Raw genomic sequence first — 237,193 nt, forward strand, 5'->3', positions numbered from 1 at the left:
CATACATTTAATTTATAAAAAAATTTGAAAAACTCCTGTTACAAGAATAAAAAACCGCTAAACGCCGTAAACATTAGTGGCGCATACAATATTCCAGCTACAAAAGAGCTGATATGATTATTACGTGGCGCAAAAATGTATTTTCATTTTGATGGAAAATAAAATTATAGTTTTATTTTGAAAGATTTTTTTCATAATATTTGGTAAATTTTAAGTAAAACGCACCACAAAAGAGCCTCAAAATGCAAACTGTATCAAAGTTACTCTTTTGTGGCGCGTTTTACTTCAAATTTAGCAAATATTATGGAAAAAATCTTTCAAAATAAAACTAGAATTTTATCCTCCATCAAAATTAAAATACATTTTTGCGCCACGTAATACTCGTATCAGCTCTTTTGTAGCTGGAATTTTTTATGTGCCACTCATTTTTACGGCGTTTAGCGGTTTTTATTTTTGTACCTAATACAACTAAACTAACATTTTACATAGAATTTATTATAGCCAATTGATATTTTCTTTTTTTTTTTCAACATGAAGAAGTGGATAAGCATTCCAGATTTCCTCAATATTTAAAATTATCTAAAAAGGGGTCGTTCCCTGGATTGTATACAATATAGTTAAAAAAAACTCTAACATGAAGTAAAACCACTTCTATGTAAATGGCATATTTACTACAATATTTTATTTTATTTTTTTAAATTTTTTTAAAAATTTTTGTAAATATACCTATTACATAGAAGTAGTTTTACTTCATGTTAGTTTTTTTATTTAAAATTATATTATTTTTAAAAAATAATCATTTCGTTGTAAAACGAAACAAGAACCGTCTAATATTTCAGCTTGTTCAGGGAGCATCAAATGCGCTCTATCTATGCTTCTTCATCTTTCCTACTATCCAACGCAATGGAAATTTGCTGAAATTATCATGATTGCCAAACCTGGAAAGCCTCCAATAGAAGCTGCCTCTTACAGACCTATAAGCCTGCTGCCTATAGTTTCTAAAATATTCGAGCGACTACTGCAAAGTAGAATAAATAGTATAACCTCGATTAAGAATTTAATACCAAATCATCAATTTGGCTTTAGGGAAAAACACACCACAATTCAGCAATGCCATAGGATAGTAAATTTAATCAGAGACGGCTTGGAAAACAAGAACATTTGCACTGCAGAATTTCTAGATATTCAGCAAGCCCGGCACCAAGGGCTATTATACAAACTAAAAACAAACATGCCAAGTCAGATTTACTTACTTCTAAAATCATACCTTTTCAACAGACATTTCGATGTCAAAATAGAAAAAGATAACAGAAGCTACCAACTCATAAAGGCAGGAGTACCCCAAGGCAGTGTTTTGGGACCATTTTTGTACTTATTATACACTGCTGATATACCAACTACTAACGAAACAGCTATCGCCACGTTTGCCGATGATACAGCAATAATTGCGCTTGACCATGATCCAGTAGTGGCCTCCAACAACCTACAAACACATTTAGATCGATTAAAAAACTGTCTCCAAAAATGGAAAATCAAAGTAAACCACGAAAAATTGGCTCACATAACATTTACGAACAGACATGTAAATTGTCCACAGGTTACAATAAACCACCAAGTTATCTCAATGAAGACCGAAGTCAAATATTTAGGTATTCATCTTGATCAGAAACTTACATGGAAAGCGCACATTAAAGCTAAAAAACAACAACTCCAATTAAAAACCAGACAAATGAATTGGCTTCTTGGTAGAAGATCACAATTATCCATTGAAAACAAACTGGCAATATACAAAATAATACTAAAACCTATATGGACCTACGGGATTGAACTATGGGGATGTACGAAACCATCAAACACCAAAATTCTGCAGACATACCAATCAAAAACTTTAAGAATCATGGTAAATGCACCCTGGTATATTTCAAACCAAACATTACATGAAGACTTAAAAATACCATTTATAAAGGACGTAATAGGACTGCATGCGACCAAACATAGAAAAAGAAGTATCAATCACAACAACGAGCTGATTTCCACGCTTACCAATCGTCCATTACCAGTTCGAAGACTCAAGAGACAGTGGCCAGAAGACTTGTGTGAGTGACACTTATGTTAGTGAATACAGTGGTGAATAAGGTGAACCGGCACTGGCCGGCAACACCTACAAAACATTACATAATTTATCAGTTTTACTTAATACTCCTTTGTAGAGTAGATTGTAAATTTGCAAGTTTCAAATAAAAAAAATATTATTTAAATATTTTATTAAAGCAAACCTTTCGCTTGTTATATTATTCTATTATATTACACAATTTTTTTGAAATAATCTATTAAGCGAATTTTCCTTTTCCTGCGAATATTTAAGGTAATACATTTTAAAATCCATTAAGTTATTCTACAATGGCTTTGAAAGCTCACGACTACGATTTTAACTAACGAAAGTTTGAACCCAAACACCATTTATTATATTTTTTTACTATCGCCCGGATAACATCTACATATTAGGTTTAAGTCACGCCACACTTTTCTTTTCTAATACTGACAAATCAATTTCAGATTAGACCATTAGCGACGGTAGCACAGCAGGTAAACTTCGTAAACTCTAATCTTGTTTTTGATGGTTAGTGAAAGTAAAAAAATGGGAGTGAAATAATGGAATATGTCAAGTCATTAATATTATTATTTAATGGTTGGACATTTGACTTAAAAAAATAAAAAACGAATTTAAACAAGGAAAAGAGAGAAAAAAATATAATATTCATTAAAAAGTACACATAAAGGTTTAGAACCGGATTTGTCTTAGCGCTGTGACAGTGTGACAAAAAATTAATATTTTAATATTTATTAAGCAGTAGGTATTTAATATTAACGTTTGTATTGTTTGTCTAATTCCTTATTTGGATCTAGATAATATTCCTACTAAACGCTTTATTTTAGTTCAATCGTTCGCGTCAAATCTTTAGACGTTAATTTGACTGCGTTTTCTTCAATGCAAATGAATGAAATTTTGCAGACATATGTATTCGCGGGTACAATACATGAATAGTCGATCAAAAATTTTTTTGTGTTTATGAATTGTTTAAATAAAAAAACGATTGTAATGGAAAAAACTTAAATTCTCTTGTTTTTTACAATGCCAAAACTTGAAACTTTTACAGATTGTAGCTAATTATATGAACTATACATAATTTCACTTTTTACGTTAATTATTTACGTTATGCTTCATACATGAACAATAAAGTTTCAAATTTATCCAGTTTCTGTCCGATTTCTATCCAGTTTTCTTATGACACCGCAGAGAGACGAATGCTGCCCTGAGTATTGTCGTGGGCTTCGACTGTCCATAAAACGCAAGGTTCGAATGTTGACTACGCTGTCGTGAACTTGGGCCCAAAAGTCTTTGCTTAAGACCGGCTTAAAGCCTGCATTGAACCTGCAAAGCTTACGTTGCATTGAGCCGAGTGCGATCATTAAGGTACGTATCCATACAAGGGTGAACCCTGCTCAAGGGTCTACACCGTGCAATAGTAAAGTATTAGAAGAGATGGAAACCCTGCTCAAGGGTCTACAGCGTGCAATAGTAAAGTATTAGAAGAGATGGAAAGCTGCGAAAACTGTAATAGGTGTAAATAATGATTTTGATTCAAGAAATGTATGCAAAAATTTTACAGAAAATGTACAATGTATAGCGATACGCTTTAATTACTATTTTTACTAATTGTAATTTTAATATTTTTTCTCAAAAACAAAACAACGTTAGTCATTCGAACTGCATATTCAAATACGAAGGTTAAGAAAGACATCTGTTGTTCGTCTATGCGGCAACAAACTGCACCCTCATTAATTAAGTATTTTATCAGACAGTTAGTGTGTCAACAGCTCCCTATGCATTTGAAATTGTTTTTCTTAAAACCGTAAAAGTAGACGCCAGACTTGATAGTGATTTATTTGATCATCTGGTCAGGTCAAGGGGAAAAGGAACACAAACATTATCATCGTTTGTGGTTGTTTTCTTTAGTCACTACTCAGCATGCGAACGGTAAACACGCACCGGCTGGACCCTTTCCGAGAGACCTAAACACATTTTCGTTACAACAATAAAAATCACCGTTCGTTTGTACACATTATTTCTTGGTCGTCTTATTACATTTATTTCAATTAAATTCCGACAACTCACCCATCGGAATATTGGTGACCCTCGCGAATATTTTAAACCGCCGCGAAAATTTAAAAAAGAGTTAGTGTTAGTAATATATTTTTGCCGGTTAATAATATACAGTGAACATGGAAAATGACGACCAGTGCCAACAATAGTGTTTCAGATCGGATTGCAGTGGCCATCGGGAAATTGACAGCCGAATTAGCTGACATGAAAATCCAGCTAGCTAGCCTGTCGCGCGCTCGAGCACAAGCTAACACATACCGTCGCAACTGCAGCAACTCAAGACGAAGACCATATACTAGAGACAGTAGCTACAGTAGGGAACATAATAGTGACATATTATGTTGGTATCACTACCGTTTTGGTGACCAGGCCCAAAAGTGCTCTCCTCCGTGCAAGCTCCAAGGAAACATCGCGGGCAGTCGGTAAATGCGGCATCCGATCGAAGCCCAAAGTCTCGCTGCCTTTTCGTAACAGACTATGATACAAAAAAAAACAGTTTTTAATCGACACCGGTGCCGATCTGTGCGTTTTCCCGCGGTAATATGTACGGGGTGCACGCGAAAAGACTTCATACGAACTATACGCGGCCAATGACACTAAAATCGCGACATACGGCTATGTGAACTTCACATTAAACATCGGACTACGGCGTGATTTTACGTGGCGATTCGTAGTGGCGGACATTTCAAAGCCCATTATCGGAGCCGATTTTCTTTCCCATTTCGCGCTCCTAGTAGACATTGCTAACCAGTGCTTAGTAGACAGTACGACAATCGAAAATTGATTTTTTAGTTATTTTGGAAGCTGTAAAGGTGCAAGAGAATATATTTATATCAAAATATATATAGTAATTATTATTACGCACAGAAATAGTGAATTCCTCACTGAAAGAAAACTATATTAGTACATGGTGATAAACATAGATATCAAAATCTTTATTTGGTCTCCTTTAGTATCCTTTTTTAGTGATTTAATTGACCATAATATAAAGGATTACATTTATATCCAGATAAAGGTAAAAATTGTTAGTTTTCAAGAAATCAGTGAAGCTCTTACTGAAGAAGTGACACAAATAGACGTCAAAACTTTAATAAAATCTGTTGATATCCCGTTAAGAGAATCCCGTTAACAGTTTCAAATCATACGAAAGTGTGAAACGAACTCTCCTTGATGATCCCATCAACTAGTTGTAATATATATAAACGTTAACCCCATGGAGGAGGATTTTATAACAGGCATCCAAATTCAAATAGGTTAGAACATTTCTATTTTTTTTTGGTAAGGACATCTGTGTATGTATCCTGTATTTCTTTAGTGTTAGTAGTTAGTACTCCTGCCACCTCCACGTGGTTAGGGGCGGGCAACCACTCCACTGCCATAAGTCGTGGTCCTCCCACAATAAGCTCAGTGGTAGGGCTAAGAGCACACTGAAGAAATTGTAGGTAAAAAAGTGGAAAAAATGGGAGATAAAAAGAAAATTACTTCTTTTGGAGGTAATTCATCTCAAATAGATGACATAATTGAAAATAGTTTTAGAATTAGTATTAATACCTTATCTCAAAATAATAATAATGAAATATTAGATAATAGTATTGTAGATAATAATATAAATAATACTGAATTAAATATAAATTTGAATGAAAATATTGATAATACTAAAACAAAAATTAAAGACTTACTTGACTTCATTGAAGGTGAAATGGAAATAGGTAAAAGATTAAGTAAAATAGGAAAAGATGATTTAAAAAATAGAATAATGTTATTAGCAATGGAATATGGAAATATGGAAGGACAAATAAAAATATTAAAAGAAGAAAATAATAGACAAAGAATAGAATATGAAAAATTAAGAAAAATAACACAAACACAAGAAACGAAACAAACATATGCTGCAATAACATCAAAACCAATAAATAATAAAACTGAAAATCAAAAACTAATAGAGACACAAAAACAAATAAACACTCTTTTTATAACAAGTGAAACAGCACAAACTGGAAGAAAAGTACAAGAAGAACTTACGAAAGTTCTAGATCCAGAAAAAAATAAATTAAAAATAAACAAAATGAGAACATCAGGAAGAGTATTAATAATTGAAACTCCAACACTAGAAGACATTGAAAAAATAAAAAATAATGAAAAAATAAAAGAAAAATTTAAATGTGAACTTCCAAAAAAAAGAAAACCACTAGTAATAATGTATGATTTACCAAGCAACGAAAAAGAAGAAATTATATTAAATAAAATATATACTCAAAATTTTGAAAATATAACAAAAGAAGACTTTACAAACAATTGTAAATTAAAATTTAAAACAGGACCAAGAGAGAAATCTACGGTCCATTATGTATTAGAAGTATCACCGGATATAAGAAAACAATTAATAATAAATAAAACATATGTTGGTTTTACAAGTGTAAACACAAAAGATTACATAGTGGTAGCAAAATGTAATAAATGTAATGATCTAGGACACGTAAGCAAACACTGTAATAAAGAAACAACATGTAACCATTGTGGTGAAAATCACGAAAGAAAAAATTGTAATAAAACAGGACAGCCAAAGGTATGCATACCTTGCAAACACAGAGGAAAACAATGTAATAAAGAAAATAAAAATTGTACAACTTATGCTCTACTTTTAAATCGTCTAATTCAAAAAACAGACTATGGTACATAAATATTATTTAAAATTTAATTAAAATTAAAATTAAAATGAAAATTAAAATTAAATTCGAAATTAAAATTAAATTAAAATTAAATTTTATAACATTAAAAATTAATATAATAAAAAATCAAAAATTTCAAAAACATAAAAACCAATGTGATGCAATGGTTAAAAACAGAGTCATGAGAACAAAAAATCATACTTTAAATGCTAAAAATACAAAAAATATAAATCATAATATAAAACAAAAATACTTTAAAAATAATAAAAATTATTGTATCAGAGAAGAGGGAATAAACTCAGATAAAATAATTAAAAATAATAAAATACACAGATATGGTGATAAAATACTAAAAATGAAAATTTATTCGATTCTAATAAACACGGAACCCAAAATGAAATTAATAAAAAAAAACAAACCAAATTAATTAATGACAAATAAAACATTCAATATAAAAATAGGACAAATAAATGGTATGAGAAGTATCACAGTACTACATGAAATAAGAAAAACAGCAGAAGAAAATAGTCTTGATATGGTTTGCATTCAAGAACCATACACAAGACTAGGAAAAATTCAACACATGCCAATTAATGCACAATGTGCAAGCATAGGAGAAAATCCAATGGCGGTAACCGTATTATTCAATAAAAATATGAGACTTCTAATTCTAAAACAATTTAGTGATCGACACTGTATCTGTGTAGAATTGCTAACAAAAGCAGGTAAATTTATCATAGCTAACCTATATTGTCAGTTCTGTGAAGATATTGATGAATACGTGGAAAAGATAAGAGCTATATTTATAACGTATAGAGAGGAAAAAGTTATAGTTGTAGCAGACGTAAATGCAAAATCAATATTGTGGAATTCAACTCAAACAGATCAAAAAGGATTATTAGTAGAAGATATGATTAATGAACTAGAGTTGATAGTACACAATAAACCAGGAAACCCACCAACTTTTCAGAACAGAGCTGGTGCGGCTAGCAATATAGATATAACAATATCAAATGTTGCAGTAGCACACCTAGTTAAGGATTGGAAAGTGATGGAGCATGCAACAATAAGTGATCACAACCTTATAACTTTCAATCTTAATAACCTGAATCCACGTAATACGGAAATATCTTCGGTGAGATACAATATAGGTAAAGCAAATTATGAACTATTAAAGTCTGAGTTTCGACCACCTTGTCTGGTACAAAGGGGATCCAATATAAATATTGCAACAAAAGAATTAACCAAACAAATTAAAAAAGCAATGGATATAGCAATACCAAAAATAAAAGAAAATAGTAAAGTAAAAAACTCAGCCTGGAAGGAAAACCTCACAAGAATGAGAAGCAGAGTTAGATATGCGCGAAAGCGATATCAACGATGTGGTATCTATCTTGAGAGGCAAATCCTTCTAGGTGAGTATAGAAGACTAAAACAAGAATATAAACAAGAAATAAAAATAACAAAAGCTAAAAGTTGGGAAACCTTCGTATCAAGACACTTAGAATTAGATATGTGGGGAATACCATATAAAATAGTTTCTAAAAAGATTAGATGTCCGACAATGCTTTCTACTTTAAAAAAAGAAGATGGAACATTTACAGAAAGTTGGGAAGAATCGGCCGAAACATTACTTAATGTATTATTACCTCCAGATAAATTAGAAGGTGAAACATTAGAACAAAGAAATATAAGAGAAGAAATGATACAAGAATACCAAATAGAAGAAGAAAGAGAAATAGAGGAATTCACAGAAGAAGAAGTATATGAAAGTATGAGAGAAATGAAAAGAAAGAAGGCACCTGGACCGGATAATATTCATGTTGAAATACTTCAAGCATTGTCGGAACAAATAATTCCAGTACTAACATCATTATATAATGAATGTCTTAGACAAAGAAGGTTTCCCAATATTTTTAAACAAGCAGAAGTTATAATAGTACATAAAGGGGAAGATAAAGATCCTGCCTTACCGAAATCATATAGACCGGTATGTTTATTGAATACAATGGGAAAATTACAAGAAAAATTACTATGTAAAAAATTAAATCAAATAAGAACAGAAATTGGATTACATCCTGGTCAGTATGGTTTTAGGAAAGGTAGATCAACAGAAGATGCAATAAATAAAGTATTTGAAATAGTAAACGAAAGCATAAAAAAGTATGTTTTAATGATCTTTATAGACGTGTCTGGGGCTTTTGACAATCTTTGGTGGCCGTCATTCTTTGAAAGACTTCGAAGAATGAGATGTCCAAAGAATCTGTACGGAAGTCTCAGAAACTACTGTCAAGACCGATATGCAAGCCTAAGCTGTCCAACAGGAAAGAAGACAAAACATATCACAAAAGGATGTCCACAAGGATCAGTTTGTGGACCTATGTTCTGGGATGTAATGCTAGAGGAACTGTTGGAACAATTGACTATAGATCCTGAAGTGCTTGGAAGCATAGCATATGCAGATGATTTGTTGTTGATCATAGAGGCAAACTCAAGAAGAGAATTAGAAAATAAATCAAATGAAGTATTAATAAGAGTAAATGATTGGATGAATAAAGTAAAATTAACAATATCAGATTCAAAAACAACATATAGTTTAATAAAAGGAAATTTAGAAAGAGACCCAATTATAAAAATTAGAGGGAAAACAATAAAAAGAAAAATGGAAACAAGATATTTAGGTATTATAATAGACGAACAAAAATTATTTACAAAACACATGAATTGTGTCTGTGAAAAGGCAACAAAGATCATGCATAGCATTGCTAGTCTAGCACAGAAGGAATATAGAATTTCGTTCCGACAGATGAGAATATACCTAAATACAATACTTGCATCAATTGTAGGGTACGGTTCAAGTGTATGGGCACATAGATTAATAAATAAAAAAAATGCAGAAAAATTAAATAGAGCTCAGAGAGGATTTCTTGTAAGAATGACGGGAGCATTTGGAACAACTGCAACACAGGCACTCACAGTTTTAACTGGAGTAATGCCAATGCATTTAGAAACACAAAAAAAGAGCATGTAATTATTGGCTAAAAAAAGAAAAATATGAAAAAATAATACAAATAATAGGATTAGATATAAGAAATAAAAGAGAATTAAAAGAAATAATAAATAGAAAAAGACAAAATGAATGGGAAAATTCAACAAAATCTAGACGTTTATACAATTTTATACCAATATTAGAAAACATTCCAAATTATTTTAATCCTAAACAAGGTTTAATACACTTTTTAACAGGACATGGACCGTACCCAACATATTTGGAAAGATTTAACTTAAAAGATGATGCATATTGTGAATGTGGAGAACTAGGTACACCAGAACATATAGTGTTACATTGTGAAAATACTATAGAAAATGAAGAACATAGAGAAATGAGAAGAAGATTAGAAAGAATTGAAATAAGAGATATATTACAAAATGAAGAATATTTTGAAATATTAAACAATCTCACACAAATAATATCTAAAAAACAACAAGAAATCTATAATAATAGAAGAAGACAACCAATAATCCAACCCTGATGAAGTTGAGTAAGATAAAGTTAAAAGAAATAAAATAAAATATAAATTCAAAAAAATTCAATATAAAATAAATAAATAAAAATAATAATTCAATACATAATTTATGAAATAAAAAAAAAAAAAAAGAACTACCAACTCTCTTCTGAAAATAGAGGACTGTCTTTATAACTTAGAAGGGAGTTGATAGTACCAAAAATATTTTAAAATGTTTATTTAAATTTGTTTGTTAAACGTAATTAATAGATTATGGCAAATTGTTAATTGTAAAAATAGATTTAATAGTTGAGTAAAAAATGTAAAAATATAAAAAAAAATATCTGTAATCCCATCAGGAAAAAACGACCTGGATTAGTCACTAGAGGCCAGGTCATATGTATAAATAATAAATAAAAAAAAAAAAAAAAAAAAAAAAAAAAAAAAAAAAAGTACGACAACCCTTCGAACAAAGGGACGACTCGTTAAAGAGTGTTTCGACGGCAGCGTAAAGACTATCGCGGAAGCGTCGCGTTACCACGAACTGCTGCTACGATTTCCGGAAATCACGCGACCCGCCGGTATCGTGAAAGACATTCAACATCAAACGAAGCACCACATCGATACAACACCAGGTCCACCCGTTTTTTCGAAGCCTCGACGATTAGCACCTGACAAACTGCAATGGGCTAAAAAAGAGTTCGAAAATCTTCTACGACTAGGCATCATAAGACCATCGAAAAGCAACTGGTCTACTCCACTGCACATGGTCCCGAAGAAAGGTGAGGAATGGAGACCCTGCGGAGATTATCGACGTCTCAACCAAAAAACAGTTCCAGATCGATATCCAATTCCGCACATCGAAGATTTCGGTCAGGCGCTAGCTGGTAAGACAATTTTCTCTACAATAGATTTAGTGAGAGCATACAACCAGATACCAGTAGCCACCGATGACATACCAAAAACCGCCGTTACCACACCATTTGGGCTGTACGAATACTTATATATGCCTTTTGGTTTACGAAACGCAGGACAGACATTCCAGCGTTTCATAGACGAGATTTTACGTGGTCTAGACTTCGCCTACGCCTACATCGATGGCATTCTCATTGCATCAGAATCCGAAGAGCAGCATATGTCGCATTTAGAAGAGATTTTCAAAAGGCTCAAGCAGTTTGGCGTTGTGATAAATCCAGCGAACTGTCAATTCGGCAAAAACGAGATTACCTTTTTGGGATACACAGTATCAGACGGAGGACTCACACCTCCACAAGAAAAAGTAGCAGCTGTACAGAATTTCACTCAGCCAAAAACAGTGAAAGACCTACGCAGATTTCTAGGTATGTTAAACTTCTACCGAAGGTTCATACCCAATGCAGCTGAGCTAGAAGCACCACTACATGATGCCCTAAAAGGTAATGTCAAAGGAAAAGCACCAATCGAATGGACACCACAGCGAATCCAAGCCTTTGACGACTGCAAAAACAGTTTAGCTAACGCTGCTTTACTGAGCCACCCTGTAAACGATGTTGATATCTTCATCACTTGTGACGCTTCTGATTTTTGTGCGGGAGCTGTACTACAACAAAAAACGGATACAGGTATGAAACCTTTAGCTTTCTTTTCTAAGAAATTCTCACCTAACGAAAAGAAATATAGTGCATACGACAGAGAACTATTAGCTATATACAGGGTGTCCCAAAAGTAGTGGAACGGTCGAATATCTCGCGAACTAAACATCGGATCAAAAAACTGAAAAATACGTGTTCAATCATTTTCAAAAATCTATCCAATGACACCAAACACCAACCCCCACTACACCCCCTGGAGGTGGGGTGGAGGGTAACTTTAAAATCTCAAATGGAAACCCCTAGGTTTCCTTGCAGATTTGTATTCGTTACGTAAAAGTAAGCAACTTTTATTCAAGACATTTTTTCGAACTGTGGATAGATGGCGCTATAATTGAGAAAAACGATTTATCCTGATACCATAGGTGAATTATAGAAACGGTCTAATATCTCGAGAAATACACTTCCAAATGAGAAACCAAAAAAAGGCTTTTTAATACTTTTCGAAAACCTATCGAATAACGCTAAACATGCCCCTCCAACCCACCCCCTGGAGGTGGGGTGGGGGGTAACTTTAAAATCTTAAATATCAACCCCCACTTTTTATTAGAGATTCGGATTTGTCATGAAAAACTAAGCAACATTTATTTGAAACATTTTTTAGAATTGTTGATAGATGGCGCTTTAATTGGAAAATACGATTTATTAGCGCCATCTATCAGCAATTTTAAAAAATGTTTCGAATAAATGTAGCTTAATTTTTCATGACAAATTCGAATCTGCAATAAAAATTGGGGGTTGCTATTTAAGATTTTAAATTTACCCCCACCCCGTCTCCAGGGGGTGGGTTGGAAGGTCATTTTTGGTGTTTATCGATAGGTTTTCGAAAAATATTAAAAACTTGTTTTTTTGGTTTCTCATTTGGAAGTGTATTCTCGAGATATTAGACCGTTTCTATAATTTACCTATGGTATCAGGATAAATGGTTTTTCCCAATTATAGCGCCATCTATCCACAGTTCGAAAAAATGTCTTGAATAAAAGTTGCTTACTTTTACGTAACGAATCCAAATCTGCAAGAAAATCTAGGGGTTTCCATTTGAGATTTTAAAGTTACCCCCCACCCCACCTCCAGGGGGTGTAGTGGGGGTTGGTGTTTGGTGTCATTGGATAGATTTTTGAAAATGATTGAACACGTATTTTTCAGTTTTTAGATCCGATGTTTAGTTCGCGAAATATTCGACCGTTCCACTACTTTTGGGACACCCTATATCTAGCCATAACGATATATACAGACCAGAAACCAATCACCTTCGCCTTTACTCAGAAGCTAGATAAGTGTAGTCCTAGACAGTTTAGATATTTAGACTATATAGGACAGTTTTGCACTAACATTCAGCACATTTTTGGTTTAACAAATATTGTGGCAGAAGCACTATCTCGAGTCGATAGCATCAAGAAAGATATCGACATCACTGACTTAGCTCTCGCACAAGAAACTGATCCAGAACTGCAAACTTTTTTAAGTGAGAAAACATCACTACAAATGAAGAAAATACGTTTTTCCGAGCAAAACGTGAGTTTGTACTGCGACATATCAACATCTACAGCCAGACCATTTGTACCGAAACCACTTCGAATGGCAATTTTTCGCACCATGCATCACCTAGCACATCCCGGAATCAACAGTTCTGTGAAGATGATCACACAGCGATATGTTTGGCCATCCATTAAATCAGATGTGAGGAAATGGACTCGAGCGTGTCTACAGTGCCAAAAAGCGAAAATATCGCGCCACATTGTTTCACCTAGTGGAAGTTATTTACCACCTTCCAGCCGATTCGAACATGTCCACATAGACATTATAGTGATGCCGATTTTAGAAGGAAACATATACTGTTTAACATGTGTCGATCGTTTCACACGTTGGCCAGAAGCTTTCCCGATGCCTAATCAAGAAGCAGACACAGTAGCCAGAACATTTTTTTCTGGTTGGATAGCTCGTTTCGGCTCCCAAGCGCATCACAACAGATCAAGGCCGACAATTCGAATCGCATCTTTTCAAGTCATTATGCAAATTAACTGGAACTTCCCATTTAAGGACAACCGCCTATCATCCGCAAGCAAATGGTATGGTAGAAAGGTTTCATCGACAGTTAAAAGCAGCAATTCGATGTCATGAAAACATCCGATGGACCGAAAGCCTACCTTCATTGTTACTGGGCATACGAGCAGCGTGGAGAGAAGATTTAGGTACTTCCGCCGCCGAACTCGTGTATGGAGAACCATTGTGTTTGCCAGGTGAACTATTGTTTTCGTCACAAAGAAACACCGACGACAATGCTCGCATTTATTTAAAAACGCTTCCAAACCTTTTCTAAAACCTTCGTCCTACGCAACCGTCTCATCATGGATCCAAAAGTACCTTCATTTTCAAAGAAATGAAAAACATATCTCACGTTTTCATCCGCCGTGATACAATCAAAAGCAGCTTAGAAAACCCATATCACGGGCCTTTTCCAGTTGTTAAGCGAGGTGACAAGACTTTTGTCGTCCGGGTAAATGGAAAGGAATCAACAATTTCCATAGACAGATTGAAACCAGCTTACGAACTTCACGACTCTACCCATCACGAAACACAAAAGAAATGACCAGCAAAACAAACAACAACAGACCGGGGAGAACAGCAAGATTTAGCGGAAGCTACCAAGAAAGTGCTAGTTCACAGTGTATTAAGTGACTTTTCTTTCTCCTCGTATAAACTTTGTATTGTTTTTTTTTCTTCCTATTTTCAATTTTCATTATATGTAATTTGTATATATTATATATTATCTATCGTTTTAGTCTCTCAGAAGGGGGTGTATAGCGATATGCTTTAATTACTATTTTTGCTAATTGTAATTTTAATATTTTTTCTCAAAAACAAAACAACGTTAGTCATTCGAACTGCATATTCAAATACGAAGGTTAAGAAAGACATATGTTGTTCGTCTATGCGGCAACAAACTGCACCCTCATTAATTAAGTATTTTATCAGACAGTTAGTGTGTCAACAGCTCCCTATGCATTTGAAATTGTTTTTCTTAAAACCGTAAAAGTAGACGCCAGACTTGATAGTGATTTATTTGATCATCTAGTCAGGTCAAGGGGAAAAGGAACACAAACATTATCATCGTTTGTGGTTGTTTTCTTTAGTCACTACTCAGCATGCGAACGGTAAACACGCACCGGCTGGACCCTTTCCGAGAGACCTAAACACATTTTCGTTACAACAATAAAAATCACCGTTCGTTTGTACACATTATTTCTTGGTCGTTTTATTACATTTATTTCAATTAAATTCCGACAACTCACCCATCGGACTAATGTATGTATCAAAAGTTGAAATAAATGCAAAAAATGTATCTGTCATATACTTACATCCTTTTCTAAACATGACGATATATTTTAATGTTTGAAAAGTATAAGACTAAAAAGTAAAAAATAAAAAAATATGAAAAAAATTTTTTTAAGAAACGCTTTTCTTTAGTTATGAGTGACTAAAATTTAAAATATTATAAAAAAATTAACCAAAAAGCAAAAAATAAAAAATCAAACTCGAATCAAATTCGAAAAAAAAACTTTCGTTAAAAAAATAAAAAATCTAACACATTCGTTAAAGAAAAGCGTGAGGCGCGTCTTCATCGAATAAACGGTTTGAAGATAGCGCCCCACGCTTTTCTTTAACGAATGTGTTAGATTTTTTCATTTTTTTAACGAAAGTTTTTTTCAAATAATCCTTCGAGTTTAATTTTTTTATTTTTTGCTTTTTGGTTAATTTTTTATAATGTTTTAAATTTTAGTCAATCACAACTAAAGAAAAACTTTTCTTAAAAAAATGTTTTTTATATTTTTTTATATTTAATATTGTATTTATTGTCTTGTATTATGTAATAGGGAACTTGCATAAATTTTTAAATTCGAAAAAAATGTTATAAATCACAACAGAACATAATTTAAAACATGTATCAAAGATAAAAAGTTTTGTAGGTCTTTCGTTTGGCCCCCAAAGGCGATTAAAAATTCAAATTAAAACAGGTGGCCTAAAACGCGTCGTGACGTCACTCCGTTGTACATTTACATTTTTCCAACAAAGTAAACAGAATTTTAAATTAGACGTTATAAACGTCAGTAGAAAATACATTTATTTCACGTTACCAGTGTTTTGATCGTTTGAACTATTCATAGAAAACTGTACTTTCACAAAATGGTTTTATTTTCCGTAGCAAACCTTCTTTCCTTTCCTTCAATAACTATATCAAACTCCAATGTCAACAAACTGGTATATATTATTACAATGACATACGATAAATGTTAATAGAATATAAATATTTTTCCTTTATTCCGCGACGAGGTATACCAAAATAGGTGGAGGCCAGTAAACTAAAGAAGAAGAAGAAGAAAAAGAATATACCTAATTATAACCATAAACGGAACCATATAGTTAAACTGAGTGACGGCACCGGCCGTTTGACCTATTTTAAGATACCGAAGACTTTAAATCTGTACTTCTAAGTTATTATTATTATTTTTGAAGTGTGAAATTTTGGAAATCTCATTTTTATACAAAACTGAACATTATTATGTAATAAAAAAAATGTGCAAGCTCCCTATTGTGTACGTAATTGTAATTATCTATCGTGGCTGACCGGATCAAGTAGTATTCCAAAACCATTATATAAAAAATATTTGACTTTATTTCATAATGAATTATGACAAAGGTGAAGATGCTATCTTCTTTTTTAAGTGCCGTCTCCCAATCGGAGGTTGGATATCATCTTAGCATAACTACCTTTACTCTATATAGTACATTCTTTCACGGTTTTTGCTGTAAATTTTAAAGAACCACATGGATTAACATGAAATTTGGCATACGCATAGACAACATGTCAAAGAAAAAAAGTGATATGGTGCCGATGTGTGCTTTTACCCTGGGGGTGACTCTCACCCCATCTCGGGGGTGAAAAAATATATGTCCAAGATAAGTCCCGAAATGGATAAACTGACTAATTTTAAGCAACTTTTGTTCTATAGAGTATTTTCACCAAATCAATACTTTTCGAGTGATTTGCAAGTGAATATGTTCATTTTTCAACAAAATAACCACGTTTTTAGACGGTTTTTCGCAAATAACTCAAAACATAAGCATTTTGTCGAAAAAATATTCTTAACAAAACTATAGCCTATCAAAAAGTAAAAAAAAACAGTGTATATATTAGGTCTCTATACCTAGCAAAAGCAGAGTTATGGCTAATGAAAAATAGGTTCATATTCGAAAAATTCCAAATAGAATAATTCAATGTGAAATATCCAAATAATGAAGCATTCTGGGGGAAAACACATTACAACTTTTTTAAAGTGTTTAAAAAAACTTTATTTCCGTTTTTATAAAAAAAATTTCTAGCATCAAATGTAAGCAAGTTACGCTCAAAATAAAGTTGGTCCCTTTTGTTTTGGCAAAAAAAATCAGGAAGATCACCCCCCAATTAGCAACTTAAATAAAATTAATCGTTACCGCTTCACAAGTTATTTTACTTATGTTGTGTTTATATGATCTGTAAGTTTCATTGATTCAAAATGCGTATTTTTGAAAAAATTTGGTTTTAAAATAAAATTTTTAAAAAATTTAATTTAAAAAAAAAATCCTTTTTTTTCAAAATAACTCAAAAATTGTTAGAGATACCAAAAATCATAAACAATAAAAAAAGTCAGCTTTACTTTTCTGAATATTTTGTATTTTTTTGTTTTTCTGTAAGACAAAAATTGGTTAAGATTCGGTGTTTCTAAATTTGCATCCACTCGTGATAAGTGACTCGTTCAAGCCCTTTTAACTACAGCTCTTTCAAAAATAAGGATTTTGAACCGATAAAACTTACATATCATATGATCAATACGTACAATAGTAAAAAGCTTGTGAAGTGGTAACAATTAAGTTCATTTGAAATGCTCATTAGGGGGTGATTTTCCCGATTTCTTACCAAAAAAGGGACTTACTTTATTTTGAGCGTAACTTGTTTACGTTTGATGCTATTTTTTTTAAACAAAAATAAGCATTTCTTTAAACACTTTAAAAAAGTTAAAATGAGTTTTCCTCAAAAAAGTGCTTCGTTTTTTGGTTATGGCACGTTAAAATATTCGATTTGGAATTTGACGAATATGAATCTATTTTTCATTAGCTATGACTCTGCTTCTAATAGGTATAGTGACCTAATAAATACACCATGTTTTTCACTTTTTTACTTGATATATTTTTGATGAAAATTTGTTTCTCGACCAAATACTTACTTTTTGAGTTATTTGCGAAAAACCGTCTGAAAACGTGGTTATTTTGTAGAAAAATTAACATATTCACTCGCAAATAACTCGAAAAGTATTATTTTGGTGAAAAAACTTTATGGAACAAAAGTTGCTTAGAATTAGTAATTTTATCCATTTCCGGACTTATTTCGAACATATATTTTTCACCCCCAAAAGGGGGTGAAATTCACCCTAGGGTAAAAGCACACATTGGCACAATATCACTTTTTTTCTTTGACTTGTTAGCTATGTGTATGCCAAATTGCATGTCAATCCAAGCTGTTCTTTTAAATTTAGAGGTTTTGCAATATTTTACCTTTAAAGAACGTACTAATATACCGCTGATCTGGAAAATTCTATAGAACTGCATTTAAATCAGTCGTTTAAATTCTTCAACCATGACACTCTCCCTCTTCCTATACTCCTTCCTCATCTTATCTTTCCCTGTGTTATCAGTCTCGGCATTTCATATCGCTGTCATCCACTCATTACGTGTCCCAGATATTGTAACTTTCTTCTTTTTATTGTGTTCATTATTTCATATTATTTGCAATACTTTCATATTAGTTTTCTTCTATGCCCATTCTGTTCTAATCATCTTTCAGTAATACCACATTTCAAATGACTGTAGCTTATTTATCTGTTTTTGCTTTAAAGTCCAGCTATCGAGTCCATATTGCAGTATCGAAAACAGGTAGCATCTTAGAACTCTTATTTCAGATCTAATCTGAGCAGTGGCGTAACAAACTCCGTCGCCATACCCCCCCTCCCCCCGCAGGATTGGAAATGGCCAACTTTACAAAATTACTAAATGCGATATCTCTAACAAATACCTGTACCGCTGTACAGCCCAGTAAATGAACGTAAAATATGGCGATACTGTGTAATTTTCAGTGTAACCACCGAAGTCGTCAACTCAAGACATTTCGATTATTTATTAGTAAAAATGTTCATTGTTCAACAAAAAAAAAACACGTTTTTAGGCGATTTTTCGCAAATAGTTCAAAGAGTAAGTATTTGATCGAAAAGAATATTGTTAGCAAAAATGTAATAAAAAATGAAATAAAAATGAAGTATATCGACCCAGTAAAAGAAAAGCTGTAGCCTATGAAAAGTTTTTCTTATTCGTCAAATTCCAAATCGAATATTTCATCGCGATAAACCAAAAAATGGGGATATACTTTTCGAGGAAAACTCATTAGAACTTTTTTAAAGTGTTTTAAAAAAAAAAGCTTTATTTTTATTTTTTACAAAATTTTCTAGCAGCAAAACTAAGCCAGTTACGCTCAAAATACAGTTTATCCCATTTTTTGGTAAAAAAATTATGAAAATCTCCCCTTATTTGGCACCCCAAATGAAACTAATCATTATCGCTTTACAAATTACTTAACTTTTTATATGACCTGTAAGTTTCACCCGTTCAAAGTGCTTATTTTTGAAAGGGTTCTGGTTGAAAGGGCTTGTACGAGTCACTAATCACGAGTATATGTAAATTTTAAACAACCATATCTTAACCAATTTTTGTCTTAAATAAAAACAAAATAAAGCTAAAATATTTATAATAGCAAAACCTACATTTCTTTGCACATTAAGATTTTTCGTATCACTAATGCTTTTTAAGTTATTTTAAAAAGATGCATTTTTCCAAAATAAATTTTTTTTTTACTATGAAACCAAATTTTTTTAAAAATAATAACTTCGAACCGGTCAAACTTACAGATCATAAATATAAACAATAAATATTTAAAGTAAATGGTAAAGCGCTAACGATAAATTTTATTTGGGGTGCAAAATAGGGGAGATTTTTACAATTTTTTCTACCAAAAAAACTTTATTTTGAGCGTAACTTGTATAGTTTCAGTGCTAGAAACTTTTATAAAAAATAAAAATAAAGCTTTTTTTGAAACACTTAAAAAAAGTTAAAAGAGTTTTTCCCGAAAAGTGCTTCATTTTTTGGTTATTTCAGGTTGAAATATTCGATTTGAAATTGGACGAATAAGAATAATAATTGTTCATGAGCTTCAACTGTGCATTTACTGTGTCAATAGAGTTCATGAATAAGTACACCATTTTTTTGTATATTATATGCTACATTTTTGCTACAAATATTTTTTCGAGATCTAATATGCAATTCGATAAAATACTTATTTTCGAGTTATTGGCGAAAAACCCGTTTGAAAACGTGTCTTTTTTTGTTGAAAAATAAACATTTTCACTCGCAAATTACTTGAAAAGTATTAACATAGATAAAGAAACTCCATAGAACAAAAGTTGCTTATAATTAGTCAATTTATACATTTCCGGACTTATTTTAAACGTATGTTTTTCACAACAAGAAGGGGTGTCACCCCCGAAGTAAAAGCAACCAACGGCATAAGTCCAACTTTGAAGTGGAGCATAACTGGAACCTAAATCCAAATCTTCAAGCAAATACGTTCGTCGTGACGCTGATAATTTCACTCCAAAACTGTCATGTACTGAGCTATTAGCGTATTCATGCATTGTTAATGACGACTTACATTTTTCATCTTTATTGGTAGAGAATAAAATAGAACAAAAATTACTAAATGATTGTTTACATTAGTACATAGTATTATTCTATGAGATGAACAACTTTCTTCGTGCACGACTATCAGCGAATATAATATCTACAATTTTATTACTTCGGATGGGCAACTTTATTTTCAATACTGCACTGCTTAAAAAACGTATGTATGCGAATAATATGACAACACATTTTTACATATATTAGACGACAAGATTGGACCCCTGACATATTATGGCCCCGTCGTAAGCTTCATGCTGCGGGGCCTCTGCTAGGCCTCTGGATAATTGTATCGAAATACTAAACGTAGGTATAGATTAAAGAGAAAACCGATTTCTAGATTTAGAAATATTCTTCTAAAATTCGGCAAATTGCAGTTCTCAAAAATCTTTCAATAGTCGCTTACAAAGCATTATAGTTTATTGTCGTCACCATAAAAGTTCGGGAGACCGGAAAGGATTAAGTTTCTAGTTATGAGATGTTTCACTTGCCGAATACGCCTATTTAGAAATTTACGTTTTTAAATTTAAACACACAACGTAAAATAATATACCTAACAATAACAGATTTTTACATAATATCAGACGACAAGATGGGGCCTCTGATCGATTGGGCCCCTCCGCAAACTTCATGCTGCGGGCGCCTCTGTTACTCCCCTGAACATGAGCTCGTTGTTGAAGAGAATAATTGTTTTCATTTTTACAAACGCATTTCTTGATTTTTCTATCCTGGTCCTTATTTCTGTAGATAGTATAACAAAACTAAATTTTCCAAGTATTCGATCTTATAATTTAATTTGAATTACGGTGAAAATAAAATTAGTTCAGTATAGAATCACTAAAAGAATTCAAAAGTCCATTTAAAGTTTAATGTGTGTGTTTGGCAGTAAAATGTATCAAATGTACAAAATAATGTGTGATATGTTGATTCGCTAATTTGAGACACAATATGTCTACACTACAATCACAACAAAGATGTACTATATAGAAATAAACAAACCAAGACACGTTGAATGTTCGAGGACCACTCACAAATCAGGATTTGGGAGTGCTCTTCGTGCTATTTTATTTCTAGTGCATCTTTATTGTGATTGTAGTGTAGACAGTTGTGTCTCAGATTAACGAATCGACTATAGGAACATACTCGTTTATTGGTAATGCACAAGTATTCTCTCAGAGGTCCCACTGTATTAGTAAACATATTTTCTATTGTGTAGTCTATCACCGATCTAATCTCAAGTGCTATTCATCGTCTTAAGTCAACTAAGTCGAGGGATTTAGTTTTGTATACAACACTTTTGACATAACCACATAAGAAAGAATCTAATTAAGTGAGATCAGGGTACCGTGCTGGCCATTCCATCAATCCTTGCCTGTCTATCCAGCTATTTCTTCCCAGTTATTAAAACCATATCATATTATTATTATACGACCTATTCCAGGACGTCGAGTATAAGCTCATGTATCTATTAACCAAGCAAAGACACCTTGCACTGTGCTGCGTGAAACTCCGTATCTGTTAGCTACGTAAACTTGACTTCTTCCATCTTGTATAAGAGCAACAATGTCTGCACTTAAAGACATCTTAAAACTGCTAAGAATTGAAACAAGCATAATAATGCAGTTGAACCCGCTTATTGGAATAGCCTTCGTGCCAAGCAAAAATATTCCTATAACCGGGATATTTTAATAACCGATCAGTGGTGGATAGTAGAAATAAATGTACCGAATATACGTCATAATAGTACAACACACTTTGTACATACTATGTATGTACATGTACACAGTATGTATGTACATGTACATAAGTTCATACGTTATGTACATATGTATATGGTTTTATTTCTTTTTATGCCAATAATACAGTACCTAGTGTAACTATTTCTTGTTTCATTAAAACACCAAACTGCATTATCTGTCATGCATACACAAATAAGTATGAAATGTATGCAATATGTAGATATAGGTATACATATATTTTCGTACATACATACAACAGACTTACTTTTTTTCTGGAAAAATAATCGGTAATCTGAGACTAATTTTTTTTGTTACATAAGATATTAGTCACTTGTTGCTTTAAAATATAATAATTAAAAAATTGACATTGTACACTCCAGAAAACTTCTTATAATACATATTATAAAGCGGTTGACTTCTAAATTAACTGTTTCTAAAAATCTAAACAGACAATGACGTGGGTGGTGGGTGAGCAATAAGAATATTTATACAAATGAAAAAGTACCTACTTTATGATCGGTAAATGTTTGGCAGTAAGTACAGTAAAGTACAATAAAATATTTATTATCGACAGGTCCTATAATCCAGAAATCATTTAAATGTGTAGGAAATTGTACATAAAAAGTTTTTGGTTACTTGAAAAATATTCTATTAAGCGGTACTATTTTACTAAAACATATTCCTATAAGCGGTTAAGTTTATTAAGAAGTAAATGGAAACGTTTAGGGACCTCAAAATTCTATTCCTTAAACCTTATATTCCTATAAGCGGTACTTTAATAAGCGAGTTCGATGTACTAAACACTTTTGGCATCAATAAACAAAGTGCCATAGTAAAAATAACTGAAGGTATGCAGCCTCTTAGTAACACTGCCGTAATTGGATAGGTAAGTAGTTATTTTATTTTTTTGTATTAATTTGTAAGTTTGTATCTTCTTCTTCTTTACGTGCCATCTCCGCGACAGAGGTTGGCAATCATCATGGCTATTCTAATCTTAGATGCTGCTGCACTGAATAGTTAGGTTGATGTATGTGGGTCCGTTTGTATAGGTCTCTTTAAATAAAAGTTTTTAGTACGCGGTGATAGGCGCAAACTTTTGGCTCCAATGCTATTTAAATATATTCATTTTTTTAGAATCCTGAAAAACTCATAAATTGAAAAATTTAAACGCAGAATGAAATACTACATTATTACCGAAGGTAGAAAGTCCCTAAAACCTCTATAACGTTTATTTTAATAAGTTACAGGGGCGAAAAAAAAAAGAGAAAATTTAGTGTGATTATTAATTTCAAATATCTTATTCAAAAGAAGCTTTTTATTTATTCTAAGGGACTTTCGGCCCTCGGTAATAATTAAATCATTCATTCTGCGTTTAAATTATTCAAAAATATTTATTAGTTTTTCATGATCCAAAAAAAATGAATGCATTTATTAAATAGCATTGGAGCCGAAAGTTTGTGCCTATCAGCTTAAATCGCTCTATTAGAGCAATACAAGAATTGACAAAAGTTAAAATAAAAAAAAATAAAGTGTGTTTCGACAATTTTATCAAAAATTAAAGGGGTGCCCATTTTTCGTGCTGGTGAGTGTATCTTAATGGAATAAAAATTAGTTAATATTCCAGAAGGTAATAATTATTTTTATTAGATTATTCCATCAAGTATATTTTTGTGTATCCCATGCGAATAAATATAGGTACTAAAAACTTTTATTTTAAGTAACTTATAATTATCTTAATTTTATAATCAAATATAAATAGCAAATTATATAATGACAGTTTGAATTATAATTTCACATCAAAGAAATCTCTCTTGTATAGAAATTATGTGCAATAAATACCTGGCAGGTAAAGACGATATCATAGTACTTTCTTCACGATTCCTGAAAATTTATAAGTGCAGCTATCTATCAAATTTAAACATAATTTTTTATTTATTTTTTTTTTGAAATATAAAAATACATAAATTTCTATTCGAGGTGTGGTGAGAATCATCGTAAACAAATATTTGGTTGTAAGGCATTTTACTATCGTACATATCAATATAATAGGCCTGGATCCTGCGTACCAAAAAAAAAGATTAATAAAAAGCTGAAAATTTTTTAATAGCTTAACGGTGTCTAATCAGACAAGCTTTGATGTACGGGAACACTGGAACAGGAAACATTTTAATTGTGGAACAGGTTAAAAATTTGGAACGTCAGACTACGAAAACGTTCCATGTATATTGTCGGACACAACTTCAAATTGATTTGTTATCCGAATTGTCAAAAAAATTCAAATTGAACTGCCAAGTTTTCATTATCGGAAGAAAGTTTTTATACATTTTCAGTAATATTAACACTTCTGGAGTTATTTGGAGGTCAGTTTTGGAGTTGTTCAACGTCCATCTACCAGAGAAAGGAAAAAAAGGTTGGTGGAGGGTTAAGTGATTACAGAGTGTGTAAACGGTAAATATTCAGTATTAATACATCCTAAATTTAACTTATTCTTTCTCTTAAATAAATTATAAATTACTTAATTGAATTTGAAGTACGTAAAAGAAAAAGTTTCTACTAACTAAGGGGTTTAAGGGGGTTTCCATTATGGCAGAAACTAGCGGGGGACCTCCCCCGTTAGACAAACTTGAAAATCAAATTAAAAAAATATCTTATAATCTAGGCGAAAAGATGGAATCTGAAAATTTAACCTCACGTGGTGAGATAAATACTGAAAAACCACTTAAAAAACTTTTACAAAAGGTTTCTGAATATAGTTATAAAGATAAAGGTCCGTATGAAGTATACATTTCCAGCAATACTGACAAAAATATAGGAAACTATAACTATTTGGCTATTGCACGTGAAATTTTTGATCTTCAATTAAATTCTATTAAAAAAATTAATAAAAAAGGTAAAAATCGAATTAGTGTGGAATTTATAACTAGTTCAGAAGCCAATAAATTTTTAAAGAATGAAGCGGTTATAAAGAAGGGTTATGATTTATTTATTCCATATAAAAATGTTACCTGTAAGGGGGTAGTAAGATTTATCGATAAGAGTTGTACAGATGAAATGATTGTCAAATATTCTGAAACAAAAATTGATAATTGTAAAATTATTGAAGCTAGAAGATTAAGTACGAAAAAAAAAAGAATTCCAATAGAATCACCACATTTAACCAGGAAAGTTCATTAGAAAATAATGCGATCACTACTAAAAATATGGAGGCTGAATATATACCTACAGGTACCATAAGTATCACCTTCTCGGGAACTACTTTACCAAAAAGTATATATATTTGTGGCATAGAACATAGGGTTCTTCCTTATATATTACCGGTTGTTCAATGTTATAATTGTTTAAATTATGGTCACGTAAAAAAAATCTGTAAAAGTAACAAAAGTAAATGCTTAAATTGCGGTTCTTCAGAACATGAGAGGGGGTCCATAATTTGTTTCACTAAATGTATACATTGTGATAGTAATGAGCATAATAGTACAAACAGGAGCTGTCCAGAGTATAAAAGACAAAAAAATATTAGGGAATAATATGTCACTAGATAATTTATCATTTTATGAAGCATCAGAATTCTTTCCTAAAATAAATAAAAACCAAGAAATTGTAAAATACAAACAGGATTTTCCTGCATTAAAAAATATTAGATCTGAAGATAATGAGGTAACTATTAATCAGAGAAGGGGCATACATAACATTGACGTGAGTCATAAGAAAAGTACATACAGGGAGACAGTAAGTAATAACAAAAAAAGAAAAAATACAGATATAAAACAAACATATGATAAAAAAACCTATCAAGAATGTTTAATAAGTCCAAACGGCAGATTATATAATACATCTCCAATAATAGGAACAAGTACAAATAATACATATCACGTTTCTGATTCTATAGAAGGATCTAGTAGGGGAATGACTTCTCAGCGACTGGACTCATATCGGATTGATAGGGACCACTCTAATATGTTAGACGATATAATAAATCTAGCAAGAAAGCTAGAAGATTCTGATAGATCTCATGTTTTAAGTTTTATGACCCGGCTAAATAATGTTACAAATTTAAATACCTTAAATAAAATAAATGATGACGATGACTCAGAATATTAGTAACTGTAAATTATCAATTTTACAATGGAATTTGCACAGTGTTAATAGTAATAGAGATAGCTTGTTAATTTTTATCAAAGAAATTGACCCGGACATAATTATATTAAATGAAACCTGGCTGAAACCAGATTTTAATTTTACCATTAATAACTATATAATACATAGAGATGATCGTAATGATAATTATGGGGGAATTGCAACTTTAATAAAATCAAAAATTATACATAGCAGAACTAACATAGATAATTCAAGGTCTCATAAAAATTTTCAAGCCATTGGTATTCTCTTAGAAGAATATGATATACAGATTCTGAATGTATATAACCCATCTGGCATTAAGATACAGGAAAATGGTTTTAAAGAGGTACTACATTCTCTTCACCATCCATTCATAATCATGGGAGATCTGAATGGCCATCATCCACTGTGGGGAAGTAATCATTCTGATATAAATGGTAAAATTTTAATAAAAATTATTGAAGAGGAAAATTTAGTAGTGCTTAATGATGGTACACCTACAAGATTGGGTCAACCAGGTCAAAATCCATCCGCAGTGGATCTGACCATTTCGTCTGCTGTATTGGCTATGAATAGTGTATGGGAAGTATATGAGGATACTGGAGGTAGCGATCATTTTCCAACGATTTGCAAAATTAATATAAATCAACAAAATTTAAATAATGTTAGCCAACTAAAAATCTCTAATGAAAGAAATTACAAAAGGGCTAACTGGGGTCAATATTATCAGTATATAGAAAACTCATTAGTAAATAATTGTAGGGATGAGGTAGATTATAAAGAGTTAATTAATATTATTAATGATGCGGCTTCTAAAACTATTCCTTTTTATAAAACTAGAACATCTACTACAAAAAGTAATCCCTGGTGGGATGCAGAGTGTGATGAATTAATATGCTTAAGAAGGAATGCTATCAAGAATTATCAAAGTAATTCAACCATAGAGAATTATATAGAGTATAAAAAAATAAAAACATATGTCAAAAGGAATTTAAAACGCAAGAAAAAGGATAGTTTTAGAGAATTCTGCTCTTCTATTAACAGGGATACTCCTACTAGTAAAGTTTGGAAAACCGTTAAAAAATTTAAAAATAATCAAAATTCGAGTAATACAAATAAATTACCAAATCCAACTGTAGCATTACAAATATTAGATAATATGTCAATCTCTAATATAGATCCTAGCTTTAATATTCTCCCTTCAACAGTAATTACTGAACCATTCTCTATGGCAGAGATACAAAACATTTTAAACATAAAAAAGGATAAAGCCTCTGGTTTAGATAAAATTTCCTACTCAATGATCAAAAATCTTCCTAATATTGCTTTGTCATTACTTTTAAAGTTTTATAATAAACTTTTATTAACAGCGACTATTCCATATCAGTGGAAACAAATATTAATAATACCTATATTAAAACCACTGAAAAATATAGGATTGTGGGAGAATTATAGACCTATTGCATTGTCATCATGTGTGGGAAAAATAATAGAAAATCTTATAAAAAATAGGTTAGAGTGGTTTATAGAGGGCAATAGATTACTGCCTAAATTACAGATAGGTTTTAGAAGAGGAAAAGGAAGTATGGAGGCAGTAAATCTACTAACACATAAAGTATTGGAAGCCTTTAGTAAGAATAAAAAGTTAATTGCAGTATTTTTGGATATCAAAGCAGCTTATGATAATGTTAATATATATTTGATGTATGAAAAACTAATAGAGATGAATATTCCGATCGATTTAGTAAATCTTATTTTTGCATTTTTAAATAATAGGGAAATTTTTATTAAAGATTGTAAGAATAATATAATTGGCCCAAAGGTATCCAATTTAGGTCTAGCGCAGGGATCCCCACTAAGCCCCACATTATTTAACATCTATACCAAAAATATTCACCAAATTCCATTAGGTAGGGCTCAATTAATTCAATATGCAGATGATATAGTTATGACAATAGTAGGTGAAGATCCAAATAAACTAATAACAGAGATAAATGATAATTTAAAAAAGATTCATGCTTGGGTAACTGAGCATAATTTACAAATTTCTATTAATAAATCATCAGCTGTATTGTTCAGAAAAAGGAAAAGTTACAAATATATTCCTTATATTATGTATAACAATAATATAATTCACTGGTCGGAATCAGTTAAATACTTAGGGGCTAATTTAACTGGGTCTTTAAACTGGTCAGAGTTCATTCAGAATACTTGCAATAAATCGGAGAAGGGGCTTAATATAATGAGAGCATTATGTGGAACCTGGTGGGGATCGGATCCTAAGACCCTAATAACCATTTATAAAGGTTTAGTGAGATCACATCTAGACTATGCTGGTAGTATCTTAACACCTGGAAACAAAACGGTTTTAAAAAAATTGGATTCCATACAATTTCAAGCTTTAAGAATTGTTACTGGTTGTATGCGTTCAACTCCTACAAATGCATTATTATCTGAATGTGGTGAAATGTCTCTAGAATATAGAAGAAAAATTCTTTCTATGAAAATGTTACTTAAAATTAAAGAACTAAAGGGTAATCCATTGGAGGAAATAATTAATAATATTACAAATTATTGTAAATCAAATATTGGCTATTGGAAATATAGACAATATCCATATTTAATAGAAGCAAACATTAATTCCCAAAATGAAATTATAAATATTAAACAATCAGAAATAAATCCTATTTATGAAATAGAATTAAAATATCTTGTAGAACCAGTCAATATTATATCATCTAAAGTTACCAAAACAGAAATTTATAGTCAACAAAAGTTTTATAATGAATTTTGTGAAAAATATCATACATATACATGGATTTACACTGATGGTTCAGTGGATCCCATATTAAATACTTCAGGTATGGGTGTACATATCCCATCCTTAGAGTATAATTTTTCTGCCAAGTTATTTAGCCATATTCAAATTTGTAATGCTGAAATAATCGCAATAAATAAAGCAGTATCAATTTGCATAGAAAAAAATATTAACAAAGCCATCATTTTTACAGATTCTCAAAGTGCTATCCAGAAAATTAATAACAAAACTTTAAAGGTAGTAAATGGTTGTTCAGGAATGACAAAAAGACTTATATTAGAAGCAAAAAATATTAATTTAGATATTATCATTGCATGGATCCCAGGGCATTCCGGAGTATTAGGAAATATTAAAGCTGATTCACTTGCTAATGTAGGTCGTTGTCTCAATTGTCCAGTAAACATAAAGGTGGAGAAAGATGACTATTTTCCCTTTTTTAAAAAAATGTACTGGGATGAATTTAAAAAAGAGTGGAAGGAATCTTTTAAATATAAAGGTATTTGGTATCAACAGCTACAACCAGTTTTCAAAAATAGTCCTTGGTATCTTAATGTTCCTTACATAGATAGAAGACATATAACAACTATTATCAGAATGCGTACAGGTCACTGTTTGGTTCCAAATCACCTATTTAAAATGGGGATAGTAGAACATCCTTATTGTGAATGTGGTCAATTAGCAGATTTACAACATGTGATTCTTGAATGCCCTATTAATACTGTGCAAAATTTTGATTTATATAATGAATTAGCTAAAAATGGGTGCCCAACACCTATATCCCTTACAACCCTTCTTTATAAACCGCAGTTGGTTCTTATTAAACTTTTCATACATTTTTTGAATATACACAAAATTAAGTTATGAGGAAAGTAAAATATTGAAAATAAATTAATAACATAAATGAATATATTATAAATAATTTGAAAAATATGTCAAAAGTACACGTGAAAATATAATTCGTATATCCGAATAATATAATCTTTTGTTTATATATAAACATTCTGTAATCACCTGGGTCTTTCACTATACCTATCTGAGGCAACAACATGGGATTGTGTAGTGTAAAGGTGTTGCCCTGTATAAGAGAAGTTTGTGCCTTTGTTGTATTTATTCCATGCCAACTCAAAATTGCCTGTAAATAAGATATAGAAGAATAAGATTGTGTAATGATCGGCAGTTACCCCTGAGAGAAAAAAGTTTGTGTCTTGTTATATTTGTCCCATGCCAACTCAAAATTGCCAGTAAACTCAAAAAAAAAGTAGAAGAATAAGATTGTGTAATGGTCGGCAGTTGCTCCTGAGAGCAAAGTTTGTGTCTTTGTTGAATTTGTCCCATGCCAACTCAAAATTGCCAGTAAACTAAAAAAGAAGTAGAAGAATAAGATTGTGTAATGGTCGGCAGTTGCTCCTGAGAGCAAAGTTTGTGTCTTTGTTGAATTTGTCCCATGCCAACTCAAAATTGCCAGTAAACTAAAAAAGAAGTAGAAGAATAAGATTGTGTAGTAGTCGGCAGTTGCCCTTGAGAGAGTAAAGTTTAATGTCGTTGGAAAAAAAAAGTTAAGTTTTTGTATTTGTCCCATGCCAACTCAAAATTTCTCCTAAATCAAAGAAGAAAAAGAACATTGTGTATTGATAGACAGTTGCCCCCTTAGACAAGGAAAGAGAGGTTGCAGCGTGAAATTTTTTTATCTTGTCATGTTTGTCCCACACCAACCAAAATTTCTAGTTAACTAAAGAAGAAGAAGAAAAAGATGAAGAAGAAGAAGAAACAAATTGTACAATGTACTAACTCCAAATTGTAAGTGAATAAGGGATTTTTCCCTTGTTCCGAGACGATGAGCTGGCCAAATACCCAAGTAGGTGAAGGCCAATAAACTGAAGAAGAAGAAGAAGATTTGTTATCCTTTCAATAAACTGTCATGCAAAAATCACACTGCTATTTATCACCAACATAATTCCTGTCATTTGATATGTTCCACGTGTCGACCTTATTAAAATGCCCAATTGGTGATAAATACCAGTCTGATTTTTGCATGAGAGTTTAATGAAAGGGTAACAAATGAATTGGAAGTTCTGTCCGACAAAATACATGGGACGTTTTCATAATATGACGTTCCAAATTTTTAACCTGTTCCACAATTAAAACTTCCCCTGTTCCAGTGTTCCCAATCATCAAAGTGTGTCTGACTAGACACCGTAGAGCTATTAACAAATTTTCAGCTTGATAGTAATCAACTTTTTTCGGTGCGCGGGATCCAGGCCTATAAGAAAGATACTTAGGTATAGTAAGTCCGCTATAACTTTTCCCATGCTCTAAGATTCATTTTCAATTAAATTAAGTCAAAACATAAATTGAAACGAACGTCGATGTGTATATATATTTTGTATACTGTATACTATATACTACACACATCGACGTACTATACGTTGCACTTTCTGTTTTGACTTAATTTGATTGAAAATGAATCGTACCGCATGGGAAAAGTTATAGCGGATGGACTATATATTCTTACTGATTTTATGAGACTTTTGTATTATCTTGCTTTAAGAGGCTACAGTAGCGCGTCATCAAAACGAAAACGCGTTCCAAGATTGCGGCTTTAATTTTGAATATTTTGAATACCGCCATTAAGAAGAACAAACAAATACACTTTCTTCAAATAAACTTTTTATCCCGTGTCTAGATTTTGTGTCATATTTGTGTAAATCGAACATACATATTATAACTAAATAACTGATTAGTCAGTACAGAGAAATAGTCACTGTCATTTTGACAAACGGTAATAGCACGAATCTCTTATCTGTTCTGTTATCTGTATCGATACCTGTTCAGTAGGGTGGATCGAAAAATCGAAGTTTCGAAAACTGTTTTGGAATAGTGCGCAAAAGTTGCCAATTAGTATTACAAACCTAATCTTTATTTGCGATTTTTCAAAAAAATTTCATCTTCTGCCCTCTACCGGGGGTTGAAAAATAAAAAAAATAAAAAATACGAACTTATGATTTTAAATGAAAAGTTAAGTAATAACTAATAATAAAATGATATCCCATTGAAATATTTTTTAAATATGTCATATTTATTCTTCTATCCACTCCCTACCCTCCCCCTTAACTTTGATTATCTATTGTTTGTAGTCTTTTTTGGGCTCAAATTTTGGCATATCTTTGCGCGAATCAATTTTTGTTTTGATAAAAGTGTCTCGTTTTTGTGATCCAAGAACCGATGAAGATGTTTCAGTTACGAGCTTCACGATTCTCTCTACAGATTGGGTGTGACAGGGAAATATAGCGATGTCAATTATTTTCTCAGGAGATCCGGAAATAATGTTTTTCAAATCCTCTATTTTCAAACCTTGAAGCAATAAAGGGCAAGTTATTTTATTGTTTTGTCAATCAATAAGATCAACATCATCTGCTTCAAAATTAATTTGTGGGCTAATAAATGGTCGGATGTTAGATGAATCATTATTGGCCGTATTTTTTGCATTGAGAATGCGACGAAGTGCAAGATCTTTTATATGCGGGCGAGTGTCATGCAGCATGCATAGCAGAAGATTTTCCGGATGTACAAAATAGGCATTTCTTTGAATTACAGGGTCTATAAAACTTTTCAAATTTTGCTCTAAGTATCGACTACGCTTAATTGTTTGTAAAATATGCTTTGCACCATTCACACATGATGAATTGCATTTGATCTGAAACCATAAAGGAGCATATACCGTGACAATAAATTTGGTCAGCTCCTTTAAGTCTGATGTTGGATTTTCAGTGCTTACATAAAGACGTATAATGCGATTCGCCAACATTACCCATCGGGAATGACTTAACTTTCCAGGGCTTTGGTTTAATAAATCCACAGAACACTCCCCTATAGAAATTGCGACACAAATTTATTTGAAACAAATATTTCTGATCGGCACTTAAGTCAATTAAATCTACTTCCGGTAATTCACAGTCAATAATATCACAGTTTACAACCGGCATATTTTCGCAATGCACTATTTGATTTCCTACAGTTCCTGCAAAAGCTCTTGGACTTTGAGTTTGACCGTCAAGCTTTTGGAAAAGATGCTGTAAAGGGAATTCATTAGCGTGAAGCTGACAGATAAATATTTGTAAAGGGCGGCCTAACTTTAACTCTAGTTGAGAAATTATACCATTTTCCCTTCCGGTATTTACCACAGTTCCGTCATATCCTTCTGCCACTAGTTCTTCTAGATTATACCTATAACTCTCTAAAAATTTCACAATACTTTGACAAATGTTTAGAGCCGATCCAGTAAGGGGTACTGCGTGACCTAAAAATGTGGAGCCTGGCTCTTGAACTAATGAAACGTGCTCTTCGAGTGCGGCTCTTCTGTGGGGCTTGCCTTCAATATTTTCTTTCCTTCCCTCAAAATATATGTCATTCAAAGTTTTGGGGGAGTTTTGCATAAAACCTTTTCTTCATTGATCTCTTGCTCTTCTCAGTTTGTTTTTGAAAGTCAAAAATCGCAGTACCCCGCACCACGAAGATGGGACCAATATACTAAACAAACCAGGGCCGCCATGCCAGGACCGGGCTTCTGTTAATAATGCCAATAAATTATTTTTTTCGTTTTTCAGAAGCCTGTAGAGGACAAAAGATGAAATTTTATCCAAAAGTCGCAATAATACTTTCTTATTGTCATTACTAAAGGTAAATTTTGGTGGGTATTCCATTTCAATTTGTCAATTTTTTTTATTTTGTGATTATTAGTCCATTTTTTTTCGTTTTTCAAAGGCCGGTAGAAGGCAGAATATGTAATTTTATCAAAAAGTTGTAATAACACTTTTTTATTGTCGTTACTAAAGGAAACTTTTGGTGGGTATTCCAAATCAATATGTCAATTTTTTTAAAATATTGCGATAATCGATCCACCCTACTGTTCAGTGCAGTAGTGTATTATTTTAAGAATTCGTTAGTGTTGATGCATAGGGAAGTAGTGTTTATTTTATAATTAATTTTCTACTATTTGAAAAAATAGATTATTGTGAATTGTGACTTTTACTTGTAGGTAAGAATATATATTTACGTAAGAATATTTCGAATTCTAATGCTAGGCCAGAAAATGAAGTACATCATAGATTTGTACAAAAAATTTGGGATTAGGTTCATTTCACCCTCTAGTTCATTTTCTATATTGTGCCGTTGTACGTTTTTGGTTTTTTAAGGGTGAAAACTACACCTAATTGTACAAAATTATGAAATAACATTTTAAACTTTAATATGGTCAGAATTTGGTTTTTATTAATTAAATAATGATTGTTTTATACTTTAGAATATAATATCATAATATTTCAACCATTAAAACTACCCCTTTTTGGAGTTATATATGAAAAATTTATTTATCCTAAAATAATGATTTCAGCTTGCATCGATTTGCATAAAAATTTGGGATTAGGATTACCTCACCCTGTACTTCATATTCTATATCCTGTTCAAGGGTGGTAATTTTTTAAGGGTGTAAACTACCTCTTTTTCCAAAAATTATATAAAAACATTCCAAACTTTAATATGGGTAGAATTTGGTTTTGATCGGTTAAATAATGATTGTTTTATGCTTTATAGGATATAATATCATAATATTTTAATCCTTATAAACCACCCTTAATACCATTGCAATTTTTTTAAGTAATTTAATAGATCTATACACTCACACACGCAGAGACATGAGCAGATGTTTCTTCTTTTCTGTATTTCGATTTAAGTGGAGAAAGTGGAAAATATTATAACGTATTACCGGTACTACCACTGGCTCTGTGGTGTTATATACATTGAAAATATTTTATTACACTCCCCAGCGGGATATTCGAATTTTTCGAAGAAAAAAAATTGTTTTATCATCATATCTCCTTCATTTTTGGTGATAAAAAGTGGTTACAAAAATAATTTTGTACAGTTTTTGAAGAGCTGTAGGATCTTGTAAATTAAATTCCGTAAGATCCCTTAGTTTTAGTGGGGTGAGTTTAAAGGGCTCGAATTTGTTAGAAGGGCTCGTTCGTGTTTGCTCGTAAATAGAGGTTTTAAATAGCTATTGTATATCGCTAAATATTAACTGTGAATAAAATCTGTGCACATAGAAATTTTAGTTATTAAAAAAGCTACAATCTTTCACTTTATCATTTTTTTCGTATCTTCAGTATTTTCTGAGATATTTTGAAGAAAATGGTGAAAAATACGAAATTGTAAAAAATCAATTTATCTTTAAACTCAAATTGTTCTAAAATTAGGTTTTTCAAATGGGTCAAACTTCTTTTGTGTATCTACATTACATATATAAAATTAATTGTGGAAGGGTGAAGATCAATTTTAATTAGGAGTGTAGTTAGGGGGTTGTTTTCACTGTTTTTTTCGTAGAATAAAGTAGATACCGACCTTATTTCGATTATAAGTCGCTCAATTTTTATGCTAGAGACTTTTTTTCTTATTTTTTTGAAAGGTGTAATTATATGCTTGAAAAAAGAGAGTGTAAATTTTCCTCTAAAATGCAAAATTATCCCGTTATTTGGGTTTGAATATTTCAAATTATGCATTTGGCGAAAAATCTCTTTTAACATGCCGTTTGTCGGTTTATATTGGTAGCAGAAAAATTATAAAAAAAGGATTTTATTTGTGTTTCTAAAAGATGCAATTTTGATATCTACAGTTTTTAGATTAAATGCATATTTTTCGAGTTATTCTCAAAAAACCCTGTACAAAAGTCTATTTTTTCGTCGAAAAACTGTTACTTTTAACCGCGAATAACTCGAAAAATATTAGTTTTACGAAGAAAAGATACAGAATATTTTTTTCTTGGAATTACTTTTTCCATCGATTTCCATGGTTAAAATGTAATAAAAAATTCCCACCCCAGCGATGGGGTGGCAACCACACCCAAGATTTTAGCGTACAGCAGCATGATATAGAAAATGATCCTTGGGCTATTCCCTACCTTTTGTGAAAGTTTCAAGTAAATCCATGCTGGACAAAATAATTGCGAGCCGAAATGCTTCATTTTCTGGCCTATGCGAGTGTATAAAGTTTTAGGAGGATTTTTTATTATAAAAATATTATCAATAGTTTAAAAAAAATGAGAAACGTTAATTTAAAGTTCTATTTTAAAAAATAGGGTTGAAACTAGTTAGAGTACTTTTGGCGTTCTATGAACTAAATAAAATAGGAGGGTTCTTGATTCGCTTCACAACAAAATGCGCAAATACCTATGTAAACATAAAATTTTCACTCATTTTGGTTTATTTTTATAAATACTTATTTACTACTTAATAATAAAATGGTTTTCTATTACTTCCATTTAGCGCGCCTATGTGTATTATGTCAAAATATTGATCTTAGATAATGTCAAATATTGCCACTGTTGCCAAAGCTTCGCAGAACTTTCGAAAAAGGGTATCATACTATCTCTCGAAGTTATTTATATTGACGACGCGCTACTGTAGGGTATTGTAGTGACAATTACGTTGTTGCCAAATCTTTCGTTTTTCTGGTAATCTAATGAAGTTTCTTATTTCAAATAAAATACCCTGTATATTTTTTTTCGTTTTGAAATCCTTAAAAAATACTGATTATTTTTTCTGTTATATTCCCTATACCTAAATGCCACAATTTTGGAGTTTTGCTACATTTACTAAAAAAAAATTATTTAAACAAATAAATCATAAAAATAAATTTTTCGGCCCGTCTAGACATCATTTTAGGTTCTTTGGATCACTGGAAACAAAAAAAGTCTTTTGTAATTTTTCCCTAAAGTTAATCGTTTTCGAGTTATAAACAATTTAAAACGGAAAAAACAAAAATGACGATTTTCAAAGTTCAAAAACACAAGTAAGAAATAGCTATTTGTATGACAAGGGAGGAAAGTGCTACTTTTCCTCCTGAGAACGAAGTTTACTGCCCGACGCGTAACGGAGTGCAGTAATCATTGAAGGGAGGAAAAGGCACTTTACTCCCATGTTATACATAATATATGGTTTTTCCACCTTCCTCAAATAACAAGTCATTTTTTCATTTTTACTTAATTTATTTATGTAACTAACCAACAAAATTTATTAGAACTAAAACTTACAAATAGGTACAATATAACTGTCAACTGTCAAATATAAGTCAAATTATTAATGTAAACAATAGGTGTGTTCTAGCAAACAGTCAATCTAGTCAAAAACCGTCAGCAAACAGTTGGTCAGTGAGAGAACATAATAGTCACCAGTGCTATCCCCTCTACAGTGTTTCAAACCGTTTGAAACTGATACTAGAACAAACCTATTGTTAAATCAAAATAACAATTTACTGTTTTTACCATTCTGCAAAATACAGGGGGTTTATAAATAAACGTTAAAATGTATAGATACTTACGTAATAGAAACTAGATATTGTACAGGGCGTCAATACGTTATATTTCATGAATGAAATACCTTGAAGTCACTTTTACTTTTCCTCACAAGGAGGAAAAGTACAGCTTTGCTCCCTACAATCAGGTCCGGAAAAGTATACTTTCGATAAAGGTAGGTGGAAAAAGAATTTTTGAAATAACGAAGTACCCAAATTCAAGCTCAAACATTCTTCTATTAGCTACCTATAAGAATTTTTGACACGTTTTATTATAAAACATTGTTTTTTTTTAATTATAATGATAGCCCAGAAAGCCACTGCGCATTCGCTAGGAAAAAAATATTTTTTGCACAATCTTACTCAAAAAGGACCCATTTTAACAAATTTGCATGTTGCCAGAATCAAAAGTGGGTCAAAAATTTTTTAAACGTTTTTTTTTGTTTTTTCCTAAAATTATTTTTTTTGCATGGAAGAGAGTTTTTTTAGGTTTTTTGGATCATTCCAAACAGAAAAGGTCTTTAGTGACTTTTCTCTAAATTTGATAGTTTTTGACATATAAGCGATTAAAAATTGCGAAATTGGCCATTTTTAACCCTCAAAAACTATGTGAAAAACTGAAAATTTGAATGTTACCAAGGTAGGTAGATATTCTCTAAACATCGATTGATGAAATCCCGAAGAGTTTTTTGCAATACAGTATTCAAAACTCCTTTGTTTTTTAATTTCTAATCAAGCGTGCGCGACACTATTTTCCACCGACAGTATGGTGCAAATGAAAGGAATAAATTCGTTATTTCGTAAACCGGCGACTTTAAGGAAAAATACCGAAACAGGTCGATTTTTATTTTTAAGTTATGATATTGTGGCGTATATGGTATACTAGTGACGTCATCCATCTGGGCGTGATGACGTAATCGATGATTTTTTTAAATGAGAATAGTGGTCGTGCGGTAGTTCATTTGAAAGGTTCTTCAATTCTCTATTCAGTAATGTAAACATTTACATAATTATTTATACAGGGTGTCCAAAAAAATTTTATTAAATTAAATTATTTGACAAAAAAAGTAGAAGGACACCCTGTACAAATAATTATATAAATGTTAATATTACTAAATAGAGAATTGAAGAACCTTTCAAATGAGCTAGCACACGACCAATATTCTCGTTTAAAAAAATCATCGATTACGTCATCACGCCCAGATGGATGACGTCACTAGTATACCATATATGCCACAATATCATAACTTAAAAATAAAAATCGACCTGTTTCGGGATTTTTCCTTAAAGTCGCCGGTTTACGAAATAACGAATTTATTCCTTTCATTTGCACCATACTGTCGATGTCGGTGGAAAATAGTGTCGCGCACGCTTGATTAGCAATTAAAAAACAAAGGAGTTCTAAATATTGTGTTGCAAAAAACTCTTCGTGATTTCATCAATCGATGTTTAAAGAATATCTACCTACCTTGGCAACATTCAAATTTTTAGTTTTTCACATAGTTTTTGAGGGTTAAAAATGGCCAATTTCGCAATTTTTCAATTTTTAATCGCTTATACATATGTAAAAAACTATCAACTTTAGAGAAATGTCACTACAGACCTTTTCTGTTTGGAATGATCCAGAAAACCTAAAAAAACTTTGTTCCATGCAAAAAAATAGTTTTAGGAAAAAAAAAACGTTTAAAAAATTTCTGACCCACTTTTGGTCCTGGCAACATGCAAATTTGTTAAAAGGGGTCCTTTTTGAGTAAGATTGTGCAAAAAATCCGAATCGGAATATTTTTCCTAGCGGATGCGCAGTGGCTTTCTGGACTATGAAGCGCATATGAGAGGACGGGTGATCACAACAAATAAACAATAGGTATTTTAAAATAAAACAAGACCAAATTGCGTATAGGTAACTGATCAAATAAAATTTGAGCTTGAATTTCGGTACTTCGTAGTTTTAAAGATGATATTTTTTACTTGTGTTTTTGAGCCTAGAAAATCGTCATTTTTCCATTTTTTTTTAAGTTTTAAATTGATTATAACTCGGAAACGATTAACTTTAGAGGAAAACTTCAGAAGACATTTTTTGTTTTCAATGATACAAAGAACCTAAAATAATATCTACCCGGTCCGACAAAATTGATTTGTGTAATTTGTTTAAATTTTTTTTTTTATAAATGTAGCAATAATTCCTAAATTATGGCATTTAGGTATAGGGAATATAACAGAAAAAATAATCAGTATTTTTTAAGGATTTCAAAACGAAAAAAAATATACAGGATATTTCATTTGAAATAAGAAATATCATACTTTATCAGAACAATACCAGAAAGAAAAGAGAGAAGCGGCCAAACTTTATAAAAGGAAGAAAGAGTCATGGATCTCAGATCAGATGCAAGAGATTGAAACAAATAATAGAGACAACAAAAAATTGTTTGAATATATAAAACAACAATATAATGCTAACAAAGTGACCAGAAAAATAAGCAAAAAAGATTGGGAAAATCACTTTAAAGATATAAATACAAGCAACCAAGCAATAGACGCAGAAGAAGATATAACATATAACCGAGATGAAGAAGAAGATGCACCTACCTACCAAGAATTTATAGAATTAGTAAAACAACTAAAATCTGACAAAACTCCAGGACCAGATGAGATTAACAATGAACTGATTGCAAATGGAGAAGATGACCTTCTACACCGTATATATAAATTAATGGTCAATATATGGGAAAAGGAATACATGCCTGAATAATGGAAGAAAGGACTCATTATACCAGTCTTTAAAAAAGGAGACCCAACGCTTTGCAGCAATTATAGAGCAATTACGCTATTAAATACAACGTAAGATCATGACTACAATTATAAGAAATCGGCTAACCAGATATACAGAAAAAACCCTAGGACCGTACCAACAGGGATTTAGAAAAGGGAGATCAGCAATTGATGCAATCCACGTTTTAACGCAAACAATCGAAAAAAGTTACGAACATGGCATAGAATTGCACATATTGTTTATTGATTTACAGCAGGCTTTCGATAGCATCTACAGAAAACAGCTATTAAAAGAAATGAAAAATATGAATATACCTGCAAAATTAATAAGATTGGCCAGACTGACAATGAAGGACTCAACAGCAAAAGTTAAAACATTGGATGGTGAAACAAAGAATATCAACATAGAACATGGGGTAAGCCAAGGTGACAGCCTATCGACAACGCTCTTTAATATAGCCTTGGAGGGAGTAATTAGAAACACAGGGCTAACAAAAAGACAATAATCCAAAGTTCTACACAAATAATAGGGTATGCAGATGACCTAGGGTTGATAGCTCGTGGCAAGAGAAGTCTAGAAGATGCACTGCTAACATTGATAAGAGAAGCAAAAATCGGGGGGTTAATAATTAATCAGAAAAAACAAAATACTTAATAAGTACGAGAAATCAAGACCAAGCAACAGGCCCGTGCGCAGAATTCGTTTATGGGGGGGGGGTTTTGACATATGTGTATCATGTTAGGTTATGAAGTTAATAAAAAATATGGGCAGTTAGCCCACAAACGATGCTTTGCGTTTCCACTCCTTCTTACAGGTCTCCATAATCGATACTATCGATGGTTGCATTCACAATGACACTGATAATAGGAGGTAAAAAAGGCGGGAAAATTAAAAAAAAACGTGCACAAGATCGAGAAAGTTGAGAATGTCGAAACAAAAATTGACAACAAAATATTTATTATCAAGTCGGTTTGACTTTCGTAGAATAAGGACTATTGCTAGTGGAAAATTATGTGGAAAAATTCTCGATGGGGGGGTTAGAACCCCCAAAACCCCCCCCCCCCCCCCTGCGCACGGGCCTGCCAAGCAAATAGAATAAAAGAAATAAGAATAAGTGATAATGTATTCCAAAGGGTTGACTGCTTCAAATACTTAGGAGTGATATTAGATGGTCAAAACAGAAGAAGCATAGAGATAAATGAAAGAGTTAAGGCAGGGAACAGGGCATTCTGGAAATACCACAAGTTACTTAAAGATAAAAACCTGAGCAAGAAACCAAAGACCAAGATATATAGAGCGGCAATTAGACCAGTCATCACCTATGGAGCAGAAGCAATGTGCCTTAAAAAAAAAGATGAAGAAAAACTGAGAATAATAGAAAGAAAAATCATGAGGAGAATACATGGTCCAATCAAAACAGATCAAGGAGAAATACGAATTCTGATGAATCACGAAATAAGAAACCTAATGGAAGGAGAAAACATAGTGAGATTCATTAAAGCACAAAGACTAAAATGGTTTGGCCATATCCAAAGAAGAGGAGCAGATGCACTAATTAGGCAGATAACAAATTGGACGCCAGTAATAAACAGACCTAGAGGAAGACCGAAAATAAGATGGGAAGATCAACTGCGAGAGGATATATCCAATATGGAAATTACAGGCTGGAGAGAAAAAATACAGAATAGGAAAGAATGGAAACAGATCACAGAGAAAGCAAAAAACACAAAAATCTATAAAGGATAATGCAGAGGACTTATGCGGACCAATCCACCGCATGAAATGGATTAAAAGAGCTCATGAACCTGAGCGACCTATACTCTATTAGAGTGACCGGTCTGTATATTATATATAGGTATAGAGAATATAACATGAAAAATAATCAGTGTTTCTTAAGGATTTCAAAACGCAAATAATATACAGGGTGTACAATTTGAAATAACCAATTTTCATGCAAATCGACGGAGGTTCAACGAAATAGGAGGTAATAATTCATATCCACCTTCAATGACTGCACTATTACTTATGCCTCACAGTATAGGTGTATACTTAGTTCAATTTGCTAGTTTTTCTTATTCAAGACATAAATTAACTATTCCTATTAATGCATCTAGTTAAATATTTTTGTAACAATGTAATTGTTGTTAACTGATATCAATAGGATTCCTATCGTATCTTTCTGCAGCTCTCCTGACATCCTACATTTATAATCTGTACTCACAGATATCGACCACTTTCTCCGTCACCTGAAATAGATACAAAAGAAAATTATACTACTTACAATCACTAGTTATAGATTCTCAGATGTATAAATAATTAAAATAGGAGAATGTCCTATTATGAAAGTCATGTTAGCTGGAAATCTCTCTGATTTACAGACGAACAGACGACTTCTATATTGTATTCAATATATGGTCCGATCAGGTTTATTCTTAATTATCTGCAGATATATTTCATTACAATAAATTTTCTTCATAATATAAATAATTCTGTTTTCAATAGATTACTAAACATAGAGAGTTTGTCTATTGTGTCTATTCGGAGGCTTTAATCTGCGACGATATCTTTCATGGTGGCAGGAAAACTACCTAAAGCTGGGATCCAACAGAACGTGACGTGACACGCCTTAGAAAATAGAAAATATGAAAACGTTGGCTGAAAAGTTCGTAGGCTAACAGAATTTTTTTTATAAAATTTGATAGCGGTCAAACAACTTTTATAATACAATAATTTGTCAAAAATGAATAACCATTTTCAATTTCGTTGCAAAACGAAAATACAGCGGCATCATATTCTAGTCCAATCAGAAAGTGCAGCAAGCACCTCTACCGGTTTCGAAACATTAGTCTCTCATCAGGAGGCACATATGCTGCTCTCCCTGATTCAACCAAAACAAACCCCGGCGTGCAGTCACGGATTGCAACGAACGAAATGGCATAGATGCCCTAGCGGCAACTGCTAGCCAAAGACTAAGTTTTCAATCTAATAGCATATAAAACAGCATAATGCTACTCTACATCCCACCAGACTGAAAACAATGGGAACCTTCTCTGGTTAGACCTCCGAGACTTCTACAATTTGCAAGCCATAACGGATGCTGAGACTAAGGAAGATGAGGGAATTTTACAATTTATAATTCACGTCTCATCTGCTTCTTAAAATTCCCTCATCTTCCTTAGTCTCAGTATCCGTTATGGCTTGCAAATTGTAGAAGCCTCGGAGGTGTAACCAGAGAAGGTTCCCATTGTTTTTAGTCTGGTGGGATGTAGAGTAGCATTATGTTGTTTTATATGCCATTAGATTGAAAACTTAGTCTTTTTCTAGCAGTTGCCGCTAGGGCATCTATGCCATTTCGTTCACTGCAATCCGTGACTGCACGCCGGAGTTTGTTTTGGTTGAATCAGGGAGAGCAGCATATGTGCCTCCTGATGAGAGACTAATAAGTTTAGAAACCGGTAGAGGTGCTTGCTGCACTCTCTGATTGGACTAGAATATGATGCGGCTGTATTTTCGTTTTGCAACGAAATTGAAAATGGTTGTTCATTTTTGATTTAAATGTTTACTCTGATTGGAGTACGAAGGGAACCATTCTCGTTGGAACTTTACCGCGCTGAGCAGATGGGACGTGAATTATAAATTGTAAAATTCCCTCATTTTCCTTAGCCTCAGTATCCGTTATGGCTTGCAAATTGTAGAAGCCTCGGAGGTGTAACCAGAGAAGGTTCCCATTATTTTCAGTCTGTTGGGATGTAGAGTAGCATTATGCTGTTTTATATGCCATTAGATTGAAAACTTAGTCTTTTGCTAGCAGCTGCCGCTAGGGTATCTATGCCATTTCGTTCGTTGCAATCCGTGACTGCACGCCGGGGTTTGTTTTTGTTGAATCAGGGAGAACAGCATATGTGCCTCCTGATGACAGACGAATAAGTTTCGAAACCGGCAGAGGTGCTTGCTGCACTCTCTGATTGGACTAGAATATGATGCGGCTGTATTTTCGTTTTGCAACGAAATTGAAAATGGTTATTAATTTTTGATTTACGTTTTTACTCTGATTGGAGTACGAAGGGAACCATTCTCGTTGGAACTTTACCTCGCTGAGCAGATGGGACGTGAATTATAAATTGTAAAATTCCCTCATCTTCCTTAGTCTCAGTATCCGTTATGGCTTGCAAATTGTAGAAGCCTCGGAGGTGTAACCAGAGAAGGTTCCCATTATTTTCAGTCTGTTGGGATGTAGAGTAGCATTATGCTGTTTTATATGCCATTAGATTGAAAACTTAGTCTTTTGCTAGCAGCTGCCGCTAGGGTATCTATGCCATTTCGTTCGTTGCAATCCGTGACTGCACGCCGGGGTTTGTTTTTGTTGAATCAGGGAGAACAGCATAGGTGCCTCCTGATGACAGACGAATAAGTTTCGAAACCGGCAGAGGTGCTTGCTGCACTCTCTGATTGGACTAGAATATGATGCGGCTGTATTTTCGTTTTGCAACGAAATTGAAAATGGTTATTAATTTTTGATTTACGTTTTTACTCTGATTGGAGTACGAAGGGAACCATTCTCGTTGGAACTTTATCTCGCTGAGCAGATGGGACGTGAATTATAAATTGTAAAATTCCCTCATCTTCCTTAGTCTCAGCATCCGTTATGGCTTGCAAATTGTAGAAGCCTCGGAGGTGTAACCAAAGAAGGTTCCCATTGTTTTCAGTCTGGTGGGATGTAGAGTAGCAATATGCTGTTTTATATGCCATTAGATTGAAAACTTAGTCTTTTACAATAATTGGTCTTTAGCCTCAAAATAAGCCTCAGTTTCGGCAATTACCTCTTCATTGGTGCTAAATTTCTTTCCAGCGAGCATTCTCTTGAGGTCAGCGAAAAGGTGGTAATCGCTGGGAGCCATATCTGGTGAATACCTGCGGTGCCTGCGGAAGCAATTCGAAGCCCAATTTATGAAATTTTGCCATCGTTTTCATTTATTTGTGATATTGTGTAACTATTCGTTGTCTTGATGAAATACCATTTTATTTTTCTTCAAATGGTGCCGTTTTTTCGCGATTTTGTCCTTTAAACGTGTAATGGTATGCCTCGAGCATCACGATGCCCCACCATTTCCACTTCTGCGAAACAGACCAGGCAGAGAGCGTACTTAAGGAGGCTGCCGAGCAGAGAGTCTTCAGTGTTGTAGCGACCAGCTCTGGACTCCAAGGCCAACCAGCGGAGTGAGCATGCAGGCCGACCTCAGCAGCGAGACACCGTACTGAAATGATTCGCATGCTTGTAATTAAACGGTAGTCGTGGAGTGGGCGTGCTTCCGATCAGAATATTTTAATTGCGCGTGACTGTTTGTGTCTTACACTGTAGTGAGGTGGAAGGATATTTCTTTTTGATAATATTAATTTTATTTTTCTGTTACAGACATTTATGCAAGGGGCCTTCTCTGCTACGGGACAGTATAGAATCGTATTTTATTTTGTTTTTGAACTGTATATAAATCTCTTAAATATATTTACTTTGTTTTTAACCTGTGTTTTACTGAATCTGTCGTTCTGAAAGAGCTACCCGTCACAAATTGGCGCCCGAGCAGAAGTGAGAAAGTACTGAAGTAAATGTCACAATTTGACGCTCGGAAATTAATAAAATGCCGACAGATAAAGACACAGACTCAGTAACAGGTGCCACGACAGGTACGTCGTGGATAAATCGTCTTTCCAAAAAGGAATTACAGCGCATAGTCGAAAAATTTGACTTAGATTCCAAAGGAACCGTCGACGAGTTAAGATCAAGACTCAGAACCTTTTTAAAAGATCGCGGAGAAGCGACAGAAACAATTTCAAAAATCAAAACTTCCAAGGAAGCTGAATCCGACATACTGACCCAGGAAATTTCGATCATCAGAAGCCAATTAACAATGCCAAAGCAAATAAGGCAATCAGAGTTGCTAAATCAAGTACAGAAGTGGAATACACACTTCGACAAGAAACATTCGGATACAGTAGAGTTCATAGAGAGAACAGACGAGTTAAGCCTGGCCTACGAGATCGATAAGCAAGATCTGCCAAGAGCATTAGGTACCACAATTGTTACGAGATCACGCATTGTTATGGTATCGAAACAACAACAGAAATTGGAATTCGTGGACGTACTTCAGCGAAGATTTTAAAAAAGCTTGCTATCCCAGAGAGTATTTGCTACAACTAGAGGAGCAATTCAGAAACAGGAAACAAAGAAAAACGAATATAGATTGGATATATACAGTGAATAGATATATCACGGATGTTCAAACATTAATTAGACGAGAAGGTTTTTTTGTTCAAGAAACCAAGAACTCCAAAGGATCTAAAAAAATATGCTGCAAGAATATAAGCTTTAACTCGCCACCGGGATTACGAAAATGTAACGGAATTACAAGGTTTAGCCCAAGAATACGAAACTTTAGAAGACAAAAAGACCCGAGTAAATAAAAATTTTCGCAGAAACTGGAAACGTACAGACCCTACAGAATACGATGCCAAAAGGACATGCTTTAAATGCAAGATGCCTGGTCACTTCCGCAAGAATTGTGAAAACCCATGGAAAAAGTTTTGTTCGCGATGCGGCAAAGAAGGGGTCTACAGCAGTGACTGCTGCTTTAGACGTCAGGTACACGAATAATAGACTGGAGAAACAAGGAGTCGTCTCAGTCTGTGGAGCAAGATTCGACTCCGTTCGTTCTCGCCGTTACACAACCAACAAACAGCGACATTCGACTGTTCGCATTACTGAAAATCGGGCAAAGAAACTACAAAGCTTTAATTGACATAGGGACCATTAAAAATTACGCCGGAGATAGAATACCGCAGATATTCAAGCACTCTCTAGATAGCTATAGCGGAATAACAAGAGTAGCAAACGGATCTTCAATGGAGCTTAACAGTAAGTAAACAATTGACTGAGAGATCGATAACTTACGAACCCGACAAACATTCACAGTAATGCCAGGGTTAACGGAAGATGCAATACTAGGAGTGCAATTTCTCAGGAAACATTCTATTGAACTTAAGTTCGGTAGAGATACGTCCAAACAGTGCGAACAACATCAAGAAGAAACATGTAACACTTTAAAAGACTCCACTCAAAATACGGAGCTAGAAATATTCCTAAGAAAATAACTAAGGGAATTCGAGAAGGTAACACGGCCCACCAACTTAATAAAACACGAAATAAAATTGAAGAAAAGGTGCGATCCCGTTAAACAGCCATATAGGCAGCACAATCCCGCAATGCTGCAGATCATCAACCAAGAAGTGGACAAGATGTGAAAAGAGGAACCATCAATCCCTCCACAAGTGGTTGGAGTACACCGATTAGTTAGAAAAAGGGATAACTCGTACAAATTTTGCGTTGACTTTAGAAAAGTCAACGAACTATCAGAAAAAGACGCATATCCGTTACCTCGAATATCAGAAATTCTGGATAGACTTAAGGAAGCAAATTTTATTTTAACCTTCGATTTGAAGCAGGGATATTTTCAAATACCCCTGGAAAAAACAAAGCCGCTCAGTGACAGCATTTAACGTACCCGGAAAAGGTCATTTTTAGTTCAGAACCACCCCATTTGGACTATACTCCGCCGGAGCAGCATTCCAACGACTACTAGACAAAGTAATACCGCCCGATGTAGAATTCGCATTCGCCTACTTGGATGATATCGTGGTAATATCGAAGACATTCCAAGAGCATTTAAATCACCCACAAGAGGCCTTCCGAAGACTGAAAGAGGCCAGATTACAGGTTAACTTCGAAAAAATGCACATTTTGCCAGCCACAGCTCAGATACTTAGGACACGTTGTGGGAGCAGTGGGAATAAAAACTGACCCGGAGAATACCTACGCTATAACCGAACTTGCAGCACCTAGAAATGTGCGTCAGCTCCGTCGATTTCTAGGAATAACCTCATGGTATCGTCGATTCATAGATAACTATTCGACAATAGCAGAAGATGGAGATGGACCGATAAGCAGGAAAACGCGTTTAAAAAACTTAAAACAAAACTTACGTCGGCCCCAGTATTAGCGTGCCCCGATTTTTCGAAAACATTTTACCTACAAACAGATGCGTCAAACTATGGACTTGGAGTTGCCCTAACACAGAAGTATGACGGCCAAGATAAAGTAATCGCATATGCTAGTCGAACCCTCACACCGGCCAAGACAAAATATTCCACAACGGAAAAAATGTCTATCCATCGTATACGGGATAAAGCAAATGAGGCCATACATAGAAGAATACAATTTTAAGGTCATATCAGATCACCAATCCCTCAAATTGCTGAAGAACCTCAAAAACCCATAAGTCGATTAGCCAGACGGAGTTTAGAACTGCAACAGTACGATTTCGAGGTCATATATAGAAAGGGAGTTCTCAACAAGGTAGCAGACGCTTTATCACAGCAGCCACAAGAAAATCATAACGAAAAACCAGAGCTGGAGTTATTAGCATCGGCACTAGAATCATGCAGTTGGTACGATAATTTATATAGGAATGTACTCTAAAACCCAGACAGTTATCCGAATTTACAAAATAAATATCAAACGAGAAACTATATAAACATATCTGGAGCAGCCGCAATTTAGCCGACCCAGAATTTAATAACCCATGGAAATTATGCGTACCAAGATATAAAAGGAAAGAGATTTTAGAAGGAAATCATGACTCGACCGCAGCAGGCCATTTAGGAATTGCAAAAACAATTTGCCGAATAGCGCAGAAATACTATTGGCCTACGATGTTCAAACAAATTGCAGACTACGTTAGAACCAGTACGAAGTGCCTCCAGTATAAACCGTCTCAAATGCAACCAGCCGCGAAAATGCAACCGTCCGTTGTAGAAGCCTTGGCATACTGTCTCAGTTGATTTAATGGGACCATTCCCAAGATCTACAAAGGGGAGCATTTTCTTGATACTGATGAGAAATACTTCGGGTCAATACTTCGGTCATATAATGGATAGACCTGAATATCGCTTACTCCGGTTGATCATTTAGGGCAAAATCGCAGGAAAACGCTGGGTTGGAAGAAAACAACTGTTCTGGCTGGGTAACATTAGACAATAGACAGGTCGAACGGTCGTAGAATTGTTTCATACAGCTGCCGACCGAGAAACATTTCACCAGCTTGTTAATATGACGATAGCCAACGCTTGAAAACAAGCACGGCACACAAAGAAGAAGAAGCCATATCATAAATGAGTAACGGTTAACCAGCTTTCGTATATTCGCAGTAAGTATTACCGTTGACTGAAATATTATTATGGGCATTAACCCCCCTCCCCAATGGGCACGCCAGGTTTTCTCAACACGACCCTACCTTATCGGCAGAGTCTACGAGAAGTGTACGGTAAATTGAAGCTGTATTATTACGCTCAAAAAATTACGGGATCTGGATTTCAATGCATATTTTTTTTATAATTCTCGTATCGAAGTTACGCGTGAAGTTAGTCGTATTGATGACAGTTGAGAAAACATGGGCGACTCACCCCCAATACATCAATCAACGGTTTTACAAAAGGTTTTGAGTAGCCCAAACCGTTGATTGATGTATTGGGGGCCCATATTAATATTTCAATCAACGCCCAAACACTGTTTTAAAAAACGAGAGAGAGACAGACAGAGAGAGAGAGAGAGAGAGAGTATTGTAGAATTGAAAGAGGAGTGGGACGAGATAAGAAGGGAAGTGCAGTGAACGTCGCTGATTCCTAATCTGAGAATGAGAAGATGGACAAACTGCGGGCATCGGCGCTTGAATAATTTTTGACGTAGATACCCACATCACATGGTTGTTTCGAGGCATACTTTTACAGATTGGGAAAGGCAGCATTGCTTGTAGTGCGTCTGTAATAGATTAATAGACGAGAGGATCTCACTTGAAAGAGAACTAGGAGGCAGGATGCAATCAGTTTCAGAGCTGGTGAAGGAGGTTCTGACATGGTCTGCTCGGTGGAGAGTGGTTCAGAGTTAAGAAAAAAAAAGTTCCTGAAAAAGTTGAAGAGATGATCTAATCCTAAAAGGAGCAGGCGTATGACGATAAAACGGGCAATTATCTTAATTCAAGATGGAAAATGAAGACCAAGAAAAATTTCAAAATAAAAAAAATTAAAATTCGCACTTTTAGTTTTTTCATTATTTGTAGTCGGGATCCTAAAATCGCGGAGGAGGCTGCTGGCCGGAAAATCTCACTTGCTAATTAAATGCTCCGCGTAGCCCAGCAGCGTTTAAGGATGGTTTAAGGAGACCCGGTCTCCTCGGAGACAGCCGAACAGACCGGACAGACGGACAGACAGCCTATGTCAAATTTCTCACCTTTAGTACATCCTTGGATTATAAGCTTTCATTTGACACCTCATTTGTTATACTACTAGGTCTGGATCCCGTGTATGAAAAAAAGTTGATTAATAGCAAGCTGAAAATTTGTTAACAGCTTAAGGGTGTCTAGTCGGACAAACTTTGATATATGGGAACACTGGAACAGGGGAAGTTTTAATTGTGGAACAGATTAAAAATTTGGAACGGTTAGACCACGAAAACGGCACATGTATTTTGTCCGACAGAACAGACTTAAACTCTCCGAACAGATATTAAACTCCCATGCAAAAATCAGACTGCTATTTACCACCAAATGGGCGTTTTAATGAGTGGAACATGTAGAATATGTCAAATGACAGGAATTATGACAGGTGATAAATAGCAGTCTGATTTTTGCATGAGAGTTTAATCTCTGTTCGGAGAGTTTAAGTTTATTCTGGCGGACAAAGTAAATGTGCCGTTTTCGTGGTCTGACCGTTCCAAATTTTTAACCTGTTCCACAATTAAAACCGTCCCTGTTCCAGTGTTCCCATATATTAAAGTTTACCCGACTAGACACTCTTAAGCTATTAACAAATTTTCAGCTTGCTATTAATCAACTTTTTTTCATACGCAGGAATTGAGGAATTGAGTTTACAAACAGACAGACAAGACGGACGGACGTGGATAATTCAACGTTTCACATTTTTTCAAAATTTGTGAAAACAACAACATAAAAAAATTTACTTAATTGGTGTTTTTTTAAATGAAAACTATTTTTTAAATGCAACTTCATGTAATGTGATAGTATGAAAAAATAGAGGATATGGCAACGGTGTTACATGTGATGCTCGGTTTTTTGTTTTTTTTTTTGTTTTTTTTTATTATTAGAGCTTCTTTCCCACAGTCTGTCTAATACAATCGTATCTAACCTATTCGCCTCTTACCAAAACTTATTCCCTCTACCTTCTTCTTACACTATATTCCCCTCTCACCCCTATCGTTGGTACAGCTGTTTTTCCTCCTCTTATTTCTTCTTGATCACTACACGGATATAGTTGTGTAGACTAGGCCAACCAGATTTATTTTCAATCATTCTCTCAATCATTTCTCTCACTGTCACAAAATTCATACCTGTCTCTCTTTCCATTCTGTTCCTTTCTACTATCTATCTGTTGCACTCTAGCATCGTATGTGTAACAGTGTCCGGATGTCTGCAGTATAGGCATTCGTCAGTGTCAGCCTTTCCGAACCTAGAGAGGTAGGCTGTAAATTATCCGTGTCCTGTGAGCACCTGCGTTAGGAAATAATCCAGTCGCCTATGACCACAGTCCAGCCAATCTTTTACGTTCGGATCAGCATTTTTGTCCACTGTGCCACATGCTCCATGTTGGTCCATTTTTCCTGCTATATTTCAATTGACCTTTCTCTTTCCTATCTTCTCTCGGCCATAGTGAGCTCTAGGTCTCGTCTCTCATATAGTTCTTTTCTTTTCACTACCAACACATGCAGAGGAATACATCCAGTGATGGCCCACAAGGCTGCGGCAGACACAGTCCTGTAGGCGCATGCCACTCGCAGCACACTTGTTCTGTCCACTAGTGTCATGAGCCCCCTGTAGGCCTGTATCTCTACCGCCTCACTCCAGACTGATGCCGCGTAGAGGACGATCGACTGCACAACACCGTGTGAATAAACTCGGATCAGCTCAAACTTCTATCGCCGATAGTAAAATACAAAATTAAAGATGAAACAACTTTATTTATGAACGATACTTAAAACCCGAATGCTATACAAATTACTAATCTACGTGCTCTTACTGTCTTACATGGATGAATGATAAACTGATAATCATGAGAGACTACATGTTGTCTGTATGAAGTAAATCAAATGAATGATCTAAATAAATGTTCTTTCTTTGCGGCCATATGTATCTGGGTCAGGGCCCATGCGCCTAACAAAGAAAGGATTTATATTTAATCATCAAAATTATTGAGCCATAGGCAAAAATATTGTTTATGATTTGCAATAGTTAATTAAATTAGCAGGCCGCACATGTTTAAATATAATAACAAATTGCGTTAAAGTGATATACGGGGTGATAAAAATATTGCTTAATATAGGATATGAAAATTGAGTATTTGGGATTAAACGCCGTACAAAGCCCTCCTCCTTTCGGATTTGGGTCCCCCAATGTTGGGCGTCACCCTCCCCAACGCATCCGCACTGTTTGCAGCCTTCCGTGTCACCACCCACACGTGCTTCCCCCACTTTCCATTCTGGTGCAACGTCACTCCTAGGTACTTCACGTGTTTCTTGGGTATTAGACACGCCCATGCACATTGTAGTTCGACACTTTTTTGCCTGTTCCTTTTCCCCTACAGAATGATGGCTTCGGTCTTCTCTGCTGCGAGTTTAAGTACCTGCTGTGTCCTAACAACAGGGCCGCCCAACGGTGTCCCTTCCCTCTATTGCGCAATGCGTCGAATACACTCACGATTGCATCAATCGTGCTTTTTCCTTTACAAAAACCAAATTGCCTCGGGCAATCTGGCCTCCCGACCTTTCAATCATGCCATCGTTACGTCTTCACAGCATTTATTTCTTCTAGTCTGGCAAAACCTTCCAGCCTCTTGCTTTCGCCGCTATTCCTTGTGTCGCCATAGTCACGTCGATATACGTATCCGTACCTAAAAAACGTAGGTTCTAGACCTGTGTTCAGTACTGCCAGATCCAGAGTACCCACCCAGTCGGTCAGTGTCCTGCCGCGAGTGTCGGTGATAGGAGATCCCCACTACGCTGCATTTGCATTAAAGTCTCCCAGCACTACGCATTCTCCTCCTGTGTTCCCCACTTCCTGCATGATCTCGTCCATCTTCCTCTCGTACTCACCCACTGTTATGTTAGGAGAAACATAACAGCAGACTAGCTGCATCCTCTCCATCTGGATGATCACGTATCCTTCTTTCGGTTTAATTTCATACACTCGCAGCTTTCTATTGTAGATTCGTACAGCGGCCCTCCCAGTCGTATCCACAAACCATCCTCTTTTCTTAGCCGCTGATGGGTTTGGCTCCGCCGTCACCAGTACGTCGATGTTCTTTTCTACCGCGGTGAAAGCCGCCGCGAGATCATGTACTAATCTCGCCGTTCCCACGTTCGTTTGAAGTACTCTCAGCTCTCGGATCTTGTTTTCTGTGTTCGCTTTTTGTTAGACTCGGACTTCTTTCACGCTCTTTTTCATTCTATTTCCCTCGCGCGCTCTTCCTAGGACTAGTCCTTTGGTCCTTACTTTCAACCAGTTGGTTGAACTTCGGACACCTTCTTGAGTTCGCCACATGCCCGGTCACATCGCAATTGAGACATCTGATTGTTTCTTCCTTGCATTTCGACGCCATGTGACCCTTTTTGCCGCATCGGAAACAACATCCTCTTCTGTTCTGCCCTTTACAGTGCCATTGCTTGTGTCCAAAGGCCTAGACATCTCAGGCATCTCGGTATTTCGGTCCTTGCTTCTTTGACTCGACAGGAGGTATAATTTACCTTTATTCTTCTCATTCTTAGGATCCTTTCGGCCGCGTCTTCGTCCACATCCACCACGTCACTCATCCCTCTTACTCCGCCTCGTATCTCGGTCCAGATTTTTACGATGTCACATGCCCGTTCTTTATACCTGCTGCTTCTTCTGTGGCCTTTTGGGATCACCTCCTCCGTTGTGTTGGGTGGGATTTTCTGCACCAAGATTCTTCTCTTTACGATGCTCCCTTTTGTCACTGCTCTCGACACGCATGTGTTATCAGAGAAGAGTTTCTTCATTTCCTCCGCCATTTCCCTTCCTCTGCCCAACTCCAGTGATATTCCTTGATTTCTGGTCTGTCTGATCCTTTTTATGTCGATGTTCTTTCTTCCTGTGAGGTTATTTTTCACTTCTGTCATTAGGTCCGCAAATGATTTTTCCTTGCTTGTACTAATGAGTACTACTCCATTTTGTTCTCTGGGCTTGATGTTAATGGTCGCCCACCCTCTTCTAGCTTTTTTGCCTAGGAGTGTGATCGTCACAGCCCTTCCTTTTGCAGCTCACTCCACGATTCTCCTCGATGTCTCGAGTCCTATAGTGCCGTTGGCGTGTGGATTCCCACTGTTTCTCTTCCTAACTCCTCCATATGTTGTACTAAATTCCTGCATGTCTTGAGGAACTTGACCGACTCGAGTTCTTGCTTCTTATTAGGGAGAAGTTTGAATCCATATTTCTCCTTGTCAATCCATGTTCCATCCATAGATATAAGCAGACATCGTGATTATCATAGTTCCCAGGCCTCCATACTCCAAGGCGGGTTCTCACTTGTCAGTTTCGCTGACGTAGTCCAACTGATTCAGTTATACGCTGTATGAGCTCGTACGTAGAGGGGATATTTATAAATTCGTGAGCGCCAGTAGTGGCAAGTCTGTAAACGTTTACCGGAAATTTGACATAAATGTCAAAGTGATTAATTTAAAATTAAAATTAAAAACATTAATTATACACAATATTAGTTGGTCAAAGCTGTGGTATATATTTTTACCTTAAATATACTTACGTTTTAAATACTGAATTTACGTTTTTTTAATGTTCCGTAATATGTAATTATAAATTAATCAGCGCCATCTACACGATAATTGTGAAAGTATCCGAAGTAAGAAATTAATATTTCATCAATAGAACGTCGAAATGATTAGCGAAATCTTAAAAAAATCTGTTACAATTTAATTACTTTTTAGCGTTGTAAATATTAAGCGATAACAATTAAATAATAAATTTAAAAATTACCAGTGAAAGTTGAATTAGTAATCCGCCAGGAGCGATACCAGCGTAGCTCAGAGCGTATACTGAACAAGTAATGAACTGAAACTGAGAACACATTTAAAATGATCAGTACATTCATAGTTTCAATAAAAGTGAAACCCAGTTCTACTTTTTATCATTTTGACTGATCATTCTCTCATGATATGGTATTGGGTTTTTGTATTTTTGGAGCATTTTTTGCAGAATCTCTTGAAATTTGTCCTCGTTCATTCTTAAGTGGTTTGTATATGAATCACAATCTTCCAAAGTTAATTCTTTCAATATAGTTTCACTGGCACCCCATTTATTTTTGCGCAATGCAGGACCTGGCCCAACATCTTCGACGTTTTCTTTTCTTTTGATTCACTAGAATATTCTGTAACTAATGCACTAATTCTAAACATAAATACTTCGCAAACAACTGGTCTCAACTTTTTTTAACCATTTTCACCATGATAAAAAATGTTTGGACTATAGCTTCATACTGAATGTAGTAAAACAAGAAACGTGTGAATACAAACGTGCTTTAAATTTTTCATTATCCCTCCTTTCATTGCACCTCCGCTGGAATGCCTGGTAGTTCAGGAAACATACCTTTCATCGTTTCCATGGCTTTATTGTCCTTGTCGTTGTTGGTAACAAATTCTGCCACGTCTGCTGCTATTTCAGAGATATCCCCCACTTTCACTACAGTTCTTTTGAAGACTTCCTCCGGCCAGTCCTCATTTAAGAACTCTAATATCTCCTCGTACTCACATATTGCCATTTTTTTTTCGTGACAGCGTCCACCCTCCTTTTAATGGCTTCTGGGTTCTCTAGATCTAGTTGAGCACTCATTGTCGCCATCTTCCTAACTTTCAAGGGCTCCATGTTGGTCTGCACACCTCTGGATGTTGTGCAAACAGACTTCATTGGAATCTCTTCTTTCTTCTTATTTTCCTCCACTTCCTCGGAATAACCGAACAACCGATTTCTCAGGTTGTCGACCTCCTGCTTTATGACATCTCTTGTATTTGGCACCTCAACCATGAGTTTTTCAAGGGCCGCTACACTATCCTGGAGGCTTTCCAACTTTGATCTTGCATTGCAGGTGGGTGTTTGCTCCTCTTCATCCGAGCTACTCGTTTCTGTCCTCTTGTTTGATCTTCTTGATCGTCTTTGCTTTCGCCAATTATCATCCGAGCTGTTTTCGCTGTCCGAGCTGCTCGCTTACCCTTCTTCTTCCCTTACGTTTTCTTTCCTTTGAATCTTCGTTTTATTTTTCCCGTCGTCCTCTCTGTTCTCTTCTCCCTATTTTTCTCTTCTTGTTCTCTATCTTTTTTCCACTCTGTTGCTTTGCTATTTCTCTCTCCTTCCCTCTTATCTTTTTTTCTTTTCCCCTGCTTTTGTTTGCGCTGGTACTAGATCCGGTTCTTCCTTTTCCTCCACTTCTCTTCTCCATCTTTTCTCCCCTTGAGTTTCATCCCTTTCTTTTTCCCCGTCTCTTCTATTTTCTTTTTCGTCCCCGCTGCTCTCTATTCCGCCCTTTTTATTTTTCTTTTTTTGTCCATTTTTCTTCCCACGAGTTGGGTCGTGCTGATCGGTCCAGTGGAGCGTGGAGCAGTGCGCCCTTGCCCCGCCAAGGCTGTTTTCCCCTCGGGTTCGCCATCTCCTTTAGGCATCGCTTGTAGCCTACTAGGTTACCCCTGGCACCCCTTCGGCACGATGGTGTTACACCTTGAGGTTGGGGTGGCAGCACTGTATTAGGATGGTGCATAGCCGCCATCCCCATGCATATCCGTTTCTTTTCAGTCGTTTCCTCAACTGGTTTTTATATTCGTAGAGGTTTTCTCCTTGGGTATAGGTTTGGGTATCAGGACGTGTATGATGGGTAGAGGTGGGTGTCGTATGATAGTTGAGGGGTATTAACTGTCACAGGGACAGGTTAGGAGCTAGGTTGAAGGACAGAGGACAGCTGCTCCACTTTGTCGCCTTTTACGATGAGCAGGAGAAGCTGTGGAGGTATTCTACTTGAGTGGCGCGCCTCCACACGGGAGAATCTACAGACAGTTGTTTCTCTTTTAACTTCATCAGTGTAGATTATTGCCCCATTGCCCGCATCTGAATCAAAACGAAATGAGATTGTCTTTTTAAGGGGAATTTCAAAAATAGATTCAAATCCACCATAAGAACGCTGCCGCGACATCTATTAAAAAAATAGGAAGTTCCAGATACAGAATCCAATAGTAAATATAATAATGGACACTAATTTAAATTAAATCTAAAACTTTCCTAATTAGAATCCTTTCTCTGTTAACATATTTTCCTAGACGAAAGGATCTTTTCCTAGACGAATGAAAGCGGAATGTGCTTGCATATTGTAGAATCCTTTCCGTTTTCTATATTCGGCATCTCTATGCCTTGTAAATTGTGGAAGGCAGAGATTAGGATGTTAACAGATAAAGGTTCTAATAAGGAAAGTTTTAGATTTAAATTAGTGTCTATTATTATATTTATTAATGGATTCTGTATCTGGGACTTCCCATTTTGGAGAATTAATATTTTATCCAAATAATATTAATAATATTATTTGGATATAAATAATATTAATCCAAAATAACCTACATATTTGCAACCACCATTACATACAGCAAAATAAAAAATAAATCCATAAGTTTGGACAATCCAGTAATCCAGATATCATAAAAAATAAAAAATTCCTGATAAATAATAATATCCTGAGTTTTTTCGATATTATACAAATTATACACGATATACCTACATGATCGATTATTGAAAGATTAGATTTTTCTATTTGCTTCATGCAAATGAGAGATTTATCAGGAATACTGACTTTGACATAGACAGCTGTGATTACTCACCTCCTACAAAATTTGTAAACAAGATGTGAGTGCTAATAAATAGTTAATCTTAATCACAGGATATTAAATTTATTAATGAAAATACCTTATCAGACTCAAATAATGATAGAATATTAAATTAATCAGCGTTATTACAATTGTAATGTACGTATAATCAGTTCAACCGATCAATAATAAACAAAAGAAAAAGAAATGTCTCTCATAGCAGATGTATTATTAAATTGGAAGATATTTATTGTAGGGGTTGGTTTGTTAACGTCAATTTCTATTATAAATAGTGCATTTCCTCTACTACCTGTAAGTGGTGTTACATTTTTAAGTTTTTCTGTACTGATTTGGTTTGGATCTCTTTGCATTACCTTCTTCTATTTACATAAGTTGTTGCAAAGAAATGAACCACTAGAAATTATTAAAGTAAGTAAACACCACAAGAAGGAACCTGTTAAAGTAAAACCAGACCCGAAAAAGCTGGATGGCCTAGTTGGAGATATTGACAAATATTTTTTAAGTATCTGGTATGTGTATATTAGTAGTGATGCTGAGTTTACTAAGGAGAGTAGAGTATTCCTTGAAGATGTTATCAAGAGGTTAGTAGAGGTCCAATCATGTGTACATAATAAGGTTTTAACCCACAGTATATTGAATATATTTTTGAGACACTTAAAAGAATACAGAAGAGGATTAAAAAGAAAGGAAAAGTACTCTGGAAATATTGAAGAATTGTATAGGTAAGTGCTTTCATTATTCTAAAACCTGCTTTAACACTTTGACTGACATGTGTATACCTGACTATAAACAGTGTCTGAGCCAATGAACTGTCAACACCCATGGAATGGGCAAGAAGTGAATTTAATGACGCCAGGATGAGATAGCGCTAGTCAGGGAAGGAGGGAAGATAATGGCCATCTTTCCTAAACAAAAAATTTATAGTGGTAGTCAGCGTTGCCAGCTTGGGGTATTTTTCCATAATTTTGGAGTAATTTGAAAACGTCTAGAGGAATTTTTCTAAGCAGAAATGGTTGTGGAGGGACAATTATGAGATATTTTAAGGGGTCATGGTAAATTAAATTTGCGTATATACGTAGAACTGTATAATTATACTCTCATATAATCGAAGACGATAGGACCTATGAATTATTTCCAAGGCCCTCTGTTGATAAATAGTATAATTTTGGTTTACTGTTCTCTACATTTGACTACTAATTTATTAAAATGCGTCAAAAATTTAAATTTAAGGGGTTTGAGCTTCAATTTGAGGGAATTTCAGTTTCTAAGTGGGGGATTTATAAAACCACATCTGGCAACTCTGGTCATTATGATAATATCCAACCAATGAAGAAGTCAAATTTTCCCTGACAAGCTCTGTCTCTCTCTAGGACCTCTCACTTGTATGTTGGCCGCAATGTCGCTTCACTGTTTAAATGGGATGGGGCCATTCCATCCGTGTTGACAGTTCATTGGTCTGAGCTCAAACTTCCACATGCATATTCATGTATATACACAGTCACTAAAGACTGTTTCGCTATGTGTATTCATACATGAAGCATATAATAAAAAACTTTTCCCAGGTCATGTGTATATCTTTCGTACACTAATCAAACTACACACAATTTAATTAAATTATTTAAACAATGTATCTCAGATGTGTGGATAAACAATTTTAAATACATTTTTATAAACCAATTACTTAGTGTGGCCAACAGGACTCTTCTGGTGAATTTGGTGTGGCAGTCAAAGTGTTAAACATAATATTTTAAAATTGATACAGGTATAATACTGTATGCTTTACTACCAAAAATTTATAATAATATTTACAAGGAATGTAAGTGAATATGCAATGCATCTATATTGCTTGGTATTTATGTAGGTACCTATACCAATTTCATATCGCCGGTACCAATTTCATATCGCCGGTCCAGAACAAGAATGATGTAACTGCAAAACGCCAAATTTCTCAGGAGAACAAAAAAACCATTTTTAACTATTTAAAACAGGGATTAAATAAGGAGTAATCGTCCAGGAACAACATTATTTATTTATTTATTTATTTATTTATTCATGGGCAAGCCCTATTCAGATATAAATGTTACAATGTTCTAAATTATATAACATTAATGTTAACCAATTATATAACATAAATGTTAACCAATTATATAACATAAATTATCATAATATAACATAACAAAGTGGTTTGAGAAAAAATAATTCTATGAGTAGTGCAGTTACAAAAAAAGAAAAAAAAAGAATAAGATAACATATAGGTCAGTACAATTACAAACAAAAGATATCACCTAAATCAATTCAGAAATGTTCCAAGGTGTAACGGTTTGGGTTATCTAATACATACAGGTCATGTAACACTAATCACAATACAAAAGCTCTGGCCGAAAGTATTAAAAAGTTAGGGAAGAAATATGATTTTTAAAGCAGGAAACTGATATATTAAAAATTTCGAGGTTATTTAATGAGTTAGCTAATCGAAGAGTTCTAGGAATAAATGTGTTGTAAGAATAATTGAATCTATGAAAAGATACATAAAAGGTTTGCACCTGCCTAGTCTAACAACTGGGGACAAATAGAGATATTTTGGAGAGAAGCTTGGGGCAATTACACAGCCCGTTGATAATTTTAAATAAAATTATTAAGTCTCTTTGTTTTCTGCGTACCTCAAGAGGAGGTAAGTTCAGTATGCGCTCTAATACAGAATAGTCATAGTATACATGCATCTTAGTAGCAGTATATCTCAGAAAATTGTGTTGGACAGCCTCAAGTTTCAGTTTATGAGTAAAGTAATAGGGGGACCAAATTGTGGAACAGTAATCGAAATGAGATCTAACCAGGGAGAAATAAAGGGATTTAATAGCTGAGATGTTTGTAAAGTCTCTGGTGGTTCTTTTTATAAAGCCAAGCATCTTCATAGACTTCTGTATTGTACTGGAAATGTGTGATTTATAGCTAAGGGCGGAGTCAAGGATCACACCTAGATCCCTAGTTTCAGAGGCAGAATGTAAGGTCAGATTATTTATACTATATTCGAAGATGATTGGATGATGAGTTCGAGGGAAACGAAGAATATGGCATTTGGATGCATTCAAACACATACCATTTTGCATACACCAGTTAGATAGGCGATCAATATCACCTTGTAGACTAAGTGAATCAGCCTCACATGTGATTATTTTAAAACATTTTAAATCATCAGTGAATAACAAAGTTTCACCCACTTGGAAACAGGGTATTAGATCATTGATAAATATATTAAACAACAGAGGTCCCAAGTGTGATCCTTGTGTACACCTGAGGTAACAGAGATGGTATGAGAATAGTAATGATTAACCCTGACAATTTGCGATATTTGCGTATAAATAAAGTTTATGAATCAAGAGCTCATGATTAACTTTGTCGAAAGCTTTGGAAAGGTCAGTATACACAGAGTCAACTTGTAAACCCCTCTCAAGAGCATCTGGCAAAAAATCAACATATGTTATGAGACCCAATTCTGCAGATTTTTGTAAATCCAAATTGTTGGGCCCCTATAATTGGCGAGAAGTCATAACTTAAATAATCGGAAGTAATGCTCTCAAAAACTTTATTAATAGCACTAAGAATAGAAATGGGACGATAGTTACCTATATCCGATTTTCGACCTGATTTATATATTGGAGTGACATAAGAGTTTTTCCAGTAGTCTGGAAATTCCCCTGTTAATAGAGACTTATTAAATATATAAAAAAGTGGGCGCGATAGAATGAAGCTGAATGTTTTAAGGAAAGTAGGGGGAATTACATCAGGACCAGGACCCTTGTTGGTATTGAGTTCAGACAGTTTTTCGAAAATTTTTGAAATTTCAATGTGATAATTAGACAAATTAACCAAAGGTGAAATTTGGGTTACATGCGGATGTAAGGATTGGTTTGTATAGACGGAAGAGAATTGGTTAGCAAAAAGATTAGCAATATCAGTTCCATTGAAGGCAGTATGATCTCCAAGAGTCATTGTATTAGGTATAGAGTTACTTTCCCTTTTACTACTTACAACTTTCCAAAAGGATTTAACGGTATTAATAATGGAGTGTTCGGTACGTTGAATGCAATCGGCATAACACTGTCTTTATAAAAATTTACATCTAGTTCTTAAGTTACTAAATGCTGCATAACTTTCTGGACACCTTGTGCTATTGTATATCTTGTGCACTGATTTCTTCTCGTGAAGCAACTTCTTTAGCTCAGAGGAGTACCAGCATGGATATTTCTTATCACAGATTTTTTTTAGCGGAACAAAATGATTAATGATGGACTAAAAAATGTCGTAAAATACAGAAACCATGTCAGAGAGCTCTTTTCTTTGAAGTGCGCAATCCCAATTAATTGCTTCGAGGGAAGATCGAATTGCTGCATAGTCAGCATGAACAAAGTCATAATAATACTCTTCACCAGATGAATGATCATTTGTGATTTTGATTGGCAAACTTATGGTGTTTATTCTTACAATGATGGCTTTTATCTTTATCCCTATTGGTTGGAATTTCATTATTTTAATTTAATCTCCCCGTTTTCAACTCTATCTACAGTTGCGTCATTATTCATTTAAAAATTTTTAAATATTGAAAATAGTGATTAAATACAGTTTAACCGTCCAGGAGCATCGATATGGCATTTATTCTTATAATGATGAGTTTTAGTTTCATCCCTATTGGTCCGATTTTCATTATCTTAATTTACTTAATCCCCCCATTTTCAACCCTATTTACAGTTGCGTCATTATTCGTTTGAAACAAGTTATAAAATGGTGCATATTTCAATAACGATGCAACTACTCTGTAGTGGCTCAGCACATAGTTACAGTTCTGTCGCTTTTGTATCATCTGTACATAGTATGCTAGAAGTTATTTGCGCAATGAATACGAATTGACAAAATTTGCAGTTACGTGATTCTTGTTCCGGACCGGCGATATATCTATCCATGCTAGAGGTTGGCAACCAATATCACACTGTATTATCAATTAGGTACTCAATCTATTTCTGAGACTTTTCTTGTGGCATGTCTAATTTAATTACAACAAAATCATATAATATGATCACAACAATATACTAGTTAGTTGTGACATTATCAGTCTCATCACTGAGTCATTTATTTATTTATTCATGGACAAGCCCAATTCAAAAAAAGATTATTACACAATAATATTACAAAGACAAAAACAGAAACATAAACAGTGTCAACACAAAGAACAAATATTACAATATGTATTGGATAACAAAGCTGTTAAGTTAGTTAAAGGAAAAAAAATAACATTATGATATAAAAAACAAACAAAGTTTAAGCTTAAAAATTAATGATAGAAATTATATCATTAACATCTAGTTAACATTTAGTTATATTTGTATGTTTACCAAATGGTTTTTAAATCTATACAAGGAATTGCAGAATATATTTTATAGTCGAGGAAATGAAACTGAAAAAATGGCAAAACCTCGCAATTTTTTCGTCCAGCATCGATCTGTACAAAAATTTGGGATTTAGTATAGTGTCACGGTCCCAGGCCGGTCCTGTCAACGCCAGAACTCTCTGGCGCCGAAGTGTCTGAAACCCTGTTCGTCGGCGAGACAGCTATTTACGTATCGGCATATCTAGAAGAATCACCGAATACACCTTTTTTTATTGCTTTGTAAATAATACATATCTTTCGATTTTTTCTGGAAATCAGTAGAATAATTTTTATAACTATATAAAGAGACATTTTTGAAATTAGAGTTAGATATAAATTTGTTGTCGTCGGTCGAGTAACATTTTTCGATGTTCGGACGCGAAATAAATGTAAATGTAAATTGTACATATTAGACATTTAGATAAATTGTTGTTTTAGTGTAATCTTTAATAAAGCCGTGGTTATTTTGTAACGAATAAAAATAATGTAGTATTTTAATGTTAAGTTTGTAAATTAGTGTTATTAAAGGATATAAATTCAGTGTTCTTTATTTCTTTAAGTGTAAGTTAATAAAAATAAATAAAGTCAATTAAATTAAACTTAGTGCCTAAAAACATAAACAATAAAATAGTAGAGTCAACCACGTAAAAAGACAATTACATCACACTGGTGTCAGAAGTGGGATAAAAATAAATAAGTAATATAAGCTCGGTTTAATACAGTGTGGAATCTTTAATAATAACTAAATATAAATCGTAATAAATAAAGTGTGTGATCATGCCTTCCTTGTGTAAGCTAACAATTGCAGACCTGAGACTTGAATTGGAAGAAAGGGACCTGAGTTCTACTGGCAAAAAGGCTGATCTAGTTGAACGTCTGAAGAACGCACTAAAAGAAGAGGGTCATGATCCAGAAACTTACGTGTTTGAAGACAAGCATGCTGCTTTAATTTCGTCAATAACATCGTTAGAGAGCAAAGTTTCTAGTGAAATCTCCCAAGTTTCCTCGGATGTTTTGAAAGTTTCTACAGACATTACATCGTTAGAGAGCAAAGTTTCTAGTGAAATCTCCCAAGTTTCCTCGGATGTTTTGAAAGTTTCGACAGACATTACGTCGTTAGAGAGCAAAGTTTCTAGTGAAATCTCCCAAGTTTCCTCGGATGTTTTGAAAGTTTCGACAGACATTACATCGTTAGAGAACAAAGTCTCGACAGACATTACATCGTTAGAACATAGAGTTTCTAGTGATATTTTGAAAGTTTCGGGTGATATTTCATCCCTTGAAAGCAAGATGACTGACAAGATCTCTAAAGTAACTTCGGATTTTGACGACAAGATATCGTCCATAAAATCTACTTTTGAAGAAAAGATCAAGGAAATAGAAAAGAAAATGGAGGAAACGGAAAAAGTAGACAAAGGGATGGAACCCATCTTAACAGACATCAAAGATGATGAAACCAAATACAAACTGGAGCCACGGTCGATAGTTGAAGGGAGTGTAGGTCATGCCCGTGTTAAGGTGCCAAATTTCGACGGAAAGTCATCATGGAACAACTACATGAAACAGTTCGAATCGGCGGCCAGAGCGAACGGATGGTCCGAAAAAGAAAAAGCTGTAAACCTCACTATTGCTCTTCGAGGCGACGCTTTGGATGTCCTCCAGACCATAGCCGTAGAGGAGACAGATGACTTCGAGCAGCTTAAAAAGAGACTGAATATGCGATATGGGCACGAACATTTAGAGCATGTCTATCAGTCGCAGTTTAAAAATCGAAGACAAAAGAAAGATGAAGCTCTTCAAGAATACGAGGTCGATATTGCCAGGTTGGTACGATATGCATATCCAACAGCTCCCGAAGACATGATGGAAAAGTTGGCTGTTCAAACATTTATTGATGGCCTTTGTGATCATGAAATGCAAAGAACACTGCGATTAGCTCGTCACAAGACGCTGGTCGATGTCTTGTCTGCCGCCCTCGAATACGAATCAGCTATCCAGGCCTCTGGTGGGTACAGTAAAGTGAGGACTGTGAAAGAGGAACAGGATGAGGACAAACTTGACCAGCTTGTTAATATGATGAAAGACATTGCATCCAAGAAAACGAAGACCATAAGGTGCTGCAACTGTGGGGAAATGGGACACGTACGGAGTTCATGTAAGTACCCTAGGTACAATAACAATCAAGAGACTCACCAGCAGGAAAACTAGAACGGGTCGGCCTTAGGGGGGCAGCTTCGACCCGCAACTTTTCCAAAGACCCTCTCATACTAATAGCTTCTTTGAAATGTCGTGAAGATAGTGTATATGTGGATGGAGAAATAAATGGTAAAAAGTATACATTGTTGGTGGATACCGGAGCGACCAGGACCATTATACGACCGTCAGTTATAAACAGCCGTAAGAAACTCTTACCAACGAGGTTGCGACTGCGGACTGCCACAGGTGAAAATGCCAACATCCACGGAGAAATCCAGATACAATTAGGGATTGGAGCAGAAAAGTTCGTCCATACTGTCATAGTTGCAGACATCGAAGAAGATGTTATATTAGGAATGGACGTAATGAATTTGCATGGATTTCAATTGGATTTTAAGAACAGGGTAATCAAAGTTGGCAACGAGGAGGTATTTCTTCATCCACATGATGACAGCACTGTGCTAGCAGCCATTAAAGAAGATACAGTTGTGCCTGCGAGGAGTGAAACGATCATCGTAGCGCGGCTACAGGGAATTGTAGAAGAAGGAACACCTGTTATGATGGAGCCATGGAACCACGACGAGGAGGTTGGCCGAGGAATCATAATTGGAAAGGAATTGGTTACTTCTGCTAAAGAAATTCCCGTGAGATTGATTAATGTCAATGACTACCCGGTGACCATCAAGAAGGAGACCAAAGTAGGAACTTGTGTACCCGTGACGTCCATAATCCGTCAGACAACAACATCAGATAATTCCAACGACAAGTTCGACCAAATGGTTGCAGTTGCAGGCCAATCTCTAAATCAAGTGGAGAAAAGGAAATTAAGGGAATTTCTTCGGCAGTATCGTGACATATTCGTACCGAAAGAAGGAAAGACAGGAAGAACGACAGTTGTCAAACATAAAATTGACACTGGTACCGCTAGGCCAATTCGTCAATCAGCTCGACGATTACCACAGGCGAAGAGAGAGGAAGCTGAAAGGATTGTTCAAGAAATGAAGAAAGACGGGGTGATAGAAAGTTCTACGAGCCCATGGGTCTCTCCGGTGGTCCTGGTCAAGAAGAAAGATGAAACTACGAGGTTCTGTGTGGACTACCGTTTGTTGAACAATGTTACCAAGAAAGATAGTTATCCTTTGCCTCAGACCGACGACACGTTGGACACATTGGCTGGAAGTAAATTGTTTTCTACGTTGGACTTGAAGTCTGGATATTGGCAGGTAGAAATGGATCCAGTGGACAAAGAGAAGACGGCCTTTACGACAGGATCTGGATTATGGGAATTCAACGTTATGCCGTTTGGACTCTGTAACGCTCCTGCGACATTTGAGAGGCTTATGGAAAATGTGTTGAGAGGGTTATCTTGGAAAACATGCCTGGTGTATTTAGACGACATAATAGTTTTGGGGGAGACGTTTGAAGACCACCTGAAAAATTTAGAAGACGTTTTTAATCGACTTAAGGCTGCCCAGTTAATGTTAAACCCCAAGAAATGCCAGCTATTTCAAAGTAAAGTCAATTATCTAGGCCATATAGTCAGCAAAGAAGGAGTGGCCGTGGACAAAGGAAAAATCGATTCGATTAAGGAATGGCCTGAACCAACTGATAAACATCAAGTGAGAAGTTTTCTGGGACTATGTACTTACTACCGGAGGTTCATTAAGAAGTTTGCAGATATCGCTAAGCCATTAACGCGACTTACAGAGGAAGCAAGAGATTATTGCTGGGATGGAGACTGCCGAATGGCCTTTAAAACTTTGAAGAGGCATTTAATTACAGCGCCAATATTAGGGTATCCACTGCCCGAAGGAGAGTTCATCTTAGATACGGATGCAAGTAATGTGGGAATTGGAGGAGTGCTGTCGCAGATTCAAGAAGGACAGGAACGAGTCCTTGGATATTTTAGTAAAGTGCTTTCAAAACCTGAACGAAATTATTGCGTCACGAGAAGAGAACTTCTAGCAGTAGTGAAATCAGTAGAACACTTCTATCAATACCTCTATGGAAGGAAGTTTCTAATCCGAACCGACCATGCCGCCCTTAAATGGTTAATGCAGTTTAAGAATCCAGAGGGTCAGATAGCCAGATGGATTGAACGACTTCAGGAATACGATTTCAAGATCGAGCATCGGGCCGGAGTTAGCCACAAGAACGCTGATTCTCTATCTAGAAGACTGTGTCCAGCAGAATGTTCCCATTGCAACAAAACAGAGTCAAAGGAAGCAGCAGTACTAAGAACAACAGTGGTCAACGACGAGTGGACGCCTACCAAGATCAAGGAAGAACAAGAAAAAGATCCAGTTTTACAGAAGATTCGAAAATGGAAAGAAGAAAATCGTCGACCATCTTGGCAAGAAATATCAAGCCTAGGCTCAGTAGTTAAGACGTATTGGGCCCAGTGGGACTCATTTATCTTGGAAGACAGCTTGCTTAAACGAGTAATAGAAAATGATGATGGTTCAGTGAGGAGAACACAGTTGGTGATTCCAAAGAGCAGAGTAGCCGAAGTACTTCGTCAGTTACACGACAGTCCATCAGGAGGGCATTTTGGTGTAAAGAAGACCCTTCAGAGAATTCGGGAACGATTTTATTGGATGAATAGTTCCGACGATGTGAAGGACTGGTGTAAGAAATGTACTACCTGTGCTACAAGTAACGGACCCTACCGGAAAAGAAAGGCTCCTATGAGACAGTACAATGTTGGAAGTCCGTTTGAAAGAATAGCTTTGGATATTGCCGGGCCATTTCCAGAAAGTGACAATGGATGCAAATACATGTTGGTGGTAATGAATTACTTCACGAAGTGGGTGGAGATCTACGCAATTCCAGACCAGAAGGCCGCCACTATTGCAGATGTGTTAATCAAAGATTGCATCAGCCGATTTGGAGTACCTCTGGAGATCCATAGTGACCAAGGAAGGAACTTTGAGAGCGATCTATTTTAAGGAATCTGTGATAAACTAGGCATGAAGAAGACAAGAACCACGGCCTATCACCCGCAATCGGATGGAATGGTGGAGCGTATGAATAGGACAGTCGGCAAGTATTTGACAAAGATGGTGTCCAATCATCAACGAGACTGGGACCAGTACCTTCCGTTCTTCGCAATGGCCTATAGATCTGCTGTTAATGAATCAACTGGCCAAACACCAGCAAAAGTCCTATTTGGACGTGAGATGCGTCTACCCTGTGATCTAGAGTTTGGATGTCGACCTGGAGAAGATGTTGCTGGTGAGGATTACGTGAATGAATTACGAAGAAGAATGGACGATATACATGAGTTGGTCCGTTCTAATCTTCAGATCGCTAGCGACCGAATGAAGAAACGATACGATACCCAAGCTGAAAAGGGATGTTTCAAGGAGAACGACAAAGTCTGGCTTTATAATCCAAAGAAGCGAACAGGCTGCTCTCCCAAGTTGCAGCAGTTCTGGGAAGGTCCGTACCTCATTGTCAAGAAAATCAATGACGTTATCTACCGAATAAGCAAGATTCCTAGGGGAAAGCCGATGATAGTCCACCATAACCGGTTGGCGCCGTACGAGGGAGACCACGACGTAGATGAAGAAGCGGAAGTCAACCAAGTTCGAGAAATACCTGACCTTACCTTTGAAGAGTTCATGGGTGCCTACGGAGGTACCGGTAAAGCAAGACATGGTGTTACCACTGAAGAAAAGCGAGATTTTCTCGCACTTCCCGATGACTATTCACTGGCCCATACCATCCCGGCCAGTATCAAAGACGCACGAGGGTTGGCATCCGCCTTCCGAATGAAGTTTGGTCGAGTTGCAGAACTTCAATGCCAACTGCCAGCTCCTGGCAAAGCATTGAAACACCAAGATGCATCACGTTACCTATTCTATCTGGTAACGAAAGACACTGTCCATGACCAACCTACCTACCAAGATGTATGGGATGCATTAATTCAATTGAGAGAGCACGTGTTGGAGTCCGACGTGCAAAAGTTAGCCATGCCAAAGTTAGAATGCAGCCAATTAGACTGGAGAGTTATCCGAAATATGGTAGAAGAAATTTTCCAAGACACCGAGGTCCAGGTGTTAGTCTGTTGCAATCCGCATAGTTACTGGTGCGGAGAGAAGACCGTCCCCTGTCACTTTTATACAACTGGGAGTTGTAAAAGAGGGTCCAGTTGCAGATACCAGCATCCAGTTCCAGTCCCGACAAGGTTCCAGGAGGAACCATCTTTTGAGGAGGGGGCAATGTCACGGTCCCAGGCCGGTCCTGTCAACGCCAGAACTCTCTGGCGCCGAAGTGTCTGAAACCCTGTTCGTCGGCGAGACAGCTATTTACGTATCGGCATATCTAGAAGAATCACCGAATACACCTTTTTTTATTGCTTTGTAAATAATACATATCTTTCGATTTTTTCTGGAAATCAGTAGAATAATTTTTATAACTATATAAAGAGACATCTTGAAATTAGAGTTAGATATAAATTTGTAGTCGTCGGTCGAGTAACATTTTTCGATGTTCGGACGCGAAATAAATGTAAATGTAAATTGTACATATTAGACATTTAGATAAATTGTTGTTTTAGTGTAATCTTTAATAAAGCCGTGGTTATTTTGTAACGAATAAAAATAATGTGGTATTTTAATGTTAAGTTTGTAAATTAGTGTTATTAAAGGATATAAATTCAGTGTTCTTTATTTCTTTAAGTGTAAGTTATTAAAAATAAATAAAGTCAATTAAATTAAACTTAGTGCCTAAAAACATAAACAATAAAATAGTAGAGTCAACCACGTAAAAAGACAATTACATCACAATAGTATAGTTGATCCAAAAGATGGCATAACCCAGACATCCAAAGTGAAAGTTATCCTTCAACACCAAATTGTTCTATATGGTCCACACAATGTCCAGAAAAAAGTCACACCATTTTGAGCGTCGGGTTTGGGGGGGAGAGGGGGGAGAAATCGGTAAATTCGTAGTTTTTTAAGTTTTTCGCCAATATTTCTAAAACTATGCGGTTTAGCATGAACAACCCTCCATACAAAATTGTTCTACATTAAATTTGAAATAAAAAAGGCTTTATGCATAATCTTTCTAAAATGAATGGTTCCAAAGTTACGGAGGTAGTATAGTATAACTGGTCCAAAAAAGGCCTAACCCAAACATCCAAAGTAAAAGTTTTCCTCCAACACCAAAATGTTCTATATGGTCCACATATTGTTCAGTAAAAAGTTACACCATTTTGAGCGTCCGGTTTGGGAGTGAGATGGGAGAGAAGCCGGTAAATTAGTAGTTTTTTTAAGTTTTTCGTCAATATTTCTAAAACTATGCCTTAGCGTAAACAATGTTATATACAAAAATATATATTGTTATAAAATCAACGGTTCCAGAGTTACGGAGGGTGAAAAGTCGAGGTTTTCGATACTTTTTATATTTTTTGGGCAATATTTATGATATAACTATACCAAAAACCCAGACATCCAAAGTGAAAGTTATCCTCCAACACCAAATTGTTCTATATTGTCCACATAATGTTGAGAAAAAAGTCACACCATTTTGAGCGTCGGGTTTGGGGGGAGAGGGGGGAGAAATCGGTAAATATAAAAAGTATCGAAAACCTCCAACTTCACCATCCGTAACTCTGGAACCGTTGATTTTATAACAATTATGTATAGAACCTTTTTTGTTTTAAATTTTATGTAGAATATTTTTCTATAGAACATCCCTTACGCTAAAGCATAGTTTTAGAAATAATGACGAAAAACGTAAAAAGCTACTAATTCACTGACTTCTCCCCCATCTCCCCCCAAACCGGACGCTCAAAATGGTGTAACTTTTTACTGAACAATATGTGGACCATATAGAACAATTTGGTGTTGAAGGAAAACTTTTACTTTGGATGTCTGGGTTAGGCCTTTTTTTGGACCAATTATACTATACTACCTCCGTAATTTTGGAACCGTTCGTATTAGAAGGGTTATGCATAGGGCCTTTTTTATTTCAAATTTAATGTAGAACAATTTTGTGTAAATGGTTGTTCATGCTAAACCGCTTAGTTTTAGAAATATTGACGAAAAACGTAAAAAACTACGAATTTGCAGATGTCTCCCCCCTCTCCCCCCAAACCCGACGCTCAAAATGGTGTGACTTTTTTCTGAACATTATGTGGACCATATAGAACAATTTGGTGTTGGAGGATAACTTTCACTTTGGATGTCTGGGTTTGGGTCTAACTATACCATACTAATTAGGCTTATTTCACCCTCTAGTTTATTTTCTATATTGAGCCGTTGTACGCTTTTGGTTTTTTAAGGGTGAAAACTACCCCTAATTGTAAAAAATTATAAAATAACATTTTAAACTTTAATATTGTCAACATTTGGTTCTCATTAGTTACATAATGATTGTTTTATGCTTTAAGATATAGTACTATCCGTTGCAAGATAATTCGGATGGAACTCCCCAGATTAAGAGACTGGATCGATATCAAGCACAAAATGACTGTACTTCCTTAATGCTGTAACGAATAGTCACCCTTAGTCTTTCGTTAGATTAGGCTCAATTTTAAATTATATCCAAAGTTTAAAGGTACTTTACTAAATAATAAATCTGATTAAATCCGAAATATCTTGCAACGAATAGTACCATAATATTTCAACCCTTAAAACCACCCTTGTTGGAGCTATATATAAAAAATTTACTTGTGCTAAAATAATAATTTCGGCTTGCATCGATTTACATAAAAATTTGGGATTAGGATTATCTCACCCTGTACTTTATATTCTATATCATGCTCAAGGGCGTTGATTATTTTTAGGGGTGTAAACTACCCTTATTGTCAAAAATTATATAAAAACATTGTAAACTTTAAATTGGGTAAAATTTGGTGTTGATTGGTTAAATAATGATTGTTATATGCTTTAGGATATAATATCATAATATTTAAACCCTTAAAAACCATTCTTAATATCATTACAATTTTTATAAGTAGATAATTTAATTGATCTATGTATATAGAAAAAAAGTAGAATTATAGAATTACAAAAACATTTATTTACAGAAAAATACGAATTTACAAATGTGCACAAATACAAATACAAAAATGATTTTGTAGGATTTTTGAAGAGCTATAAGACTGTGTAAATTAAATTCCGTAAGATCCCTTAGTTTTTAATTGGGTTGGGTTTAAAGGGCTCGAATAAGGGGGTGTTGGCTCGTAAATAGAGGTTTTAAACAGCTATATCTCGCTAACTGTTTACTGTAATGAAAATCTATGTACAAGTAAATTTTATTTTTTAAAAAAGCTACAATTTAGTAGTCTATAATTTTTTTCGTAACTCCAGTATTTTCGGAGATATTTTGAAGTTAAAGGTGAAACCTACGAAATTGCAAAAAATCAGTTTTTCTTTACACTCCAATTTTCTAAAATTAGGCCTTTTAAATAGGTCAAACTTCTTGGATGTACTGGTAATACAAATATACAAGGAATTACAGAAAGGTTAAGATTCATTTTTAATTAGGAGGGTAGTTAGGGGGTTGTTTTCACTGATTTTTTCGTAGAGAAAAGCAGGTACTGACCTTTTTTTGATCATAAGTCGCTAAATTTTCATGCTAGAAACTTTTTATTATTATTTTTGAAAGATCTAATTGTATACTTAAAAACAGATTATTTAAATTTTCTCAAAAAATGCAAAGTTTTCCCGGTATTTGGCATTGAATATTTCAAATTATACATTTGACGAAAAAAGCTAACCTTTAACGTACCGTATCTCGGTTTGTATTGGTCTTAAAGATATTATAGAAAAAGAATTTGATTTGTGTTACTAAACGATACAATTTTGAAATCCACAGTTTTTTTGATTAAATTCATATTTTTCGAGGTATTCTCAAAAAAAAAACCCTCTAAAGGAGTCGATTTTTTCGTCGAAGAATTGTTACTTTCAAGCGCGAATAACCACCCCCAAGGTTTTAGCGTACAGCGGTATGATATAGAAAATGATACTTGGACTATTCCCTACCTTCTGTGAAAATTTCAAGTAAATCCACGCTGGACGAAAAAATTGCGAGCCAAAATGCTTCATTTCCTCGACTATTAAGTCGTTCAGAGAATTCGCAAGTCTAAGTATTCCTGGTACAAAATTGTTGTAAGCATAGTTATATACATATATCTATGGAAGCTTATATGAAAAGTTTTAGTTTGTCTTGTTGACCGAGTAGGAACAAAAAGACTAATTTTTGACAGAAGATCGGGACAGCTACTATTACCATTAATAATGTTGAATAAGATTGTCAGTTCTTTTCTTTTTCTACGTGTTTCTAATGAAGTAATATTCAATAATAATTCAATATCCATGTAGCTAGGATATATATATATGTTTTTAAAAGCTACATATCTGAGAAAGGTATGCTGAACTCTATCAAGTTTGTTTTTATGAACTATGGTTTGTTTTTTAACCAGGAGGAGTGATTCAAATTTACCGCGCTGTATTGCTTGCTTGTAATTGGTCCAACCGCAGGCAAGTTTACTCCACTGTTACAAAATTTTGACACTAATGACATTTATCAAATTTTGACACTAGTGACATTTCATAGGTTAATTCAGTTATATCGGCGATTTTGGTGTTTTCTGTAAATTGTTAATTTGTAGATTGTTAGTCTGCTTTTACAGTGGAACCCCGATAAGTCGGCCCCCGATAACCCGGAACTCCGGCTAACCCGGACCGATTTTTATCAGACAAACATTTCAACAATAAAAATGTATTGCTGTTACAAAATCTCGTGAACCTAATTCATTCATTTGGTGACGTCAATATACGAACGAAACGATTGATGAATCCGACATTACTGAAAATATAGGGTGCAGATGGGACCCTGTCGCGCAATTCGCAGCAAATAAAATAGTCGTATGTTTTTGGCTTCATTTTATTTCGGTTATACATACGCATTTTCAAGGTTCACGAGGTTTTGTACCAACTCTATGTAATATAATATTTGAGAGATAATGGAACCGGATTGAACTAAATATAACATAGTAAAAATAACTCATGGTACACCACATTCATTGTCGAAAACAACATGCACCTGTATTATCCTTTATTTTTTTGAAACTGTCTGTGTTAGCATTGTTTAGAAAAGACTATTAAAATTCTTTTTTTAACAATGGTCTTAGTCATCACTTTTATTAAATAACATAACATCAGAGACGGTATTGTGTGTAGTAAAGTCGTATTATTGTTCGCTTCCGTTTTGTAATCGTTCGTAAATTTATTCAGATTTTGTGTTTGCGTGTCTTTTGTCTATAAGGGCAACAAAACGTAAAAATGTTGTAGTGACAATGGAAAAGAAACTAGAAGCATTAAGTAGAATTGATAAAGGTGAATCTTGCCGCATTATATTATGGTGTCGGTACATCTACAGTATCGGATTGGAAGAAAAATAGAACTAAAATCGAAGAATTTTTTTTTTCAAAATGATAACAAAAGACAGTTTAATCGGTGCAAAGCTAATAAAGCTAAGAATGAGACTTTTGACGACGCTTTGTATGTGTGGTTTTGTGTGGAATGCGAACGTGGTTTACCAGTGTCTGTGTGACAATTATAACGGAGTTTATCTGTAAGCATACCATATTTTATTAATTTTTACCATTTTCTCCGGCTAACCCGGATTTTCGATAACCCGGATCGGCCGCGGTCCCAATTAATCCGAGTTAACGGAGTTCCACTGTATATAAAAAGCAGTTGTTTTTGGAACTCTTTAGCGACGTATTAATTTAATATAATATTTATGGATTACCGTTGAGGGCCGACTAGATCAACCAAAAAAGAAGATGTATTTGGTTATTATTCTAATAACTTTCTTAGGTGTGAATCAGTCTTTTTAGTTTACTCCTCCTGGTTAAAAAATAAACTATAGATAATATGGATACCACATACCACACAGAGGAACAAAAATCAGGATGAGATCTAACAAGTGAGCAATATAAAATTTTCATTGAATTGACATCTGTGAAATCACGAGATGTTCTTTTAATGAAACCAAGCATTTTCATAGACTTTTGGGCAACGGTACTAATGTGGTGTTTAAAGCTGAGTGAAGAGTCTAATATTATGCCCAGGTCTCTGATTTGTGTGCATGATTACAATGCTTGATCGTTAATAGTATAGTCATGTGTTAGCAAATGTTGATTCCTACAGAAACGCATAATATAACACTTACCACATTTAATTCCATGCCATTAAGAGAGCACCACTGGGATAATTATTTATTAATATCTGATTGTAGTCCAAGAGTATCATCATGAGATATTATTGTAAAGCACTTAAGGTCATCATCGAAAAGGAGAGCTTTTATATGGGAAAAACAAGTAGTAATATCATTAATGAATAGATTAAATAGTAGTGGCCCCAGGTGTGAACCTTGGGGAACACCTGAAGTTACAGGAAAAATGTTGGAATAACAGTGATTTACTCTAACCATTTGCGTTCTGTTTTCTAAACAACTACATATCATCACCAATGTTACAACTGGAGAAAACCTTAAAAGAATAAAACAGGATGATACATTGACAACTAAAGCCAAACTGAATGTGTCTGCTATCAGAGATTTGCTAACACTTTGCACAGACAACACTTATTTTCAACTAGATAATGACTTCTATAAACAAAATTTTGGATTAGCTATGGGATGGGATCATCATTGTCTCCATTATTAAATTATGATATATTCAGTATTCAGAACATATTTAGAATCTGGAGAATTTCGAACACAACACAGTACACAAACAAGACAAACAACCCACATTATGGTGGAGATATACAGGGTGTCCCGGACTAATTTACCCAGGCTATATCTCTTAAACGAATAGAGATTTTCGAATGGAACAAAAACTGATCTATTCCATTTTTGTAATACACTTTATGGCGTAGAAAAAATCATCCTCTAAATATTTATCCCTTAGTTACAACCCCAAACTTTAATTATTTTAATAGCACCCTGTACATTTTTTATAGTTCTGGATGTGATCGTCTATCGTCTATTCAACAGATTTTTTAAAAATAAAATCGGTGTGTCAGTAATTAAGAAAATATCAGTTTGTTTTTGTTAATTATGTGTCCCAGACTAATTATTTATCCAGGCTATATTTCTTAAACGAATAGAGATTTTCGAACGGGACAAAAACTGATCTATTCCATTTGTAATACACTTTAATGTGAGGTAGAAAAAATCATCCCCTAAATGTTCATCCCTTAGTTACAACCCCTAACTTTTTTTTTAATAGCATACTGAACATGTTTTTATAGTTTTGTATGTCTATTGTATCGTCTTATATCGTCTATTCAACAGACTTTTTAAAAATAAAATGGTTTAGGGGGTGATTTGTTATTGTTATTTTCTGACTACATAATTTTAAGCTTTGTTCATAAAATTGTAAAATTTTCAGTGACAATAAAGCAGATTTCTTTTCCATTCTATTTTTAACTATCTTGAATAATTAAAAAAAAAAATAAAAAATACACTCATATTTTTTTGATTACTTACGAAATCATTTTATTTAAAAAAAATCTGTTAAATAGACGATAGAAGACCACATAGAAAACTATAAAAAAGTACAGGGTGCTATTAAAAAAATTAAAGTTATTGTTTGTAACTAAGGGATGCATATTTAGGGGATGATTTTTGTTAAGCCATATTAAAGTGTATTACAAATTAATGTAAAAGATAAGTTTTTGTCCCATTCGAAAATTTGTATTCGTTTAAAAAATATAGCCTGGATAAATTAGTCTGGGACACATACCTAATTAACAAAATTAAACGATATTTTCTTGACTACTTACGAACCGATTTTATTTTTTAAAAATCTGCTGAATAGACGATAGAAGACCACATCCAAAACTACAAAAAATATACTTACAGGGTGCTATTAAAAAAATTAAAGTTAGAGGTTGTAACTAAGGGATGAATATTTGAGGAATGATTTTTTCTACTCCATATTAAAGTGTATTACGCCATATTAATTATATTAGTGTTTGTCCCATTGGAAAATATCTATTCGTTTAAGAGATATAGCCTGGATAAATTAGTCTGGGACACCCTGTATAGATGATGATGTAATATAATATGATATAATATAATGATATTGTTGATGATGGACATCAACAATAAAGAAGAATCCATCAAATTCACTTCGTTTTCTGGATGTGCTAATTACAAAAGAAGAAACAGGATAATAGCCAAAGTCTACAGAAAACCAACCCACACTAACAGATATTTAAATTACCACTCCAATCACAACATCAACATCAAGAAAGGAATTATCAATTCCCTCACTGACAAAGCGTCCATGTAACCACTGTTACCATTGGTAACAGTTAAGAATCTTGCAAATAAAAATATTTTATGACTCCTGTGAAATACTTCCATTTTATTTTTTTACAATAGAAATATGTATATTAATTAATAGTAATTCAGTAAAAAGCCAACTAGACGCACGAAAATATTAACGAGTTTATGCGACTCAGTTGCAGGTTACGTTGTTACCACTTTTGTTTGTGGTAACGAATGGTTGTCCATCGGCCATCGGTCGGACGGGCGGAGACGGCTCGTGTCTAAAAATTTTGAAAGCTGAAAGCGTGGACGCTCTTTGGTGCTGTGGACTGTGGATAATAGTAGGCTTGTTACCACTTTTTGTTTTGGTAACTACTCGTTAGTACCTATTACAGTGTGCAATTAAACATAGATGAGTGTCGATGACGATTTTTTTGAAATTGTTGACACTATGATTATTCAACTTAAAAATAGGTTTTCTAATTTAAAACATCTCAAGTGTTTGGCACTATATTATAATTTTGACAATTTTAACAATAACACAAAAAAAATTCCCAGATAGGGCCTTTCATCAATTTGTAAAGCTATATGGACAAAAATTTGACACAGTAAAGTTAATAACAGAATTGGCAGTTCTTTTTGATGATCCAGATTATATTTAAAAAAATAGTACAAGAATTGTATCAATATTTAAAGTTTTCAGAACTTGATAATGCATTTCAGGAAGATCTTAAATTGGCAAACCTATTTTTAACAGTTCCGGCTACACGTGCATCCGTTGACAGAAGTTTTCCAGCAATGAAGCGGATAACCTGCCAAAGAAATACCCAATTGCAAGATTGAATGTCCTCATTTTCTTTAATTTCCATTGAGAAACGCTTTTTAAATGGATTAATGACAAAATCCTCTATACAATTCTGTTATTAACATTTTTGCAAATAGTTTAAACAAAAACGTATATTTGGGAGGTTCAAAATAATTTTTTTTAAATAAGATTTTTTGGTGCCACTTCGGTATGCGGTCTACCGTCTAATATGTGGTCTACGGCAATTTAGCTGATTCGGCATGCGGTCTACGTACAAAAACAAATTAGAGAAACTATTACAAACATTACTATTTTATTATTACTAACAGCTTCACTGTTCAATTGGTAATTATACAAAGAGTCTACATTCTACCACATCCAATACTATTTTAATATTAAATATCATGCAACCGCAGTAAATATCGGTTTTTGCCTGAAAGGAGGAAGACCTAACCCTTCGGTCCAAACCCAACTTACGGGTATTAGAGTGAGAGAACCGCAGGGCAGGAGGTATTTGACCGCTGCGCGCAATCACAACCCACCCTTTTTATTATCACTAAACGGTCTTTTCAGCGTTTTAAATTAACACTCAAGGCCCATTTCGTTGATTCAAGTTTATATAGGCAACCCAAATTACACGCCGCTAATCCTCGGTTCGGGATTTAGACAGAATAACACGTGAAGTGTGAAGTAAAGCACAAGTATGACAAGTAAAGTAAAGTATAAATATAAATAATAAATAAAAAGTTTGTAATAGTTTCTCTAATTTGTTTTTGTACGTAGACCGCATGCCGAATCAGCTAAACTGCCGTAGATCGCATATCAGACGGTAGACCGCATACCAAACTAGAAACTCTGCCGTAGACCGCATACCGAAGTAGCACCGATTTTTTACATCTGGTTTTGGTAACACTTTAGAAAAAGTCACGTGTCGTCACTGAATTCCCCATTTGATATGGCCCGAAGCACCTGCTCCAATGAAAATGCATTTCAGGAAGAATTGGAGAAGACACATTGTCATTTATAACAAGGAATTCCACGAAATTGAAAACAAAAAAGAACAAAACACCCTCGCTGGAAAACCCTCCTTATCACTCCAGAGATCTATATATGGGATTAGAACTTCAAGAAACAGAACATTTAACCCATAACTTACCAACACCGAAATTATTTTTTTTCAAATATCAAAATTTTACTTATACATAATTATCAATCATATTGTTCTAAATGGGGGAGACATATTTATGACATTAATTTACATCTTTGTATTTTTGAAGTAGATATGACCCGATCTATAAACAGATCGTTAGGATTATCATAATTCTAAGTATGTATGAGTGAATTAGACATAAAACAGTTATGAACATTAAAATTTTCATTTACTTTTAATAAAAACGAGTTTATTTTTTATGATAGTGTAAAAAACAATTTTTACACGATATGTATACATTTTTAAACAAGATGTTAGTGGTCTGGCCATACAATATTCTCCTTGGCATTATCTCTGCCTTTCACATTTTTCAGTAGTAAAAATCATTCACCAAAGTTAAAATATGAAGAAATTTCGGACATCTCGGATATTAGTGCACCCTATGTAACGCACAGCTGAATCTTATGTTTGTGCGTCACAGTGTTGCCATGCCATTTCTTTCATAATTTCAATTAATGTTAAATGTACAGTTACGGTCATTGAATAGTTTACAGGCTTACGTCTCTAGGAGCCGATTTTTTTAATTTTTACCTCGTTTAAACGCACCTTTTACGTCAAAGTGACGTTGCCAGTGGTGCACCTAGCTAGAATAGGTTGATTGAAATTAAAAAATCTAAATATTTTACAAAATTTAACAAAATGGAAAGTATAGAAAGAAGTTTTTTGAATAAAATGGATTATGGTCTTAATAACGAAAATAAAGAAGTCTGGTTTTAAAATATGCATTTTATTTTAAATTTATTTTATATTAAATAATGATAAATAATAAAAAAATAATTAATATTTGGTGGAAGCCCCATTCTTGTCAATACAACTTTGCAGTCTTCTGTTCATAGATAGCACCAATCCCCTCATGTTATAGTTAACAAGCTCTTCCCATGCCTGCTCAATTGCTTCCCATAATTCAGTTCTGTTCCGTGGTCTAAGGTTTCTTTCATTTAGTTTCTTTGTTAACTCTGCCCACACATTTTCGACGGGGTTAAAGTCTGCACTACGGGACGGCCACGGAAGAACATTAACATCAGTTTCTTCTAGACATTCTCGAACAATTCTACTCGTATGCACCGGGCAATTGTCATGTTGGAAGATGAAGTCGTTGTTGGGGAATCTCTGGATCACCGATGGCAACATTGTATGCTCAAGAATATGTTTGTAATGTAATCCTGTTAACTTCTCTTCTACATGATAACAAACGCTCGGGCTCAGCACTTATTCATCCCCATACATTGACCGAGAATCCTCCACTATTTCTTAAATGGTGCGTATATTGTTCATCATACCTTTGATTTCTCGGCCTATAAACTCTTACCCGACCATTGCTATATGACTGAAATACTTTTTCATCGGAAAATGCAACCCTAGACCAAAAATTCCCATCACGGTTTATAAATTCATTACAAAATTCAACTCGTCTCCTCTTGTGATCCTCAGTCAAAAAAGGTTTCCTTGCAGCTGCACAATTTAGCAGTCCACTTGCTTTAATTCTTCTACGTGCAGTGCGAATACTGCCTGGAAACGCTGTCTCTTCTCTTGCTTTTTGAACTGTGGCAAAAGGAGATTCTCTCAAATAATCTACTAACATCTCATCCTGTTGATCTGTGGAGATCTTCTGCCCTCTTGAACCGCCCAACCGTGTTATAGAGTGAAAATTATCCCATCTTTGTTTGATTTTCCATATGCACATATGGCTCACGTTCAAATCAGCAGCAACTTGCCTTAGTGACCAACCTTCTTCGAGTTTGGCAATTGCTCTTGCTTTTTGCGCATCATTCAAATGTATTCTAACCATTTTGGAGGAGTTTGATATACTTTTATTTTATTTTTGAACACTCGCGAAAGTTTTGACAAGCATTGACTTTTTGAAATTTTTTGACTTTGACATTTGTCAAATCCGTACGACACTGCAATTTTACAGTATTACAATATAAAAAGTAAGGTGTAAACTATTCAGTGACCGTAACTGTACCTACAAGAATAATAGAATAAGAACGTTTACTTGTCCGTTATTATACTAGGTAGAATGACAAATGAGGTGTCAAATGAAAGCTTATAATCCAAGGATAGTACTAAAGGTGAGAAATTAGACCTAGATTGTGTGTCCCTCAAAAAATAAGCGTTATATTGGGGATGTCTAATGTCGACATTAAAAGTTGCACTATTTTTTTTTCTATAAAACATTTTGATCTAAAACTTACCAGAAAACTTCTTTGTACTCTCTACTTTCAAATAAACGTGATTAAGAAGCACAATTTTAAACTTCGTCACACAACTTTTGCGATTAAACTTTGCAATGCACAAATCCGCACCTTTATCTTTAAAAAAATCATAACCTTTATCATGATAAGAACAAAAACTTGAAGCAGGTACATTTGCCTTCAGAAATGTTAGAGCTACATACTGTAAAAATTTCAGAAAAAAATATTAAAATGGAACAGAGTTGTAGCGAGGTAAACGCAAAAAAACGTAATTTCATTTTTTTTATTTTTAGGTTAAAATTGCGATTTTGACAATGTTCCCCCACATAAAATTCAGAATAAACCTCATTTTCGTTTTCAGCACCCTCGAAAATATAAAGTATGAATAAAATTAGCCATTCACCCCTCCGTTGTCAGTATCTCGAAAACTTTAGGGTGTCCCGCTCGTGTATAATATCACAAAAAATTGTAACGTGATAGTATGAAAAAATAGAGGATACGGCAACGGTGTTACAAGTCATGGTCGGATCCAATGCCAAAATCTACACAGACATATTAGGGTGCACTAATATCCAAGATGTCCGAAATTTCTCGATGTAACAGGTAGACCCCTCATGACGGCATCACCGCTTATTTGGAATCTCGTCAATCATCGAATTCTCTAGTGGGTCATTGAATGCTCGCCTGCGGTTTGATTATACAGGGTGTAACAAAAATACAGGTCATAAATTAAATCACATATTCTAGAACCAAAAATAGTTCGAATGAACCTAACTTACCTCAGTACAAATATGCACATAAAAAAAGTTATAGCCCTTTGAAGTTACAAAATGAAAATCGATTTTTTCGAATATATCGAAAACTATTAGAGGTTTCTTATTGAAAATGGATATGTGGCATTCTTATGGCAGGAGCATCTTAAAGAAAAATTATAGTGAAATTTGTGCTCCCCATAAAAATTTTATGGGGATTTTGTTCCCTTAAACCCCCCCAAACTTTTCTGTACGTTCCGATTAAATTATTATTGTGGTACCATTAGTTAAATTTGATATTTTTAAAACTTTTTTGGCTCCTAGTATTTTTTCGATAAGGCAGTTTTTATCGAGTTGCGGCTTCTTTTTTAATTTGTTTACATAAAAATTTTATGGGAGTTTTGTTCCTTTAAACCCCCCAAATGTTTGTGTACGCTCCAATTAAACTATTACTGCGATACCATTAGTTAAACAAAATATTTTTAAAACTTTCTTGCCTCTTTGTATTTTTTTGAGAAGACAACTTTTATCGAGATATGGCTTCTTTTTTAATATGGTTCAAAATATACCTAAAAATGTAAATCATACATAAATTTTCATATTATTACCAAGTCTCCATAATCGTACTTAGCCATACACAAATATGTGTTGGATTTGACAACTATTCAAAATATCTCGATAAAAACTGACTTTTCGAAAAAGTACTAAGAGCCAAAAAAGTTTTAAAAATATTGTGTTTAAGTAATGGTACTACAATAATAATTTAATTGGAACGTACACAAAAGTTTGGGGAGGTTTAAAGGAACTAAACCCCCATAAAATTTTTATAGGGTGTCCAAATTTCACTATAATTTTTTCTTAAGATGCTACTGTTATAAGAATGCCATATGTCCATTTTCAATAAAAAATATTTAATAGTTTTCGATATATTGGAAAAAATCCATTTTCATTTTGTAACTTCAAAGGGTTGTAACTTTTTTTATATGCACATTTGTACTAAGGTAAGTTAGGTTCAATCAAACTATATTTGGTCCCAGAATATGTGATTAAATTTATGACCTGTATTTTCGTTACACCCTGTAGTTCAAAGGCTGATGTAACAATACAATATTTTTAAAATTTGGTGGTAATGCCTATTTATATAGTCTATTTTAACTAACTTTTTTTATGTTTGTGAAACAAATAATTGAAATATTATTTTTGTTTTAGATATTCACACATTATTAGTACAAATCCAAAAGTTAAGAATTATTTTGTTCAGCAACTGACAACGAATGTTATGAGACACTTTATCAATTCAGAATTATGGAATTCCCTCCCTTGTCAAGTATTAGTATCAATAATAGCTAGAAAACTAATTTTATTTCTTGTTAATTTCATTTCAAATCCGGAAATTTTAAATTACAAACTTCTCAATTTGTTAGCTTCAAATTTTATAAGAGAAAAATATAATTTAGATAAATATAGTAGAATTTGTGTCTCTCAGTATTACACTGTTGTTGATTCTACAAGGATTAGTGAAGATAAACTGCCAATTGAACAAAAATCATCACCAACCGTTACTTCTAATGTGCAACTTAACGAGAATGTAGTAATGGTTGAGAACAAATCCAGTGAACAAGAAACTGAAGTTAGAAAACGAAAGAATGGCATTGTGACTCAACAAAAAGGAAAGAAAAAAGCCGAAATACCTAAGGTAAGAGAGAAATATTAGCATAACTATTACATAAATTTTTGATAAAGTAAATAATGTCACCCGTCTTAACTTTTAATCCATTACTGGATATATACCTCTCCCATTCTTATCGACATTTTCCTTATAGTATGCTAAAATGGATCCAAAAAAACGCATCACCCAGACATCCAAAGTGAAAATTTTGCTCCAACACCAAATTGTTCTACAGGGTGAGTCACCACTAACGGGACGGAAGATTACAGCGAAATGGTAAAGATTTGAAAAAAATTTAAATTTAATAGTTTGTAAGTTGATAAAAGCTACATTTTAAAATTATTTTGAAATATACAGGGTGTCCCAATAAATGGCGGCGTATCAAAGTTATATTTTTTCTTATGGCACACCCTGTATTTTGTTACATTTTTTAATTGTCCGCAAAAAATAAGGTATAGTTTCATAAGGCTTCCCTATACCTAAGTACATAGTGTTCTGAGTTTTGTTGACTTTTCTTAAAATGTAAAGTTTCAAAAGAAGGCTTATTCTCAAGTTATTTAAGCAATTATAAAAACATTACTTTTACATCTAAATAGTTGGATATTGGGTGAATGTATTCCATGATTAATTATTACACATTTGTCCACAGGATGTTCAAAATTTACAGTTTCATTATTGGAATATTCAATGTGTCATATGATGCTTATTTTAAATGGAACACCATGTATATTAATAAATAATAATACTAAACAAATTTACCTCTTTCTAATGGTATATGGATGTCCTATACCTAGGCGTCATAGTTTTTGCGCAATTTACAATTACATATTTCAATTCTTAATCTGTAAATCGATTTTAAAACAAAAGATATAGTTAATTAATGTCATTGTATGACATTGTCAGTTTATGACAGTACGGTCTGGTAATTATCAAAACTATAAACATGCGTGTATGATATTCAAATTTTTTTTACTTAAAAATGACTTTGGCAGAGCCAATTACATTCAAATTTAATTGTTCCTAAAAATGAATAATCACGCTATCTATGAAAGAGTAGACATGCTACTTTGCATTGGGGAATATTTTTAAAATTGTCTCTTAGCTTCTAAAGTTTACGCTTAAACGTATCCTGATAGAAGACACCCAAAAAAGGACGTTTTTGAGAGATTTCTCGATAGATTCCGTGCTACTGGTAATGTTGCATAGGTACGAAAAGTTAAATAAAAATAAACCATTTATTTTTGATGACGTCAACGAACTTGATGTCCTGCTTTCTGTTACGGAAAACCCAAATACTAATAGTACGTGAAAAATTTCGAGTCAATTTGAAATCGGTCAAACGAGTGTATGTAGAATACATAAGAAAAACCAATATCATCCGTACAGTGCAGTCACTGAAGGTTTTCACCTCAGATTTCGTTGCACCTCCATCGATTTTCATGAAAATTGATGAGCAGTAAGAGGATACCTCAAGGAACAAAGGTGACATGATGCCAACTTGCGCTTTTACCCCGGGGGTGGATGCCACCCCTTTTCTGGGGTGTAAATTATTTTATTAAAAATAATACCATAAATCGATAGAGGGGCAAATTCTAAACAAAATTTGTTATATTAAGTTATTAACATAAATCAATACTTTTTGAGTTATTAAAGATCAAAGATTTTATTTTTTCGTAAAAAATGCATGTTTTAAAGCTGTTTTTCACGTATGACTCAAAAACTATTAGCTTCTACAAAAAAGTTATTCTTTCCAAAATTGAAGACAATAAAAAATTGAATACAATGTTTACTCAAAGTACTAAACTGGTGTTAATTCAAAGTGAGTTATGGATAATTGAATGTATATTTTTTTCGATTAGTACTCAAATCTAAGTATTCAAGCTTAAATAACGGAAAAACGATGCATTTTATAAAATATATCTGCTTAACACTTATCAAAATACTTCAGAATACCTAAAAAATGAGCTCCAGAAGAAGTTAATAGCATCAAAATTAAGCAAGTTATGATGAAACTAAGAGAAACCTTTCGAATTTTTTAGGAAATAGTGAAAAATAAAACATACGCCATTTCCACAAAATATAAAAAGTTATAGTAATCCTTACCAAAATTTCTTTGTTTTAGCATAAGTAATGATTTTAACAATTTTCACCGGTTTACAATGCATATTTTTGAAAAAAAATATAATTTAAAAAAATCAGAATTTTTAAAATTATTGTCATGTTCATTTTCTTTTGATAATAACTATAAAAATACTTAATATACCTAAAAAATGGTAAATACCCAAATTTTAGTTTTTTTATGTCAAATATTAAACCTGTTTTACCATTTCTGTAGGGTGAAAAATAACCGAGATAGAAACGTTTAAATTTTAATTTGGCTGCGAGAACCATGTAACCGTGGTCATTTAATCTTTGATTTTTAAAAAAATAAGGGGTTAAAAGATTAAATTCAACGCATTTTAATAGCCTTTGGAATTACCTTTCAAACCGTTTTTAGGTGAACCTGATATCTTAAAAACTAACGGAGTTAATAAAAAAACGATAACATTTTTTGGAAAAATTTTTAAAAGATAAAGTTTGAAAAATTTTTGGAGCATCAATTTTAATGCTATTAACTTGTTCGGTATCTCATTTGATATATATTTCTAAGTACTTTCACAAATGTTTGATAAGTTTATGTTATAAAATGCATTATTTTCCCGTAGTTTAAGCTTGAATACTTAGATTTGGGTACTCGCCGAAAAAAATATGCATTGAATTACCTATAACTCACTTTTAATTAATATTAAAATATTTTTGTTAGTAAGGAGTTTCTTTAATTTTTTAGTATCTTCAATTTTGGTAATAATAACTTTTTTGTAAATACTTATAGTTTTTGAGTTATCTATGAAAAATCGGTTAAAAACATGCATTTTTCTTACGAAAATTTAAAATTTTTGATCTTTAATAACTCAAAAAATTTTTGTTTATTTTAATAACTTTATATAACAAATTTTGCTTAGAATTTGTCCCCCTATCTAATTATGGGGATATTTTGAATAAAATAATTTTCACCCCGAGAAGGAGTGGCATCCACCCCCAGGGTAAAAGCGCAAGTTGGCACCATGTCACCTTTGTTTCTTGAGATATTCTCTAACCACTCACCAATTTTCATGCAAATCGATGGAGGTTGAACGAAATCGGAGGTAATAGCTCATATCCACCTTCAGTGACTCTACTAGTATAAAACAACTACACCAGCATTAGACAGAACAGGAACGTTTAACTTTTCGTTTATAGACTTTAGAATTTGGAGAAGATCCTGATTTTTTTTTAGAATGTATTGTGTACAGACGAATCTACCTACTTTTCAAAATAATCGTCTAGTTAATAGACATAGCTTTCATTTTATTATGATACAATAAACAAACATTATTTTACTGTTGATCGCCAACATCGATGAAGTGTTAATGTTTGGGGCAGTATTCTGAGCGAGTACGTGATCGACCCATATTTTTTTTGACGAAAATCTGAATGGAACAACTTTTTTTAAATGTTTTAAAACACGTTTTTTGGATCCATCTTAAAACCTTCCACTTAGTGTGCGAACAAACATGTGGCTCCAATTGAACGACGGAGTTCCTGCTTATTTTTGACTTGATGTTAAGAACAACCTCAACATAAAATTTAGAAATAAATGGATAGATAAATTCTGTCCATATATTTGGCCACCTAGGTCACCAGGATTGACCAAGATGATTTTTTTTAAATGGGGTTATATTAAAAATATTTTAAATTCTACACTTCGTACCCTAATACTTCAGATGATATTTTTATGAAATTAAGAATTTCGAACGCTTTTGCGTCTATAACACCAGCTATTTTAATAAATAATTTAAACAAATCATTTAAAGTCGCTTGTTGTATAAACATTTTGAACATGTATTACATAACTGATAATTTTTTACTTATAGTAAGTTGTGGTTAATTTTGTATTATTTATGTATGTATTTGTTTTATTAAGATTCTTTATGTTTCGTTATGTATTTAGTTATTTTCAATAACGAAAAAATTTATTTTACAGATCAGCAAATAAAAATATATATATACATATTTATTTACAACTACACTCTATAACAACTATGCCAAGATGATGGGTTTAAAAATCGAGAGTGACTATAAATATTTTTAAAATCGATTTACCGTTTAAGGAAATTGTAAATTTCGCAAAAACTATGACTCCTAGTTATAGATATAGAAAATATATATACCATTCGAAAGAGGAACCTGTGTTTAGTATAATGTATAATCATTGATTATACAATGATACATGGTGTTCTAATAAAATAACCATCATATTATGCTACATTGAATAATCCAATAATGAAACTGTAAATTTGGAACACCCTGTAAATAAATGTGTAATAATCAATCATGGAATGCATTAATTATAAGATAATTACCAGACCGTATTGTCATAAAATGACAATGTCATATTACAATTACATTAATTAACTTCATCTTTTGTTTTAAAATCGATTTACAGATTAAGAATTTAAATAATTGTAAATTACGCAAACACTATGAGACCTAGGTATAGGACATCCATATACCATTCGAAAGAGGTAAATTTGTTGAGTATAATTATTTATTACTATACATGGTGTTCCATTTAAAATAAGCATCATATGACACATTGAATACTTCAATAATGAAACTGTAAATTTTGAACACCCTGTAGACAAATGTGTAATAATTAATCATGGAATACATTCAACCAATATCCAACTATTTAGATGTAAAAGTAATATTTTTATAATTTCTTAAATACTTTGAGAATAAGCCTTCTTTTAAAACTTTACATTTTAAGAAAAGTCAACATAACTCAGAACACTCTGTACATAGGTATAGGGAAGCCTTATGAAACTATACCTTATTTTTTGCCGACAATTAAAAATTGCAATAAAATACAGGGTATTCCATAAGAAAAAATATAACTTTGATACGCCGCCATTTATTGGGACACCCTGTTTATTTCAAAACAATTTAAAAATGTAGCTTTTATCAACTTACAAACTATTAATTTAAATTTTTTTTTAAATCCTTTACCATTTCGCTGTAATCTTCCGTCCCGTTAGTGGTGACTCACCCTGTATATGGTACACATAATGTTCAGTAAAAAGTTACACCATTTTGAGCGTCAAGCTTGGGGGGGGGGAGGTGGGGGAAAAGTTGGTAAATTAGTAGTTTTTTAAGTTTTTCGTCAATATTTCTAAAACTATGCGGTTTAGCATGAACAATGTTCTATACAAAAATGTTCTACATTACGTTTGAAACAAAAAAGGTCCTATGCATAATCCTTCTAAATCGAACGGTTCCAAAGTTACGGACGTATTATAGTAGGTCCAAAAAAAAGGCCTAACCCCGTCATCCAAAATAAAAGTTTTCCTCCAACACCAAAGATAACGAGAACCTGCCAATCCATCAAGATATAGATGCCGCCAACGGTAACCGTCTACGCTCCAGACGACCACCAATAAAAACAGCAAAGGTTGCTGTGGAAAATGAGTTCAATTTAACGACAACATGGACTCGAGAATGGATGGAACAACAAAATATCAACTTACCCTGCATCACACAAAAACCACCAGGCTTCATTTTGTATTATTTATGTATTTGTTTTATTAAGATTCTTTATGTTTCGTTATGTATTTAGTTATTTTCAATAACGAAAAAATTTATTTTACAGATCAGAAAATAAAAATATATATATACATATTTATTTACAACTACACTCTATAACAACTATGCCAAGATGATGGGTTTAAAAATCGAGAGTGACTATAAATATTTTTAAAATCGATTTACCGTTTAAGGAAATTGTAAATTACGCAAAAACTATGACTCCTAGTTATAGATATAGAAAATATATATACCATTCGAAAGAGGAACCTGTGTTTAGTATAATGTATAATCATTGATTATACAATGATACATGGTGTTCTAATAAAATAACCATCATATTATGCTACATTGAATGGTCCATATATTATTCAGTAAAAAGTTACATCATTTTAAGCGTCAGGTTTGGGGTGAAGGGGAGGAGAGAAGTCTGTAAATTCTTAGTTTTTTACGTTTTCGTCAATATTTCTAAACGTAAGCGGTTTAGCGTGAAAAATAGTTTATACAAAAATGTTCTACATTAAATTTGAAACGAAAGAGGTCTGATGCATAATTGTTCTAAAATCAACGGTTCCGGAGTTACGGAGGGTGTAAAGTGGAGGTTTTCCATATTTTTTTGCATTTTTTGGGCAAATTATAATATTATTACCGAAGAAACTAATTTTTTTAACAGAATTGTTTTTTAATTATAATTTGCTATTTTAATGGCCGGTGATAAGTTACTGATAAGCCCTTGAAGGAACGTCAACCTCATTGCCTTCAAGAGGCTTCTACAGGCCTAGGCCATATAAATCTCTGGTACGAGAACCCACTCTGAACTTTCTATGGACAATGTCGCACGAATATCTTTCCAACAGTAAAATTTTCGTTTCAAATTTAATATAGAACATTTTTGTATAGAATGTTCATGCTAAACCGCTTCGATTTAGAAATATTGACGAAAACCGTAAAAAACTACTAATTTACTGACTTCTCCCCTCCCCCCTCCCACCAAACCCGACGCTCAAAATGGTATAACTTTTTACTGAACAATATGTGGACCATTTAGAACAATTTTGTGTTGGAGGAAAACTTTTATTTGGATGACGGGGTTGGGCCTTTTATGGAACAATTATAATATACTACCTGCGTAACTTTGGAACCGTTAGTTTTAGGAGGATTGTGCATACGACCTTTTTTGTTTAAAATTTAATGTAATACATTTTTGTATATACCATTGTTCATGCTAAACCGCATAGTTTTAGAAATATTGATGAAAAACGTAAAAAACTAGTAATTTGCCGAATCCCCCCCCCCCAAACCCGACGCTCACACCTTTACCGACTTCTCACCTTCCCTTTCCCCGAAACCCGACGCTCAAAATGGTGTAACTTTTGACTGAACATTAGAACAATATGTGGACCATATAGAACAATTTGGTGTTGAAGAATAACTTTCACTTTTGATGTCTGGGTTTTGGTCTAGTTATACCATACTATTATTGGTGTGTCTTTATATTAGCGTTAACTTCTATTGCTTTTATAAGTCCTATTCGTAATTGCTGGCATTTCTTGAACCTTGTACACTCACAAATTTCATTATAGTCGGTTCGCTAAACTCAGACCCAACTGGCTAGTGATTTTAGTAGGTAATTTTTTTGTTTTTGGTCAATTTTGCCAAAATTGTTTTATGACTGTCTATCCCTCTATCTGTCCATCCGAGAATACAACTCCTCCGTTATTAATACAGATAGAATGACAAATGATGTGTCGAATGTAAACTTATAACCCAAGGATGGTATTAAAGATAAGAAATTTGACATCGGACTTCCGGTTTTAGAGTTGCAACCGTAAGTACTGTTTTAAAGTCACCGAAATAGTATAAGCGATATATCATTCGACGTACCTTAGCAAGATGAGAAAAAAATGTAAAATTTTGGTTTTAATATCATTTCCGGTTAAAAGTTCTAACCAGAAGTGCCATTATACTCGTAGAAATAGTACATATAACACATGAATCGAAGCGTATTGAAAAGTTGAGTTTGAATCTTTAGTTCCGGTTTTGAAATCATTTCTTTTTAAACAATGATGACCCAAAGTTTAATAAAAATGTCTCAAAATTAGTAAAATTGTAGATCAATCGACGCAAAGTTACACGAAGAGTTCAAATATCGACTTCCAGTTCTACTTTCGATTACTTTGAGTGAAAACCTAGGACTTACGAAGTCCAATAACTTGTTTGCATACACATTGCTTCTTAAATAGCCCCAAAAAATGTTCTAGAAGTATTAAATCCGGGGATCTTGCTGGATATTCGATAGCTCCTCTTCTCCATTCCAACGATCTTTAAATGTATTGTCGAGAAATGCACGAACGCCTTGAAGATAATTAGGTAATCATATCCATCTGAAACCTAATTGATCTATTCATGAGATGAAGATTTATATCATCAGGAAAGACTCTGGCTAATTCTGGAATTAACTCCAATTCTAAGAATGTCCAGTATTGCTTAATTGGTATGATTATATCCCAAAAGTAAGGTTCGAGAACGTTATGCTTAATTTAATTTATGTCCGCACATTGATCATTTGTCGTATACTTCGTATGTGCCTCCACTATTACAATCTAACTAGTACCTGCAGTTTTGTTTATTGACCGTGCCATTTAAATGGAAAGTAGCCTCATCAGAAAAAGGGATTTGGTTACAAAATTAGGATTAGTGTTAAATTGGGCCATAAAACTCCACTCTACGATCTGAATCGTCTTTATTCAGTTCCTGTGCCAATTGTGCTTTACAGGGATGCCATTTTTTCTTTTTTTTTAATATATACGAACATACGAACAGTTGTTTGACTGATATGATTTTCGGTTGCAATTATTCTAGTAGCCTTATGAGAATCTTCAACCATCGACAAAAATGTCAGAGTTTTTGTTTCATCTGGAATGCTAGAGCGACCACCTGTTGGCACTTTTCGTATAGGTTCACTTTCCCAAAATTTATGAATTATTTTAGATACAGTCCCACGTGCTATAGGCGTTCTGACTTCATACTTACTATTAAATATTTCACATACCTCTTCGTGTATTCGTGTCCTACAAATAATATCCCAAGTACAACATACTCCGTATTTTATTATAGACCCCGCAACAATCCTTATGGAAAAGTGGTCCCGGTCAAATTTAACGAAACTTTGGTCAATGATACTTCTCTATGTGTAGATTAAAAAAGTCCATGGGACCTGGGTCTGAATAACTACTATTCTCGAACTACAGCCTTTTGAAGTTATTGGTTCACGGTCAAGTGAACGAAAATATTTATTATTTGAAGAAGAGAGACTCGTTTTCTTCATGCATAATTGCGTCTTGTATATGAATTCGAGGTCAAAAATAGATGCATCGTATTTTAGTCTTCAGAAAAACTCAAAAAACTCCTCAGAAAACTAGAGAAGTGCGATATAAAATATGCTACTATGTAGAGCGATATAAGAATTGTCATGTTTTCATGAATGCTTCAACGTTATGCAATACAAGCAAAGCTGCAGTTCCGCCTTATCTTTAGAATACTACTGAACAGTTCCGGATCTAGCGGGAATGGGGTAAATCCACCAGTAACATGCTCCAGAATTAAAGAAAAAATTGTTCTTCATTTAACTAGAATGAACGAGATGGAGCCGTCAAAACACATTTATTATAGCTAAAGATCGGATGGTGTGAGGAAAAGACTTAGGCCCAGAGTACGATTTAAGGGCCAGGTGGAAGACGAGTTACGGGTGTTGAGTACGAAGTGGGAAAACCAAGGATTCTTGAACAGGCCGAGCTCCAACAGGGGTTCTAGTGCCAGTGGTGATGAACTTTTTAATACAAAATATTGTACAATGGAAGGTGCTACAGCTGAAGATGCTTAACAATTATGAGAGAGGTTATTAATTCCCAATGTTGTACAAGCTAGAGATGAGACTGATAATCTGATTAGAAGAAATGGTCAACGGAGACGGCTTCATAATCATGAATTTGCCAACTTTACGATTGAGATATATCAAGTTAAACTGGCACCGTCTTACATACAAGATAAAATAATTAGAGATAATGACGAAGAGTTTCAAATTGATGAGAATATGGATGAACCGGAATTCATAAGAGTTAGAATATTTTCTAGGTTTCGGCAAGCTACAAAACACCAAATATTAATTTCCTGCACGGTAACGTGTATTAAAGATGACGATGACCCTGCAGAAGAACCGATTAGCGGGCACTACTGTATCTGTCAATCTAGTGCGTGCTCATATAACCAGTGTGTTATGGTTTTTAGGCTTTGCAAGACATCCACCCAATGTTAAGTATTCTGATAGATCGTTAGTTAACCCGACATATTATGATGCATCTCACCGAAAAAAGCAAAATCTTAACGTACAGATAGTCGAAGATGACTTAAACCCTATCTTTCCATATTATACAATTGTAATTATATTTAACGTTTACTTACTACCAGGTACTTTGTTTTTTTTTTCGTATTGAGATCAAGTCCATGTTCTCTACTTGTCTTATATCTGATATGCGGGACAAGTTTCATGTCAGATAATATATTTTTTATGATTAATTATTTATATGGGAAATAAGCCACAATTGAAATGAAAAAAATAATTTTATTAACGTTTCGACGCCCAAATCGGGTGCCGTTGTCAAAATACAAAATATTACTAAAATAAACTAAAGTGTTGTTGCTAAGCAAAAAAATTCTTCTAATAATTTATTTAATCTCACTCATTTATATTGGCAATTCAGACATATATTATACATTTTAAAGTAGAAGACTTTAAAATGATATTGCCAATATTTATGAGTTGCGTTCCTGGGACGACTTACTGAAAGATAGTTCATTCGATTACATGAAATTAACCCCAACTCAAGAATATCCGTCATAAAAAATTATAGCATGTGATATGTCTTTAAAAAGACAACCAAATGCAACGACAGTAAAATTCTCGCGTTAGAGACCTCATAGTAAATCACAAGGGAAAACCAGGAAAAACCCTGTGATACTATCCCGACATCGTAAGTATTTGGTCTTACATTAATTTACTCTCAAAAAATAATACCAAATTCTGACTTGTAACATGTTTAAATTATAAATATTATTAATAATACTAGATATATAAGTAATACTAAAATATAAAATATGTACTAGCTCGATATTATTGACTTACTAATCTTGGTATTTTCTTTCTATTGACTTCCTCTTTCAGTATGGGTAACCACATCCTACTGCATTCTACCGAGGAATTTGCGACACAATTGGTTTCATTTAGCATAATTAGAGCCGCTTCTTTGATTTTTCTCTTTTTACTATCTGATTCTTTCAGGACTATACTTGAATCTCTCCACTGAACTCTATGTTCATTATCCCATGCGTGTTGACATATTTGAGATCTCTCAAATTCTCTATTTTTAATATAAGATTGATGTTCACTTATTCTAACGTCTAATGGTCTTAATGTCTCACCTAAATAAAATTGTTCGCATTCACAAGGTATTTTATAAATGCAATTTTTTGTTCTTTCTTGATCATTGTTAGGTTTAGTTTTAGATAGAATAGATCTCAATGTGTTTGTTGTTTTGAATGTTGTTGAAATGTTGAATTTATTTCCTATTGTTTTAAGTTTCTCGGATAGTCCTTTTATATATGGTATTGATATTTTCCTCGTATTATTTCTGGTGAATGTTGTAGGATCCCGTTCTAAGTTGTTCTGTTCCATTCGATCCAATCTTGACAATTCCTTATTTATAAACGATAAAGGATAATCATTTTTTAATAAAACAGATGTTAACAATTGTTTTTCTGCTAAAAAGGAATTTTCGTTAGAACAAGTAATTTTGGCTCTATCATATAAGGATTTAATGATTCCCTTTTTAACGTTGATGTTGTGATTTGACTTGTAATTGAGATATCTGTTGGTGTGTGTTGGTTTTCTATACACTTGAGTCTCATATCCAATATCCTTCTTTGAGATCAAAACATCGAGGAAAGGTAGGCTGTTATTGTATTCCTTTTCCATTGTAAATTTTATTGTCTCTTCTTGATCGTTTATAATATTCAGGAATGTATCCAACAATTCTGATCCATGAGGCCATATTGAAAACACATCATCTACATATCTCCACCATACTGTGGGTTTTAAATTTTGTTTAGAAATAATATTAGTTTCGAAATCCTCCATAAATATATTAGCCAATAATGGAGATAAAGAAGAGCCCATTGCTAGACCAAAATTTTGTTTATAGAATTCATTGTTTAGTTGAAAATAGGTATTATGGGTACATAATGTCAATAACTCCATTATAGCTGATACATTTAGTCTTGTCCTAGTTGCCAATGTATTATCATTCTCTAATTTCGTTTTGATTATGTTTAAAGTTTTATCTAATGGTACATTTGTAAATAAACTGTTTATGTCAAAACTTACTAAAATATTATTTGGATTAAATTCAATAGTTGATAATTTGTTTAAAAAATGTTTTGTATTTTTTATAAAAGTGTCATCATTATTAGCAAATGGTTTTAGAATGTTTAATAAGAATTTTGATAGTTCACTACAAGGAGAATTGATGGTACTACAAATGGGTCTAAGTGGTATGTTCGCTTTATGAATTTTCGGCACTCCATAAAAATGTGGTGTCTTACTGTAGTGAGGTGTCATTAATTTTCTTTGATAGTATGTTAGATCATTTTTAAATTTGAATAAAGCTCTATATATTTTGTTTTCCAGTGTCTTCGTTGGATCCTTCGTTAATTTGCTATAAGGTCCATTTGTAATTAGATCTGTAATTTTGTCCTCATATTGTATTTTATTCATTATTACAGTTGCATTGCCTTTATCCGCTGGTAGGATTGTTATGGAGTCATCATTTCTTAAAGTTTTTAAAGCTTTTTTTTTTTTTTCTTTTTTTTTTTTCATTTCAATTGTGGCTTATTTCCCATATAAATAATTAATCATAAAAATGCCACAAGGAAATAGCTTCAGAACAATATTTTTTATGTTTCGACAACTTTTTCTTTAGTTCTGGACCGTGTTACGAGGGGAATTCCCCCATTCCCCCTCCCCCTAGATCTGCCACTGTTCAGTAGTATTCTAAAGATAAGGTGGAACTGCAGCTTTGCTGGTATTGCATACCTGTGAAATATTCATGAAAACAAGATAATTCTTACATCGCTCTAGTAGCACATTTTATATCGCACTTATTTAGTTTTCTGAGGACTTTTCGGAGGTTTTCTAAACATTAACATACGATGCATCTATTTTTGACCACGAATTCATATACAAGACGCAAGTATGCATGAAGAAAATGAGTCTCTCTTCTTCCAATAATACATATTTTCGTTCACTTGACCATGAATTAGTGCACTTAACGTAAACCAAGCACTCGAATCCAATAGCTTCAGAAGGCTGTAGGTCGAGAATAGTAGTTATTCAGACCCAGGTCCCCTGGACTTTTTTAATCTACACATCGACAAGTATCATTGACCAAACTTTCGTTAAATTTGACCGGGACCACTTTTTCATAAGGAGTTTTGTTTGGTCCTTTCATAATGACTGGAATTTGTCTGTTTTTATATTATAATAAAATAATTATATAATTATATTATAATGGCGTAGGTATAACCAGTTGGTTCTACTGCGGTTGATTTTTTAAGAGGTTTCATGGTAAACATATTTTTGCATTTTTTTATTTATTTATAGTACTATACAAATGACCTGGCCTCTTGTGACTAATCCAGGTCGTTTCCTGATGGGATTACAGTAGTTTATTACATTATTATTACTTTAAGAATTTTCTATATTTGACTAATTAACAATAGTCCTAATCTACTACTAATTATGAAAACTACAAATTGTAAACAATTCTAATAAACAATTCTAATGAACAAATAATAACAAATAAACAAAAACTAATAAACAAAAGATAAATTTTTAATTTTTTTTAACATATAATTTTTATAAAAGTGCTCCCATTTCTCCTTCTCAGATGATCTAAAAATAGTCACGAATAATTTTAAGTGCAGGTCTAATCGACTTTATGATATTCTTAATGGTATTTCGGTGAGCCTCAGACCATTGAGTTTTAAAATTTCAGGTTTTTAGTTTAATTTTTTTTGTTTGATTAATAATTTTTTGATTTTTGATTTATTTTGTTAAATTTTATTTTATATTTTATATTAATTTTTAATTTTTTATTATATAAATATTTATTTAATTATTCCAATATTTTATTTTATATTTATATATGTAATTTTATTTTTTTTTTCTGTATAATTTCTTATTCAAATTCATAGAGGTTGGATATTATTTACTTGATTTCTTCTTCGTCTAATATTATATAATTCTAATTGTTTCTTTGATATTATGTCCGCTAAATTGTTTAGTGCAGAGGTTCCCAACCGGTGGTACGCGTACCACTGGCGGTGCGCGGAAAGATTTTAGGTGGTACGCGTTACTTGGGTGAAACAAGCGATCACGCTGGGCCTCTGTCTGCAAAAGTGCCGTTGCAGTTGTTGTGCTTCCATATTAAGCTATGAAGCAGTTTTTGGTGAACCCTGGGACTTGAAAGGATAGTGTTAAAATACCTAAACCGTAGAACAATCGGAAATGTCACGAAAACTACTTACAGTGTAGTTTTTCAGTAAAATCTGGCACAGAAAATAGTGACAATTCTATTCCTCAATGTTGTTTCGAAACGGTTTCGAACCAAAGCATGAAGCCTTCTATGCTGATACGTCACCAACATACAACACACAAGCACTCTGATGTGGTTGGTAAGCTTATCGATTTTTTTAAAGAGAATCTACTTTTTTTAAGAAACAAAATAAATGCGTGACCATTTTTGTAAATATGATACTAATAAAGGCATCCTACTTGCTAGATGTAGAATTGCAAAGGATGGAAGGCCCCACATTATATGTCTTCCAATATTGAAGAACAACGTTGTTTAAAACTTTATGAATATTTTGTACTTCAAGTAGACGAAATCAACCATATAACAAACATAAGACAGCTACTCGTATTTGTACGATTTGATTTTTATCTAGAAGCTATAGAAGAGTTTTTGTTCTACAAACCACTTGAATCAAACACCGCAGAGAAACTCATATGTCAGGCAACTTTACAGGGCTAGAAGCAAAAATAAAGAAAATTGCTCCTGAAGGCCGAAGTAGACATTGTGTCATACACCGAGATTCATGCGCCCCTCCCCCAGCCCCGGTGTTTGGTGTTACGCAAAATCTTCGTGGTTCGCCAAAATCTTGAAAATATTTCAGGTGGTACGCAGTTGCTTGAAGGTTGGGAACCCCTGGTTTAGTGTATGAAATAATTCTTCATTTTGTATTATATTTTCTATATTTATGCCAACAAGGTCTCTTCTCATTCTTTGTAGTTCTTGTGTATTTGTTTGTCTTTCGCAATTAAATACTATGTGTTCTGGTGTGCCTATTTCTCCACCTTCACAATATTCATTGTCTTTTAAGTTAAATCTATGTATATATTTTTGCAATATAGATGAGAATTTATTTTTGATTTTAGAAAGTCGACAGTGCAGAAGAAGTAAAAGAAGAACACGCGCGCACCGAGAAACCGCCTGCCAGTGCACCTGTAAAAATCCATGAGCCTAGATTAACAAGAAGTACAAAGACTTACGCAGACACTAGAGACTTGGCATTTGGCATATCATTGGGGCAAGACCCTTTGGACGCTTTACCCCTCACAATGGAAAATATGAAAAGTAAGTAATTTATATATCTAGAACTGGATTTATGTAGAACTAACTTTTAATCAATTTCATTCTTTTCTGTTCGATGCCATTGGTTTTACTTCCTCTAATGATTTGCCCTCACTTTTCAGTATTTCAGTCATGCGAATACTTTAATTGGACATACTCTTCTATTTTTCCAGTAGTTTTGTCTTCTATACTCCATTTAATTGGCTATTATCGTCCATTCGGTATACATGTCCGAACCAGGCCCATTTACTTTCCTATATTGTGCCTAACAAAAGTTTCATTTTGAGCATTTCTTTTACTTCGTTAGTTCTAATTCTAACTGTTCTTTTAACACCTCTTGTTCTTCTAAGGTACTTTATTTCTACTGCTGGAATTCTACTTTTTTGTATTTTGTTTAAGATCCGTTTTTCTGCTCTGTCTGTCAAGGTTGGTATAAAGTTATTATTTTGTATATTGTCATCTTTGTCTTACTTGATATTTCTTTGTTATTGGCAAATACTCTATTTAGTGCTTGGAATACGCTTCCTGTATCTTCTAATCTGTTGTTTATATCGTCGTATATGCTTCCTCAATTGCTTATTACTGGTCCCAGGCACTTTTCATGTTACATCTTTACTTCTATTGGGTCTTCTGTCTCTTCTTTTCTCGATATTTTTCTGATGTGTTTTTCTTTTTTCCATTTAACTTGTATTTATTTAGATCGGAGTTCCATTTTTATAAGTTAAACTTCAGTTTTCCTTCAGATTCTATATCATTAACATTCTATGCCGTCTAATGACATCTTTTTCAAATATTTTCTTACATTCTTTCAGTATCTTATATTATACACTTATACACATATTATACATTTTTAAGTAGGTCTCAAAAAGAGAATTTTTGGTCTCAAAATTCCTCATTGTCTTCATCATACATACTCCTTTCACAGTTTCATATTTTCTTGTATATCTCCTTTCACCTCTTTAATTCCAACATGTTTGCTTTTCCCTTCTGTTATTCCTTGCAGTTCCATATTATACTTGTTCTGCTATTTTAATAATCCCGTTTCTAAATCTTTCATATTCCTTTTATACTTTACCTCTTGTTTCTCTTTCATTTTCCATCTCTATATCCAGCACTTCTTTGTATCTTATTTTCGTTGCTTTTTCCCTGCCCATTTTACATATTCGTTTTACATTTACATCTATTATTCACTTCAGTTGTTGTTTGTACTATGTTGTAGTCATTATCTCATGTTTCTTTTGTTAAAAATGTGGGTTTATAATAGCTAAATGGTTGTCTAAACAGAATTCGAGTATGTAAATAATAGTTTTCCATTTTTTATGATTTTTTACTCTTCAGAAAGGCCCATGACATTCCATTTCTACTTCTTTTGCCACTATTGCATTCATATCTCCTGTGGTCATAATTTTCTCTGTACAATCGTTTATTACTTCTTGTAGTTTTTCCCAGAATTCATTCTTTTCGTTGTTTCCTACGTCTTCGTCAGGCCCATAACATATTATTAGATTAGGTATTACGTTCATTGAAGAATATGCAGTTCCTTTATTTATTTATACTTTCTTTCTTCATCATGCATGCTACCCTTGTCTGTGCTCTTTTTTCTCTACTTCTTTATATATTAATAGGCTTCCGGTTTCTAATATAATAAGTTTTCCTTATACAGCTATACGATTTTCGTATTTTTAAAATTCGTACCTTTTAAATTAAATAATATTTTATATACAATCAACCCGCGGTTGATCAAATTGAAACTACAGTCTCCAAGCCCACAGATCACTCCACAGTTCTTTTTAATTTTATTTATTAATCCTAACGCTACTTCCACACAATACGACTTTGGTCGTTACGACAAGAGTTCGTACGACCGTTTGTCATAATCATCTTGCTTTCACACGTTACGTCAATATTCATCTTATTGCTGCAGAGAGCCCAGGGTGTAAAATGAATCGGGCAAATGTCAAAAGTATAAATAGTTACAATTTGTAAAATGATTCGTCTTCTTTCATATTCTTTAGCCCATTTCTATCCAACTTTGGACATATGCCTTCCCTAAATCTTTACATTTCTGTTTGTCCTTGGCTGCGTTTTTCCAGTGAGTTCCTGCAGGTTTTACAATATTGTCCTTCCATCGCATCTGAGGTCTTTCTCTTCTTGTCTAGTTTTGTATTTCATCTTTTATCCTCCTGTCTCGCGTCCACAAATCTCCATTTTAACCCTGGTTAACAGAGTTAAAATTGAGTTAAAACGAATACTGAAGTATTGCGAGAGATAGGCAAAGAATGCGAAATAATAAACACAATAAAAATAAGAAAGTTACAATATATGGAACACGTAATGAGGGGACAGCGATATGAAATGCTAAGATTGATAATACAGGGAAAGGTAAGAGGCGGAAGGAGTATAGGAAATAGGAAAGTGTCATGGTTGAAGAATTTAAGGGACTGATTTAAATTCAGTTCTATAGAACTCTTCAGAGCAGCAGTAGACAGAGTAAAGATAGTGATGATGATATCCAACCTCCGATTAAGAGACGGCACTTAAAGAAGAAGAACAGGGTTAAAGTGGAGGGTTAAAATGATTCCTAATAAAAGTAAATAAATATAGTAAGTTGTATACAGTCGGAAAAATGAAAGAATACCCATGAACGATCACATCAATCACTTATTTTGTATTTGCTGTCTTTTTCTATAACAAACGTTTGCTATTTATAGAAAAAGACAGCAAATACAAAATAAGTGATTGATGTGATCGTTCATGGGTATTATTCTTTCATTTTTCCGACTGTAATAAGGTCGAAGACACACCGAAATAGTCGGTCGGAGAAAAATAAGTATGGCCTCTTTGTATTTTAAAAACCTCTGTCAATTTTTTAACTTTTATCTCAATTGATTAGGTTATACTTCATTTTAGGGCTTTTAAACACTGATGATGGATTTCTTAATACGAAAACGTTTTGTATTGTTACCCCTATTTAGGGTATTTTAAAATATACCTTTTACAAAAAACCTGTGATATTTTTTTTAATAAGTTTGATAAGTTGTACTTAGTTTACTTTGCATTTAAAGTATACACGTAGATTAGGGATCACAAATTGAGTTACAAACCTGAACATATTTATTTAAATAGAAACAAAAATGTTCAGGATTCAGCCAAAATCTTCATAGCGACCATTTTTTTTTCTTTAACCTGTAGCTCCTTAATTAGCAAAAGGCACCTTTCGGTGTTTCGTCTATCATTAATACAACTTATTATATTTATTTTTATTGGGAATAATTTTACAAATTGTAATTATTTATACTTTTGACATTTGGCTGATTCATTGTACGCCCTATGCTCTCTGCGACAATAAAATAAATACTACCGTAACGTGTGAAAGCAAGATGAGTACGACAACTTGCTGTAACGACCAAAATCGTATTGTGTTAGAGGAGCATAATATGTAGTATCAAATGTGATTTAATTTGTTTTTTTACTAAATTAAATTACGTTTTTCGTTTAGTTAAAATGGAACACGTGGAAGACTCGGCTAATCTCTTATTAATTGAAGTGAAACAAACGACTCAGTCTACTATGGAAGGCCTTAAAAGTTCCATTAAGCCTATAAGTAAGTTTATGTAGACACTGCTTTGTAGTAGACAATCCTTTGATTTTTTTTATGTTTAAAGCACGTGATTCAAAATGTAGTACATCATATACATAGGTACATGTCCGCTTAAGAGTTTTATTTCTAAAATTAAAAATCATTTATTATTCATTCGTATTACATACATCGGGAAAGTCTAGGGATATTTTTTAAATGAGACGTAATTTCTTCTTTAATTAGTTTGAGTAATTAATAATCGATTTGTAGTGTTTGTTAGTTAGTTAGTTCGTAGTTGTTAATAAAAAAATAGGTCATCACAAAATAACGTAGAAAAAAAAACAAAATAAATACAAATTATCCCGTCCACCATGGTTTATTAAGGCTCTACATCTGTCGTTCGTAGACAAAATGAGATTGTCGATACTCTGTTGAGGTACGTTTGCCCATTTTTCTATGAGACGTTCTTGAAACGAAACGGCGTGCATATGTTACCCGTACGTGTAGCAATTCTTCGTTGAAGCATGTCCCATACATGCTCGATGGGATTCAGTTCGAGGCATTGTGCTGGTAAAGACAACACATCAATACCTTCGTTGGTAAGCTAGTATGTCACTAGGTGTGCGACATGCGAACGAGCATTATCATGCATGAGGTGGAAGTTTTAACCAACGCATCAGCAAACGCATGAACGATAGGTTGTAGAATAGTATCGAGGTACTGCTGAGCTGTAAGGAAGCGGTTTGGAAAAAGTAGGTTCGTTCTGCTACCGACTATCATCATTCCACTCCATACCATTACTGCACCACCTCTGTACCTGTGTGTAAACGTTCTGAACAGGTTTTAAGCGTTCTACATTTCCAGATCGTTTACACACTCTTACTCGACGACAATGCGGATGAAATCCAAATCTAGATTTGTTGGTGAATAGAACTGTAGTTCAATCATTTGCATCTCAGTTTTGATATTCTGGACACCACTTTAATCTTGTAGCGGTATTACCTCTGGAGATTGGTGTACATCTCAAAGGCCTTCGATTGTGGAGATTGGCTTCATAGAGACGATTTCCTACAGTATCGCAGTCAATGGTTACCTGGTGTGCCCTCTACAAGTCGCTAATCAATTCAGATGCTGTAATTGTTAGCTGTCTTCTAGCAGTTAATACTAAAAATCGGACTTGAGCTGCAGTTGTAGCGCACTCACGTCCTAGATGACGGTAGGCTGAACTTCTAGTGTCACAAAAATGCCGCCACAATTCACTTGTAACACGAGGGCCGAGAACCATAGGGTTCCAAGCGACAATTTTTACAAAATTCACTTTTTTGCAGAAATCTGTTGTAACAAACATTATCTATCGTTTCCTCTAAGAAACTCTTGAATATGGTAATAAATGGCGTCAAAATAAACAGGGAAACATAGTTCCAAGTGCACATTACATTTAAAGGTTAGAACCATAAGGTTTCAAGTACAACGTACATGTAATTAAAGTTAATAAAATGTCAAAATATTTTTCTGAGAGTGAATCGTGGGAAAATTTATTCAGCTGATGTTCCGAATATATAGATATTCGAAAATGATAGTAGAAGAAAAAAGTACTTTAAAGTCGTAATAACCTTCATTGCATTTTAAAAACATAATAATATAACTCTTATAGGCCGGCATGTTTAGACGTATTTAATTCAATATTAGCTGATTCTGATTCTGGCGCTAATCTTCAAAAATATTTTGTATCTAGACGGTCGTATAGAAAAATTATTAAGCGTTACAGACATACTATGGTCTCTTCTTTCTTTTATCAGACTTTTGCTTAAAGTTGATAGGAAAAGACCACTTTCTGTCATTAATATGTAGGAATCACAATTTAATAACTACAAAAAGAGTGCTGCAAATTTTCAATAGGTACGGTAAAATACCCTATACAAAAGTCTGTCAGTTACGTTTTTTACATAGAGGAACAGTTTGAAGTAAAAAATAAAGTCGACGATCACAATAAGCAATTTGTCAGAGTTAAAATCCAAACTACCGGGGAAAAAAGAAGTCTAAAGGATGGTGGTAGTTTTAATACTATAGATTTTGTAATAATATATCCTACCAATAATTTCAAGAGCAAATAGAATTTGCATATAAGTGGATGCCGTTGGGATCCGTTTTGTTTGTTAAAATTTTGGTTTTGATTTTTTTTTATAATAAAATCTTGATTTTTAAAATAATACTTATTTTTTTAACCAGAAATATTCATTTTACTAATTAATTTTAGTTTTTGTATGTCTTACACAGCAAGAAAACATTAATTTAAAGCGTAACAGAATTATAAGGTTTCAAGTACACCGCTTACAGTGCCACAAAGTTCCAGGTACAACTGCAGCTTTTTCCAAAACAGCCAGATTAACGTGTTAAAATTATCTAAAACGGGAGTATCTGAGAATAATTTTATTGTTAAATACCTATACAACGTACTCAAATCCATTTTAATCCTATTTCCTCTATCAAAGCGCATATTATCAAACTACAAACTTTAAAAATCCATTTTCTAAAAATATTGGAATTGTCGCTTGGAACCCTATGGTTCTCAGCCCTCAGGGAGACCCCCATGCTCTCGACTACATTAGTTTACCGCATGCCACTTTGAAGAAGGCCTACAGGCTTATCTATCTCATATAAAGTTAAATGACGTCGTTCCATGATAAAAAAAAACAATATTTTCAATTCACTAAGTAAACAAGAACTTTCTAGATACCAATAGATGGAAACTCCCCGGTTACTACCTCCGCGGCTTTCAAAAATTATAAGCCATACGGGTGCCGAGACGAACATTAAGATGAGGGAATTTTAAATAATTCACGTCCCATCTGCTCAGCGTGGTAAATTTCCAACGAGAAGATTTCCTAAGTACTCCACAAAAGAGTAAATAAATTAAAAATTTGATTGAACTAGAATATAGTGCTGTATTAAAATAATATGTGTGTAATATGCTGTGTGTAATATTAAAAATTTGATTGAACTAGAATATAGTATTGAACATGTTTAAACATTTTTAAATTAGAATTATTAAATTAATGTTGTCTGTTATATTTAATTCCCACTTTAAACTATGTAGTTCACTTAATAAACACATAATACTAGTTTAGTTAAAATATCCATTAAATATTTACAATAAGAAAGTTTCTTATTGTAAATAATTGACATTTTATCAATTCGTTTAAATAAAATCATTCCATATTTCAATAGATTAAAGAAAACATTACTAATATTTTTTCTTAGTGACATTAATTGCATTTTAGGAATTAAACCATAGTTAAAGTAAAAGTACTAATTTATGTAGAACTTCGAGCCGTAATCCATAACCTCAATTAATTCAGATAATAGCAAATGCTTCATTATTAAAGCAACAAATAATTATTTTGCAGGTACCTAGGTACATTTCCGATGTCAACAACCTATCATGTAAATAAACAAGGGGTTCGATTATGTTTAAACTCCTAAGTCACAAACGAGTTCTTGTAGGACGTTGTCAGATTGTTTAATTTTCTGAAATTAAAAATTCACTTATATGGAGAACAATGTAATGTTTTTTTTTGGAAACGGTTAACTTTAGAAAAAATGTTATGGGACTTTTTTGTTTATTATTGTGTATTATATTAATACTTGAAAGGAACGCACTATTTTCGGAAACACCTCGTATACAGCGCCGTAGTAAGAAAGAAATATGTTTTGTTTATAAAGAAATATGTTAGCGCTGTAATGCCTATATTAGCTGGAGATAAAAATCACTTTCATATCTCATTACGGGTTTTACATCCGGGCGTTCCCATGTATATCTTTTCTATAAAAAACAGAAAAATGATGAAATATTTTTTATTAATCGATTTCTATTGCAGGCGATGCAACTGTACATACTCTGCACAACATCAAGGATCTCCAAGAGTCTACTATGAACAATGCTTTGCACAAAATAGGTGACTTTCAGGTAAAAATGTTAATTATTTACAAACTGATTTATAATAAATGACTTTCTTGTCTCTTTCCAAAAACTTCACATTCACACATCTCATAAACATCCCTGTTTAACAGCAAAAGGTATGATCTGCATGAATTTTCCTTTTTATTTTTATACATTGCTTTTAGTATTTTTATTTCAGTTCTTAGCTTTTAATTAATATTATTCTATGCGGTAAATTTTAATTATTGCTGACATTTAGAATTACAAATTTGTCTATTTAGTGTTTTCAATGACAATAGCTTAGTGAGTTTTCGAACGTTATCATATTGCTTAGTACATTTTATGAGCGTCATAAAAGATGCGTTGAAAATCTAAATATGACTAGTTGATATATGTAAGGATGGAATTAAGTTGCTTAAAATGCTGTAAACGCCAAATTTTATAAAATTGCAGCATATACTTATTCTTGAAATTAGTATAATTATTTTTCTGAAGTGACTAAAAAGAGCTAGAACGATAGCCTCAATAATGATAATACGCCTGCACATGTCCATGATGATACAGGAGGGCCTACCATAGCCCCATAACCCCTCTTAGCCTACTTAAGTGTGGGGGGGGGGATGGTTTGAAATCAACATTTCAAGCTTATTTTTGTGAATTTTTTTTAAACTATCGTAAAATTATTTTCGTTTTAAATTAAATAAGCTTATTCAGTACAATTTAAAGAATATTAAAAAAAAATAAGTCAAAATATTTAAAAATAAGCCAACGGTGGCAAAATTTTACAGACAGACGCTCAAAAGTCAAAATATCGAAATTTTTTGTAAAAATTTGGTGAAAATCAAGATATTTATTATTGTTAAACAAGAAAAGCATACAACAAAAAATAATATAAAAAATTTCAGGTGGATAAGTCAAGTAGTTTTTGAGTTGCAATGTCCAACGCTTTTGAAAAAGCAGTTTTGAGAAAATCGCGTTTAAAGTTTTGACAACTTTTCTTTTCAATTTCTTTTTTGTCTGTCAAACCGCAAAGTGATGCACATCGGAATATGTCTTTGAATCGCGGAGTAATTTACAAAAAGAAAAGGGAAACAGCTGTTTAACGTTTCTCACTCCGCTCAGCGTGCTGGAGCGAGCCTGCTGCAAAGCGAGCTGAAGGTAGGGATATTCAACATGCTGTATTTGCAGTAATTTTGCTTCGATAAATCTGAAATATTCAGAGGCTTTCTTGAAGTTGTGTACTTTCGTTTAAAATAATAAAAAATCGAAAATTTCACAATTTTCAAACTATGCCCCCTCTTAATTATAATTCCTTGTTTTTCTCTAATTCCAGCACTGCTTTCTATGCTCCTTTATGTTTAAGTCCCATTTTTTTCGGACCTGTTGGGGGTATCCTCTTCTCTTTTCGTTTAGTATTGCTGTTTCTTTATCAGTACGTGTGTTGGAAATACTTTTTGTAGTTGTGTATACACCTATGACTTTCAAGATCGGTCTTTACAATCAATAGGTGTTTAAAATGTTTAAGGTGGTATGACACAATGTTAAAATTTATATAGTTTTTAGGTACAGTTACCGTCACTATTTCAAAACCAATCTTCAACTTAGTGGTATGTACGTGAACTGTAGACTTTCTATTTTAATAGTATCTAGTTAAAATTTCCAAAGAAAGTAGTATATTTTTATAACTGTACTTAAAGGAGTCCATGTCATAACTTACTTAGTAACTTGTTGTAAAAATTCGTTTTGCATAATAATTTTTGAACTTGGGTAGAAAATAACTATCAGAAACGATTAACTATGCAAAAAGCTTTATTTTAAACAAAATTTCATTGTCCGTACTGCCATAATTTTTAAATTAACTGTACCTAAAGGTAAAAATTATTGTTAAAAGCTGCAATCTGGGGATTTTGTTCATATTACAGCAATAGGTTGGCATTTTTCTAGTGATAAATTAGTTCCGCTGTCACTTAATAGATGAGAAGATGAGTTCACGTGTCATTTAGTAGATGGCAGCAGTGATGTATTAAATGACGACAGATGCGCGTTTGCCGGATTTTAAGAAAATCTGCAAACAATTGAAAACGAGTTTTGTAACCACGGAAATACGATTAATCACGCGGTTTTGTTTAGAAAAGTGGCCCCACCCCCTCCCAGTACACATTTTGGGCCTTGTTTGCCTTTCAATCACGATTGTATAACGTCACAGTGTCTTTACAATACAAATATACATATTTTGATTGAAACCGTGACATTATACAAATGGTTGAAAGTTGAACTAGGCTCAAAATGTCTTAAAGTGTTTACTGGGGGATTATACTAGTTTTGACATAATACATAGATAACCTAAGCTCTAGTATGTTATGTGGGGCGTATCTAAAAATAATTTTTAAGTTTTATTCACTTTCTGGCAAATTTAGTTTTTATAATAACGCAAATAATGCATTGTTCGGATACAATTAGCTTTTTGTAAAGACGATGACATCAACATTTTTACACACATTACACATGCCAATGGCCATTAGTATTTGTTGAGGCATTATCCTAATAAAAAAATTGTAGACAAAACAGTATTGTATAATCATTGATTAATTTATGTCAAATATTTCCGTAAGTGAAAAAAAAATATTGAAATTTACTGGAGTAATAATTAGATAAACCGATATGCAGACGATACAGTTGTGGTTGCTAGCAGTATTGATGAACTTCAGCATCTTATGGACAGGGTACCTACAAAGAGCGAGTGAAAAAAGAGAATTTAACCTTCAAATAAAACAAAAATAGACACTGGTGAGCAAAACTCAAAAACCTGCCAGACAATTGAAAATAAAAAACCAATTCAACACGTAGAATTATATGTATACCTTGGAACAGTCGTCAACTCGAAATGGGATCAAAAAACCGAAATACGATGTAGAATTGAAAAGGCCAGAGCTACATTTAACATGAGAAATATATTCAATCATTGCGACATATCTGTCCCACTAAAAATATGGCTGCTAAAATGCTATGTATTTCCAGTCTTGTTGTATGGAGCAGACACCTGCACAATAACGGAAACATTATCAAAAAGGCTAGGGGTATTCGAAATGTGGGTGTACCGACGTATCCTCAAAATATTCTGGACGACTCACACCACCAACGAATAGGTATTGCGCCGAATGGGAAAACAAAAAGAAATATCTTTCACAATTAAAAAACGAAAACGTGAACACCTCGGTCATATATTATGAGACATGATAAATATCGTATACTGCAGCTGATAATATAGGGTAAAATAAAGAGTAAACGTGGACCCGGAAGAAGAAGACACTCATGGCTTCAAAACTTACGCCAATGGTTTGGACTAACATCGATCGAGTTATAGACACGCTGTAAACAAAATTAAAATTGCTATGATGATAGCCAACTTCCACAACGGACAAGGCACATGAAGAACAAGAATTAGAAATGAGATGAAAATGTAAAATTTTCCGAGGAAAAAAACTTCCCGTGTTGACATTCCAACATACAAATCAATGGTATCACCCTTCAGAGTTCCCAAAGCTTCATATACCTGGGCACAGAGCTAAACAGTCAGCTAGACCACTCAAAAAAATTAGAAGACGCATTGAAATAGCAAGATATGGCTTCATGAACATGCTTAAAATGCTCTGTAACCCCAAGCTATCAGTCACAATAAGATTGAGAACACTAAAGTGTTATGTGTGGTGTCTATTACTATATGGCTGTGAGACCTGGACATTAAAACAGTATGATGTCAACAAACTGAATTCATTCGAAATGTGGATGTACCGCCGAATGCTAAGAATAAGCTGGACCAGCAAAACTACAAATGAAGAAGTACTGGAAATAATGAACACACGTCCGCATCTGGTCTATACAATCAAAATTAGAAAGACGTCATATCTAGGACACATAATGCGCCATAGGGAATTTGAGCAGCTTCAGGTAATATTAGAAGGCAAAATCGAAGGTAAAAGGGGCATAGGAAGAAAGAAAAAATCTTGGCTCCGAAACATCAGAGATTGGACCCACACAACAGGGAATGACTTAATACATCAAGCACAGAACAGAGAGAAATTTGCCATATTGATCGCCAACCTCAATAGAGAAGGCACTTAGGAGAAGGAGGACAATGCAAGAGACCCTAAGAGGTAGTTTTCTGTCCCGATTAGCTAACCAGGACATAAAATACCGGTCCTAAGGCTCAAAGATAGATAGAACGTAGCTTGTGAAGTGGTTACGATTGATTTGATTTAAGATGATAATTAGGGGGCGATTTTAGGGGGCGGAAAATAAATATTTTTTAAACACTTTAAAAAAGTTGTAATGAGTAATGAATAATTTTCAGACTTATTTTGAACGTATATTTTTTCACCCCCGAGATGGGGTAAAACTCACCCTCAGGGCAAAATCTTACATCGGCACACTATCACTTTTCTTGGTTGATATGTTACCTATGTGTATGCCAAATTTCATGTTAATCCAAGCGATTATTTAAAATTTAGAGCAAAAAGTGTGATTCAATGTATATATACTACTTGTATTTCAAACAATTGCAAATTTCTTTATCAGTTTAAAATAAATATTTTTGACCAGATAAAGAATTAATAATTGTCACAAAATTACAAATCACATTATTACATTATTACAAATATAATATAAATACAATAAGTGATAAAATATTTCCAAATGAAACGTTTTGTATCTATTAGCATTGTTTAAAAAAAGATAAAAATTTGTCTAGTTATACAATGCTATCTATTAATAGTAAGAATTTACCATTTCCAGGTAAAGAATTAAACACCGTCATCTCTGTAAAAATACAATACAAGTACGATTGAAGGCGAACGGTAGTACCGATCGATCGGTAACGATCATAAGTTCTATTTAGTACTTTGCAATGGCAACAACGCGTCGTTATTAAAATGTTCGAATATATGTACGTGCTGCCATCTACTGAAAGACTTGTTAAACGTTTAGTTGCTATAGTCCAGGGCGCATCTGTTTTGAGATGGACGTTAAGCGGTGACTCAAATTTTTTTGCACAAATTGCTTGAAAATAACTCAAATAATAATATTTGAGTTATCCTCCAACTCAAAATGATCCGGAACATTGTTTAAATAATTAATGTCAAAATATGAAGGAAAAATTCGATTTTTTTATTGGTTTTTTGATTATAACTTTAAAACTATTCATTTCTGAGAAAAGTTGTACTGACATAAAAGTTACGTAATTAAATTTCCAAGAATATAGAGTTGGTTAAAAATTTAAAAAATAGTCACCCCTGTTGCAAAATAGCAATAATTGCGAAAATAACCATACAAAAACAAGTATTGGCATTTTACGTTTTTCAACCATTTATGCTACACTTAAGTCCTTCATATTTTACCCAGAAAAACTTTATGATATAGTACAACAATACTGTCAATTTAATTAAGATCGGTTTAATAGATTTTGCAAAATAAATTTTGCAATCCAGCTTTCGCAAAAAAAATTCATTTTTTAAAATGTTGCAGGACTGAAAATAAAGTAGATAGCAAGTTGAATTTCTTTTTGCTTATGGAAGTGTACTGTACCTTTCATTTGCAATCTTCAAAATTAAAATCGATTAATTACCACGGCGTCAGGAAATTTTTTAAATAAACATTAATTTTTGGTGCTACGCGCAGGACAGCGGTGTTCGATTCACACAAGTTGATTTCCACCAAAATTTCTTCCAATCTTTATCTAATATATTATTTTCTTACTCTATATTTTGTTGTATTTTAATATTTTAATTCCACAAAAATCAAACTAATTTTATTATTGCTTGTGACATATTGTTTAAACAATTGAATATGTTTAAAAATAATAAACTTTTATTCTCTAAGTTAAAATATATGAACAAAGAAAGTTTTTGCTGAAAAATGTGTTATTTCAAAGGATAGAGTATGTGTTTTTATTTTGCAATAAACAAATTTATTTATTTATATCGAAATGTAATAAAAATTAAAATGTATCAATCATTATCAAAGGTCAGTGGTATGCCCAATCAGAGCAAACTACCCGCTGTCCTGCGCGTAGCACCAATAATTAATGTTTTTTTAAAAAAATTACTCACGCCGTGGTAGTTAATCGATTTTAGTTTTGCAACTTGCATATAAAAGGTACAGTCCACTTCTATAAGCAAAAAAAATTTCAACTTGCTATCTGCTTTATTTTCAGTCCTGTAACATTTTGAAAAAATGAATTTTTTTTGCGAAAGCTGGATTGCAAAATTTATTTTGCAAAATTTATGTAACCGATCTTAATGAAATTTACAGTATTATTTTACTGTATCATAAAGTTTTTCTGGGTAAAATATGAAGGTCCTGAGTGTAGCATAAATGGTTGAAAAACGTAAAATGCGAATACTTGTTTTTGTATGGTTTTTTCGCAATTATTGCTATTTTGCAACAAGGGTGACTATTTTTTTAAATTTTTAACCAATTCTATATTGTAGGAAATTTAATTACGCAACTTTTCTATTAGTACAACTTTTCTCGGAAATGAACAGTTTTAAAGTTATAATCAAAAAACGAAGAAAAAAATCGAATTTTTCCTTCATTTTTTGACATTATGATTATTTAAACAATGTTTCGGACCTTTTTGAGAGGGAGGATAACTCAAATATTATTATTTGAGTTATTTTCAAGCAATTTCTGCAAAAAAATTTGAGTCACCTCTCAACGTCCAAATGTACTAATATTTTTACAGATGCGCCCTACTATGATCTACTATGATCACCAACCATTTTGACTGTGGCGTTTACATACCCCCTTAAACAAATAAAGTTTTGTTATATGTATATAGTGGCGCAAATAAAAGGCATACATTCATTATTTCGAAAATAATTATTAACTAGCGAAAAATCCTGAGAAATCCTTCGATTTTTATTTCGCGTTCTATGATTACTGTTTTATTCTTGCTTCATCTATGTGCCCATAATGACAATTTTTTAACTAGAAATGTGGGTATTGCAGAATCTGTATATTGTTATAAAAATAACCTAATCTGAATATTGTCAAACCCAGACTAATGAACATTTTGAGATATGTTTAATAGATAAAATTGGCGACTAACTGTCTTTTTTGGCATGTTTGCATTTTTTTGAACATTTACTTTCTTTAGTAGTTCCAAACAGAAGCCCTTTATTAATGCTTGAAGTTTAGTTTATTAAGTGCACAGTTTTTTAAAGTAAAGGCAACAATAAATTTTACTTACCTAAGTTTATTTCTAAAAACTTACACAACCAGTTTATTAGTTATCAATATATTACTCTTAACAAAACACCGTGTATATCCATGATTACACTGTTTCCTACATTTGTTTGGCCAGTTACATATTATTTGTCAACAGCAAATTTATTTTTTTTTTAGGTTAGGTTTCTCTCAAAAGTTCTTGAAATCATTTATGTAATATATGAACCGTTTTAAAAATATATTATTTTGTGCACCTCAGAGAATTTATTGTAAATTGGCGGTTGCTCTACGTAATTCTTAGAAGGCTAAATTTTCTTATTTTCTCCAGTATATTTATATGTATGCAAATGTCACACTATTCGTTCTTCCACTCGATTCAAGTGGTCTATTTATTGAGTGTCTATTTAAGAGTTAGTGGTCTATTTATTGCAAAATAAATAAATAAAAAAATAATAAAACCCCCTCCGTGTCTCAGTGTTAAGAGACTTAAGAGAGCCTCATTCGGACTCACGACCTTTGTTGGGTCGGTACCTGCCTGAGGTACCGCAGACGTTCGGATTCAATAAACGCGTCTCTTTGCAAAAACAAAGTCGACTTTTATAAGTAATAAGACATTTACTCAACACACACTACACATTACTTAGTACTAATTACGTGGCTAAAATGTGACAAACCAAGGCCAAACAAAATAATAAAAAATATATAAGGAAACAGTGTAATTTTAGATGTAATAACTGCACACTAAACTTGTTTTTAATTTTTGTAACCTATTCTTATGCTATTTGTAATAAAATTACTACTACTTTAAACAGATTTTGTTACTAGTCTGTAAGTTGAGTCTAGCTTTTGCTTTTCTTTCTCAACAAACATAGTTAGTGATTATTATATAAAAATATAATTCAAATTCTAGGATGAGGCAGCTGGTGTAGTAGAAGGTATCTTAGATTTTGGAAGAGCGGGACTTAGAAAAGGTCTGAGACTCACTGGTCTACACGACAACATAGAACAAGCTAAAGCAAGTTTGAGCATGTCTCAATCCAGCAAAAATCTGTCAAAGAAGAAATCCAGTAAGACTGTAAGATCCGAGTCTGCAGAAAGGTCAGCCGTTGAAGAAGAATCGGTTTGGATAAATCCGTTGCAGATGGAATCGCCGAATTTTGACGGGCAGATTTTGTTGGTAAGTTTATTAACATACTATTTAGAAAATCCACAAAGAAAATAAAAATTTTTCCTGTAGTTGGCTGTATACCATCAATCACAAAAATTGGAAAAAAATCCTTTGTAAAAGGTATAAATTTTTTTTTATTAAAAATCCTTTTAAGGGCTACTTCACAGAACGTTTTCGATTTTATAGAAAAATCATCATCAGTGTTAAAACAGGTTGGATGCCAGCTGAGCCACCAAAGAAATATTAGGGTAAAAACCCTTTAAATATTATATGGTTGCATTAAAAGTGCATACTTTTATGGTTTTATCAATAAAACTCCTTAGGATGGATACATATTGAACAGAATAATGCCCTTAGGTAAGGTATTGACCTTCCCAACATGTGGGATGTAAATTGAGTTGTTTACATTACAGTTAATTAAAGAGTTGCCATTAAATCATTGTAATGTAAACAACTCAATTTACATCCCACGTGTTGGGAAGGTCAATACCTTACCTAAGGGCATTATTCTGTTAAATATGTATCCATCCTAAGCAGTTTTATTTAAGTATGCACTTTTAATGCAACCATATATTTAAAGGGTTTTTACCCTAATATTTCTTTGGTGGTTCAGCTGGCATACAACCTGTTTTAACACTGATGATGATCTTTCTATAAAATCGAAAACATTCTGTGACGCATCCCTTAAAGGGATTTTTAATAAAAAAAATTTATACCTTTTACAAAGGATTTTTTTCCAATAATATTTAGGTTAGGTTAAGTTAGGTTCAGTATGAATGGGCGTTGAATCGTGACTTTTCCATTGCCGTCGATTAGAAAAAGACGCATACCGTGTTTACAATATTTTTCTCTCTCGCACTGAGGAACAATTTTAAATTGCAGAGCATAGTCTAGGTATTATGTCTATGGCTGAACCACTCTTACACTCGATACTGGAATACCATGTGACATGATTCTATCAACTCTTCTGTCACTTGGCATCCCAACCTAATAAAATCAACTTCTAGTCTATTTTAAAATTTAGTTATTCCTATGTGACCTACATGTAAAAGAATAAGCATTTCTCAAGGTTTTTGATGCTACTATTTTATTATTAAAATATACTAATCATTTTTGACATATAGTTATAGTTTATGTTTAACTGTATACAATTCTTTATTTTTTATTTTTTGAGAATTCCAAACTTAATTTTGCTTCAACCTCATCATTATGTGCTTTCAAACCTGTTTTAGAAATTATTAGACGTACATCCTACAATGTTATGTTCCCTTGCTTTTAGTAAAACCGTATTCATTATTTCATGTAACTCTAATCTGGGCTCTAATATCTTCTAATGCTACATTCGTTTTACTTATCCCTAAAAAGTAATTTTCTGGTAGTGTACTGAATTCAGCATCCTGTATCTAAACTTAAATTGTATAGAATAAAAAAAAAAGAATGTGTGTGTACTTTGTACGCACGTAAGAAGTTATACTTCTATTATATGATTTAAACGAAATTAATATACTTTTTATTTATATTTTGTTTAAATATTAAACTAATTTATACTTACTACTTCTCAAACATTTTTATTAGAACAGTACCAAAAATTAAAAAAATAAAAGAATAAAACACACACAAACACATTAAACAAGCCACAAATGATGTCTGAACATTAATTGTCGAAAAAATTTTTAACTAAATACGTATTTTCTGAAAATACAATTATATAATAAATATACTTACAATCATAAAATGTATTAAAAAAAACAAAAAAGAAAGTTTCTATTGGGACTCGAACCAGCGCTGATAAGAGCGGTTGGTCTTGGAATTCATTCGCCTTCTCCGCTTAGCCACGACCACTATGTGTCATTATTTACGAAGATCGACTAACTAAACGGATTAAACTTGTGATATTTTGATATTTTGAAAATTGATCAAATTATTTTAATTTTGAATTGAAATGATTTAGAATTGAAAAAATACAACAAAACATAGAGTAAAAAAACAATATATTAGGTGAATATTGATAGAAATTTTGATGGTAATCAAATTATATAAATAAAAGTATTACATACTATGTATTTTGGCAGATCAAATAGGTAGGTTTATACCCATGATACATTAACAATTATTACGTACCTGTTGCTTTTAAAAACTATTTAAAAGTCACTACAATATTATAAACTTTTTTGTTTATGTCCTCACAACAATAAAACTAATATATTATACATTTGTTTACCTTTACCTTTACCTCCAAACCACAGCTACCATATCGGATAATTTTTGACATGTCATTTGAACATCCAATCAGAACAAAGTTATAATGCGCATGCGCCGGGCTGATAGGTTTTAACATATAAAAAAATCACCCTCTATCGCCGGTAAATAAGTATAACTTCAATAAAAATGTATACCATTTTTATTCAGTTGCAATGCGAAGGCAAAACAATCTTATTTTTCACTTAGAATACGGAGCGCCGTCCAGCACTCTGAATCGACGATTTTCGACTCTTATTGGAGTCTCATCGGAGAGACGTAGGCCTGCTGCTCCATACTCGAAGTGACCAACCATGAAAGTTTATCCCCACATTGCAACTGACGTGTATGGATTAGGTGACTAGCGTCATCTGGCAATTGATAGGTAAAGTTTTCAATCCTAATAGCAACATTAATAATATTGAAAAATATTAAAACTATTACTAAAAGATTTTTAAATTGAAAACTTTCTGGTCCATTTCCCTGGTGACACCTCCAAGGCTTCTACAATATGCAAGCCAGATGGTTGCTGCAGTGAAGACAAAAGGGAAGGAATTCTACACTATGCAATTCACAACCCCCGTCTGCAGATTGGTAAAGTTCCAACGGAAAATGGACCTAGTTACTCTATAGGAGTAATACTAATATAAAATAAAAATAAAAATGTATACCATTTTTATTCAGTTACAATGCGAAGGTAAAACAATCTTATTTTTCACTTAGAATACGGAGCGCAGTCCAGCACTGTGAATCGACGATTTTCGACTGTGATTGGAGTCATCATCGGAGAGGCGTAAGCCTGCTGCTCCAAACTTTACCTTTTAAATTGTATATTTAAACCACCTAACTCGATTTTCCATTGTTCATATGTCGTTGAAACTATCTATTCTATTGCTATCTGTACTTACTTCTATAAAAACTACTATCTAAATGGAAACTGTCCGCTTCCTCTTCAGTACACTCGAATACCCTATTTCTTGTTGTGTTTCTTTCACGTAGTTTGCATCGTTTACACACTGAAGCAAAATGATTCACTATTGCATACCACACATTTACTTCCAAATGCCGAGCATTATTTTGGTCTGTGTTTTTGGCTACACCTACCATAGTTGAATGTTGTTCCTTCCGGGTCATTCTCTATTTCTATTTTATTACATGTGAACTCCCTTTATCTGACTACATTTACCTCTTTTTTTTTCTTGTAAAAGTTTTGCCTGCTTCTGTAGCCCTGCGCATTACTGTTGGTTTCCGCAAGGTTAAGTCTATTTCTCGTAATTTAAACAGTTGAACATCTACTCCTTGTCTGTTTATTTAGTTTTAAATAGCGTCAGTATTTTTCTTTTTAGTACAAAAATAAATGAGACCTATATAACCATGAAATAATAAGCAAATTAAGTTTTTAGGTCGAAAAAAACAAGATATATTTATTTTAACAAATGTATACAATATCTCCTTTTAATTATAAATTAAATTATTAGTACGTATTTCAATATCACTTCTATTAATACTTTTTAAAAATTCTTCTAAAATTTGTTTTCGTTCATTATCTCCATTAAAAATGATCACATTTACATCTCCCGTAACTGCTTCGAAAGCTTTACCTCCGCAATATTTAAATTCTATTTCATCTAAAAAACAATCGTATATTATGTGGGAATCGGTATTCATCGGCTCCAAAAATTTGTCGAAATAAGCGTGATATTGGTCTAAATACTTCCGTCCTTCCACTTTGATCGTCCCATTGGTTAAAAAACTATCACCCATGTCGTTTATAATCTGGAAAGTATTTTTAAGTTTGTCAACGGTAGTCTCCTCGGTAAAACTATCACCATATTTGTCCACTTCATCTGATAAACGGTTTTTGTAGCTCCATCCAATATAAAATACATCATCGTGTTCGTACCCCAATAAGTTACCATCTTGTATTAATCTTTCTAACCACGTTAAATTTATAATATCGTATCGTGGTCTCTTCTTTATTAAGCTTATTACTTCCTGTGTTCTTTTCGATGTTAAAATGATGTCGATTTTTTCATTTACGAAATATCCAACGGTTCCTAAAAATATATTTAACATTTAAATTAAGAAACGTTTTATATTTCAGTTCGTTCAGAGAGAATCATAAACGCCCTTACGTAAGTTTCACTCTCATTAGAGATCCTCAGAGGGTGTATATATGACTACCCTAACTAGGTAAAACAAAATCAAGAGTAGCCCAGTAAATGAACGGGAATTACGGCGATACCGTGTAATTTTCAGGGGCAACTCCGAATTGCATGAAAATTTGGATTTAGGTTCTACTTACCCTCCACTTCAAAGTTGAAATTGTGCCGTTGGTTGCTTTTACTTGGGGGGTGACAGTCACCACTTCTCGGGGGTGAAAAAACATATATTCAAGGTAAGACAGGAAATGGATAAATTGACTAATTTTAAGCAATTTTTGTTCTATAGAGTTTTTTATGTAAGTCAATACTTTTCGAGTTATTTGCGAATGAAAATGTTTATTTTTCGACAAAAAAAAATACGTTTTCGGCGGTTTTTCGCAAATAACTCAAAAAGTAAATATTTGATCGAAAAAAATATCCTTAACAAAAGTGTAGCTTATAAAAAACCGAAAAAAAATGTGTATCAGTAAAGTATATCAATCGAGTAAAAACAAAGTTGTAGCTCATGAAAAATACGTTCTTATGCGTCTAATTCCAAATCGAATATTTCAAGGTGAAATCACCAAAAAATTACGCACTTTTCGGGAAAAACCCATTTAAACTTTTTTTAAAGTGTTTATAAAAAGATTTATTTTAATTGTTCATAAAAGTTTCTAACATAAAAAATAAGCGAGTTGCGCTCAAAATAAAGTTGGCCCTTTTATTTTTGGTAAAAAAATCATGAAAATCTCCCCGTGTTTAGCTCCCCAAATGAAATGAATCGCTACCGCTTTACAAACAATTTACTTACTTATCTATTTTTTATATGATCTGTCTGTCTCACTGGTTTAAAGTGCTTATTTTTAAAAGGGTTATAGTTAAAAAAGCTTGAACGGGCCACTAATCACGAGTGTATGCAAATCTTGAACGGCCATATCTTAACCAATTTTTGTCTTGCGGAATAACAAAATGAAACCAGCATATTTATAATAGCAAAACCTACATTTTTTTACTCTTTAAGATTTTTCTTATCACTAATACTTTTTAAGTTATTTTGAGAAAAGGAAATTTTTCAAAAATTTTTAGAAAATTTTTTCTTACTATAAAATTAAATTTTTTCAAAAATAAGCACTTCAAACCAATCAAACTTACAGATCATATAAACAATATACATATAGTTAAAATAAATGGTAAAGCGGTAACGATTAATTTTATTTAGGGTGCTAAATAGAGGGAGGTTTTCACAATTTTTTTTTACCAAAAAAGGGACCAACTTTTTTTTTTCAGTATAACTCGTTTAATTTTGGTGCTAGAAACTTTTGTAAAAAACAAATATAAAGCTTTTTTTAGATACTTTAAAAATGTTAATAAGCTTTTCCCGAAAAGTGCTTAATTTTTCGGTGATTTCGCGTTGACTTATTCGATTAGGAATTACACGAATAAGAACGTATTTTTCATGAGCTACAATTTTGCTTTTTCTCAATTTATAATACTTTACTGATACACCATTTTTAAAATTTTTTTATAAGCTACACTTTTGCTAAGAATATTTTTTTCGATAAAATATTTAATTTTTGAGTTATTTGCCAAAAACGGTCTGAAAACGTAGTTTTTTTGTCGAAAAATCAACATTTTCAATTGCGAATAACTCAAAAAGTATTGACTTACGTAAAAAACTTTATAGAACTAAAGTTGCTTATAATCGGTCAATTTATCCATTTCCGGGCTTATTTTAAACACGCGTTTTTCACCCCCCGAGAAGGGGTGACTGTCACCCCCCAAGTAAAAGCAACCAACGGGACAAATTCAACTTTGAAGCGGAGCGTAAGTAGAACCTAAATCCAAATTTTCATACAATTCGGAGTTGCTCCTGAAAATTACACTCCAAAACGGTCATTTATTGGGCTAGAGACGTCTTCATAGACTTGTGGAAAAATCGATCTTTTCAATAATTTCCGTGCAGATATGTTTACCCTTTTCACTTCTATTTAAAATCCCCAGCTTATGACTGTTGGCATTCTGTTTGGCATCGAATAAATAAGATGTGTTATCCTTGCCTGGGGAATAGCCCGATATTCCTCTATCAGTGCCAACCTTAACTGTGGCAAACTTTCTGGAGGCCTAGAATGATGGCGAATAGCTATTTTCATCTCATAAATGTTCAATAGGATTGAGATCTGGGCTGCATGCGGGCCATTCTAATCTTATCAATCCAACCTATATTTAAGATATTTATGTTTATGAGTCAATCAGTGATTTTATTTACAAAAAATTGTACAGCTCTTACAAGAAAAGAGATATTCGGATAATTCAAAAAACAAAATCTTAGTGATGTCTCCGGGATCACATGAAATGGAACTGGGCAGGGCATGTCGCGCAAACAAAGAACGGCAGATGGACGAAACGTGTTCTCGAGTGAAGACCCAGACAGGACGCCTTTCGAATCAGAGGATGACCACCAACAAGATGGACAGATGACCTGAAGCGGATATGTTAAAATTTGATGCAAGCGGCTCAGGACAGGAATTTGTGGGGTGAACTACAGGAGGCTTACGTTCAGCAGTGGACAAGTGTAGGCTGAATGATGAATAAAGATAGTTCTAAACGGTTCCTGCGCAAAAATAGAAACACAATTGTTGTAAAAAGACTTTTGAGACATTGTAGTGGTACTGGACGAAATGTAACTACGGACCATTATTTTGCATATCGTCGGTGATTCTGCAAAACCTCGTATGAGAATTTTTTTTCAGAAGTTAGTTTTTTAACATACTACATAATATGTTAACGTAATGAAAATGTCATTTCGTAACTACGTTAACGCAATTAAGTTTCTTGACATTTTCATTACGTTAACATGTGTATTTTTAACGGAGCTTCAGACAGGACAAAAAACTAAATTCTAAAAAAAATTCTAATACGAGGTTTTGCAGAATCACCGACGATATGTACCTTTGGCGAATGACTTGATACATAACCACCGTGTTACGTTAGTCGGCACATAACGTAAAAACAAGCAAGAGGCGAAAGGTTCCCTCAATTTTTTTAGATACTAAACTACGAAAAAGAAATAGCAGCAGGTTTGTTTGGGGTGTCGATCCCAATAAATGCGTTCTTACTTCGTACATATCAAAACCTAACAAAAATGTGTCAACACGGCCCGACACAGAGAAAAAAGAATGCTAGAAATAGCAGAAATGAAAACCATTAGAAAAATTTATGGTAAGACACTATGGGAGAGAGCTAGAAGTACAAATATACGACGGAGATGCAAAGAGGCGAACATCAAGGACTGGATAAGAAAGAGAAGAGTAATCATGTAAGTAGAATGACAACAAATATAGTAGTAATGACGGCGAGAGACCATTCCCCAATAGGAAGACGATCAGTGGGAAGACCACAAAAACGATGGAACAACAACTTACTGGAGGCACATTGAAAAACAAACAGAGTCATGTCTACATAAAAAGTAGTGGCGGATCTACAGGGAGGAAAAATGGGGAAATTTCCTCCCTAACAAGGTCCAAAGTTAAAGAAAACAATTGTTAAAAAAAATATATTAAAAATATAAATATATTTGCTGGCATGAAACTTAAACGACAGACTGACTAATTCAAACCAATAAACGCGCTAGTTAGGAAAAGTAAGGGGACTTAATGCATTATAAGTTATTATTTATGTTCTTATTACAGTTTGGGTTGATCTTTTTTATGTCTTTTGATTGGTGTTTCATTGGAAGTTCCCCCCCCCCCCCTAAAGCAAATTTTCCCTCCCAACGCAAATGTCCGCCACTGATAAAAATAAGTATTTAAATTATATTCCTTAAAAATAATTTATAAGTGTATTCAATACTTACCCCCAGCTCTTTTTACCAAACTTTCAGCCTTTTCCTTTTCAAAATCATCTCGCCCTTCAAGTACCAAAATAGTGTAACCTTCTAATATATCAGATACTTTTTTAGTTTCATAAAATGTTGGCATTATAAGCTCTTTTGTCTTGATGCGCTTAACTTTTGTTTGAATTATTTCGTCTAGGTTGATGTTTCTTTTATTTAATTTGATAACTGCCTTATTGTTCTGTGTCAAATCCATAAATTCGTTGATATTGAGACACTCATCAACAGGTTTGTCATCTCTTATTTTTAAAACCCTCGGAAATCTAAGCGTGTAATGAGTTTTAAAAGATTTGCTATCTCTCGTTAACTCTGATGCTCGTATTTGAAATACCACAGAATATTCTGGTTCTATATAATAATGGGGTACATCCTTTGCAAATTGTAAATTATCACAATTAAATCGGTCGAAATTATTTCCTTGCGTTTTAATTTTTTTGTTGAGCATCGAGAGTTCTTCATAGTTCAATCCCGAACTAACTCTTCCACAAGAAATATATAAAGGTTTTCCATTGGGGCCGTTTCCAGAACGGATACCGACGATAAATGAATTCAGCGTGTCAGAAGTAGATGAGGCAAAATCGCCTCCCATTAGGATAAGGTCTAGGTCATTCATCACATCCTGAAAAAGTATTCAAAATATAGATACTGACTGAATAAATTAATCTTTTATGTATAAAAAATGGGAGATGGAGAACACATGAAATATTCTCCCTTTAAGAGACAAGTATTTTAAGCATTTTAATTTGAAGTTAAAAATAGGTCGATTGAACGTAACTTATCTTTTGTGCACACAAAAAAGTTACAGCTAGTTGAATTTACAAAATAAAAATCAAGTTTTTCCAATATCTCGTGAACAATTTCCATTTTGCAGGAGAAAATATACACGTGGCTTTTTTATTCTTTCAGAAAAGAAAACGAATCTACAGTTCATTCATTTAGCAAATTCCCAACTATAAACAAACGCACGTGTTGGTATTCGTCTTCTCATTTGTCAAGAGACTATTAAATATGATTTATCGCGTTAATCGAGTATGATTCTCATTCTACAGGTCCAAACTTGTCAGTGTGATTAGATTTAAATTTTGGCGTGTTTGTGTTATTTTGTGATATATGTTATAGTTATTGTTGAGTTATTTACTGGTCGTGTTATTCTTTATAAGTTTTATAGTGTGTAGTGAGCTTTTAGTACCCAAAAATAAAGTATTTTTTTCTCTGATTCTCGCCTTGGTTTAGAACTAGAACCTTTAGCCACGTAATTGTATAACTTATCACTAACTCAGGTGTAATGTTTAGTGTGTGTGTTGAGTAAGTGTCTTGTTACTTTGCAAAGTAGACGTCATTGTCTTTGCAAAGAGACGCTAATTGTATCCGAACATCTGCGGTCCCTCCGGTGAGTACCGATCCCTCAAGGACAGAAACTATTTTCATTTATTAATTTATAATAAATGAAAAAATTCCTGACCCTGGTGAGATTCGAACTCACTACCATTCGGAACTTTCGATCCAAAGGTTAGGCGCTATTTATTTTAGGCAAAGTATTTATTCATCAAAAGTAAAAGTAGCTTGTGGTAATCACTTCGGTAAAGGTAAAAGAAACCAATACATATTTTAATTTATTGATGTTTCGAAAAGTATGACCCTGTTTGGCTTTCAGATGTGATTGCTTAGTTGGGAATATGCAAAATGAATTTAGTTTATACAACTCAAAAAAATTGTATGGGAGTTTTAATCACATAAAACCTCCAAATTTTTTGTACGTTCTCTCTCTCTCTCTCTCTCTCTCTCTCTCTCTCTCTTCTTCTTCTTCTTCTTCTTCTTCTATGACACTACAGCCCAAATTGAGCCTTGGCCTCCTTTATTTTTTGCCTCCACCCTTGTTTGTCTGTGGCTGCTCTTCTCCATACACGGACTCCTAAAAGGGCTTGTGCGTCGCTGTTTACTGTGTCTTCCCATCGCTTTCTTGGCTTTCCAACCGGTCTCTTTCCCTGCATTATAGCATTCATTGCTCTTTTTGGTAGCCTATCCTCTCCCATTCTTATCACATGTCCGGCCCATTGCAATATTTGTATTCTAATGAACTCTGACAGGGGTATTTCCTTATAAAGTTGATAGAGCTCGTTGTTGCATCGACTTCTGAAGATTCTGTTTTCCCCCACAGGTCCTAGTACTCTCATCAGTACTTTCCTTTCGAATGTGTCGAGTTTGTTTTTGGTTATTTCTTTCAGGACACATGCTTCACTGCCATAGCATGCTATTGGTCGAATTAAGGTTTTATAGATTCTCATCTTTGTATTTCGGTGGACACTTTTAGACCGAAATATATGGGAGAGGGCAAAATAAGCTCTGTTCGCCTGCGTTATTCTCTTACGTATTTCTCAATCTTCTGATCCGTTGGCATATATTTCTACTTCCAGGTATGTAAACTTTCCAATCGTTTCAATGTCATCTTCATGTAGAATGGTTTGTGGGACTATATTTATTTTCTTCTCGTCTGTATCATTATTTTTGTTCTTGCTGTGTTAATTTCCAGACCGAGCCTTTTTGTTTGCGTTTTTAACTCTGCTTATGTATCCTGTGTTCCTGTCCATGTTCTACTCATAATATTAATATCATCGGCATAAGTGGTTAGTTGAACCGTTCGGTTGGTCAGTAGGTTTCCTCGTCCAATTTGTATTTGCCTAACCGCATACTCCAGTGGCAGATTAAACAATGTTGGGGCTAGCCCATCTCCCTGCGAAATTTTGAAAAAGTCTGTCCGGTGGTTTTGTATTCGTACACATGCCTGAACTTCATCCTTTGTGGCTTTAATGAGTCTAATTAGCTTGTGTGGTATTGCCAATTCAGCCAATATATAGTATGCCTGTTTGAAGTCTACAAACACGTTGTGAACATCAATGTCGTGTTCCCATGATTTGCTCAAGATCTGCTTGACTGTAAATATTTCATCCAGTGTCGATCTTCCCCGTCGGAACGCCGTCTGGTACTCTCCAATAATATTTTCTTTATATGCTATACCAGAAATTCCACGGTAGTTTTTGCACTGGAGTTTGTCTCCTTTTTTATAAATTGGGCATACTATACTTTTCTTCCAGTCGTCGGGTATTTTCTCTTCTTGTCATATGTCTTTGATAAGCGCGTGGATGTGACTTGCTAGGTGGTCGCCACCTACCTTATACAGTTCTGCTAGTATTTCGTCGACTCCCGGGCTTTATTGTTTTTCTGGGCCTTAATAGCTTCGAGAACTTCCTCTATGGTTGGAGCTTCTACTTCATTCTCTTAGTGGTTCGTACCCATTTCATCTTCCATATCTACTTGGTTCCAAGTAGGTTCTGAAAATAATGCTTCCAGGTTTCTGTAACTTTCTTTGTTCACTTCCATCTTTGCATAGACTTGTTTGAGATTTATACCCACTTTTTATCCTTTTTAGGTATTAGTAAGCCCTTCTAATTTCGTCGTTTTTGAAATTTTCTTTCATTTTTTCCATTTGTCCATTTTCATAGGCTTTCTTTATATTTCTGCATATCTTGTCTGCTTTCCGTCTTGCGACTTCAAATGATGTTCGTCTTTCTTGCGTTCTTGTTTTTATGTACATTTTGTGTGCTTCATTTCTTTCCTCTATTGCTTGTCTGCACTCGTCATCAAATCATGCTCCTCTTCTCTCCTTTTTCTTGTTTCCCAGGGTGGACGCTGCTGCTGTCAATACTGCTGTTTTGATATTACTCTATTTGCCCTCTATGGAGCGCAGTTCTAGCGTCCTTAACTCATTTGCGACTTCTTGTTCGAACTTCTCTTTGCATTTCTGATTCTTCAGTTTTTCCAGGTCCAGTTTTTTTGTTTTTTGTTGTCTTTTGTTTCTTTCTCTGTTAACTCTGTATCTAAATTTGGTTTGTAATAAAAGATGGTCTGATCCTCAGCATTCTCCTCGGCGTCTTCTAATATCGGAGATACTACTGGCTGCCCTTTTGTCTATCAGCACATGGTCTATTTGATTGGTTGTGGTTCCATCTGGTAAAATCCATGTCATTTTGTGTATGTCTGGATGTGGGAAGCATGTGGAACTTATAACCATGTTTTTACTCGTGGCAGAATTTATCAAAAACTCCCCATTCTCGCTTGTTTTATTGTGCAGTGAGAGTTTTCCTGTTGTGCCATAGAACTGCGGCTCCTTGTCTATTTTAGCATTCAAATCACCCATTATAATCTTGATGTCATTTTTTGGCGCATTGTCATATAATACTATCTCCAACTGTTGGTAAAAGCTTTCCTTTGTATGTTGCTCTTGTTCTTATGTTGGGCAGTAAATGTTTATCAATGTTAGGTTGAAGAAGAGGGTGCAAATTCTTAAAGTCGGGCCCTGGTCTCTCCCAAGTATCTCTGTCCCTGGCTGCTCTCTTCCAGTTATCTACTCTCAATGTCTCTTTAGCACCGGTTCTCACTTCGTCCATCCATCTTTTCGTTGGTCTTCCTACTGGCCGACGTCCCACAGTAGTTCCGCTAAGCGTTCTGTCATTACCCATTATTATAAGGTGACCTGCCCAACGCTATCTTTGTATTTTTGCATAATTTGCTATAGAGGGTACTTTGTATTATTAGTATAACTCGTGGTTGAACCTTATTCTCCATATATCATTGTGTGTACCAAATGGGTCCCAATATCCTCCTTAATATCTTTGTTTCAAAAGTATTAATAACGTTTGTCTTTTCTGTCATGGTCATGAAACATGTTTTGGTATGTTACAAATATATTATTGTTCTTCTTCTTATGGTGCCTATCCGTTACGGATGTTGGACTCTAACATGGCTATTCTGACTTTGTTGACTGCTGCCCTGAAAAGTCCGGTAGTGGTTAAGTTAAACCATTTTCGCAGGTTATGCAGCCAGGATATTCTTCTTCGTCCTGGACCTCTTTTCCCATGCACTTTACCTTGAAGTATGGTCCGAAGTAGGTCATATCGTTGTTCATTGCGCATTATATGGCCCAGGTATTCCAGTTTGCGACGTTTTATGGTTACGACTAGTTCGCGCTCTTTACCCATTCTATGTAGAACTTCTTCGTTGGTAACTCTGTCTATCTAGGAAATCCTCAACATGCGTCTATAGCACCACATCTCAAATGCTTCGAGTCTCTTCAGTGATGCTTCAGTTAAGGTCCGTGACTCCACGCCATATAAAAGAACGGAGAATACGTAGCATTTTAGTAAACGAACTTTTATTTCCAATTTTATATCGTGGCTGTTACAAGATTTTTTTCATTTTGACGAAAGCTGATCTTGCCTTCTCGATCCTTATCTTAATTTCCGTCGATTGGTCCCACTGTTCATTTAAGTTTGCACCCAAATAACAAAAGTTGGTGATTTTTGTTACAGGTTGTTGGTTAACTAGTAATTGACCAGGCGGTATCCTATTTTTGCTTATTACCATGTATTTGGTTTTCTTGATGTTAAAATCAAGCCCAAACCTGCTACTTACTTCTGCCACCCTGGAGACAAGTATCTGCAGACCTTCAAGACTGTCTGCAAAAATGACAGTATCATCAGCATATCTTATGTTGTTCAATCGTTCTCCGTTTATAAGTATTCCCTCGTCTATGTCCGTTAGCGCTAGGTTCATAATGTGCTCTGAATATGTATTGAACAATAATGGGGACAATATACATCCCTGTCGCACACCTCTTTTTATCTTTATGTCTTCTGTTAACTGATCCCCTACTCTAACAGCTGCAGTTTGTTCGTAATAGATATTGTTTATAAGGGTCGTTTAAACACAGCGATAAATCAAACAACTTATCAAGGTCAATCGAGTTGTTGCAACTTATCATTGTGTGTAAACGGTGCATCGCACAACTTATCAAAGTTGGAGTTGGGTTGAAGGTGGTATCGCATTGAATCGCAGCGTCTAAACAGCGTTTCAACTTGTCATCACAACTAGTTGCTGTGACTTATCGTTGTGTTTAAACGACGCTTTATACGGCGATCTCTGCTGTCTAGACCAATTGAATTTAATATTTTCATCAGTTCGTCATGTTTTATTCTATCTATTATTTTATTATATTATTGTTCTGGCACTATTAATTTAACACATTATTTTTGAAACTTTTTACATCATAATACTTTTTCCAAAAGCTAATGGGTGCGTTCGGACGACCATAGCGGCTGGCATTCAGCAGAAATCGGCTGAGTGGTTGTATCCAGCCGTGATAGGGAAAGCTTAGTAAATCTCTCAGCGGCTGGCTTCCAGCGGTGACGTCTGACAGCTACTGCTGGCTCAGCTGTCCAGCCGCTGTGGTCGTCCGAACGCACCCATTGTTTATCGAGAATAGCCCCTTTTTCATTACAGTTCAACAATTGAGTGATAAGCTGTTAAATCCTTGTGTTGCTACGGATACTAAAGATAATTCACTGAACTTGGGAATATTTTGACGTTCTCGGAAGCCGTGGAAGTAGTCGTGTAAATAATGCATGTCATGTCAAAACTTCCGATTATTTTATATTTAAGACTGTTAAGAAAAACTGATAAGAAAGCTTGTTTTCTATTACAATGTATGTAATACATTGTAAAATACAAATGTAATACAGTAATCCAAAACAAAACAATTCAATAGCGGGTATGTCCACCTCTCCAGTGCCGGATTAAGAATCCTGAGGCCCCTTAAGAAAACTAGGTTTCTCCGTTTTTAATAATTTTTATTTTTGAAAACGTCCGTTCGCCTGTTGCGAAATAACCCAAAATGACTGTGAAGCAGGAATAAATTTTTTCCCTGTAAGTTTAAAGCTGAACTATAAAATATTTGAACTGTTCTAGTTCATTTTCAAGTTCAGATTCAATATCATCAGGATAGTTTTCATGTAGTTTTGAAGCACACTCCTTTATTTGACTATCACTCAATTTTGGAAAAACACAAAAGACCAAATACTGAGTTCATTGACCCGTACACTGTCAACCGACGACTCAGCTCAGTGATTAAAGTAACGAGCGATCCACAATTATTGGGATCAAAGCTAGCCGTGCAAAAAATTACGTATGTCTTGTTTTAATCTGAATTTATATCATTGGTTTATCAATTAATTTTGATTAACATTATAAAACATAAAAAAATCAGTCAAAGCCTAACACAGAACTTTAATCCGAAATAAAAAGAATTAACAAAATTATAAGTAACAATAATAAATAAAATTAAACAAACTACATAACCTAACTTTTCTTGTTTACTTGACGTACACTGCAAAGTTGACGTAAACTGGAAAGTATATCTGAATTAAGAATAGACATGAACTGTATAGCTATCTCTGTCGTTCAAAGCCGCCTATAGTGACAATAATTTTGGATCACACGTTATATCCCTATTCCACGAACATACGCCTGTTTTGGATTACTTCGACAACGAATATTTTACTGTGCAAAATAAGAAGAACGAAAGTAAATTGCAAATTACATTGTTGTTTATTGGAATAATTATTAGCGCCATTTACTTTCGTACTTCTTATGTTGCACAGCAAAATATTCGTTGTCGAAGTAATCCAAAACAGGCGTATGTTCGTGGAATGGCCCATAGTAGAGAATATTCGGAGTATTGTAGGTCGCAGGCCCTCTGCTCGTAATAAGCAAAATTATCTTTTTGGAATTTTAAGAACTTCAAAAGTGAATTTAGAAGCTGAACTGCAGTTTGAAGTCCAATCTCTTCTCTCTGCAATGATTTACTGAGAGCGTTGATGCGTTCTAAAATTGTTACCCAAAACTCATTCATTATGAATGTTTCTTTTTTGACATTTCTATCAACAAATACTTTAGCCTCATAAACTGTTTCAGCTTGCTAATTAGTGTCCTCAGCAAGAATATGAAGAGCAGATTTGAAAGCGCTTTAACCTTTAGGCAAAGGTCTTATGGCATGTGCTGCTTGTTCTTATAAGGACTAGATCGTGGCGAATGAGATGGCTTAGTGGAGTTTCATTTAAGCATTTGATAATAACTTCCCAACGGTGGGTTGAGGATAAAAAAAGTTGTACACAGACTGAACAAAACCAAAATACGATGTTCCATTTAAGGGAAAATACGTCATTCAATCTCTTTTAATTTTTGTTCCACTGATTTGTTTTCGAAAAACCATAGATTGTGTAAAAATCTTGTAATGCCTTCAAAATTTCTTCTTGACGCTGAAACACTTCCATCAAGGTTTTTACATTCTGAAGACCTTTCCCAATCCAAAATGTCCTTACTTCTTTAGTTACTGTATTCCGTAATCCTATGCCGTTTTCCGAATTTAGGACCCAATTTATCTTTAACTTCAATTTTTAACTTAGTTTCGGTTTCTGGTTCTTTAACTTCTTGAACTGGAATAGAACTGTCGTTACATGATTTTTCTTCTTCAGTTAGGGAAGCTATGTTTCCCTCAGTTATTTCTATTCCATCACGTGCATTTTCATTGGTTGCAGCTTCACTAGCTATGGATTTCCGTGTGAAACTTAGTTTAAATAAGTTTTGCTTCTGTTTTGGATTTTGATTAAGGATCTTTTCTTTCTCCTGATTTTTCTTGTGTTTTTTGCTCACTTTCGAATCTTGTTTTCTTGTTTCTATCGGTAGTACTGGTCCTTCTACCAAAGGCAATTCATTAGCGATGTATTCCCACAGCATATACTTTCTATGTGAACAAAAGTATGCATTGTAATGTAGCTTTATACGTCCACCATAACTTTTATGGTATTGTGCGATATTTGAATCTTTCAACATTTTTTCGTTTTGGTCCCCGCGAGGCATCCTTTGTGGCCGAGGCCCCTAGGCAACTGCCTACTTTGCCTAATGGTTAATCCGGCACTGCACCTCTCGCAGCAATGACTGCTCGCAATCTGTTTGGCATCGAATGAAAATATGTGTTATCCTTGCCTGGGAAATAGCCCGATATTCCTCTACCAGCGCCAATCTTAACTGTAGCAAATTTTCTGAAGTCCTAGGATGACGGCGAATAGCTATTTTCATTCATCCCATGAATGCTCGATATGATTGAGATCTGAGCTACATGCGGGCCGTTCCAATCTTATCAGTCCATCCTCTATTTAAGATATTCATGCTTATGAGTCGATCAGTGTTTTTATTTACAAAAAAATGTGCAGCTCTTACAAGAAAAGTGATATACGGATAATTCAATGAAATGAATAAGACTATGACACAAAATCAGCTCTTCAATTTTTCCACAGAATTTTTTAAAGTTAGGAGAAAATACAGCGCTTTTATTCACCCCTGTATAATGTCATCTAAGCAAAAATTGTGTATTACCAGAATAATAACGAACGATGTCAATACAGGGTGATTGATTAGTGTGAGGAAGCTCAGTAGATCTGAAAAACAATAATGTCAAACTGTCAGTTTCTGACAAATCAATCATGGCCAACTCACAATAATTATTGGTAAACATTAAAATATCTACCAAATTAATACTTTGATGGAAAAATAAAAATATCTAGAAAACTGATAACTTCTAGGTATATGGAATACTTCATAAAATTTGAAGTACGATATTAGTACTTTTCGATAGTGATATAAAATACAGGGTGTTCTATTTAAAATTACCAAGAAAATAATGTACTTGCATTTTGACTTACCCTGTATTTGATTTAACGAATATTATGAAAACGAATATGGTTTATAATTTTTAACAATTATTAAAAAACTATGGTTGCAATAGATGAATGTTCCTATACTCCCTTTTAATTATACAGGGAGTTAAACTTGATACGATTTTCAGGTAATATTGGTTATAACTTTTTAAATACCCGGTATAACATAATAAAACTTTACATTGTTGTGATGTGGAAGTGAAGCAGATTTTAATTTTAAAATAAAATACAGGGTGTTCCATTTAAAAAAAAAAACATAAGTTTGGTCTGCCACCATCTTATGGAACACCCTGTAAGATTGTAACTAATTTTAAAATGTGGAGTTTAAAGCTGCCTACAATTTTTGTCAATAACTTTTTTTTGTAATTTTTACTATAACAGATCTACTGAGCTTCCTCACACTAATAAATCACCCTGTATATGGAGCTACAAACCAGGGCACAAAATATCCATGATATTTATATAAATATCAAAATATCGGATATATATGATATATATCCGATATACAGTAGAACGTCAATAATCCGGATTAATTGGGACCGGACCCCATCCGGATTATCAAATTATCCGGATTATCGATATTACCTCAAAAAAGGCCAGTATACACATTAAAGTACAACAAACGTTTTAAAATTTTATGTTTTCTCTTGTACTGTAGTGAAAAGTGTCTAGAGATGAAACTGATCAAAACATTTTTTTATGTTTAAACACTGTATTGTAATTAATTTATAATAGCAACATGTGTACAGTAAAAACATCAGACACTATTTAGGCTTTTAAAAAAATGTGTAAAATATTCTTGAACTGCGGTAGAGGTTCGTTTTTCGCAGCTAAGTTCTTAATTTATTTTAAAAGAATCAGATATTTTTGCTAGATACAAATCCGGATTATTGACGGTCCGGATTTTTGACGTCCGGATTATCGACGTTCTACTGTATATCCAAAATGTGATATTTATATATTTATGATATTTTGGAAAACATTTCAATAGAGAAACTAAATTGACCAAAATAAGACTCTAAATGTAGAATGTAACAATATAAAAGATATATTTTTACTTAAATAAAAAATACAAAAATATAAACGTACGTATGGTAGTATGTTACATAAACAGAAAACAAAATGATACGAGTATCCAAGTAACAACAAACTAAATTAAGTAAAAATATTGAAAATATTAATTTAAACATTAGGTATTTCTATTTTTCCAAAATACCTTAAAATTCTGAACATTTAAAAAAATAAAATCAAAATTTAGAAAATTAATCAAGACGATGGTTTAACAACGGAAGTGTCTGAATCAAAACCAGTAAAGCACCCAAGACTTAATGCTGAGTCTTCATTTTCCCTTCTTTCAGTTTCTTGTTCAGGCCAAATCCATTCCAAATTGTCATGTTTTTGGTATGAAGAACTGTTTAAATATTTAAACATGAATACAAGTTTAGCAGCCTTTTCGGTTCCTAAATTATTTCGTAATTTGGAATGCACAAGTCCAAAGCCTGAAAAGCACCTTTCAATGGCTGCCGTTGAGGCTACTGCTGTAAGTAATTATTGGTTAATTCGTTCGATAAATATGTTTTTATCAGGCCAAGCAGATTCAGCGATTGGAACAGACTTCCGCCATAATAATGGAGATGTTTTTTTGAAATTTGGACCATACATGAAAGACGGAAAAGGTTTAGACTTCGAACTTAGGGCCATTACAAACGAAACAAAATCTGTGTTGGTTGAATTAAAGTATTCATAAGCCTGTTCTTTTTGTTCGGCAGTAAGTCTTTCTCCCAAAAAGCGATGGTCCAGTAAGTTTCCAAAAAATGAGGCAAACCTAGAGCCATATTCCTCCTTTTGTAATAAAAGTTCTTAATTTGAATTGGTTGATCACTCAGATCTTCTTCCAGTTGAATCCAAATTTCTACGGCGATAGCAATTATTGTCGTTGGTTTTAACCTTATGTAAAAATTAGTACAAAATAAAGTACTGATATATATCACGATATATATAATATAAATATCATGATATATATCACGATATATATCGTGATATATATATATAAATCAAATATATATATATATATATATACGTCTTCATATCAAGGCGAGATCCGACTAAATCGAGGACAACCCGAGATCCACCAATAGGAAATTAATTATTGGAGTATATTGTTCATAAGTATCTTTATAATTAACATATTAATCATGGCACACTTAGAGGGGAAAAGATTTTTGTACTTAAATTTTTCTGATAAATTTACAGCGAAACGAGATCCGTGGCTGAAAAGTAAAGGGGGGGACTTATATACGAAATTTTAGATATTTACCGTTCAACGCGAGATCACACACTGATGCCAGCTCTAAAGAGTATTAGTCGAGCGGTTGGAGCTCGTGTTGTATTGTATATTTCCCACGATATAAAGATATATAATGGGCGTAACTTTTAAGTATCGCTTCTTTTGTGTCTTTAAAGTCTACGATTGACCTTTCAGAAAGTCCCTTAGTTTTATTACATACATAAGGGTGTGAAAAAAGAAAAAGAATACTTGACAAATAATAACCATTTAATAATGATAATTATTTGCAATACAATATTTTAAAACTATACATTAATATTCTTAAAAAACACTTACTACGAAACCAAAATGTAATTATTATATTCTTAAATAATACAAATTGTTACAAAATAATTATTTAAATGATTGCTTGTTTTAAAAATACATTACAAGAAAGTAAAATTTTTTATAAATATTATTAAAGTTTAAAAAATAAAATAACTCAATATGTAATTATTATTTAATAGTTAAAAAATGATTTTAAGTAAAATGATTTAAAAGATAAAAAGAAACACACATAATTTTCAGGGTCAACTCCTAATTGCATGAAAATTTGGATTTAGATTCTACCCATCCCCCACTTCAAAGTTGAATTTGTGCCGTTGATTGCTTTTACTTGGAGGGTGAAAAAATATACGTTTAAAATAAGTCCGGAAACAGATCTGACTAAGTTTAAGCAACTTTTGTTCTATAGAGTTTTTTTAACTTAGGTACTAGGTTAATTTAGTAGTAGGTACTAGAGTCACTTGCGACTAAAAATATTTACTTTTCAACAAAAAAAAAACACGTTTTTCGGCGGTTTTTCGCAAATACTCAAAAAGTAAGTATTATATCGAAAAAATATTCTTGGAAAAAATGTAGCATATAAAAAAAAACGAAAAAATGGTATATTCTTAGTCTATAGAACCAGTAAAAGTAAATTTGTAGCTCATAAAAAAGACGATCTTATCCTTCAAATTCCAAATCAAATATTTTAACGTGATACATAGTACCAAAAAATTAAGCTCTTTTCGGGGAAAACCCATTAATTTTTTTTTAATGTTAACAAAAAGCTTTATTTTATTTTATAAAAGTTATATACGGGTAGGAGAGACAACGGAACGAATTTTCGAACGTTTAAACAGACGACATCCCAGATTTACCAATTTCTGGACAATTGATCCAAAGGCTGGATTCTGACAACGAAACAGTTGTGGATTTTCAAGTTTTCAATGAGAGTTAGAATGAAAAAACATTAGTGACCTCGAGTATGATGGTTTGGAGAATGTGGCTGGTTATATCTGCCATAAATTGAAGGACTCCAGTATTCAATCCGAAGATGTTTCAACGTACACGTGGGTTGATCATTTGAGTAAGTGTGGTTTATGTAAACCATCAGACACTCTCTTGTCATATATTAAGTACCTGGAGACAATTTTTCCTTCCACATGAATGGTGATTCCATTTTGGTAACTAAAAATTATTTAGAAAACCTTATGTCCAAAAGTGTAACTGTAGACTGTTGTAACAAAGCGAACAAGTTATTTTTTAGGTCTCGGATGTACTTCCGAATTAAAGAATTAAACAAGTCTCTTAACAACCTGACATTGCGTAAAAGAAAAATTATAAAAACTGCTACATAGTTGCTGTATGTACGTCTATTTCACATGCACAAAATTTAAATAAAGTGCATGGCATGAAAACTGTAAAACTTATTTTTGTCTTTTCCAAGCCTCTTACTTAAATCTGATGAAATACATTATTTAAAAAGTAAAAAATTTTGTTTTTTATCAATCCATTAAATTTATGGTTTTATTTTGGGGCTTTTCTTCCCCTTGGTAAAAATTATATTTACTAATGTGTAGGCCACTAATCAATTTTTTCCAACTAACGAAATATAATAGTTTTAGTAGATATCGATTATATGAATATTTTTATTTTCCGGATACCAATATAATCAAGAAACTGGGAACTTTACAAATAACTGAAAATCAATTTAAATAAAAGTAAATAGTTTAATAATTTTCCTCTAAACTATAAAAATCACTTAGTTTCTTTTAGTCATAATTCATTCATTTGTACTATTCTCAAATTTCATTCGCGTTCGTATTACGAACGCATAGACGGGACTATGCTTTACTCTGTTGTTAACGTCATGCGCCAATCGGACGAGCTTACGTAACTAGAATATCAGGGTGTGCATATTTCCGGGTCCCGGTGAATTCGTATCTATTTTAATCCCCATCCTAATTACAGACCAACTGGCAACTCTGGTGCGCAGGTAATTTTTAAATAACGCATTAACTACCGGTGAATTGGTAACTTTCATTTTTTAAGTATTGTTGATAATCTAATATCGGTATTCCAGGTATTTAGCGCTGCACTCCTAAAAAATGGAAAAAATATCACAGGAAGTGAAACCGATGATGAAACGAAACGCAAAAGAGAAAACTTGGATGATTGTTTTAATAGAAGTAAAATTAAAAAACGGTCACCAAGCAAAGCAGGCAACGAAAACAAGGAAGACATGGAAAATGTTATGATTGCAATAATGAAAGAGCTAATGAATAAAAACGATGAAATGCTTCAGGAAATAAAACCAATAAGGAAAGAATAACAACAAACCAATAAAGAGTTAATGGGTGTAAAAGCAGAGAAACAAAAACTAAAAAAAGAAGTAAAACAGCTACATGAATGAATGGAGCAACTGGAGAAATTTAGCAAAAAGAAAAGCTTGATCGTAACTGGGTTGAAAGTAGAAACAAATGATTATAAGAAATTAAAAGAAGAAATGGAAAATTTCAGAGCCCAAGAGTTGCAAATACAAATAAAACTAAGAAGTGCAAAAAAAAATAGGAGAAACAGTATGCGCAATAGAAACAGAAGCCCTCACGGATAAAATGGAAATCCCAAACAAGAAACGTAAACTAAAACAGCATAAAGATCGTATCTATATAAACAACGATTGGACATCGAAAGAAAAAGAAATACAAAAGGAAATAACTAAAATAGCAAAGGACGAAATAAGCAAAGGTAAGCAAACGAAAATCGGCTACAAGAAATTAATAGTGAATGGCAAAATCTAGATATGGGACGAAGAGAGAGAACAGCTGATAGAAAATTCAAAAAACTAATAAACGAAGAACAGCGGCTGAAGTATGATATTGACATGGCAAAAAAAGACTCGGAAATGGAAACGGTTAACGAAAACAAAATAACGCATACAAAATAAAGAAAGAATCTCAATAAGAAGAAAAGAACAAAACCCATTAGAATGGGCTCTTGGAATATTAGAACCATGCTGGCAGCAGGTAAGATCCAAGAAATAGCTCTTGAAATGAAAAAATACCAACTATAAATCCTAGCCGTACAGGAAATACGATGGAAGAAAGAAGGAAAAATTGAGAAGAAAAACTTTAGCATGTATTATTCGGGAAAAAACAAACAGGGAACGAATGGTACAGCATTTATGGTGAACAAAAAAATGAGGGAAAAACTGATACAATTCAAAGCAGTTAATGAAAGGATATCTTACATAAGAAAATAAACAAGCCCACATCTCGATAGTCAATTGCTATGTACCCACCGAAGAAGCAAACCAAGAAGATAAAACAGAATTCTAAGACATCCTGGAAGAAACCTGTAAAAATATTCCGAGGAATGACATATTAATAATATTGGGTGATTTCAATGCAAAGATCGGAAAGGAGGACTATAATCGTAATGTAGCTGGCAAAGAAATCATTCATGAAACTACGAATGATAATGGAGGAGAAATCTGCAACCTAGCAGCAGCAACAAATACATATATAGTTAGTACTGGGCATAAACATAAAAAAGAAAACAAAATAACATGGATGATACCAGGAAGAATGGATGGAAACCAAATAAATCATACTCTAATTTCGAAAAAGTGGACACAAATAGTACAAGACGTAAGGTCATATAGAGGGGCAAATGGAGGCACTGACCACATATTGTTGATAGCAAAACTTAAGATGAAAATAATCAAAGCAAATAATCATAAGGAAGGAAAAAGGAGGAAATGGAATATAGCCAATCTGAAAACGCAAGAAACAAAGCAACAATATACAGAACAACTGGAACAGAAATTGGGTCAGTACGAGCACATAGAAATAGAAGGAGAATGGAAAAACATAAAGAACAGCATAATAGAGACAGCAGAACAAATAATAGGATTCCAAAAAAACAAAGAATCGAAAGAATGGTTTGATGAGGAATGTCACCAAAAAAGTCAACTGAAGCACCTCGCAAGAAACAAATGGCTACAAAGTGCCGAACAGGAACAAATGGACCAATATAGAAAAGAAAAACAAGAAGCATTGAAACTCTATAGAAGAAAGAAGAACACATGGATCTCTGAACAAATGCAAGAATTAGAAACGAATAATAAAGACAACAAGAAATTGTTCGAATAGATAAAACAACAACACAGTACCAAAAAATCTGTCACAAAAATAAACAAAAAAGATTGGGAAAAACATTTCACGGACCTATACAAAAACGACAATAAGGCATATTCAGAGGATGAGGATATAAGAGATAACAGAGATGAAGAGGAAGTCGCACCTACTTATTAGGAATTCATGGAGGTATTAAAACAACTAAAAGTAAACAAAACGCCAGGGCCAGATGAAATCAACAACGAACTGATCATCAACGGCGGAGAGGAGCACACGAAGTGAATGCACAAGATAATGGTTACAATTTGGAAGGACGAAAGCATGCCCATAGAATGGAAAAACGGGCACATCGCACCAATCTTTAAGAAAGGAGATCCAACTAAGTGCTGCAACTACAGACCAATTATGCTACTAAATACAACGTATAAGATATTGACCACAATTATAAGAAACCGACTAAATCAATACACAATAGGGTTTTAGAACAATAGATCAAAGGAAGATCAACAATAGATGCAATACACGTACTGACACAAACAATTGAAAAAAGCTATGAACATGACATAGAATTACACATACTATTCATCGACTTCCAACAGGTCTTCAACAGCATATACAGACAACAATTATTAAAAGAAATGAAAAAAATGGAGATACCGGCAAAATTAATAAGACTAACTAGAATGACAATAAAAGACTCAACAGCAAAAGTTAAAACAAATGAGGGCGATACAAATGACATCAAAATAGAACTTGAAGTAAGACAAGGAGACAGTCTGTCAACGACAAACGACACTATTTAATATCGCTCTAGAAGGAGTATTTAGGGACACAGGGCTGAAAAAGACAATTATTCAAAGCTCAACACAGATCATAGGATATGCAGATGAACTGGGACTGGTAGCACGAGATAAAAAAAGACTAGAAGAGGCACTTTTAACCCTGGTAAGAGAAGCAAAGACGAGAGGACTAATAATCAATCAGAATAAAACAAAATATCTTATAAGCACACGAGACAATGTAAACAGAATAGCAGAAATAAAGATAGGTGAAAATACATTCCAGAGAGTAGATTGCTTCAAATACCTGGGGGTGATGGTGGACGGCAAAAACGGAAGGAGTATAGAGATAAACGACAGAATTAAAGCAGGTAATAGAGTATATTGGAAATATCACCAACTACTCAAGGACAAAAACCTGAGCAAAAAAAACAAAATCAAAAATATACACAGCAGCAATCAGATCAGTGATAGCCTATGGAGCAGAAGTAATGTGCCTTACGAAAAAAGACGAAGAAAAGTTAAAAATAATTGAGAGAAAAATTATAAGGATACATGGCCCAGTAAAGACAGAAACAGGGGAATATTGAAAGCTGATGAACCATGAAATAATAAATATAAATAAAGGAGAAGATATAGTAAAATTCATTAAAGCACAAAGCCTCAGATGGTTTGGGCACACACAAAGAAGAGGGGTAGAAGAACTGATCAGGAAGATAATGAACTGGAAACCAGTAAAAAATAGACCAAGAGGAAGACCAAAAATTAGATGGGAAGATCAACTGCTAGACGACATATCAAAGATGGAAATTGCAAACTGGAGAGAAAAGATTTAGGACCGGAGAGAGTGGAAGAAGATAGTAGATAGGGCAAAAAAACATCACAACCTATGACCTAAGACCTAAAGGAAAAGCGGACTAATTTACCGCGTGAAATGGATTAAAAGAGCTCATATTTGAGCAAACTATACTCTAACAAGAGTGAACGGTCCATATAATAATTCCAGGTATGTACCTGTATAAATAAATTACCCTCCTTGAAGTTGGTGTAAAAGGTATTCACCATTTATGTATTGTCTTTTGGAAGGATTACTAGAGAAAATCCAAATAAATTTTGAAAAAATGGCTGAAATCGCTGAAATTCTTGTAACAGATTCCGTAATGAGTGTACATGGGTGGTAAATGATTTTAAATTTCGCTTAAAGAAAGTGCTAAAAAGTCTAAAACATTTATGGTACTGTTCTCCATCTGGTTTCCAGGCAACCTGTTATACCGACGGTTAGTTTTTTTAATATTTTGAGTAGTAACTATGTTGGTTATCAACAATTTTATGTAAAAAATGCACATTTTGCCATTTTTTGTCTACCAGTAAGAAGAAAAACATTCAAAACAAAATTTAAGATAACCGCATTATAGAGCATGTAAAACAATTTAAACAAGGTTTTATAAATTTCGCTATACTTAATTGTTGCTTATAAAACTATAAATTAAGTCAGTTTAACGTTAATATAACTTATGTAAAAAATACAACTTATATCTCGATATTACGTGAAATAGCTCAAAGAAATGAGTAAAAATACACGGTTTTTATGACACTCAGTGTAACTACGTAACAATTGTTTTAGTTTCTATATGGACGGAATAACAAAATTTATGTAAATCTGACCAATTTTTTCTCAATTTAATTATTTATTGACAATTTAAATGAAAAATAGCCGATTTTAAGAATTTTCGTCTATAAGTTACAATGTTTTACCAAAAAACTGAAAAAAGAACCGATTAGTTTATTGAAATAGCCTTAAAATGAGTTGAAGTAAAATAGAATTGGAGCTTTGTTTATCAATAAACATTAACTATTCAAATTTATTTCTTACGTTTTAAGCTAACTACCTGAGGTACCCCTAAACCCTAAAAATGTCATCAAAAGGACGATTTTGAAGCTCTTCCGACTGGATTAAAGAAGCTATTATCGATTCAAACAAAAGTTGTGTATTTTTAATTCTAAATTTCAACTATTTAATTAAAAATAAAGTGTTTCAGTTGAAAATTCAAAGTTGCTACACCCACCGCTTTCGCAGGCAGAATAAGAACCCTGCTATTGCATAAGTATATAGATTTTGAAAAACCATTCAAAAAGCATTCCAAAGTTTTTTCGATATGCCGTCTAGTTCTCGAGATATTTGACAATCGCCTTTCTGGACAGAGCCCTTAAATAATGTAAACATTCTTATTCAAGCTAGACATAAGCCGAGTGAGAGAGCTGACCGTGAAATTCATTTGCGATGTTTCCAAATTTACCGGATCTCGGGTTGTCTGCAAAATATATATTTACCATATACACAACGGATCGCGCGCGCTGCCCTCTACAGCGGATTTAGTGGAACCACTGCAATATAAAATTCACCAAAAGGGATGCAAAATGAGGTCCAGACAAAAATCGATTTCCTTGTACCCTAACCATTGTTACATCGAGATGTCACTATATACACGTGAATACAAGGTGAGATCCAAAATCGGATCTCGCCTTGCAAAACGGATCTCATCTTGTATAGCTTATGATACAAACGGATCTCGCCTTGATATGAAGACATATATATATATATATATATATATATATATATATATATATATATATATATATATATATATATATATATATATATATATATATATATATATGAAAGGAAACGGCAATTGCATTTTATTTCACTTCGACCACCACCGATATTCTACACGACGTGTTTCGAGCTCATGTCAAGCTCTCGTCAGGAACATCTAGGTGGATGGTCGAGGTGTAAGAAAATGCTTTTGGCCTTTCTGGTAATAATAAAATAACCAGACTTCAGTACACTTGGTACGACATCTATATTAATTAAACGAAAAGATTTCTCTGGTATACAGAAGAAATCTTTTCCGTAGCGGACGCGAAAATGTAAATTTCAAAGTCTTCATAAAAGACGATGAACGACAAAAGACACCTCTTTGTGTCACAGATTTGTCTACAAAGCCACGTTATTCGCTACAGATTCGTCAATAACGGAGAAGAACCGTGATATGAAAGGAAACGGCAATTGCATTTTATTTCACTTCGACCACCACCGATATTCTACACGACGTGTTTCGAGCTCATGTCAAGCTCTCGTCAGGAACATCTAGGTGGATGGTCGAGGTGTAAGAAAATGCTTTTGGCCTTTCTGGTAATAATAAAATAACCAGACTTCAGTACACTTGGTACGACATCTATATTAATTAAACGAAAAGATTTCTCTGGTATACAGAAGAAATCTTTTCCGTAGCGGACGCGAAAATGTAAATTTCAAAGTCTTCATAAAAGACGATGAACGACAAAAGACACCTCTTTGTGTCACAGATTTGTCTACAAAGCCACGTTATTCGCTACAGATTCGTCAATAACGGAGAAGAACCGTGATATGAAAGGAAACGGCAATTGCATTTTATTTCACTTCGACCACCACCGATATTCTACACGACGTGTTTCGAGCTCATGTCAAGCTCTCGTCAGGAACATCTAGGTGGATGGTCGAGGTGTAAGAAAATGCTTTTGGCCTTTCTGGTAATAATAAAATAACCAGACTTCAGTACACTTGGTACGACATCTATATTAATTAAACGAAAAGATTTCTCTGGTATACAGAAGAAATCTTTTCCGTAGCGGACGCGAAAATGTAAATTTCAAAGTCTTCATAAAAGACGATGAACGACAAAAGACACCTCTTTGTGTCACAGATTTGTCTACAAAGCCACGTTATTCGCTACAGATTCGTCAATAACGGAGAAGAACCGTGATATGAAAGGAAACGGCAATTGCATTTTATTTCACTTCGACCACCACCGATATTCTACACGACGTGTTTCGAGCTCATGTCAAGCTCTCGTCAGGAACATCTAGGTGGATGGTCGAGGTGTAAGAAAATGCTTTTGGCCTTTCTGGTAATAATAAAATAACCAGACTTCAGTACACTTGGTACGACATCTATATTAATTAAACGAAAAGATTTCTCTGGTATACAGAAGAAATCTTTTCCGTAGCGGACGCGAAAATGTAAATTTCAAAGTCTTCATAAAAGACGATGAACGACAAAAGACACCTCTTTGTGTCACAGATTTGTCTACAAAGCCACGTTATTCGCTACAGATTCGTCAATAACGGAGAAGAACCGTGATATGAAAGGAAACGGCAATTGCATTTTATTTCACTTCGACCACCACCGATATTCTACACGACGTGTTTCGAGCTCATGTCAAGCTCTCGTCAGGAACATCTAGGTGGATGGTCGAGGTGTAAGAAAATGCTTTTGGCCTTTCTGGTAATAATAAAATAACCAGACTTCAGTACACTTGGTACGACATCTATATTAATTAAACGAAAAGATTTCTCTGGTATACAGAAGAAATCTTTTCCGTAGCGGACGCGAAAATGTAAATTTCAAAGTCTTCATAAAAGACGATGAACGACAAAAGACACCTCTTTGTGTCACAGATTTGTCTACAAAGCCACGTTATTCGCTACAGATTCGTCAATAACGGAGAAGAACCGTGATATGAAAGGAAACGGCAATTGCATTTTATTTCACTTCGACCACCACCGATATTCTACACGACGTGTTTCGAGCTCATGTCAAGCTCTCGTCAGGAACATCTAGGTGGATGGTCGAGGTGTAAGAAAATGCTTTTGGCCTTTCTGGTAATAATAAAATAACCAGACTTCAGTACACTTGGTACGACATCTATATTAATTAAACGAAAAGATTTCTCTGGTATACAGAAGAAATCTTTTCCGTAGCGGACGCGAAATCTTTTCTCTGTATACCAGAGAAATCTTTTCGTTTAATTAATATAGATGTCGTACCAAGTGTACTGAAGTCTGGTTATTTTATTATTACCAGAAAGGCCAAAAGCATTTTCTTACACCTCGACCATCCACCTAGATGTTCCTGACGAGAGCTTGACATGAGCTCGAAACACGTCGTGTAGAATATCGGTGGTGGTCGAAGTGAAATAAAATGCAATTGCCGTTTCCTTTCATATCACGGTTCTTCTCCGTTATTGACGAATCTGTAGCGAATAACGTGGCTTTGTAGACAAATCTGTGACACAAAGAGGTGTCTTTTGTCGTTCATCGTCTTTTATGAAGACTTTGAAATTTACATTTTCGCGTCCGCTACGGAAAAGATTTCTTCTGTATACCAGAGAAATCTTTTCGTTTAATTAATATAGATGTCGTACCAAGTGTACTGAAGTCTGGTTATTTTATTATTACCAGAAAGGCCAAAAGCATTTTCTTACACCTCGACCATCCACCTAGATGTTCCTGACGAGAGCTTGACATGAGCTCGAAACACGTCGTGTAGAATATCGGTGGTGGTCGAAGTGAAATAAAATGCAATTGCCGTTTCCTTTCATATCACGGTTCTTCTCCGTTATTGACGAATCTGTAGCGAATAACGTGGCTTTGTAGACAAATCTGTGACACAAAGAGGTGTCTTTTGTCGTTCATCGTCTTTTATGAAGACTTTGAAATTTACATTTTCGCGTCCGCTACGGAAAAGATTTCTTCTGTATACCAGAGAAATCTTTTCGTTTAATTAATATAGATGTCGTACCAAGTGTACTGAAGTCTGGTTATTTTATTATTACCAGAAAGGCCAAAAGCATTTTCTTACACCTCGACCATCCACCTAGATGTTCCTGACGAGAGCTTGACATGAGCTCGAAACACGTCGTGTAGAATATCGGTGGTGGTCGAAGTGAAATAAAATGCAATTGCCGTTTCCTTTCATATCACGGTTCTTCTCCGTTATTGACGAATCTGTAGCGAATAACGTGGCTTTGTAGACAAATCTGTGACACAAAGAGGTGTCTTTTGTCGTTCATCGTCTTTTATGAAGACTTTGAAATTTACATTTTCGCGTCCGCTACGGAAAAGATTTCTTCTGTATACCAGAGAAATCTTTTCGTTTAATTAATATAGATGTCGTACCAAGTGTACTGAAGTCTGGTTATTTTATTATTACCAGAAAGGCCAAAAGCATTTTCTTACACCTCGACCATCCACCTAGATGTTCCTGACGAGAGCTTGACATGAGCTCGAAACACGTCGTGTAGAATATCGGTGGTGGTCGAAGTGAAATAAAATGCAATTGCCGTTTCCTTTCATATCACGGTTCTTCTCCGTTATTGACGAATCTGTAGCGAATAACGTGGCTTTGTAGACAAATCTGTGACACAAAGAGGTGTCTTTTGTCGTTCATCGTCTTTTATGAAGACTTTGAAATTTACATTTTCGCGTCCGCTACGGAAAAGATTTCTTCTGTATACCAGAGAAATCTTTTCGTTTAATTAATATAGATGTCGTACCAAGTGTACTGAAGTCTGGTTATTTTATTATTACCAGAAAGGCCAAAAGCATTTTCTTACACCTCGACCATCCACCTAGATGTTCCTGACGAGAGCTTGACATGAGCTCGAAACACGTCGTGTAGAATATCGGTGGTGGTCGAAGTGAAATAAAATGCAATTGCCGTTTCCTTTCATATCACGGTTCTTCTCCGTTATTGACGAATCTGTAGCGAATAACGTGGCTTTGTAGACAAATCTGTGACACAAAGAGGTGTCTTTTGTCGTTCATCGTCTTTTATGAAGACTTTGAAATTTACATTTTCGCGCCCGCTACGGAAAAGATTTCTTCTGTATACCAGAGAAATCTTTTCGTTTAATTAATATAGATGTCGTACCAAGTGTACTGAAGTCTGGTTATTTTATTATTACCAGAAAGGCCAAAAGCATTTTCTTACACCTCGACCATCCACCTAGATGTTCCTGACGAGAGCTTGACATGAGCTCGAAACACGTCGTGTAGAATATCGGTGGTGGTCGAAGTGAAATAAAATGCAATTGCCGTTTCCTTTCATATCACGGTTCTTCTCCGTTATTGACGAATCTGTAGCGAATAACGTGGCTTTGTAGACAAATCTGTGACACAAAGAGGTGTCTTTTGTCGTTCATCGTCTTTTATGAAGACTTTGAAATTTACATTTTCGCGTCCGCTACGGAAAAGATTTCTTCTGTATACCAGAGAAATCTTTTCGTTTAATTAATATATATATATATATATATATATATATATATATATATATATATATATATATATATATCAGTGGATATATATCCTCGCGCCCTGCTACAAACTGATGCAAGGATCTTGAAAATTAGAATACAAATAAAAAAGTTATACATTGTCAAACTTAATCAAAAATATTATTAGTGGCGGAATTTTGAGCTGGGGAGTGTATATAAAATATGGAAGATTAACGTCATGGAAAACTGAGTAGATAGACAAAGCGGTTTCTGGACCAACCCCTAAATCGCAACCCCCGGTCGTAAATGCCAAACGGTTTAACGTAGGATGACGTGTGACGTATCATTGGAAAGGGGATGAAAAATGGGGTTGAACGCAGTATGTGGCGTGAGCATCAGAGTATGCCAAAAGGGCATTGTCATATCTTCTTTTCTATTGGTCCGATCGTGACGTAAGAGGATTCGTTGGAACGGGGAGGGGGTAATACGTTGAGACAAAAAACAAAGATGGCGGCATTGCCAAAACGGCATTACAGCATCTTCGTTGCTATTGGTCCGATTTTGACGTATGGGGTGTCAAATGAAAGCGGTGGCGACACAGAAGCCAACTGTCAATTCTTCTTGTGTCGACATTTAATATTAACTGTCAATTCTTCTTCTTTTTTCGTCCGTCAAATCTTATGTCAACGAGTGCGTGGAAAAGTCAACTGTCACGTTCTGTTAGGCACTATACTGAAAAGAGGAATTGACAGATCACATTGAACGTTTCCAGAAGAACTCTTTATGATAGGGGATAATTAGAAGATCCAGATATAGAAATTAGAACCACAAAAACATGTAAAGAATATAAATATCTCGGATCTCTAATATCTAAAGAAGGCACTACCAAAAGAGACATCGAAAACAGAACGCAGCAGGGCAAAAAAAAACAAAAAAAAGCGGTTAACATTCTAAGCTCTCCTGTATGGTCTAAAAGATATAAGAAGATGAAATTGATAATCTAGCGTACCTTGGTAGAGCCTATTATGATTTATGGGGCAGAAGTATGACAGATCACGAGAAAAGATAGAAAAAGAAAAGAAGTACATAGTAGAAATGGATTATCTAAGGAGAGCGTGTGGTATATCAAAAAAAAATTATCACATCAGGAATGAAGATATTCAAGTAACAAAACAAGTAACTCTTTCATGTTTATGTGAACAAAAAGTACATAGATACGTAAACAGCATTTATCTCTATTTTAGGGGAACAAAATTATATTCTACACAAAAAAAACAAATAAGACTATTTTAGCGAAATAATACAGCATCCTACATAAAAAATCAGTTAATACTATTAGTGGTACAGACATCCTACATGAAAAGCAAGTAGCACTAGTGATACAAAACTACATACGTAAAAGCAAATAACAGTAGGTACATGTATGCTAACATTGTGTGATACAAGTTTTAACAATTCAATAGAAACCAGGATAACAGATGATCACAAAAGAAAGACGTAATCAGAAGCAGACATATAGCTAGAGCTGTTTACCGTCCAAACGCTGCATCTCGTTTGGCCGCTGTGGTACACGTATTTCACGAACCATCTAAAAACAAACTATACGTACAACACAACCATACAATATGATTTTTACATTAAATATGTAAGGACGTAAAATGTCCACACACACACACACTCACTCACTCACATACATACACACACACACTGAACTGAGAATGCCTAAAGACTGCAACGAATAGAAAGGCTCGCTGAGGCGGCCAGAGAATATCTTGTTCTGTAGACAAAAAAAAACGAACTGAGTAAAAAAGAGAAAGCCTCAGATGTGCTACATAAAAACCCTTATGCGTTGGTAAATTTCAGAACGACATATGGAACATTGCTCTAATTCTTAACTGCAGCATATGCAGACAGCTAGATGTCTGCAGGGTAAAAACAAAACTTTCATTTCATCATCCAGACATATAGTACCTGCACACAATTCTACCGTCCATTTTTTTGGGAGGCAAATCCAAATCTAGCACCACACATATGTCTGTATGAATTACCTTTTGATACATACCCTAATAGAAATAGCCGTGTTCGGCAGCTTTGTTCTCCTCTACCAATCTCTTAGAAACAACCGGACCAGGCCGTAATGCAAGCGTTTGTAACCGCACTTTGGGTAAAAATATGTGTTGTTTCGTCACATATCGTAACGTCTCTCCTGTAAAATAGAAGCCAGCTCTAGCATATGTGTCTGCTTCTGAATCTCCCCAGTTCTCAAATATTTGTAGATGACCCTCGTAAGTACATAAATGATAAAATAGTTTAAACGCTTTTACGTACATACAAGTTGGCTTATGGGCTTCTATTGATTTGTTGTTACTATGCCAATTATGCAACCGTGTGTTGCAAAAACAACACAAGACCACGTCACTATTCCCTGTGTAACGGAATCCCGCAAGACAAAATTCCAGGGGTTGAATAGGTAAAGCGGCCGGCCATGTTGCATATGTTGCTAGTCGCAGTGAAAATGATGTAAAGGATAGCATTGGTGGTACGTCTGCCATGTTACACTAAAAAAAATCAGAAAATATGTAGAAGAGAAAGAAGAAGAACAACTGCTTATAAACGTGTTAAAAGTATGGGTATTGTACAAACAATAACATCAATGGAGTGCCTAAATGAAGTGTTCTAAATAACGTCTACATAAAGTGTAAAACTATTCTGTAGATACTGATAAAAGAGTGGTTATAAAAATGTCTAAAGAAGTCTTCCCCCATTTCAACGGAAATAGGACAAGCCTGCTGTGTTACTTTGATTAAAACATACAGTTTTTGATGAACCCTACTGGGTTTGGTACTTCTAGAGACATATCTAAACGAAACAAAAACTAGTAATAAAAAACTTTATACGTTGAAGCCTTAATGAACATCATCATTTTATTTCTAGATGGAATGTACGAACTATAGACGAAGCAAGTGCTGCTTATCTGTAGTCCTTAGAACACTAGTCGAAAAGTTTATCAAATGTAATAGGTACCTGGTTCTTATTTTTGTTGACTTCGTCGCAGCATTTGGCACAAGAACAAGTCGCTATCGTAAAAGCATTATCAAAAATGCTGAATAGATCATAGCAGTGTGAATATTAGTCAAAATATATACGAAACTGCAGCAAAAACTGTAAATCTTCATTGCATGAAAAGATAAAAATTGGATGAGGCTTGCGGCACGGAGATACTTTGTTGCCAAAACTATTCGTAGCAATCACAGAGTACGCATTTAAACGATTACAGGGGGCTCAAGGGAACAGTGGAAAGAAACTACATCATCTCGGATATGCCAATGAGATCGTTCTCAAAACAGACGAATAATGAGAAGCCAGAGATATGATATAACAACTATATCAAATAACACAGAGTGTAAGTTTAAAGAAAAACTATGGAAAAACCAAAAAATGATAAAGAATGTCGTCATTAATGAGCTATTAGTTACATATATGATCATAATAGAAATCGAGAAATTACCCTTGCATCTAATTGGATGCTTGCATCTAATAGATGCAAGCTCGTGGTAGAGGGGAAACCCATAGAACAACTAAACCAGTTCAAATATCTAGGCGTAGACTTATGACAAATATCTAGGCGTAGACTTATAACAAGCCCAGCATGACAATTTAATGTACACAAAAAGGTAAAAGAAGTAACAGGTACTTTTAAAAAGCGAACACAAATGAAGCTCATAGACACCAATGGAAAATTAATCATTGACATCCTTAAAACTGTTTCTTAGAGTCATCCATGGAAGAATTTATAAGAAGTGCGAGGGACAAATATCGGGCAGACAGTTCCGGTTCATTAATGCAGTGGGTACCAGAGAGGCACTTTTCGGAGTACAGGTTCTGTACTCCGAAAGCAGTACCTGTACAAAAGTACAGTTTTGTGCTTGATCGACTATGAAAAGGTATTTGACAGAGTTCAACACCAAAAGATGATTAACATTTTAAAAGAAGCAGACGTGGATGACAAACACCTCAGAATAATTTCAGACATCTACTGAAATCAGACCAGCATATATGAAAATTAATGGAGAAGAAACAGATCACATAAAAATACTATGTGCAGTTAGACAGGGATGTATCCTATCCCGTTGATATTTACTATGTACTCAGACAGAATTTTTAACGAGGCTCTATACGGAGTAGACGAAGACATCCTTCTAAATGGAGAAAGGGTAAACAATATTAGATATGCCGACGACACCATGGTGACAGCAGATAGTTTAGAGGGACTTCAGAGGCTAATGGACAGAATCAAAGAGTAGAGTCAACAGTAGGGACTAAACATTAATACCCACAAAAAAAACCAATGATTATCAGCAAGGAGAATATAAACGGGGTTCATCTATACATTAATGGAAGTAGATAGAGCGCGTAAAACAGTACTGTTACCTGTAAATAATTGATTATTGTTCGTCGACGAGGATAGTTTTTTCGTGCTGGTTTATATATCCCAATCCATTTACAAAGAAAGCTTTCAACCAGTGCGTTCTACCAGCCTCCACATACGTTACAGAAATCTTAACTCTCACGAAAACATCGGCGGAAAACCAGAGGATACAACAAAAAATGGAGAGATCAATTAGAATAAGTTTAAGAAATAGATGTAGAAACGTTGATGTTCGTAAATGAACCGTCTTTAAAGACATTATCGATCGTAATACATAAAAAAATGGAGATGTTCAGAACATGTTGCACGAATGAAAGACGGCAAGTGGACATAAGAATTGTTTGAAGACATAAGAGTTGACAGAAGAAGAATTGACAGTTGGCTTCTGTGTCGCCACCGCTTTCATTTGACACCCCATACGTCAAAATCGGACCAATAGAAACGAAGATATGACGTAATGCCGTTTTGGCAATACCGCCATCTTTATTTTTTCCTCAACGTCTTCGTCTCAACGTATTCGTTACCCCCTCCCTGTTCCAACGAACCGTCTTACGCCACGATCGGACCAATAGAAACGAAGATATGACGTAATGCCCTTTTGGCATACTCTGATGCGCACGCCACATACTGCGTTCAACCCCATTTTTCATCCTCTTTCCAACGATACGTCAAACGTCATCCTACGTTAAGCCGTTTGGCATTTACGACCGGGGGTTGCTATTTAAGGGTTGCGATTTAGGGGTTGGTCCAGAAACCGCTTTGTCTATCTACTATACTGCTATAGAAGAAACGGATAACAACTAAAACGAGATCATCAAACCCTTAGATAAATTTACTACCACTTTTCTAGTTTAGCACAGCCTTCGTGATATAATTCATATTGTATAAAATAGAAAAAATAAAGCTACCATTAATGTTTTGATAAAATAGCGTCACTGTTACTTGTCACAGAGTGGATGTCTTTACAAATATTTTCCTTATTAACACGTTCGGTATCCATCTTGAATAAGCGCCATTTGGCTAGTACCACGTACTTAAATCGTTTGTTTAGTAACACAGTACTACTGACGACACTCTGTGCACCGAACGTGTTTAAGGCATTTTGTATAACTATTTCAAAAACTAAAATGGACTCTGTATGGATCTGAATGGACCAGAACTCTGTATGGATTGTAACTGCAAGTTGTAGCAATATAAATAGTACTGTAAAAGTAATTACCTGAAAATATTCCAACTTCATTTTGAACCAACCACTATTTCTATCACTATACTTATAAATACTGTCCGGATCCTTAATAATAATTCCTTCTTCTTCCTTATCAACAGATTCATTTAATTCAGTAACAATTTCTTGTCTTGAAGATATTTCTTTTACTTTACTTAGCTCAATGGTACCATCTTTAAAACCAGTAAAAACAGTTTTTAAAATTTTTAAACGTTCCCTTAAAGGACTGTTTGTTAATATTTTATCGTTTAATAAAATTATATCATAAACACAGAAACATGGTTGATATGCACCATCGCTCTTTAATTTTTTGACATCTAGAGTCATACCCTTTGAGCCAAATTTCTTTGAATACTTGTTGTACATCATGAGTTCACCATCTAAAATAACTTTTTTTATGTTCTGTTTAAAAATCCCTTTAAGTTTTGGTGTTAGAATCCCTGAAACAAAAAGTTAGTGTAAGCATAGAAATAGGAGGAGACGCTACGATATTGTGCCGATGTGTGTTTTTGTCCTGAGGGTGAAAAAACATGTTCAAAATAAAATAAATCCGGAAGTGGATAAACTAATAATTCTCAGCAACTTTTGTTCTATAGGGTTTTTTCACTAAGTAAGTTAATACTTTTCGAGTTATTTGTGAGTGAATATGTTCATTTTTCAACAAAAAAAAGAGAGTTTTTCGCAAATAACTCAAAAATTAAGTACATTATGTATTTTATCGAAAAAAATATTCTGAGCAAAAATATAGCCTTATAAAAAAGCAAAACGAAATAGTGTATGTATTAAGTCTGTAAACCTAGTAGAAGCAGAGTTGTAGCTAATGAAAAGTAGGTTCTTATTTGTCAAATTTTAAGTCGAATATTTCAACGTGAATTAACCAAAAATGAAGCACTTTTCAGGAAAATACATCACGATTTTTTTTAGTGTTTAAAAAAGTCTTTATTTTTGTTTTAGTAAAAACAAGCTGAAAATGCGAGCATTATCATAACGAAAACTTTGTTTATTTACGTATTTAAATTCATAATATGGAAAATTACTATTACGAAAAGTTGTTTAGAATTAAAAATTATGTTTCAATTTGCAATTATATCATTCTAATTTAAATGTTGTGAACTATAAAGATACTTTACTCAAAATTCATATTTTTTATATACTCACCTCGTATAAAATTAATAAAATTTTATATGTGATGGTTGCATCATAAATCTTAGACCATGAAGAGCTTTTTATGAAGAATAACTTTTCTTCGTCAAATTAAAAATGCAAGAGTTATAAATGAAAATGATAATTTAAAATAAACCTTATTTTCGTTTTCAGCACCATCAAAGCCTTAGGTTAGACGAAAATTAGCCATTCACCACACCGTGGTCAGTGGTCAGTATCTTGAGAAATAAGCGTTATTTTAAGAGTGCCACTCGTCTATAAAGTCACATAACTTTTTTCTTATTGTATACTTTGACTTGAAATTTTCCAAAAAACTTCTTCATGAATTATATTTTATTCCTGTGTTGGTGAAAATTATAAACCAAAAAGTTTGCCACTCAACTTTTTTAAGTAAACATGAAACTAATGAAATCTGACGACAAAATGTCGTCAGTTTTTTAAGAGGAGTTTTAATTTAAACAAATTAAAACTTCTCTTTTAATTTGTTTAAACAGTTTGAATAAAGCACATTGTTATTTAAATACTTCAAGGATGACACAGTAAAATTTTCAAAAGGAAATATTTACAGCGACCAAAGATACAGCGAGGTAAAGTCGAAAAATCATTAAAATTGATTTTTCGCATTTTTGCATAAAATTTTATTATTTAACCTGTACCACCAAGTCTAGATAAAAATAAACTTCATATTCAGATTCAGCGGTATCGAAAATATAAAGAATCGCCAAAATTGGTCATTCATCTTAAAGTTGATTTTCGTGGTCGGTATAACGTAATTTTAGGAGTTACTACCGCTCGCCTAAAAATGGAACAGTCTATTTATCATTAAAGGGGAGGCCGTATACTCGTACAAACCTTTATGTTGTACAAATGTTAATACATTATTGCTTTGAAAATATTCTCAAATTGTATTTTTAAACATCTTATTTATTTTATATAATAATTAAATTCACTTTAAAATGTCATTTATATTTTATTAATAGCTAATTTAAAACTTAGTTTGACATTCACGAAGTGTCAAACTTAAATGTAAATACCAAATATCCTATGCTTTGCTTTACAAATTCAGATTAAAACTAGCCTACTTACTAATAGCAACGATTTCAGATAACGTTTAGTGTGTCAGAAGAAAATAAAAGGATTGTGACGTCACATTTTAGATTGTGAGGTCGGTTATCTCGAAGATGGTTAGAGATATCGAAATGCCGTGTTCAGATTTGAATTCAGAAGACAAAACTACATAGGAGTCCATCGGTATATCGGCTCTAGGTATTACAGGAGCGGCGACGCAATAACACACAGACTTTGCGAATTTATAAACGAAAAGTTTTCATTGAAAATATAAAAATCACCCCCTAATCAGCATCCCAAATGAAAATAATTTTTACCGCTTCACAAGTCATTTTACTATTATATACTATTTATATGATCTGTAAGTTTCATTGGTTCAAAGTGCTTATTTTTGAAAAAAATTGGTTTAGGCACCTAAGTTATTTCTTTTAATTCTGAAAAAATATCTTTTTTCAAGATAGCTTAATTGAGTCGTATAATTCCAATATCCGCCAACTCCACTTTTTGCATATTTTGAACTATCTTTGTTTTTAGATAGGCTGTGCAATTTGTTAGACGTTATTATGTTCGTTTTGTACCTAAAACCGCCAACTCCCAACTAAATTTGACAGTAATGTTAAGAATTGTTTCCAAAACCCGCCAGCTCCTTTCATCACAACACTCTATTCTGAAGTGAATAGTGACTCGTTCAAGCCCTTTCAGCTACAGCTCTTTCAAAAATGAGCACTTTGAACCAATGAAACTTACAGATCATATAAACAAAAAATAAGTAAAGTAACTTGTGAAGCAATAACAGTTAATTTCATTTGGGATACTAATTAGGCAGTGATTTTCATGGTTTATTTACCAAAAAAAGGGACCAACTTTATTACGAGTGTAACTTGCTTACTTTTGATGCTAAACTTTGTTTTTAAACCAAGAGGAGTAAACTAAAAAGACACAATTCACACCCAAGAAAGTCACTAGAAATATTACAAAATACATCTTCTTTTTTGGTTGATCATATTGGCCTTTGACCGTAATCCATAAATATTATATTATACTAATACGCCGCTAAAAAGTTCTAAAAACAACTGATTCTTTTATAAAAACAGACTAAAAATCTAAAAATTAGAGGAATAACGCAGAAATTACAAAAAAATCGCTGTTATAACTTAATTAACCTATGAAAAATGCCAATAGTGTCAAAATTTTATAAATGTCATTAGTGTCAAAATTAGATAACAGTGGATTAAACTTGCCTGAGGTTGGACCGATTACAAACAATCTTTACGGAGCGGGAAATTTGAATTACTCCTCCTCTTGGTTTAAAAACAAACTATAGAAACTTAAAAAAAAACAAAAATAAACCTTTTTTAATCACTTTAAAAACGTTGTGACGACTTTTCCTCGAAAAGTGCTTCATTTTTTGGTTATTTTATGATGAAATATTTGATTTGGAATTTGACGAAATAAGAACCTACCATTAGCTACAACATTAGCTTACCTACCATTAACTACAACATTGCTTCTACTGCATCTGGAGACTTCATACACTCACCTTTTTTTTTAAGTGAAAACTTCTTTGGGGACGTTGTGCACTTTTTGGATAGGGGAAAAAGCATTGAATTCGCGACCGTCAATCGCGACCGTCATCGGTTATGCTATATATGGCCGGCGTTATGCATAACTCGACCAAGCGCCAAAACATAGTTTTGAGTTAAATGGCTTCAAAGTTTTTCGTTTCTTAAAAATGCATTTATTAACATATTTGCACAAAATTTTAACAGAAGAATGATTACCTATAACTCTTTTTGGTTGCAAAGTTTCAATATAATCGCACCTACCATATTCTAGAAAAAAAATAAAATGTCGCTTGGTCTACTTATGTTTTAAATATATTTTAGGAAGTTTAGCTGTTATACATTACTAGACCAACTACCATTTATGTCATTTGGTATATTAATGCAAAACAAAATATTGCGATATGCATCTTGTAATCACTAAATAAATAAACTAGTATTTTTTGAATTTATATGTTAAACGTGTATTGCTACAACACCTTCTTCTTGTAGTGCTTCCGTTTCGGATGTTGGCGACCATCATGGCAATCTGTATTTTGCACACTGCTGCTCTAAAAAGATTTGTGGTTGTTGTGTTGAACCACGTACGTAGATTTTTCAGCCAGGAAATCCTTCGCCACAACATAATCAATTCAATTATCATTAAATATATTTTTTTCATTTTATTGCTCTAAATTATTTTACGATTCAATAGCGTTAATTCCAATGCAGTTAAGAGTATATCAATAAAAAATTGGAGTATACAGAGTTTTGCTGTTCTTGACTGAAACCTGCTCATATTTGAAGATAATTCCTCAATTTAGAAGTTTAATAACGAAAAATACACAATAACGAATAACAATACAGTTACTTTTATTTACATAGACAATGCAATACTTGCTTGCACACTAACCCCTTAATGTACACGGTCTCAGACACGAGCGACCATTAAATTTTAATCTTTCAAAATTTTTCAAGCACTCGTGAAGTTGGTATTTGTATAAAAGCGTATAAATATCTAAATAGCGGTAAAATCTTTTCTACATTTTTTCTTCTTCTAATTTTACATCTATACCTTTTTTTATTGCCGAGTAAAATGATATTTATTTATCTATTAACTTGCAGTAGGGACCATTGACAATTCATAAATTGAATTTTGTTGTATTGTTAAAAATCTGTTGTTATTCGAAGCGTTAGTGTACTAAACAGAGATACCTCTTTTTTTTTGCTCAGCCAGTGTTAAGACATTGTAAAATGAGATTTATTTTTTTATAACTTGCAGTCGGAACCATTGACAATCGATACAAATTGAATTTTGTAAAATTTTCAGTATTTTGTTTTTATACAAAGCATTAGTGTATTTGAAGCAGTCTGAAGTGAATCATGTTTTTTTATTCTTAGAACTATTTTCTGCCTTATATATAGAGATTTTATATAGATTATTTGTATTTTTCAATTTAATGAAATATAAACACAACATTTTCACTTTAAAAAAATTCGATCATTTTTTGACCGAAACTTCAAAATTAATGTGTACATTAAGGGGTACAAAAATGGTATTCTGGCCAAACGCTTAATTTAGTATAACCAGACCAAAGACGCTTAGTCTACTATTGCGAAACTAAGTATGGCCGTTATGGATATAGTCTTGTTATGCAAAGCTAAAAACCCTTAATAGACAGAATGTCGCTTGGTTTAATTTTGTTTTTCTTAGTAACCGTTAATGTGACAATAACAGGGAATTTTTCCAAGATAGTTTTAGCTATGTGTCACCAGAATCCGCTGTTATCTCGATTTTAAAGAAATGGCGCTTGGTAGAGTTATGCATAACGCCGTCCATATTATGTGTGTTTGTATACAGTGATGAGCGCTCTAATAACCTGCAAAATAGCTCAAAAGATGGAAAATGTATTAAGTTGTGAGATAAAAAGAATGAAACTACTGGAGGTGGGATTTTATCGGTATTAACTTATAATTTACATTATCATTATGGATAGTTTCCACCTTTATACCTTTAAACGTCAGCTAGTTAACTTCAGTCATAATTCTACGTATGACGTTCTTTCAAACCTAGTTTCAATAGGTTATGTATGTCTTCTTCTTCTTTGGTTTATTTCCCTCAACCTGCATGGGCATTTGGCTAGTCCATCATTTTGGCATAAAGGAAAAATCCCTTATTCACCTACAATTTCGAGTTGATATTGGACAAATACAACAAAAGTAAAAACTTTTCTCATTCAGGGATAACTGTCGACCATTACACAATCTTCTTTAACTTTTACTTCTCAAAGGCAAAAACCTTTCTAGCTCAGGGAGAACTGCCGATCATTACAAGATTCCGTAATGTGGCCTTGGTTAGTTGAAGTGAAGAACCCTGATGATTACAGAATGTTTATACAAAAGATTGTATTGTTATTTTACCTAGATTTGAATTATCTTCTTCTTTAGGTACCGTCTTCTCTAAGGAGGTTGGTAACCATTACAGCTATTTTCACTTTTGAGATTGCAGCTCTGAACAAGTCGACGGAACTGCAATTATACCACTCTCAGATTGTTGAGCCAGGAGATGCGTCTTCTTCCAATACTTCCATTTTCCCTGCATTATAGTTTGTAGCAACACATATTTATCTGCTCTCATAACGTGGCCGAGATATTGTATTGGACAGAGCACAATGACCAACAACGAGGTGCTGAGAAGAATGGGGGACTAAGAGAGAACTACTAAATATTGTATAAAACAGAAAAACTAGTTATCTATGACATATTTACAGAGGAGAAAGATCCACCTTTTTACGACTCATAATGGAAGGGAAAGTGGAAGGAAGAAGAGATCCAGGAAGAAGAAAATGCTCCTGGCTGAAGAACGTAAGAGACTGACACATTCAGTGGGTGGAATGCATAAAACGTAGTACCTGCTAATGCTTCAAGTATGTACTACATTTTTGAAGATTTTACTACACTTACAAAGCATTACTACACTTACAAATGCTTGTACAAAGTGTAGTAAAATCTTCAAAAATGTAGTACATACTTAAAGCATTAGCAGGTACTACGTTTTATGCATTCCACCCAATATTAAGAACCGCTTAAGATAGAGGGCAATTTGCTGTAGTTATAGCCAACCTTCAGTAATGGAGAAGGCACCTTAAGAAGAAGAAGAGATTTTAAATGTAGCTGATATTTTGTTAATAAACATTTTTTTTATTCATTCGATAATAATTTTACTTATTTACCTGAATTATATGTTTTTCCTAAATGTTCTGTATAATCAAATCCATTTCTTGAGAAATATCGAAATTCATTATCTTCCATATGTAACTGAAACCTCTCTCCATCAAATTTATTTTCAATAAAAAATAATTTGCTTTCAGGAAAGAGCCTCTTAAAATTGCTAGCGTCTATCTTTTTAGACAACATTGGTCGAAAGGCTTCAAAAATTTCTATCTCTAATTCATGCAGTTTAACATGTTCATCTTTAAGAACCTCACATACTTTACGTAAACTAGTGTTTGATGCATAAAAGGCAGCTGCATCTTTATGATAACAGTTTAAAATTGTGTTCGAACCAACACCTAATTTTAAATCTTTTAAAATAATCCTAATAATCCATCGAATATGCTCTGGTGAACACTTTTTAAATAAATTCATCAATATATCCTCGGCTTCTTGTTCTTTTTTTCTAGCAGTTAGTTTATCTAAACCTTCATTGAGCTCTTGTATTGTTAAATTCGTTTTACAATTGGACAAATATTTTCGTATGACTGAGTAAACTACATCTCCAAAATCAGTTGCCTGTCCAGCCATGAGATAAGATTTTGTAAGAACATTTTTATCATTTCCTGCTGGTAAATCCAACATTTTTACCATAATTCTGGCCACTTTAGCTTCTTTCATATGATACGAATCTCGTTCACGATCTTGATTGGGTAACATAAGTCTAAAAATTTGAAAAAAGTTAATAGATGGATCATGTTTTTGTTTTTCAAGGATTTTTAAAAATTCTGTTCTGATGAGTTTATATTTCTCATTGGACGCTCTTGTTTGTTTTATCTTTTCCAGGAAACTACAAAATTCGCTAAAATCCATTATTTTAAACCTTAAATATTTTGTAAATTTATTGTTTTGATTTGATAATTTTTAAAGTTAGGTTAGGGAAGGGAGTCAACGTCAAATGTCATGTCATACATTTTGGTCAATCGTTTCATTTGTGTTCAGTCTCTCGATTAATCGATTTTTTTAATAATCAACAATTTTGATTTTCTTCTTTAGTCGATGTTGTGAGGCCGTTCCCGCATGAAAAAAATTTCTGATTCCGTCTCTGCGGATTCTTGTTAAAAATGTCCTATTTAAACAACTCATAAGGGTGTCAGGCCAAATTTTTGGGCAGAAATTGCTTAAACATTTTTTTAAAACAAATTCAAAAGATCTCTTTTGCCCCAAAAAATATTTTTTAGGTGTTTTGGGTCATTTTAAGGAAAAATGATTGTTGTCATTTTTCTCAAAAGTCGATAGTTTTCGACTTATAACCTGATTTAAAATTTGAAAAATGTGTATTTTGTATTTTTCACGCTTGAAACCTCTATGTAAATTATTATTTTTGAGGTTACCAAGTGCGTAAAATGAAGACCCAATGACCCAAGAAATAGGAACACCCAATGACCCAAAATTCAATAAGGACGTTCTTTACACCAAGAGGCACTTACCTTCCACGTTTTTCGAATTTTCCTTTATTCGCGGTGTGCAAGTACTTGGAAGGGATACGCGAAACGATCGTGCGCGAATAGGGAAGAAAAATTGCAACTTTCTTAAATAATTCATATTGTCAATTGAAATTGTCAAATTGACGTATATTTCATACCTATTGTCATTTAAGAAGAAAAATTATATATTGCTCCACAATATTGCTATGATATGCAATTATTATGTAAAGGTAAATTTAATTAATTGTATTTTGCTTGCAGTACTGCATTTTAATAATAACTAATTTTATTTACTACATACAATTATTTACGTTTTAATAACATAACCTAAATCTCATTTTTTCTTCTTATTATTTTTTTTGGACTATGGCCTTGACAATTATCCAGTAACCAGGACCATATGATTGGCCAATATAATTAAAAGTGCGAATAAAAGTGCAGAGCGTAGAAACCAGCATAGGGAATAGCAACGTCTTTGTGTTGAATTGGAAATATTGGAGAAGAAAAAAATGTACAACACAAGTGGTATGTCTGCTTTGAATGACGTGGAGAAGGAAGACATGATCATTTTCAACGCTTGGAATAGTATTCCCGATTCTTATGATCAGCTGAAAAAACTCACATTTGCTGTTCTTTCCCTTTTCGGTTCTACATATCAACATTTAAAAAAAATTGATTTTGCGCCAAAAATTTTGTAAAAAATACAGTGTTGTACGTAATAAAACCCTAGAAGTTTTTACGATGATTAGAAACAAAGATCGCCAAAAACGAAAAAACACGTTTTAATTTTTTGGGGCGTTGGATGGGGCTAGGGGTTTAAAATTCATTTGGTCGAATACTTTTTGATGTAGAACATGTAGTTTTTTTTTATTTTTGGAATATCGCTGGGAGCATTTTTCACTATCTTAACCGACTAGACCCTTTAGTTTTATTTAGTGTCATAAAAGTTTGCGGAACAATCAAATTTGGCTCTCATTTTTTTAAATTGTTGTAATGTTCATATTTGGCTCTTTGGCTAAAAAGTTTACCGACAACTGGTATAGTCTATTGCCTCCTCTACATATCAGCAGACGCGTCCGCGGATGACATCCCCGTATGCATGCGCAGATGTGTAGATGGGGTAATTTGGTCGTCTGTTGGTGGTCTGTTGTTTATTTTTAAGGCATGCGGTTGTTGTCGGTTTTCCAAGAACGGATCAAAAGGTTTCCGCGGACGCGTCTGCCGATGTGTAGAGGAGGCACTTTCTTACATCGGCAGATGCATCCGCAGATGCATCCGCAGACGCGTCTGCTGATATGTAGAGGAGGCATATGGCTAATACATAGGTTTACACATTCACATTTTTTTTTTCAGAAAAAAATAGTACCTACATAATTGATGGAAAAAATAAATATATACTCCGCGAATTATCGCACAGATATGCGATATCCTCCTATTCGATAACTTTTGAACAATGTATTAAAATTTGATGCATAAAAAATTGTATGCATCTTTTTAAGGAAAATTTGAAAAACGTGGAAGGTAAGTGCCTCTTGGTGTAAATAAGGTCCTAATTGAATTTTGGGTCATTGGGTGTTACTATTTCTTGGGTCATTGGGTTTTCAATTTAAGCACTTGATAACCTTAAAAATAATAATTTAAATACAGGTTTCAAACCTGAAAAATACAAAAATACACATTTTTCCAATTTTAAATCAGGTTATAACTCGAAAACTATCGACTTAAGAAAAATGACAACATTCATTTTTGGTTAAAATGGCCCAAAACAGCTAATAGTAGGGGAGCAAAGTATGCTAAATGTGCAGTCACTCGAGCGCTTTGGGAACCTATTGGGTTGAGAAGAGTAGGTCCTAAAACCAAAAAAAGTTAAGTAAAGTTTTCCATTTTAGTGGGCGCTTGCCATTTTTTAATTTAATTTTCCATTTCCAACAATCGTTTTTTCCGATTATAACGTCATCTATCCATAATTCGAAAAAATGTTTCGAATAAAAGTTACTTATTTTTACGTAAGGAATCGAAATCTACAATAAAAAATGGGGGCTCCTGTTTAAGATTTTAAAGTAACCCCTCACCCCTCTTCCCTGGGGGGTCGTGTTTGGTGCCATTCGATAGAATTTTCAAAAATATTGAATAAGTGTATTTTACAGTTTTTCGATCTGATGTTCATTTCGCAAAATATCGCGGGATTCGTATTTAAAATATTAAATTTACCCCCCACCCCTCTCAGTCGAAAGTCGTGTTTGGTATCATTCAATAGATTTTCTAAAAACATATTGAGCACATATTTTTTAGTTTTTCGATCTGCCATTCATTTCGTGGAATATTCGCTTTTTTTTTGTGAAAGTTTGTGACTCGCCAATTTCCTTACGCCCGGCTCAAATCGTCAAATTTTTGAAATATACACTTTTTTGCATGTACTTAACTTACTTTATAGGGCAGTCAATGAGGGTATGTGGCTCCGAATTCCATCCTACTATATCGATTTACGTGATATTTTCACAGTAAGTAGGGAATAGCCCAAGAAACAAAGCCTATATCCTATGCCGATGTGTGCTTTTGTCTTGGGGGCGGTTCCCACCCCTTCTCGAGATGGAAAATTTTTTGCTTAAATAACTACGGAAGTTGCTAGATAATCTAATACTAAGCAAAAACTGTTCTATAATTGTTTTTCGAAAACTCAATACTTTTTGAGTTATTCCTGGTTGAAAATTGGCCATTTTCATTGAAACATAACAAACGGTTTTTTGCGAATACCTTAAAAACTATGCATCTAACTAAAAAAACTATATAAAACATTATTGTAGCTATTAAATAACAAAGAGATTCTTTCCTTTATGAATCTTCTAGTTATAACACAAAAAGAGATATGGTAAGTGAAAAAACTTGTTTTCTGGGTGCATGCTCAAACAGTGTATTAACTTGAAATAACAGAGAAACGGTCGATTTTAGGTGTATAATGCTATCAATAACTTTTGTTGTTCCCATAAGGGAAAACATGGCGGATACGAGTCGTATCGAGTGTTCGTAATCCCACCCCTGGTGTCGCTTTTCCGAACTTGCACGGTCCCAATACGCCAGTCAATGAGAGCAAGAACGACTTATTACCTCCGAATTCTATCCTACTTCACGGATTTTAATGAAATTTTAGGAATAACCTGAAAATATCTCCTTATTCAAAGTCTACCCTATGCCGATGTGTGCTTTTGTCTTGGGGGGCGGAACACCTTCTCGGGAGTGGAAAATTTTTTGGTTAAACAACTACGGAAGTTGCTAGAGAACCTAATTCTAAGCAAAAACTGTTCTATAATTTTTTTTTTTTCGAAAACTTAATACTTTTTGAGTTATTCGTGGTTGAAAATTGGCCATTTTCATTGAAATAACACCTTTTCAAACGGTTTTTTTGCGAATACCTTAAAAACAATGCATCTAACTAAAAAAATTATATAAAACATTTTTGTACCTCATAAAAAAACAAAGAGATTCGTTCCTTCTGCAATCTTCTAGTTATAACACAAACAGAGATATGGTAGGTAAAAAGAGTTTGTTTTTTTTGGTGCATGCTCAAATCAGTGTATTCAACTTGAAATAACAGAGAAACGGTCGATTTTAGGTGTATAATGCTACCAATACCTTTTATTGTGCTTGAAAAGTCCTTTCAAATAAGCAATATTAAATGTCGATTACATTCAAACTAAACGAGATATGCTGCAAAAAATTGATGACTAACGAATTTTAAGAAAAAAATTGAGAAGTATATTTAACCCCATCATCCACAAGAATTTAAATGCATCGTTTTCCTTCTACAATACATTTTACTACAATACTACATTACTTATTTTTATGTTCAAAAAGTTCAGCGAGTTTAAAATAAATGGTTTTCGAAAAAAATAAGATCAAATTATCGAGCGCATATTTAAATTTTCTTAAAAATCTTCCTTTTTCTCCATGTAACTTGAAAATGATAATATATACTGTCATAAAAAGTAAAATCAAAATGTTTATCTAGAGGAAACCTACCTTTTTGTATGGCATTTTTTTGCATCTCTTAGCATTTTCGAGTTACATGGAGAAATAGGAAGATTTTTAAGAAAATTTAAAAATGCGCTTAATAATTTGATCTTATTTTTTTTTTCAAAAACATTCATTTTAAACCCTTAACTTTTTGAACATAAAAAGAACACTATAGTAAAATGTATTGTACAAGGAAATCGATGCATTTAAATTCTTGTGGATGAGGGGTTAAATATACTTCTCATTTTTTTCTTAAAATACGTTAGTCATCAAATTTTTTACAGTTTATCTCGCATAGTTTGAATGGAATCGACATTTAATATTGCTTATTTTAAAGGTATTTTCAACCACAACAAAAGTTATTGATAGCATTATACACCTAAAATCGACCGTTTCTCTGTTATTTCAAGTTAAATACACTGATTTGAGCATGCACCCAGAAAACAAGTTTTTTTCACTTACCATATCTCTTTTTGTGTTATAACTGGAAGATTCATAAAGGAAAGAATCTCTTTGTTATTTTATAAGCTACAAAAATGTTTTATATAGTTTTTTTAGTTAGATGCATAGTTTTTAAGGTATTCGCAAAAAACCGTTTGAAAAGGTGTTATGTTTCAATGAAAATGGCCAATTTTCAACCAGGAATAACTCAAAAAGTATTGAGTTTTCGAAAAACAATTATAGAACAGTTTTTGCTTAGTATTAGGTTCTCTAGCAACTTCCGTAGTTATTTAAGCAAAAAATTTTCCATTCCCGAGAAGGGATAGGGTAGGCTTTGTTTCTTGGGCTATTCTCTACTTACTGTGAAAGTATCACGTAAATCGATATAGTAGGATGGAATTCGGAGCCACATACCCTCATTGACTGCCCTATAAAGTAAGTTAAGTACATGCAAAAGAGTGTATATTTCAAAAATCTGACGATTTGAGCCGGGCGTAAGGAGATTGGCGAGTCACAAACTTTCACAAAAAAAGCTAATATTCCACGAAATGAATGGCAGATCGAAAAACTAAAAAATATGTGCTCAATATTTTTTAAAAATCTATTGAATGATACCAAACACGACTTTCGACTGAGAGGAGTGGGGGGTAAATTTAATATTTTAGCGTAGGGTTGTGAAAGCTCTGCCGTTACCCCGGAGCGAGAAGAGTTTTATCCCTATGTTGTTCTATATGTTTAAACTAACATCTCTCACCACAAGGTTTATTTCTATACATATAAATTTGTTATATATTATGAACGCCTAAAGCAATGATTTTAATATTTAGGAATAAAGAAACAGGAAAGAAAATACTAAAATCCGTTAGCCGAAACATAACCTTATCATATCAAGTAATTGTCAAAAAAAAAAAGCGCAGAATCTTCTTGTTTGTTTTTAGAGTGCTGCAGTATTGCTAAGAGCAAGACTAACTGCAACACGAAAGAAATGTGCTGGCAGATGCACTTGTATGCAAGCCAAAAAAACGAAGTGGAAGTGGAACACCCAATGACCCAAAATTCAATTAGGACCTTATTTACACCAAGAGGCACTTACCTTCCACGTTTTTCAAATTTTCCTAAAAAAGATGCATACAATTATTACTCCAAATTCAATAAGATTCTTTAGACCAAGAGGAACATATGCATCAAATTTTAATACATTGTTCAAAAGTTATCGAATAGGAGGATATCGCATATCTGTGCGATAATTCGCGGAGTATATATTTATTTTTTCCATCAATTATGTAGGTACTATTTTTTTCTGAAAAAAAATGTGAATGTGTAAACCTATGTATTAGCCATAGACTATACCAGTTGTCGGTAAACTTTTTAGCCAAAGAGCCAAATATGAACATTACAACAATTTAAAAAAATGAGAGCCAAATTTGATTGTTCGGCAAACTTTTATGACACTAAATAAAACTAAAGGGTCTAGTCGGTTAAGATAGTGAAAAATGCTACCAGCGATATTCCAAAAATAAAAAAAACTACATGTTCTACATCAAAAAGTATTCGACCAAATGAATTTTAAACCCCTAGCCCCATCCAACGCCCCAAAAAATTAAAACGTGTTTTTTCGTTTTTGGCGATCTTTGTTTCTAATCATCGTAAAAACTTCTAGGGTTTTATTACGTACAACACTGTATTTTTTACAAAATTTTTGGCGCAAAATCAATTTTTTTTTTAAATGTTGATATGTAGAACCGAAAAGGGAAAGAACAGCAAATGTGAGTTTTTTCAGCTGATCATAAGAATCGGGAATACTATTCCAAGCGTTGAAAATGATCATGTCTTCCTTCTCCACGTCATTCAAAGCAGACAGACCACTTGTGTTGTACATTTTTTTCTTCTCCAATATTTCAAATTCAACACAAAGACGTTCGAATTTACAGCGCCAAACCTCCTTGTTTTTAAATCCAGAAATTGTATTTCAAAGCTATTCATGCCAATTTCAAAAGGAGAAAATTTCAACTCAATTATCGTAGCATTAAGAGAATTTTTCACTAATGCTAAAGTTTGTAAGTTTGATAAAAGCTAATTTATCAGAATAAAATGTAATGCTTTTCCTACCTTTTTTTTTAAATGAAAATATTATTGCGCTTTCTGTGAATATTTGTGCCAGAGCCGCACCTAAGGAGCCAAAGAGCCACATGCGGCTCCGGAGCCGCGGCCGCACTTTGCCGACCACTGGACTATAATAATAATATCGTATGGCCGGGAGATCCTTTCGGACAGTTCCGGCGCCATTTACATCTTTAACCCTGTTTCAAGTAACTAGTGCCGATGTACACTTGCCCAGGGGATCGACGGCTTTACGTCGACCGAGGCACGGTGAGACGACTCGTGTAGTTGGAAATGAAAATGGTTTGTCTTTGGCAGGGCTCGAACCCACGTGCACTGGCGTATGAGGTCAGCGGTATTGCCGTTACTCCACGGCCGCTCACCACTGGACTATACTATCTAAATTGCGCACTGCTATCTTAAAATGGGTGACGATTGCGACAGAGATAAATGAGCCTGTTAGGCGGGAAGTCTCTTTCTAATCGACGGGGTTTATCCACGCCGAGACCCCGTTGGAATTTTAACAAAGCAAATTGGCCTGAATACACCAAAGAGCTGGACACCTGCATTCGCTTCATTGACCCGAAGGCCAACAATTACCACCGTTTTTTAGGAATGGTTATCTCTATCGCCAAAAAACATATCCCCCGAGGTTTTCGAAAGGAGTACATCCCAGGCTGGACGGAAGAAAGCCAAAAACTATATGAAGAATTTTTGAAATCAGAAGATCCCGAAATCGGTGACAACTTACTCAAGTCACTGGATTCAACTAGACTTAATAAATGGAAATCTACCGTAGAACATATTGATTTCTCCCGTTCCAGTCGGAAGGCATGGGGACTGATCCGCAAACTGGGCGAAGCAAGCAGAGCACAACACTTAAACAAATCAACAATTGAGCCAAATAAGATAGCCAATAGAATAATTGAGAACTCTCGAGCTCCATCTGAGAAAAGTCATACATCGATGGTAAAAAAAGCTCTTAAACAACTTAAAGCAAATACCCCCGCAACATCAGAATACTCACGTGCCTTCTCATTGGATGAAATAAACGAAGCGCTTAACCAAACCAAAACGGGAAAAGCAGCTGGTTTCGATGGAATATATCCTGAGTTTATAGTCCACACTGGTACAAAAACAAGACAATGGCTCAAAGAATTCTTTAGCGACATTGTGACTACAGCTATGCTACCCCCAGAATTCAAAAGAACAAAAATTATCGCAATCCAGAAGCCTGGCAAAGACAACAAGCTGCCTGAAAGTTACCGGCCTATCGCCTTACTCAGTTGCTGTTATAAATTACTAGAACGACTCTTATATAATAGAATATGTAACACCATTGAGGACGCTGTACCAATTGAGCAAGCTGGATTTAGAAAAGGACGAAGCTGTTGTGACCAAGTGCTGTCCTTAACTACATTCATCGAAGCTGGCTTTGAAAGACGTGAAAAATCTGCCATAACATTTATAGACCTTACGGCTGCCTATGACACTGTGTGGAGAGAGGGCCTTATTTATAAGTTGATGAAAATCATACCCTGTCTCAAAACTTGTCAGCTGATAAACAATCTACTAACTAACAGACTGTTTCAGGTATATATAAATGATGCACGAAGTAGCGTTAGAAAACTTAACAACGGCTTACCTCAAGGCTCAGTGCTAGCTCCTTTATTATTTAACCTTTATACGGCGGATATACCTGAAACAAAATCGAGAAAATTCGCTTATGCAGACGACCTGGCCATTGGCTTCCAAGATAATAGTAAGGAAGCTGGAGAACGAGCTCTAAACGAGGACCTAACTACACTTAGTAACTACTTTAAGAACTGGCGCTTACGGCCTAACACAAGCAAAACTGAAACCTGTCTCTTTCACCTGTCGAATCAACTTGCGGGCGATACCCTCAATGTAACTCTAAATGATGCAGCTATCAAACATAACAACAACCCCAAATATCTAGGCGTCACACTTGATAGAACACTCACCTTCAAAAGCCATCTTACAAACGCAGCCGGTAAACTGAGAACAAGAAACAATATAATAACAAAACTTGCTGGAACAACTTGGGGTGCTTCTGCAGATACTCTTCGGACCTCTGCTCTAGCTTTGGCTTTTTCAGTGGCAGAATATTGTGCACCAGTATGGTTAAATAGTGCACATACAAACAAAATCGATGTCCAACTTAATCAAACCATGAGAATAATCACTGGAACAATAAAATCAACCCCAGTGAGATGGCTGCCTACTTTGAGCAATATTGCTCCACCAGATATACGCCGTACAGCAGCATTAGTGAGAGAGTATCAGAAAATTGTAGCCAACATACAATTACCAATCCATCAAGACATACCAGACATCTCAAAAGAGCACCAGCGACTGAGGTCTAGAAATCCTCCAATCAGAACTGCCCGAACAATTGGTGATTCCTATGATATACAAAGGCAATGGTCCACAAGATGGATGCCAACAATAGCTGCAGACTATATTCAGATATCCACCCCAACCCAGGGTTTCATCGGATCGGATCTGCCCCGGCCCACCTGGGCGAGGCTTAATCGCATACGTACCGGACATGGTAAATGTGCTGATTCTCTGTTCAAATGGGGACGTGCAGAGAGTCCTCGGTGCGATTGTGGATCGCCTAGACAGACCATAAGTCATTGTGTTTCAGATTGCCTAAATCGTGCCTACCGTGGAAACCTCCAGGACTTTGTGGAATGCTCCCCAGATGCAATTGAATGGCTATGTAAATTGGACATTAATATTTAGATTCATTCATTATGTTTTAGTGTTTGAATAATATATGTTGTATTTGTGTATTTATCGTACTGAGAAAGTCCATACGCTAAATAAAAAATAAAAAATCCAATGACGTTGGGCTTATCGATCACGTCACTTTCCCACTCTCGCCTATTGGAGGAACTTCTCCGATTAGAAAGAGACTTCCCACCTAATAGGCTTATTTATCTCTGTCGCAATCGTCACCTATTTTAAGATAGCAGCCAGCGCGCAGTCTAGATATTATATATGTCTGTGATATTAGCTGGATATAAATCCATAGGTTGCTATGAAAGAGGAAAAATATCCAGAAAACTATAAAAAAAACATCAAATTAATGCACAAATACGTGAGTTGTGAGAATGTTTACAACTGCTGTATTGTAATATTCTGTATATTTAGAAATATTGAAAGTACCCTATTATTTTATTTTTCAGGAAAAGTCTATAGAACCAGAAAAAGAGAAAAGGGAAATGGAAATTCCTTCGATTTCAATGGAAGAACCCTCTTCTGGAACAACTAGTCCTGATCCTGAATATGAAGACGCAGCTGATTTAGCATCAAGCATAGCAAAATTGAGATCGCTTTTACAACAGAGGTCTTCGGAATCAAGTATGTCTACCCCTGCACTTAGTCCAATGTGAGTATTTCATTTTTTATCTTTTATATCATAAATAATTTTAAAATGTATCGTTGGACAAGATAATTTATTAGGTTTATCAGTTTTTAATGTGAAGACAATGTATCAGGCTGTAAAAATTCATAACACCATTCAAGAAATGACCAGACTCGGAATCGGTTTAATGGGCATAAGCGAAATGAGGTGGCGAAATAGTGGTGCTTGTACTGTTGACAACCATATGGTATACCACTCAGGAAATGACGATGGTCAACATATATATGGGGTTGGAATAATCGTATCTCCCCAATTACGTCAATATGTTACAAATGTTGTACCTATTTCTGAAAGATTAGTAATAATCCTGCTGAATACTAGTCCCGTCAAATTAAATGTTTTACAAGTGTATGCCCCCACGAGCGATAAATCAGAAGAAGAGCTAGAGCAATTCTACGAGTTGTTGATAAAGTCACTTAAACGACTTAGAAAATAAGATATAACTATTATTATGGGTGACTTTAATGCGAAAATTGGTAAAGGAAGAAGCGGTGAATTCATAGGTGATTTTGGTCTAGGACAGAGAAGTGAGAGGGGAGAAAGATTAAAACTGTTTGTAGAGGAAGAAAAATTTGCAATACTAAATACATTCTTCAAACTACCACCAAGACGCTTGTATACCTGGGTCTCCCCGCAAGGTCAACCAGGAGACGTAATACTGAATCAAATTGATTACATAATGGTGAGCAAGAGATTCCGTAATGGATGCATATCAGTTAAGAGTTACCCCGGTGCTGACGTATCATCAGATCATGTTCCTGTTTTTGGTAAATTTCGGTTTAGATTCAAGAAGGTTGCAAGAAAGAATAGCAACAAAAAGTGCGATATGAGAAGACTAAAAGATAAGAAAACAAAAGAGACAGTCACACAGATTCTTTCAGAGAAGCTAAGTAATATGGAGCAAACATATAATGCCGAAGAATCACTCCAAAATATATGTGAAACATTTAACAAGATCAGAGAAGAACAGCTGATAGAAAAGAAAGAGAAGAGAAAAAGTTGGATGAATGACAATATATTACAACTCATGGAAGAAAGAAGAAAATCAGAGAACAACAAAATAATGTACAACACGATTCAGAGACAAATAAGAACTGAAATACGAAAGGCCAAAGAGAATTGGTTAAAGTCACAGTGTGAAGAGATAGAGTTGTTAGTTAGAACAAAAACATGATACGTTTAACATGCATAAAAAGGTGAAACAAGCAGCTGGTCTTCAGAAATCCAACACAGCTAGCAAACTACGAGACCAACAGGGGGATATCATCACAGGCAAAAACCAAGAAATCTGCATATGGACAAAATACATACAAGAACTCTATGATGATACTAGATCCGAACAACCTCCATCCTTCATATATGATGACCACTTACCAATCACATCAGATGAAGTGGAAAAAGCAATATCACAACTAAAAGATGGCAAAGCTCATGGACCTGACAATGCATATGCTAAACTCATAAAACTATTTAATACCGACGGTACTCAACTCCTAACAAAAATAATTACCTAATGACATATATTTGAGCGGAGTAATACCAAGTACATGGCTGAACTTTAATTGCTTTACCAAAGAAAACAAAATCCGTATCCTGCAGTGATTTCCGAACCATCAGCTTAATGAGCCATATTTCAAAATTATTTTTAAAAATTATACATCAAAGGATATATAGACTGTGCGAAGAGAAAATCAGCTGTACACAGTTTGGTTTTCGGAATGCATTGGGTACGAGAGAGGCTCTCTTTAGTATACAAGTGCTATTTCAACGATGTAGAGACCTAAATTGCGATATTTATGCATGCTTCATTGATTACCATAAAGCGTTCGATACAGTAAAGCACGACAAGCTGATGGAGATACTAACCAATATTGGAATAAACACCTGTGATTTAAGAATTATCAGCAATCTGTACTGGAATCAAACATCAACTATCCGGACAGAGGCAGGAGATTCAGACGATATCAAAATCAAACGTGGGGTCCGTCAGGGATGTATATTATCACCACTGCTGTTTAACTCTGAGCAAATCTTTCAAGACGCAGTGGATGATGTTGAAGCCGGAATTAGAATTAACGAAGAATTTATCAATAACGTAAGATACGGAGACGACACGGTGGTATTCGCTGACAGTTCTGAAGCCTTCCAGGAGTTAATGAACAGAATCACAGAAGTCAGCCAGAGATACGGACTTTCACTAAACACTAAGAAAACAAAATGTATGATGATCTCTAAGAATGAACAGCAATTTGGACGAATCAGTGTGAAAGGTTAACAAATAGAAAGAGTAAAAACATACACCTACCTTGGTACGAACGTCAATCAAATCTGGGACCATTCCATAGAAATTAAATGTAGGATAGAGAAAGCAAGATCTGCATTTCAAAAAATGGCTAAGTTATTCAAATGTCATGATTTGTCATTTCCCATAAAAGTCAGGTTACTGCGATGTTATATCTTTCCTATACTGTTGTACGGAGTTGAGTCGCGAACTCTCACAGACGCCACCTGCAAGAAAATTGAGGCTTTTGAGATGTGGCTTTATCGTCGAATCCTGAAGGTATCTTAGACCGACCACGTTACTAATGAGGGTGTTTTGCTGAGAATGCAAAAAGAAAAAGAGCTGTTAACCACAATAAAAGCAGCCAAAATCGAATACCTCGGTCACATCATGAGAAACAGCGAAAGTTATGGACTACTGCAACTAATCTTGCAAGGAAAAGTGGAGGGAAAACGAGGACCAGGAAGGCCAAGGATTTCTTGGCTAAAGAATCTACGCACATGGTTCAACACAACAACCACAAGTCTTTTTAGAGCAGCAGTGTGTAAAGTACAGATTGCCATGATGGTCGCCAACATCCGAAACGGATAGGCACTACAAGAAGAAGAAGAATAAGTTAAGTTTTTGGTATTATAGTGTATATATAATACAGTGATGAGCCTGTAGCCTGTTAATAACCGGCAGAATAACGCAATAGATGGAAAACATAATACATTACGAAGTAAAGAGAGATGAAACTAGTAGAGGTGGAAATGATCGGCATATACGTATAAATTAACATTACATTACATAGTTTCCCACCTTTAGACGTATCGAAGGAATATGACAACTGTCACTGTGACAGGAGAATTTTATAAAATACTCCCGTCACAGACGTCTAAAGGTGGGAAACCATCTAATGTAATGTTAATTTCTACGTTTATACCGATCATTTCCACCTTTACGAGTTTCATCGCAATTCATCTCTCTTTCTTCGCAATGTATTATGTTTTCCATCTTTTGAGTTATTCTGCCGGTTATTAGCGCGCTCATCACTGTATACAAATGGGAAGATTATTATCTTCCCATTTGTTTATGTTTTTATTTTCTTTTTCTACTATTTAATTGGTATAATTTTCATTTTATTTTACTTTTTCTTTCTTATTTTTGTTTGATTTATTGGATTCGAGTTTTTTAGGTCATTGGCTTACTCCCTTCTTAGTGAGGTTTTCTTAACAATATTGTTAGATTATCCACTCACATATTCTTTGGACATTGTAACACTTGTCTAGTTGTCTTGTTTCCTAGTTTTCATTTTTCTACTATTTTAATTACATGCAACAGTTTACGAGCTTATTTTAAATCCGAATAAATGTATAGACACCTTAACCCGGGAGCAGTCGCGCCGTTAGAAAAAATCTAACATTTTATCCTTTTCCGTGATCAACTTGATGAAAAATTTTGCAATATAACTTTCCACTCGTAAGTGCCTCGAGGAAGGTTTTAGTAATGCGTAGGTATTTTTTTATTTAATTTTTTTTTGAAGTTATACTTTTTTAGGTGCGTTGGGAGTTAATTTATATGTGCGCGAATTCATCAAAAGTCTTGGTCCTGGGCGCATCTGAAACGTTAAACGTGCTCTGATTGGGTAGTTACAATGACCTCTCAATAATTAATCAATATGTCGGTTATGGGTAAACAAATGTTGTGTATATTAGTTTTTATTGTTGTGAGGGCAGAGAAAAAAGCAAGATTATAATTGTAGTGACTTTTTAAATAGTTTTTAAAAGCAACAGGAAAATGTAAAATAAACCTCTCTAGTATGTAGTGCTTTGATTTACATAATTTGATTACCAACAAAATTTCTACCAATATTCATCTAATCTTGTTTTCTTACTCTTTGATTTGTTGTATTTCAATTCCACAAAAATCAAACTAACTTGGTTAAATTCAGAACTGTCAAAATTTTAAAACGTTCAGTTGGTCGACCTTCCAACATGATGCATATTATCTCCGTAGCCAAAATCTAAAGATGCGTGAATTTCAAAACTAACCGCGTCAATATACGCAGGTTCAATCTCCAATACAAACTTTTATTTTTTTTTATACCTTTTATGATTGTAAGTATATTATTATATATGTTTTTTTTTTCAGAAAATACGTATTTAGTTAAAATTTTCCAACAATTATGCCCGATTTCACCAACTATACCTAATTATTTAAGAATTACCTAAGTGGGTTTAGGTACTTCCTAACTCTAAAACGGATTTCACCATACGATAAGAATTGCCTAAACCGCTTAAGCATTACCTTACGTTAGGATACGGATTTCGATCTCCCTAACTTTAGGTATTACTTATCGTTGACAGTCAGGTTATATTTTTACAATTTTGACTAATGTACTTGGGACATTTGTCAATAATTTGCTTTTTACCTTAATTTTTCTGTTATTCTGTAATATTAGGTATATTAGTTGTGTAATTTTATATTTTCTTTTATATTATTAATATAATATGTGTTGGAAAATATAGAAAATCCTTTGGAGTTTTTACAGGTCTGTTGACAAAATTATGTATTCTACCTACTACCTAACAAACTAGTGTTGTGTTTCAAAAACCCATTCATGATATAACTAAAAGTGTGTCATTAAAAAATTAATAATAAAAAGCAATTTTCAACATACTGTTTATTTTAAAATTATTTATTTAATGACAATTCAACTAACTTCAATTTTTCGTCATATGTGAAATTTAAACTCTTTTCTTTTCCTCCATTTCACTGTACATATACAAATAACATACAAGACTATAATTTATTATATACAATCTTAATGCATAAATAACTAACTACTAAATAAAATAACTACATATAACAGTACAAAACTGAATAAAACCATATTGTCAAACAAACAGTAATGACAAATAATCGAAAAAGTAAGGAAATGTCATCTTATTCTTCTTTTTATTTATCAAAAATAGTTCAAACGTACCCTAGGTAATATAGTCCTGTCGCCAGGGGGGGTACAACGGCCTCCTTAATTCAGATGGACTTACCCAAGTTTTTTTTTATATATTTTGACCCGTAGAATACGAATTTTTTGGTTAACAGTTGATCCGGATGTGGATAAGATTGTTATAGACAAAGAACTTGAGGAATTACATAACAGCGATTTCTCGCAAAACAAAACATCTTTTTGTATTTTTTGGGTCATTTTAAGCATAAAATATTCCTACAAGTTTTTTCGTCGAATGCATAGTTTTCGAGATATCCGCGGTTAAACTTTCAAAAAATCGAAAAATTGCAATTTTTGAACCCGAATAACTTTTGATTAAAAAATAAAGTAGCAATTCTGCTTACCGCATTTGAAAGTTTAAGTCAAATTATATCGGTTTTGATTATTTGAATTGCTAAAAATTAATTTTTTTATTGTTAAACAAATCTATAAACACATAGTGTTTCCCGTACCTAATACATGGGTTTTAACGCATGCTACGTAGAAATTGCCTCGCTTGCACTTGTAGCTACTCTACCTACTCGTTCGATTTTAAATGAGAAATCATTGAAAACATCACTCACATACTAGGTGTTTATAACTTTGTTTAACAATAAAATAATAAATTTTTAGCAATGCAAATAATCAAAACCGATATAATTTGACTTAAATTTTCAAATGCGGTAAGCAGAATTGCTACTTTATTTTTTAATCAAAAGTTATTCGGGATCAAAAATTACAATTTTTCGATTTTTTGAAAGTTCAACCGCGGTTATCTCGAAAACTATGCATTTTACGAAAAAACTTAAAGGAATATTTTTTGCTTAAAATGACCCAAAAAATACAAAAAGATATTTCGTTTTGCGAGAAATCGCTGTTATGTAATTCCTCAAGTTTTTTGTCTATAACAATCTTATCGACATCCGGATCAACTGTTACCCAAAAAATTCGTATTCTGCGGGTCAAAATATATAAAAAAAACTTGGGTAAGTCCATCTGAATTAAGGAGGCCGTTGTACCCCCCCTGGCGACAGGACTAATACCTAGGAAAGCATTTCCTAGATAAGCAGTTCTTTTAGTTGTGAAATGCGATTGTTCCTAAGTATTGACTTAGGAAGTTCCTATCGATAAGAATTACTTAATAAGGCAACTGTTTAGGTATCGTTGGTGAAATCGGGTAGTGTTCAGAAATCATGTTTGTGGCATTTTTCTATGTGTTTGTGTGTGTTTTATTCTTTTATTCTTTAAATTTTGGTATTGTTTTAATAAAATTTTTTGAAAAGTAGTAAGTATTAAAATTTGTTTAATATTTAAATAAAATATAAATAAACTGTTTAAAGTATATTAATTTCAAATAATGAATGGATTGCATGTGTGAGTCCGTACTAGTGAAGTAAAGAAAAGAGAGACGGTCTCACAAACAATTTATTTTACAACTGACAACTGGTTTCGCTGTCTACACTTTGCACAGCATCTTCAGGTCCCAGTTAAAGTAAAATTAAGTAAAATTTAATTTTACTTTAACCGGGACCTGAAGACTTAATTTTACTTTAACCGGGACCTGAAGATGCTGTGCAAAGTGTAGACAGCGAAACCGGTCGTCAGTTGTAAAATAAATTGTTTGTGAGAACGTCTCTCTTTTCTTTACTACACTATATTAATTTCGTTGAAATCATAATAATAGAAGTATAACTTCTTACGTGCGTACAAAGTACACACACATTCTTTTTTTATTTTTTTTTTTTGTGGAGTTAATGCTTTGGTGATAACCAGTTAGCTTTAAAATTGTTAAAAATATATATTTTTAACATAGCAACTAAATAAATATATGATAAAATAGAAATTTGGTTTAAATTCTTATTGTTAGATTTAACCTCATCGCGCGACTGCTTACGTAACAGAAGTAAGCGCGATTGCTCCCGGGTTAAATGGATTTATTTATATTTTTCTCCCTATTTTTAGTAAAATTCCTGTTTGCTTATTATTGTTTTATATCTTGTACTTGATTGAATGTTATCTAAATATTTGAATGTTTATGCTAAATACGATACAAGGAGAGCACGAAGAACGTCAGAAACAATACGAAAATTAAATTAAAATAATGAACAAATTTCAATAAGTGGACCCTCCTAAATCCTTTTCAATGACTGCAAGGAGAGGTAATGTTGGGGAAAGTGAAATAAGATGACAAGGTTTTATCTGTGATAACAAAGTCAAGCCTACATCGATGGCATCGTTCTGATAACCATATTCTTCTCGAGGTGCCGCGTCTCTCTTCAAACTTTGTCTGTCATTATGTCAACTGGCAAGGTGGTTAAATTGTCTTCCGTATACATATGATAATATTTCGAATAAAGCAAATATATAACGATATACTGTAATGCGTTCTTCTTCTTCTTCTTTCATTATTCTGACAGATTATTGAACGTTAGCGATCATATTGACAATAATAACTTTTGTCTACGCCTACGCCCTATGGCATTAAACCTGAAACAGATTAGCGCATGTCTCTTGACTCAATTCTCGGTCATTTCGGAGCCAGCATGTTCTTCTTCGACCAGGGCCACTTATTCTGGCGAGCTTGCCCTATATTATGAGATGTAGAAGGTTATTTTGGATATCTCATTACATGACCGAAATATTGCAACTTTCGAAATTTTATTGTTTCTTATTCGATCAACTTAACTTATCCGCAATATTCGTCGGTAGATCCACATTACAAAGGCCTCCAATTTTTTCGAGTCTCTGTAAAGATCCAGCTCTCCATGCCATACAGCACTATGGATATTTCTAACAGAGCAACATAGCAACCTATTAATCTGATATTAAGGTTTAATGTAATATCTCTGTTAATGAGAATTTTCTTTAGTTTATTCGCGGTGTGCAAGTACTTGGAGGGGATACAAGAAACGATCGTGCGCAAATAGCGGAGAAATCTTGGCAACTTTCTTAAATAATTCATAGTGTCAATTGAAATTGTCAAATTGACGTATATTTCATACCTACTGTCATTGAAAAAGAACAATTATATGTTGCTCCACAATATTGATAAGATGCAACTATTATATAAAAGTGAATTTAATTAATTGTATTTTGCTTGCAGTACTGCATTTAATAATTAATTTTATTTACTACATACACTTGTTTACCTTTTAATAACATAACCTCAGTCTTACTTTTTCTCCTTATATTTTTTTTGGGCTATGACCTTGACAATTATCCAGCAACCAGGACTAATATAATTGGCCAACATAATTTAAAGTGCGAAAAATGTTGCTGTGCTATGAAACCAGGTGTCGCTTTCCCGAACTTGCACGGTCCCAATAGAAGGTGGCTCTAGCTTGTTGATGCCTATCCTTATTTATTTGCTTATATACCTACCAGTTATCGTTAACGTTGGCGCCCAAATAGGTAATATTCTGGACTCTTTCTAACTTTAATCCATACGCTCTCATGTTTATCGGTTGTAACTTCGTTTTGCTGGCAACCATAAGTAGTTTTGTCTTGAAGTATTAAGTTTTAGCCCATATTTCACACATGTTTCGTTCACCCTATTTATAATGTTGTTTATAAGTTGTTGCAACTCTTTTATTGGAAACAATCAGTACCGTGCCGTCTGCGTATCTCAGATTGTTGACATTAATACCGTTGATTTTAGTTCCTGCGTCTCTTGCAATGATGATCTAGGTATGGCAAGAGAGATGGTACAGGAACTCGTTGTGACTACAGAAATTGTAGATTTAAATATAAACATCTCGAAAACAAAAATAATGACAAATTTGGTACCCAACCAGAACATCAGTATTGGTGGGAAAGAAATAGAACTCGTAGATAGATATAAATACCCGGGAGATGAAATTACGATTGGCAGGGATAAGCAGACTCATCAACTGAAGAGAAGAATCGGTCTTGGGTGGGCAGCATTTGGAAAACTGAGAGAAACTTTTAAAAGTGAGTTGCTCACATGCGTAAAGAGAAAGGTATTTGATCAGTGCGTCCTCGCAGTCTTGACGTACGGATCAGAAACACTTACCGTAACTAAAGCCTCGGCTACCAAACTAAGAGTCACGCAGAGAATGGAGCGGTCAATGTTAGGATTAACTCTGCGAGACAAAATCAAAAACGAAGAAATCAGGAGAAGAAAAAAGGTGACTGACGTCATCGAAAGGATAGCCAGCTTGAAGTGGAGATGGGCAGGACACATAGCCAGAATAACAGATGGGCGATGACAAAGAGGTTATTGGAATGGAGGCCAAGAGAAGACAAGAGAAGCGTCGGTCGACCGCCTACAATATGGACTGACGACTTATGAAAGCTAAATAAAAACTGGATTAGAGCGGCCTGATAGGCGGGGTTGAAAACGAGGGGAGGAGGCCTATGTTCAGCAGTGGACTTTTGAGGCTGGATGATGTGTCTCTTATAATGCGTTATAATACAATAATATACTGTAATAAAGTGTCTTTCTATATTTAACATGTAGGAATAGAGGAATTATCTAACATCACCTTTTTTTTAATTTTTCTTTTATTTTTTAAAATTACAGATTGGTGCAGGCGAGATACTACGGTCTAAAATTTTGGGTTGCTGATAGGTTACAGTTTTTCCAGTCTAGGTAGTAAAAGCTAAAAATTCAAAGACTAACAATCATTTTCTGCTATTAACTAACGACAGGAGTTATTGCTTTGTACCAAGGATCACATCTTCCACTATAACAGCATGTTGTATCAATTATTTTAAATATTTTTACTAATGGTTAACGAGTTAAAATCTACAAACAATGAGTTAAACACTTGCGGCCGTATTTGGTTTCTCCTCTTTATGCTCTTTCTTCAGAATAGTTACCATCTTTATACTTAAATTTTAACATTTCAACTAACTACTTATTACTGCTATTGCTTGTAAAAGCCACAAAAATAAAATACCTGCACATATTTTTTTATTTCTTTAAGTTGTAAAACTACTCCAATTAATTATTTTATCACTAATGTCCTATGAATGTATTATACTCTTGTACAATATATCTACTGATATTTTTAAAGAAACCAAAATATTGCAACCGAATATCTTTCCTTCTGAGGATAAGCATATAGTCATTCCGATCAAGAAGACTTCACAAAATAAAATGTTCATTGTTAATAATTAGTTGTTCTCGAGTAATATGCTGTAGCAAGCTCATTAAATGTTATATAAAAAGTCCCTTTTTATTGGCGAGTCAATTGGTTGACTAACATTGTAAACAGTTTTTACTACAATACTTTTCAGTGCCATGCACAAAAATTTCCCATATAAGGATGTTTTGGGATAATTAGTCCTGATATTTTCCTGCGATGCTAAATTCACAATCAATGGTACTTAATTAAAACTTTCGCCCCCACTTTTTGAAAAACTAGTTAATATTTCACGGAAAAATTTGTTGTGCAGGTATAACTTTCTATTAATTAACAATTCATATTTCTCTTAAATTAATCAATGTGCTAAAAACGCTTTGTTCTCTTTCTATTTGTTTTATATTCTATGTTTTTAGGCCTCCAGACGAATTGATGCAAAAACCAGAAAACGACAGTGCGTTGGATCCAGATGAGGTGGACGGTATGATTCCGAGCTTCTACAAGTTTTGTGCCAAAACTGCCACAGGAGTTTTGGATAAAACTATTCATTCCATTAAGACTGCACTACCGAGCCATGTTCCAGGAGTTGAACACTCTGATGATGCTTGGATTTTCCTACAAACGGACCAAAGTGTGAGTTTATTGACAAATTTCAAAATTTATAATATTTGATTTCAGTGGATTCGATATACTGGCCACTGAAAGAAATAAAATAAAGTCTTCTCTAAGCCTAATCGATTCTTATCGAATTCAATTAAATTTTGTTTAATTAAATTTGAGAATATAGAAACTCACAAGAAATAAAATGTAGAATAGAGAAGGAGTGCATTCAATAACATGGCCAAACTCTTTAAAAGCCACAATCGTAATCTGGAGATAAAAATAAGGCTCCTACGATGTTATATCTTCTCAATATTGTATTACGGAGTTGAATCCTGGACACTCACTGAAGCAATGGAGAAAAAACTTGAAGCCTTCGAGATGTGGCTATACAGGCGAATCCTAAGGATATCATGGACGGACAAGATAACCAACGAGACCATTTTACGAAGAGTGGTCAAAGAAAAAGAGGTGATGTATACCATTAAAAGGAGAAAGTTAGAATATCTCGGACACATAATGAGAAACGGCACTAAATACAGATTACTGAAGGTAATCCTTCAAGGTAAAGTATTTGGAAAGCGAGGAATTGGGAGAAGAAGAATATGGTTAAAGAACCTGAGGAAATGGTTCTCCACAGCAACAACTAATCTATTTAAAGTATCAGTTAATAAAATAATTATAGCCAGAATGATTGCCAATATTCGAAACGAATAGGCACTATAAGAAGAAGAAATTTGAGAAAAAAGCTGAAACCCTTCGATTTTGAATGTCAATGCGCATTCCGTCAGATTTAATTTTTTTTATTTGATTTTGTTATCTTGCCTATTTAGGCATAAGGTAGTTTAGATTGTGAAAAACGTCTGTTAGATTGTGGCAAATACCAAATCGTAACCGAAGTGTAGAATTTTTGCTAGCATTTACAACTTTTTTTAAGTAATATCTCTTCAGAGTCGTTAATAATTTTAAAACTTTGCATACAAACTTACGCATAATAATTACCTCATTTTAGGAAGTTGATGTTTTGTCACGAATGAAAAAATTATTAAGCGAAAGAAAAGAGTATTGTACCTTGGACACTGAAATTGATACCGCTTACGAAGCCATCGATTCCTTAGACACATTCCAGCACTCGTTATTTTCAAAAAGTATGGAATTCGAAGGTAAGAATTACAGTTTTAAAATAAATAGATACTGACAATTGATATTATTACAATATCAAAATGTTTAAAAGCGTTATAATCAACGAACTGTCAACACTGATGGTATCGCCATGAAGCGAATTTAATGTCTTCAGGATGAGATAGAAGATAATCACGTAAAGGAGGGAAGATAATCGCCATCTTTCGTAAACAAACAAATTGACAGTGCTAGTCAGGTACGTCAGGGTTGCCAGATTGGGGTATTTTCCCACAATTTTGGGGTAATTTGAAAGCGTATAGGGGAACTTCTCTAAGCAGAAATGGTTGGGAGATTTTTTGGGATGAAAACTATGGAAGATTTTAAGGGGTCATGGGAAATTCAATTTGCGAATGTACACATAGAACTGTATATTATACTCTCATATAATCGAAGAAGCTAGGACCTATGAATTATTTCCAGGGCCATCTGTTGATAAGTAGTATAATTTTTGCTTAGGTACTGTTCTCTACAGTTGACTACTAATTTATTAAAATGCGGCAAAAACTTAAATTTTGGTGATTTGAGCTTCAATTTGAGGGAATTTCAGTGTCTAAGTGGGGGATTTATAAAATCACATCTGGCAACTCTGGTGGTAGTTGTAGCAAATTTTACCTGAAAAATTCTCTGTCTCTCTAGGACCTCTCTCTTGTATGTTGCAGGCAATCTCTCTTCACTGTTTGAATGGGACGGGGCCATTCCATCAGTGTTGACAGTTCATTGGTTATAATACACTAAGGGCCGGTTTCACTAACAACAAATAAATCAATGAATAGCTATTCATCGAATAAAGTTTATTAGACGTTTAAGTTTATGTTTTGTTTCAATATAATTTTGGTAGAAAGTTAAACTGGCGAAACTACCTTCTTCTAAATATTTACAGCCAGACTAAATTGCCCATTTGCTCGAAGAGTAAGTATTTTTTTGACAAATAAATAAAATAAATCTTATCTGACGTTAATAAAATGGAGAAATGTCAGTTTATTGGTCGAATAACTTTAATCATAGAATAAACTACTATTTGTCGTTGGTGAAACCGGCCCTAAGCATCAAAAATGGAACATTTTTGATGTCTCGTATTTCCTAAACCTGTTGTCCGATTTTAGCGATTTTTTTAATATGATATAGCTTCATTCTTCATGATATAGCTTCATGTAATAATATTGTTGCTAAACAGATAAGTGGAATACCCTGTGGAATATTCTAGCGTATATAACATATTGAAATTAAAACTCAACTGTAGATTTAGGCTTTCTTAACATTTTGCTTTTTGATTTATTCGCTTATGTTGAATAATAAAAAAGTTAGGTACTTTAACAACTAGCAACGTTCTTTATCAATGCAGGGAGTTTCTAAATAAGTGCGACAAACTTTAAGTGGTAATTCTGCATGAAAAAATATAAAATAATGACCGTTTGTTTTATTAACATATGTCCGCAAATGCTTCGTTTCCGAGATACGGGATGTTGAATTTTTTCTTAGAAACTGACAATTTATTTATTGCTCTAAAATCGGTTGAGATATGCAAATGAAATTTGGTAAGTTTTAAGAGGTAGTTATTGCGCATTTTTGGCATACAATTAAGAATTTTATATTGAGCATTGGCATGCAAACGGGTAATATGGCCGGGTAATATGACCCGTATGCACGCCAATGGTGAATATAAAATTCTTAATTGTATGTCAAAAAATGCGCGATAACCACTTTTTAAAATCTACTAAAAATCATTTGCAGATCTCAACCGGTTTCGGAGCAATAAATAAATCGTCAGTTTGTAAGAAAAAAATCAACATCCCGTATCTCGGAAACGAAGCATTTGCGGACATATGTTTATGAAACAAACAGTCATTTTTTTTCATGCAAAATTACCCCTTAAAGTTTGTCGCACTTATTTAGAAACACCCTGTATTGGTGAAAAACGTTGCTAGTTGTTAACGTACCTAACTTTTTTACTATCCAACATAAGCGATTGAATCAAAAAGCAAAATGTTAAGAAAGCCTAAGGCTACAGTTGAGTTTTAATTTAAATATTTTATATATTCTAGAATATTCCACAGGGTGTTCCAAACTTTGAGGAAAAAACACACGATCATTGTTATACTCGGTATACAATGACACTTATCTGTTTAGCAACAATATTATTACGTCGATATTCTTGAACAATAAAGCTATAACATATATTAAAAAATCACTAAACCTCGGACAACAGGTTTAGGAAATACGAGACATCAAAAATGTCCCATTTTTAAGGTGGTGCGTTAATTTTGATGTTTAGTGTTTATTAATAATTCTTTCTGATTATGGGTACGCAGCAAGTTAGGTCCGCTTGCTCATTCGGAGTTCAACTTAAGTGCCGTTGTACGTGATACGCACTTCATGCCATGCCTTGAACTCGGTAATGGCACTGAACTTGAATTGAACTTCGAATGAGCTAGCGGGCCTTAGTCGGATACTTCATTCCTTGGACCTTTGTCAATAATACTATTAATAATATAACATAAGTAATATAATTAGCTTCATTAAACGAATATAATGAATAAAACGATCAAGCATCAGTAACACCGTGGTTGAAAAAATGAAAAAATAATACCCTAGTTACCCTCTATCCGCTGTTACAAAGGAGTCGACTGCTTCTACCGTCTCATCTCCAACATCCAAGGACTTGTGTATGTTTGCTGCATTCAAACTTCTCCTTGGTCTTAGGAGTATTAGTCCTAAAAGCTACAGCTTCAGTTTCACGTTGCTTTGTGTTAAGGTACTAGTACACTTTAGAAGATCAAAAATAAGCATTTTTTTCAAGAATTTTTTTCGCAGAACCTTTTTAAAAAATAAACATAAAACTTTTTACATATTAATATCTAATTCTTAGAGAGTACAAAAAATATATTCTTTTTTATTTATGCACGTACACTAATATTGTAGAGGGCGCCAAAGTCGAGGCCTCGAAAAAAGATGGCGGACATTTAATCTCAGGATTGGGATATCTGAAATAAAAAAAATGTACGACATTTGAAAAAGGAAGCTTTCTCACGTGACAATTTACCACAATTTGTCCAAAAAATAAAAAATTAATATTTTTTAACCATGAAAAACTGAAGAAAAAAGGCGATTTCTTCACAAAGATTTTTCAAATTTCCGTAAAAAATTTTTTTTGCGAAATTTTCCACTAACGGTGGTAAATTGTCACGAAAGAAACCTTCCTTTTTCAAATGCCGTACGATTTTTTTGTTTCAGAGATCCCAATCTTGAGATTAACTGTCCGCCATCGGAACTACTTTTTTTCGAGGCCTCGACTTTGGCGTCCTCTACAATATTAGTGTACGTGCATAAATGAAAAAATATATATTTTTTGTACTCTCTAAGAGTTAGATATTTCTGTAAAAAGTTTTAAGTTTATTTTTAATAAAGGTTCTGAGAAAAAAAAATCTTGAAAAAATGCTTATTTTTGGTTTTCTAAAGTGTACTAGTACCTTAAGACATATTTCATGCGCAAAGTCGAGGTCCACCAGATGACTGGTTTAATTTCACTGACTTCCCCTCCTCTGGTGTTGTGTGACCTTACTCATATAAGCGCCCAGCACTAACAAGAATAATAAGTGAAATAATGCTACGCTGCTGCCCTTTTATAGCCCTGAAGATAATTTTAATTATATTCCGAGTATAGCTTCGAGTATAGTTCCAAAATATCCCACAATACCCGATGTTTCACAGAAAGCTTCCTTATAATCAACTGCTGAACATATGCTTCTTCCTTGCGTTTCCAACCCCGTCTATTTTGCGTCGCTATCATCCAGTTTTTATTTAGTCTTCTTAAATCATCAGTCCATTGTGTAGGTGATCGACCGACGCTTCTCGTGTCTTCCCTTGGTCTCCATTCTATTAACCTCTTTGTCCATTGCCCATGTGTCATGTCGAGTTGCTGCCGATATAAGCTATTATATCGGGTGTTAAAATTATGCTGCATCGTCCATTATTGTTGAGTAGATGAACATTTTTACGACGGTAATAAAATATGTTAAATTTAATATTTTTAAGGATATTTAGGCGAGGGAATGAAGCAGTAAAAAGCCCAAGACCTATCAAATTTTTGCAGTTGGATGACTCAATGGAAATTTTTGTATTCGATTCGTAAGGTTTCAAATGTTTATAAAATTTATAAATGTATTAATTTTATTGTTTGTTTGTTTGTAAAACTAATGACATGTCCTATACATTGTATGTCTTAAAGGATGAATAAATATCCAGATTTAGCCATACGGCTCACACTCTCTCTAAGGGGAAAATTGACTCATCCCAGATACCTACGGTATCAAAAGGATTGAGCTCTGGTGGGACTCTTTCCGTGTTATCGAGCCCTAGGTGACTTGGTATGCAGGTGTATCTCCCAAAAATTTTCGTACACATCTGGCCGTTGCGAGTAGTACTGCTTTCTGCATGGTCTTATGAAGATGTTCCTTAAGACCCAGCTTTTTTTATGCTTTCGAGGAGGGTCTTCGGATGACTCCAATAGTAGACATAATAATCGGTATCGTCTGGGTACTTTGCATTCTCCATTGTCTCCGTATTTGAATTTCCAGATCTCTGTACTTGGCGATCTTTTCAGTAAATTTAGTACGTAGATTATTGTTGTTAGGAATCGCCACATCAATGAGGGTTGTTTGTCTCGTTAATTTATTGACTAATACGAGATCTGGTCTATTATGCGCCACTGTTTGGTCTGTGAGCACAGTGCGGTCCCAGTATAGCTTGTAGTTGCCATCCTCAAGCATACTCTCAGGGACGTATTGATAATATGGGAGATGGTCGGTTTGGAAAAGTCCCAGCTTGATAGCTATCTCCTGATGAAGGATTTTTCCCACTGCGTCATGCCGTTCCTTGTACTCAGTTGCAGCAAATGCCTGGCAGCCCGCTGTAAGATGTTGGATGGTTTCTTGAGCTTGACATCCATATCGGCATCTGTCGTTTTGAACATGAGGGTCTTTGATTATATATTTCAGGTAATTTGTGGTTGGTATAACCTGATCCTGAATGGCCAGTAATGAACCCTCCGTTTCAGGGAACATCTTTCCTGATGTCAACCAGTAGTTCGACGCTATATTGTCGACATAATCTTGGCTGACCTCATTGGGATGTCGCCCGTGCAGAGGTTTACCCATCCAGGCGCGCACTTTTTCGTCCTTAGTAAGGTGGTTTATGCGAAGTTCTGCTTCCCTCAGTTTTATCGGTGTTGTGTCATCTACTGCGCAGATAGCGCGATGTAGAGTAGATGTTTCAGCCTGCATCTGAAAATAAGATCTTAAATTAGCAATTTATTTGTCTAATTGCTCACCTATATCCATAAGTCCTCTTCCTCCTAAATTCCGTGGTAATGTCGTTCTTTCTACTGCACTTTTTGGATGGTGTTTTTGTGCCTTTGTGAGGTGCGTTCTTACTTTTCGCTGAAGATTTTCTATGTCCGTTTTTGTCCACTTAACAATGCCAAATGAATAGCTAAGTGCGGAACATGCGTAGGTGTTTAGTGCCTTAAACAAATTTCTACTATTAAGGTGTGAGCGAAGCAGCTGTTTTACCCTTCGTATAAACTCAGTAGTTCTCTCTGTTTTCATTTGTTTATGGTCAATTCTCCGCGCTTGCTTTACTCCAAGATATTTATACATATCGTTTTCACCCATGACCTCGATGTTCTGGCCATTTTGCATATCGAATCCTCCGGGCTGTACTTTACCTCTGACTATATTTAAAATACGGCACTTGTCTAGTCCGAAGTGCATGCTAATATCATTAGAAAAAGTTTCTACAGTTTAAATATTATTATTATTATTAAGGGCCTTAGGAAATATTTGAACAAAAATCATAATGACGAAATGAAAATTGCATTATTGAACAAGGAAAATGCATTTTCTAAAATGAATCTCGAATTGACGAAAAATAATAAATTTTTAATTTAGAAATAATTGACGGAAATGCAATGCAAGGAAAAATCCAAGGACGAAGAAATCCAGGCCGTAGAAGAATGTCCTGGATGAGAAATTTGAGAGAGTGGTTTGGCTGTACCACTAACGAATTGTTCAAAACAGCAGTAAATAAAATTAGAATCGCCCTAATGATATCCAATCTTCGATAGGAGAGGCACTCTAGAGAAGAAGAAGAAGAAGACGGAAATGAGTTCAATTTTGCTAACCGGGGTTTTTGGGCTCACTGAACACGAACATGATGACGGCGATTGTCTCCGAGGTACGAGGTACCCAGTATGGGCATCGTCTAGAGTTTTATGATAGTTGGATACAAAATCAATGCAAACTCGTTACACGGGGTTTTTGGGATCACTGAATAATAATATTAGGTCAACGATGATGTCCAAAGCATCTGGTGCCCAGAATTGTGCCTTGTCTCTTGGGAGTTTCTGGCATCAACATTTCCATTTTATTCTGGCTATCCTTTCGACGACGTCAGTCACTTTGGTTCTTCTCCTGATCTCTTCCATTCTTCTCTGTTCTCAGTTTGGTTTGTCCTGTCCTTCCATATTCTGGTTTCGACAGATTCTTTAATCCTGTTATGTATAGTCAATGCAAGAATTTTGCTGTATACCTACAGTAGGATAATATCTCTCCAGTTATTACAGTTTGTAATATCTTCCCTCTTTGGAAGTTTCACAATAGCTCGTTCCCATTCTTCGGGTGATCTTTCTTCCTGCGAAATTAATTCTGACATTTTTTGAATTACCGAGCGAAGTAACTACACTTTAATTATCTTCATCGGCTGTTGTTCCATATACAGGGCGAGTTGTTAATTTTTACAGAAATTTGTATTCGTCATAATTTTTGAACGGTAAGATTCATGTGTCTCTTATTTTGGTCAATCGTTACACTATTACCACCTAATCAAATGATTTATTCAAACAAGAAAAAAACCAGGTCCGGCTTTAAAAAATTAGTTCGTTTCGGTCTTAGAAAAAATTTCACCCTGTAGGCAATTAAAATGGCATATTTATTTTTTCCCCACGCGATTACTTAATTTTTATAAAAAAATCAAATTTGACTATGAACTAAAAGTTTGGTGAAGTGAACCGTAAATTTAAAAAATTAACTTTTCTTGCAAAATCTATGTTTTTTACAAATATTTAATTTATACAGATGTATTAATACTTCCACAGCTTGTGCTATATGTTGTAAATAATAAAACCCTTTTAGCTAATTTCCAGAATTTCAAAAGGAACAGGTTGTTTTAAATAATACTAAAACGTCGCCCTGTATAGTATTTGTTTAGTGATTCATCGGTAGTGTCGTTTTATTGAATTATCAGAATTTTATTTCAAACGGCAAAATACAGTTAATTTATTTTTGAAATTAAAGAAAAGAAAATATGTACATATGTAGTACATTAGACATAAACGGATTTATTTACATGTTTAAATAAATTTAAGAATATGTAAGAAACAAATTAAACAATAAAAAATTTTTTTTGAGATTTATAGCAGATTTTCGAAATGAAATCCACCTTTGTCGGACCATCAACTGTCTAATAGACCTCCTGAGAGTTAGGGGATCATTTCTAATAATGTTACAAGAATCAATAATTTTTTCAATTACCTACTTAGTTCTTGTCGCGTATTGATATTTTCTTGATAAGCCATTTCTTTTCATCGGCCCCATATGGAATAGTCAGGGTTAAAATCAGGTGATTTAGGGGGCCATGCATGAAGCCCTCTGCGTTCTATCCACCTATTTCCATAAGTTAAGTGAAGATGTTGACGAACAGCAGCTGAGAAATATGGTGATGCTCCATCGTGTATAAAGTACAGCTGGTTCCAAAAAAACTGATTCGACTCTTGAAGCGTATTTTGTAGAATTGAGCAGTGTATTTTGAAGGATAAATACTTTTATTTACATTCTGTCACTGTCACTGCCAAATCTTAAAATTTGTCAAATAACTTATTCTGTTCAACCTCAAAAAATGGCTCCACATGCTAGCAATGAACTAAAAGCAAGAATTGTAACGAAATTAGAAGATGGTTGGTCACTATCTGCCGTAGCGAACCATTTTATCGTAAGCAGAACAACAGTTTTTAATATTAATAAAAGATGGAGAGAACAAGAAACTCTCGAAAGAAAGCAAGGTTCTGGAAGACCAAAAATATCTACCGCTCATGAAGATCGTACGCTTTTGGAGAGATTAGAAAAGAATCCTTTTGAAGATGCGAAAACTGCAAGAATTATGTCACAGTTTCCGGGAAGAAAGACAACAACTTGGCGCAGAATTAAAGCATCGCGTCTTAGGTACCGAACTGCAGCAAAAAAACAAGCTTCTACACCAGAACAAAAGCAATCAAGACTTATATTTGCTTTAAACCATCAGCTACGAAATCAAGATTTTAGGGGCAGGGTAATATTTACAGATGAGAAAATTTTTTAATCCTCTATATGTTGATAGATATCGAGCAGCTGGTCATTTTGGCGTCAATGTATGGGGATGGATTTCATCTAGAGGAATGGGAATTGTATGGCGTATTGATGGCAGGTTTGTTGGGCAGACTTATCTAAATATTCTAGAAAACATCATGTTTCCCAGTGTAGAACAGTTGTATCCAGAAAATAATTTTATCCTCCAACAACATAATTGTCCTGTTCACACTGCAAATATTATAAACCAGTGGCTCCAGAATAACAACATCGAAACCTTACCATGGCCCAGCTACAGTCCAGATTTAAACCCAATCGAGAATGTCTGGGGCGTTCTTGTAAAACGGTTGTATCGGCGTAATTTTTTACCTCAAAATGCTGAAGAGCTGTGGCACGGTATACAACAGGTTTGGGAAGAGCTCGCTGAAGAAGACAATTTCATAGTTCCTTTCACGCAGATGGACCGAAGACTACAAGCTGTTATCAATGCTGATGGAGATATTACAAAATATTAATTTTATTTTTATATACCTAAATTTAGTATAGTTTTGGTATTCCAAACTGTGACATAATTCTTGCAGTTTTCGCATCTTCAAAAGAATTCTCTTCTAATCTCTCCAAAGCGTACGATCTTCATGAGCAGTAGATATTTTTGGTCTTCCAGACCCTCGCTTTCTTTCTAGAGTTCCTTGTTCCCTTTATTTTTATTAATAGAAAAACTGTGGTTCTGCTTATGTTAAAATGTTTTGCTGCCTGTGATAGTGCCCAGTTAGTTATCTTTTAATTTGGTTACAATTCTTGCTTTAATATATTGTTGAGTTAAGTCGTTTGTTTTATTCCAATAATAATAAAAATAACAACAACCCTATAGGAAGGTTCATTACTGGACATTCAGGATCAGGTTATACCAACCAGAAATTACCTGAAATATATCATCAAAGACCCGCAGGTTCAAAACGACAGATGCCGATATGGATGTCAAGCCCAAGAAACCATCCAACATATTACCGGGGGTTGCCAGGCATTTGCTGCAACTGAATACAAGGAACCGCATGACTCAGTAGGAAAGATCCTTCATCAAGAGATAGCTATAAAACTGGGACTTCTCCAAACGAACCATCTCCCATATTATCAATACGTTCCTGAGAATATGCTTGAAAATGACAACTATAAGCTATACTGGGACCGCACTGTGCTCACAGACCAAACAGTGGCACATAATAGACCAGATCTCATATTACCTAGTCAATAAATTAACGAGACAAACAACACTCATTGATGTGATTTTTGTTTAAATTTTTTGTTTAAAATTGTTTTTTTTTTCATTTAAATTCAAAACAACTCTTTTGAATTTAATATTGACCAAACAAAATGCAAAAAATTGAAATTGGCCATTTTAACACCAAGTCACATAATGTGGCTTAATGATAAAAGGGCCAGAGTCAATTTTTTGCATTTTGTTTGGTCAATATTAAATTCAAAAGAAAGCTGTACAAAAAACAAAAATTTGACATTGGCCCTTTTAGAACCAAGCCACAGATATATGTAATCAGTTGTTTGTTTATTTTATTATTTGTCTGTCATAATAAAATATAATGTCAAACCAATCAAATACACTGCTCAACATGATCAAATCTTACTAAGAGTCGTATCAGTTTTTTTAGAAACCAGCTGTACATACCTCGGGCGGCTACATTGGCAAGTAGATTCGGCAAAATATTTTGTAAGAAATCTAAGTACACAGCACCTGACAACCGTGCATTAAAGAAATAGGGGTCTACTAGTTGTCTTTCAATTACTCCTATCCAAAAATTCACTGCAAATCGATACTGCGAACGAGATTCGCGAATCGCATGGGAATTTTCGTCTGCCCAAATATGGAGTTGCGCGAGTTATTTATTCCATCCCACGTGAACTGGGCTTCGTCAGTAAATAGGGTCCTATACAATAAGAGATCATTATTCGCAATCCACTTAGCAAATTGTAATCGTAAGATTTCATCTCCTGGATGCAATCGTTGGACTTGTTGGATGTGATAAGGATGTAAATTATTATTTTAACACTCTGTCAACTTTTTATTGAGAAAAGCCTAATTGTATGCTTACTTGCCTGGTACTTATTTTAGGATCTGCTTCGACGGCACCAATTATGTGTTTTTCTTGTAAATGATCTAATGCTCTTTCAGATTTTGATTTAGGAAATATTCCATTTTCTTTTAAATAATTAAACACGGATGCAAACGTTTGATGATTCGGAACTCGACGTTCTGGAAATCGTCTTTGATATTCTCTGCTGGTAGCCCTGCCATTTCCATCAGAAAACCCGTAAACAAAAATAATGTCTACGGTCGGAAAAATGAAAGAATACCCATGAACGATCACAGCAATCACTTATTTTGTATTTGCTGTCTTTTTCTGTAACAAACGGTTGTTATTTGTAGAAAAAGATGGCAAATACAAAATAAGTGATTGATGTGATCGTTCATGAGTATTCTCTCATTTTTCCGACTGTACATATTCTGAATTTGAAAATTGATGTGGCATTTTGCAATTAATTAAAATACTTTAAATAACGTACACCTGGTTCCAAAAAAAACTGATACGACTCTTGACGCGTATTTTGTAGAAAATTGAGCAGTGTATTTTGAAGGATAAATACTTAATATTTACATACTGTCAATGTCACTGCCAAATCTTAAAATTTGTCAGATAGCTTATTCTGTTCCACGGTTATTAGACTTTATTATTAATCTTTATTATTAATACTTTCTCCGCAACTGAGGGTATCTTATCAACTGTATTGTTTTTAAACAATAGATGATAAAATAAAAATATTGACAGTTCAAAAATGTGAACATTATCGCATTGTGTGTGGCCTAAGTTTGGGCTGAAAACTGAAATGTATTACATTTTTACAAAATTTTGGAATATGTTTAATTACGTAGAACAATTTTAACAGTTGTTTTCAATACAGATTTCAATCATCTACAAATAGTTTCTAATGTCTTTTGATGTCAAATAATTAGGGAAGCTGGAATTCAACAGTTTAAAATTTTACATTGAGTTAATGCAAAATTGTGACGCATGTCAAAATTCTCAATGTATTTTAATCGTATTCATTTTTTTTCGAATCCTGAGAAAACTAATAATTATTTTTGAAAAATTTAAACTCAGAATGAAAGACTACATTATTACCGAGGGCTGAAAGTCCCTGAAAACTTCTATAATATTTATTTTAATAAGTTACAGGGCTGAAAATAAAAAAAAGTGTGATATTTAATTTCAAATATTTCATTCAATAGAAACTACTTGTTTATTCTAAGGGGCTTTCCGCCCTCGGTAATAATGTAATCTTTCATCCTGCGTTTAAATTTTTCTAAAATACTTATTAGTTTTTTCATGAATCAGTTGTTTGTTTATTTTATTATTTGTCTGTCATAATCAATATAATGTCAGATCAATCAAATACACTGCTCAACATGATCAAATCTTACTAAGAGTCGTATCAGTTTTTTTAGGAACCGGCTGTACATTACCTCAAAAAGATGCAAAAAAGTAAAAATAGTGTAAAAAACACAAATAAAGAATAACGATGGCGAATGAAAAGCCAAATTGTGTACTCAAACAACGAAAATATTAAATTATCATAGCCTCCTGAGATTCACTTACATTTTTATACACATACATAGTATTAATACATGGTGAGAAGGTAGTGATGCAAAAAACGAGGGGGAAAATATTTCTTTTTGTTTTTGTTTAATTTAGGTTTATTTGTTTGGCTCCTTTTTACAAACAAATATGGGGCGATGTTTAGTATTATTCAAAACAACTTGTTCCTTTTGAAATTCTGGAAATTGGATAAAAGGGTTGTATTATTTAAAAGGTATTGGGACCGTGCAAGTTCGGCAAAGCGACCCCTATTTCTACGCTCTATACTAAAATTCGCACTTTTAATTATATTGGCCAATTATATTAGTCCTGGTTACTGGATAATTGTCAAGGCCATAGTCCAAAAAAATAATAAGAAGAAAAAATAAGATTCAGGTTATGTTATGAAAACGTCAACAATTGTATGTAGTAAATAAAATTAGTTATTAAAATGCAGTACTGCCAGCAAAATAAAATTAATTAAATTTACCTTTATATAATAATTGCATATCATATCAATATTGTGGAGCAATATATAATTTTTCTGCTTCATTGACAGAAGGTATGAAATATACGTCAATTTGACAAGTTCAATTGACAATATGAATTATTTAAGATAGTTGCAATATTTCTCCGCGACTCGCGCAGGGTCGTTTCTCGTTTCCCCTTCCAAGTACTTGCACACCTCGAATAGAACGAGTAGTGGTACTATTATTACTTATAAATTAAATATGTGTTCAAAAAAATTAATGTTTGTAATAAAAGTTAATTTTTTTAAATCTATGGTTCACTTCACCAAACTGTTAATTCATAGTCAAATTTGATTTTTTTATAAAAAATTAAGTAATCGTGTGGGGAAAAAATAAATAAGCCATTTTAATTGCCTAATTGTCTAATTTGTAAAATTCGTATTAGAGTTTTCAAAAATCGTATACAGGGTGAAATTTTTTCAAAGACCAAAACGAACTAATTTTTTAAAGCCGGACCTGATTTTTTTCTAGTTTGAATACATCAGTTGATTACGTGGTAATATTGTAACGATTGACCAAAATAAGAGGCACATCAATCTTACCGTTCAAAAATTATGACGAATACAAATTTCTGTAAAAATTATGACACTTTTTAATGGTATTTGTTATTCCCCATAGGGGCCTCCATACGAGGTAGGAGTATGTACAGTTCCTCATGACTCACCCTGTATAATTTAAAATTTAGATTAGGATTAGCTTTACATTTGTGGTAATTGCGAGACCGTAGGGATATATTATGTCATCATATCAGGGCGATGTATTTTTTATATGTTTATATTCTTTTTCTCATGATCATCTTTCAGTGCGTCACAGTTTTTCGATTTCTTTCTAACGCATTAAATTGTATGTGACAAAAAAAACGCACGTCGGTGATTACATTTCGTCGGTGAAATTTATAACATTTATTCTAGTTATTCTAGTTGTCGATAGATGGCGCCATAATAAAAAAATTATTTTTTTTTAGTTAGATAATAATATTACAAATATAATCTGTATAATTTATAAGACTATACAAATCAAAGAAAATACCATTTTATAAATGCAAGAAATACATTTGATTTGTTTTTATTCCAAATTGAAAATAAAATGTGACAACTGTCAGATTTAACTAAAATGTCATGTTAGAATAAATGTCATAAATGTGTATTATCACGGACTTACCCTTTTTCCTATCATTTGTTACGCACTGAAAAATGCTCATGAAAAGGACAGTAACATAATTTAATTCTAATTAGACAAAGCCATAAAGCCGGCCACTCACGGCACTGCGACGTCGTTCAATTTTGTCGAATTCGACTAATTGGCAAAAATTTTGATCGTGTGTGAGTGTGCATCTAACAAAATCGTGCAATTTGACCATAGAGAGACTGGCCTGTCTGCTGCAGTACTGCAGAATTTATATCATCGACGATCTTGTCGAATGACACCGCAGTACCGTGAGTGGTCGGCTTAAGAGAAAGAAATACGACAGGTAGAAAAGCCATCACAATGTTAAACAGCATTTTATGGGACCAATCCAACCGCAAAGAAAATAAAAAGAGGATATATCGCCGCTGCCTACGAAAAGTATAACTCCGAAAAATGCCGTTAAGAATAGAACTTTCAATGAACGCCGCGAAAAATATTATTTTCGATTATATGATTGTGAACATTATAATCCCTAATAAAGTGTTAGCGAAAAAATTTATTTTTTGAGGAGAATCAGCAAAAAACATCATTTCTGTTTGTGGGTCCACGAAGATTATAATTACTAAAAAGTTCTCAGAAATAATTGTCTTCGTCGGCATCTATTATGAAATAAATCTTTTCGTTATAAATATTTTGGGAGTTATATTCTTCGTGGACACGCATATAAAAAACAATTGTATCGCCAACACTTATCAAAGAGTTATTTTTTTCACTGGAAATTTATTAGAAATCACATTATTCATAGGTACCAGCGATATGACTATACTGAAAGGTATCACTCTCTATACAGAGATGAGGTATGGCGACTGAATGAAATAATACTGGGACCGCTGAGAGCAACGGAAATGGATTATAGGAGAAGAGCAGGATCTAGAAGAGAAAGGATTACCAACGAACGCATTAGAGAAATAAAGGGAATCAAACAAACAATCACAGATGACTTATCAACAAAACAACTTATCTGGTTCGGACATATACGAAGAATGGATGAACAAAGAATACCAAAGGAAATACTAAAATGGCAACCAGAAGGAAATAGAAAACGAAGTGCACCGAGCAAAAGTTGGAGCAACGAAATTGCAAAGAGCTGCGAGAAAAAACATAGAAGCGGACCTGTGGAATAACCGGACGAAGTGGCAATTGGAAGTTGGCAAAATCCTATAGTTGGTATTATTCTGTTTTTGTTTTTCAAAGCTGTGTGATGTGTCATTCATAGCATTAACTGGTATAATTTATGTAATAGTGATGATATTGATCTTTCCATTCATAATTTTTGGATTTGCTTGTGACCATATTGTGGAAAATAGTGAATTTTTATTTAGCTTTTCGCACCAAAGTGGCCAGTTTTTTTTCTGAAAAATGGCTTTGGCAGAGCCAATTAGCCAGACTTGTTTGTGATTGATTGCAAATTCATAGTCATAAATTTCTTATTTCATAATATAAGTACATACTATAATATTAATTTTATAGATACATAGCTACATTGTGTTGCTTTTTTTTATTTTGTTTTTTAATTATTTTACTGTTTTTTTTTAAATATATATTTTAATTTGTGGTAAACACTTTTTTACTTCTTCTTTTTTTTGTTATTTTTCTTTTCTTTTTTTTTTGTTTCTATTTTTTTTATTTAGGTATTTATTTTTTTTTTGTTATTATTATTTTATTATGTGTTCTTTTTTTATATATATTTTTTCTTTTTAATTTTTTCAAACCACATTTACAAATTATGCCTAGCTAGTACATATTACGTTTACAGTTTAACATGTTTATAAACGAGATGAAGAATTTCCATATCATTTGTAAATATTAAAGTATTAAGGTCTATTGGGAAACAACATGTTAATTTTTTTAATTCCTTATAAAGGTTGTTTATGTTATTTTTGTGTGTAAATGACATTCTAATATGACATGTGTTAGATTTCCAATTTTGCCACAAGTAGGGGAGAGTTGGGTAAAGTGGAATAGCTAAACTTTGAAATTAAATAAATTTTACAATTTTCGAAATGGAATTTTGTAAAAAACATCTCTTATTACAGTAATGTTTAAGATCAATATGTCGAAATATAAATTAAATGGAGACAGTAAATTTTTGTAATGCGAGGTTTTGTCAGGCATTGTCTTTTTTTCACTTTGCCCCGCATGGTTGGGTAAAGTGAAATAGTCTAGAGTACGATTTGAAATCGGCCTAGCTTCTTACTTGGCGCTTCTTCCTAAATTTTTTTTCGGATTTAATCCTCCGATTTAACATAGCAACAGATATTCCGTGTTGCATAGCAGCTTGATTTTGGCAAATGATGCCCGTTCGCAAAGATCTGATTCCAGATGTCATTGACTCCACAGACTATTGTTGTTAGGTCGTTTTTCGTTTATAATTTCGCATTTTACACCTGGAAATACAGATATTCCTTGTTAATGGTGGCAATCAAGTATAATTACATGTGGGACAAAGTGAAACGATATTTCACTTTGCCCCATCTATTAACATTTCACATTGCCCCAAATGGATTTAAAAGCAAACATGTCCAGTAAAAATTTTTAACCCTATCCTAACAATCTATATTTTATATAAAAGAATGTTAAGTATGATTGCTTTTGTGTGTTGCTTTCAGAAATATGTTTAGTTAAATAAGATATAAGAATTATCACTTACACACACCTACAGATTTTACAAACAGTCGCCCAAGAATGTATAAACAGTGATATTTTCAATAATATCGACAAACGACCGGTACAAAATGGTCGATAAGCGCGTACTACTTCTAAACATCGATTGGATTGTAAACAGTGATGACTTCGTTTGCGGAAGAATTTGAAAACGAGCTATTTCGCTTTACCCCACTATTTCACTTTACCCTTCCCTCCCCTACAATTGGGAGTATCTGACAAGTCGATTCTATAGGGCTTTTCATTCAGTCATTTGTTTTGAGCTTCTGTCATATGTCGTATAATCCATGTATATTAATATTATACACAGATTATACAACAGATGACAGAAGCTCGAAACAAATGACAATCGATGAAAAGCCCTATGCATGTAACATGGCGTAAGGGCATGATTGGCTCTCAGCCGATTAATGGTCTTTATAAAATGTCAATTATATTCTGTGCAGAACCATCTTCTTAAACATATCCTAGGGTTACAATGAGCAAAATTTGAGCCAGTATTACATTCTCTGTAATGCAATTGCCAATTATTTTTAAGTTTTTGTCTGCTAAAAGTATCAATATCTGAAGCTAGAATTAAATTTTTGTTTATCTCTCCGTTTATCTCTCCGATCATATAAGCTGATTTAGCAAAATTGTCAACTATTTCATTGCTTTTTATTCCCAAATGGCCCTTAATCCAAGCAATTGTTACATTTACTCCTAATTGTATAGTTCCAAACATAGTTTTAAGAATATTCAGTTCAATGTGGTTTATGTGTTTGACTGCTGTTTGAATTTTACTAACTCTGTCCACCAGGCTTTTACTGTCAGTAAATATAACATTGGCATATACTGTCAGCTAGTTGGATTCAGTAGTACATACTGAAGGGCAAACATTACTGCTATCATTTCTGCTGTGTAAATTGAGCATTCAATGGGTAGGCTATATTGATGATGGTAATTTTTATTTTATTTTTTTATTTAATTATTCGTGGAACACTGCACAAGTTGCCAGTTGAAATATTAATTTAATCTATTTCTATATTTTGCAGATGAATTGGATGAATTTGAAGCTAAACTGCCGATCACGAAAGCACTAGTTGATATTGCTTGTGAACTTTTATCAGATACCGACTCCCCTCTGATCAGGGAACCTGTTATAAAAGCTCTCTTTTTAACTTTAGGACATTCTGTAGAGAAATACGTAATAAACATAATGGATTTAAGTATGGACTATTTGTGTACGAATTTGATGACAATACCAGAATTTACAAATAATAATGTGCTCTATCTGGAAATGGATGTTTTTGTTGAGTCGATAGTTGCCAGTTTTCCAGGTGAGTTAACTTTAAGCGTTTTACATCATGTTGTTTTTACCCAATTTTGAAAAAATGTGAAAACGTTGAATAATCCGTCCGTCCGTCTGTTCGTAAACACAACTCTTCCATCAGTATACCAGGTAGAATGACAAATGAGGTGTCGAATGAAAGCTGATAACTCAAGGATGGTAGGTAATCAAGGCTCAAGGTGAGAAATTTGAACTGGGACTTCGGTTTTAGAATTACAACCGGAAGTACTGTTTTAAAGTCGCCGAAATAGTACAAGCGATATATTATTCGACTCGCCTTAGCAAGACGAGAACAAATATTTATATACTTCCGGTTTCATGACTGTCTGTCCGTGAATATAACTCCTTCGTTATTAATACAGATAGAATGACAAATGAGGTGGCGAATGAAAGCTCATAAGCCAAGGAGGGTATTAAAGATGAGAAATTTGACCTCGGACTTCCGGTTTTAGAGTTTCAACCGGAAGTACCGTTTTAAAGTCACCTAAATAGTATAAGCGATTTATTATTCGAAGTGACTTAGCAAGATAAGAACAAATGTATACTTTTAATTTTATCATTTCCGGTTAAAAAAATCTAACCGGAAGTGCCTTATTATAGTCGCAGAAGTAGTACATGAGATATCTCAATCGAAGCGTATTGAAAAGTCGAGCTTGAATCTTTAGATCTGGTTTTGAAGTCACTTCCGTTGTGGCTATTGACTATGTATTGGCCAACAGTTTTGGCTATTGATTATGTATTTTAGAAAGGAACTACAATGTTAACGGGGTTTTATTGTTTCATATAGTCAATGGACCTCTAAATATGAAAAAATCGCGGAGTGCTACCATTTAGAGGGGTGCGTTTTTGAGAAAGTGGTGAATTAGTCCCTAGGCACATGGCGAATTAGAGTGAGTTCTATGCACTTTTGGTACAAACACGTCTACAGTAAAATTGTTCCAGGTTATATTTACTATCGAGATATAACATTTTAAAGTTAAAAATATTCTTTTTTTACAAAAATACATTCAAAAGTAAAGCAGGAAAAAAACACGAAAGATAGCAAATTTGTTTATTGCCCCATAACTTTTTTCCACGGGGATATAGGTATAGGCATTGCTTTAAAGAAAAGAAAGTTTCGTCCTTTCTCTTTAAAATAGCGTTTGGTAGAAACCTCTATGATTTACAGTTTTCAAAATAATATTTTACAAAGTTTGCCACTCACAGCGATTTTGGACCATTTCCCTTGTTACTTCATAAACATTGTTCTGTGACTTTTTTCTTCGCAGCTTTAGGTATATGCAATGTTACATTTGATAGGAAGAAAAGTTAATTATCTTTAAAATGATCTATTGTAGAAGGCTATATGACTATTATTAAGCAAGATATGGTTTTTCAAATTTTATACTTTAGGGGCCGGTTGTTCGAACGCTAATTAAAAATGATCATTATCAAATATTTAATTACTGTCACAACTGTCAATGTCAACTTTGATTGGGTTGCTGAAAACATAATTATTGATTACAATTATGAAATTAGTTAATTATGTTAATAATTGTTATGTTAATTGATTAACTAATCTCATAATTATAATCAATTATGTTTTCAGCAACCCAACCAAAGTTGGCATTGACAGTTGTGACAGTAATTAAATATTTGATAGTGATTATTGTTGATTAGCGTTCGAACAACCGGCCCTTAATGATTTTTGATATATTTTACGATTATTTTTTAATTTCTCATTATAACATTGTGTAATAAAAAAAGAAAGCTTATTTTCCTTACTTTAAAATAGTTTATTGCAAAAATTTTTAGGACTATTTCTAAACAAGATATGCTTTTTCAAAGAGTGACACATTCAATAATAGGTCCCACTAAGTTGTAACCATATGGAAAACTTTCATTATTAACTTTATGAAAAAAAATTATTCTTTATAAAAATGTCTGCATAGTCTAGAACCTAAGATGCAATTATCAGACATAAAATGTTATCAATAGTGTACGAGGTATGTTAAAAAATATGAATTTCGCTCAAGAGCAAAGTACCTTTATATTTCACAATATCGAAAAGTGTTATTAAGAAAAGTTGTTTGGAATTAAAAATTATGTTATAATGTGCAATTCAATTCATCTAATTAAAAAAAATTAAAAAAAATTAAAGTTTTTCTCAAATTGCAGATACCCTTGGATATCCTACGGATATCTTGTTTAACGACGTTCTACACCTTCGTTGCGGGGTATGCCTCTCAGAGGAAAGGGGGGAAACTTATATGCAAGCGAAAGTTAGTAACAATGCATTTATAGCAGAATACTCAAATCATATGTTTCAGTATTGAATACTTTATAAAAATAAATTACGGAAATTACGGAATAAATTAAGGAATTAATTATAATAAATAAATTAAAAATAAATGGTACGGTAAACAATCCTCATTTTTTAATATGTTATTCCTTACAAAAAAACCTTTAATTTAAGCACAAATAATTAAAAATCGTAAATTTGATTCAAAAGTTATTAACTTTTTAAGAATTCCCATAAGAGCCCATGTTAAAACTTAACTTTGACCCTTAATAGTAATTAAACGGCACGGTAAAACAATTTTTTAAAAATCAAGTCTTAGTTTTTTTAAGTAAACTATAACATACTAAAATTTCATGCAAATCCTTAATTCTTTGCTGAAGGTGTAGAACGTCGTTAAAGATATTCCTAGAATTTTTTGCAATGCACCATTTTAAAGTAAAGAAAATATGTTTTTTTTATTCCACAATGTATATACCTAAATGTATAAGAAAAAAAGTCATAATGAGAAATTTAAAAAATAATGATAAATATAAAAAATAAAAGTATATATAAATAGTATATAGTAAATATAAAACCTTAAAAAATCGTAACTTGCTTAAAAATAGTCGCACAACCTTATGCGATAGATCATTTTAAAAGTAATTGACTTCTCTTTCTACTAAATGTATCATGGCATATACCTAGAAATGCGTAGAAAAAAGTTACAGAACAATGTTTGCGAAATAATGGGGAAAATGGCCAAAAAATGCTGTGAACGGCGAATTTTGAAAAATCCTATTTCGGAAACCGTAAATCCTAGAGGCTTCTACCAGACGTCATTTTAAAGAGTAAGGATGGAATTATTTTTCGCTCAAGTAATGCCTATACCTATATCACTGTAGAAAAAGGTTATGGGGCAAAAAACAAAATTGCTTTCTTTCGTGTTTTTTCTTGCTTTTCTTTTGAATATATTTTTGTAAAAAAAATATTTGTTACTTTATAAAGTTATATTTCGATAGTAAATTTAACCTGGAATAATTTTCCTGTAGACGTGTTTATACCAAAAGTGCATAGAACTCACCCTAATTCACCCTGTGTGTATGGACTAATTCACCCCTTTCTCAAAAACGCACACATTTAAATGGTAGCACTCCTCGGTTTTTCCAAATTCGGAGGTGAATTCTTCATATGAGAGAATAAAATCCCGTTAACGTTGTAGTTCCTTTTAGCTCTCTTATTTTGAACATAATCGATAGTCTATTATGCTATTGTTTAGCAACAAGTTTATTAAAAATTACTCAAAATTAGTGAAATCGTAAATCAATCGACGTAAAGTTACACGAAGAGTTCAAATATTGACTTCCGGTAACATTCGGGTGAAAACCTAGAACTGACGAAGTCCAATTACTTGTTTATGAATACACGATTATAAATTACACTGATAGTTTCGGGTTCTTTCAGAGTATAACAGATTCGTCATCCTGTATGTCACATCTGCTTAAAATGTTGTATACATGTATGGTGTATCAGTACTTATCTTTCCCGCCAGTGTTCCGTTTAGACGGAATATGTAGACGAAATATTGTAGAGTCCCTTTCGCCTCCTTTATCCGTCGTCTCCTTGCTTTATAATTTGTAAAAGGCAGATATTAAGGATGTACCCAGAAAGTGGTTCCACGACAGTTTCAAATTTATTGTTAAGATCTGGGACTTCTCATTTCTTTAATAGATGTCGCTACAGCGTCCGATACGCGAATTATTTTTATAATTCTGCTTACATACAGTAGGAAAAATGAAAGAATGCCCATGCGTCATCGATGATATGCATACGAATCAAATCAAAAATTTCTAGTCAAAACAACGTCTAAACTAAGTTAATACTGTAAAAAAACGGATGTGACTACTACCCCACCGTACGATTTTTCGCTACGTAAATGTGTCAAAATTTTTTTGTGATATTATTCTTTTTCTGATAATACCTATATATTTATTGATAATAAATGTTACTTTTACTACCGTAACTAATTATTTGATATAGATTAATAATACAAAAATAATGAGTAAGCAAATATAGTATTATGAATTTCTCCATGTTAAAGTTGCCGGACTTAAATGAAAGTAAACTTAATGAATTCAGATCATTTTGGTATAAAGATCATTTTCCAGACATTATCTGCAAATAAATGTACATTCGTAAAAATATATAGGTCTGGATCCCGCGTATGAAAAAAAAGTTGATTAATAGCAAGCTGAAAATTTGTTAATAGCTTAAGGGTGTCTAGTCGGACAAACTTTGATATATGGGAACACTGGAACAGGGGAAGTTTTAATTGTGGAACAGGTTAAAAATTTGGAACGGTCAGACCACGAAAACGGCACATGTATTTTGTCCGACAGAACAGACTTAAACTCTCCGAACAGAGATTAAACTCTCATGCAAAAATCAGACTGCTATTTATCACCAAATGGGCGTTTTAATGAGTGGAACAAGTAGAATATGTCAAATGACAGGAATTGTGACAGGTGATAAATAGCAGTCTGATTTTTGCATGAGAGTTTAATCTCTGTTCGGAGAGTTTAAGTCTGTTCTGTCGGACAAAATAAATGTGCCGTTTTCGTGGTCTGACCGTTCCAAATTTTTAACCTGTTCCACAATTAAAACTGCCCCTATTCCAGTGTTCCCATATATCAAAGTTTATCCGACTAGACACCCTTAAGCTATTAACAAATTTTCAGCTTGCTATTAATCAACTTATTTTTTGATACGCGGGATCCAGACCTAATACTAATCTGTAATTTTATACACTATGAATGAAAAGTCAGAGTAACTTGTACACGTTTGGCAAACTCATAGACAGAAGTTAACCATATTGACAGATGATTACTTACAAATTTTATTGACTTATTTTAATTACATAAATACTTACCAAACCAAAAATACAATACAATATTAAAATAGCTTTTAAAAGAACTGAGTTGATTCAAGTAAATACAACTGATTATTAAAATTTATAAACTCTACCGAACCTAACCCAGTTTCATTGTCAAAGTGACAGAAATTGAATCTGTCAGATTATAGCTGACCAGCACGATTACTCGAATAGTAGTTTATACAATCATTATCTCTACTGATGTTGAATGTTTTTCAAGAATGGACATTAGAAGTACAGAAATAGTCAAGTGTGAGTTTAAATTTTCTACTAAATTAATATAACTACGTTGAACAATTGTATCGCCGTCTAACTCTCTCAATTATAAATGTGTAACTGCGTATGTCTTGGATAACGTTTTTGCTTAGTAGACAACACTTAATAATCTATCTCTCTCGTTTGTTATTTATAGAAAAAGACAGCAAATCCAAAATATGTGCTTGATATGATCGTCCATGGGTATTCTTTCATTTTTCCGACTGTAGACAGTTTGGTTTCGATTTACAGGTGTTCATATAGCCCGACTGAGGAGGTCTGGAGAGACCGAAACCTACATATGGAGATGATGGATCATCTCTGAACCGAAATGATACATAAGCTGTTGTTCATTCAGATTATAGTTTACTTCATGTACTAATAGTAACTTAATTTTAGACTCGCTTAAACTTACTTTTGGAAAAACTGCTCTCCAAAAAGCTGTGCATTTATTGGTGTCTTCGCTGCAAGTTCAAAAAATTAACGAAGATGTCATTTTACAAATTTTTGAGTTAATTTCGTTGAAGTTGATAGAAGAAAGCAGTCGTCCATATCCGCCAGCTTCAGCGTGAACAAGAATCTACTTATACAGGGTGTAACACAAGAAGCAGGTGCTCGTTGTTTTTTGGTTATTTTAATATTAAGTTTTTAGATGCTGTCCACAACGTTTTACAAATTTAGGATATTCCGAATATTTGTTTATTTTGAAATTTATAATCCCACAGCAACTATCTAATGAGTCAATAGATGGGGAAGAAACAAACATAAGTTAATAAAGATTACATTTTACAACATACAGATTTAGGATTATTACAATTTATGTAGTATGTTAATATCTTAGTTAATATACGGTATATGGCAAAATAAACAGTACTGAAATTCGTATGCCTCAACTTTGTATGTGTCATGTGCCGAAACGTATTGAGTGGTTTTTGAACGTTGTTATAACGTTTATCAATATCATGTTAATGTTAGATACTTCAGGATGGTTTTCAGTTTAGCAGAAATTTTTTTTTTAAATGGAGTACTATTTTCGGCCATACGGAAAAGGTCACGAAAATTGTCCAAGCTTAAAATCAACAGTGGTTTCAGCAGGACAAGTTAACCTGTCACACTGCCAGAGAGTCTCTTCGAATACTGTGTGATCATTTTTGGAATTTCCACTCATCAAAACTAACGCCACCAGATGCGTACATATGGGGAATGCTGAAGGGGTCACCGTCTGCCATTTCGGAATTGAGGACTAAAATTAAAGATTTTTTTCGTGCCAGAGGCAGTGGCGAATCTAGAAATTTGCCTTGGGAGGGGAAATTTGCTTTAGGCGGAACATCCAATGAAAAACCAACCAAAAGACATAAAAAAGATAAACTCAGATTACATGAAAGACATAAATAACTTATAGGCATTAAGTTCCTTTCATTTTCCTAACTAGCGTGTTTATTGGGTTGAATTTGTCTTTCTATGGTTTCGGTTTCATGTGAACTAATATATTTTTATGTTTGAACAATTTTGTTTTTGTTTAATTTTGGACCTTATTATGTTGGACATTTCCTCATTTTCCCTCGCCGTAGATCCGCCACTGGCCAGAGGGCATCTTTAACATCTGTTTTATCGGGAACGTGCGTCGTCGTAAATGATGTTTGCAAGGCTATATAATGTATTATATATATATATATATATATATATATATATATATATATGTGGCTAAAACACCCCCGTGGGGGTAGCGCCGCCTTCACAGGCTCTCTAGATCCATGTTTTCGAGGTGGATCAGTCCTCCATTCTTCTTTTCTTAGACTGCATTACATATCCGGTTCCAGCTCCTTCTGTCTCTTGCTCTTTCTTCTGCATTTCTAATTCCCATGTCCTCTAGATCTCGCTTCACCTCTTCCAGCCATTTGGACCTCGGTCTTCCTCTTCGTCTCCTACCGGCCGGAGACCACTTTGTTACTATGTTTACTATCGCCTCTTCTCCTGCTCTCCATACATGCCCAAGCCATCTCAATCTTTGTCTCTTTATTCTCCTGACTATATCTTGCCCCTTCAATTCCTCATTTATTTCATTATTTCTTCGACTCCTGTATTCACCTTCTGCTGTTTTTATTGGTCCTAATATTGCCCGAATTATTTTTCTCTCAGTTCTTCTCAGATCCGCCACTGGCCAGAGGGCATCTTTAACATCTGTTTTATCGGGAACGTGCGTCGTCGTAAATGATGTTTGCAAGGCTATATAATGTATTATAGATATATAAATAACCATAAACATTTCAATATTCATTTCAGTACTGTTTATTGTGCCGCATACTGTATTAGGTTGGTGCTAATGTTAACCTTTTTAAGTTGTTGCTGAGTTGATTCGCCTGTCTCGAATTTATGTAACACTGACATTACATAATAATGTGCTTCACTGTAAGTTTTGTATCATAGCTGGGACATCTACATATATAGATGACGACTGTTTCTGCATGAGGTGATTGTGACCATGTCTTGGACTTGGTAAAGTTGGTTCGTAGTAGATTGTTGAATTTCCTTCAGTTTATTTTTATATTCTATTTGCCTTAAATTAAGAACATGTTTCTTGACTCAATTTTGTGATCATCTCTGGATATTTCATTGAAGATAAAAATGCGTAGCTCTTGATGAGTTTCATTCTCCGTTACAGAATGGTTAAGTGCTATGTATGGTCCATATTGTTATACGGCATGTAGACATGGACGTTGAAAATATCTTCCATTAATAATTTGGAAGCCTTCGAAATATGGACCTTACGAAGAATGTTCTGCATACCATGGACAGATAGGGTCAAAAACGAGGAAGTCTTAAGAAGAGCAAATACTGAGAGAGAATTGCTCAACTTGATCAAGACACGAAAAATTGGATACTTGGGCCATATTATGAGAGGGGAAAATACCAATGAACTGTCAACGCGGATGGAATAGGCACGAAGAAAATTAATGCGGCCACGAAACAAGAGAGAGGTCCTAGAGAGAGACAGAGAATGTGCTGGAAAATTTGACAGGCCGTGTAATTTGAGTTGCCTATATCAACTTAAATCGGGGAAATTGACCTCATATTTTTTTTAACTTGGTATCAGGGCTGATGGGCAGTATTTCCAAATTTAAATACTTTTATGTATTTAAATACGCCAGAACGCTCTTCTTCATTAAAAGAAGTACTGGTTTTAATCTGTCTTTTTGTCATTGTCATTAAGTGGTACACAATAAAATTACAGTAGAGCGTCGATAATCCGAACCCTGGTAATCCGAACGCAAAAAAAATTATAAAATTAAAAAATATGATCGCGGACGAAATTTTTGGATTTAATATGACAATATGGACAAAATATGACCGCGGATTTTTATTTTGTGTATGCAGAAATACATACAATATTTGTTTATTATGCAGGTGTTTTATTCCTTGCAACTAAAACATATGTACATATGTACTATGTTTATGAGCTTGGTATGTATTTTGAACATATGTTCGATAATCCGAACAATTTGATAATCCGAACTACCCCTGTACCAATTAGTTCGGATTATCGACGCTCTACTGTACTTATATTTATTAAATATATCATGGCGCAGTTCTAAAGCCTACAAAATAGACTATGCCAAAAACAAAGACCCATTACTTCTTTTTTAGACCATACAACTGACTTCAAGCTGCCTGGTCACTTCTCGTTGGCTCATTCCATTATCAATCAAAGTAACAATTTGAACAGATCTAGCCAATCTCTGCCCCACAACTAATCTAGGTATGTTTTATTATGCCGGAAGTGACACCACAACCCATCGATACGGAGTTGGAGTCATCATCTCAAAAAAAATGGAAAGATGCTGTAGCAAATTTTACTCCATTCTCAGAGCGCGTGATGTTAATACAATGAAAGATAAGAAGAACATAATAAACATCATACAAGTGTACGCTCCTACAGCAGACAAAGACGAAGAGGAAATAGAACAATTCTATAATAACTTAGAAGAGGTGATGAGAACAACAAAGAGACAACACATTAACATAGTAATGGGCGATCTGAACGCCAAGGTAGGTCAGGGTAAAGTTGGAGAAAATGTCGGTGAATACGGCTTAGGTAATAGAAATGAAAGGGGTGATCGTTTAGTTTAGTTTTGTCAAAGCGAAGATTTAATAATAACTAATACATTCTTTAAATTACCCCCAAGGAGACTGTATACGTGGACGTCACCTCAACACACACAAGAAAAAGTAATCAGAAACCAAATAGATTACATAATGGTGACAAAAAGATACCGTAATGCCGTGAAATCTACTAAAACTTACCCTGGAACTGATATCGGTTCGGATCATAATCCAGTAGTATCTGTGTTAGAAGCTAGACCAAAGAAAATGAGAAAAACCATCATCCCAGCGTTAGACTTAAGTCAGCTTAAAAGTGAACACCGACGACAAACAGTGCGCGAAGAAATCAACACCGGCCTCAGTGTAGCAGAAAACCAAATCCGCAGAACAGATAACATAGATGAAAACTGAAGTATATAAACACTATAATAAGAACTACGGGAAAGAAACACCTAACCAAATCTACAAAGAAACATAAGGTGTGGATGACACCAGACATACTAGAACTAATGGATGAAAGACGCAAATTGAAGAATAATTCAGAAAAATACAGAGAGGTTGATAAGAACATAAAGCAAATAATAAAGAAGGCCAAAGAATCATGGATTAAAGAACAATGTGTAGAAATGGAAGACTATGAAAGAAAGTATGACACATTCAATATACATAAAAAAGTAAAAGAACTTACAGGAACCCAAAGAAGACATCAAATAAGTTTGCTTAAGAACAAAGACGGAAATGTTATTATAGACTTAACAGAAAAAATTAATAGATGGAGTGAATACATAAGAGAATTGTTTGAGGACAACAGAAATAACATTGACAGGGTAAATGGTGAAACGGGACCTGAAATCCTAAAATGTGAAGTAGAAATGGCACTTAGAAGTCCAAAACTGGAAAGGCAAATGGACCTGATGAGGTTCCTACTGAATTACTAAAGCTAATGAATCAATAGGTATAATATTGCACTTATTTAACACAGTATACAATACTGGTATTATACCTCAAGAGTGGCTGCTGTCTACATTCGTTACACTGCCAAAGAAATCCAATGCAAAAGAATGTTCAGAACATCGAACAATATCTTTAATGAGCCATCTACTAAAGATATTTGTAAAAATCATCCACAACCGAGTTTATCAAAAGTTAGAGTCAGATATTAGTAATACACAGATGGGGTTCAGAATAGGACTAGGTACTCGAGAAGCTCTCTTCGGTTTGAATGTTCTTACGCAAAGATGTCTAGACGTTAATCAAGAAGTTCAGGCATGTTTTATAGATTTTGAAAAAGCGTTTGACAGAGTGCGCCACGATAGGCTAAGAGACATTCTTGAAAGAAAAGACATAGATAATAAAGATCTGCGAATAATTCTCAACTTATACTGGAATCAGAAAGCTAACATCAAAATAGAAAATGAGATATCAAAAGCAATAGAAATACGTAGAGGAGTAAGACAGGGATGCATCTTGTCACCACTGCTATTTAATGTATATAGTGAAAGCATCTGTCAGGAAGCCCTTTTGCAAGCAAATGAAGGAATCATAATCAATGGAGAGGTTGTAAATAATATTCGATACGCAGACGACACTGTACTAGTTGCAAGAACAGTAGAAGAATTACAACGATTACTTACAAACATAAATATTGCTTGCAACAATTATGGCATAAACATTAATATCAAAAAAACCAAGTATATGGTCTTCAGTAAAATCATGACACAACCAGCACATATTAGTATAAACGGCATTCAAATTGAAAAAGTATCAAGTTACAAATACTTGGGAACTTTAATAAACGAAACTGGAGACCAAAACAATGAAATAAAAAGACGTATCGAAATTGCCAGGGCCACCTTCATAAAGATGAGAAAATTCTTCTGCAACAGAGATATAAGCATCCCTCTACGATTAAGAATGCTAAAAGGCTACGTATTTAATACGCTATTATACGGTGTAGAGGCCTGGGCTCTCAAACAGACCAACATAAAAAATATTGAAAGTTTCGAGATGTGGTGTTACCGTCGAATGCTGAAGATAAGTTGGGTTGAAACAATCACAAATCTTGAAGTAATACGAAGGATAGGAAGAGACCCAGAAATTTTGTTAACGATAAAACGAAGAAAACTCGAGTATTTGGGTCACCTGATAAGAGGTCATAAATACGCATTACTTCAAAATATAATGCAAGGAAAAATAGAAGGAAAACGGAATCCAGGCCGTCATGGATGCGGAATTTGAGAGAGTGGTTTGGCTGCACCACTAATGAACTTTTTAGGTCAGCTGTAAACAAAGTCAGGGTAGCCTTGATGATTTCCAATCTTCGATAGGAGTGGCACAAGAAGAAGAAGAAGCCAATCTCTCAGCTATAGTTTTTCCCAAAGCCAAATTTAAAAATTGCACAAGTTCACTCCTTGAACAACTGTAAACTAAGGAAAGCTTTTGAAAAACAGAACAGCCATATTCCACGAAAAATAAGGTACAAACAACACGTACATTATCCGAAGTCGTCAAACTGATATTAATTCTGCAAATTTATTACCCTTAATTGACCTGTTGGGACCGTTTGGCGGTACCTAAAAGTGTTTCTACATTGTGGGAGTTTAGTTATAATAGAATAAATTGTATATATGTAAAATTATTGAAAAAATTCTTATAAAATTCTAAATATTAAAGTAACATAATCAAGGACCTCTTCACTTTATATAAAACACTAATTTAGTATTTAAATAGTTTTAAAATTATTTAACTCCCAAAATGCTTTAGGAAAGTATTTGTTTTGATAAATACAAATAACAACTCTGAAAAGTATTTAAACACCAAGTATGGTACTCTATACTCTATTTACTCTGTAAATACAAAAAAGTATTTAAATTTTGAAATATGTACTGCCAAGCAGCCTTAAAGTTAAAATATGAGGTCCATTCAACGAACTGTCAATACTGATTCAATCGGGTCCATTTATATAGGCAACTCAAATTACACAGCCTGTCAAATTTTCCTGCCCATTCTCTGTCTCTCTCTAGGACTTCTCTCTTGTATGTTGGTGGCAATCTCGCTTCACTATTTGAATGGGACGGGGCCATTCCATCCGTGTTGACAGTTCATTGGAAAATACGCAATCCCTCAACTAATCATCCAAGGAAAGATTGAGGATAAGAGTGGAGTAGGTCACAAACAAATGTCATGGCTGCGAAATATAAAGAATTGGACAGGCATAAGTAACACTGGCGAACTTTTTCATGCCGCAAAAGACAGATTTATGACCTTAAGATAATTCGCCAACGCACTTTAGGTGCACGGCACCATCAGAAGAAGAACTCTTGATGCTAATATGCCAGCTTCTTTATTTCTTTTTAGTCCTACGTCTGATAGTATCCATAAGAAATTTATATTTATATCCGACGGTTTTATATGGCATAACGAATGCGGAAGAAGATTCTATAATTATTAATTCATGATATCTAACAATAAAACACTAAAAACGTTTGTTTTATATACTTCCACAAAATTAATTATAACTATGTGACTACAGCTGTTTCGGCAGAGTGCCTTTCTCAAGTGATTTAGTTTACTATGGGTTTGCCTTTTTAAAGTCTTCAACTGAAGAGGTTGAGGAGTGGGGAGCTGTTTGTCTCGAGTTGGTCATTCAGAATTATATCTGTATTTTTTATGTTTAATTTATTAATTTCCATAGATTCTAATAAAGATAGCTTAAGACCTTTATTTTGAATATGCAGAATTTAAAACTCTTCATTAAAAGAATGATTATGATCTAGAAGTTGAAGTGCGTATGTAGAAGTGTCTGTTCTTCTGTTGTTGAAAGCCCCTTTTGTTCTGCCAAGGTTCTGCCAGTTTGAACGATGTAAGTTTTCGGACAGTCGCCACAAGTTAGTTTGTAGACACCACACTGTAGTTGTTTTCTCTTTCGGCTCTTATTGTTCTTAATTAATATATTTGCTTAAGTTGTTGTTAGTTCTGAAAGCTGGTGTTATTCATTGCTTTTTTATGTATCTGGCTATTTTTGTTGTTATCTTGCCAGTATATGTGATAGAGCAGAAGGTACTGGGTTCTTTCTGTGGTGGTGGATAGACTAATTTCAGGGCTTTCTTATGGAGTTTTTGGTTTAAAATTTTATTAATTTTTTGTTCATTATAGCCATTGTTTACTGCTATTTGTTTAATGAAGTTCAGTTCTATTTCGAAGTTATTTTTTGACATGGGAATTTCTATCAGTCTATGTATCATGCTATGATAAGCTTCTAATTTGTGTTGTGTAGGATGGGATGATAAATTGTGTATAGTTGTGTCAGTATGGGTAGGTTTATGATATACGGAGAACTCATGTTTGTTGTGTAGTCTGGTAATTGTTACATCTAGAAAGTTTATGGACTTATTCTGTTCTGTTTCTATTGTAAACTCAATATTACTATGAAGTGAATTATTGTATGATAGAAATTGGCCAAGTTGCCTGTTGGTTCCTGTAAAGCATATTAGTATATCAACCACGTATCTCCACTAATATAAGAACTGTTTAAATACGGGATGTCTAGAAATTGTTGTTTCCCGTATTTAAACAGTTCTTATATTGGTGGAGATACGTGGATGATATACTAGTATGCTTTACAGGAACTAACAGGCAACTTGACCAATTTCTATCATACATTAATTCACTTCATAGTAATATTGAGTTTACAATAGAAACAGGACAGAATAAGTCCATAAACTTTCTAGATGTAACAATAGCCAGACTACACAACAAACATGAGTTCTCCGTATATCATAAACCTACCCATACCGACATAACTATACACAATTCATCATCCCATCCTACACAACACAAATTAGCAGCCTACCATAACATGATACATAGACTGACAGAAATTTCCATGTCAAAAAATAACTTCGAAATAGAACTGAACATAATTAAACAAATAGCAGTAAACAATGTCTATAACGAACAATCAATTAATAAAATTTTAAACCACAAACTCCATAAGAAAGCCCTGAAATTAGCCTATCCACCACCACAGGTGGAACCCAGTACCTTCTGCTCTATCACATATACTGGCAAGATAACAACAAAAATAGCCAGATACATAAAAAAGCAAGAAATAACACCAGCTTTCAGAACTAACAACAACTTAAGCAAATATATTACGAACAATAAGAGCCGAAAGAGAAAACAACTACAGAGTGGTGTCTACAAACTAACTTGTGGTGACTGTCCGAAAACTTACATCGGTCAAACTGACAGAACCTTTGACAAACGGATAGCAGAAGACAAAAGGGCTTTCAACAATAGAAAAACAGACACTTCTACATACGCACTTGACCTTCTAGATCATAATCATTCTTTTAATGAAGAGTTTCAAATTCTGCATATTCAAAATAAAGGCCTTAAGCTATCTTTATTAGAATCTATGGAAATTAATAAATTAAAAATACAGATATAATTCTGAATGACCAGCTCCAGACAAACAGCTCCCCACTCCTCAACCTCTTCAGTTAAAGACTTTAAAAAGGCAAACCCATAGTAAACTAAATCACTTGAGAAAGGCACTCTGCCGAAACAGCTGTAGTCACATAGTTATAATAAATTTTGTGGAAGTATAGAAAACAAACGTTTTCAGTATTTTATTGTTAGATAAAATGAACTTCCATCAAGTAACGGTCGAATCAATCAATTAATTCATGGTATGTTTCAATAATTTCGATTTGATTTTATTTTCGGCGTAATTGCTTTCAACTCATTAAGTCGAAAATTATTATGAAATGGTATGCCGCTGCAAGTGAAGTTTTTGGTTTTCGAGATGTCGGTAAAAAGTTGAATAGAGTTGGAGTACCGTCCACTTCGATATTATTTTCTGGTATGTAATAAGTTGTTTTGTTATATTTAATGAGGGTCGTATGGATTTGAGGTAGGTTAGTTGTCCATGGGGATTTTTTGTTATTGTTCGAGTCTAAAGCCACTTCGTCTTATTTTTTTATGAAAAGGAACTTGTTTCAAAGGTTTGTTTTGGTAACAATGTCTAGCAACATATTTTGGTAAAAGCAGCAAGTTGTGTCATGTTATATTTGTATTTTTTAGTCCCCATGATTTTTACTTTCGTTAGCTTCGCTGGTATTCGCAATAGTTGACCAAGTTCCATTGTCTTGTTATAACGGGCTGGTATTGTAGTAAATATGAGATCTGTTTTCGTTCTCGTAGTTCTAAATCCTATTCTATATTTTATGTTCTTAGATCAAACTCATTTTCAGTACTTTTAAGTGTATTCTTCTATAAGATCAAACTTAGAGCTGTAATTCCTTAGTTCTCATAACCGATTTTTGGTAGATATGTGTAGAGCTTACCTTTGTCATAACTTAATAGCTGTGTTGGTATAATATTCAAGTAAAACACTAGCTTTATTTTATCTTAAAATTCACGTGTACCGTTATTGTTAAATAATTTATGTTGTTCGGCAATATTAGGCTATTGATTATGTACTATAGAAAGGAACTACAACGTTAACGGGGTTTTATTATTTCATATGGTCAATGAATCTCTATATGAAAAAACCGCGGAGTGCTACCATTTAAAGGGGTGCGTTTTTGAGAAATGGGTGAATTAGTCCCTGGGCACAGGTTACATTAGGGTGAGTTCTATGCACTTTTGGTACAAACACGTCTATATAAAAATTGTTCCTGGTTAAATTTCCTATCTAAATATAACTTTTTAAAGTCAAAGATAAATTTTTTTACAAAAATATATTCAAAAGAAAAAGCACAAAGAAACCCAAAAGAAAGAAATTTTGTTTTTTGTCCCATAACTTTTGTCCACGGGGATATAGGTATAGACATTGCTTCACAGAAAAAAAACTTACATACTTTCTCTTTAAAATGATGTTTGGTAGAGGTCATTAGGATTTACAGTTTTCGAAATATGATTTTTGAAATTTCCCCACTCACAGCAATTTTGGGCAATTTTCCTTGTTATTTCGCAAATATTGTTCTGTAACTTTTTTCTACGTAACTTCAGGTATATGCAATGGTACATGTAAGAGGAATAGAAATCAATTACCTTTAAAATGGTCTACTGTATAATGTTGTACGACTTCTTTTAAAGGGTTATATTTTTCACGACTTTTAACGAGTTTTTATATTTTTACGATTATTTTTTAAATTTCCCATTATAACTTTTTTTTCTATATGGTATATATTATATAATAAAAAAGAAAGCTTATTCTGTTTACTTTAAAATGGTGTATTATAAAAAATTCTAGGGTTTTTTTGAATAAGATATGCTTTTTCAAATTGTAATAAGTACTTGCAACGATTTTTGATTTTAGGATTATTTTTTAAATTCCTCATAACTTTTTTATGTGATTGTGTGTTATGATTGAATCTTGTTTTTTATAGGTAATACTTTTGATCCACTTGAATCGGCCGGGCAAACTTGAAAATATGGATTAATTCCAATATTTACTGTCAAAGCTCCTGCACCACAAGCTTTGCTTGAAAAAGTAGCATGTAAATGTACCAAAGGATGTACAAAAAACTGCGGTTGTAGGAAGATAGGAATTAGTTGTTCAATATTCTGCAAAGGGTGCATGTGCATGGGTACTAATTGTGGGAACTCTAAGATAACTGAGGTGTCAGCGGAAGATACCTATTGAAGCTAATGCTAACGAAGAGATGGACTTTGATTTTGAAAATTTTTTAAATGTCAACGTTTAAATAATTTTAACTAAAGTGATGTTTTTTAAGACTAATGTTTTTGTAATTTTTGTAAAAGAAATATTTTAAATAATACAGAAAGTAAGCCCTCTTTGTTGCGCAATATATAGATAATAGATAGTATATTCATGTACAAGAAAAAAAAAGTTATAATGAGAAATTTCAAAAATAATCGTAAAAAATGTAAAAAATAATATTTTTTTTATATTAGGTATTATATATTTAGAGTGCTATGTATTAAGAGTATAAGTCAAAAATGAAAATTTTTTTATTAGGACTTTTCAAAGTCTTTTTTACCACTGATGAAATAACTATTACAACTAAATATGAAAATGGTGACGAAATATGGTTAATAAATTAGTAATCAACTATTTTACTTTTTACTTTGGTAATATAGAAGAACTCCGAAAAATATTTTTTATGACTTACACTCTTAGTACATAGCACGTTAGAACTTATTATATAATATATTATATTATAATTTTTATATGTTTTATTTTTATATTTTATTATAAAAAAATCGTTAAAAGTATAAAACCTTGAAAACCCATAATCTCTTTAAAAAAAAGTCGTACAACGTTATACAGTAGACCATTTTAAAGGTAATTGATTTCTATTCCTATTACGTGTACCATTGCATATACCTAAAGTTACGTAAAAAAAAGTTACAGAACAATATTTGCGAAATAACAAGGAAAATTGCCCAAAATTGCTGTGAGTGGCGAACTTTGAAAAATCATATTTCGAAAACTGTACATCCTAATGACCTATACCAAACATCATTTTAAAGAGAAAATATGTAAGTTTTTTTTCTGTGAAGCAATGTCTATACATGGTCTATACCTATATCCCCGTGGACAAAAGTTATGGGACAAAAAACAAAATTTCTTTCTTTTGGGATTCTTTGTGCTTTTTCTTTTGAATATATTTTTGTAAAAAAAAGTATCTTTGACTTTAAAAAGTTATATTTAGATAGGAAATTTAACCAGGAACAATTTTTATGTAGACGTATTTGTACCAAAAGTGCATAGAACTCACCCTAATGTAACCTGTGCCCAGGGACTAATTCGCCCATTTCTCAAAAACGCACCCCCTTTAAATGGTAGCACTCCGCGGTTTTTTCATACATAGATGTCCATTGACCATATCAAATAATAAAACCCCGTTAACGTTGTAGTTCCTTTTAGTTATCTTATTTTGAATATAATCAATAGCCTATATTGTATGACAACGTGTTTTCCTGGTATTTGTAAACGATGTAGACAGCATAAGTTTTAAATTTACAACATTAACATGTAACTAATTGTGTTTGGACTTATAAGTTCAATTTATTTTATGCAGGGTGATATGTCTTATGAAGTTTTGTGTTTTACAAATTTGATGTTTCATATATACTTCATCTTTATGTAGTAGAGGGTAACAAAAATAAATTGGCCTTTTTTTAAAGATACAAAATCTGGGCAGTCAAATTGTGTGCCATTTTATCTTACAGTAATTCCCTTCTATATGGGTAGTCAACTATTGGAAATAAAATAATTTTAAAAGAGCTTATTAAAATGCAAGCACCGCTGGAGAAATTGAACATAAATAATAATACTCTCAATAATACACGAGCTGAGTAACATTCTAATTATAAAATTATTTATATATTACACAATGTCAATTACTAATACCATTATTTACTGTAATATATCTAACTCTTACCATCATAGTAAAAACTCATACAATAGTTTTAATTAAAAGAGTTTTACTTCGATGTTAATGAGTTATTTAACTACATGGTATACAGTTCAACTACCGGGAACTATCCCGTTTTAATTAATAATATATCTATTTTTCAGACTATACACTATAATAGGGATAAGAGATCTATTATTTATTCGAGCTACTATTCAACACATTTACATTTATATTGTTATGATGTCATCGGTATCTGTTGTGATTTAAATGCCAATTAGTTCCTTTTATAAAATCTTGTGAACTGTAAATTAGTTTAAATATATTTCTTTCACAATGGTGACTTTAAACCTGTAGAATCATTTTCAACAAAATCTTGTTTTCCACTTTTACCTTGCAAGCTGTTCTGGTATTAATGTATTCTACCCTTGGTTCTTACTTTTGTATTTATTTGTGTTCTACAGTGAAACTTCTCCATAACGGACACCAACGGGGGAAAATAATTGTCCATTGTGTGTAGACTTGTCCATTATCGCTTAATCAATTGAAATAAAAAAGAGATTTCGATTTGCTTGATCTGTAAATTATACATTCTCGATGTATTTGCATATGCAGTATACACTAATAAAATGCTAATGTAAAAAAGGTAGGTATTACTTCTTAAAAAATTATCAATTATTGATTGGTTGGTTTTTTGTTTTGAACATTATTTTTCACAATTTCTGGACCAAACACAAATACAGGGTGTCCCCAAAAATAGTGCGTTTCTTTAAGGTATGGATATAATACACAATTAGAACAAAAAAATCCTATAACATTTTTTTCTAAAGCTAACCGTTTCCAAGAAAAAAGTTACATTGTTCTCCATATAAGTGAATTTTTATTTTCATAAATTTGAATGACATGGCAACGTAGCCTAGAAGAACTTCCTGTGACTGTGGAAATTTAACCTAATAACCCCTTGTTTATTTACTTTGAGGTGTGATTTTTGGGGTTGTTGACATCGTAGGTACCTACCTGCAAAATAATGGATATGGGTTTGGTTGATATTTACATTATTTTACCTACCAGATGCAACTGACCTACAAACCTACTTTTTTAATCTTTAGATTTTTGAGTTGCGCGTTGTTGCCAGACTTCAATTTGCATATCAAAATGTATTTTCGTTTCTTGGTCAAACGGGTGAATTTAGAAAAAAATGTTGTAAGACTTTTTTGCTCTACATTGTGGCTTCTACCTATACCTTTAAGCAACGCACTATTTTCGTGGACAACTTCTATAAGAGGAAGTGGGATCGTCGGTATGACCTGCACTTGACCACATTTTGTCTACGTAAAGCATAGCTAGTTGTGCAGCTCTTGTCTTCTGTATATATAATTTCTTGGCATATTACAATATCCAGACTGTCATCATCATCATCAGATGTGCTACGGTTCTAATTGAGCCTCGACCTTCCCCAGTCGTTTCTGTTCATCGCCAACCGTTGCTGTTTTTTGGGCGGATAATGTTCATTTGCATCGGTCAGACGGCTCAGTTGGCTGCGGCGCAGTCGATCGACAAGTTTACAGACCAAGAGGCAGCGCTGAAAAATCTCTTTGAATTTACTAAAGCTAGATTTTTCATAGTTGATTTCTGTGAGTGTGTAGAGAAACATACTGCGGTCGGTCAAGGGAAACGTAGAACCGTTGAGAGGGTATCAAAGTTGCTTTCCTACGAAGGTAATTAAATCCATTTACTAAGGCTGAAAATCAGTAGACACATTCTAAATTAAATATAAATAAAAGTTCTTATAGTCGGTCAGCTGTATGACGGGACAGAGCCGGTCGGTCGGTCCCAATAGTCGATTGAGGAAATGAAGCATTTTGGCTCGCAATTTTTTCGTCCAGCATGGATTTACTTGAAATTTTCACAGAAGGCAGGGAATAGTCCAAGGATCATTTTCTATATCATGCCGCTATCATACGCTAAAACCTTGGGGGTGGTTGCCACCCCATCTCGGGGGTGGGAATTTTTTATTACATTTTAACCATGTAATTCGATGGAAAAAGTGATTCTAAAAAAAAAGTCTTTTACATTTTCTTCGTAAAACTAATATTTTTCGAGTTATTCGCGCTTGAAAATAACAGTTTTTCGACAAAAAAAATCTACTTTTTTAGAGGGTTTTTGGAGATACCTCGAAAAATATTCTATATATTTTTGGCGATAAAAAGTTTCTTCAAGTGTAAATTAAATTCCGTAATATCCCTTAGTTTTTAATTGGGGCCGGTTTAAAGGGCTCGAATAAGGGAGTGTTTGCTGGTAAATAGAGGTTTTAAACAGCTATATCTGGCTAACTATTCACTGTAATGAAAATCTATGCACAGGGTAATTTTAGTCACTAAAAAGCTACAATTTAGTAGTTTATAAATTTTTTTTGTATCTTCACTATTTTCGGAGATATTTTGAAGTAAAAGGTGAAAAATACCAAATTGCAAAAAATCAATTTTTCTTTAAACTCCAATTTTTTTTAAATTTGGCATTTTAAATAGGTCAAACTCCTTGAGTGTATTGATCATATAAATATAAAAGGAACTACAGAAAGGTGAAGACCAATTTTGAATTAGGAAGGTAGTTAGGGGGTTGTTTTCACTGATTTTTTCGTAGAGAAAAGCAGGTACTAACATTTTTTTGATTATAAGTCGCTTAATTTTCATGCTAGAAACTTTTTATTATTTTTTGAAAGGTCTAATTGTATACTTGAAAAAAAGATTATTTAAGTTTTCCTCGAAAAATGCAAATTTTTCATATTATTTGCATTTGAATATTTCAAATTATGCATTTGACGAAAAAAGCTAACCTTTGACATGCCGTAAAAGATACAATTTTGATATCTACAGTTTTTTTTATTAAATGCATATTTTTCGAGGTATTTTCAAAAAACCCTCTAAAAAAGTCGATTTTTTCGTCGAAAAACTGTAATTTTCAAGCGCGAATAACTCGAAAAATATTAGTTTTACTAAAAAAATGTAAAAAACATTTTTTTCTTAGAATCACTTTTTCCATCGAATTACATGGATAAAATTTAATAAAAAATTCCCACTCCCGAGACGGGGTCGCAACCACCCCTAAGGTTTTAGCGTATGATAACGGCATGATATAGAAAATGAGCCGACCTACCGGCTCTGTCCCGTCATACAGCTGACCGATTATAATAACTTTTATTTATATTTAATTTAGAATGTGTGTACTGATTTTCAGCCTTAGTAAATGGATTTAATTACCTTCGTAGGAATGCAACTTTGATACCCTCTCAGTAACCCCTGTTCTACGTTTCGCTTGACCGACCGCAGTATGTTTCTCTACACACTCACACTAATCAACAACTGTGAAAAATCTAGCTTTAGTAAATTCAAATAGATTTTTCAGCGCTGCCTCTCCGTCTATTAGTGGATTTGCGATCGAGGTTCGAGCCCCAGCCCAGTCATTTGAATTTAATAAAAAGGCCAACGTATAAAATTCAATAGAATCTACGACTTGGTCTGGAATAAACTGGTGTCTGATCGGCCTATGGAGGGGCGGTACGGCAAGGGATAAGGGCTTACGGCTTGGTGATATTCCTCCATAGATCCCTACCGAAGGGGGTTGACGCCTAATAACGGTGTATACATATATGTTCATTTGCTCTTGACACATATCTGGTCTATTTAAGCCTACCTATTTTTATGAAGGATATTACCATCTATACCATTTACTATTTCTTCATAATTCTCGTACAATTCTAAGTTATCATACGCTACAAAAAAGTTAGTACGCTTGTTATTTAAATGCATTTATTATTCATTGAATATATTACTTCCTTATGCATAAAGATAGAGTATAGTTAGTTATTTTTACTTCACTTTGAAACGATGTATCGCTCTGTAAGGGGAAGCAGAAATATACGTATGTACGGATTTTTATTAATAAACATTCCAGATGTTAAGAATATAGGAAACTTAAATAATATCATTGTTTAACTACACATTTCCTAGTTATACAATGATAATAGCGTAAAAATTAACTGTTCTGGATCTGAAAAAATTCTGGATAGGAAGAAATTTGACCTAGATCTCACTGGCCAAATATGTCAATTTTTGAGAAAATAAATCTAGATACCATCTTCCCAGAATTTTTAGAATAATCTTTTTTGAGAACGATGTCCGGAGTGGCAATCGAAACGTCAAACAAAGTATTAAAAATGCAAGTTTCATTACACCAATCATTGTGGCTCAACCCCATAATATAATCATAATACCTAAATTGAAATCAATACAACAGTTTCAGAACCTTATTAACAATCATATTCTAAATATTTTCTGTATACTTGATCACTGGAAAAATCTATTTCTACATATTCTAGCATAGTCTAATGTAGTCAGTAGCATATCACAAATTTTTTAATAAATATTTTTGGAATCCTTTTAGTGCATACGTCTTTTTCTGCAATAAATAATTATGTTGTATTCTCTTAAAAGTATTATATTTTCTTAAGAACTGTGTAGTCGCGATCAATATTTTTGACATTTTTTTAGTTAATGAGTAGACTTAGCTAATTGAGAGATAGTGCCAGTATTTTTTAAACTTTGTTATAAGATTTTGTTAATCATTTCAAAAAAGGGAGTATATAAATGATATATTTAACAGTTAATTTACTATATATAATCACAAGAGACGACGAAAATAGGAGAAAGCAAATAGAGGACGCTTAGGCCACGCATTTACCTTCCCTTCGTCAAGGAAAAGGACCGAAAGACAGTTTCTAAATACTCAAACTGAGTAAAAATGAAAAAGATAAAAAAGATCAAGGCAGGTTTTGTTTATATTTGATTCAGAGTTGGACCACCATCTCCATATAGCTATTTCAGCATCCTTATGCCTCATCGGTGAAGCTCAGAAGTCTCAACTCTGAAGGAAATACAAACAATTCTGCCAATTTAAGGCAAACCATCGCAATGCAATGAACCCACCTCTGAGACGCAATTCAGCGACATCTCTCGTATTACGAGGAAAACAACGAAAAGCCCCAGATGCAAAGTTTACTACCTTTTAAACAATTAGAATAATTGAAATAAAAATATAATAAACAATATTTTAAATCCAAGACTTTTCGTTAATAAACTGCTTTCTGGCTGCATCCCATATCTCCGGATTTTACAGTATATAATCACAAGAGACGACGAAAGTAGGAGAAAGCAAATAGAGGACGCTTAGGCCACGCATTTACCTTCCCTTCGTCAAGGAAAAGGACCGAAAGACAGTTTCTAAATACTCAAACTGAGTAAAAATGAAAAAGATCAAGGCAGGTTTTGTTTATATTTGATTCAGAGTTGGACCACCATCTCCATATAGCTATTTCAGCATCCTTATGCCTCATCGGTGAAGCTCAGAAGTCTCAACTCTGAAGGAAATACAAACAATTCTGCCAATTTAAGGCAAACCATCGCAGTGCAATGAACCCACCTCTGAGACGCAATTCAGCGACATCTCTCGTATTACGAGGAAAACAACGAAAAGCCCCAGATGCAAAGTTTACTACCTTTTAAACAATTAGAATAATTGAAATAAAAATATAATAAACAGTATTTTAAATCCAACACTTTTCGTTAATAAACTGCTTTCTGGCTGCATCCCATATCTCCGGATTTTACAATATATAATCACAAGAGACGAGGAAAGTAGGAGAAAGCAAATAGAGCAGGCTTAGGCCACGCATTTACCTTCCCTTCGTCAAGGAATCATTTTTACTCAGTTTGAGTATTTAGAAACTGTCTTTCGGTCCTTTTCCTTGACGAAGGGAAGGTAAATGCGTGGCCTAAGCGTCCTCTATTTGCTTTCTCCTACTTTCGTCGTCTCTTGTGATTATATATTGTAAAATCCGGAGATATGGGATGCAGCCAGAAAGCAGTTTATTAACGAAAAGTCTTGGATTTAAAATATTGTTTATTATATTTTTATTTCAATTATTCTAATTGTTTAAAAGGTAGTAAACTTTGCATCTGGGGCTTTTCGTTGTTTTCCTCGTAATACGAGAGATGTCGCTGAATTGCGTCTCAGAGGTGGGTTCATTGCATTGCGATGGTTTGCCTTAAATTGGCAGAATTGTTTGTATTTCCTTCAGAGTTGAGACTTCTGAGCTTCACCGATGAGGCATAAGGATGCTGAAATAGCTATATGGAGATGGTGGTCCAACTCTGAATCAAATATAAACAAAACCTGCCTTGATCTTTTTTATCTTAGTTAATTTACTGTTTATCTATATGTGATTAAAGAAAGACTCGTATAATATTTATTATACATGTATTCTTTATAGGATATAGTGAATATTGAAATAAATATGATAAAATACGGGTTATTAAAATATTTAAAAAAGACAAAGGGCAATGAAAAAAAAAATAAAATGAAAGAAATACACAGTGAGAAAAATAAAGAGTCCCATTACTGTTTCTGTAAGATATTTTAACTAAAAAATTTACGATGATATTTTGCATATTTTGCAAAATATTAATACAATACAGCATAAACAAAAGACGTTATAGTACGAAAAACTAAAAGATTAAATACATAAAGTAGAAAACGAATTTTTTGGAAAGAAATGCCAGATACCTTTTCATTCTATTCGACTTTTAATTTCTACTGTTGGATCCGTGCTGTTATTAATATTACTGCTGAGATACACCAGTTTCTCTAGTCTGTCAAGTCGGGTGTCAACGACTTTTATACCGACGTTCTTTATATAATTTTGTTTGCTATCATATATTTGGTTTTCTTAACAGTTTGTTTTAATCCATACCTACTGATCACAGGTCTGGTTTATTTTGTTCATTAGATTTTGAAAGCATAAATTAGCCAGCACCAAGGTATCGCCGGCATCTCTAATATTGTTCACGGTTACCTCATTCACAATTAGGGCTTCCTTAAATGTTTCCTCCGATTATAATTTAAATATTAAAGGCAAGAATATACAGCCTTATCTCACTCCTCTTTATATTTATTTCATCTGACGATTCTTATTCTTGCTACTTGATGCTAGTAAAGAGTTGTAATTGCTCGTAAATCTTTATCGCCCTGTCCAGCTGTTTTCAATATTTCTTGCATTTCAAGTAAGTTTCAGATCGATTGCACAGATGTATACATTTTGATTTATATCTCTTTATCAGTACTTGGTACTGAACACGGTGTCTCTCGTACCCAAGTCACTCCTAAATCTGAATTGAGTATTGCTAATTCGTTTCTTTATATCTAACTAGTAACTAAATATCCATTAGATACAGTAACAGTACAATTGGTATCCTTCCACTATCTATTTCTTCGTTGTCAATTAGGTCTGTATTTTTTAAGGCGGTAGTTATTCAATAAAGATCTTGAATATTCAACTGCCTCGATACCCGCTGTTCATAAACACCTATGATCTTTGACTGCATACACACACCCAAACTTATATGGAATCACCATGTATTTCAAAGCAATATTTATTTCTTTCACTCCAAAGGCAGCTTTTGGAAGCTACTGTTTCAGTTGAAACAATAAGAAGAAGAGTTCGCAAAATTAAATTCCGACAGAGGGCGCTCAAAATTTCAAAGATGGACGATAACTCTAGGAAAACAATTCATTTTGTCATTTGACCTCACAGTTCTAAAACGCTAAATTAAAATCATTTACACGAGTGTTTTGCCAAAGTAACCAGTAAGTTTTGCCACTAAGACATCTTATAGGTTAAAGACGACTCAAATATATGTTTCATCTGTATGCATTCATTAAAATTTGAAGCTAACTACTGATTTGTTTTTACCTTTTTTTCATAAAAAAAATTTGGCCCCCGATAATCACACAGCGTTTTAAAAATTATTAATCTATCTTAGAACTTCTAATTTTGTTTTTAATTTAGTTAATAGGTACACTACAATTTATTTTACACCAACAGATAACAATTTTTAATTAATTAAAAACTGGAAACTAAGTAGGTGAATTTATTTTATAATAATTGTGTTCTGGAAATTATGAGGTGGTCGGAATATTTTGCATAACAATGTACATTCTATGTACAGAAGGTATACTACATTTTATTTATTTATTTAATTTTGCAGTCGCTTAAACATTAAAAAATACTACGTTTAATACAAACGTTAAATTAACAAAATGTGTGATTTGGCATTGGTTAGTTTACGTCATTACGTAGAGTGTAGAGTATAATAGGAATGAATACTGAGGAACACTGCAATAGTTTTTTTTTAAGTCGAAATCATTGTTAATTACAACATAAACTGACCGCAAATATGTACACAAATGAATGACAAAGTCAGTATTTTCCTAGAGTTGATGCTTTTCAAATTCGCCACCAGGCGTCGCCCATTTTGCGGTTCCTCGCCAATACAGCAGGAGACAGTTATGGATTCTCGAGTTATCCAGGCAGCACAAGATTGATCGCCTAAATTGGTGTCTTCACCACCAAAACTGGAACATTGGGAATTGACAATATGTGCTATTTTCAGAAAAAGTCAGGATTTGTGTAAAATCAGATGACCCACAAAATCGTGTACTTAGAATTCGAGGAAGACAAGCAAAAAAGAAAACTGTCAGATCTGTTAACAACTATAAAAGGGGAAGTTTAATCTTCTGGAGAGAAATTGTGATCCGTAAAAAAACTTCTTTGACTTTCACTGCTCACAGGTATGTTGATAACCTACATATAGTTAGGCTCTGGAGAGGTGCAACAGGAGACAATTTAATTTTCATGCGTGATAGTGGAACTCCACATACCATTGGAGTGACTTAGAGGCATCATTGAGGCAGAAGGTATCCCTTGTTTGGAGTGGCCTGCTTGCTCACCCGAGCTTAACTCTATAGAATATTTATGGGATATGCTTAAAAGAAAAATCAGAGCTCGCGGGGATAATCCACAAAACACCGCACGGCTATTACAAGCTGCTCTTGGAGAATGGAGCAACCTACTACAAAAAAATGTTGATAATTTGATTAGGAGCGTGCTCACGTAAACTGAAGGCTGCATAAAGACTAGAGGTGATAACACTGACTAAAGAACAAAACAAAAAAAAATTGAAGTCACTCGTGGGAGTGCCGACAGAAGTGAAAACTTCTTATAGTATATAAATTACGAGCTCAATGCTTTTTCCCCATCCAAAAAGAAGTGCTATACCTATATCATATACGTGATGCGTATGCCCTATGCTGTTTATGTATACATACAGTCGGAAAAATGAAAGAATACCCATGAACGAACATATAAAACACGCTCTATTTTCCTGTCACCGTGTCACAAAGAAAATTGACCAGCGCATGTAATAATAATTATTACATGTACTTGCGCTAGCCAATTTTTTGTATGACACGGTGACAGGAAAATACAGCGTGTTTTATATGTTCGTTCATGGATATTCTTTCATTTTTCCTACTGTACACATAATTTATATACGTACAAAATTTATTTGAGCAAAGTGATGACGGTCGCAAATTTAATACTTTTTCCCTATCCAAGAAGTGCACAACTTACATAAAGAAATTTTCAATTCAAAAATTTATTTCGTCGAAGCGATGACGGACGTTAATTTAATACTTTTTCCCCATCCAAAAAGTGCACAACGTCCCTCAAGAAGTTCTCACTACAAATATTTATTTCGTCGAAGCGATGATAATCGCGATGACGGTCGCTAATTTAATACTTTTTTCATCGAGAAAGGGCACAACGTCCCTAAAGAAGTTTCACTTCAAATACTTATTTCGTCGAAGCGTCGACGGTCGCTAATTTATTACTTTTTCCCAGCCAAAAAGTACACAACGTCCCTCAAGAAGTTTTCACTTTAAAAATTTATTTCACCGAAGCGATGACGGTCGCCATTTCAATACTTTTTCCCCATCTAAAAAGTGCACAACGTCCGCAAAAGAAGTTTTCACTTTAAAAATTTATTTCGCGGAAGCAATGACGGTCGCTAATTCAATACTTTTTCCCCATACAAAAAGTGCACAACGCCCCTCAAGAAGTTTTCACTTCAAAAATTTATTTCATCGAAGCGATGACGGTCGCTATTTAATACTGTTTTCCATCGAGAAAATGCACAACATCCCTAAAGAAGTTTCACTTCAAATACTTATTTCGTCGAAGCGTTGACGGTCGCTAATTTATTACTTTTTCCCAGTGCACAACGTCCCTCAAGAAGTTTTCACTTTAAAAATTTATTTCACCGAAGCGATGACGGTCGCTAATTCAATACTTTTTCCCCATCTAAAAAGTGCACAACGTCCGCAAAAGAAGTTTTCACTTTAAAAATTTATTTCGCGGAAGCAATGACGGTCGCTAATTCAATACTTTTTCCCCATCTAAAAAGTGCACAACGTCCCTAAAGAAATTTCCACTTCAAAAATGTGTTTCGTCGAAGCGATGACGGTCGAGATGACAGTCGCCAATTTAATACTTTTTCCCATCAAAAAAGTGCACAAGGTCCCTAAAGAAGTTTTCACTTTAATACATATACGTACAAAATTTATTTCGCCGAAGAGATGACGGTCGCTATGACGGTCGCGAAATAAATCCTTTTTCCCCATCCTAAAATAGGTTTTACACCTATTTTAAATTTAAATACTTCTATACAATTTCTATATACATACAAATAATATATATCATAAGCGATGACGGTCGCGAATTCAATGCTTTTTCCCCTATCCAAAAATCGCACAACGTCCCTAAAGAAGTTTTCACTTCAAAAAATGAAATAAAAACAATTTAAACATTATTCGTTTTACATTGAAATTTTTTATGCTATTGACTTTAAAACAACTAGTTTCAATTTGTTTTTTAAATACTTTATTGTTTTGTTTAATTGGTACGTATTTGTTATTAAATTTCTTTAAAATAAATGTTGTTTGACTTCGTGTGTTCATTTTTTCCAATTCGTACTAAATAATAAGAAATATCAGATGATTCCATATTAGTTTGTTTGTGTGTATTATGTATTTCAGGAGGATTGGCTACGTCATGTTATTTGTTAGAGGAGTATTTCGTCTTCTTCAGAAAGCTCACGGATCACAACTGGATGGTGTTGTGCCTCGTAACAATAGTTGGCGGATGACGATTATATTCATCCCACACAGTTACGACTTTTCTAGGCATACAATCATCGCTAGATACTCTAGTCGTAGCCTCTGAGGAAAACAATTATCTTGGAGCCCTCATTGCTCAGAGATTATCGTGGTACTGTTCTCGAGGGAAACAGACCTTTAATATATTGTAATGTAATATTAATTGCAATTATTATTCACTTACTTAATATGACTTTTAAAGTCACACGCATAAATTAGGATACCGAAATTACATTCTTTTGCGAGTGTCTCCTATAAATTAGTTTTGCATTATATGAGTAGCATGTTAAAAACATCGCAAATCATCGGTCTTAATCAACATTTTTTTTAAATAAATTTTTATTCTCCCTTTTTTGACTAGTGTTTTTGATCTCGGAAACCAAATTTAACTATAGATGATAGGGAACAATTATTTTAACTGTAGATAAGTTGATTTGTTTTTAACATCTAATTCTTTTCTATTAAAACCGGTTGATTTTCTACTCTCATGTGATATTAACTGTAACTTTTATTTAAACTGCCTAAAATGTATAAATGTTATATTTTGACTTATTTATTGATTGTTTTATATTAAATATATTCTATAATACCGTGACTTTTATTTATTATGCATATTCCTTATATTTAAAACAATTAGATGTACTTATGATATCACATGATGTTGATGTATTAAACCATGATTATCCATCTACATCAACAATAATTAGGTATTCTTTTTCTCATAGGCATCTTTCAGTGCGTCGAAAGTTTTTCGATTTCTTTCTATTTAATTTAATTTCTATTAAATTGTATGTGACAGAAAAAAGGCACGTCTGTGATTACAGACATTTATAACATTTATTCTAGTTGTCGATAGATGGCGCTATAACCGAAAAAAAAATTATTTACGAATTATATAATATATCTACGAATATAATCTGTACAATTTATTAGACTATACAAATCAAAGAAAATACCATTTTATAAATGCAATAAACACAATTGATTTGTTTTTATGCCAAATTGCAAATAAAATGTGACAACTGTCAGATTTAACTAAAATGTCATGTTAGAATAAATGTTATAAATGTATATTATCACGTTGTTCTGAAGCTATTTTCTTGTGGCATTTTTGCAATTAACTAGTTTTGATGGGAAATAAGCCACAATTTTACTAAACAATTATTTTATTAACGTTTCGACGCCCAAAAAATATTAATGAATTAAACAAAAATGTTGTTGCTTAGTAAAAAAATTCTTCTATAATAACAATTTATTTAATCTGACTAATTTATATCAGCAATTCAGACATATATTATACATTTTAAAGTAGAAAGAAGACTTTAAAATGATATTGCCATATTTATGAGTTGCGTTCGTGGGACGACTTTACTGAAAGATAGTTCATTCGATTACATGAAATGAGCCCCAACTGAAGAATATCCGTCACAAAAAAATCATAACATGTGATCTGTCTTTAAAAAGACAACCACATGCAATGGTGACAGTAAAATTCTCGCGCTAGAGATTCCATAGTAAATCACGAGGGAAAACCAGGAAAAAACCTCGTGATACTATCCCGACATCGTAAGTATTAAATCTCACTTTAGTTTACTCTCAAAACTAATACCAAATTCTGACCTTAATATGTACAATATGTTATTTTAAATTATTAATAATAATAATAATACATAGGTATATAAACTATACTAAAATATAAAATATGTACCAACTCGATATGTTATTGACTTACTAATCCTGGTATTTTCTTTCTATTGACTTCCTCTTTTAGAATCGGTAACCACATCCTACTGCATTCTACCGAGGAATTTGCGACACAATTGGTTTTATTCAGCATAATTAAAGCTGCTTCTTTGATTTTTCTCTTTTTACTATCTGTTTCTTTCAGGATCATACTTGAATCTCTCCACTGATCTCTATGTTCATTATCCCATGCGTGTTGACATATTTGAGATCTATCAAATTCTCTATTTTTATATAAGACTGATGTTCACTTATTCTAACGTTTAATGGTCTTGATGTTTCACCTAAATACAATTGTTCGCATTCACAAGGTATTTTATAAATATAATTCTTTGTTCTTTCTTGTTCATTGTTAGGTTTAGTTTTAGATAGAATAGATCTCAACGTGTTTGTTGTTTTGAATGTTGTTGAAATGTTGAATTTATTTCCTATTGTTTTAAGTTTCTCGGATAGTCCTTTTATATATGAAGGGTACAGGTCCATAAAGAGCTAAGTCACCAAATGTTTATTTCGTACAAAACAAAGTTTAAACTTCAAAACCGTTGTTTTGAAGTTTAAACTCCGTTGATTAGATCAGTTACTTGGGTAATTAATTAGACACACACAAGAAATTAAACTTATATTGATCTTATGCAAAATAGAACATAAGCCTTAATTGGTCAAACCACCAAACATTTTATTGGCCTAAAGGAGCTAAGTCTAAAAAAATAAAATCAAGTTAAAATGACAAGTAGACAAAAATTATTAATATGGAATAAATCTAATTCTTGGGCAGGTTAAAAAAAATTGTTTTGCTTCGCCACCACGGAATCCTTTTAAATCTTGAAGACATTTCAATTTTTTAGCAGAGGTTGGTATCAAACGTAATGGTAAGGCAGCCCAAGTCGGGATTTTTGCAGTTACTCGAGCGCGTCAGAAAATCACATGGAGTGAAACCTTGTACCCTGTAAATGTATCCCTACCATATATTGGATCTTACTACAGGCAAGTTCGTTAAGGGGGGTCCGAAAAAAAATATATCCTTAGAAAAATTGGAAATCCTCAGATTAAGTTTTTCTATCATTTGTGACGCACTGAAAAATGCCCATGAAAAGGACCATACCTACATAAATGATCTAAATTCTCGCAATAATTGATTTTTCTTCTCCGAGTGCCTTCTCTTATTGAAGATTGGCAACTTTAGCAAATTCTCTGTTTTGGGTCTTTCTCAGCAAATCGTTCAGACCCAAACCTGACCAACTCATATGTTTTTAAACCAGGAGCAATGTCTTTGTCCTTGTCCAATGTTTTGTCCTGGTCCACGTTTGCTCTTAATCTTACCGTCGATTATGAGCTGTAGTAAAACGAATCTGTTGTTTCTCATTACATGTCCGAGATATGCAGTATTTCGCTTTTTGATGATTTGATAGGTATGATGGAGAACTTACACGTTGGTAGTGTGAGAAGTCCAAGTTATTCGTAACATCGTCTATACACCCAGGTTTCAAATGCTTTAAGTCTCTTCAGACTGGCAACTTTTAGCGTCTACGCTTCAACTTAATAGATAGTTTTTAGGCCCTCTACTTTTTGATATACGTAAAACGTTATACTTGTCATGCGCAATTGAATAAGAGACAGCGTTTTTGAATCCTTTCAGAAACTCATCATATAACACAGATTAACGTTAATTGACATTTGATAACGTATAAACTGCAGTTATGTACTATAACCTATTTTACTTGAATTATTTGCCATAATCGAAGAAAATATTAAAAATCTATTAAGACGACGAAGGCACGAAGAACTAATAGATCACCATTTGATAAGTTTAACAAGAAAATTCGGTCAAGTGTCAGATTATGTTATCTGTTTATTAACTGATCGTTTTTAAGAAAAACAAATTTTGATTACAATTTTATTCGTCACTACTATATTTTTTATTCTAGGTATCTTTGGTTCAGATCATAGGACTTTTTTTCGATTTTTTTTATGATTTAGAGAATATATATATGACATTTGGCAATATTACAAATTAATACGTAATCACTTAATAACGTAAACCTTATTTTTTCCTAAATAATGGAATACCTTATCCGCTACTAAAGTAATCCGTTATACACTAAGCATCAAAATTAACGCACCACCTTAAAAATGGGACATTTTTGATGTCTCGTATTTCCTAAACCTGTTGTCCGATTTTAGTGATTTTTTTAATATATTATAGCTTTATTCTTCAAGAATATCGATGTAGTAATATTGTTGCTAAACAGATAAGTGTCATTATATACCGGGTGTAACAATGATAGTGTGTTTTTTCCTCAAAGTTTGGAACACCCTGTGGAATATTCTAGCGTATATAAAATATTGAAATGAAAACTCAACTGTAGTCTTAGGCTTTCTTAACATTTTGCTTTTTGATTCATTGGCTTATGTTAAATAATAAAAAAGTTAGGTAG

General features: G+C 33.7%; 2 protein-coding genes across 4 annotated transcripts; one reads left to right on the top strand and one right to left on the bottom strand.

Annotated features, from left to right (window-relative positions):
• The first annotated feature begins 58,591 nt into the window (after positions 1-58,591).
• Positions 58,592-209,209, top strand: LOC114334891 (uncharacterized). Of its 3 annotated transcripts, XM_050642970.1 has the most exons (12): positions 58,592-59,306; positions 84,674-85,160; positions 100,345-100,543; positions 104,040-104,144; positions 107,999-108,087; positions 116,195-116,461; positions 172,834-173,036; positions 182,868-182,936; positions 183,849-184,065; positions 185,045-185,195; positions 202,674-202,958; positions 208,813-209,209. In XM_050642970.1, the coding sequence occupies exons 1-12, from the start codon at positions 58,771-58,773 to the stop codon at positions 208,983-208,985; spliced, it is 2,781 nt and encodes a 926-aa protein (XP_050498927.1). In that variant the 5' UTR covers positions 58,592-58,770; the 3' UTR covers positions 208,986-209,209. The 3 variants fall into 3 exon arrangements, with proteins under 3 accessions (XP_050498927.1, XP_050498928.1, XP_050498929.1); XM_050642971.1 differs by lacking the exon at positions 182,868-182,936; XM_050642972.1 differs by lacking the exon at positions 104,040-104,144.
• On the bottom strand, positions 120,082-162,519 carry LOC114347162 (DNA ligase 4). Its single transcript, XM_050642973.1, has 4 exons — positions 161,600-162,519; positions 154,588-155,033; positions 124,688-125,345; positions 120,082-120,747 (listed from the first exon to the last, which is right to left on the bottom strand). Exons 1-4 carry the CDS (start codon positions 162,450-162,452, stop codon positions 120,146-120,148), a joined length of 2,559 nt encoding a protein of 852 aa, XP_050498930.1. The 5' UTR covers positions 162,453-162,519; the 3' UTR covers positions 120,082-120,145.
• Positions 209,210-237,193: the final 27,984 nt, after the last annotated feature.

Source organism: Diabrotica virgifera, chromosome 2, assembly GCF_917563875.1.
Source record: "Diabrotica virgifera virgifera chromosome 2, PGI_DIABVI_V3a".
Taxonomy (NCBI): Eukaryota; Metazoa; Arthropoda; class Insecta; order Coleoptera; family Chrysomelidae; genus Diabrotica; species Diabrotica virgifera.

Coding starts and splice junctions, on each gene's coding strand:
- LOC114334891 (XM_050642970.1), top strand. CDS start 58,771: ATGTCTCTCATAGCAGATGTATTATTAAATTGGAAGATATTTATTGTA. Junction 100,544..104,039: donor CACAATGGAAAATATGAAAA/GTAAGTAATTTA, acceptor TTTTTCGTTTAG/TTAAAATGGAACACGTGGAA. Junction 202,959..208,812: donor GATAGTTGCCAGTTTTCCAG/GTGAGTTAACTT, acceptor ACTTAATTTTAG/ACTCGCTTAAACTTACTTTT.
- LOC114347162 (XM_050642973.1), bottom strand. CDS start 162,452: ATGGATTTTAGCGAATTTTGTAGTTTCCTGGAAAAGATAAAACAAACA. Junction 155,034..161,599: donor AGGAAAAACATATAATTCAG/GTAAATAAGTAA, acceptor TTTTTGTTTCAG/GGATTCTAACACCAAAACTT. Junction 120,748..124,687: donor TTTGGTAAAAAGAGCTGGGG/GTAAGTATTGAA, acceptor ATATATTTTTAG/GAACCGTTGGATATTTCGTA.